The 287,966-nt window shown below is 38.9% G+C and overlaps 2 protein-coding genes and 1 long non-coding RNA gene across 4 annotated transcripts; 1 reads left to right on the forward strand and 2 right to left on the reverse strand.

Moving 5' to 3' along the window:
* The first annotated feature begins 1,156 nt into the window (after nucleotides 1-1,156).
* On the forward strand, nucleotides 1,157-203,557 carry SYN2 (synapsin II). Of its 2 annotated transcripts, XM_060631789.3 has the most exons (13): nucleotides 1,157-1,771; nucleotides 152,176-152,233; nucleotides 153,535-153,626; nucleotides 156,054-156,210; nucleotides 160,282-160,371; nucleotides 171,161-171,223; nucleotides 171,603-171,745; nucleotides 178,801-178,875; nucleotides 179,340-179,442; nucleotides 180,755-180,904; nucleotides 195,557-195,617; nucleotides 199,927-200,146; nucleotides 202,655-203,557. In XM_060631789.3, the coding sequence occupies exons 1-13, from the start codon at nucleotides 1,386-1,388 to the stop codon at nucleotides 202,788-202,790; spliced, it is 1,734 nt and encodes a 577-aa protein (XP_060487772.1). In that variant the 5' UTR covers nucleotides 1,157-1,385; the 3' UTR covers nucleotides 202,791-203,557. The 2 variants fall into 2 exon arrangements, 1 of the variants encoding a protein (XP_060487772.1); XR_014137280.1 differs by lacking the exons at nucleotides 199,927-200,146; nucleotides 202,655-203,557 and adding an exon at nucleotides 197,690-198,256 and having other exon boundaries at nucleotides 1,160-1,771; nucleotides 195,557-197,449.
* Nucleotides 157,940-160,275, reverse strand: LOC144615679 (uncharacterized). Its single transcript, XR_013554112.2, has 2 exons — nucleotides 158,732-160,275; nucleotides 157,940-158,556 (listed from the first exon to the last, which is right to left on the reverse strand). It is a non-coding gene; the product is annotated as an uncharacterized LOC144615679 (long non-coding RNA).
* On the reverse strand, nucleotides 161,727-168,938 carry TIMP4 (TIMP metallopeptidase inhibitor 4). Its single transcript, XM_060631790.3, has 5 exons — nucleotides 168,224-168,938; nucleotides 166,942-167,039; nucleotides 166,428-166,542; nucleotides 163,445-163,569; nucleotides 161,727-162,805 (listed from the first exon to the last, which is right to left on the reverse strand). The coding sequence occupies exons 1-5, from the start codon at nucleotides 168,360-168,362 to the stop codon at nucleotides 162,608-162,610; spliced, it is 675 nt and encodes a 224-aa protein (XP_060487773.3). The 5' UTR covers nucleotides 168,363-168,938; the 3' UTR covers nucleotides 161,727-162,607.
* Nucleotides 203,558-287,966: the final 84,409 nt, after the last annotated feature.

Raw genomic sequence — 287,966 nt, forward strand, 5'->3', positions numbered from 1 at the left:
CCTGAATATAAAGTACTATATCTGCGGTGTCCTGTTCCAATACAACACCAATCCAATACCAATACAACACAGGGATTAAGTATATCTCATGAGAGGTGAAAACAAAGGTCCAGAGGTCATACAAGATTTAGGGAGAGCACATGGAAGGTGATAATCAGAGGTCTTCACGGAGGTGGAGACAGATCTAGCCAATGAATGAACTGGAAAAAACAAATAGAAGAATTTTGAAGAGATAAACTTCTTGGTACTCCATAGGCTGCAGCCCTGCCTGACAGGTGAACACAGAAGTTGTGGGGGACCCTTAGATATCCCACTTGGAGGCAAGGGATCCCCAGCCTTACACATAGCTTCTTTTCTCTGGTTCATGGGGAGGGGGAGAGAAGTAGGAGCTCTTAAGTGAGCCATCCCTAAAGTGCAGGCACCAAAAATGCACCCCGCAGACCCGGTGGAGGGATCTATTACCTTATTTCCCCAAAGTAGAGGAGATGACCTTTTGCTTTCCCACTAGGTCATGTCTGCGTCACCTTGGGATGGAAGGGATGTCTTTCTCACCCAGCATTGAGGAAGGGGTAGTTAGTTATTTTTTGTCTCACCATAGGAGAGAGAGAGAGAGAGAGAGAGAGAGAGAGAGAGTGTGTGTGTGTGTGTGTGTGTGTGTGTGTGTGTGTGCGCGCGCTAGTGGGTGCAGATTATTCCTTCCTCCCTCACCCGGAGGTTGAGTAGATGGCACCTTTCTCCTAGCTTTGGGAAAGGAGGTGGTTCTTTTCTTTCTCACTACAGGGAGTGTGTGTGTGTGTGTGTGTGTGTGTGTGTGTGTACGCGTGCCAGCGTCACGGGACTGGCTTTTTTCCTGGTGGGGAGGCTGACACCTCTCTTCCCTCCAAAGAGCGTGGGGACAGTCTCCTTCGTCTCCATATCGGATGGGACCTGTCTCTTTCATCCCCAGCCAAATAGGTGGTAGGGGTCTCGGTCCCCTTTTCCCTGTTTTCGGGGAGCATGACTGGTTCCCACGCTCTCCCCACAGAGCTCCGCTCAGGTTGCGGGAGACCTGGCGGTCCCTGCGGGTTAGGACCCCAGACCTAGCGGCTTAGGCGCCCGGCGCGCAGGCGGCGAGTCGGGGGCGGCGCCCGCTCTGCGGCGCGGGGCGGGGCGAGCAGTGGCCCCGCCCCAGGCCCCGCCCGCTCCCTGGCGCGGAGCCTCCAGCCGCCCGGCCCGCCCGGCCCAGTGCACCGCGGCTGTCTGCTAGGCTAGCGCGCCGCGGACCCGGCCGCAGCCTCCTCAACCGCCTCAGCCGCCTCAGCGCTCCAGCCGCCGTCGCCGCCTCAGTCTCGCCCTCCGCGCCGCCCGGCCTCGCCGCCTCGCGCGCCCCCAGCCCCTCAAGCCAGATGATGAACTTCCTGAGGCGCCGGCTGTCGGACAGCAGCTTCATCGCCAACCTGCCCAATGGCTACATGACCGACCTGCAGCGGCCCGAGCCCCAGCAGCCGCCGCCGCCGCCCCCCGGTCCGGGCGCGGCCTCGGCCTCGTCGGCGCCCCCGGCCGCCTCGCCGGGCCCCGAGCGGAGGCCGCCGCCGGCCTCGGCTCCCGCGCCGCAACCCGCGCCACAGGCGGCCCCGGCGCCGTCGGTGGGCAGCAGCTTCTTCAGCTCGCTGTCCCAAGCCGTGAAGCAGACGGCCGCCTCGGCCGGCCTGGTGGACGCGCCCGCGCCCGCGCCCGCCGCCGCCAGGAAGGCCAAGGTGCTGCTGGTCGTCGACGAGCCTCACACCGACTGGTAGGTGCCCGGCCGCCGCCGCCGCCGCTCGGGGCTCCCGGGGCCTGCCGGGCAGCTGTGGAGGCCGCGGGGAAGGCGGTCCCGGGGCGCCAAGGAAACGTTTCGGACCCGGGAGAAGGGGGGGTCTGCACGGTCCCGCAGTGGGGAGATGGCGGGTGAGCGTGCGTATGGGGGGGGGGCGGTGGAAAGGTGAATCCTGAGGTGAAATATTTCCTCGATTCTCTCAAATCCCTCACGACACATAAAAAGAGCTACTTTCTGCAACAGGGAAGAATCTTAAAAAATAGAGTTTTGTTTGTTTGTTTTCGAAGGGGAGGTGGTGCAGAGGAAGCCGACTTTCAGCCTAGACACATCAAAGCTCAGGTGAAACATTCAAAGCCAACAACAATTCTATATCGTGAGTCACGGAGTGAATTTGCAGTGGAGATCGGTGTTGTGCGGGGAGAGGGTGGTGGGGATAGATTTCACCTGGCTGGATGAGGGCTTGTATCCGTAGTGACATCAGCGTTGGTCAAGGCACACATTTGAAAGCCCAGGTGTACAGAGACTTGTTCCCATGGAGCATGGCTTAAGTCTGTTTAAGAATATTAAAATTCTTGTATTTTGTGCAGCAGGGAGGGGATTTGTGGATTTTTTCATTTGTTTTTGTTTTAGGAAAAAATATGTGTGTGGGAGGGGGTTGTGGAAGTGATGGCCTTTTCCAGCTGGAAAGATGACTGAGGTAAAATATTCTGGATCGTTAAAGGGGCACAAACAAATAGAGATCTACCTTAATGCAGTAGACGGCAACTTCAAGAATTCTCTCTTTCTTTCTTTCTTTTTTTTTTTTTTTTAAGGGATATTCAACTTAGAATGGTGAAGGTTGGGGGGAAATGTTACCTCTAGTTGGTAAAAGCTGAATGAGGTTCATTTAAGACACATCAGTTTAAAGAGGTTCTATTTTATGTAGCAGGAAGTTGGCCCAGGGGATGAATGGGGTGGGTGGTGATGTTGGAATTGATTGGTGAAGGGCTTGAAGAAATGAAGAGGCAAGAGCCTGGTTGCCCCCGCCCCAGGAATACGGGGAGGGTTTTATTTTTTTCGTTCTCACAGGGGTTGAGGTTACAGACTGGACCCAAGTGCTTCCTCTCGAGAGTGAGGCACAGAGGGACCACAGAGCTGTTTATCTCCATTTCCTCTTTTGGCTTGCTTCACTGCTTTTCTCTATCATTTTCTCACTGGGAGACTTGGAGGGAGGGAGTACTGGCGTGGGTGTGATGGAAGTGAGATGTAGATGTGGAGATGCACTCCGGCTGGCCCCTAATATGACTACTTTGAATAGTCATTTGGGTGACTTGCGTAGTTGCCTTTTCTCAGAACAGTGGAGTAAAAAATCTTAAGGGACCTTTGTTAGGAAATGACAAAGGTACTTGCAGGAGTGTTTGCAGAAAGTTAAGAGTATATGATGGTACCATAGGGAGCCCCCTGTAATTACTCTTAGTTCAAATCAGCAAGTGCTTATTAAGTGAGAAAGGCAGGTAACTAAGCTTTACTGAACATATGTTATATGTCAAACCCTGTACTAGGTGCTCTAATATATAGCTCATTAAATTCTTACCACAAAACTGAGGCTTACAAAAAATGGATAATGTGTTCCAAGTCATAGAGCCAGCAGATAGTAGACCCACGATTTGAACTTAGGCCCGTTTGACTCCAGTAGTGGCACTCCACTATGCTATGTTCCCTTACTATTTTGTTATTATATTATTGGCAATATTAATAATTAGCTCCCTCTATAGGGTAGGCACTGTAGGGGCCTTACAGAGAGCTCACATTTGGGGAGACAAAATGGAAACATGAAATGGTTAACAAAAAAGAATCTAGAATTATTTCAGACTAGTGTTTCAGGCATTCAATAAATGAAGTGAATGGGAGAGCCAGAGTTATAGGAGAAAGCTTCACAAAAGATGAGTCTTGAAGAAAGGCCAGGAAAAGGAGGGGAAAAATGGGAATGATATTGGTGCTTCGTTTTTTTATGCAAGAATCTGACACTCCTGTACCTTGTCCTGATCTCCTATCCTGTTGAAGACATTTGTTTTGGGTTTAATTACCAGTTAGGTACCTGCAGGTAGGAAGACACTCATTTGTACGTGTATGATGTGGCTGCTGTAGATTTGTGTTTATCACTAACTGCTTCAGTGGCTTGAGATTTGAAACTCTTCTTGGGTATTTTATTCTCTAGGAAGACTGCCTGCCCGGCATGAACCAGAGAATTTGCTTTGCCCTGGAGACTAGACTTCTGATGGAAGTAATAGAAGCCATTTTCCTTTGGGCTGACTCCCAGCTGTTTTCGAATTTTCTCTGAAGTAATAACATTGATTTATTAAAACTCATAAACCCAGTTTGAGTTTAGTGCTTGACAGCATTTGATGCTTCTCTGTTTCTGTGCTTAATAGCAATTCTCAGGATTGCAGATTTTGTCTGATATCATGCCTAAATGTGTTAAAAACATCTCAGTTAAATATTGTTGAATGGTTTTATTGGAAGTTCTCTGTAAGTTAAGGAGCAGGTGCCTGCTTATGACAAGCAGAGTGCCTTAACAAGGTGCTTTTTGCTCTAAAGGCAAATTTTAGTAAATTTGTTTTATTGTTTAAACTGTCTAGATACCAGTGAGCAGGTGTCATATGTGCCTACTATTATTTTCCTGATGCTTGACTAGGAAGTCAGAGTGTAACTTCCCAGTAGAATTTAAGAATGTCAGTCTCATCTGAATTATAGAATGCTAAAATAAAGAGGGTTTTAACAAGCATTTAAATAATTGGAGATTTAAAAGAAGGGCTTTAAATAGGCAGCCTTCAGAGCAACCTTAATATAGATTAAGATTCCTTCTAATGTTTACCAGTGTAATTGTGAACAATGGAATTTGGGGACTTTGCCACTGACTAGGTTGATGGGAAAATTGGAGGATATTTCTGTCTCTTTTGATTGAACTGTGTTTTCATTGGTTGCTAAAGATCTTTAGGTTAATTGTGCAGTGAAGAATCATTGAAAAAATGTATCTGCTTCACTAAAAAATGAAATCAAGATCATTATATCCCTTATTAGTAATTATTGTTAATATTTTAAAAATATATACATATTGCCTGACAATGCATGTTTTCTTTTAAGGTTCATGTCTAAGGTTGAAGTGCAGTTAAGATTGAACTCTAGGAGCACATGGTTGACTCAGTCAGTTGGGCATCTAACTCTTGATTTCAGCACAGGTTATGATCCCAGGGTTGTGGGGTTGAGCCCTGAGTCAGGTTCCACGCTGAGCATGGAGCCTGCTTAAGATATTTTTTCTCTCTCTCTCTCTCTCTCTCTCTCTCTCTCTCCCTCCCCCTCCCTCTCCCTGGCCCCTCCCCTGCTCTTGCTCTCTCTCTCTAAAAAAATAAATAAATAAAATAAAATCACTGAACTCTAATGATCTCTGTGTTTAAACAAGGAACAAGCGTCCATTTGGATATGTTGTTTTTTCTGCATATTACACTCTCACTGGTGAAAAGGTAAGTTTTCTCTCAGATTTTCCTGACTCCATTTTCAGTGATTTCAATAACAGTGATGAAGTGAAATTTTTCATCTTAGCATCTCTCAATGTTTGGTTTGAAAATCAGTGTAGCACAGGCATTCTAGAGACTATCTAGATGTTCTAGAAACTGCAGATATGGTAAATCCACAGGTGTTTATGGAGCATCTTCTCTGTATAAGGTATATATTCTAAGAAAAAGGAGACATAGTATCTCTCTTTTAAGATCTTTCTGTCAAGATGGATAGATAAGCATACATTTTTTTTTTTAAATTTACTAAAAACTACCTCTTGTATTCAAAGAATAATAGTCCTTGGATTAACAGCATTGACATCAACCAGGAGCTTATTAAACTACAGATTATCAGGTCCTCATGCCTACTGAATCGTAATTTGCATTTGAATAAAATCTCTAAGTGATTCACCTGCACATTAAATTTAAGATACACTGAACTAAACGGTATGTAATTAGTGCTAAAGGTGTGGCAACAACACCAACTACTGTCATTTATTGGGTAACTGCTATGTGTGAAATGTTGTATTAATAAGCTTTTTACAAATATTATTGAATCTCTACCATAGCAGTGTAGTACTATAGAAGTTTAAAAGAATGAAAAATGGGTGCGGGCTAGAAGTGGGAAGGGAATGCTTCATGGAAATATTGAGATTTGAATTGAACCTTGAAGAATTCGAATAAAAAAAGATAGGTTTGGCTCAGTCCGGAGAATGGATAGTATAAGGAAAGTACAGTGGTAGAAAAGACAAAGGCCGTGAAAAGACTGGATTGATGAATTACTAGGCAGCACCTACTTTCGTTCTTTTATGGTCCAACCTTGGCCATATTATTAAGAATAGGGGAATTCAAAGTATGGTAGTCTGAACCAGTGCTTGTGAGAGGCTCTAGAAAAATATTTGAATTGGAACTTGGGAGGAAGCTCAAATGAGGTTTGAGGTTTCTGTCTGCTAAATATTTTGTCTGTGTGTCCTGTTTCTGACTGGTGAACATAAACACACTGATTCCATAAAATGTCATTGTTCGTAAGAGCAGTAGGCTATAGCTTAGAATTCTAGATGGTTAGAGCTGGAAGATCATCTGGGTACTTTATAAATGGGAGAAATCTTGATCTGAAGAGGGGACAGTGAGTTGTTCAAGGTTATTTAACTAGTTAATGGCAAAACCAGAACTAGAATCTAGAACTTCAGTCTCTCTACTAAGCTATCTCTCCCCACTATACCACAGTACCACTCTATCCCTCTGTTTTGCTATCTTTCTACCTTTCTAACTTTTATCTTTTTCCATCCCTGATTCTTTCAAGGACTGATAGAGACTTTTCCTTTTATAATTATAGCATTTGAACTCGAAAGAACCTGAATGATCATCTAGCTGTGGAGAAATGGAATGATTTGCCCACCAATAAGAAGTTAGAGAATGGAGACTAGAACTTACATCATCTGACTCCAACTCAAATTTCTTTCTACTCTTTTTGTTTTTTTAATAACTGATATAATTTACTGAAAAGATTGATTTAAGCATCTGCAATGGTGACTTCAACCTTCACTCCTGGCTCAATCCTGATGGAGGTAATTTGTTTAACAATCCCAGAAGGACTGAAAATCAGTAAGTTGCTTGTGGATCCTCATCTGAAAATGATTCCAAGTCTTAGAACCTTCACCACAAGGAGATTTTCCTTTAGTGATTCTCAGAGTCTTGGCAACTGAACTGGTCCTTTCATTTTGAGATTCTTTTCCTTTGTACCTCTGGTCAAGTCAGCACATACGTTCTCCAAAGATACCGGGTTGTGGCTGGTTAGAGTTATTCTGAATTGTTGAATTCCTGCCTCTGGTTCCTGAGTGTTTTCCCAGTGCTTTTAAAAGCCATGACTGTGGAGTGGCTTCCTGATCATCTTGTTCCTGGGCAAGAGTGAACACTGGTGAGTCAGGAGCAGGAGCAAGGCATCCAGGGCTCCACTATAGCTGCGACCGCATCTTCCTTAAAGAGGTCTTTCTACTCTTAAGTCACTCTTTAAGCAGATCCCTCAAATTAATCCTTTTTCTCCTTAAAAATACTATTTTTGTCTGTTTTAAAGATTCTTTGTGGAATTCTTTAATGCATACTTTAAAAAGAGCCACACGAGTATCATGCTATATTCACACCAATTTCACTGTCTTATTTGTGTTATTGTTGTTTCAGGAAAGGTTATTGTAAAGTGGTTGAAGGAGATTCTTAGAGGCCTAGTAATCAAAATCCAAAAATATAATAAGGTTAGTTGGACTGTGGTACAATGATGACCTTCCTTTCAGGGACCCATTTTTACCAGTGTCCCTCTCTACTTGAGATTGCTTCCTGTCTTTCTGTACCAAGTTCAGATCTTTAATAACATTAGCCTTTTCTGTATCTTGCTAAGCAAGAAGTAGTGGAGACCCAAACAGTAAGTTTTCCAGAGTTGTATACCTTCCTCTAAAATTGGTAAAACAGTTAACTGGGATATGTTCAGTGCAGCTGAACATCTAACATAAGCCAGATGCTGGAGATATAAGGATAAGTTGGGCATAGGCCTTGTTTATGAGGATCCTCCAGTCCAAGAGGAAAGAAGACAGACATTTAAAAAAATTTTTTTTAACGTTTATTTATTTTTGAGAGATACAGAGACAGAGTGTGAGCGGGGGGAAGGGCAGAGAGAGAGACACAGAATCTGAAGCAGCCTCCAGGCTCTGAGCTGTCAACACAGAGCCTGACGCGGGGCTCGAACTCCCTAACCATAAAATGATGACCTGAGCCAAAGTCAGATGCTTAACTGACTGAGCCACCCAGGTGCCCCAAAGAGGACAGATATTTAAATAGGATTTATTATAGTATGGTAATTAGCATGTGTACGATACTATGAGAACACAGAGGTGGGTTGTCCTGGGAAATGAAGATGTGGGTAGAAATGATTAGGCCGTTAAAAATGTGCCATTGTGTATCCTTAGGTAAACTATTTTGCCTCCTTGGTTGATTTTGTAAAATCTGTCAAATGAGAGGATTGAAACAGACATTCTCTAAGATCCTTTACAGCACTATATTATTTCCGTGTTACAGTTTTGTGCTATTTTCTTTAAAAAAAAACTTTATAATTTATTCTATGGCATAATGCTTGTAAATCTTTGGAAGAAGAGGCATAGGTCAATAAATGACTAAACATGTCTTTGGATGAAAGGCTCATCTTTGAGTACTCTCCATTCAGTAGCTCTTTCTTACCTCCTCAAAGATGGGAATTGGGGACATGTGGTTGAATTTCTTTCTTCCTGATAGACCTAAGAACTTTTGTATACGTATGTTGAAGTATTGGCTGAAAGCCTTTATTTCTTGATCCCTGCCATATACACTGTGCTGAGCAGTTTATATAACATACGCATACACATTGTCTTACTTTATTCTCACAGTGATCCTGAACAGTAGAAAGAATATTTCATAGATGAGTAAACAAACTCATAAAAGTAATCACTTGTTAATCATAAAGTAATTAACATAAAAGTAATTAAATAGTTAAGCTGTTAAGCTGAAATTTCAGGATCTGAACCCAGATTGCCAGATTCCTACACACACACAAAAGACAAACTTGCCAGCAGAAAAAATTAGATTATTTTTTATTATAAAAATGTTGTTTCTTTTGCAAAATGATTTACCATATGATTCATTAATTTAAAAAATATATATATATATATATATTTAAATTTATACCTGAGTGAGTTAGCATATAGTGCGATAATGATTTCAGGAGTAGAATCCAGTGATTTACTTAAATAGTAAGCACCCCACTGCTTTTGGAGTTACTCAATTTACAAAAATTTTATATATACACAGCTTTTTCAGGATCATATCCTTTTTTTTTTTTTAATTTTTTTGTAACATTTATTTATTTTTGAGACAGAGACAGAGCATGAACGGGGGAGGGTCAGAGAGAGGGAGACACAGAATCTGAAACAGGCTCCAGGCTCTGAGCTGTCAGCACAGAGCCTGACGTGGGGCTCAAACTCACGGACCGTGAGATCGTGACCTGAGCCGAAGTTGGCCGCTTAACCGACTGAGCCACCCAGGTGCCCCAGGATCATATCCTTAAAGAGAGTGAGGGCATGGTTAAATGTAGTGGCCTCAGGATGTAGAGTTGCATACTGTTTTTAGTGTTTAATGGCACTCATGCTATATGTGCCCCTCTAAATCTTGTAGGACCTTCTGCATACTCATTGGATGGCATTGTCATTCTTTGTTTTAGCTTTCCACATAGATGCAATTGAATACCACAAGGCTACATATAGTTTTCCAGAGAGAGGAGAGGATGATAAAAAAGGTTTCTCTATTCTGCAGACATTACTTCAATGCAGCAGAAGGAAGTAACCTAGAATAGGGCAGGAGACCTATAGAAAGAATAAAGTGAGCAAATACCATAAATCTCTGAACTCTAAAGATGCCCATTCAGCGTGCCTATGAATGGGAGGAAGTATACTGGCCTTGTTTGTTGCTTGACAGCAGGCATTTCTGAAATTGTAATCAGTTCATGTAAAATTACAAAGCAGATTATGATTATATTCAGTCACTCTGCACTTCTCTTTTCAGCAGCATGAAACAATATGAACATATAGGACTAAGGGTCAGAAGACCTAGGGTTGAGACCTGGCTCCACCATCAACCATATGACCCTATCAGAGTTACATAACCTCACTGAGCCCCCTTTCCCTCTATTTGACACATTTTTCATTAGACACTTACTATATGCCAGACAGTATTTTGGGTTCTGGAATAATACAGACAAAAATTCCCTTATGTGTAAAATGGAATAATAGCATATATATCTCATAGCGATGTCATGAGAATTGAATAAAACAAGGTTTTGGAAAAGCATTTTGTAAAGGGTAAAGAGCCATACTAGTGATTGTTGCATCCTTCCTTGTTTCCACATGCAGGTACCCAACCTATCTTGGTCCTTTTGTTGAGTTCCCCAGATCTTATTGTGCAGTTTTATGATCTATTTTGCACATTTCAGGGTGAGAAATATCTTAATTTTTTTAGATTGAAGTCTGTTCATACCCAGAATTTTTGAAGGTTTTCTTCGGTATTTTTTGAAAGGAAACATAATTTAGTCTGTTTTTTTGTTTTTTTAAATAAGAAACATTACCCATTTGACTCAGCTATATTAACAATTAGGGACAGGACCACATAAATCCTTATTTTATTTAATAAATGAATTCTAAAATAGCTCTGCTGCAGTTTCACTTGTGACTAATTAAGGAAGGGTGGTTACAGAGGGAGAAATGAAGGAAGAGAGAAACATAGAATGGCTTTAAAAGGTGTTCCTGTATTATTTTCTCCTATTCAATCTATCTTTCATATTGCATTCAGAATATTCTTTAAAAAAATTTTTTTTTTTACGTTTACTTATTTTTGAGAGAGCACGAGCAAGGGAGGGGCAGAGAGAGAGGGAGACTCAGAAACTGAAGCAGGCTCCAGGCTCTGAGCTGTCAGCACAGAGCCAGATGCTGGGCTTGAACACATGAATCATGAGATCATGACTTGACCCAAAGCTTAACCAATTTCAGAGTATTCTTAAAACAAAAGCATTCACTGATTTTCTAGAGTTAATTTCCTTTTAAACATTCTTCTCTAACTCATTGTTGCTTGTGAGGATTATTTACAACCTCCAGTTTATCTTTTCAGATTCATTTGTCACTACTCTCTCAATCCTAAACTTTGGCTATATTCTGGATTACACTCTTTCTGAACACGTAACTTGGGTTTCAGTATTCTCTGCTATTATTACACAGTTCCTTTAAAATGCTCTTCTTCTGCTTCTCTCTCTTACCTCAATGCTCATTTTCTTTATCCCATTTTCAGAGCATGAGGATACTGTCTATTGTTTAAAAAAGCCCCATCTCCTCCAGCCTTCTCCATGTCTTTGCTCTAAATTTCACCCCTTCTATTTCCTTCTTTTCATACTCTCGTTTTCTACTGGTTGGTCCATCCTTGTAAAGAAAGGAACAAGAAAAATCTGCTCTTTGCCTTCTTAATCACTCTTCCAGATATGAAAGAGAAATCTCACTCTTGTCCCCACTTCCTTATCCTATATTTGCCCCCTTGCACTGAGAGCTTTTACCTTTTCCATAATACTGAAATTGTTCTTGCTAGGTTACCTCATTGCTAAATCCAAAGGAAGGTGTCAGTCTATACTTTAACTGATTGGCTTGATACTGTTTATCTTCTATTTGGAAGTCCCTTGGTTTCTGAATATGGCAATCTTTTTTTCATACTGTCTTTTTAAAGTTCCTTCTCTTCTTGGTCTTTTCCTTTGCTTACCTCATTAAATGTAGGTGTTCCTCAGGGCCCCATCTTCTGCCCATTTCCTTTTTCACTCTACATATTTTCCCTGGTCCATCCACTCTCAAGATTTCAGTTACTTCCTAAATGCAATCAGTTCTCAAATCTCAACCTTTAGACCAGAACGTTGTCCTGATCTTTACATGTATGTTTAGTTGCCTGCTGGACATCTCCATTTGGGTGGTTAAAGGTGACTCAAGGTCATTTGTTTCAGTATTGAATTCCTTATCTTCCCTTCCTATTCCAGCTCTTCTTATATTCTCTGTCTCAACTGAGGACACCATTAGTTGTCTGTTTCAATTTCTCATTAATTTCACCTAGAACTTTTGCATGCCTCATCATGATTTCCACTTAATAGCTTGAATGAACTATTTAAAATACAAATGTGACTCTTTGACTCCTTTGCTTAATGCGTTTCGTGTCCTATCCCATGTCTGATATGTAAAGTTCATGGCCTCCTGTGATTTGACCCCTGCTTACTTCTTCAATCTCCTAACCATTTCCATCCCTAAACTTCAGTTTACAGGATTATTGAACTATTTGCAGTTCCATATACACATTATGGCATTCCTTCCCTTTGTTTATGCTGTCCACTCCTCCTGCAATTGCTTTTCTTCTACTTTCCTTCCTTTTCTTGACTAAACGCATATTCACCTTTTGAGACTGAGATGAATATTTCCTTTATCAGAAATCCTTCTCTTAGCTCCTGGAATATATCGGGCATCTCTGTCCGCTCCATGCCCTCTTTCAGTCATGTGGATATCTTTATCACTGGACTCAACACAATGATTGGTTTATGTGATAGAGAGTTCTTTGCAGCAGGCTTAGGGTTTTACTCATTTTTATATCCTTAGCATCCAGCAGAGTGTCTGACACATAGTTTGAGTTCAGTAAATCTTTGCCAAATTGAACCTAGGAGAGTGAGATCTAGAGAATGAAAAAAAGGATAGAAGGGAACAATGGTGAGGAAGAAGTATTCTAGGATTAGAGTATATGTTATTATGTTGGAAATCATCTTTACTTACTGCAAATATAACTCTTTTTTTTAAAATATATTTTTTAACGTTTTATTTATTTTTGAGACAGGGAGAGACAGAGCATGAACAGGGGAGGGTCAGAGAGAGGGTTGAGGTTCTCCTCCATAGATTATATTGACACTTAGCTCTCAAGAAGCTCATTTTTCTGAAGTTCTTCTCTTCCCTCAGCATGAAATACTCATCTTGGGCCACCCAACATGCTTGTTTCTTTTTCCTTAGTGAAAAAATTCTTTTGGTTTACCCAAAGGATAATTCTGGAGAACTAAACAACATTGTGACTGAAAAATGTTGAAATACACAGTAAGCTTTTCATGATCTGACTTTGCTTACCTCTTCAGTTCTGTCTTTGGCCCCCACCCACTTTGATAGCCATGACAAACTACTCAGGTTTAATGGAACGTGCCATGCCCCTATGTTTTACTACTCCTACTACCTGAAAGGCTTCTTCTGTGTTTTTGCCTGAATAATTTTCAAGACTCAGTTCAGTTGTTGACTGTTAATAGAGTCAAGACTAGATTTACTCCTTCCTTAGTTCTTTCAATTTGTGTTAGAAACCATAATATACTTGCTTGTCTCATAGCAATTAACTTGTATTATAATCAGGTTTTACTTGTCTCTCTTCTCATCTTCTCACCTTCAACACTGAGATCTCCTTGAAGACAATGACTATAACTTTAATTTTGGTATCCCCAGCATTTGGTATGACAAAGAAGGTTTTCAATAATTATTTGTTGGATCAGTCAATGACTTATGAAAAAATTTCTGAGAGACAGAGAGAGAGAGTGAGTGTGAGTATATGAGCGGGGGCAGAGCAGAGAGAGGGAGACACAGAATCCAAAGCAGGCTCCAGGCTCTGAGCTGTCAGCACAGAACCCGATGCAGGGCTCGAACTTCACAAACTGCAAGATCATGACCTGAGCCGAAGTTGGACACTTAACTGACTGAACCACCCAGGGGCCCCAAAAATATTTTTATAAATTGTAAAATGGTATAAAAGCATTAATTATTGTTACTAGCCTCCCTTGATGATAAACCTGCTCTTCCACTCTCTAACATACCCTTTTCTGATGGGCATAAACATTCCATGCTTGTTCTTGGGAGAATAGCCATGTACTCTCGATTTCTTCCCCTCTTTCAGCCTAGCCACTAACGTGTCTTTGCTTACTTGAGCCTTTCTCAAATTTTGGAGTCAGTTCTTTCTTTTTTCCTTCTGTCTAGGACCATTCATCCATTCCAGTCCTCCTAATTACAGCTATAATAACTTTCCAGGATATATACCTCTTATTTATTTCTCTGTTCAAGAGACCTAGCAACTTTATGCAGTAACTTTAGCTTGAGGTAATCCTGCAAAAAGAGGCTTGGACTTTGTAGGAGGCAACTGAAGTCCCTTTTGTTCTGTTGTGGACTCTAATCCTTGAAAGGCCCTAATATTCATAATAAAAACTCAATTGAATACTGTTTCTTTTATACTTCCAGGTTCCAGTAATAATCCAGAGAGGGAGCTGTATGTGGGGGGGACATGCTGGAGTGTCCTATGCCCCAAGTCTCATGGTGCAGGGCTCCAAATTTGAGGGTATGTAGTGGGATGTGGTAGACCCTGTGACACAACTCTAGGGTTACATATGGATATGTTTCCCTCTTCAGTCCCTATTATTCCCTGATGGTGAGAATTTAAATTCTGTTGAGTGCTAATTAATGCTTTACCTATTAGACAAAAGGGCACCAATGAAAGATTGATCTGCTAATCAATCAGCAAACATCTAACTCCAGTGTGTTAGTTGCCATTAAGACCACAAAACCAGCTAAATACTTAGATAATTATAGAATATATGCTTTCAGCCTTGAGAAGTTGTGCAGAATCTCAAGGAAGACAAAAATTAGGAGAGTATGGTAGAAAGAACATTGAACACATTTTAAAATATCCAGATTCAAGTGTCTACTCTGCCAGTTAACTTTTTGTGTCACCAAAGGCAATTTAAGTCTTTAAGCTTCAATTTCTATTTCAAAAATTAGGGATTTGTGTTAAATCATTTATCTTCAGAAATCAAGTGATTTTTAGAAATCAAGTGAGTTCTACAGTTTAGATTGTTTGACAGTATAAAGGGTTTTTCAGATGAAGGAAGAGATTGCTGTGGGCTGAGGAAGTCAGAAAATGTTTCACATAAGGGGTAGATCTGAGCTAGCCTTTCAAGGCTGAGGGAGATTTAGATTAATGAGGAAGGAGAGATGCATTTCACTTAAAAGGAAAAGAAAGCAAAAGCATAACAGTAATGGGTAATGTGTGTGTAGAGAAGATTTAAGCTAGTTAGTGTACAGGTTTCAGGGCAGGGAAAAGAGAAAGTTTGGGTAAGCAGAGTGGGAGAAATGATGATCATAATACATAATCTATTGGGTATATGACAGGCATTGTTCTATGCAGATTTATTAACTTATTTACTAGGTTATTAAATAGGTTATTATTATTAACTTAATTTTACAAGTGAGGAAACTAAAGCTCATAGTGAATCCAGGGTTTGAACCCAGGTAATCTAGTTCTGAGTCCATGCTTTTAATCAATTTGTTGTGTAATCACTAGAGAACAGTGTTCCAAATTGCTTGCCCCTGAACACCTTGATGTTTCTTATCTTCAATGACAGAGACACACATTTGACCTTGGGCAATTTCTTATTCTGTCTGAACTTCACTTTCTTTATCTGTAAAGAGGAAATAAAATATATCTCAAAGGGTTCTTATGAGAACCTATTGAAATAAACTGAAAACATCTAATCATAGTCTGGGACATAGAGATGTTCAATAAGTGTTCCACCATGATGAGCAGATTTTGACAACAGCATACCATATGAGTATTTGTAGGAGACTTCAAGTCAAGTAAAATTATTTGTAGACAGATTTCCATGACACTAAAAATAATTTAGAAAAAATAGGACAAACCTAGATGAATATTCTTTCATTTTGGTTGTAGTAGTTGGTTACATATAGTTTAGAGAACATTGATTACTAGTGTTTTGAAAGTCTTGGGGGAAGATATTTTTGAGATAGCTTTGTTCTTTGAGTGCTATCACATTCATTGTCTCATTTAATCCTCTACATGATAGTATTTGTGGGGCATAATTAATGTTATCCTCATTTTATGCATGAAGGAATTAAGATGGGGAGATGACCCAAGCTCACATAGCCAGGAAGTGATAGAGTCAGGACTAGAACCCAGGACTAAACTTCTTTGACTTTGGATTTTGTATATTTTTCTACTAGCTTCCTAGACAGAATTGCTGGTGTCATAGAACTAGGTGGATAGCTAATCTAGTTGGAAGCTTATATTAAGTGGACAAGAATATCAGTTCTTTCAGCCATTTAACAGACATCTTTGTTTTCCAAGGATATTAAGCTTAATGATTTCTCTTTAATGCTACCTCGAAATTCTCTTGCAGAAACTTCTGGGTTCTGACACAAAAAGCCAATGAACAGTGCCATGGAAGGTGGTGACAGGAAGGTTGAGACTGATACTTTTTGGAAAGAAGGGAACCAAAAAACCTCAAGAAGCATCATAATGTTCTGGAAAGCATAGGAGATTTGGAGTCAGATGGTCTGGGTGAATTCAGGTATAGCAAGTTGCTATCCTTTTCTGAATCTCAGTTTCTTCATCCTTAAAATTGTAGTAATAATGCCTGCCCCTCTTTCTTCATGGATTGTTGTGAGGTCAAATAGCAAACTGTAACACACAGATTTAAATATATATGGACTGAAGCTATTGCAACAGGTAGGATTGAGAGTTGATATGAAGAAGAATTCTCAATTTCCTCTTAAGTATTGTCATGGGCAGTTTTTCTAGTTATTAGGAGTAGGAATTTAGGGGAGCAAATATATTTTTCCTAGTATCAGGGCTGTTGATTATAGTAAGAACTGTGGAGGTGGTGAATTTTGTTGTGGTTGTTGTTGCTGTTTTACTTTTCTGTGCCTTCTCTCCCTGTTGACACCTTTCATTCTGAGTCCATGGACATATGTCCTGTGACTTGGGTGGCACTCATTCCAGAGGTAAACATATTTTTCTGAAACAATTTGGGACAGGAGGTCTTATTTTTCAGTGCAAGAATTAGTCTGGTGATTTTTAGGAGCTGAAATGAGGAATTTGGAGGAAATTTTAGTGGCTGGACACAGTGGTGGTTGGAACCTCCTCGAAGTCAGGAGGTTCGTGGAAATTGTAGGCCAGATTATTGTCGGTGTCCCTATCTCCTAGCCTTTAATTTTCAGTAGGCTAAATTAATCTTTGCTCAGCTAGAAGTTGTTAATGGTTATTGGCAATTCCTTTTCACAGGTTTTTGCTTTTTCATAGAAGGAGTTGGAAAATAGAACAATTTCTCTAATCCTAAATAACGAATAGTGGAATTCCAGCCCTAAGATTGGGAGCAGAGGAGAGTCCTTCCTTATTGCTACTTGCCCACATGAAAAGTCTTCTCTTTGAAAGAATAAATTGTCAGTTGACTTGGCAAAGTAGGATTAGGCTGATTTTCCTTTAGCTCCTAGATGACTTATGCAGTCATTTTGGTTGGAAAAAATATACTCAACTTAACTTTGACCCTGGAAGGAAATTTAGGATTCTGTAATAAAGTCATACATATAAGTAAAACTTGATAATTTCTTATGTACTTTGACTTGCAGGTGTCATCTCACTCAGTTGTCACCTTAACCTTGTGATGTAATTTGGTATAACTTCCTGTTTTGATTATGAAACCAAAGCTCAGGTAGATTGTGATTTGTGTATATAGTTACAACATGAAATAGGTAGAGTGACATCTAAAATCTAGATTCTTCTTTCTCTGTGCTTTTTTCTCCTTACTTCAGTGCCTCTTTTCTCTATGTAGCTAAACTACTTTCTGAGCCATTAGTCAATTAGGACACTTTTGCCTAAAAGCACTAAGGATGGATAAAAAAATTGCTTAAGCTGGAAAGAGCCTGTATGGCCTGTGACAGGTGCTGCGTAGGTTGGTTGAAAAACAACTTAAAGATAATCTCCTTTCCCTATGTGTTTTTGTTAATACTTATAATATTTTTATGATTTATAATCCTTCTGGTGTTTCTGGTATATTTCAGACTGATTTTAAGTTGTCAGGAAAGGGGATTTTTGACTCCAGAGCTCAATTCCTTTAAAGCTTCTTATTTTCCTTTGTACCTGGAAATTTATTTCTTAGCCAGATTTTAGGATGGTGTCAAATTTAAGTTCCTACTAAAAAGACTGTTCTCTGTGATCTATTTTTTTCTGCCTTCTTTTTTTCAGGTAGCCAGTCCCTCTTGCTACATCCTACCCCTTAATTCCAGCAATAATTATATGCAAAGTTCTGAGAGTCAAAGGGCAGTGGGTTTGGGGGTAGGGCAAGGATATGAAGCTCCTGTCCCTTCTGATTCCATGTGTTCCTCCCAAATCCTGGGAATACCTAGCACCCTCTGTCTTTTTCCACACCTTTTAGGAGCATCTCAGCAGTGGTCTTGAGGAAATAAAGACTTCCCAGAGATTTTTCAATGGTTGGTTTGGTTTTTCCCATCAATAGAACTTAAAAAAAAAAAAAAAAAAAGGCACGTACAGATCAGCCTTTTGCTTACTTTTAGTGGTCTCCTTTCCCTCTCCATCTTGAGGGTATTTATTATGAAGTTTCCCATGTTATTTCATTCATTTTTTCATGAATTATTCTGTAGGAACTGGCACTATAATGCTGAGCACAAGAGACATTGTCCCATCTTCACAAAACTTATAGTTTATTTGGAAAGATAGTCAAACAAGCAATGTAATAAAGTAGGATTTATAGGTATATCAGCATGATTAAAGAAAGTTTTAAACAGAACATATTTCTCTCATAATTTTGCCATAGCAATAGAGAAGCTGCTTCTACATTTTTCCACATTCTCTTCCAATATTTGACTATATGCAAACTTATTTTTTACATAATTGTGATTGTTATGTAGCCATAATTTCATATTGTTTTTTCAGTTATAATTTTTACATGTTGTTACTTATATATTTTTTTCATAGCACTTGTACCATGATTTATCCAATTATATTTCTATTAGAGAACTGTATTGACTTCAAATTTTTCATGATTATTGCATAGTAAGACTATAGGCATTCTCAATTTTCAGGTAAGACTATAGGCATTCTCAATTTTCAGGAAAGGAACTACTTGATAAAAAAATTATGAAATATGTAGCTTTTGATATTACTATACTGTTTCCTATAAAAAGTTTTTCCTGTTTGTAGTCCATCAACCATTTCTACCTCACTTTTCAGCACATTATTATTTTTTTTAATATTAATAGGAGTAAAAGCAATATTTGAGTGTTTTTAAAAAATATGTGTATTTATTTGTTTTGAGAGTGGGGGAGGAGCAGAAGAGAGAGGGAGAGTGAGAATCCATGAGGGGCTTGAACTCAGAAACTGTGAGATCATGACCTGAAATCAAGAGTCAGATGCTTAACTGACTGAGCCAGCCAGCCACCCCAAAGCAATATTTGAGTGTTTTAACATGCATTTCTATGAATACAGGTAAAGTTGAATGTTTTCCCTAATGTTTGTTTATAAATATGTGAAACAATTTCTCTGGACTTGGGAAGTTTACTTGTTGATTTGCTTGGGACATTTTGATTTTGAATGGGACATTTATTGTTGATGAGGAGGAATGGATGACAGTGGGTAGAATGTCTTCCTGGGGATTACATCTAACTTGGCAAAAACTTTTGTAATGGTGGAGTCAAGAGTTGGATTCTTTGAGCTAAAATCAGTACTGCACGTGGGGTCTATACTAGGCTGTGAGTTCTTTTAGGGCAAAGGCTATGTTTTATTATTTGCCTCAGCTTTTTAGCATGCTGGCCGATAGTAGGCCTCAAAAAATTATTGAAGGAATATGAATTTCTTGGGAGCACTGGATAAGTTCCTTCTCTAAATATTATTCTCATCTCTTCTTAAATTGCCTAAAATGTCACCATTTAAGATTTGTTCTTTGGATCTTAAAGATTTTCTAGTCTTGGAGTCCTCTAGGAATTTATTAATACCTATAGGAGGATGACTATGGTGGTCTCAGGAATCATATTGGAGATTACAACCACACTGAGAGCAACACTCCGTATGGATGGAATATAGAATAGACACCTGGTGGTGGAGGAGTGGAGATGGGGTGAGAGATGCTCAGAAGAGTAGTAGGAAGTTGTCGAAATAAACCTTATCTATCTCAGAGAATCCCAGGAATATGAGAATTGGAAAGTAATCTTAGTGGTCACCTGAGCCTTGATGTCATTATGTATAAATGTCAATGAGAATGTCTACTTTCTAGGGTTATCATGAGATTTTATTGAAATTAAGTAGTTTATGACAGTGCTTTGTAAACTCTGAAGTGCTATGTGGAAAAAAAAAATCATTGTTATCATCACCATCTCATGTAGGAAACCAAAAATAGGGAGATAAAGTTACTTTTATTTTTTCCCAGGAGCTAGATTTATTTTTTATATTTTGCTGCCAATCTTTATCATATGAAGATGAAATAGAACTTTCTAAAGTATTATTTTCCCCCAAGGGAATAGGGAGGATGGAGGATGGGGGGTAATTTTGAGGGGTGAATAGACTTTCTTAAGCTTTTTACTACTTTTGCAAATGATTAGTTTTTTTCTCAGTCCTTTTCCTAGGGTTGAATGAAAATAACAAGAAGAAGATAAAACAACACAAGTATGGCAGAGTGGGCCATATTCAGATGCAGTCAGTGATTTGATAAGAAGGAATCATGAGCTGATCCTGGAATAGTAGATTGGGATCTGATAAGAAGAACCTTGAATGCAAAGCTCAGAGATGTAGTCAGTGGGGAATAGTGAAGGTTTTGGAGCAAGAGAGTGATTCAATCAGTGCCTTCCTTGGGAAGGTTTATCTGGAGACAGTGTAGAAATGGAGGAGGAAGAACTTGTGTTGGCCTGGAGACTTTAGGAGCATATTTTGGTTGTCCATCTATGAGATACTGGAGGCTTATAGTAGTGGGACCATGACAGTGAAGAAGGGGTTGATACAAGGATGTCAGAGAGTGTAGTCCTTGGCTAAAGGAGCTCTGGGGCCTTATGACCTTCAGTCTATGATCTCTTCCAGAGGCCTGTTTTCCTGGTAAACTTTTTAAACATTGAAGTATTAAAGTGCCAAATAATAAATATATAGTTCATTGGGTTTTTGCAAAGTATAAAGTGCAACACAAGTCAAGATACACAACATAACCAATACCTGCTAAGCTTCTATAATGCCCCCTTCTTGATGACCCTGAAAGCCCATACTATACATGGGCCCCCTTCTGAGACTTAGTAATTATTTGTCCCTGCAAACAGCAGCCTCCTAACTAGGTAACCCTCCCTATGCCCTCCCCCGCCCCAGTCCCTCAGTCTCTTCTGCCTCCCCACGGAATCTCTTAGCAGCCAGTCATTAAGACTGTCTCAAGGTAGGTATTATACTGGCATATCTTTTGCTCCAGCTGGCAGGCTGACGGAAGAAGCTCCCATAGCATTTTTAAGGCTAGTTAAACCTCTTATTTCTCTCTCTCATCAGTTTTCTTCATGTAGCTTTTTACCCCCAAGAGTAGGAAGACAAGAATGACAAGTAATAGGGCTAGCTGACAGGAGACATGGCCCTAGTACTAAATTATTGTATGCCCTTAAATATCACATATCCCTTCTCCTGATTGAAGTTTTATAATTTATAAAAAGAAGGTGTTGGATTGGGGTAACTGGTTCCACAGACCATTCTCGGGGCTTACTGTGGGAAGACTCAAGTGGAGATACTTTGGATCCTCTCTGTATTATTACAACCAGAGCAACTCTGGTTTTATTTGTTGCGTATGTATTGACCTTTCTCCTGAGATTTTAGTTAAAGCAAAGGATTATATAACAAATATATTCTTGAAATCCACTAGACTTAGAAGATCTCTTACAAGTGAAAGTATTGTGAAAACTTTGTGAAAGATTATGAATGGCACAACAAGGATGAGCAAAATTTTTACCTTTAACATTTTCTTTGTATGCACAAGGCCTTCATGCTATCCTCTGACCCTGAGGGAATGGAGGAGGTATACTTAATTTTGTCTAGATTGGGAAGGATTAACCAAAGAGGAGGCATCGGAGCTGAATTTAAAGGAAGAATAGAAATTCACAGGGTGAATTAGGAGATTGAGGGGAATAAGGCATTTCAGGAAGAGGAATGAGGCAGGAAGGCATGAAAAGATACTTATTTTGGAAATATTGTATTCTTGGTGTAGATATGTGTATGATGAAAAGGGGAACAAAGGAATGCTAGATGATATGGGTTGAGAGGTCAATGGGCTCTTTTTTAAAGGGTCTTGAACATTATAGTTATAGTGATGAGGACTAATGAAAAATTGTAAACATCATTTGAATTAGCACTGCTAGATGAATTTGGGGCTCCTTTAGATTCAGGACCCTTGATCCGCACAGCAGTGTTTATAGCTATGGCAATTGTGAAGCTCACACACTAAGAAGTGATTTTGATTAGAGAGAGCCTTGGATCTATCCTAATTTCTTCTTCTTAATTGGCTTAGAGTATCAGATATATGTGTAATGCTTGTATAAAACAAAAGGCTAGGGGAGTAAAAGAGGCTCTGTTGATGGGCAGCCAGTCTCCACACTGTAATGAACTCAGTGGTGTCCTTCCCATTTAAACTCATCATCAGAGGTGGAAGTGGCAAGATTGTAGTTTTACCTCCTGTGTGAAAAATTAGAGTCAGTCTTGTGGCTCAGGCTTTTCAGATCTCCTCATTCTGCCCCTGGAAACATGTGTTTATTTGTAATGCATTGCATTTGTGGTAATTGGAGCAGCGTGCCTTTTGTTTCTTCTGTCAAACACCTGTCTCCCTGCCTAGAGAGCCTCAGAACCTGATGTAATGAGCCTGTGAATTGTATTAGGTTGGGAATCAGGTTCCAAATTAAACACATATGAAGGTGTCCCACCCATTTGCTCCATTTTTTTCATTTGTGCCCTTGAGACGTCCCTAGATATCATGAGTCCCTAGATCCACCGGTTGGGGACACATTTCATGTTGGGGCACAGTATCTGCCCATTTGGGGCCAATGTCAGCTTCATCCATTTTACAAAACTGAGAAGGACTGAACTGACATTGAAAAGTTACTATGACTAGGCACTTAACATATATTATCTCTTTGAATCTTTACACTTTCAGAGAGGTGCTGTTGCCATTTTACATATAAGCAGATGGTTAAGTAACTTCCCCAAAGTTGCATACAGCTAGAAAGTGGTGAGGATTTGAATTTTTGTCTGAGTTGAAAATCCGTGTTTTTTTCTACTTCTTGACTCTGAAGGCAGAATAATTATGCTATTAGAGTCATAGAAATTTCACAGCTGAGTGGGAAAAAGCTTAGGGGAAGGACTTAAGGCATCAAGGTCAGAAAAGAGGTTTTGGAAAATTGACATTTAATCAGAAGTAGAAGGTATACAAAGTAATAAGTTATAAGCAATTCTAGTATTTACCCCACTTTGGGAATGAAGCAGATTATGCTGTGGCTAGTGATGAGTTTAGATAATTTCCAGGTATGAGTCAGAGCAGGAGATTGATATGCTATGTAGCTAGGGCTTTCTTTTAAAAAAATGAGATATAATTTTAATACCATGAAATTCACCTTTGGGACACCTGGGTGGCTCAGTCAGTTGAGTGTTTGACTCTTGATTTCAGCTCAGGTCATGATCCCAGGGTTATAGGATTGATCCCCACTTTAGGCTCCCTGCTGAGCATGGAACCTGCTTGAGATTCTCTCTCCCTTGGTCCTCCCTCCCCCACTCATACTCTCTCGCTCCCTCTCTCTCTCTCTCTCAAAAAATCACCTTTTTAAAGTATACAATTCACTGATTTTAGTATATTCACAAGGTTGTGTAACCATCAGCACTACTTCCAGAACATCTTCATCATTCCAGAAAGAAGCCCTATACCCTTTGGCAGTCGTTCCCCATATCCCCTTTCCCTAGCCCCAGGCTAATCTACTTTTTGTTTATGTGGATTTGCCTATTCTAGACATTTTATGTGTGTGGAATTATATAATATGTGACCCTTTCTTCTATGTTCAGCTTCTTTCACTTAACATAGTGTTTTCAAGGTTTATCCACATTGCAGCATCTATTAGTGCTTAGTTCCTTTTTTAAAAAAAGTTGATTTATTTATTTTGAGAGAGAGAGAGTAAGCAGGTGAGGTGTGGGGCAGGGGTGCGGGGGGAGAGAAAAAGAATCCCAAGCAGGCTCCAAACTGGCAGTGTGACATGGCTTGAGCTGAAATCAAGAGTTGGACGCTTAACTGACTAAGCCTCCCAGGCAGCCTAGTACTTGGTTCCTTGTTATAGATTTTATTCCTTTTTTCCTTTCTATACAATATTCTATTGTATGGATAACCATATTTTATCCATTTATCAGTTGATGGACATTTGAGTTTTTAACACTTCTGTGCTATTATGAATAAGACTTATGAGTGTTTATGTACAAATTGTTACATTAACATATGTTTTCAGTTCTTTTAGGTATTTCTCCAGAGTGGAATTGCTGGGTCATGTAGTAACTCTTTTCAACTTTTTGAGGACCTCCAAACAGTTTTCCAAAGTGGCTGGTACCATTTTACATTCCTACCAGGAATGTCTGATGGTTTCACTTTCTTTACATCCTTGATGATACCTACTGTCCTTTTTTTTTTTATGGCTATCTTAGTGTGTGTGATTTTGACTTACGTATCCCTACTGATTAATGATGCTGATCATCTTTTTCATGGGCTTATTGACTATTTGTATGCTTTTTGGAGAAATGTCTATTCAAATCCTTTCCCATTTTTTAATTGGGTTAATTGGGTTGATTTAATTGGGTTTTTGGTTATTAGAGTTCCTCACATGTTATAGATATAAAGGACCTTACCAGAGATATGATTTGCTAATATTTTCTCCCATTCGCTGGGTTGTCTTTTCACTTTTTTTGTCTTCCTTATTTGACGTTGTTGTTTGATATTGTTTTTTAAAGCATGAAGTTTTTAATTTTGATGAAGTCCAATTTATTTTTTATTTCTTGTGTTTTTGACATATATCTAGGAAACCATTTCTTATTTCAAGGTCACAAATATTTACATGATCTATGTTTTCTTCTAGTTTTTAGTTGTATCTCTCACATTTGGGGTTTTGAATCATTTTGCATTAATTTTTACGTGTTGGGTTCTTATACATGTGGATATTTGTTTTTCCCAGCATCATTTGTTGGAAATGCTTGTTTCCCCCATTGAATTGTCTTGACACACTTGTTGAAAATCAATTAATGGTAGAGTTATGGGTTCATTTTTGGATTCTCAGCTCTATTCTATTGATCCAGCAGATTCCAACGGTTCATTCTCTACGTCAATACCAACACCATGCTGTCTTCATTGTGTAATTTTGTAAGTTTTGAAACTGGAAAGTGTAAGTCCTCCAACTTTCTTTTCCAAGATTTTTGTCTATTCTGGGTTCCTTGAATTTCCTGATGGATCTTAGCATCAGTTTGTCAATTTCTGCAAAAAGAGCTGGAATTTTGATACAGATTGCGTTGATCTATAGATTACTTTGAAGATTATTGACATCTAGTAAATCTTACAATTCATGGACATAGTTGTCTTTCCATTTATTTTGATTTTTTAAAATTTCTTTCAAAACTGTTTTGTAGTTTTCATTGTATAAGTCTTCTACTTCCTTTTCAACATTTATTCACAATAATTTTAGTATTTTTGGTGCTATTATAAATGGAGTTCTTTTCTAAATCTTATTTTATTTATTTCATTTTTGAATTATTACTATATATAGAAATACAACTGACTTTTGCATATTGATTACCTCTTGCAACCTTGCTGAACTCACTTATTAATTTAATTATCTAATTGTGTGTATATATTTCTTAGAATTTTGTATATATTAGATCCTATCATCTGTAAGTAGAGATAGTTTTTCTTCTTTCTTTCCAATTTGGATGCCTTTTATATCTTTTTCTTGCCTAATTGTCTTGGCTGGAATCTCTAGTACAATGCTAAGTAAAAGTAGAGAGAGCAAACATCTTTGTCTTATTGCTGATCTTTGGGGGAAAGCCTTTAGTCTTTCACCATTAGCGTAATGTTAACTGTGTTTTGGGTTTTTTGTTTTTGTTTTTTTAATAGATCCCCTTTATGAGGTTGAGGAAGTTCCCTTTGATTCCTAGATTGCTGACTGTTTTTACGATGAAAGAGTGTTAGATTTTGTCAAATGCTTTTTCTATGCCTATTGAAGTGACCATGTGGTTTTTATCCTTTATTCATATGGTGTATTGCATTAACTGATACTCATATGTTGAACCAACCTTGCATTCCTGGGATAAATTTCATTTAGTCATGGTATATAATCCCTTTTATATATTATTAGGTTTGGTTTGCTAACATTTTGTTTGTAGCTGGGAGATATTTAGTAGATCTTCTGATATTATGCAAGGAGAAATGGAAGGTGCCTCATATTATTCCACTAACTGCTATGTGCCACCACCTTGCTAAAGGCCTTACATATGTTACCTTATTTAAGCTTCTATCTTGCAGATGAGAAAACAAAGGGGCAAAGGTTTTTTTTTGTTGTTGTTGTTTGTTTGTTTGTTTGTTTTGGTTGTTCGGCACTTACCCTGTCTTAAATGATGTTTGATGCTGCAAGGAAAAGAATTGAGATGGAACCAAATAAAACAATGGATTTTTTGAAGGTGTGTTCTGAGTTGTAAAATTAGTTTTATGTATGGAGTAACAGAACTGAACCTGTCATGAGTGTCATCATAGACTAGATATGTTATATCAGGTGAGGCATTGAAGATAGAGAGAAACTAACGTTTTTCTTAATTGTATGGCCACTCTTTTTTTGATATCAGGTAGTGCCTAAATCAAAGCCATCTTTAAGCCTCAGGCTTAAAGAAGACACGTTTCCTGCCCTTGAGTAATTAATAGTCTAGTTGTGGATGACATGCAAGCTGTACAGTGAGATTCTAGGCCTCTAGCAAAGGTGGGCACTGGTGTTGGGAGAGTCTGGAATATTCATTGTATACTTAGATGATGGTGATGATGATGACAACGATAATAATAATAATAATAATAATAATAAAGTATGGAGTGATTAGGTATGAAGTATACTGGTTAGTGATTTGGGAGATTTGTGGTCATGTTTGAGGAGGAGAGGCTCTCTGAGTGCTCAACAGTTTGATCATCATGAATTAGGATTGTATGGGCATTCAGCTTCCCAAAGGTGATTGGAATTTGATGAGAGATGGCAAGTGTGTAGCTGCAGATAGAAATGGCAGTGAAAGTAGACTTTAGAATGGAAAAATAGGAGGTAGGAAGTCTTTGGATTGGCAAATGAATCTAGTTTTGATGAATAGGAGATAAGAATGGTGATTGGTTACTTCTGATGGAAGCCAGGGTAAGGCAGAGGGTGTGGTAGAGAGCTTTAGTGGTGTTGGCAAATTCTATTCCTTAAAGTGAATGGTAGGTCCATGAGAGTTCTTTTTATTAGTAGGCTTTATAACTTATTTATGTTACATTTTAAAATATATCTAATGTTTCAAAAAAGGAGGAGAAGAAAGAAAGAAAAGAAAAGAAAGGAATAGAATTAAGTCCCAGCAAGGAACTAATGTGTTAATAATGGAAATGTCAGGTAGCCTTTGCTTAATGTATGTTTTATTATAGCCATCTTGCCTATTTGGAGTCATTAGAGGAATATGTGCTTCTGTATTCTCTTCCATAATCTATAACTGAAAAGGTAATTTCTTAGGGCTGGGTTTTGGGAAGAGGAAAAAAGATGAAGATTTGAAACAGATTTTGTTTCTCCTTTTCAGAGGAGAAAGTGGTAGGTGTGGGAGTGGGAGCTCATGTGTTCAGGCATCAAACTTGGCAGACAACTCCTTCAGAGCAGATGGAGTGAGGATTTCATCGCCTGACAGACTGACTCAGACCTGCCTCCCTGCAGCCAGCCACTACTGGGCATGGTTTGAATCTCTGTCAAAAGCTGCAGGATCTTGTTATTCCTCCTTCTACTCTAGCAGTGGCTAACTCTAACCTTCCCAGGTGAAGAACTGTCCAGGACTCAAGGGAGCCAAGTGTTTCTTCAAGGATCTGATGATATATTTGACCTTGGTCATTTGCAGAGATAGTGGCTTTGATGAAATGGGCATTTCTTAGGTGGTGTTTAAGCAGAGGCTGTAACTTCCAACAGATGACTCCTCCCATCAGTGTTGCTTTAGGGAGGGTTTTTGCATTGGATTGGATTGGATTGCCTATGTGTCCTCCATGCTTCTTTTCTGCCCTGAGGAGATGAGATGTGAAGTGGAAGCTTCTCTACAATCCAGTGATTGGCTTAGTGAGGTCAGCAGAGGAAAAATCCCTGGGAAAGGCTTGGAGTTACTGCCTGAGAAGTAAGCGGCTTTCCAGAAATTACAGATCTTGCAGCCAGTCACGATTTTAGCAACCAGTGAAGATGAACATGTTCTGGATTAGGGCCACAGCCTTTTAGTTGATATCCTTGCCTTTAGTCTCTCTCCTGCCAATCTAGACTGTAAATGCTGCCAGGCTTTTTTCCCCTAAAACCCTGCTTTCATCATGGCACTCTTCATTCAGGTATCTGTCATAGCTGCTGCTCTGCTTCAAATCTAAGCATAGTGTCTAGCCTTGAAATTTTTTACATCTGGCCTTCATGTTTTATTTTCTTGCCCAGCATTCATTCTGTTCTTCTTTAGCTAAAACCTACCTGCCCTCTAAGACTTAGCTCAATTTCTTCCTCCTTCATGGTAGCGTTTGTCACTGTCATCTGAATTCTGTGAAACATATATGGTAACTTCCAGATAATTCAGTGGTAAATTATTTCATAATCTCTATTTATATATGGACCATCATGTGTAAGATGATGCTTGGTACTTACCAGTATATTTTGTTAAATAATTAAACATTGAAAGTTTTGTAAATAATAACTAGTATTTGTATATTATATTTGTATCTTAATTCTTCCCCCTTTTTTTTTTACATTCCTATTTAAAGATAAAGAAATTGAATCTTTTTTTTTTTTTAATTTTTTAAATCTTTATTGATTTTTGAGACAGAGAGCATGAACGGGGGAGGTTCAGAGAGAGAGGGAGACACAGAATCTGAAACAGGCTCCAGGCTCTGAGCTGTCAGCACAGAGCCTGATGTGGGGCTCGAACTCACAGACTGTGAGATCATGACCTGAGCCGAAGTCGGATGCTCAACCAACTGAGCCACCCAGGCACCCCAAGAAATTGAATCTTGAAGAGTTGATGTAATTTGCCCAAGGTCTCACAGTTGCTACGGTAGAGAGAGAACTGGAGCCCAGATTTTTGGGTCTGTTGAAAATGTTGACTTGCCTCAGGCCTTCTTAAAATCCCAGTTTTTCTTAAGGTATTTGTTGATAGTGTTATTTAATTCCATGGAAATATTGTGGGAGTGCACTGAAAAGATAAGGTCTTCCTGTGAACTGGACAGTTACAAAACATGTTGGGAATCTTTCAAACTCAAATGAATCTGAAGAAGGGAAGTTGGGTAGGTTGATTAGGCCACTCAGATTCATGTCCACCCAGCACCTTAGAATGTGACCTTTTTTTGGAAATAGTTTTTGCAGATGTAATTAGTTAAGGATCTTGAGATGAAATCACCCTAGATTTAGGGTGGGCTCTAAATCCAAAGACTTGTGGTACTTATAAGGATAAGAGGGGATACAGAGAGAAACAGAAAGGAGAAGGCCATGTGAAGATGGAGACAGAGATTGCTGATAGCCCCTAGAAGCTGGAAGAAGCAAGGAACCCAGGCTTCCTTATAGCCTTCAGAAGGAACATAACCCTGCCAACACCTTGATTTCAGACTTCTAGCCTCCAAAACTGTGAGAGATGTTTAGATGTTTTAAGCCACTACATTTATGGAGATATGTAATGGCAGCCTTAGGAAATTAAAACAGAAGGTAAGAAGAATTAGTATTTACTAAAAGGTCTGTTATATACCAGACATGTTCTAGGCACTCTAGTATGTTATTTTATGTTGTCTTCCAACAACTTTATGTAGGTAAGGGTTATTTATCCATAATTTACAGGTCAGAAAAACAAGGCTCAGAAAAATAAAATTAAAAATTGTGTTTTAAGACCCTTCAATCATGTTGTTGTCAGCTATGTACTTTTTTTTTCTTCTGTAGATTGCCTGAGGAACTTAATTTTGCAGCCCCCAGAGTGACTGGGCACTGAATTGTGATGGTCCATCCCCACTAGATTAGTTAAAGATGTGAAACATGGATTAGTCAAAAGAGGGCCAGAAGTCTCATATGACCTTTCTTTTGGGATTAACGTCCAACATCTGTCTCCTTCAGCATCCTTACCTATTCCTTACCTCCTACATATTCACACCTTCTTCATGACACTTTCCCAGATTCTCCTCTCCCTGATATTCTTCTTTCTCTTTATCTCTTTCTCATATGAAATTTTATAGCAGTTTATCTGTTTGAACTTTATTGCACTTAAAACAGTCTTTTTTATTATGCAATTTCTGTTTCTTATTTGCCCACGTATATTGTAGGTTTCTTGAAGATGGGAATCTTGTCATTTTTTAATTTTCCATATTACCTGCTAGGAATCCTTACATGTAACATCTGCTAATTAATTATTAGGTGAATTTCTGTTTTCCTCTTCTCGCACTTTACCACTTTCCTTTGGAAGGTAAAGTTTGTCTTTGGTCTCTTCTGTCTGTCTTCTCAGTGACATCGTTATGTCTTGTGATGCACCCCACACCATCTCTGAGCCATCTTGTCTGCTGATTCTCACTCAATTCTCTTCTCAAGTGATTGCTGTGCTGTGGAAAAAATCATTTTATATGAGATTTATCATAATTCTTTCACAATGTGTTATAATTATGTTAGATGTCTTCTTCCCAAACTGCAAACTCCTCAAAAGGAAAGGTTTTTCTTGCTTATTCTTATACCCAAAATACCTCCTAGCTTTTTGCTTTACATTCATTAAATGTTGGCTGAGTGGGTAATTTAAAGGTGTTTTTCTTCCTAGAATGTCTGTATTTTTCTAAGAAGACTGGTAGCTCAACAGAACTTCCAAAGCCTGTTGAATTTGGTGGTGGAATTCAAAAAAATATTAATAAGTGAGGTAGAGGTTTGAATTGCGAGCTTTTTGATCCCCCTAATATTCAACATTATAGGTTACCCACTATTTTATATGGCTGATCCTGCCAAGTGTAGATGGGAAGTAGATCATAAGGCCAAGATCATCTTGAAAAGTGATTCTGAAACTCTCCATATGGAACAGAATTATTTCCTGGAGAGTTTTGTGAAGCTGTCTTTTTATGAAAATAGCTTTTAAGAAACAAAGCAAAACATTTTAAGCTTTAGATAATTCAAGACAGAGCTGATTGAGATCCTGTTTTACAGTTTCTTCCTCCTGGAAGAATAGTATAGTATGATAGCATAGTATAATAGAAAGAACACTGAATTAGGAGTCACAGTGCAAGTTCTGGTCCCAGATATGACACTATTTAGTTATATGATTATATTAGACTATTGTTTTTGTTTTTGCTTCCCAGTGTCTATTTCCCCTTCTTTTAGCATCAGTACTCAGATTTTACTCTGAGGAGCCATCTCCTCCCCAGAATTCAGGCTTTGAGATTTGGACAGAGCCCACTTTACCCCTGGCTCCAGGGATGGACATGTGGTTCATGTTTTGCTAATTAGAGTATTACATTCTTTTGATCATGGATACTGACTTAGGGATGGACACCAATCTCAGTTTAGATCTATGGCTCTGATTTTAGATTAGTTTTTTTGAGAAGATATGTATTCTTTTTATACTGGATGTGAACCTGGGAGTATCTAAGTTTGGGGTCCTCAGGAGAAGTTCTGCCTGGGAGTGAAGCCACAGCAGATGGAGAGCAACCAGGTGTTTTGACGTCCTAAAATCTGTTGAACTCAAAACCTGGACTTTTCAAATATGTGAATTAGTAAATTATATATTTGCCTAGTTTACAGTTGCAAATGTAAGAGTTCTAATTTAAAAAGTGACATTAAGCTTTTCTGAGTACCTTTAAAATAAGTACACTGGGCTCATTAAGAGGTAGATTTACTACTGTCTTGATACATGTTTGAGATAAACTGGATTTTTTCACCAGAATAATCCAGATATGTGGTATAGATATTCTTGGTACTACTAGATTGTCACTGCATTTCCATATAGTTAAGTCTGATGTTTCAATGGATTTATAAAATCGTAGTATAGTATTTGTAACCTTGGCCAAATCTCAACCTCTGAATTTTAGTTTCTTTTCTTAGGATGCTGATACTGATAACTCTTTTGTTCAACTCACAAAGTCAAATGGTGGAATGAAATCAGAGGGTCAGATAAAAAGTATAATTTCGACCTTAAAGGATGGGTAGGATTCAGATGAGGGGAGGAGAGGTAGGGCATGAACATGAACAGTATGAGCAAAGGCAAAAAAGAATGGGAATTCTTCTGTAAGTCAAACTTTTTTATACTTCTGGTGGAATATTAGGTTTCATTTTGTCTTTTTCACTATCTAAGTAATTAAGATATTGAAAGATTTGAAATAGGATCCTTGTGGAAAAGTAAAGCGTTCCAGAAACGATTTAGTAACTCTCTAAAATTATTTTGCCCTGTGGTCAAAATAATTCTAAGCAACTATTTTCCATACTTTCATAGGAAAGAACTAGGGGAATACATAGGAGATATTTAGAATCTTATAAAGACATTTATTTAAACATTAGAATCCCTCAAAATAGGAGTCTTTTTATCTTGGGTGATGGTTACCTAGTGTGGAGACCCTGAGATCTCGAGACCAGCCATTGGCATCCCTTTTCACTTAACTCTACCTGGTCATGATTTCTTATTGTGAACTACAGCACATTCCTTCTAGTGGGGAATAAGAACAATACCTATAATGTAGGTTTTCTATATTTTATTGTGCTCTTTGGTATAGGGTTTATAGAATTCATAGAACTTCAGCGCTGAAAGAGTAATAATAATAATAATAATATAATAATAATAATATAGTAACTATTGAGTACTAGATGTGTGCTATCTACTGTGCTAATCTCTTTACATATTTAATTCTTACAATTATTCTATCAGATATTGTAGTTATTTCTATTTTATGCATGAAGAGATTGAAGATTACAAAAGTTAAATGTACTCCAGGTCATTCAGCTAAGAAGTTGCAGAGCTGGAATTATTATAAGTCTGTATGCCTTAAGGATTGTATGATCCAGAGGTTCCCAGCCTGGGCTTTCCAGGTGGTTATTTTGAGTCTTAGTCCCTGAACTTTCAATCCAGTCATTCCACTATGCCACCACCAGGGGGCTGTACCTGTGGTGTAACAAAATCTGTGCTAAAAATGAACTTAAAAGGCGTTTACTGCATTTACTATTTTAGGGTGTGTTTTTTTAACCTCAGCGACTGCTTAAGATTGAGATATTATTATAAGTTAGAATTATCAGAATTTAATATTTTTCTGATACAATAAAAGAGTGAATAAAAAAATACATAAATTAATTTGTCATTTGCTGTAAATAAGGGTTTTGTTAAAATGTAAAATAAGTTAAAACGAGATAACTAACAATGAAGAGAAATGTATTTCAGGTTTTCTTTTCTGGGTTAAATAAATAAATGGCCATACTGTTTTTCTATTTGAATAGATATTTTTATTGTGTTTTTTGTTTTGTCCTTGAAAGATTCTATTGCTTAGACCACTACCGGTATTGCCACCACTAATAACAATCATTTGACTAACCTTTTGTATTTTACATAGTACTTTCTCATATGTTATTGCCCCAGACAAAATTAATTTTTCCATCTTTTCTGTTTCCATAGGCCTCTGCACATAGCCATGCATTGTGTTTTAACTATTTTTTATGTCATTTACCCCCCACAGTTCCCCACACCCCATTCCCAGAACAGTATTCATAGTCAGCTGATTTGTGGTCCTTGTGGGGTTGGAGTACTGCCATGTTGAGTGGTGGGGAGCTTAGGACTGCCTCCCAGAAGCACAAGAGAGAATTATGCAGAATTTGAATCTGCTGGAGTCATGAAGAAAAAAGTTAAAGTCAGTTATGGTTAGAAATAAAGTGAAGGTTGAATTTATAGCATAGTGTAGTGGGAAAATAAGATTAGACTTTGGAGTCCAAGGAATTCTTTCCTTTCCCCATTTACCAGACATTTATTCATTGTCAAAGCACCCTGTACTTCTTGACAATGATATTTATTATAACTGAAATTTAATAATTATTTGTGTAATGATTATATTTTCCTCTAGCAAACATATTTAATCAGGAAAGAGACTGTTAGTATTGTTCAGTTGCATTCTCTGCACCTAGCACAGCAACTGATATAGTTTAGGTGCTCAGTAAATATTTGTTGAATGAATACATGGATGAATGTCTGGTAAATTGGGGGGAGGGTTAAAATTGGCTTGACCAAATCTGAAGGTTTGGAAAAGGTTTCACTGAGGATATTACATTCCAACTGAGATCTGAAGGATGAATAGGAGTTTGCTAGGCAAATGAGGAGAACCACATTCCGGGAGAAAGAACATTTGTGAAGCTTCTAAAAAGGAAAGAGCATAGTTTGAAGAAATGCATTTCCATGTTACTGGAATGTAGAGAAGGGAGAGAGGTATAAAATGAGAATTAACAAAGTTTAGGTCATGCAGAGGCTTAAAGCTTTGCTAAGTATTTTGTACTTTATTCTAATAGAAATGAGAAACTATAACAGTTTTGATAGATGAGAGCCATGATTAAATATTTTTTTGAAATGACTGCTCTGGCTGCAGTCTAGTGGAGACTGAATTGGAGGAGGGGAAATGTGGATGCTGGGAAATGATTAAAAGGCCATTTCAGGAGCCCAGGTGAGAGATGACATTGGCTTGGACCAAAATAGTGGCAGTGGAGATGGAGAGAGGTGGAATAACATAAGAAATATTTAATAGATACAATTATCAGGACGTGATGATTGATAGGAGATGAAGGAGAGGGATGTAGCAAAATATGTCTACTAGATTTCTGGGTGGGCACTTGGGTGGATGCGGGTGATGTTTATCAGATGAGGAGTACTAGAAAGCCTAAAGGAAGAGATTTTAGGGGGAGATGAGGAGAGTTATTTTAGACATGTTACATTGAAGTGCCTATGACACATCCATCTAAAGGATCATTATGAGCAGTTGGGTATATCGGTTTGAACTTCAGGAAGGTGTATTTTTTTCCATATGAGGACAGAAAGAACTACTTTATTCATTTTTTTCATGACTGCATGGCGTTTCATTGTATATACTAAAGTACTGATTATATGCCATAAGTAACTGAAGGAAAAGGTAAATAATGAGAGAGAAGAATAATTGATAATATTATTTTAAAAATATTTTTAGTGTTTATTTATTTTTGAGAGAGACAGAGTGTGAGTGGGGGAGACACAGAGAGGGAAGGAGACACACAACCTGAAGCAGGCTCCATGCTCTGAGCTGTAAGCACAGAGCCAGACATGGGGCTCGAACTCCTGAAGTGTGAGATCATGACCTGAGCCAAAGTTGGATGCTTAACTGACTGAGCCACCCAGGTGCCCCAATAATGTTATTTTTAACAGCAAGAGGGAATTAGGTCCAGCTCACAGGTGGTTTTGGTCTTAGATAAGAGGAGAGCCACTTGATTTATTATTTTAACAGAAGGGATGGAGGAGAATATGGACGAAGACACAGAAAGTTGTGTAGATTGGATGGTGGGAAGTTGAGGATATATCCATCTGGTGGATTCTATTTTCTCTGTTAAGTAGGAGGCTAGGTCATCTACTGAGAACGAGGAAGGAAGGGGTGCTATTTGAAGGGAATAAATAGGATTTAAAATTACCACTGTCTTTTGACCAAACACATGATTTATTGACAGTTAAAAGCCTTGTTGAGGTGCCAGTCTGCCCTGCTTTTCTTTTTTTCATTCCTCAGCAACTTGGGGTATACTTGAAGAAGGTGGATAATTGAGCTTATCAAGGGGTTTTGAGGTTTTATCAAGTGGAGAGGGTGAAAGGTAAAGGAAATTTAGGTTCTTGAAATACTAGGTCATGGAATCCAAGTTGAATAGAGAGGCAAAAGAAGATAGGAGGGGAGTAGGGACAGGGGCAGTGGTTCTCAAACTTTAGTGTGTGCATTCAGAATTATCTGGAGGATTTATTAAGGTGAAGATTGCTTTCGTTTGTAAAATAGGAGGTAAAGTTCTGGTGTCTTTCTCACTTGGTGGTTGTAGATGTTAGGGAGGCATCATGTGAATTTTCTCTTTAATTCGAAGAGAGCTATTAACATACTTTTTGCTCAGCTGTTCAGATTTAAGGTGGTTCAATAAATTATAAATTAGCAAATAACTCTGGAGTGAAAATACTTTAGCTCCCCCCACCCCTTTGGTACCTGATTGGGAGATCCTCTACAAGTTACATACTTTGTGTATTCCAACCTTTTGCTCTGACTTATAGGCAAAGTAGCCATTACTTGTCTTTAGTGGATTGAACATTTTGTGTGACCCCAGTTGAAAGAGTTTTTAAAATGAGGGAATCAAGGGGTGCCTGGGTGGCTCAGTCTGTTAAGTGCCTGACATCGGCTCAGGTCATGATCTCATGGTTCCCGAGTTTGAGTCCCACATTGGGGTCTATTGACAGCTCAGAGTCTGGAGCCTGCTTCAGATGCCGTGTCTTCCTCTCTCTCTGCCCCTCCCCCGCTCATGCACGCACAATCTCTCTCTAAAAAATAAAAAACATGTAAAAATTTAAAATGAGGCAATCACCATTTCCTATGTTTTACTTTCCCAAGGGGATGGTATGAGATTTCATTCTTTTTTTAACAAAAGTTTTTTTAATTCTTTTGAGGTGGTTTTTAACATACAAAGTCTCTGTTTCACTTATAGAGTTCAGTGATTATTATAAAGATGGTGGCAATAGCTAACTTTTATTGAGCACTAATTGTGTGCCAGGCATTGTTCCAGTTACACAGTGCAATGCTTTAATGCAGTATTTAATTTAATCCTCTCAGTAGGCTTATGAGGGCATATACTATTTTTCCCTTTTTTTATAAATAAGTCACGCGTGACTTAAGAAAGGTAAGTAATATGCCCAAGTAATGGGCATAGTAAGTGCCCATAGGTAAGTAATGTTCCCAAGCGTGACTTAAGGAAGGTAAGTAATATGCCCAAGTAATGGGCATAATAAGTGATAGGGTTCAAATCCAAGTTTGTCCAATTTCAAGCCTCGGTTTACAATTGCTATACAGGAATTGTAGCAGTCAACACAGTAGTGCCTACTTTTAGTCATTGTATCAGCTGCTTTATTAATTTTGCAATCCCGCAGACTTACACTCTGGAAGCTTTATGTGTCAGTCTTTTGAGTTCTGTGTAAAATGGGATTATCAGAATTTCATGAATATGCAGGTGAGACATGGTGAAACTTGATGTTTGGAGATGCTTATGGTCCCATCTTTGTTTGTTTATTAGAGAGTGAGTGAGTGAGTGTGTGTGTGTGTGTGTGTGTGTGTGTGTGTGAGAGAGAGAGAGAGAGAGAGAGAGAGAGAGAGAGAGAGAGAGAGAGAAGGGAGGCGCAGAGAGAAAGACACAGAATCTGAAGCAGGTCAGCACAGAGCCTGAAAAGTGGCTCGAACTCAAAAACCTGACCTGAGCTGAAGTCGGACACTTAACCGACTGAGCCACCCAGGGGCCCTGCTTATGGTCTCATCTTTATCATTCATTCAACAAGTATCAGTGAACACTTAGGGGGAGGGTATATCAGTCCATTGTGCTAGGTGTATTATAAAACAGTCTAAATTCTTATCAGCTTAGTATAACTTTGGGAAGTTTAACATTGGGGATCAAAGGAGAAGTAGAGAAGAATTGTGGAAAGAACATTACATTGAAGGTTGAGAGACTTAGGTTCTAGTCTGGTACTGGAATGCTACAGATGACCTGAAGTTTGTAAAGGAAATGGTACAGTACTTCCTGTAAAATGACTAGTACGTGTTGAATGAAAACTGTGGTTTGGAATTCATTTTGTTTTGCAGTCCTGTGTTCTCTGTTATGGCATTCTTCTCTTTTGTTTGTTCATATATCCATTGGGCTGTGCATATATTTGTGTCACACCACACAATCTATGTGTGGTTGATAGATTTGGAAACTTAAGTCCAGAGTAGAAGGCAAATACCAGGCAGAGATTAAATCAGCACCCTGGAGAGCTCCAAGTGAGCGCTGGAGCTGCACATCACAAACCACTCTTAGTAGTTCTTAGGCTATCAATGATTGTAATTCTCTGCAAGAAACTTAGAATGCTTGCGGATCCTTAAGTTACTCTCTTCATTTAGTGTAGATTCTTTGACAGTAATGGTTACAGTTTGGAATGATTTCATACATTTGTAAACTTGAAAAGATCTTCATTTTAAAAAGAGGGAGAGAGAACAGAGACCCAGAGGGAGAATAGCAAAAGGATAAGTGCCTTGCCAAGGGATTTTAGCAAGTCGTTAGAAAAGTCTGGACAAGAATCCAAGTCTTCTGACATGCAGGCCAGTGCTTAGTATGTGATGATAGACCTACCTGTCTTTGACTCTTTAAGTGTCCTCTCAGTAAAAGCAGTTCAGATTATGAGGATAAAAGAAGTAATAAATCCTACAGAATATGTTTAAAAAATTATAGCTTTTCTGGATGAACAGGAATTTAAGATGATTGCATAGGACTGTGGCAAGGGGAAATATTCAGGTTCTATTAGTGGCTTTCAGTGGACAATATTTTTTTTATTAGACTATAAGCAGAGGGCACTACGCTGAGAGATGAATTGCTACATTGTTCTACGTCTCTGACAGAGGGACACAGACTGATAATTTCTCCTCCAAAGCTACTGTTGATCTTCTAGTTTTGGGTAGTGACGGTCTGTTTCTCAAATTCTGCTGCCCCAATAAGTTTTCTTAGTACAGATGAATCTCCAAATTTCAGAACTGAAATGTCTTAGAGCTCCTATGGTCTACCTCCTTTATTTTATGGAATACTTTAAAATGTTTGTTTATTTATTTTGAGAGAGAGAGAGAGAGCAGAGGAGGGGCAGAGAGAAAGAGAAACCCAAGCAGGCTCGCACTTTCAGTACAGAGCCTGATGTGGGGCTTGAACTCACAAAACATGAGATCATGACCTGAGCTGAAATCAAGAGTCAGATGCTTAACCGACTGAGCCACCCAGGCATCCCTGGACTACCTTAGTTTTGAGCTACTCTTTAACATTAAGTGAGTCCTAGAGCTCTGAAATGGAATACTTAGACTAGTTCTTGCATCACCCCACTTGGAGATGGCTTACCAAAGACCTTCTCTGGACCAGAGGGTATATTTCTTAAATGGGTTAATTGCAAAGACTGTCTCTTGAATCACACTGTACAAAAGCATCTGCTTCAAGACTTGCATGTACCTGAGGTATTAGGATCTCACCTCTTCAGGCAAAAACTCTCAGATATTCATTCAGCTTCTCCAAGAAAGAAGCTTTTCAGAGGCCAGAAATCTTATTAAATCCACCATATATTTCCCATGGGGCCTCTGCTTCTGAGTTGGCTCCCTGCTAGTTTCCTCTACCATTCTGTTTCTTTATGTTGTGCTTTTTAATGATGATAATTCTTTGGCTTTGACTAGTGTTTTGGTTTTAAAGCATGTTAACACATCCTTATGTAATCCTCAAACCAATCATATGAGATGAATATTATCCACATTTTAGTATCTAGATTCAGCAAACATTTATTGAATGCTACCTACACACTAGACATTTTGCTAGACTGTCTCATATATATGATTTAAAATTTTTGTTTAGTGTTTATTTAATTAGCTGTGTGACTTTTTAAATTTTTTTTTACATTTATTTAATTTTGAGAGACAGAACACAAGTGGGGGAGGGGCAGAGATAGGAGGAGACACAGAATCCAAGCAGGCTTCAGGCTCCAAGCTGTCAGCACAGAGCCTAACGTGAGGCTCGAACCCACAAACTGTGAGATCATGACCTGAGCCAAAGGTGGATGCTTAACCGACTGAGCCACCCAGGCACCCCGCTGTGTGGCTTTTTAAAAATATAATTTATTGTCAAATTGGCTTATATACAACACCCAATGCTCATCTCAACAAGTGCTCTCCTCAATGCCCTTCACCCACTTTCCCCTCTCTCCCACCGGCCCCCCGCCATCAATCCTCAGTTCTCTGTATTTAAGAATCTTTTATGGTTTGCCTTCCTCCCTCTCTGTAACTATTTTTTTCCTCTTCCCTTCCCCCATGGTCTTCTATTAAGTTTCTCAAGATCCACATATGAATTAAAACATGATATCTGTCTTTGACTGACTTCACTTAGCATAATACCCTCCAGTTCCATCCACGTGGCTGCAAATGGCATGATTTTATTCTTTCTCATTGCCAAGTAGTATTCCATTGTATATATGAACCACATCTTTATCCATTTATCAGTTGATGGACATTTACGCTCTTTCCATAATTTGGCTATTGTTGAAAGCACTGCTATAAACATAGGGGTACATGTGCCCCTATGCATCAGGACTCCTGTATTCCTTGGATAAATTTCTAGTAGTGCTATTGCTGGGTCATAGGGTAGTTCTATTTTTAATTTTTTGAGGAACCTCCACACTGTTTTCCAGAGTGGCTGCACCAGTTTGCATTCCCACCAACAGTGCAAGAGGGTTCCCGTTTCTCCACATCTTCACCAGCATCTATAGTCTCCTGATTTGTTCATTTTAGCCACTCTGACCTGTGTGAGGCGGTATCTCAGTGTGGCTTTGATTTGTATTTCCCTGATGATGAGTGGCGTTGAGCATCATTTCATGTGTCAGTTGGCCATCTGGATGTCTTCTTTGGAAAAGTGTCTATTCATGTCTTCTGCCCATTCCTTCACTGGATTATTTGTTTTTTGGGTGTGGAGTTTGGTGAGTTCTTTATAGATTTTGGATACTAACCCTTTATCTGATAGGTCATTTGCAAATATCTTGTCCCATTCCATCTGTTGTCTTTTAGTGTTGTTGATGGTTTCCTTTGCTGTGCAGAAGCTTTTTATCGTGATGAGGTCCCAATAGTTCATTTTTGCTGTTAATTCCCTTGCCTTTGGAATTGTGTTGAGTAAGAAATTGCTGTGGCTGAGGTCAAAGAGGTTGTCACCTGCTTTCTCCTGTAGGGTTTTGATGGTTTCCCGTCTCACATTCAGATGTTTCATCCATTTTGAGCTTATGTTTGTGTATGCTGTAAGCAAGTGGTCTAGTTTCATTCTTCTACATGTTGCTGTCCAGTTCTCCCAGCACCACTTGCTAAAGAGACTGTCTTTTTTTCCATTGGATACTATTTCCTGCTTTGTCAAAGATTAGTTGGCCATACATTTGTAGGTCCTATTCTGGGTTCTCTATTCTATTCCCTTTGTCTATATGTCTGTTTTTGTGCCAATACCATACTGTCTTGTTGATTACAGCTTTATAGTAGAGGCTAAAGTCTGGGATTGTGTTGTCTTCTGCTTTGGTTTGCTACTTCAGTATTACTTTGGCTATTTGGGGTCTTTTGTGGTTCCATTCAAATTTTAGAATTGTTTATTCTAGCTTTGAGAAGAATGCCAGTGCAATTTTGATTGGGATTGCATTGAACGTGTAGATTGCTTTGGGTAGTATTGATATTTTAACAATATTTATTTTTCCAATCCATGAGCATGGAATGTTTTTCCATTCTTTGTGTTGTCTTCAATTTCCTTAATAAGCTTTCTATAGTTTTCAGCATACAGGTCTTTTACATCTTTGGTTAGGTTTATTCCTAGGTATTTTATGGTTCTTGGTGCAGTTGTAAGTGGGATCAGTTTCTTTATTTCTCTTTCTGTTGCTTCATTATTGGTGTATAAAAATGCAACCAATTTCTGTACATTAATTTTGTACCCTGCGACTTTTGCTGAATTCATGTATCAGTTCTAGCAGTCTTTTGGGGGAGTATTTCAGATTTTCCATGTAGAGTTTCATGTCACCTGGGAAAAGTGAAAGTTTGACTTCTTTGCCAATTTTGATGCCTTTTATTTCATTTTGTTGTCTGATTGCTGATTCCAGGACTTCCAAAACTAATGTTAAATAACAGTGGGGTGACAGTGGACATCTGTCGTGTTCCTGATCTCAGGGGAAAAGCTCTCAGTTTTCCCCCACCCATTGAAGATGATATTAGCTGTGGGATTTTCATGTATGGCTTTTATGATGCTTAAGTATGTTCCTTCTATCCCAACTTTCTTGAAGGTTTTTATTAGGAAAGGATGTTGTATTTTGTAAAATGCTTTTTCTGCATCTATTTACAGGATCATATGGTTCTTATCCTTTCTTTTACTAATGTGATGTATCACATTGATTGATTTGCGAATATTCAACCAGCCCTGCACTGGGCCAGATGGACTTGACAGATATATTTAGGACTTTTCATCCTAAAGCAGAATATACATTCTTCTTTAGTGCACATGGAACATTCTCTAAGATAGATCACAAACTGCGTCATAAAACAGCCCTTAATAAATATAAAAGAATTGAGATCATACTATGCACACTTTCAGTTCACAATGCTATGAAACTTGAAATCAACCACAGGAAAAAGTTTGGAAAACCTCCAAATGCATTGAGGTTAAAGAACATCTTACTAAAGAATGAATGGGTCAACTAGGCAATTAAAGAAGAAATTAAAAAGTGTATGGAAACAAATGAAAATGAAAACAAAACAATCCAAACCCTTTGGGATGCGGGGAAGGCAGTTGTAAGAGGAAAATACTTTGCATTTCAGGCCTATCTCAAGAAATAAGAAAAGTTCTCATGTGTATGATTTTTAAAAGTCTCATAGTATCTCAGTAAGGTATTGTTCACATGTACAGAAGAAAAACTAGAAGCTTAAAGAGGTTAAGTAAGGAACTTCTGTTCTACTCATTTCTGGCTTTTTTGTTTGTTTGGTTTGTTTGTTTCTAAATACCTGACACCTGATTAGAACTGTGGTTAGCACTTAGGGAGAAGCAATAGACATGTTTGATATTATCAAATTTATGCAGTGTCTGAGGGAGTCAAGATTTGTAAAGACAAGGTAGAATTTAATATTAAAAGTTGACTATTGGTTATACTTCCAAGAAAAAAAAATTAAGTTGACTCTTAGAAGAGGGGAAAAAACCAAATCTGAGTGGACCAGAGAAATTAATACAGGCTTATGGAGAGAAGATAGAACCTTAATTGAGGGATCTGGAACCTTTTTGGGTCCCTGATCTGTGGATAACAAGATAAAGAGTTAGGTTAGGAATGGTAAACTAGATAGAGATATTGGTGGGAAGAGAGATTAGAGCCAGGAAAACAAGTTAGGTTATTTTAATCAAAATTACCTGTAGAAGCCAGGTATGATCATATCTTCCTTCTTACTAGGGAAAAGAGTTTTTGGTTGTTTTTTTTTTTATTAAAAAAATTTTTTTTAACGTTTATTTATTTTTGAGACAGAGAGAGAGCATGAACGGGGGAGGGTCAGAGAGAGAGGGAGACACAGACTCTGAAACAGGCTCCAGGCTCTGAGCAGTCAGCACAGAGCCCGACGCGGGGCTCGAACTCACGGACCGTGAGATCATGACCTGAGCCGAAGTCGGCCACCTAACCGACTGAGCCACCCAGGTGCCCTGGTTGTTGTTGTTGTTGTTGTTTTTAAATACCAAAGGGTCATAATATTCTTAAAATTCTTAGCTTTGCCCCATTCAGTTTAGCTTTCAAAGAAATGGTAGGTAGGGGATTTGGTTTCATAGCCCACTTTTCTTCCTTTGATCCCAAAATGCTGCTCTGAACTTGCTGCTGTTTTTCATGCCTCTTTCTGTTTTTTCAGTATACTTCCACATGTTTCATTTTGCCTTTACAACAACCCTGCTGCAAAAGGCATGACAGGTATTATTTCCATTTGGCAAGTGAAGAGACTGAGACAAAGGTAAACTAGGCAACTTGTGCAAGATCACACATTGAATTACTTGAGGGCTAAGAATAGGATTCTGATTGTGTAGTCCTTCTTTCTCATTACCTGGTAGAGAGAATTTTAGCTCTCACACTCATCCTCTACTCTCCATCTACCAAATTTAATTACTCCACAGTTTGTACTTATATCAGTGATTAGTGTTTATGTTATTATAATTATGTAAATACAGTTTTCTGCAGAGTTAGATGATATATACCATGATTACAATGCTTACCATACACAATTCCCCCAACACGCTGCACCCTGGAGTTAACAATATTCTGATGTTTTTCCTTGAATAATTTTTACAAACAAATTAAAAACTTACATGGTTTCTCAGAATCCATTATATATTTGTGACTTGCTCCATGTTCCTTAGACAACAGCTTGAAGCAAGCATTAAATGCTAATTCTGGGAGGTGCAATGTCAGGGCAGCAAGAATGATGAAGGTAGAGGGAAGTGAGGCAGGACAAATAGGAAGCAAATGCAAGGTGATGCATTACTTCACTGGCTACTGCTTTGCAACAAGCTATGAAGAGATAACAGCTGGTCGTTTGGCAGATTTCATTACTCACCCACTCAGGACATTTCCTTATGGGCTGTACTGAAAATTGCTAGAATAATCTACCAGAAAGAGGGAAAGGGATTTTATCTTTTAATTTTCCTATGTTTTCTGCTTCCCACTAGTTAAAATTTTCCCCATGAAGAATAAACTCTCTCCCCACCCTTCTTGTATGTACCATCAGATGTGTCTTTGGCAATTTGGGGGAAGCGACATTTTACTATCCATAGTGTGATACTTTATCTGAATCTGGAAGTTGTGGGAGGAGCCAGAGACACCCCGAGTGGAACTCTTTGAGCCCCCACAGAATCACTATGGTGGCAGCTCAAGACAGAGTAAAACCAAGAGAATCTGATGAGGAGCAAGAGATGTGTCTAATACAATCAAGTACTAACAATATCTGAAAAATCTACCAATTGTCCCTTCTTCCATCCCCTCTCTGGAGATCTCCCTCCCAGAAATCTCCATTCTGTTTCAAGCTGTATATTCGCTTTCTAGGCCTGTTGTATTCAGGGGCTTCTTTTTACTGCTGTCTTAGGGAGTAGCTACTGTTTGACAGATCCCACTTTTTCCTTTTTGCTTTACTTTAATTCTTCAGGAGCACAACTTCTAGGAGTTTTTTTTAAAGAAAGGGTACCTAAGAGATGAATCTTCTGAGAAATTTCATGTTCAAAAATTTTGTTATTCTACTCATACATTTGATTTACAGTGTAGTATAGAATTGTAGGTTGAAAATAATTCTTCGCCAAAATTTAGAAAATTACTTCTTTCTTCTAGCATCTTGTATTACTGTTGAGAAGTTTAACATTGATAGGTCAAGAAGGCAGAATTAAAAATTAAAAAAATTTTTTTGAACGTTTATTTATTTTTGAGACAGAGAGAGACAGAGCATGTACGGGGGAGGGTCAGAGAGAGAGGGAGACACAGAATCTGAAACAGGCTCCAGTCTGTGAGCTGTCAGCACAGAGCCCGACGCGGGGCTCGAACTCACAGACCACGAGATCATGAGCTAAAGTCGGATGCTTAACCGACCGAGCCACCCAGGCGCCCCAGAATTAAAAATTTTAAAGCATTATGCCTGACCTTTTGGATATACAGATTTTATGTCTAGCAATTTAAGAATATACCTTTTCCTCAAGTGTACATGGAACATTTATACAAAAATAATATGAACAAGTCATAGTATAGCAATGAATTTCAAAAATAGATATTACAAAGAATAATCTTTGACTACAACATAATGAAATTAGAAGTAAATACAAAAAGATAAAATTTTTAAATTTTCATGTATTTTGAAAAATTAAAAACAAAGTAGTTAATGCAATTTATTTAAAAAAAAATTTTTTTTAACGTTTATTCATTTTTGAGACAGAGAGAGACAGAGCATGAATGGGGGAAGGTCAGAGAGAGAGGGAGACACAGAATCTGAAACAGGCTCCAGGCTCTGAGCTGTCAGCACAGAGCCCGACGCGGGGCTCGAACTCATGGACCGCGAGATCATGACCTGAGCCGAAGTTGGACGCCCAACCGACTGAGCCACCCAGGCGCCCCAATAGTTAATGTAATTTAAAAATATCTAGTATTGAATAATAAAACATTACACAGTATTTGAGGGATAAAACAAAAATGAGTATAGAAGAAAATTTATCTTCTAAAATACATATATTAGATAAGAAAGCCTTAATGATTACAGCTTTGTAATAAAGCTTGAAGTTTGGAATTGTGATTCCTCTTACCATGCTTTTCTTTTTCAACATTACTTTGGCTATTTGAGGTGTTTTCTTGTTCCATATAAATTTTAAATAGTTTGTTCTAGCTCTGTGAAAAATGCTGGCATTATTTTGACAGGGATTGCATTGAATGTGTAGATTGCTTTGGGTAGTATAGACATTTTAGCAATATTTGTCTTTCCAATCCATAAGCATGGAATATTTTTCTATTTCTTTCTTTAATCTTCAATTTCTTTCATAAGTGTTCTATAGTTTTCACTATACAGATCTTTTAACCTCTTTGGTTAGGTTTATTCCTAAGTATCTTATGGTTGTTGATACAAGTGTAAATGGGATCGACTTCTTGCTTTCTCTTTCTGCTGTTTCATTATTGGTGTACAGAAATGCAACAGATTTCTATACACTGGTTTTATATTCTGCAACTTTACAGAATTTATGGATCAGTTTTAGTAATTTTTTGGTGGAGTTTTTCAGGTTTTCCACATGGAGTATCATGTTGTCTGCAAAGAATGAAAGTTTGACCTCTTCCTTGCTGGTTTGGATGTCTTTTATTTCTTTTTGTTGTCTGATTGCTGAGGCTAGGACTTCCAGTACTGTGTTGAACAATGGTGAGAGTGGACATCCCTGTCATGTTCCTTACTGTAGAGGAAAAGCTGTCAGTTTTTCCCCAATGAGGATGATACTAGCTGTGGGTCTTTCATATATGGCCTTTATGATGTTGTGGTATGTTCCTTCTATCCCTACTTTCTTGAGGTTTTTTTTTTGTTTTTTTTTTTTAATCAAAAACGGATGCTGTATTTTGTCAAATGCTTTTTTGGCATCTATTGAGAGGATCATATGGTTCTTATCCTTTTGTTGATTAATGTGTATCACATTGATTGATTTGTGGATATTGAACCACCCCACAGCCCAGGAATAAATCCCACTTGATCATGGTGAATAATTCTTTTAATGTACTGTTGGATTTGATTTGCCAGTATCTTGTTGAGAATTTCTGCATCCATGTTCATTAGGGATGTTGGTCTGTAATTCTCTTTTTCAGTGGGGTCTTTGTCTGCTTTTCCAGACTTCAAGCTATCCTACAAATCTGTAATCATCAAGACAGTATTGTCCTGGCACAAAAACAGACACATAGATCAATAGAACAGAATAGAGAACCCAGAAATGGATAGAAAACTATTTGGTCAACTCATTTTTGACAAATCAAGAAAGAATGTCCAATGGAAAAAAGACTTTAAACAAATGGTGCTGGAAAAACTGGACAGTAACATGTAGAAGAATGAAACTGGACCAATTTATAATACCATACAGAAAAACAAATATAAAATGGATGAAACACCTAAATGTGAGACAGGAAACCATCAAAATCCTAGAGGATGACACAGGCAGCATCCTTTTTGACTTTAGCCATAGCAGCTTCTTACTAGACAGGTCTCTGGAGGCAAGGGAAACAAAAGCAAAAGTGAACTATTGAGACTTCATCAAGATAAAAAGTCTTCTGCACAGTGAAGGAAACAACAAAACTAAAAGACAACTTACAGAATGGGAGAAGATATTTGTAGATGACATATCAGATAAAGGACTAGCATCCAAAATGTATAAAGAACTTACCAGGGGCGCCTGGGTGGCGCAGTCGGTTAAGCGTCCGACTTCAGCCAGGTCACGATCTCGCGGTCCGTGAGTTCGAGCCCCGCGTCAGGCTCTGGGCTGATGGCTCGGAGCCTGGAGCCTGTTTCCGATTCTGTGTCTCCCTCTCTCTCTGCCCCTCCCCCGTTCATGCTCTGTCTCTCTCTGTCCCAAAAAAAAAAAAAAAAAAAAAAAAAAAGTAAAGAACTTACCAAACTTGACACCTAAAAAATAAATAATCCAGTTAAGAAATGGGCAAAAGACATGAACAGATACTTCTCCAAAGAAGACATACCAGTGGCTAACACACACATGAAAAAATGGTCGACATCAGTCATCATCAGGGAAATACAAATCAAAACCACAATGAGATACCACCTCACATCTGTCAGAAAGGCTAAAATTAACAACTCAGGAAACAACAGATGTTGGCGAGGATGCAGAGTAAGGGGAAGCCTCTTATACTGTTGGTAGGAACACAAACTGGTGCAGCCACTCTGGAAAACAGAATGCAGATTCCTCATAAAATTAAAAATAGAACTACCCTATGACACAGCAATTGCTCTACTAGGTATTTATCCAGAGGATACAAGAGTGCTGATTCGAAGGGGCATGTGCACTCCAAAGTTTATAGAAGCACTATGATCAATAGCCAAATATTGAAAGAGCCCAAATGACCATCGACTGATGAATGGATAAAGAAGATGTGGTGTGTGTGTGTGTGTGTGTGTGTGTACACATCTTTGTAATTGTGAATCTTCTAGTTCATAAACATGATGTATCCCACCATTTATTTGATGCTTCTGTACCCTCCCTCAGTTTCATTTTGTTGTTTTTCAGTGTGGAAGTCTTTCACATATTTTGTTGTCTTCATCCATGGGTGCTTGGTGGCTTTTTTTAAATGTTATTATAAATGGTATTACTTTTTGGATTTTATTTTTATTTATTGGTTGCTGGGATATAGAAATAAAATTTTGCATAAAAATGACAAAAATAGAGTATTTCCATTTTTCAGCTCCTAGTGCAAAATGTATCTAAACATTGAACATCAGCAGCAGTTAATATCACACACAAAAAAGAGACAAGCAGACATTATGCACTCCTGATAAAAGAACATAAAGGCATCTAACATGAGTCTGATCAAGCCTCTGGATCCAGCTGACAATTTGTAGGAAGTACATAGGGCTGAGGAACATGTTGATCTTCCCTGTGGAAAATTCTATGTATGGGTCAGTGGCTCCATGTTCTTCAACAGATCCACCACAAGAGGAAGAAACAGATGAAGGAGGGAATCCTGTGGATTAAAAGGGATTTAGAAGACATATACCGTTTTTTTAAATGGGCATCTCTATAATGTCTAAGACTGTACACTGGGGTGCAAACATCAGAAGGTGATTACTAAAAACTCAGGATAGAGGTTACTTTATGGGGAGGGGAGGAGAGGGGAATAGGTTAAGGTTGTGATAGGGTACCAAGGAAGCTGCTGGTAGGCAAAATTCTATTTCTTAACCTGAACGGTGGATATATGGTGTTTACCTCCTAACAACTCATCAAACTCATTAAGCAATACATTTTTTGGTGTGGCTTTCTGTATCTTCGTTTTATTTTATGACCTAAAGATTAAAAAAAATATATTTTGTGGTAATGAACAAGAGGATTAGTGGGCAGAGGGGACGAAAGAAGGGAGTTTTATATATTAATTTTGTTGACCACTCTATGCTGATCTTTGTGCTAGGGCATTTCACAGATATTATCTTCATGTTCAAAACCATCCCTGTTTCGTTGAAAATCAGCCTTTGATACAAGGGTTTTTCTTAAGTTTTTATTTATTTTTGAGACAGACACAGAGTGTGAGCAGGGGAGGGGCAGAGAGAGGGAGAGACACAGAATCTGAAGCAGGCTCCAGGCTCTGAGCTGTCAGCATAGAGCCTGACGCGGGGCTCGAACTCATGGAGTGTGAGATGATGACGTGAGCTGAAGTCGGGCGCTTAACCGACTGAGCCACCCAGGCACCCCCTCTGACACAGGGTTTAATAAAAAAAGCCAAAAACTATCCTTGTTTACCAAGTCTCGTAGAGATTAAATAAATTGCTCATGGTAACAAATAGTAGAGGAAAAATTCAAGCCCAAACCTGATCTGGTTCTAAAGTACAGAGTCCTTTTACTTTCCTCATTAGAGTGATATTGGCAAGTAGAAGTGTGGGTGGTTTATTAATTTCTCTCTAAGTGGCAATAGTATTTACCCTCTGGTAGTCACCCTTAAAGTTTTGTACTTTGTGTATATTAAAAATTGTATGGAAGCGTGTGTATTAAATTCTAACAAAAAAAATGATAGTTTTAAGCAGATAATATCAGATGTGAAAATACAGTGATACTTTTAAATCTTCTGTTTTCTAGTGAAACATGAACAAAGATATTTGAAATAAATGTCAAATACAGTCCAGAAGCTGAGCAGTACCAGAACAATCTTAAAAATATAGAAATATAGGGTTCAGGGAGGGACTTTATTTTCAGTATTTTATGTTGCATTGATTTTAGCCCTGTACAATATAAACTTGGATTAGACATGCCTGTAGGCTGAGTAAGAGTAATCTATTACTTCTTTGGTTACAGCTTGATTTCAGAAAGTTGGTTTTATATTTATAACTTTAATTTTGAGTTAGATTCAGTTCTCTCAGCATCTTATCTGTTAATAACTTAATTTTTACTCTTACTTTACAGGGATTGACCTTTTCTACTCTCTCTGGTGTTTTGCTTTATCCACTTCTTTGGCTTGCTTTTCTTGTTACTATAGGACAAACAGGGAAGATTTTATGAAAAAATATAATGCAAATACTTAAAATAAGTATATAAATTGAGTTGGTTCTATAAAAGTGCTAAAACTAAAAAATAACTACATAAATATACTTCAAACACATTCTGTATTTTGATCATTTTAGAATGTAGCTTCTCAAGTGTGTCCTACTACCTACATCAAAATCACCTAGGAAAGTATTTTAAGAACATACTCCATAGGTCCCATCCTGTTTAACAAGTGACTGTGCCTAGAATTTGATCTTTATCTTTTTGTCAGTTTCCCTATTTATTTCTTAACCTGTTTAAATTTCTTTAGACATGTTTTTTTCTTTTTTTTACCTTTAATTCCAGTATAGTTAACATACAGTGTTATAATAGTTTTAGGTATGCAACATAGCAAGTCGATAATTTTAGACTTTTTACTTAGTGTTCCTCATAAGTGCACTCTTTAACCCTCTTCAACTATTTCACCCATCCCCTCACCCTCCTCTCTTCTGATAGCCATCAATCTGTTCTCTATGTTAAGAGCCTGGTTTTTGGTTTGTCTCTTTTTTCTGTTTGTTTTGTTTCTTAAATTCCACATATGAGTGAAATCATGTGGTCTTTATCTTTCTCTGACTGACATATTTCACTTAGCATTGTGCCCTCTAGATCTATCCATGTTGTTGCAAATGGGAAGATTTCATTATTTATATATCTGCTTTATCCATTCATCTATTGATGGATACTTGGGTTGTTTCCATAATTTGGCTGTTATAAATAATGCTGCACTAAACATAGGGATGCATATATCTTTTCAAATTAGTGTTTTCATTTTCTTTGGGTAAATACCCTGTAGTGGAATTACTGGATCATATCATAATTCTATTTTTAACTTTTTGAGTAACCTCCATACTGTTTTTTACAGCAGCTGCGCCAGTTTGCATTTGACTTATTTAAATTTCTTATCTATCATATCCATAAGAACATGTAGATATCAATAGGCCATCTGAAGGTTATTTGATAGACCATTTGCATGTTTTTGAAATAATAGGTTTGATGTAAGTTGGAGATCTTGACAGCATGAATACATTTTCTTTCCAACAAATTAATGATCCCTTTAATAGTAAATGATTTCTGAATGATTCTCAGCTGCATTATCAAAGACATTAAATTAAGATATGCTGTTATGCTGTGTGTATGTGTGTGTGTGTATGTATATATATATATATATATATATATATATATATATATATATATGTAAAAAAGGAATCAAGACTTAGAATTTTTTTCCCCAGAATGAGTGTCAGTTATTCCAGTCATTAACCTTTGTATGTTTGTGTGGTGTAAGATAACAGTAATTTACTTTTTTTCCTGACAAGCAATTGTTTCTTCTCTGTTTAAATATGCTAGTGGTAGGAAATTTTCTCCTGATGCAAACTGTTCCTTGAAATGATGGACAGGTTGCCTCTATTATTATCTCTTATTCTAGTATTAGCCCTTCTGGTAACAATTAAGCTCTAGCATTTCGAAGTGGGCCCAGTGAATAAATCAAGATAAAAGCATTGAGGAAGGGAATACAAAGGCAGTGTTGAAACAAGGAGAGAGGCATGGGCAGAGAGAAACCCAGAAAGAAGCATGGGGACTGGAAATCTCTTTGATAATTTTGTTTTCCCTGACCTAGTCCAAAGATTCTGTTGGGAGTGTCATAACAGTGCTGAGAATAGTTTCTAAAAAGAACACTTGTGTTTATCATCCCTCTCCCCCACCACATGCCATTCCCAAGAGTTCCTTCTCATTCCAGTTCCATACTAGTTTAAACTACTTTCTCACCTTATAAAACCATCCCCTAATGATATCACTGTGACCCCACATCACCACCAGTTGGAACGAGGGAAGCTTAGTATTTGTCCAAGAGCCGAATCCAACACTGAGGCATATCTAAATCTGCCTGCCAAGTTACCTGAATTTCATATAATATGTTGCTCAAGTGATTGTTCAAGAGAGCAACTGATTAAACCATAAGGATGAAAATGTGAGCAGCAGGTATCAGTTTTGACATATAAAGAACTTAGAAATTACCACTTCCACCCTTACACAAGAAACAACAAAATGAAAATCAGTGACTCTTCTTGGACAATAAGAAATCAGTAATAAGTAAGTTTTCTTATCAGAGAACTTGAGATTGCTACCCTAAAATATGGAGAGTTAGGTGAATTTAGAAAATCATAGTTGAGATCTGCTTATTGGAGCAGAAACTGCTGGAGTCATGAACTGTTAGGAGCACCTAATTGATAATTTTGATGAATTGCTGGAAGCTGAGTGTGGACTAGTTTGAGAATGAAAAACTCCTGGGTTTGTAATCTTAGAGAAGACTAAGATTCTTCTTAGAAAAGAAACCCACACTATCATGGGTTTTACATCCAGGATCTCACTGTGAAGAGCCAAGAAGGATCTTGTTTTGATTCTGGCAGGAAGAGAACAAGAGGAACCATTATAAAATATACCTACAGCTTTCATAATAAAGGTCTCCTCTTTAGGGGAAGAGACTTTACCAGAGCTTATCCTACCTGGGAAAAGGACATTTCTTCAACTCTACCCGTCTCCACTCTTACTGTCTCAACTCAAGTGAGGAGAGAGGATAGAAGCTGAGAAATGCTTGTGAAGGACACATGCCCACCATAAGACTGAGATTTAATCATAAGATTATAGAATGCTTCCCCCCCATCTTACTGTTACACCAATAGGGCTCTGATAGAATAACTGGATTACAGCCAAAGTAGCTTCAACACACAGACTCTATGGGGGAGAGGGCAGGGGGGGCGTAGTTCTCAGGGAAACCATGACAACAGGGGAGATACAAATGGATGCTAGAGGAATTTGAAGTCTCTGGCACCTACTGATATGCCAAATATTATACAGCCAAACTCTTAGCCAGATAACCTAAAACCTCACACTAAAGGAGTATTTACCCTAGCTCTGATTCCTGATAAATCACGTCTGGCTTTCAACAAAAAATTACAAGGCATGCTAAAAGGAATAGGAAAACACAGTTTGAAGAGAGAAAGCAAGCATGAAAACAGACTCAAATGGCACAAATTTTGGAATCATCAGACAGGAAATTTAAAGTAACAGTGATTAACAGGTTAAGGAATATATGAAAAATTAGACAATGTGAAAGATAACATAGGCAGAGAGATGAAAACAAAGAATGAAAAAGAAATGGAAGTGACATCAGCATCATGGTATGAGTCATTCCCTTTTTCTTTTTTATTTACAACTAATTGGATGTTTATAACCAAAAAAACAAAACAAAAAACAAAACCAAAAACCTGTACAGCATTCCAGGACATCCAAGATATCCACCCATCTGTGTACCTGAAAGTGGGTTGATTGGACCTTGGAGGAGGCTGTGGAGCAAGGGAATTGGCAGTGGAACCTGTGGCAGCAGAGGAATCAGTGGCAGGTTCAGCAGTGGGACAGCAGAATCTTTATGACACAGGAGGAGTAAAGTGAAGGCACTTGAAAAACATGGTGTGCTTTCAATTTTAGTGGCCAATCAGCTCTGGTAAGAGAAACCAAAAACTTGTGCTATAGCACCACCTTCTGGAAAGCAAAAGAAAGACTCCTAATCACCAACCTTTTGAACTGTTAGAATTAAAATAAACAATGTCCTCCCTAAATAAGGAAGGTGTTTGCTACTTCAGATGTGGCGGCAGAGGCCCTTATCAACCCCTTGGAAAGTCATGGTAGTACAGTATCACCAAAAGAAAATGACAGTTTTCCAGCACTGAATCCAAAGGTGTGGAATATAGTGGTCTAACTGATAAAGAATTCAAAAGAGCTATTATAAAGAAATTCAACAAGTTACAAGAAAAATTACAAAGGCAATGCAGTGATTTCAGGAATAAAATTAATGAAAAGTAGTACTTTACTAAAGAGAATAAATTCTGAAAAAGAACTAAACAAATTCTGGAGTTGAAGAACTCAAAAAATACCATGAAGAATGCATTCGAATGCATTGGAAATAGAACAGATGAAAGAATTAGCAAGCTAAAAGATAGGAATCTAGAAATGATTCAAGGGAGAGAAGACAGAGAAGTAAGATTTTTAAAAAGTGAAGAAAGCCCATGAGAGTTATTACACTCCATTAGAAAAGCCAGCATAAGTATAAAGATTATTCCAGAAGGAGAAGGGAGGGTGAAGGGACAGAGAGTTTATTTAAATAAATAATAGCTGAGAACTTCCCAAACCTGGAGAAGAAACTGGTTATTCAAGTCCACAAAGCTGATAGAACACCTTATTATCTCAGTGCAAAATGACTATCTCAAATACATATTATAGTAAAACTGTTAAAAGTCTATGATAAAGAATTTTTTTTCAATATATGAAATTTATTTTCAAATTGGTTTCCATACAACACCCAGTGCTCATCCCAAAAGGTGCCCTCCTCAATACCCATCACCCACCCTCCCCTCCCTCCCACCCCCCATCAACCCTCAGTTTGTTCTCAGTTTTCAAGAGTCTCTTATGCTTTGGCCCTCTCCCACTCTAACCTCTTTTTTTTTTTTTTTTTTTCCTTCCCTTCACCCATGGGTTCCTGTTAAGTTTCTCAGGATCCACATAAGAGTGAAAACATATGGTATCTGTCTTTCTCTGTATGGCTATTTCACTTAGTATCACACTCTCCAGTTCCATCCACGTTGCTACAAAGGGCCATATTTCGTTCTTTCTCATTGCCATGTAGTACTCCATTGTGTATATAAACCACAATTTCTTTTTTTTTTTTTTTTTTTTTTATTTATTTTTGGGACAGAGAGAGACAGAGCATGAACGGGGGAGGGGCAGAGAGAGAGGGAGACACAGAATCGGAAACAGGCTCCAGGCTCCGAGCCATCAGCCCAGAGCCTGACGCGGGGCTCGAACTCACGGACCGCGAGATCGTGACCTGGCTGAAGTCGGACGCTTAACCGACTGCGCCACCCAGGCGCCCTAAACCACAATTTCTTTATCCATTCATCAGTTGATGGACATTTAGGCTCTTTCCACAATTTGGCTGTTGTTGAGACTGCTGCTATAAACATTGGGGTACAAGTGCCCCTATGCATCAGTACTCCTGTATCCCTTGGGTCAATTCCTAGCAGTGCTATTGCTGGGTCATAGGGTAGGTCTATTTTTAATTTTTTGAGGAACCTCCACACTGTTTTCCAGAGTGGCTGCACCAGTTTGCATTCCCACCAACAGTGCAAGAGGGTTCCCGTTTTTCCACAACCTCTCCAGCATCTATAGTCTCCTGATTTGTTCATTTTGGCCACTCTGACTGGCGTGAGGTGATATCTGAGTGTGGTTTTGATTTGTATTTCCCTGATAAGGAGCGACGTTGAGCATCTTTTCATGTGCCTGTTGGCCATCCGGATGTCTTCTTTAGAGAAGTGTCTATTCATGTTTTCTGCCCATTTCTTCACTGGGTTATTTGTTTTTCGGGTGTGGAGTTTGGTGAGCTCTTTATAGATTTTGGATACTAGCCCTTTGTCCGATATGTCATTTGCAAATATCTTTTCCCATTCCGTTGGTTGCCTTTTAGTTTTGTTGGTTGTTTCCTTTGCTGTGCAGAAGCTTTTTATCTTCATAAGGTCCCAGTAATTCATTTTTGCTTTTAATTCCCTTGCCTTGGGGGATGTGTTGAGTAAGAGATTGCTATGGCTGAGGTCAGAGAGGTCTTTTCCTGCTTTCTCCTCTAGGGTTTTGATGGTTTCCTGTCTCACATTCAGGTTCTTTATCCATTTTGAGTTTATTTTTGTGAATGGTGTGAGAAAGTGGTCTAGTTTCAACCTTCTGCATGTTGCTGTCCAGTTCCCCCAGCACCATTTGTTAAAGAGACTGTCTTTTTTCCATTGGATGTTCTTTCCTGCTTTGTCAAAGATTAGTTGGCCATACGTTTGTGGGTCTAGTTCTGGGGTTTCTATTCTATTCCATTGGTCTATGTGTCTGTTTTTGTGCCATATGATAAAGAATTTTAAAGGCAGCCAAGCAAGGAAAAGACAGTAACCTGCAAAGGAACACCTATTAGGCTATCAGCACATTTCTCAGCAGAAACTCTACAAGCCAGTAGAGAGTGGAATGACATGTTTAAAATACTGAAAGTTAAAACGTCCAACCACAAAAGGCTACCTAGTGTATAGAAGATATTTGCTGATCAAATCTGATAAGGGGTTACTATCCAAAATATATAAATTATATAATTCAACACTAAAATAAAAAAAACAATCCAATTAAAAAGTGGGCAGAGACCTGAATAGACGTTTCCAAAGAAGATATACAGATTGCCAATAGACACATGAAAAGATGCTCAACATCTCTACTCATCAAGGAAATGTAAATCAAAATCACAATGAGATAATATATCACAACAGTCAGAATGGTTAGTATCAAAAAGACAAGAAATAAGTGTTGGAGAGGATGTGGAGAAAAAGAACCCCTGTGCATTGCTAGTGGGAATGTAAATTGGTCTAAACACTAAGGAAAACAATATAGAGGTTCCTCAAAAATTTAGAAATAGATCTCCCTTATGATCCTGCAACTTCACTTCTGGGTATATCTTCAAAGGAAATGAGAACAGGATTTCAGTGAGATATATGCACTCCCTTGCTTATCACAGCATTATTTATAAAAGCCAGGATATGGAAACAACCTAAATGTCAACCAGTGGATGAACAGATAAAAAAAAAAGATGTATATATACACGATGGAATATTCAACCATAAGAAAGGGGAGGATATTTCTCTATTTGCAACAACATGGATGGCCCTTGAGCACATTATGCTAAGCAAAATAAGTTAGAGAAAGGTAAGTGCTATGTGATACCACTTATATTAGAATCTAAAAAAGTTAAATCTGTATAAAACAGAGTAAAATAGTGGTTACCTAGGGATGGGGGGCGGAATAAGAGTGGTGGTGCTTAAGGGTATAAACCTGTAACAAGTAGGAAATAAACCATAGAGATTTAATGCACAATATAATGAATATAGACAATAATCTTGTGCTGTTAATTATGTAATGTGATAAATATCACTACATCACAACTAAATTACAATGTATAAATCATGCTGTATACCTTAAACTTACACAATATTACATGTCAAAGTTATTCAATTTAAAAAAATGTGAGAAATAACACAAAAGCAATGAAGAATGCTTTTAACACAAAAGCAATGAAGAATGCTTTTAACACAAAAGCAATGAAAAATGCTTTTAACACAAAAGCAATGAAAAATGCTTTTGTGGGCTAATCAATAGACTGGACATAGCCAAGGAAGTTATCAGCATACTTGAAGATATGGCAATAGACACTTCTCTGGCAGAAATGCGAAGAGTTAAAAAAACAGAACATCCAAGAATCATGGGGCAGTTTCAACAGATTTAACATATGTGTAGTTAGAATATCAAAAGAAAGAATAAATATTTGAATAATAATGACCAAAATTTAATGCTGAAACAGTCTTTGACAAAATAGAAGTGAATTTTCTCAACCTGATAAAGAACATCTTACCAAAAACCTACAGCTAACATCATACTTAATGATGAAAAACTGTGTGCTTTCTCCCTAAGATTGGGAATAAGACAGACATGTCCTTTCTCACCATTCTTTTTCAACACGGTACTGAATGACCTTAGCTGATGCAATAAGAGAAGAAAAGGAAATCAAATGTGTGTAGATTGAAAAAGAAGAGATAAAACTCTTCGTTCACAGATGACATGACTGTCTATGTAGAATGTTACTAAGAATTGACCAAAAAACTCCTGGAACTGGTAAGTGTATAGAGCAAGGTTGCAGGATACAAAGTTAATATATAAAGTCAGTTGTTTTCCTATGTACCAGCAATGAACAATTGGAATTTGAAATTGGCTAAATCTACCATGTATAATACCATTACAAAAAACTAAAAAACTGACATATAAATCTAACAAAATAAGTGCAGGACATTTATATAGAAAAAACCCCCACCAAAACTAATGAAGGAAATAAAAGATCTAAATAAATGGCGAGTTGTATTATGGTCATAGGTTGGAAAACAATAAGTCCTTCCCAACTTGATCTATGGATTCAATGAAATCCCAATAAAAATTCCAGCAAACTATTTTGTTAAATACCAACAAACTGATTCTAAAGTTTATGTAGAGAGACAAAAGATTTGGAATAGTTAACATCAACAGGAGGAAGAACAAGGTTGGAAGATTCACATTTCCTGGTTGCAAGACTTACTATCAAGCTGCAGTGATCAGGGCAGTATACTACTGGTGCAAGAATAGACAAATGGATCAATGGAACAGAACAGAGAGTTCGGAAATGGACCCACACAAATATAGTCAAGTGACATTTGACAATTACATAGAAAAAGGATAATCTTTTCAAAAAATAATGCTGGCAAAATTGGACATCCCTGTGCAAAAAAATCCTAGACACAGATTTTACATCATTGACAAAAATTAATTCAAAACGAGTCTTTTTGGACCACAATCTAAATGCAAGGTATAAACCTTCTAGAAGAAAACATAGGAGTAAATCCAGGCGACCTTGGTTTTGGCAGAGTTTTCAGCTATAGCACCAGAAGCACAATCCATAGAAGAAAAAATTGGTAAGTTGGATCTTATTAAACTAAAACCTTGCTCTGTGAAAGACACTGTTAAGAGAATAAAAAAAAAAAAAAAAAAAAACACAGACTGGGGGAAAATATTTGGAAAACACGTATCTGATAAAGGACTTATATCCAAATATACAAAGAACTCCGAGACTCAACAATAAGAAGTGTACACTTTGGAACACAGTTTGGCAGTTTCTTATGGAGCTAAACATAATCTTATAAGATCTAGCATTCATACTTCTAGGTATTTACCCAACCAATTTGAAAACATATGCCTGCACAAAAACTGATGTGCACATGTTTATAGCAATTTTATTTATAGTGGCCAGAAACTAGAAGGAATCACCATGTCCTCCAACAGATGAAGGAATCCACACAATGAATATTACTTAATGATAAAAAGAAATGAGCTATCAAGCCACATGGATGAATCTTAAAAGCATATTGCTAAGTGAAAGAAGCCAAATTGAAAGGGCTACATGCTGTATGATTCCAAATATATGACATTTTGGAAAAGGCAAAACTAGGTAAAAAGATCAGTGGTTACCCAGGAAAGGGGGAGGAGGGAACCTGAATTGGTGAAACATAGGGGATTTTTTGTTGGGCAGTGATACTGTAATTGTGGATATATGACACTATTCATTTGTCAAAATCTTTGGAACTCAGAAGCACAAAGAGTGAACTGTAATGTTTGGAAATTAAAAAAAAAATCATCTGGGAGGTTGAGTGATCCCAATATGAATACAGAATGTAACAGACGTAGAAATGTATGAAACATCCTCACTGAAGTGAATGAATTTCTCCTGCTGCTATATTCCTTGACTTAACACCATCAATAATTTATTTTTTTTCTCTATTGTATGTATGTTGGGAAGCACTCTTAAATCCTTTGTGAAAGGATTTAAATATTAAAATTACTCATGGGTGAGTGGTTAAAGCTGTTATTGGTAAGAACAATAAGTAGGAAGTCAGACGACTAGGGTTCTCATATGAGCTGGATCACTGATTAGTCATTTACTTTTCCTAGTCTCAACATCCCCACTTGCAAAATGAAAGAATTACATAACTTCTAAGGCCATTTCCTGATATAAAGTCAGTATATATGTCATTCTCATCTCACTAACTATGTGAATGTTCTGTAACAGCAGAAATTGTCTCCTTGCTTGCAGAGCATTGTACACAGGGCTGAATTGAACATTTTTCTAGGCTCTTTTTCCTGTACATGGAGTCATTGTTGCTGGTATTTTCAAGTTGAAATCAGACTGTCATTTTTACTAAAATATGGGAAAATACATTCATTTCACATTACTCTCAGAAATGCCGACTTTGCTGCAGACATTGTTAGCTATTTGCACATATCCTAGGGCTTTTTGTAGGGCTTTGACAAATAAGTGGCTATACTTATGCCAAAAGCATTGGTGTTTTGTTTGGTCCCATTTGTCAACTGAGTTACTACAATCTCTGTAGTGTCCATTGATATAGTAATATAGGATTGTCAGGCATTCAGGGATAAGACAGCAAATGTATATCATTGATGTGTTACTGATGAAAGCCAGGTAGGAGGAAATTTAAGAGAACTGAACTTGGAATGCCAAATTCTGGTTTTGGCTGTGCCTCTGATTTTTATGTTTTACTTTCTTTTAAAAATTTAATTCCAGTATAGTTAACATACAGTGTTACATTAGTTTCAGGTATACAGTATAGTGATTCAGCAATTATATACATTACTCAGTGCTCATCATGATGAATGTTTTCTTGTATTTTCACTTTTGAAACAATAAAGTTTTTTTTTTTTTTTTAAAACCTTACCCCGACATTATTGATCTGAAATCACTCTACACATAATTTCTGATCTTTTAACCTTAAGAAAATACCATACCTTTTAGGTTTTTAAATTCTTCATCTTCACACTGAGGAGTTGGGCAAGATCATTGCTTCAGTCTTTTCCAGAGCTAACATTTGAGAATTTGTGTGGCTTAAGTATTAGGTTGAAGATGATAGGCTTTGCTTGGAGTTCCTCATGTGTGATAAAAGTATCAAGAATCACACCCAGATTCATAGCTTGAACCTAGAACACTAAGAAAATCAATATTTTCTCCTAGATAATACCTCTGTAATGATTGTATCTTAGGTCTTTAAGCACTATCAGCAGTATTACCTCCAAGATGGTTTCACTTTATAGTCTTTGCAGTTCTATTATAACAGTAAGGTTTAAGTGAAGTCAGACAAATCCAACCTAAGAATTTGCATTGGTGCATTTGACAGAAAATTGTCAAACCTTTAGTGGGTATCTACCCAGCTCTTTGGAAGATTTATGCTGCTATAAATGAAGCTTCATCAAGCATTCCAAGTAGCATCAGTTTCTCCCTCTGTCCTAAATCATTCCCATCAACATATCACAAGCTCTGGCTCACTTAGCTTAAAAAAAAAAAAAAATCTCCTTGACTCCCATACTCCCATTGTCCTTGGTTCCTTTCCTGGAAAAACTTCGCAAACACAATCTGTATCCATGTCTTCACTTCTCAAGTTTTCTTTAAATTTTTAAAATTAAAATGTAGATGAACTCAATTATTATAATGTATTTGGCATGAGCTTGATATCTCTTTTTATGGAAACATTTAAAGTTCCACCTTTCATGTCTGAAAATATACTACTTTTGCACTTAATAGTTTGCTAGCTTTAGAATTTTACGTTGGAAATTATTTTCCCTTAGAATGTTGAAGGCATTGCTCAGTTATCTTCTGGATTGTAGTATTGTTCCCAGGAAGTTCAAAGCCACTTTGGTTTCCTAATCTTTTGTATGTTATCTGATACCAACCCTTTTTTCTGAAAGTTTTAGAATTTTCTCTTTGACTTGCTCTTCTGAAATTTACAATGATGAGCCTTGGTGAGTGAGAATCAATTTATGCTAAGCTCTATGGAGCCATTTCTTTAAGTCTAGAAAACAAGCCCAATTCTGGGACACTTTCTTATATTTTTTCATTGTTGATTTTAAACTCATATTTTTCTGGTTTGTCTTTCTAGAACTACTGTTATTTGGATGTTAAAACTTCTGAACTAGTCAGGTAATTTTCTTAATTTTTTTGTCTTCTGTTTTCCATCTCTGAGTGTTTCTGTATTTTTAGGAAAATTTCCTCAACTTTTCTTCCAAAGTTCCTATTGAGTTTTCTTTGAGTGATATTATTTGTTTCTCTTAAAAATTTTTCCCATGTAAAGTGTACACTTTATTTTTATTTTTTTTTTTATTTATTTATTTTTTTTTTAAATTTTTTTTTATTTTTTTTTATTTTTTAATATATGAAATTTACTGTCAAATTGGTTTCCATACAACACCCAGTGCTCATCCCAAAAAGTGCCCTCCTCAATACCCATCACCCACCCTGCCCTCCCTCCCACCCCCCATCAACCCTCAGTTTGTTCTCAGTTTTTAACAGTCTCTAATGCTTTGGCTCTCTCCCACTCTAACCTCTTTTTTTTTTTTTTTTCCTTCCCCTCCCCCATGGGTTTCTGTTATGTTTCTCAGGATCCACATAAGAGTGAAACCATATGGTATCTGTCTTTCTCTGTATGGCTTATTTCACTTAGCATCACACTCTCCAGTTCCATCCATGTTGCTACAAAAGGCCATATTTCATTTTTTCTCATTGCCACGTAGTATTCCATTGTGTATATAAACCACAATTTCTTTATCCATTCATCAGTTGATGGACATTTAGGCTCTTTCCATAATTTGGCTATTGTTGAGAGTGCCGCTATAAACATTGGGGTACAGGTGCCCCTATGCATCAGTACTCCTGTATCCCTTGGATAAATTCCTAGCAGTGCTATTGCTGGGTCATAGGGTAGGTCTATTTTTAATTTTCTGAGGAACCTCCACACTGCTTTCCAGAGCGGCTGCACCAATTTGCATTCCCACCAACAGTGCAAGAGGGTTCCTGTTTCTCCACATCCTCTCCAGCATCTATAGTCTCCTGATTTCTTCATTTTGGCCACTCTGACTGGCGTGAGGTGGTATCTGAGTGTGGTTTTGATTTGTATTTCCCTGATAAGGAGCGACGTTGAACATCTTTTCATGTGCCTGTTGGCCATCCGGATGTCTTCTTTAGAGAAGTGTCTATTCATGTTTTCTGCCCATTTCTTCACTGGGTTATTTGTTTTTCGGGTGTGGAGTTTGATGAGCTCTTTATAGATTTTGGATACTAGCCCTTTGTCCGATGTGTCATTTGCAAATATCTTTTCCCATTCCGTTGGTTGCCTTTTAGTTTTGTTGGTTGTTTCCTTTGCTGTGCAGAAGCTTTTTATCTTCATAAGGTCCCAGTAATTCACTTTTGCTTTTAATTCCCTTGCCTTTGGGGATGTGCCGAGTAAGAGATTGCTACGGCTGAGGTCAGAGAGGTCTTTTCCTGCTTTCTCCTCTAAGGTTTTGATGGTTTCCTGTCTCACATTCAGGTCCTTTATCCATTTTGAGTTTATTTTTGTGAATGGTGTGAGAAAGTGGTCTAGTTTCAACCTTCTGCATGTTGCTGTCCAGTTCCCCCAGCACCATTTGTTAAAGAGACTGTCTTTTTTCCATTGGATGTTCTTTCCTGCTTTGTCAAAGATGAGTTGGCCATACGTTTGTGGGTCTAGTTCTGGGGTTTCTATTCTATTCCATTGGTCTATGTGTCTGTTTTTATGCCAATACCATGCTGTCTTGATGATGACAGCTTTGTAGTAGAGGCTAAAGTCTGGGATTGTGATGCCTCCTGCTTTGGTCTTCTTCTTCAAAATTACTTTGGCTATTCGGGGCCTTTTGTGGTTCCATATGAATTTTAGGATTGCTTGTTCTAGTTTTGAGAAGAATGCTGGTGCAATTTTGATAGGGATTGCATTGAATGTGTAGATAGCTTTGGGTAGTATTGACATTTTGACAATATTTATTCTTCCAATCCATGAGCAGGGAATGTCTTTCCATCTCTTTATATCTTCTTCAATTACCTGCATAAGCTTTCTATAGTTTTCAGCATACAGATCTTTTACATCTTTGGTTAGATTTATTCCTAGGTATTTTATGCTTCTTGGTGCAATTGTGAATGGGATCAGTTTCTTCATTTGTCTTTCTGTTGCTTCATTGTTAGTGTATAAGAATGCAACTGATTTCTGCACATTGATTTTGTATCCTGCAACTTTGCTGAATTCATGTATCAGTTCTAGCAGACTTTTGGTGGAGTCTATCGGATTTTCCATGTATAATATCATGTCATCTGCAAAAAGCGAAAGCTTGACTTCATCTTTGCCAATTTTGATGCCTTTGATTTCCTTTTGTTGTCTGATTGCTGATGCTAGAACTTCCAGCACTATATTAAACAGCAGCGGTGACAGTGGGCATCCCTGTCGTGTTCCTGATCTCAGGGAAAAAGCTCTCAGTTTTTCCCCGTTGAGGATGATGTTAGCTGTGGGCTTTTCATAAATGGCCTTTATGATCTTTAAGTATGTTCCTTCTATCCCGACTTTCTCAAGGGTTTTTATTAAGAAAGGGTGCTGGATTTTGTCAAAGGCCTTTTCTGCATCGATTGACAGGATCATATGGTTCTTCTCTTTTTTTTTGTTAATGTGATGTATCACGTTGATCGATTTGCGAATGTTGAACCAGCCCTGCATCCCAGGAATGAATCCCACTTGATCATGGTGAATAATTCTTTTTATATGCTGTTGAATTCGATTTGCTAGTATCTTATTAAGAATTTTTGCATCCATATTCATCAGGGATATTGGCCTGTAGTTCTCTTTTTTTACTGGGTCTCTGTCTGGTTTAGGAATCAAAGTAATACTGGCTTCATAGAATGAGTCTGGAAGTTTTCCTTCCCTTTCTATTTCTTGGAATAGCTTGAGAAGGATAGGTATTATCTCTGCTTTAAATGTCTGGTAGAACTCCCCTGGGAAGCCATCTGGTCCTGGACTCTTATTTGTTGGGAGATTTTTGATAACCGATTCAATTTCTTCGCTGGTTATGGGTCTGTTCAAGCTTTCTATTTCCTCCTGATTGAGTTTTGGAAGAGTGTGGGTGTTTAGAAATTTGTCCATTTCTTCCAGGTTGTCCAATTTGCTGGCATATAATTTTTCATAGTATTCCCTGATAATTGTTTGTATCTCTGAGGGATTGGTTGTAATCATTCCATTTTCATTCATGATTTTATCTATTTGGGTCATCTCCCTTTTCTTTTTGAGAAGCCTGGCTAGAGGTTTGTCAATTTTGTTTATTTTTTCAAAAAACCAACTCTTGGTTTCGTTGATCTGCTCTACAGTTTTTTTAGATTCTATATTGTTTATTTCTGCTCTGATCTTTATTATTTCTCTTCTTCTGCTGGGTTTAGGCTGCCTTTGCTGTTCTGCTTCTATTTCCTTTAGGTGTGCTGTTAGATTTTGTATTTGGGATTTTTCTTGTTTCTTGAGATAGGCCTGGATTGCAATGTATTTTCCTCTCAGGACTGCCTTCGCTGCATCCCAGAGCGTTTGGATTGTTGTATTTTCATTTTCGTTTGTTTCCATATATGTTTTAATTTCTTCTCTAATTGCCTGGTTGACCCACTCATTCGTTAGTAGGGTGTTCTTTAACCTCCATGCTTTTGGAGGTTTTCCAGACTTTTTCCTGTGGTTGATTTCAAGCTTCATAGCATTGTGGTCTGAAAGTATGCATGGTATAATTTCAATTCTTGTAAACTTATGAAGGGCTGTTTTGTGACCCAGTATGTGATCTATCTTGGAGAATGTTCCATGTGCACTCGAGAAGAAAGTATATTCTGTTGCTTTGGGATGCAGAGTTCTAAATATATCTGTCAAGTCCATCTGATCCAATGTATCATTCAGGGCCCTTGTTTCTTTATTGACTGTGTGTCTAGATGATCTATCCATTTCTGTAAGTGGGGTGTTAAAGTCCCCTGCAATGACCACATTCTTATCAATAAGGTTGCTTATGTTTATGAGTAATTGTTTTATATATCTGGGGGCTCGGGTATTTGGCGCATAGACATTTATAATAGTTAGCTCTTCCTGGTGGATAGACCCTGTGATTATTATATAATGCCCTTCTTCATCTCTTGTTACAGCCTTTAATTTAAAGTCTAGTTTGTCTGATATAAGTATGGCTACTCCAGCTTTCTTTTGGCTTCCAGGAGCATGATAAATAGTTCTCCATCCCCTCACTCTCAATCTAAAGGTGTCCTCAGATCTAAAATGAGTCTCTTGTAGACAGCAAATAGATGGGTCTTGTTTTTTTATCCATTCTGATACCCTATGTCTTTTAGTTGGCGCATTTAATCCATTTACATTCAGTGTTATTATAGAAAGATATGGGTTTAGAGTCATTGTGATGTCTGTATGTTTTATGCTTGTAGTGATGTCTCTGGTACTTTGTCTCACAGGATCCCCCTTAGGATCTCTTGTAGGGCTGATTTCGTGGTGACAAATTCCTTCAGTTTTTGTTTGTTTGGGAAGACCTTTATCTCTCCTTCTATTCTAAATGACAGACTTGCTGGATACAGGATTCTCGGCTGCATATTTTTTCTGTTTAGCACACTGTAGATATCGTGCCAAGCCTTTCTGGCCTGCCAAGTTTCAAAGGAGAGATCAGTCACGAGTCTTATAGGTCTCCCTTTATATGTGAGGGCACGTTTATCCCTTGCTGCTTTCAGAATTTTCTCTTTATCCTTGTATTTTGCCAGTTTCACTATGATATGTCGTGCAGAAGATCGATTCAAGTTACGTCTGAAGGGAGTTCTCTGTGCCTCTTGGATTTCAATGCCTTTTTCCTTCCCCAGTTCAGGGAAGTTCTCAGCTATAATTTGTTCAAGTACCCCTTCAGCACCCTTCCCTCTCTCTTCCTCCTCTGGGATACCAATTATGCGTATATTATTTTTTTTTAGTGTATCACTTAGTTCTCTAATTTTCCCCTCATACTCCTGGATTTTTTTATCTCTCTTTCTTTCAGCTTCCTCTTTCTCCATAACTTTATCTTCTAGTTCACCTATTCTCTCCTCTGCCTCTTCAAGCCGAGCCATCGTGGATTCCATTTTGTTTTGCAATTCGTTTAAAGCGTTTTTCAACTCCTCGTGACTGTTCCTTAGTCCCTCGATCTTTGTGGCAAGAGATTCTCTGCTGTCCTGTATACTGTTTTCAAGCCCAGCGATTAATTTTATGACTATTATTCTAAATTCACTTTCTGTTATATTATTTAAATCCTTTCTGATCAGTTCATTAGCTGTTGTTATTTCCTGGAGATTCTTCTGAGGGGAATTCTTCCGTTTGGTCATTTTGGAGAGTCCCTGGCGTGGTGAGGACCTGCAGGGCACTTCCCCTGTGCTGTGGTGTATAACTGGAGTTAGTGGGCGGGGCCGCAGTCCAACCCGATGTCTGCCCCCAGCCCACTGCTGGGGCCACAGTCAGACTGGTGTGTGCCTTCTCTTCCCCTCTCCTAGGGGCGGGATTCACTGTGGGGTGGCGTGTCCCGTCTGGGCTACTTGCACACTGCCAGGCTTGTGTTGCTGGGGATCTGGCGTATTAGCTGGGGTGGGTAGGCAAGGTGCACGGGGGCTGGAGGGGCAGGCTTAGCTCGCTTCTCCTTAGGTGATCCACTTCAGGAGGAGCCCTGTGGCAGCGGGAGGGAGTCAGATCCGCTGCCGGAGGTTTGGCTCCGCAGAAGCACAGAGTTGGGTGTTTGCGCGGAGCGAGCAAGTTCTCTGGCAGGAACTGGTTCCCTTTGGGATTTTGGCTGGGGGATGGGCGGGGGAGATGGCGCTGGCGCCTTTGTTCCCCGCCAAGCTGAGCTCTGCCGTCCGGGGGCTCAGCAGCTCTCCCTCCCTTTGTCCTCCAGCCTTCCCGCTTTCCGAGCAGAGCTGTTAACTTATGACCTCCCAGACGCTAAGTCGCGCTTGCTGTCGGAACACAGTCTGTCCGGCCCCTCCGCTTTTGCCAGCCAGACTCGGGGGCTCTGCTTGGCCGGCGAGCCGCCCCTCTGCCCCGGCTCCCTCCCGCCAGTCCGTGGAGCGCGCACCGCCTCGCCGCCCTTCCTACCCTCTTCCGTGGGCCTCTCGTCTGCGCTTGACTCCGGAGACTCCCTTCTGCTAATCCTCTGGCGGTTTTCTGGGTTCTTTAGGCAGGTGTAGGTGGAATCTAAGTGATCGGCAGGACGCGCTGTGAGCCCCGCGTCCTCCTACGCCGCCATCTTCCGGCACTCCCCCTACACTTTAATGGTTTCTATTATATCTAAGAATTGTGCAAGTATCACCACAGTTGATTTTAGAACATTTTCTTCACTCCAGAAATAAACTGTACCCATTAGCAGTCACACTCCAAGGAAATGCCACATTGTTTTTATAAGTTGATGGACATCTCATCAATTGATGGACATTTGGGTTTTTGGCTATTCTAAACAATGCTGCTATGAACATTCATGTATAAATTTTTGTGTGATATGTTTTTCATTTATCTAGGGAACATACCTAGTAGTGGAATTGCTGGGTCAAATGGTGACTGTATGTTTAACCATTTGAGGAACTGCCAAACTGTTATCCACAGCAACTGCAGCATTTTACACTCCCATTAGCTGTGTATGAGGGCTCCAATTTCTCCACATCCTCACCAACTTTTGTTCTTTTCTTTTTTATCGTAGTCATCCTATTGGGTTATGAATTGTGGTTTTGATTTATGTTTTCCTGATGGTTAATGATATTGGACATTTTTTCATATGATATTTGCTATTTGTATATGTTCTTAGGAGAAATGTCTATTTGGATCTTTTGATAATTTTTTACTTGGGTTATTTTTTTATTGTGTTGTAAAAGTTCTTTATTTATTGTGGATACTAGACCCTTATCAGATATATAATTTAAAAATGCTTCTCCTTTTCTGAAGGTTGTCTTTTCACTTTATTTAATGGTATCTTTCGAAGCACAAAGTTTTTGATTTTCATGAAGTTCAATTTATTTTTTCTGTTGGTTTTGCTTTTGAGATCATATCTAAGAAACTATTGTCTAATCCAAGGTCACAAAAATTTACTGTCCTCTTCTTAAGATTTTGCTCTTACATTTAGGCCTTTTATCTATTTTGAGCTAATTTCTGCATATGGTATTAAATAGAAGTCCAAATTCATCCTTTTACACATGTATATACAGTTGTCCCACCACCATTTGTGGAAAATACTCTTCTTTATTGCCTCATCTTTCTACCCTTATCAAAAATCATTGGATCATAAATGTGAGGGTTTATTTCTGTGCTTCTATATATATTTTTAACTTACAAGAACTCATTGTTTTTCTCTGATTATTCTGTTTTCATCCTATGTTTCTACCATAGGGCCATTATCTTTCTGAGGATATTAATGATAGCCTTTAAAGCTTTTACTTCTCTGCAAAGTCTCTGTTTCTGTAGGTTGCTTTTTGATCTGTTCAGGGGTTTGTTTCATTTTGTAATATCTACAAAAATGTGTGTTATTCTCAGTTACCTGCTCAAGTCTAAAGATGGGTACTAAAGGCTGATTGAAAGCTCTGTGGGTTTGGTCGAGCTTATCTACTACGGGTCTCTGTAGGGTGACCCAGCTAGACCTGATCAATGTTTCAGTATGTTAAAATATTTTTCTTTTACATCTTTGGTTAGGTTTATTCCTAGGTATCTTATGGTTTTTCGTACAATTGTAAATGGAATTGATTCTTTGATTTCTCTTTATGATGCTTCATTATTGGTGTATAGAAATGCAATAGATTCCTGTATGTTTATTTTTTTTATCCTGAAACTTTACTAAATTCATGTATGAGTTCTAACAATTTTTTGGTGGAGTCTTTTGGGTTTTCCAGATAGAGTATCATGTCATATGCAAAAAATGAAAGTTTGACTTCTTCTGTGCTGATTTGGATGCCTTTTATTTCTTTTTATTATCTGACTGCCAGAGCTAGGACTTCCAGGACTATGTTAAATAACAGTGTTGAGAGTGGACATCTCTGTCTTGTTCCTGGCCATAGAGGAAAAGCTCTCAGTTTTCCCCCATTGAAGATGATATTAGCTGTGGGATTTTAATAAATGGCCTTTATTATGTTGAGGTATGTTTCCTCTAACCCTACTTTATGGAGGATTTTTATTATAAATGGATGTTGTATGTTGTCAAGTGTTTTTTCTGCGTCTATTGAAAAGATCATATAGTTATTATCCTGAAAACTATTAAAACACTGATGAAAGAAATTCATGACACAAAGAAATGGAAAAACATTCCATGCTCATGGATTGGAAGAACAAATATTGTTAAAATGTCTATACTACCCAAAGCAATCTACAGATTTAATGCAATCCCTATCAAAATGCCAGCAGCATTTTTCTTTTCTTTCTTTTCTTTCTTTTTTATAATTTTTATTTAAATGCTAGCTAGTTAACATGTAGTGTAATGTTGGTTTCAGGAGTAGAATTTAGTGATTCATCATTTACATATAACACCCAGTGCTCATCATAACAGGTGCCCTCCACAATATCCATCACCCATTTAGCTCATCCTTCACCCACCTCCCTCCATGAACCCTTGGTTTGTTCTCCATCATTAAGAGTCTGTTATGGTTTGTTAATCTCTTTTTTTTCCCTTCCCATATGTTCATCTGTTTTGTTTCCTAAATTCCACATAGGAGTGAAATCATATAGTATTTGTTTTTCTCTGACTTAGTTCACTTAGTATAATACACTCTAGTTCCATCCATATCACTGCAAATGGCAAGATTTCATTCTTTTTGATGGCTGAGTAATATTCTGTTGTGTGTGTGTATGTGTGTATGTATGTATACGTACATATATATACACACACACACAGTATCTTCTTTATCCATTCATTAGTCAATGGAAACTTTGGTTCTTTCCATAATTTGGCTATTGTTGATAATGCTGCTATAAACATCGGGGTGCATATACCCCGTTCAATCTCTATTTTTGTATTCTTTGGGTAGACACCTAGTAGTGGAATTCCTGGATCATAGGGTAGTTCTATATTTTAAGTTTTTCAAGAACCTCCATACTGTTTTCCAGAATGGCTACACCAGTTTACATTCCCACCAACAGTGTAAGAGGGTTCCCCATCCCATATCATTTTCCACAGAGTTATAACAAACAATCCTAAAATTTGTATGGAACCACAAAAGACCCCGAATAGCCAAAGCAACCTTGAAAAAGAAAAGCAAAGCTGGAGGCATCACAATTCCAGACTTCAAGTTATATTACAAAGCTCTTGTGATCAAGACAGTATGGTACTGGCACAAAAATAGACATCTAGATCAATGGAAGAGAATAGAAAACCCAGAAATGAACTCACAGCTCTGTAGTCAATTAATCTTTGACAAAGGAGGCAAGAATATACAATGGGAAAATGTCTCTTCAACAAATGGCATTGGGACAACTGGACAGCAACATGCAAAAGAATGAAACTGGACCACTTTCTTACACCATACACAAAAATCAAAATGGGTGAAAGACCTCAATGTGGACCAGGAACCATTAAAAGCCTGGAGGAGAACACAGGCAGTAACCTCTTTGACATGGGCGATGGCAACTTCTTACTAAATATTTCTCCTGGGGTAAGAAAAACAAAAGCAAAAATAAACTATTGGGACTTCATCAAAATAAAAATCTTATGCAGAGCAAAGGAAACAATCAACAAAACTAAAAGGCAGCCTACAGAGTGGGAGAAGATATTTACAAATGACATCTTATAAAGAAGATAACATCTAAGATATATAAAGAAGTTAAAAACTTCAACACCCAAAAAACAAATAATCCAATTAATAAATGGACAGAACACATGAATAGGCATTTTTCCCAGAAGACATACAGATGCCTGACAGACACATGAAACGATGCTCAACATCACTCATCATCAGGGAAATACAAACCAAAACTACAATGAGATATGACCTCAAACCACTCAAAATGGCTAAGCTTAACAATATAAGAAACAATAGGTGCTGGCGAGGGTGTGGATAAAGGGGAATCCTCTTATACTGTTGGTGGGAATGCAAACTAATGCAGCTACTCTGGAAAACAGTATGGAGGTTCTTTAAAAAGTTAAAAATAGAACCACCCTATGATCCAGCAATTGCACTATAAGTATTTACCCAGAGGATACAAAAATACTAATTTGAAGGGATATGTGCACCCCGATGTTTATAGAAACATTATTGACAGTAGCCAAATTATGGAAACAGCCCAAATGTCCATCAACTGGTGAATGGATAAAGAGGATGTGTTATGTGTACACACACACACAGGAATATTTGCTTTTAAAAAAGGAATGAAATCTTGCCATTTGCAATGATGTAGATGGAGCTAGAGAGTATTATGCTAAGAGAAATAAGTCAGAGAAAGACAAATACCATATGATTTCACTCATATGTGGAATTTAAGAAATAAAACACATGATCATGGGGGGAAAGGAGGAAAACCAAGAAAGAGACTCTTAACTAGAGAGATCAAACTGATGGTTACCAGAGAGGAACTTGGTGGGGGATGGTTTAGATAGGTGATGGGTATTAAGGGGTGCACTTGTGTTGAGCACTGGTGTTGTATTTGTGTTGAATCACTAAATTGTACACTTGAATATAATATTACACTGTATGTTAACTAACTGGAATTTAAAAACAAAAAAATCTATTTCTTAAACAGTTCAGAAGGGTCTCTCACTCCTCTTCCTAGGAGAGTATAATCATAAATTCCAGAATTCTGGAATTTCATTATGGCATGGGCTGGGGTCTCTCAACAGTGAGAAAGTAAACTCTTAATCTACTCTGTTTTCAACGAAATATCCCTAAACTTTAAACATGCCCAGTGACCCCTATGCCAAAAAATCCTTTTTTTTAATCTCTCCTGAGAATTAACTCTAGTTTTCTGTCTGAATTAAGAGGGGTCAGGAGAAATTTGTTACTGAGCTAAGTGTAGCCGTAGAGGATACAGAGGCCTAACTGCTTCTTAATACTTAATTGGTCTGATTGATTTTACCTGTAATGCCACTTCCAGGCATCTGGGCCTTTGGGGAATTTCATAATATCAACCATGATGCTTCTCTGCTTTCTTAACTCTGCTATCGGTTACTGCTTCTTCCATTTTCCACTGTCCACAATCTTGTGGCTGTCATTCCTTCTATTCTCTTTATACTTGTATGTTTATACCTTAAAAAGAAAAACAAAAATTAGGCAACCCTTTATATTAATTATAGTTGGATTTCTGGAGATAACAGAATTAAATATTTATGTTCATTTTGTCATCTTTAACCAGCAACAGAATATTAAAAAGTATTTTTGTTATTGATTTCTGATTTAGTGCATTGGAGCCAGGGATTGAAACTTTGATATTTGTTGAGGTTTAGAACCTTGAATAAATCAATTTTCATAACTTTTCCATGTGTGCTTAAGAAGAGTATGTGTTAACTATAGAACTTTGGCTGAGTATCTGTGTCGTGATTTTCTTCGTGCTGGTCATGACCTCAAGGAGTTTATTGGCACGTGCTGTATGTCAGGGGTTTTTAACTTGATTGTGCTTGGCCATGAGGTACAGCTTTCCTTCACATGCTGTATGTATCTGTGACCACTCTTGGGCATACTGCAGTCTTTAATCATGCAGTTTAAAACTGTTGTGGCACAAGTATTCTTGTCTAAATAAAATTTATTAGTATGATCTATATAGAGAGATATTTACACTTTTTAAAAAAATGTTCATTTATTTTTGAAAGAGAGGGAAAATGTGTGTGCATGAGGGAGAGAGGGAGGGGCAGAGAGAGGGGGACAGAGTATCCGAAGTCAGTGCGGGTCTTGAACTCATTAACTGTGAGATCATGACTTGAGCCAAAGTCGAATGTTTAACTGAGTCACCCAGGTGCCCTGAGCTATATACACTTTTGATTGTTTTCTACATGTCTGCAAATAAATGCAATTTGTGACCTGTATTAATGATTTAGTATAAAGTGGGAAAACTAGATTAAAGTATTTGTCTTAAAAAATGAGATGGAGGGGCACCTGGGTGGCTCAGTCAGTTAAGCCTCCGACTTCAGCTCAGGTCATGATCTCATAGTTCATGGGTTCAAGCCCCGATTCAGGCCAGAGCCTGACAGCTGTGCTGACAGCTCAGAGCCTGGAGCCTGCTTCTAATTCTGTGTCTCCCTCTCTGTCCCACCCCCACTTGTGCTCTGTCTCTCTCTGTCTCTCAAAAATAAGTAAATGTTAAAAAAAGAAATTAAATAAGGATGTTCTTTGGCATATAATTCTTGGTATCTAAGCCATTTCTTGGATTAAGTTTGTTAATTTTCACGTATTCATGGACTTAATAATTTACTTCCTGATTTATCAGTTAAAGAGGTTTGATGAAGTCTACCACTTCAGTTGTGAATTTTCAGTTTTTCTTTACTGTCAAAAGTTCTGTCAACTTTTGCTTCATGTATTTGGAAACTGTCACTTAGGGCCATACATGTTTCCAAGTAGTTATATCTTCTTGGTAGATTGCTGCTATTAATTGTATATAATAAGCTTTTATCCCTCTATCAGTGCTTTTTGACTTTAGTTCTGCTTTATATGATATATAAAACTGTGAGATATGTACTCTGATATATTTTTTCATCTTTCAACTTTCCACATTTATATATTTTTAATGTTTTCTTTTTGAGAGAGAGAGAAAGCATGAGTGGGGGAGGGGCAGAGAGAGAGGGGGAGGTGGGGACAGAGGATCCAAAGCAGGCTCTGCACTGACAGCAGCAAGCCTGGTGCAGCGCTCAAACTCACAAACCACGACCTAAGCTGAAGCTGGATGCTCAACCCACTGAGCCACCCAGGCACCCCTCCACATTTATATATTTTAGATGCATCTCTTGTAAACAGAATATAAATGGATCAAAAATTAATCTGACAATTTTTTCTTAACTTGGAATTTTTCATTTTTTATATTACTGATACATTGAATTAATTTCTGCTGTTTGCATTTTGTTCATTACCCTGCTTTTACTATTCGTTGTTTTCTCCTTCCTACCTATTATCACATTGCTAATATTTTTTCCTCCCTGCTTTCCCCTCTCCACTAGTGTGGAAGTTATACATTCTATTTGTATTCCTTTAGTGAATACTCTTAAAATTATAAAGTTGTAGTTGACCTAAAATCTAAATTAATCAATTTCTTTATTCTCTGGAACAATTCTACAATCTTAATCTGATTATTCTTTTCATCTTATTTGTTATTATTGTCTACCTTTTAGACTTCACTTGCTTTTATTCAAATTAGTCATTATTATTTTGTTTTGTAGCTTGGCTTTATATAGAAATCTCAGTTCCAGCATCTGCCTTGTGCAGGACTGGCCCTCAGTTGGACATCAACATCCAAGTCCATATTATTTGTAATAATGATAGGTTGGGGGGGAAAACCCAGATGTTTATTTATTAAGATACATCCACCCAATGGTATGCAATAGAACCATAAAAAAGAATGAGAACTTATCTTTCAGATATAAGTGAAAAAAGCAAGGTACAGAACAGTATAGTATAATTTTATTTAAGAAGTAAGTGCATGAGTATATTTTTTCAAAAAGAAACACTGAAGGAAACTAATAAAAATTATTAACTGTGGGAGATACGGTCATTGGAGAACTAGATGGACAGGACAGGATTGAAAATAAGACTTCTCAAAATATACATTCTTATTCAGTACCAGGTTCTGAGGAACTCTAAATTTAGGGGCTGGATAAAAGGAAGGGGAAGAGCAAAAGGGACTGAGAATAGGAAGTGAGATAGGAAGAAAGGCACTCTCCTGACTTGGTTAAACAGCCCTGTCTTATACTCTCTATAAGCAATCTCGCATCATCAATGCTTGGCAAAGCTTATTTCCTTCATAGTGCTTATCAGTATCAGTAATTATTTGTATATTTAGTTTTTCTCTTTCTCTACTAGAATGTAAAACCCATGAGAGATTGTGTAGTGCCTAGAATAATGTTTGGGACATAGGTATTCAACTAATATTTGTTGAATGAAAAAGTAGAAGCAGCATGTGCAAATCTGTAGGGGCATGAAAACACACACATATTGGAGAACATAAGCCATTCAACAGAAGGGAATATATTTCGTGTGTGTTGGAAGGAGGACAGGTAGCTAGGTAAGGCAAGGCTGGGAATTGCTCAATACTCAGAGCTCTGAGTTTTAAAACTCAATTCATCTCCTCTGGTTCTCAAGATGCACGAGAGTTACATTAGGCTTAAGTTAATTATGTAAGTACTTTCCTTTTAAACATGCTTACATTTCTTCTGCTCCCTGTTACTTTGGTCATAGCATGTGACCTTGAACTTGGAAGAAAAAGGTATATAGGTTCTTGCCCTCAGGGCTTAATATTAAAAATATTTATGGGGTGCCTGGGTGGCTCAGTCATTTAGCATCCGACTTCAGCTCAGGTCATAATCTTACAGTCTGTGAGTTCCAGCCCCACGTCGGGCTCTGTGCTGACAGCTCATAGCCTGGAGCCTGCTTCAGATTCTGTGTCTCCCTCTCTCTCTGCCCCTCCCCTGCTCATGCTCTGTCTCTCTCATCTCAAAAATAAATAAAAACATTAAACAGTATTTATAATTTTCCCACAGGGGGAAAAAATGAGGTATTTGTCCAGCTCATGACGTTCTCCTTTTCTGAGAACTCTTCCTGTCCCCTCTGCTCAGTTGATTGGACCAACGGTGGACAATGGAACCAAGTCAGGTTAATCCCTGGAAACTGGAAATTAGGCCTGAGAGACATTAGTTTGGAAAAGAAGAAAAGCCAGGCATAAGAAAGAGAAACTTTGGTTTCTGATGACTACAGTTTCTTATTCTAGTTCCTCACAAGGCTCAGTTCGCTGAGATCTCTGAGATAGCACTTACAATAAATTCTTCTTTTTTGTTAAGGTAATTTACCGTGAGTTTTTTTCTTGTTATCAAAAGAAATGTTAGATGCCACTTTCCTGGGGTACCTGGGTGGCCCATTCAATTAAGTGTCTGACTTCAGCTCAGGTCATGATCTCATGGTTAATGAATTCAAGCCTCTCATCGGGCTCTGTGTTCACAATGTGGAGACTGCTTGGGATTCTCTCTTTCTGACCCTCCTCAACTTGCGCTTTCTCTCTCTCTCAAAATAAATAAATAAACTTAGAAAAAAAAAACATGCCTCTTTCCTTCCCAGCTTTACTAATTTTAAATTACATTGCACATCTGTTTAATACTTTATAGCTTCCTAATACTATCATTATTTCATTTTCCTCACAACAATATGAAGGTTAGACAATATTTTCTCAATTTGATAAATAAGGAAACTGAGGCAAAGACTGATGAAGTGACTTGACTAGGTCCTTATAGATGTGGTGACTCTCTATGTATCATTCCATCTCTAAATTAGTTTGAGGTCATCACACAGGTTGTTTTCACAACATAGAGCTTCATTTTCTCCATTGAAGAAGAATTGAGATAGCAGGAAAAACTTTAACATTAAATAATATAATGAGACATTTATTCTATTTGGAGAAAAATTAGTTGGAGTACTATGGGTTTTTCTCTGCCTAACATAAGTGTAGGCTCTTAAGGAAGGATGTCCTGTATTATAGAAGAGTGAAATGTCATGCAATTCCCTTTTTTAGTGGCTGATGCTGAGTTTCTTTCTTAGCCTTGCAGGTTTTTTTTTTTTTTAATTAAAAATTAAATCTTCTGGGTCATTGTTGGAAAAGATACTCTATTCTTTCTCTTTCCCTGATAACAAATTCCTATGTAGTAAGAATTACTGAGACAATATTTTCTTCTATATTTGGCCAGTGATTTTTTTTTAATGTTTATTTTTGAGAGAGAGACAGAGAGAATGCAAGCAGGGAATCCCGGGGCAGAGAGAGAGAGGAAAACAAAGAATCTGAAGCAGTCTCCAGGCTTTGAACTGTCAGCACAGAGCCCAGCGCAGGGCTCGAACTCGTGAGCCATGAGATCATGATCTGAGCCAAAGTCTGACACTTAATCAACTGAGCCACCTAGGTGCCTCTTGGCCAGTGATTTAAAGATATGCTTTCCATTTCTGAAATCTCATTAGGAGTACATAAATGCTTTTCTTTTAATTTAAGTTTTTATTTAAATTCCAGGTAGTTAACATACAGTGTAACGTTAGTTTTGGGTGTAGAATTTAGTGATTCAACCCTTATATACAACACTGGGTGATCATCACAACTCCCTCCTTAATCCCCAATACCTATTTAATCCATCCTCGTATCAACCTCCCCTCTGGTCCGTCTGTTTTTTTTTTTTTTTTATAGGTAAGGGTCTTTCTTGGTTTTCCTACCCCCTCCTCATGTTGGTTTGTTTTGTTTCTTAAATTCCACATATGAGTGAGATCGTATGGTGTTTGTCTTTGTCTGCCTGACTTATTTTGCTTAAAACAGTATGGAGAAAGGGGAACCCTCTTACCCCAGGAATGCAAACTGGTACAGCCACTCTGGAAAAGTCAGAGACTTAAAAATAGAACTACCCTACAATCCAGCAGTTGCACTACTTACTAGGTATTTGCTCTGATGTTTATAGCCGCATTATTAATAATAGCCAAATTATGGAAAGAGCCCAAATGTCCATCAACTGATGAATAAAGATGTGGTGTATATATTTTACATATATATGTACATATGTATATATACATATATATACACACACATATATATATATACACACATATATAATATATATACAATGGAATAATAGCCATAAAAAAATGTAATCTTGCCCTAAATGCCTTTTGAAATTATTTACTTATTAAGAAAAGCATGTGTAATGCCTGTTACTTGCAACACTGGGTCATGTGTGAAAATTTGAAACACTGAGTTAGTTACTGTCTGTGAAGAGCACACAGGTGGTAATAATAGTCAACACTTCTTGAGTAGTTGCTATTTGTCAGGCACTATTCTAAATACTTCAGAATATATATTAATTTAATCCTCACAACAATCTTGTGAGGTAGGTATTATTATTATTACCATTTTATAAATGAGGATTTTTAGGAACAAGCTCAAGTCACACAGCTAGTTAGTTGTAGAGCCAGGACTAGAATACGTACCTGCTTTACTTCAAAGTTTGTGCTTTTCTTATTGTGCCTTTAGAGGCAGAAAAAAGGAGGCTAACGGAGTAATGCCATTGTGTGGTGATAGGACTCAGTTGGGATGAATTCACTCTAAGGAAAACTCATGTAAAAATAAGCCTGGCCACAGATTTCAATTAAACTTTGTAGAATTTTTCAGGGTATTTGCTGCCTTAATTGTGGTGGAAGGAAATGTTCAACTATAAGAATTTGAAGGCTGATAGTTTAGAGGAAAGATAATTTACTTTTTTTTTTTTTTTTAATTTTAGAGAGAGACAAAGTGCAAGTGGGGCAGAGAGGATGAGAGGGAGAGGGGGTGAGAAAGAGACAGAGAGAGAGAATCCCAAGCACGTTCCATGCCCAGTGCAGAGCCCAAAGTGGGCTGATCCCATGACCCTAGGATCATGACCTGAACTGAAATCAAGAGTCAGATGCTCAACCGACTGAGCCACCCAGGCACCCCTAGAGGAAAGATAATTTAATTGTTAAGTAGTATGATGAAAGTAAATAGCATCATCTGTTAATGTATTTTTACTGATGAGAGAATTTATCACATCTGGATTTAGAATTAGAGCATTTTTAGAGAGCAAACAACGAAGTTTGGTCAAAGGATAATCTACACTGTTATCCTGGTGGTGCTTAGCATATAAATGCTTTATAAGTGCTCATTGAATAAACAAGTAGAAAGCTGCCTTTACTTATGCACACATCATCGTCTTTTCTAATACAGTGGTGTAGGTCCATAATATCAAATCACAAAAAGAGCTACTTGAAAGGAAAATGGAATATGTGATACTACTTTCTGCTAGTTTCTGAGGGAATAAGCTATTGTTCCAGATATTTTGCATTTCTACAGTACAAAGGTAGCTGAGAGATGATTTGCTTTTTTTTTGACATTCCTCAGCTTAGTTCATATTATTAGGTTGTTCATTTTAGATATTTGGGCCTTTAGTTTCTTCCCTTCATTTACTTTTTTGTTATTTTTACCAAAGCAAATTGCAAAAGAAAGAACATTTGAGAAGGCAATTCAGATCATGATCAGCATGTTATAATAGACCTGAAGAATGTGTTCTGTACACTTCTGGGATTAGAAAACATTCTGAAATTGGATTGATGATTTCTAACAGTACTTGAAAAATAGAGAATCAGAATCTCAGAGGTATTTTTCTCAATAACCATCCAATCCATATTTCTGCCACCACACATGCCCCCTCCCAGACCAATCTCTAGCTCTGAGTAAATGGATTGATTTGTAATATCTTTTCCCACCTATCCATATGCCACCCTTTCTTCAAGGCCAAGTCAAGTAGTATTTCCTCCAGGGAGCTTTTCTAAAACATCGTTCTTTCTTTGTATGATTATTGGTTTGTCATTAACTTTAGCCTTTTTTCTAAGGTGAACGGAAGGTCCAATGGGTAGAAACTAAGGAAGACAGAATAAGGCTCAGTATGTGTGTCAAAACAGTGTGTCACTGGTTTCTCTAAGATCATCCCTAGATTTGATGTTTCGTTAATTAGGAGAATTCTCAGAACTGTGTACAGTCATACTCAGAGCTATGATTTATTATAGTGAAGAGATACTAAACAAAATCAGCTTAGGGAAAAGATGCATGTGGTGAAGTCTGAAGGAAACCAGGTGCAAGTTTCCAAGAGTCTTCTTTGGTAGAGTCACACAGGACGTATTTAATTCCTGCAGCAGTATTTTGACAAGTGTAAAATGTTGTCTACCAAGGAAGCTTATCAAACACTCAGAGCCTAAAGTTTTTACTGGGGGCTGGTCATGTAGGCACCCTCTACTTACCACATGCCATAATTCCACACCCCTAGAAAGAAAGTAGGTGTTCATCATAAACCACATTGTCTGTATAAATAGTTTAGGCATAGTGAGCTATTCTTATGAGTTCTGGGAATGGTGGTACCCTCCTGAAATCTAAGTTCCTAGCTACTAGCCAGGGATCAACCTTGCTGGAAGGACTTTCTAATAATAGCATTCTTAAGCCTGGTATGTTAACTTTTTATGGTATTGGGAATCTTTTTAATGTGCTTACAGAAGGTGAAATAGACTAACTTAGGAAGTAAATATTACCGTGTTAGAAGACATTTAAAAATAAGTTGGTTAAAAACTTGTATGAAAACTTTTAGAGAAAAAAAAGTTTTAGAGGAGATACATCCATTGCTATTATCCAAATTCTAGGACTTTTTAAATCCCATAAGATATATTATCTTGTAGTTTCTTTTTTCCTTGTGTTAGTCCTTTAATACACAGGAGAATGGCACTGTATTAGAAGAAACCTGAGTTCTTACTTAGTGCTGCCACTCTTTACTTGTCTCCTTCATTTTTCTTATTTGTTTATAAAGTACTTAAACTTAAAAAAAAGTATTTATTTGTTATTTCAGAGCATGCTCTGCACCGTCAGCATGTGAAGCCCGGCATGGGTTTTGATCCCACAAACTGTGAGATCATGACCTGAGCTGAAATCAAGTTGGACCTTAACTGACTGAACCACCCAGGTGCCCCAAGAACTTAAACTTTTTGATCTCAAAGTTTTGTGTAGCTCTCATATTTCTGGTCCTTGAGGGACTCCACTGGATTACTTTGATTAATAAAAAGCTCTTGATGATACTAAGGTAAAAATCTAATTATCTTTAATGTCTAACCATTCCTTTTGTTCTTAATTATGTCTTTTGGATAGGTCTGCTCCATTTCTCACCTGAATGCCTGTGATTAAGAGTTCTACCATTCTTGGTGTTGATGCTAATGAATCTTAGAGACTAAAGTTTGAGTTTAGCTTCTTACCCTAGGTTGATGGAAACGGGGCAGTAAGGAATGGGGAAACTTGAGGGAGAGCTCAAGACAAGGGAAATGTTTGTGCCTTCCTACCACAGTTCTCCCTTAGACTTGGTAACCCTTCAGGTTTAGGAAAACACTCAGAAAATATTCAAAGTGCTTGAATGTTCCTAAACTCCTGTGTCCCTATAACTTACATCTCTGTGGACTGTAGTGATTCTTCCTAAGCATAAAGAGACTGCTGTTGGCCCTTCATCACCAGTGATCTATGGTGAGGATGGGGCAGAGCTCAGCCATTTGCTAGTTTTAATCTGTCTGGAAACAGGAGTCCACTGGAATTGAAGAAGCCTCACCTCTCCATCTACCTGGCAGAATTATCATGACATCTAAATTTTACTCTCATAAGGTGTCAGTACTCTACCAAGTAGAAAGTGACCACTTCTAGGGAGCAAGAAATCCTTAGAGGCCACATAATGTTTTTCATGGGTTGGAGTAGGAAGAGGAGAATGTGAAGACAGTCTGTTGTCCAGACATGTTTCTCCCACTCATGTAATTCAGAAATCCTATTTTGGCATCTCTGTTAGGTCATCCAGGTTTAAATTAAAACCATTCATTGAGCAGGAGCTTATTTCTGCACCTTAAGATACTCCATGTGATCACTCTGAATATTTTTTATAATGTTAACGTGAAAGCTGCTTCCCTGTAAGATCTAAACATTTTTAATTTTTCTAATTATACTTGTTAGTGTTTTTCAGACTGCTCTGTTTTTTTCTGAGGAGTCCTTCAAAATATTATTGTATTTTACAATAATACAAATTATTGCACTGCATCTGGAAAATACAATTCATTAAATTGATATGCAAATTAGTTATTCAGATTTAGTCAGGACAGTGGATCAGATGAGAATCTAGAAGGAATAATTAACTTTTGAGCAATCCTTGGTAAATAGTGTTATATTAGCCTCTAGGGAACCTAAGGGCATTAGATGTCTAGGGGGAGTCAGGGGAAGATAGTTGGAGATTGGCAGATGGCTCAGAAAGGTAGACAAAGTATCCCAACAGTTCCCTGTTACCTGAGAGTAAATGGAGTACAGGGGGATATCCTGGACTGGATTTAAGAGTCCTGGGTTTTAGGGGCGCCTGGGTGGCTCAGTCAGTTGAGCGTCCGGCTTCGGCTCAGGTCATGATCTCTCAGTCTGTGAGTTTGAGCCCCGTGTCGGGCTCTGTGCTGATAGTTCAGAGCCTGGAGCCTGCTTCAGATTCTGTGTCCCCCTCTCTCTCTGCCCCTCCCCTACTCATGCTCTGTCTCTCTCTGTCTCAGAAATAAACATTAAAAAAAAAAAAGAGTCCTGGGTTTTAGTCTTGCCTTTACTCCCAGTGAGCTCTATAATTTTGGGTAGTCACTTCTAGTGCCTAGTTTTCTTATCTGTAATGTAAGAAAATGTAATAGGCACTAGGTAGCCCTTAAAGCACTCTGGGCTATGATTACCAGGAAATAGACTAACTACATTTTAAGACAGTTTCTACCTAGATGTCTAACTTGCCCTCTAGGGACACACATATCTTCAAGACTAGCAAATTTACTTCTAAGCATTTTTTTTTCTTTTGATGGGTTCCTTGGTCCTTGTGAGTTACAAAATCAGTAGCTTCTTAAGAGATTTACATCCAGAGGTGATGAAGAGAGTAAGTCTCTGGCTGTGGCCTTCAGAAAGATTTAAGCTATTTTCCTACAAATGTGTTGTCATTTAAAACATTTTTTTTTTGCTTATAATATACATTTATTATTTTCTTCTCACCAACAGTTTTTTTTTTGTTTTTATTTAAATTCCAGTTAATATGCAGTGTAATATTAGTTTCAGGTGTACAGTGTAGTGAGTCAACACTTCCATGAAATGTGTTATTGTTTTATAAAAAAAAATTTAATGCTTATTTATTTTTGAGAGAGAGAGTGATAGAATGTGAGTGGGGATCCCAGGGCAGAGAGAGAGAGAGGGAGACAAAGAATCTGAAGCAGGCTCCAGGCTCTGAGCTGTCAGCACAGAGCCTGATGCAGGACTTAAACTCATGAACAGTGAGATCATAACCGGAGCCAAAGTCAGATGCTTAACTGACTGATCCACCCAGATGCCCCTGTGTTTTTATTTTTAAATGACTATGAGGAAAGGCAGGAATGAGTCCAAGATGGTGGGGTAGGAAGATCCTGAACTCATGGATCATTTCCCTCTGAAAAACATCTGAAAACTAGATGAACTGCTTTTTACAACAAAGGATAAAAAGATCATTTTGAGACAGAGGAGTAGGAGATGCAGAGACAAAGTCTCACACAAAACCCCATCCCCAGTCTGGGGACAAACAATAGGGAGGGTCTCACTGGAAGGGCACTTCTTCTGGAGTAGGAGGGGTCGCCCTCACTTTGGGGACCTCAGCCCCTGAGGTCTATACTGAAAAGATGAGCCTCCAGAACCTCTGACTTGGAAAACCAACAGGGCTGATGTTGGGGTTCCTGAAGTGCTATAGAAAAATGACATTCCCTTCTTGGAGGGCTCACATGTGGGCTTACTTGCCTGGAGACCCAGTGAAAAATGGCAGTTTGAGAAGTCCCTAGACTATGTGCAAGAGAGTTTCACTTGATGATCTGGAGCCATCAAGATGATCTGGAGAGACACAGGACAGCTGAAACTCCCAGAGATGGAGGGATTGGCAGATGCCATTCTTGCACTCTCCAAAGAGTCTGCTACCACAAGCAGGCAAGCTTGGATGTGGCACCTTGTTGGAATGTGTGGGGGTGACCAGTCACAGCACTTGCTGAAGCTGGAGAGTATGGGCAGTTGCAGCATGCCTCCACTCCCTAGCTGGGTTGGGTGAGTACAAGTGGTTATAGAGTTCTCCCACTCCCTACCAAAAGTGTGTGAGGATAGGCAGTTGTGACACTCTCCTTCCCCCTGGCTGGGGCTGGCAACAGATGCATGCAGTTAAGACATTCTCTTCCTACAAATGCCCCTTCCACCCTGCTCTGTTGTTTTTCTGAAGCTGGCAATTGTGCCCCACTCACTGTAATCTACAGCTGTCTTACTAAAGCCATCCCATGCAACCTACACAGGAGACATCCCTTGATTACCTGGTCCTGGTGGCCCAGAGTGCTGGTGTTCCAGAAATCTATGGGACTATAACAATCAGGAAGACAGTTATTGGCACTACACCACTCCCAGGACACTCCGCAGACAGCAGACTGAAACACAACCCCAATTTTCCTGTCAAAGAGGCCTCTTTACTTAGCCTGGAGCTTCAGACTAAGGAATAGGCTTCAGGTTTCCCATACATCTAGAGGCTAAGTAGGCACTCCCAGGGAGACACCATCCTTTTGCATACCCTTGGCCTCACTACAGTTCTATGAGACTTCCCAGGGAGGAGCTTATATATTTGTCTAGAGCCCCAGTTTTTGTAGCTGTGGCCCAGGGGACACCTTCAGATCTCCTAGCTTACAGTTAGCTTGAAACTAGGTGCTAAATGATATTCCTCTGCTTGGATTACTGACTGGTCTTGGCACACCTTCAACAATGAGGACCTACCAGGCAGTTTAGATAATCAAAAAGGTTTGGGGAACAACCAAGAGAGAGGATAAGGTTGAACAAGAAGGATCATCACCTATACAAGGCCACTCCTTCAAGACATAGAGGTAGCTTTTTCACCTGATATACAGATACAAACACAGAGTCAAGCAAAATGAGGAAACAGAAATTTGTTGCAAATAAAGAAATAAGGCAAAACCTCAAAAAAAGGCCTTAGTGATATGGAGATAATCAATCTACCTGATAAAGAATTTGAAGTAATAATCATAAAGATGCTAACCAAAGTCAGGAGAAGAATGGATGAACACAATGAGAACTTCAACAAAGAGAAACCAAAGAGAAGAAAGTACCAAACGGAAGTCATGGAGCTGAAGAATACAATAACTAAACCAAAAAATATAGTACAGTGATTCCACAACATAATGAAGTATAAGAATGGATCCATGAGCTGGAAGATAAAGAATGAAATGCAACCAGACAGAGCAGCACAAAGAAAAAAGAATTTTAAAACAATGAAGATAACCTAAGGAACTTCTGGGACAATATCAAGTGGAATATCATTTGCATTATAGGGGTCCTAGAAGGAGAAAAGAGAGAAAAGCGGGCACAAAACTTATTTGCAGAAATAATGGCTGAAAACTTTCCTAACCTAAGGAAGAAAACAGATATCCAGGTCCAGGAAACCCAGAGATTTCCAGATATGATGAACCCAAAGAGAGCTACACCAAGACATATTGTAAATAAAATGTCAAAAGTTAAAGAGAGAATCATAAAAGTAGCAAGTTTCATACAAGGGAAACCCCATAAGGCTATCAGATTTCTTAGCAGAAACTTTGCAAAGCAGAAGGGAGTGGTATGGCCTATTCAAAGTCCTGAAAGACAAAAAAAAAAAACCCCAAACTTCCAACTAAGAATACTCTATCTGATAAGATTATCATTCAGATTCTAAAAAGAGATAAAGAGTTTTCCAGACAAGCAAAAGATGAAGAGGTCATCACTACTAAAGTGGCCTTACAAGAAATATTAAAGGGACTTCTTTAAGCTGAAAGAAATGTTACTCATTTTACAAAAGTAAAAATCTCACTGAAAAAGGTAAATCTACAGTAAAGATAGTGCTACTAAGAAAGCTACTAAGATTAAAAACACAAGTAGTAAAATGAACTAAAACTTCTAATTAGCAAAGGGATACATTAAAAGATGCAGAAGTGACATCAAAAACATAAAATGTTGGAGAGGAGTAAAATTTAGAGTTTTGAAATGTGTCCAGATTTAAGTTGGCATCAACTTAAAATAGACTGTTATATACACATGATGATGATATATGTGAACCTCACAATAACTACAAAGCAAAAATTTTTGGTACATATACAAAAGAAAATGAGAAAGGAATCTAAACATAACATTAAGGAGTCATCAAATCACAGAGACAAAGGAACAAAGACTGAAAACAGCGAGAAAACAACAAAATAGCAATATGTAACACCTACCACTAATAAGTTTAAATGTAAACGGACTGAATTCCCCAATCAGAGACATGGAGTGGCTGAATGGTTAAAAACAAAAACCAAAAAACAAGACTGCCTCCAAGAGACTGTCTTCAGAAGTAAAGACACACAGAGACTGAAAGTGAAGGAATAGAAAAACATATTCCACGTAAAGGGAAACAAAAAGCTGGTGTAGCTATACTCATATCAGGCAACATAGACTCTAAAACAAAGATTATAGTAAAAGACAAAAAGGGGCACTGCATAGTGATAAAGGTGTCAACCCAGCAAGAAGATATAACATTTATAAATATCTGCACACACAACATAGGAACACGAAAATATGAAGCAAATGTTAACCTAAAGGGAGAAATTGACAGCAATACAATAATAATAGGGGATTTTTAAACCCCACTTACATTACTGGATAGATAAGCCAGACAGAATATCAATAAGGAGATATTGGCTTTAAACAACACATTAGACCAGATGGACATAATAGATATATACAGAACATTCCAGCCAAAAGCAGCAAAATACACATTCTTCTCAAGTGCACATGTAACATTCTCTGGGTAGATCACATGTTAGGCCACAAAACAAGTCTCAGTAAATTCAAGAAGACTGAAATCATATCAAGCATTTTTTATTGATCCCAATGGTATGAAACTAGAAATAAATTACAAGAAAATGAAAAATTGTAAGTACATGGAGATTAAACATGTTACTGAACAACTGAGTCATGGGAGAAATCAAAGGAGAAATTAAAAAATACCTAGAGACAAATGAAATAAAACCAAAATTTATGAGCTGCAGTAAAAGCAGTTCTAAGAGGGGAGTTTATAGCAAAATTGTTCTACCTCAAGAAATAAAAGAAATCTCAAATAAACTATTAAGCTTTACATCTAAAAGAACAAGCCCAACATTAGCAGAAGGAAAGAAATAGAGCAGAAATAGGTGAAATAGAGACTAAAAAGACAATAGAAAAAAAAATCAATGAAACTAAGGGCTGGTTCTTTGGAAAAAAAAAAAAAAAAGTTGACCTGTAGCTAGACTTGCCACAAAAAAGAGAGACAGGGCTCAAATGAAATCAGAAATGATGCCATGAAAATACAAAAGATAAGAAACTGCTATGAACAGATTATGCACCAACAAATTGGACAATCTAGAAAAAAAAATTTCTAAAAACATAGTCTTTTGAGACTGAATGAAAATCTAGATAGATGGATTACTAGCAAGGAAATTGAATCAGTAATCAAAAACCTCCCAACAAACAAAGTTCTACTACCAGACTGCTTCACTGGTGAATTCTACCAAACATTCAAAGAAGATTTAATACTATTCTTCTCAAACTTTTCCAAAAAATTGAAGAGGAGAGAATGCTTACAAACTCGACAATACCCTCATACCAAAATCAGACAAAGATACCACCAAAAAAAAAAAAAAAAAAAGAAAGAAAGAAAGAAAGAAAGAAAAAAAAGAAACAGGCTAATATCCCTGGTGAACATAGATGCAAAAATCCTCAAGAAAATATTAGCAAACTTGGGGTGCCTGGGTGGCTCAGTTGGTTAAGCTTCCACCTCTTGGTTTTGACTCAGGTCATGATCTCCTGGATCATCAGATCAAGCCCTGCAGTCAGCTCTGCACTGACAATGCAAAGCCTGCTTGGGATTTTCTCTCTGCTCCTCCCCCACTATTGCTCTCCCTCTCTGTTAAAATAAATAAACATTAAAAAGAAGTATTAGCAAACGCAGTTCAACAATACATTAAAAGGATCATACACCATGATCAAGTGGTATTTATTCCACAGATGCAAGGATGTTTCAACATTTGTAAATCACTCAATGTGATACACAACATTAACAAAATGAAAGATAAAAAACATGATTATCTCAATAGATTCAGAAAAAATTGACAAAATTCAACATCCATTTGTGATAAAAACTCTCAACAAAGTGGGTATAGAGGGAACATACCTCAACATAATAAAGGTCATAATAACAAACCCATAGCTGTTATCATACTCAGTATTGAAACACTGAAAGCTTTTTCTCTAAGATCGGAAATAATACAAGGATACCCAGTATCTCCACTTTCATTCAACATAGTATTGGGAGTCCTAGCCTAGCAATTAGGCAAGATAAAGAGATAAAAGACATACAAATTGAAAAAAGTAAAACTGTCACTAATTGAAGGAAACATGATACTATATAGAGAAAACCATAAAGACTCCACCAAAAACCTGTTAGAACTAATAAATGAATTCAGTAAAATTTCAGGATATAAAATTAACATACAAAAATATGAAATCTGTTGCATTTCTGTACATTAATAATGAACTATTAGAGAAATCAAGAAAACAAACCTACCTACAATTGCAACATAAAGAATAAAATATGTAGGAATAAATTTAACCAAGGAGGTGAAAGATCTGTACGCTGAAAACTATAAAACATTAAGGAAAGAAATAAGACACCAATAAATGGAAAGATATTCTGTGCTCATGGATTAGAAGAATTGTTATTATTAAAATTCCATACTACCCAAAGCAATCTACAGATTCAGTGCAATCCCTGTCAAAGTTCTAATGATATTTCTTACAGAGCTATAACAAATAATTCTAAAATTTGTATGGAACCCCAAAGACCTCAAATAGCCAAAACAGTTTTGAGAAAGAACAAAGTATCATATTCCCTGATTTCAGAATATATTACGCAGCTATAGTAATCAAAGCAGTATAATATTGGTATAGGAACAGACATATAGATCAATGGAACAAAATACAGAGCCCAGAAATAAACCTATGTATATGTGGTCAATTAACTTCTGACAAAGGAGGCAAGAATATAAAATAGGGTAAGGACTCTGTCTTCAACAAATGGTGTTGAAAAACTGGACAACTAAATGCAAAAGAATGAAAATGGACTACAATCTTACACTATATACAAAAGTCAATTCAAAAATGGATTAAAAACTTGATTGTAAGACCTGAAACCATAAGACTCCCAGAAGAAAATAGGTTGTAAGCTCCTTGACATTGGTCTCATTGTGGTGGTGCTGGTGCTGGTGCTGGTGCTGGTGCTGGTAGTGGTTTAGATCTGACTCCAAAGGCAAGGGAAACAAAAACAAAAAAAAAAAATTATTAGGACTATATCAAACTAGAAAACTTCTGCACAGTGAAGGAAATCATCTAAAAAATGAAAAGGCAACCTAAAAAATGGGAGAAAATATTTGCAAGTCATATATCAATAAGGGGTTAATATCCAAAAATATAAAGAACTAAACTCAATAGCAAAACAAAAGCTAAACAATCCAATAAGAAAATGGGTAGAGGATCTGAATATACATCTCTCCAAAGAAGATATACAGATGGCCAATGAGCATGTAAAAAGATACACAACATCACTAATCATCAGGGAAATGCAAATCAAAACTACAGTGAGCTATCACCTTTTACCTGTCAGAATGGCTATTATCAAAGAGATAAGAAATAGAAAATGTTGGCAAGGATGTGAAGAAAAGGGAACCCTCCTTAAACTTAAAAAGAAGGGGGGCATCTGGGTGGTTCAGTCGTTTAAGTGTCCAACTCTTGATTTCGAACTCACAATTCATGGTCATGATCTCACAATTCATGAGTTGGAGCCCCGCCTTGGGCTCCACACTGACAGTGCAGAGCCTGCTTGGGATTCTCTCTCTCCCTCTTTCTCTGCCCCTCACACATGCATGTTCTCTCTCTCTGTCTCTGTCTCTCAAATAAACTGGGTGTCTCTCAAAATGGGCTACTGGGTATCCTTGTATTATTTCTGATCTTAGAGAAAAAGCTTTCAGTGTTTCAATACTGAGTATGATAACAGCTATGGGTTTGTTATTATGACCTTTATTATGTTGAGGTATGTTCCCTCTATACCCACTTTGTTGAGAGTTTTTATCACAAATGGATGTTGAATTTTGTCAATTTTTTCTGAATCTATTGAGATAATCATGTTTTTTATCTTGTGGTCTTTTATCGTGTGGCTCAGTTGGTTAAGCATCCAGCTTCAGCTCAGGTCATGATCTCAGATTGTGTTTCGAGCCCTGTGTTGGGCTCTGTGCTGACAGCCTGGAGCCTGCTTCAGGTTCTGTGTCTCCTTCTCTTTCTGTCTGTCTGTCTCTCAAAAATGAATAAACACTAAAAAAAAAAAATAATAATAAACTTTAAAAAAAAAGGAATCCTCCTGCACCACTGGTGGGAATGTAAGTTGGTGCAGCTACTTTGGAAAGCAATATGGATGTTTTTCAAAAATTAAAAATAGAGCTATGATCTAACAGTTTCACTACTGGGTATCTATCTGAAGAAAATGAAAACATGAATTTGAAAGGATGTATGCATCCATATGTTCATTGAAGCATTATTTACAACAGCCAAGATATGGAAACAACCAAGGTATCCATCAATGGATGAATGGATAGAGAAGATGTGGTATGTATATATGATGAAATACTATTCAGCCTTAAAAAAGATGAAATCTTGCCTTTGCAGCACCATGGATGGACCTTGAGGGTATTATGCTAAGTGAGTAAGTGAGATGGAGACAAATACCATATGGTTTCACCTATATGTGAAATGTGAAAAACCAAGCAAGCCAAGAAACAAAACAAAACCCTCTCCCCGGGGAGAGGACAAAAATGGGTGAATGGGATTAAGAAGTACAAACTTCCAGTTACAAAATAAGTCATGGGGATATAATGTACATCATAAAAAAATATAGTCATAACATTGTGTTAACTTTTAAGATGGCAGATGTAACTAGACTTATTGTGGTAACCATTTTGCAGTGTATACAAATGTTGAATCACTATGCTTTATACCTGAAACGAAAATATGTCAGTCTTACCATGTCTTCCCCCTACCCACAAAAAGATCATGATGAAACTTAGCTTGTCTCTGAATAGCTAGGCAGGACTCAGCAGGTTTTAGATAATCTCTATGACCACGTAAATGAAACAGGACAAATTCAAGGTCCCATGGAAGCACCAAATGCAAACACTGAGTTCATGTAAGTTACAACAGCCCAAAAAGAGAGTTGACATAATAAAGTAGAAAGAATACTAAATAGAGAGTCTGAAGCTCCAGTTTAGGCCTGGCTCTGCCACTTCCTGGCTAGTGAGACCCTGAGCTAGTGAATTTACTTCTCTGTGCCTTAGAATCTTTAGGTGTAAAATAAGAGTGTTAACTTACAAGTAACTGAGTGAAGCCTGACAACTCTGAAGTAAGAGGAATGGAGCTAGAAGCCCCTGAATGGAGAGTCATCTGGGATGACAGGAGGGTTAGCAGGATGTTCCTGGCCAAGAGCCTAGTAACGAAGCTTTACTTCTTACTGTACCTTGGCTTAAGTGAAATTGTGTTTTGTCCTGATTGTGCCACTGAAAGACTGGCTAGGTAGTGCTTTTCTAACTTTCTTCCCACAGATACCCATAATGACAGAGGAAGGTGAACTCTAAGGTTTTGGTGGGAGAGGGGAACTGTATAGCTTTAAACACTTTACTTCAAGTTGAGCAATAGATACATTTAAAATGTTATATTAAGACAATCTCATGTAAACATAAAAAAATTCTATTCTGTAATATATTTTTGTTTTACTATCAACATAGAGCTTTAAATTATTTTTAGGGAAAAGAAAATTTAAAACTATTTCCTCTGTCTCTTCCCCTCATAATCTCAGTAGACAGAAGGCCTAAGTCTGGAATAATGATAAACACTAAACTGTTTATACGAGTTTATTTTCAGAGGAGAAATAGAAAAGGACTTTCATTTAAGTTTTTATTTTTATATTGAATGTATTGCAAGTATATACTCAGAAAAAGTAGAATTTTAAAAATACCCACCTTTGGAGTGCCCAGGTGGCTCAGTTAGTTGAGCGACCAACTTCGGTTCACATCGTGATCTCACAGTTGGTGGGTTTAAGCCCCACATTGGGCTCTGTGCTGACAGCTCAGAGCCTGGAGCCTGCTTTGGATTCTGTGTCTCCCTCTCTCTCTGCCCCTCCCTGGCTCACACTCTCTCTCTCTCTCAAAAATAAATAAACATTTTTTAAAATGTTAAAATAGCATCCACCTAAAAAACCGTTGCATGAAATTGATACTACAGGAAGGGTCTCTGTGCATATTCCATGGAGATATGTGCTTTTTGATACATTGTTCCCATTTAAGGAGCATGGGGCTATAGGAGAAGATAACAACCTTGCCTTAATCTTTTCTTAGAAATAATTTGACATTGTATAGCCTATGTGATAGCTTTTACTGTTAGTGTTTCCCACACTGTTTTAATCTGTGTAGGCAAACCTGGTTATCCCAACTATGGGGAGGAGAGGTGTGATTGTTACAGTCTTTTTGAGAAGCAGCATGATGTAATAGGAAAACGACTTGGCTTTGGAATAAAAAAAAAAAAAGTCATTTATTCTTCTATCAATCTATGTATTTGTGCAAAAAACCCAAAATTTGCAAAACAAGTTGAGTTCTATTTATGAATTATGAGAACTTGGCAAGATATCTAACTTCTCTGAACTTCCATGACTTTATTCAGAAATTATCCCTACATCCTCTTAGGGTTGTTATGAAAATTAAGTGAGATAATATATGCATAAGTGCCTAACATACCAGTTGGTACATAATAGATACTTAATGAACTTTATTTTCCTTGCTTCTTTCTGCTTGTTGAGGAAACACTTTATTCCTTTCAAAAAGCTTTCATATTCAAGGTCTGTTTTGATCCTCATAGCTCAGATGATATCATCTTTACTTTAAAATAAGGGAAGGTGACTGGGCGGGGGTAGTGACTTATGTGCTGTTACTATATTTTAGTATAAGCAGAAGAGCCAGGACTTGAAGGCAGGTTTTTTGATTTGCCACAGGGCTTTTTTCCATACTTAATTTGGTGGAATTTCTTTTGTCTTTAAATTGGATTGTGTGTATTATTTATGGTAGGTATTCTGTCAAAACAACAAAATCTCAAGACTTAGTGGGAATTCAACAGTGGTCTAGCCTCTGTATCTTGCCCCTTATTCAGCATCTCTGCCAGGTATTTATTGGAAGAGAGGATTTGACCATCAAATAAATATAAGACAGCAGGCTATGTAGAAGTGTTTAAGACATTACTTGGAAGTTGTGAGGCATATGTGGTGTAGCAAAATGAATAGCAAGCCTTCTAATTAAAACTTTTGGAATTGAGGTTCAGAACTACTTTGGCCAACTCACAAAATAATTGTACAGAACAGGTATTAACCATCGATAGAGGGAAATGTCACAGTAAAGGTAATTAAGGCAAATTACTACAGATTGTTCTTTATTTTTTGTCCAGGAAAATTTTTATTTTTTTGTTAAAAACATTTTTTTAATGTGTATTTACTTTTGAGAGAGAGAGAGAGGGTGAGCAGGCAAGGGATAGAGAAAGGGAGACACAGAATCTGGAACAGACTTCAGGCTCTCAGCTGTCAGTACAGAGCCCAATGCGGGGCTTGAACTCATGAACCACGAGATCATGACCTGAGCCAAAGTCAGACACTTACTTGACTGAGCCACTCGGGCGCCTCTGGAAATTTTTTTTTTTTATTCTTTTTTTCTTTTTCTTTTTCTTTTTCTTTTTTAATGTTTATTCATTTTTGATAGAGACAGAGAGGGAGGGGCAGCAAGAGAGAGGGAGACACAGAATCCAAAGCAGCTCCAGGCTCTGAGCTGTCAGCACAGAGCCCGATGCGGGGCTCAGACCCATGAAGCGCAAGATCATGACCTGAGCTGAAGTTGGATGTTCAGCCAACTGAGCCACCCAGGTGCCCCTGGAAAATTCTTTTTTTTTTTTTTTTAAAGGTGGGTTGTTTTTTTTTTCCCCTATGGTCAGGAAAAAGCAAGGAAGTCCGCTGTCACCATTACTATTTAACATAATGGTGGAAGTCCTAGCCTCAGCAGTCAGACAACAGAAAGAAAGAAAAGGATCCAAATTAGCAAGGAAGAAGTCAAACTTTCACTAGTTGCAGATGACATGATACTCTATATAGAAAACCTGAAAGAACCTACCAAAAACTTACTAGAACTAATACATGAAGTCAGCAGTCATAGGATTTAAAATCAGGAATCTTTTGCATTTCTATATACCAATAATGAAGTAACAAAAAAGAAATCAAGAAATTCATTCCATTTACAATTGCATCAGAAACAGTATGATACCTAGGACTAAATCTAACTAAAGTTATAAAAGATCTATACTCTGAAAACTATAGAACACTTATGAAATAGATCACAAAGGACACAAAGAAATGGAAAAGTATTCTATGCTCATGGATTGGAAGAATTGTTAAAATGTCTATACTACCCAAAGCAATCTACAGATTTAATGCAATCCGTATCAAAATACCACCAACATTTTTCACAGAGCTGCAACAATCTTAAAATTTGTGTAGAACCACAAACACTGAATAGCCAAAGCAATCCTGAAAAAGAAAAGCAAAACTGGAGGCATCAGGATTTGGGATTTCAAACTATATTACAAAGGTGTAGTTATCAAGATAGTATGGTACTGGGACAAACACAGACACATAGATCAATGGAACAGAATTGAAAACCCAGAAAAATGGATCCCCAACCATATGGTCAATTAATCTTTGACAAAGCAGGAAAGAATACCCAATGGAAAAAAGTCTCTCCAACAAATGGTATTGGGAAAACTGGACAGCAACATGCAAAATTATAAAATTGGACCACTTTCTTACACCATGCACAAAATAAATTCAAAATGGATAAAAGACCTAAATGTGAACCTGGAAACCATCAAAAGCCTAGAGGAGAATACAAGCAACAACCTCTTCGACTTTGGCCGGAGCGACTTATCAGGCTGGATCAAGGTTGTGAAGATCCTTAAAAACCAGGCAGAGTTTGACTTGAAAACATTTTTTATTTTATTATTATTTTTAAAGTTTATTTATTTTGAAAGAGAGAAAGCTCAAGCGGGGAAGGGGCAGAGAGAGGGAGACACAGAATCGGAAGCAGTCTCCAGGCTGTGAGCTGTCAGCACAGAGCCCTATATGGGGCTCAAACCCACGAACTCTGAGATCATGACCTGAGCCAAAGCTGGATGTTGAACCTACTGAGCCACCCAGGCTCCCCTTGAAGACATTTTTTAAAAATCCAAAGAGTGACATGATCAAATAGACTTTTCAGAAGATCATGTAGTATGGCTACAGTAGTCACATAGTCCTCAATTTTCTGAATCTTCGAATGCCTGGAAAGATAGTACTTCAGGCCTTTAGAATTCGCTGCTGGCTTGGAATTGGAGATTCTTAGAATTGGAGGGGATCTTAAGTATTATTTAGTCTAGCAGTTATCGGTCTTCTTATGCATCAGAAATTCATGTAGAACTTTAAAAAAAATTAAGATTCCCAATTTCCTCAGATTTCTTTAATCAGATCTGCTGTGTTGAGATCCTTGATTTTTCTTTTAATAAGCTTTCCAGATGATTTTCATAACCAGTCAGAACTGTGGGTCAGTGTTTAAGAACCACAGGTCTAGACCAATCCTTCTGTTTCCTATCCAATTCCCACCACTTCATGAGTGGAAATTTGCTTTCAGCTCTAACATTTTCTTGACTTGGCATTTCCCTTTACATACCTACTTTCAAACAAAAACCAAAGCAGAATTAACGACAACAAAAATACCCAGCCACTTATTGTTTACCTATTATATCTCTCATGCTGTTCTGGGTGTTTATCCATGTTATCTTATAATTCTTAAAATAACTCTGTGCGGAAGGTATTTTTATTCTCATTTTTAAAGAGGTTACAAAACACTCAAAGCCACATAGCTTTGTAGTTGATTGAACTGAATCTTCAAACTGAGGTTAATTCTGTGCTTTATTTAATGTTTGCTGTTGCTTCCAATGTCACCTTTTGTTGTGACTCTGCTAAGTAGATCTCTTCTTCATCAGTGATGAGGATTACGAATTTAGGTCCTCAGATCCAGTCTGGCCTGAAGGCACTCTACCTTGTTCTCTTCTATCCAGATCCTTGTCCTCATCATAACCTGGTTCATTCATGAAGCCTTCTTACTATATTTCTACCTGTTGAGCTCTTTCTAAGCCCATCTGAATTCAGAACACTTAGTAGATATACCATTTACTTGGAATCCCTTCACCACTCAGGTTATTTCATTTCTCATAGATTATTATGTCCTTAGCCAGACAGTAAGTTTCTTGGGATAAGGGACTGCATTTCATATATCATTGTGTTCTAAATCCTCTAGTGTTTCAAAATGTTTTACATAGTTGGAACACAATATTTATTGATTGACCACGTGGAACATTTGGGAGATGAGAGAAGAGACTATTGGGCCAGAGTTTGAGGTGATTTTTGAAATCATCTTTTAGATTTCTTGACCAGTATTAAAGAGCTATTGGCGCTCTGAGAATAGCTCTATAATATTTTTCCATTTCCCACATTTTTATCACTTTTCTCAGCAGGGGACCTAATGACTCTCCTTCTCTAGGTTCTGTTGGCCATCCTAATAACCCTTCCTCTCCTGCAGCGTCCCTTTGACCTTGAACTTACCACTTCCCTGCTTTGAGCCTCTGTGCCATCATTATTAAAATAAGATCAAGGTAACTGTTAAGTTTCTTTCCAGCTCTCATATTCTATGGTGCCATTGTCTAGAAGCTCTGTTGAATGAGGAAGCAAATTATATATCACATTTCCTTGTCATTGTAGAAACCAAATGGGTCTGCTGAACAGGTTCTGGAGAATAAAAATTTCTTCATCCAAGCACCAGACTTAATGGGCATATTAGTATTGGTGGTCTCTGTAGGCTTTTTATCAAAGGAAACTTCAGACACAGGAATGGTGATATTTGTCAGTGTTAGCTGCAACTGAGAGATATAAGCTAAGAAAATGTGATTGATGTCATTAGACCCATTTTGACAGTGTGATATTATTCTCAAAGCACACCCCAGCATCGAATTATTTTTATCTCATGTGGGTCAGAGTCTGGGTCCTGTTCCCCTTCCCTGGGAAGGTGGGTAGACAGTTTAATGATGGTTTTGCCTACCAGGACATTTGGTCTTAATAATGAGCTCAGATGTTTCTTTGTTCCATTGGGAACTTAAACTGTAACAAGGAAGCTTAGTAGTAAAAATACTTCGATGTGGGAAAAAAATAAGCATCTTTCGCTGAAATCAGGTTGCTCACATCACTGACCCTGGGTATGTTATTCTTTCCATCTTAGTATCCTTTTTTTCTGAGTGTCCTGCCCCTCTTCACTGATATTATCACTAAATATCCTAACTGTACTAATAGGTCTTTTTCAAAAGCCCACTCCTATCCCCATCTCCCTAGTTGCCCTTTCTCTTTTTCTGTAATTCTATTTCAAGAAGTCTCTGGGGCGCCTGGGTGACTCAGTCGGGTAAATGTCTGACTTCTGCTCAAGTCATGATCTCGCAGTCCATGAGTTCCAGCCTTCCATCGGGCTCTGTGCTGACAGCTTAGTGCCTGGAGCTGCTTTGGATTTTGTGTCTCCCTATCTCTCTATGCCCCTCCTCTGCTTGTGCTCTGTATCTCTCTCAAAAATAAATATTAAAATTTTTTTTTAAAAAAGTCTCTCTGTATGCAATTTAATGCTTAGTTCTCTATTGTCTCATATTGGTATCTCATTATTTTATGTGTGGTCATTTGTCCCCTTAAATTATTTGCTTCTTGAAGGCAAGGAACAATCTATGTTCATCTCTGTAATCCTATCACTGGGATGGCTCCAGAAACAATATAGAGGAGGGAGCGAAGGAGTGTAGGGGACTTAACATTTATTGAATTTATGTCTTATACTAGGGATATATACGTTATTATTTTTAAAACTTTATAATAGCCTAAAGTTAGGAAATATTAGGTCCATTTTACTCCTAAGGAAACTTCACCTCAGAGAGGTGAAGTCGTGGGGAGGGAGGTCAGAAGCAGTGTTGAATCAGTCATGTTTAGTATTATATTTCTCCTTCTCTGCCATTTTCTTTTTGTCTTAGTACAGTAAGTTATTTAATCTCTCTGAGCTTCAGTTTCAAAATAGAGATAATATCTAACCTACTGGGTACTTGTGAACCTTAATAAGAAAGATAATATAAATAAGGAACCTTTGGATGCTTTGCCCATGGACAGTTAATGAGACATGAAGATAGAATGGACAGGACTTGCTATTGGATTGGTTGTAGTACACAAGAGGAGAAAAAAGTGAAGCAGGACTCCCCGTGTCTATATTGAACAACTGAGAAAATCATGATATAATTTACAGAGTCTGGAACACTAGAAGCAAAACAATTGTGAAAGGGAAATGTTGAATAATTTTGAGATGTTGAATATACAGGTCTACAGCTCAAAGGAGTGATCTGAGACAAAGATACAGGAGTTGTTGGCCTACATGTGGTAATCAAAGCCCTCAGGTAGAAGAGTAAGAGCAGAGTGAGATTATCTAAATTCTGAAGAACTTCAGAATTTAAAAGTGAGTAGAGAATAACCCAACAAAGGCAACTTTATTTTTTTGTTGTTTTAAAAAAATTTTTTTTTTATTTAGCCCTCTGGATTATTTTTTTTTTTAATTTTTTTTCCAATATATGAAGTTTATTGTCATATTGGTTTCCATACAACACCCAGTGCTCATCCCAAAAGGTGCCCTCCTCAATACCCATCACCCACCCTCCCCTCCCTCCCACCCCCCATCAACCCTCAGTTTGTTCTCAGTTTTTAAGAACAAAGGCAACTTTAGATAGGTAGCCAGATAGGTTGGAAACCAGGAAAGTGTAGTGTCACAGAGCCCAAGGGAAGAAAACATTTCAAGCAACAATTGCCACACATAATATCTTTTTCATCTTCCATTTACTCTTCAACCCAGTATAGTCTGGCTTCTGAACCATCCCCTCAACTGCACTGAAATGGCTCTTTTCAAAGAACCATTATCCACAGTTGGACAAATTCAGTGGGCATTTCTCCATCCTCATTGAACTTACTATGCTAGCAGCATTTAGCACTGTCTACCATTCCCTCCTTCTTTCCCCTACTTCCATGGCTCCTTTTTTTTAGAACCCTGTCATGGCTATTCTCCCTCTACATGATCCCTAAATGTAGGGATTCCTCAGAGCTCAGAACCAAGTTGTTTTCTCTTTCTGAAAATTCTTTTCTTAGGCGTTCTCAACCATTGCCATTGATTTCTGACCATCTTGGTCTTATAACTTCCAAATGTTTATTTCCAATAAGACCTCTCCTGTGAGTTTTAATTTTCTGCATAATATCTCCATTTACATGTTATGTTATATATATCCCCCAAAGCACTGTCTTTAGACTAGCCTATCTACTTTTTCTGCTTTCAGCCTTGTCTTCCTATAATTCTTTCTCCATACTGCAGGGAAAGAGATTTATTAAAAATATAACTTTGGTAGGGCATGTATGAGTTAAAGGTGAAATTAATCACTTTCACATTAAAACAGATTCTTTTTGGTTCCTTCAGAACCCTACAGTAGGCTAGGGGGTGGCTTGGAAAAGAACCCAGGTGTCTGAAGAACCAGTCCAGAGCTCCAGAAGGACACTTTTACTAATATTCCAAGTGACATTTTCTCCAAGTTGAATAAAAAGAAAGCACATGGATTTTCTATTTATTCTGTTAATTATAAGACTCTTGCTATTAGATATGTATTAAAAAATTAATTTGTGATCATCAGCTTCTGCTTATGCCTGAGGGCTCACTGCCTTTGATGAGGTTGGTTCTTACTATCAGCAGGATGATAACTTCTTTATTGAGAATCAGTTAAAAAAAAACATATCCTCAGTTTCTTCTCTGTGTTAAATTTTAGGTATACAAAAATGAGTAACATCTATACCTTCTATTTTATGTCCTCCAAATCCACAGTGTAATAAAGCAGACAGAGTAGATTAAATATTAGCTATAACAGATGCATGTAAAGAGGGTTTTAGGGGAAGATGCAGGAGTGATTGATTTGGCTGTGGAGTAGATGGAGTAAAGAAGACCTAACAGAGGAGTTAATATTTGAACTAGATCAATCAGAATTTGCCATAACAGGGAGAGCATATTTTGCAATAAAACATCACAGGTGTAAAAATACGTCAGAGAATGATGTGGAAATATTTCATAAAATTGTACAGTGACTTTAAATTCTGAGGAAAGAAACTGTGCACCAGAAGATAGAGACTCTGAGGAAACAGAAATAAGGAAAAGTGAAAAGTGTATCAAGTTAAGAATTGCCTAAGTCAAGAAGGAAACAGAGTTAGGTCAGTGAGAATGATGGAATGAGGACTCCTGACAATTCTCTCCATAAAAGCTATGTAATCACCTCTATGAATCAGTAGCAAAAAAAACTCTCAAAAAAGCAATGAGCTTTTGGGCAAAACGTGTCCCAATGTAGGTTGTCGGAACTGTGGAAATTAAGTAAAGGTCTGAAGCAAACCAAAGAGCATTTTCAAGAAAAATGGCTGAGTCTCAATGAGAATGAAGATGGAGCTCTTTCAAAGCCCCATCCCCAAAGAATTCTTGATTTGTTTGATAGTTCCCTGAAATACTCCATTGGCAAGGCTTATTTTTATTAACCTGACTGGAAGCTTGCCTGGTGAGAAAAGTCTTTTCTATGGGGGCATTTTCTAAAAACAATTGGTGGCACTTGTTTAACATCATGACTTCCTTAGGTGGCAGAGACTTAAAAGGAAAAGTTGAGGAATGAGATGTCTAGAGAGGACTTCATATTATTTGAAATTAGAAAGGCATGCACATGTGCAGGGCTCTGTGCATGTGCAGGATTTGTAGGCTACAGCAGAGTTGTAAGCAGCCTGGCTGAGTGTTGAAGTCCTATCCCAACACACACAGATCCTTTAGGAAAGACTATACTTATTGGTTCCAGGCACTTAAGGAAATCTCTGTTCAATCACTAGCAGACCACTAAGCTAACCAAGCAGAGACCTCACTAGCTACACACAAAGAATACAGACTTTTTCTAGCAAAGTCACTAAACAAACAGCAGCAGTAGCTCTTTGACTTATTCCCATGTGATCTCATTTATATGTGGAATTTAAACAATACAAAAACAAAACAAACCAAAATCTTAGATACCAGAGAACAGATTGGTAGTTGCCAGAGTTGAGGGATGGGTGGGAGAAGTGGTTGATGGGAATCAAAAAGTACACACTTCTTATAAATAACTTATGGGGATATAACGTACAGCGTATTGAGTATAATTAACAATATTGTATATTTGAAAGTTGCTTAGAGAGTAGATCTTAAAAGTTCCCATCACAAGAAAAAATTGTAATTATATAAGGTGGTGAATGTTAACTAGACTTACTGCGATTATTCTTTCACAATATATGCAAATGTTGCATCATTGTATACCTGAAACCAATGTAATGTTATATGTCAATTATACCTCAGTTTTAAAAAAGAATTAAAGGAAAATATGAGAATTATGTATCCCCAAATAGAGAATAGCAATAAACAGATAGAAAGTATGTAAGGATATATAAAATAGAACCATAAAAATGTCACACACACACACACACATATGTATGTGTGTGTTTGTGTGTGTATATATATATATATATATATATATATAGAGAGAGAGAGAGAGAGAGAGAGAGAGAGAGAGAGAAAAGACATTCTGCAGTTAAAAGTACAATAAATGAAATGAAAATTTCACTAGAGATGTTCAACAGCAGATTTTAGCAGGCAGAAAACAAGAATCTATGAACTAGAAGATTGGTCTATTGAGATTATATAATCTGTAGAACAGAAGAAAAAAGAAGAAAAATGAACAGAGCCCGAGAGACCTGTAGATCATTGTCAAGCATACTAACATAAACAATGGGAGTCCCAAAAGGAGAGAGAAAAAGCAGAAAGACTATTTGACAAAATAATGGTAGAAAACTTCTCAAATTTGATGAAATACCCAAGAAGCTCAATAAACTCCAAGTCGTACTAATTCAAAAGAGATCTACACTTAAGTCATCATAACCAAATTGTCAAAGCCACACCTGAAGACAATCTTGACAGCATAAAAGAGAATGACTCATCATGTATAGGGGGATCCTTGAAGAGATTAACAATTTATTTTTCACCAGAAATGATGGAGGCCAGAAGGCAGTGAGATGACCTATTCAAAATGCCAAAAAAAAAACCAACCCAAAAAAACTTTCAATGAAGAATTCTATATCTAACATTATCATTCAAAAATGTCGGAGAAATTAAGACATTCCCAGATTGAGAGAGAGTGGGAGAGGTAGAGAGAAGGAATTCATTGCTGGCAATGAATAGATTTAAAATAGACTTAAAGTCACAGGTTAAAGCAAAAGTATGAAAAATATATATCATGCAGATAATCAAAAGAGAGTGGGAGTGGCTACACTAATATTGGGCAAAACAGACTAGACAAAAATTATTACTAGAACAAATGACAGTATATATTGATAAAAGGTCAATCTATCCATTGGCAAGGCTTATCAGGAAGATATAACAGTTACAAACATCTAAATATACAAAGTCACAAAAACGTGCAAAAACTGACATAATTGAAGGAAGAAAGTGACAGTTCAATAATAATAGCTGAAAACTTGAGTACTTCACTTTGAATAATGGAAATATTATGTAAACAGATGATCAGTAAGGAAATAGAAGAATGACATTAGAAGCCTGCTAGACCCAAGAGGCATTTATAGAGCATTTCACCCAACAATGGAGGAATGCTCATTCTTCTCAAATGCACATGGAGCATTCTTCAAAATAGGCCATATATTAATCTATAAAGCAAGTCTTAATAAATTTTAAGGAATTTATCATACAAAGTATATACTCCAAATACAATGAAATGCAATTATAAATCAATAACAAAAGGAAATTTAAGAAATTCACAAATATGTGGAAATTAAACAACACATTCTTAACCAATGAGTTAAAGCAGAAATCACAGGGAAAATTAGAACATACTTTGAGATTAATGAAAACAAAACCACAGCATACCAAAATTTATGGGATGTGATTAAAGCAATGCTTAGATGGAAATTTATACCTATACTATATTAAGAAAAAAGAATGATTTTAAATAGATAACCCTTGACCTTAAAAAAAAAAAACTAGAAAAAAGCAAACTAAATCCAAAGAAAGCAGGGGGCGCCTGTGTGGCTCAGTTGGTTAAGCATCCAACTTCAGCTCAGGTCATTATCTCATGGCTCATGAGTTTGAGTCCCACAGTTGGCTCTGTACTGACAGCTCACAGCCTGGAGCATACTTCAGATTCTGTGTCTCTGTCCCTCTCTCTCTGTCCCTCTCCTGCTTGTGATCTGTCTCTCTGTCTCTCAAAAATAAATAAACATTAAAAAAATAATAACTCCAAAGCAAGGAAGAAGACAGTAAAGATTAGAGTGGAAAGAAATAAAATAGAGAATAGAAAAACAATAGAGAAAAATCAATGAAACCAAAAGTTGGTTCTTTGAAAAGCTCAACAAAATTGACAAATCTTTTGCTAGACTGATCAAGAAAAAGATATAAGATTCATATTACTAAAACCAAGAATGAAAGAAAGGAAGTTACTATTGGTCTTAGAGAATTAAAAAGGATTTTAGGGGAACACTATGATTTCTTACTCCAGTAAATTAGATAATCTAGTTAAAATGTCAAATTTCTAGAAAGACACAAAATGCTGAAACTAACTCAAGAAAAAATAGAAAACCTGAAGAGACCCATAAAAGAAATTGAATTAATAATTTTTAAAATAATCCCATACAGAAAAGCTCATGACCAGATGGCTTCACTGGTGATTTCGAGCAGATATTTCAAGAAGAATTAACATTGATCCTTCACAGACTCTTCCAAAAGATGAAAGAGAAGGGAACATTTTTTTTTTTTCAATATATGAAGTTTATTGTCAAATTGGTTTCCATACAACACCCAATGCTCATCCCAAAAGGTGCCCTCCTCAATACCCATCACCCACCCTCCCCTCCCTCCCACCCCCCATCAACCCTCAGTTCTCAGTTTTTAAGAGTCTCTTATGCTTTGGCTCTCTCCCACTCTAACCTCCTTTTTTTTTTTTTTTTCCCCTTCCCCTCCACCATGGGTTTCTGTTAAGTTTCTCAGGATCCACATAAGAGTGAAAACATATGGTATCTGTCTTTCTCTGTATGGCTTATTTCACTTAGCATAACACTCTCCAGTTCCATCCATGTTGCTACAAAGGGCCATATTTCATTCTTGCTCATTGCCACGTAGTACTCCATTGTGTACATAAACCACAATTTCTTTATCCATTCATCAGTTGATGGACATTTAGGCTCTTTCCACAATTTGGCTATTGTTGAGAGTGCTGCTATAAACATTGGGGTACAAGTGCCCCTATGCATCAGTACTCCTGTATCCCTTGGGTCAATTCCTAGCAGTGCTATTGCTGGGTCATAGGGTAGGTCTATTTTTAATTTTTTGAGGAACCTCCACACTGTTTTCCAGAGTGGCTGCACGAATTTGCATTCCCACCAACAGTGCACGAGGGTTGAGAAGGGAACATTTTCTAACTCATCCTATGAGGCCAGTATTACCCTGATACCAAAACCAGGTAACACATTACAAGAAAAGAAAATTATGGAACAATATTTCTTGAGGCGACTGAGTGGCTCAGTCAGTTAAGCATCTGACTCCCGCTCAGGTCATGATCTCACAGTTTATGAGTTCCAGTCCCACATTGTGTTCTCTGCTGTCAGCACAGAGCCTGCTTTGAATCCTCAGTCTCTCTCTGCCTTTCCCTTTCCCTCCTCTCAAAAATAAACATTAAAAAAAAGAAAATATTCCTTGTGAACATATATGCAAACATTCTCAATAAAATAACAGGGAATTGAATTTGCCCTCATATTAAAAGGATTATGTATCACGACCAAGTGGGATATACCCCAGCAATGTAAAGTTGATTGAACACATGAAAATCAGTATAATACACTATATTAATATAATAAAAACCCATATGATCATCTCAATAAACACAGAGAAAGCATTTGACAAAATCTGGCACCTTTTCATGATAAAAACATTTAATTACCTAGGAATCAAAGGGGACTTCCTCTATCAAAAAAATCCACAACTAATACCATACTAATGGTGAATGAAAACTAAGATTGGAAATGTGATAAGGATGTCCACTGTTACCATTTCTATTCGACTTTCTACTGTAGATTCTAACCAAGGCAATTAGGCAAGATAAAGAAATCAAAGTCTTCTAGGTTGTAAAGGAAAAATTCATTTACATTTCTAGACACTAACAACTAATCATCTGAAAATGAAATTTAGAGAACAATTCCATTTATAATAATATCAAAAGGAATAAAATACTCAGGAATAAATTTAACAAAAGTGCAAGACTTGTACACTGGGAAGTACAAAATGTTGAAAGAAATTTAAGATCTAAATAGAAATGTGTTCATGGATCAGAAGATGGTATTACTCTCCAAATTGATCTGCAGATTTGAGGCAGTTTATTTCCAAATTCCACCTATTTTTTTTTCTTTGCATGAATTAAGCTGATTTTATTTTATTTTATTTTATTTTATTTTATTTTATTTTATTTTATTTTATTTTATTTTATTTTATTTTATTTTATTTTTTAACGTTTATTTTTGAGACAGAGAGAGACACAGCACGAACAGGGGAGGGTCAGAGAGAAAGGGAGACACAGAATCCGAAATAGGCTCTAGGCTCCAAGCTGTCAGCACAGAGCCTGACGCGGGGCTCAAACTCACAGACCACGAGATCATGACCTGAGCCGAAGTCGGACATGTAACCGACTGAGCCACTCAGGCTCCCCAACAAGCTGATTTTAATATGATGTGGAAATTCGAGGGACCCAGATAGCCAAAACAATCTTTAACTTTTTTTTTTTTAATACTTATTTATTTTTGAGACAGAGCTTGAGCAGGGGAGGGGCAGAAAGAGAGACACAGACTCCAAAGCAGGCTCCAGGCTCCAGCCTGTCAGCACAGAGCCTGAAGTGGGGCTCAAACTCACAGACCATGAAATCATGACCTGAGCTGAAGTCAGATCCTTAATTGGCCGAGCTGCCCAGGCGCCCCACCAAAACAATCTTTAAAAGGACAATTGGAGGACTCAAAATTCCTAATTTGAAAAGTTACTACAGAGTATGATTTCAAAGCTATATGCTTCTTGGTCTTTTGGCTAAGATCAAGTGTGATTACAAAACTATTGTAATCAAAACGGTGTGGTACTGGCATATGGGTCAAACATATATAGGTGAATTAAATAGAATTGATTGTCCAGAAATAAACCCATATTTATCTATGGTCAATGATTTTCTTCTTCTTTTTTTAAAATGTATTTATTTTTGAGAGAGAGAGAGAGAGAGAGAGAGAGAGAGAGAATCCCAAGCAGGCTTTGTACTGTCAGAGCAGAGTCTGATGTGGTGCTCAAACTCAATAACTGTGATATCATTACCTGAGCTGAAATCAGGAGTCTGGTGTTTAACCAACTCAGCCACCCAGGTGCACCTTTGGTCAATCATTTCCAACAAGGGTGCCAAGACAATTCAATGGGGGCAAAAAGTCTTTTCAATAAATGGTGCTGGAGCAACTGAATATCTACATGCAAAAGAATTAAATTGGATTCCTACCTCACACTATATAAAAAAAAACTAAGTATAGATCATAGGCTTACATATAAGAGCTGAAACTATAAGATGCTTAGAAGGAACTATGGATGTTAGTCTTTCTGACCTTGGATTAGACAGTGGTTTCTTAGATATGACACCAAAAGCATAAGCAATAAAAATAAAAATGATAAATGTCTTCAAGATTAAAAATGTTTATGCTTCAGATACTGTTTATTAGAAAATAGAAGAGAGGGGCGCCTGGGTGGCTTGGTCGGTTAAGCGTCCGACTTCGGCTCAGGTCATTATCTCACGGTCCGTGAGTTCGAGTCCCGCGTCGGGCTCTGTGCTGACAGCTCAGAGCCTGGAGCCTGTTTCAGATTCCGTGTCTCCCTCTCTCTCTGCCCCTCCCCTGTTCATGCTCTGTCTCTCTCTGTCTCAAAAATAAAAATAACGTTAAAAAAAATTAAAAAAAAAAAGAAAACAGAAGAGAAAATAATGGCAATAAAGTTCATTCTTGCCCCAAATTCAAACCAATATTTGTTTCTGTCATTTATTACTAATTTTTAGCTCCCAACCTCTATTCCTTTTCCAGATTAGGCCCTGAACCATTGCTTTACCATATCTTAATGCAAAGTCTTGGAAATAATGGGGTATAATTAACTATCATTCCTTAGATGTATTGCCTCTTCTTCCTTGAGTAGATGGCCGAGAATTGTTGTCTTTGAGATTTTTTTTTTTTAATGAGAAAGTCATGGAACTCAGATGGATTTATACTTAATGTGATACTTTCAGAAGTTGAAGTAGAGGCTAGAACATAATGTTTGTCAAGTTTAAACTCAGGATATGGAGTGAGAGCATTGTTAGAAGCTAGTCAGAAACAGAGGCTATACTGAACTACAACAGCTAGAATAGGGGGAAGAAGTGTAATAAAGACATAGTCCTATAGGAATAAAGAGCATTGAGTGATCAGGTAAGATTTCAAATGGCTTATAAAATGGAATAAAATGAAGCCATAAGGAATATGATGAAGCTATTTATATACTGATACAGAACAATTTCTAAGATATCTTTTTAAAAAGATAAAGCACAAAGAGTGTATACAATATGTTACCCTTTGCTTTAAAAGAGGAAAAATTATACATTTTATTACTAACATAAGCATAGAGTATCTCTGGAAAGAGACAAAGAAGTTGAAGACATTTGCTGCCTTTGGGGATGGAAACTGGATGGATTTTACTGTAATAAACTGTCAGCATGGTGGGATAGATATTTTGAAGATTCTTCCCATGATAAATAGATTGTTGATGACCTACAGTAAAAATTTTATCTTTGACCATTTTAGGCTCTCAAAAAGAAGGAAAATCTCCAAATTGCCCTACCCCCCATCCCTCTATGAATATTAAAAAAAGGATAAGGAAAAAAAGTGAGTGCAAACTGAAATGAGAACTGTAAGCAATAAACAAATCCAAAAGCTGAATTATCTTTGGGAAAAAAGCTGACTGATATCAACACTGGGATCCACAGGCCAAGCGTTGTGTCTTCTGAAATGTGGTTCTGACCCTGAAACTTTGCTGCTGACCGCATTAAGATTGTTTCTCAAAGTGGTCTAAAACGGCAAATTTGATAATGTGATACTCCACCCAACCCTCAACTGAAAGCATTTATATGCAAAGATTTTCTGGAGGATAACATCCTTAACTTAGGTATTGAGGATGCCCAAAGATTAAGTTCAACCAAATAGGAGTTGACAAGCAAAGATTACCAAAATTATGAGGAAACAAGACACCCGTGAGTGAGCTACATCAGAAATAACAAACAGCAGATTCAGACTCCCAAGGACTTCAGATATTAGAGGTTTCAAGAAAAGAAAGTAAAATCTTTATGAAAGACATGTTTAAGGAATTATGAAATTATTAGCAAGACTTGAACAAATTAGAACTTTTAGAAATAAAAATTATTGAAAAACTCAATAGATTGGATTGAATAGCAGATTCAATTATAGCTGCAGAGAAAATGAACAAATTTGAATATTGACCTAAAGAAATTGCCTAGAATACAGTACAGAGAGACAAGTAGATGGAAAATATGAAAGTGAAGTTGTGATATGGAAAATAGAATTAAAAGGTCTGAAATACATCTACACTGTTGTCCTAGAGATGAAGAAATAAAAGAGAGTCATTATCCAAAAAGATAATGGTAAGAATGTGAGCTGATAAACCTGAATCTCCAGAGGAAGCATACAAGATTTTTTTAAATACAGGGGGCAAAAAAAATCCCACCTTATACTAAATACATTGTAGTGAAACTAGAATACTAAAAAGAGAACATCTTAAAAATAATCAGAATAAAAAGATCACCTTACAGTAGTCAGCAATGCTATTACAAATATTTCATTTTCTTTTTGCCTGTAGTAGGATTGTATTCCTTATTCAGTGAAGTGTGGAATGTGACTTTCTTTGGCCAATGAAATGTGAACAAAATGAATGTCCTTTCCTGGAAGACCTGTATGTGGTTTTATCATTTCCCTTTTTCTTGTCTAAACTGTTATGGAAGCATGTGTCAAGATAGAACCTTTGAAAACCTGAGTCCCTGAGTGCCTGAAGGACAGAAACTTGTGCAACTTGTGTAGAAAATGTAGTGTGAGCAAGAAGTAAACTTCTGTTGGGTTAAACCACAGAGATTTAGGGAATTATTTATTACTGAAGCATAACATAGCTTATTTGATTGATACAGATAACAGATCCTCAGTAATGATAATAGGAGCCAGAGGAACTAAAATTATATTTCCAAAGTGATGAGAGAAAATAAGTGACAACTTACAATTATGTGACCGTAATTACTAATACTTATTTAGAATTTGCAATGTGCCAGATACAGTTATAAGAGCTTTATATTAATCCAGTGAATCCTCACAACAGCTCTCTGAGGTAGGTATTGTTATTATCAGATGAGGAAACTGAGGACCGGAGAAATGATGTGAATTTCATATAGTCTACAGTTAGTAATGGATGGAACAGGGATTCAAAATCAGGCATCTGCTCTACTCCACTAATCTAATACTGTCTTTCAAGAATGAAGGTGAACCATTTAGCAGAGCTTTGTTTAAGGAATATTAGTAATAAGGAAAATAATCCCAGAGGTAAAGTATCAGATGTAAGAAGGAAAGGTGAGGAAAGAAATTAAGAAACTTTTCTCTGTAGGTCTAAATGAACACTGTGTATATAAAATAATGATAATATATAATTATGGAATTTAAAATGACAGAATTAAATTCCCAGACAACAATAGTGTGTCAGTCTAAAGGGAGATGGTTGAAGTATTCTAAGGCCTTGCTTCTCAGGAGCATTGCATCAGTTGGGAGTTTAGAAATGCAAAATACCACACTCAACTCACAATTACTGAATTGGAATTGCTGTTTTAAGCACTCGGCAGGTGATTCATATGAACATTAAAACTGAGAAGCACTCTTCTAAGGTCCTTGAATTGTTTGGGAAGGGGATTATGATACCAATTAACTTCAAATATAATTAAGAGAAACAATATAATTTGAAGAATAACCAATGAAAGAAAAGAAATAACATGTATATAATTTCTAAATTAGCACAGGACTGGGAAAATTAACAAGTTAAAAGAGAAGGGGGCAGGAAAAGAGAAAAAATACAGGGCAAATGGAAAGCACAGTTGAGTTGAAGCGTAACAGACATTCCAGTAAATGTGAGTGGCCAAAATTTACCAGTTAAAAGAGAGGGGGGAACAAAGTAAAAGTGATTATCAAATAGCATTTTAAAATGCTATTTTTAAAATGCTAAAATTTAAACTTTAGAAACACACCCAAAACATAAGGTCATAAGAGTAAAAATATCAAAAAGGTATACCAGGCAAACACTAAACCTGAGAATGCTGAGGTATCAGTAATACCTCTACAAAACTAGAAAGAAAAACAAAAAAGGTTGGGTGACCAGGTTAATATCAGACAAAATGCATTTTAAGAGGAAAGGTTTAACTCAATTAGAAGATTAAAAAAAAAAGTTGAAATATATAGGGCAAAATTGATAGAACCACAGGGAGAAATTTACAAATGCAGTATGTCACTAGGAGATTTCAATACGTCTTTCTTATTTTAAGGCCAAGCATCAAAAAAAGGCAGTAAAGATGTGCAACATTTGAACAATATAATTAATATGCATGATCTAATAGGCATATGTACAAATCATCCTTCCAAAATTAGAGAATACACATACAATTCCAAGGTAATGTTTTGTTGTATCAGTTCACTGTTGCTACTTAACAACACCCATTTGTTAGCTCACAGTTCTGTAGGTCAGTAGTCTGACATAGTGTGGCTGTGTTCTCTGCTTCAGGTATCATAAGTGTCAGCTGTGCTGCTGGGGATGCAGGAGAAAAATCTGCTTGAAATCTCATTCTTGATGCTGGCAGAATTCAGTTCCTTGTGATTATAGGACTGAGATCCTATTTTTTTGCTAGCTGTCAGCCAGGGGAGAGGTTGCCTGAATTCCTTAATATGTGGCTTTTTCAATCTTTAACCCACCAATGGCACCTCTTTCTTGTGCTTCAAATCTCTAACTTGCCCTTCAACCACCAGCTGGAGAAAAGTCTCAGCTTTAAAAAGGCATCTGTGATTGGGTTAGGGCCCCCTAAATAGTTTCCCTGCATGAAAGTCCAGCTGTGCCTTATAATGGCCTATTCATGTGAGTAAAATCCACCATACTTAACAATCCTGGGGTTAGACTGGGAAATCTGGGTTCACCTTAGAGTTATGCCTACTACATTTGTGTAAATGTTTTATCTGATTTACTGGATCGGACGAGTCTTTAGGGCAGGTTAATGTCTGGCACGTACTAACACTTAGTAAATACTGATGTTATCATTGACTAATAGTGTATTAGAAGTATGAGATTATAATCTTATTCATGTTTATTCCCTAGTATCTAGTATAGTGTATGATTTATACTATAGTTTTAGCAATATTTAGATGAATACATAAAAGAATGAGTAATTATGTAATTCAGGGCAATGGCCACTATTCTATTATATAGCATGATATATTTTTCTAAAATGTGTAATTCTGTTTGAAATTTCTTTGTAGTTTTAATAAAATGACAGTACAGAATGAATCTTCTAGTTTTTTAATTAATGGTTTAAAAGCAAAATTATGAAAATTATTCACATAAATATCTTTTCTATTTTTTACTGGTATAAAGTAATGAGCACTGGAATAGGAAATGAAAGATTCAGATTTTGATTCTGCCATTAACTAAATAGAGGGGTGTGTGTGTGTGTGTGTGTGTGTGTGTGTTTTCAGGGTGAAGACAATTTGGATTAGATAATCTTTTAATTCCAATGTCCAATGCTACTGTTTCATATACTACTCAAGAGTTCAAACATAATATTTAACATAACAATGTGCCTTATACATTCAGGTACCCAGCAGAAGTATTCCAACTAAAGGAAAAAATACTTGAAGTTAGGCTTCAGAGAGATTAATGGATTCCACCAATAGCTTCCAAGACAAATTTATCTTTGGAATTGCAAGTTTATTACCCTGGGACTATCTAATGCTAATGTTTTCCTTCCTGCTTGAGTAGCTTTTTAACCTGAAGTTTTGAGTGATGGTTATTGTTTCAATTTAATGACATTTGCTCAGCCCTTATTGACTATCTGCTCAAATAATAGATTAGCAGATACTAATCCCATCAGAGGGCTTGTCTGTGTAATGATGTCACTGTAATCATTCTGGGTAATTTAATTCTCTGCTTAGCTCAGTTGCTAATGGTCATCCAGAGAGGTCATTCCCTTTTAAGATGACTCAAGTGGAGGCTTCTGGCATATGGTACTGTATTTTAAAGAATCCTACATAAGGAGGAGCAATATGACTTACCATATCTCATCTTTCAGTGCAGGATGCATTTTCTTTTTATTAAAATACATTTAAAATTATTTATTTATTTTAATTTAAATCCAAGTTAGTTAACATGGAATGTAATAATAATTTCAGGAATAGAATTTAGTGATTCATCACTTACATATAACATCCAGTGCTCATCCCAACAAGTGCTGTCCTCAGTGCCCATCACCCGTTTAGCCCATCCCCCTATCCAACACCCCACAAGCAACCCTCAATTTGTTCTCTTTTTTTGAGTGTCTTATGATTTGTCTCCCTCTCTGTTTTTATATTATTTTTGATTCCCTTCCTTTATATTCATCTGTTTTGTATCTTAAATTCCACATATGAGTGAAATCAGGTTATTTGTCTTTCTCTGACTGACTTATTTCTCTGAGCATAATATACTCTAGTTCCATCCACATTGTTGCAAATGGCAAGATTTCATTCTTTTTGATTGCCGAGTAATACTCATTGTATATGTATGCCACATCTTCTTTATCCATTTATCCATCGATGGACATTTGGGCTCTTTCCATACTTTGGCTGTTGTCGATAGTGCTGCTATAAACATGGGGGTGCATGTGTCCCTTCGAACAGCACACCTGTATCCCGTGGATAAATGCCTAGTAGTGCAATTGCTGGGTCATAGGGTAGTTCTATTTTTAGTTTTTTGAGTAACCTCCATACTATTTTCCAGAGTGGCTGCACCAGCTTGCATTCCCATAGGCCACATACTCTTTATCCATTCATCCGTCGATGGACATTTGGGCTGTTTGCATATTTTGGCTCTTGTCAATAGCACTGCTGTAAACATTGGGGTGCATGTTCTTCTTTGAATCAGCACTGCTGTATCCTTTGGATAAATGCCTAGTGCAATTGCTGGGTCGTAGGGCAGTTCTACTTTTAATTTTTTCAGGAACCTGCATACCATTTTCCAGAGCAGCTGCACCAGTTTGCATTCCCATAAGCAGTGTGAAAGGGTCCAGTGTGGGATGAGTTTTAACCCAACATTTCCTAAAATTATTTGCCTACAGAAGACCTGCCACAGAACCCAATGAATGTCACAGAACACAGTTTTGGAAAGGCTGATTTTTTTTCTAATCTAAGAAACTAAGACTAACTCTTTAGGAACATTATAGAGAACTTTTATTGGAAGTAGCTTTAGACATTATCTGGTTGAACTCTTGAAGAGAGTTGCCCAAATAATGAGTTGGTGACACTGCTTCAGTGAAAGTAATCCAGATGTCTTGTGTCTCACTTCTGTGTTTTTCTTACTGTATCGCAGTTCTTAATAAAATGATAAAATCACCTCAGTTCTATGAACCATTAGCCCTTTTTTCTGAAAATGACCAGACATTTAAGATCAACTGGGCTTCAGTTTGAAGATAGGAGTGAAAAGAGGGCTTTGATTTAAAGCATATACTGGTTTTTGTTTAAGGAATGTCACAAGACAGCCATTTTCAACTCCAGTTCAATTTTTTTTGTGTACGGAGTCCCTCTTTCTTATCTGCCTTTCCCCCTTCAGAAGTAAAATCTATTATTTTAAGTTATCAGACTCCACTGTAAACTAAATGAGTCACCTTCTTTTCTAACATCTATATTATTAGAATGTGTGTTCCAAGTAGGGACTTGCATCCTTCATAAATTATTTAATATGTTTTTCTTGGTTTGTTTTTTATTTCTTTTTGTTTGGTTAGTGTTTAAGATATAATTGTTCTGTCAGCCAGTTTTTCCAGAGCTTTTCTTGACCCTTCACTTAAGGGTGAGAGGAAAAAAATAGATGGAGAGTTTCAGGAAGGGAAGCTGTATAGAAAAAACTCAAATACCTGTTCCTAATATTGAGCTATCTGATTTTTAAAAAATGTGGTCATAAAGATACAATGAGCTCTTTCCATACTTAAATAAACAGTTTGCAGTTTATTCTTGCTTACAGCTTGTAATTCCATCCCTAAATATCTATTTCTTTACGTGTTGAAGATTTTTTCAAGTTTTTTTTTTGTTTGTTTTGTTTTTTTTGTTTTTTTTTTAGTAATCCTACACCCATTGTGGAGCTTGAATTTACAATCCCGAAATCAAGAGGATGCTCTTGCAACTGAGCCAACCAAGTGCCCGCATGTTGAAGATGTTTCATTCTTGCTTTCTCTTGCCAGAAAGTGCCATTGTCAGAAATCATTTTTGGGAGAATATTTTCTAGGAAATTGAAATAAGTTGGATTCAGGATAGGAACACAATTGGAGGTCAGGGGACATGGAGAAGTGTAAAGCAAGAAACAGAAAGAAGGCACGGGAGACACAGCTACCAAAGGCACAGTAGTGGAAAGTACTTGGACTCTGAAGTCACGTCTTTCTGATTTTGAGCTCTGTCATTTTGGATTAGGTATTTAATCTTTCTGAGTTCATTATCTGATCTCTAAAATGAGGATACTAATCTTCAGAATTATGAAGAATTACATAAATTAAAAATATGAGTATTTATTATCATATTCATCAACCAATTAGGGCTTGCCTGTGGGAAGATTGAGAAACATTTTTAATTTCTCCTTTTTTTGAAATATTTATGTAGTATTGAAAAACCAGTAAAGGTATTTTTGCTTTAATATAAAAAAGAAATTTGTGAAGTGCCTGACATTTATTAAGTGCTCTTTCCTTTCCTTCTTTCCCCAGCACACTCTCCATCACCAAAGTTCCTTGATTTTTTTCTTACCTACCACCTGTTTCCTCCATAAGGAAGAAAATAAGACCCAACTAGACAGACATCTCCTCTCCTGGGTTTGGGGTACAGGGGTGAAAGGAGGAAACTCTGCATATCTAGGCTCTCTTACAGAGGCAATAAAGTATATAGATTCAGGACTTAAGCTTGGGAGAAATTCAGATATGAATATATCCTGTCTCCTATCATTTACCAGCTGAATAACCAAGACAAGTTATTTCAATACAACTTTTTAAAATGTTGAAAGTAACTAAATTTCAATACAACTTTTTAAAATCCCTTTTAAGGCAAGTAGGTTGGAAATGGGAGATGTACATACGTTTTGATTCCAATAGCATTAAATATAAAGGTTTTTAACTAGTAAAAAAAAATAAAATAAAATAAAATAAAATAAAATAAAATAAAATAAAATCCCTTTTAAAATGTCGGTAATTATAGTACTTATCTAGAAGAGTTGTGGTTTATATATATACTTAGCATAGTATCTGGCACACTGTACTGCTCAATGAATGTTAGTTGCCATTGTTGTTGTTATCATCATCATAATCAGTATTATCATCATCTCATCACACCGAGATCCCCTTCAGATCCTTAGACAACCCTAAATAAACTTTCACAGAATTGGGAATTCCTAAACAGTTTGATAGGATGGCTCAGAGAAAGTAGTCTTCCTTTTTTAGCAGGTCGTTCTTTATAGATCTTTCTCTTCTTTTGAGACTTCTGACTCAAAAGCTTTGAATTGCCTTTTGGTGTCAGTATATTGCCCACTCTTCCTGCCTACCAGATAGTTCTAGTTAATTGAATTTTATTTAAAGAAGAGAAATCTGGAACTCCTTAGCCATCAGTTCACTGCATTAGGCCATTTATCTCCGGGGATATTGACTACTGTTCCACGTTGAAGAATAAGAGGATCTTTGGTCAGTGTACTATGGTGAATCATTTTGGGATCCCTAGGCAATTAAATGATTTGGAAAAGGACTCTCAGTGCCTGATAAAGTGATATGGAATCTGTGGCATGGCATCATTGTTGTGTCAGCTAGTCTTCTGGAAATGAAAATTTTTAGAAAATACTTAGGACATTGGGAGAAACTCCTAGGTAAGACCCCTGGGTGATTGTTGGTATGGTTTATCTCCATAGAATCTCTAAGAGGAGGACTGTGTTCAATGCTGAAAAACATGAGAGTGGTGTTAACTTAAGGGGGGGTTTGACAGAGGTGCTTTGAGTCTAGATGAGAAGAGACATCAGCATTCTCCTTGGAATCTGAAAGCACAGTACCTGTGTGCAAGCTGCAGGTTGACTATCTGCTATCTCCCTACCCATTGTTCTATTTCTTGGATCAAAGCCACTGTCTTTGAGGGCATTCCTGGCAGCTTCACAGTCAGATTCAATTAATTCATTTTATTCCTATATTCAGATTTGTTTAACTACCTCTGTCAACTGAATTGTGACATGGTTTTAATTCATTTCTCTATTTGGGGATCTCTCTCCTGTGCTCAGACACAGCTTGCACCTATGGAGGATATAGACATATAGGCCATACTTTCAAATTTTTTACAATGAAGTTAGAAGGCTGTTAACCCATTGAATCTCTTACATTTGCATAATATTTAGAAGTTTGCAAAATGTTGAACATAATTCTCTTCAGTTATCACAGTGAGCTGTATAATCCTTGTTAACTATTAGGTAGATTTTGTAGATGAAGACTCTAAAGTGGAGAAGAAGAAATGTGTCCACCAGGGTCATAGCACACCTCTAGTGAATGGTGGACTAAAACATGAACCCATTTCACCTGCCTCCAAGTGAAAGCTCATTGACTATGCCTCCAGTGCCTCCATGGATATCTCGCAATGCACTTAAAAAATTTTATATATAATACTTTAAGAAGTAAGTCATATCAAGTTAGCATTTGGTATGTGCCTGTGGTGGTATAAACAGTAAGTTCTACGGTAGTCTGGAGAGGAATGATCATGGATTGTAATGATTCAGGAAGGCTTTGTAGAGTAGGTAAGATTTGAGTTGGGCCTTAAATGAATGGAGGAACTGTCAAGGGGTTATTTGGTGTCTGTTCTTCTGAGTGACCAAGCTTTCTTGTGCAGAGGACTTTGTGCAAGTTCTAAACTCAGTGCTGGTGATCTTTGTCTATCATCCTAAAAATGCATTTCATCCTCCTGTCTATTCCACTCTCTAGGAATGATTGTGACCCAGATCAGCATCCTAGTTCTGTGAGTTGATATTTTCATGCAGTGTTTTTTTTTTTTTTTTTCCACCAAGGCATTCCTGTGGAGAAGAGAGTACGTATTATAACCCAAACAGCTGCTGGCATTAACTTGAAATATATTAAGTCTTGTTTTGATTTTTAAATATATGTAAAATTTTCTTTATACTGCATAATATTTATAATCGTTTAAGGTAAAAACTTTTAAAAAAAAGAGAAAAAATAATTAAGTAAAAATGATGCTTCAAGAAGACAGGCCATATTTACCTTCCCTCTTTTTTAAAAATTGTGGTATAGTGAACATAATATAAATTTCACCATTTTAACTGTTCTGAAGTATGCAATTCTATTCTTAGTATACTAAGTGGCATTTAGTACATTCACAATGTTTTGCAACCGTCACCACTGTCTAATTCCAAAACATTTTCATCACCCAGAAGGAAACCCTGTACTCATTAAGCATTCATGCCCCATTTCCCCATCCCACAGCCCTGACAACTACTATTCTGCTTTCTCTTTCTATGGATTTGCTTTTTCTGGGTATTTACTATAAATGAAATCAAAGAATGTGGTCTTTTGTGTCTGACTTCTTTCACTGAGCATGTTTTTAAGGTTCATTCTTGTTGTATGTGTCAGTACTTTGTTCCTTTTATGGTTAAATTTTGTTTATTCATCAGTTGATAGACATTTAGCACATGAATGTTTCTATCTTTTCCCTATTAGAAATCATGCTGCTATGAACATTCATGTAAAAGATTTGTTTGAACATTTGTTTTCAATTTGGGAGTACATACCAAGGAGTGGAGTTGTTGAGTCATGTTAATTCTATGTTTAACTTTCTGAGGAACCACCAAATTGTTTTCTGCAGTGCTGCACCAATTTACATGACCACAAGCAATGTATGAGAGTTTCCATTTCTCCACAAGCTCACCAACACTTGTTATTATCCATTTTTTTATTACAGCCATCCTAGTGGGTGTGAAGTGGTATCTTATTGTGGTTTTGATATGGTCATTCCCCTAATGACTAATGATGTTGAGCATCTTTTCATGTGCTTGTTGGCTGTTTTTATGTATTCTTAGAAAAGTGTCTATTCAGGTCCCTTGCCCATTTTAAAATTGGGTTGTTTGTCTTTTTGTTAAACTGTAAGAGTTCTTTATATATTCTGGATACTATACCTTTATCAGATATATGATTTGCAAATATTTTCTCCCATTCTTTGAGTTGTATTTTCATTTCCTAATGGTGTCCTATGATGCACAAAAGTTCTTTATGAAGTCTAATTTATATTTTCTTTGGATACTTGTGTTTTTGGTGTATATCTTAAAAACATTGCCTAATCCAAAGTCATTAAGATTTATTCCTATGTTTTCTTTTAACAGTTTTATAGTTTTATATCTTATACTTAAGGCTATGATCCATTTTGAGTTAATATTTATATCTAATGTGAGGTAAGTGTCCATCCAAATTCCCACTTTTGCATGTGGATATCCAGTTGTCCCAGCACCATTTATTGAAAAGACTATTCTTTCCCCATTGACTAGTCTTGGCACCATTATTGAAAATCAGTTAGCCATAGATATATGGGTTTATTTCTGGACTCTCCATTCTATCCCATTGATCTGTATGTCTATTCTTAAGCCAGACCACACTATCTTGATTTCTGTGACTTTGTAGTAGTTGGAGTGTGAGTGAGTCCTCCAATCGTGTTCATTTTCAAAATTGTTTTACCTGTTTTCAGTCCCTTGACGTTGCATATAAATACTTGTATCAGTGTTTTCATTCCTGCAAAAAGTCTATTAAGCTTTTGGTATGGATTGCATTGAATCTATAAAGCACTTAGGGGAATATGGCCACCTTAACAATATTATTTCTTTCCATTTGTTTAGATCATCTTTAATTACTTTTAGCAATGTTTTGTAGTTTTTATTATACATATCTTTCATTCCCCTGGTTAAATTTATTCCTAAGTATTTTGTTATCTATGTTGCTATTATAAATGGAATTGTTTTCTTAATTTTCTTTTCAGATTGTTAATTGCTAGAATACAATTGATTGTTGCTCGTTGATTTCCTATCATTCAAGTTTGCTGAATTCATTTATTCTAGTTTGTGTGTGTGTGTGTGTGTGTGTGTGTGTGTGTGTGTGTGTGTGTGTATTCTTTACTTTTACGCATAAGGTGTAAATTCTTCCTTCCCCACTTTTAAAGAAATATTACCCGTTGCATAATACTACTTCACTTTACTGGGAGTACACATATCCCAATGTGAGAAACCATTCTGACTTATTTCTTTTCACTTTACAATTTGCAAAGTGCTTTTACATCTAATTTTATTCTTTTAATAACAAAATGGCCAATAATATCTCATTTTACAGATAAGGACACTGAGGCTGTCAGAGTTTAATGATTTATTGTAGGCTCACACAGCTTCAGTTAGAGCTGAAGTCTTCTCACTAGAAGTCTAGCATTCTTTTGCTTGAACTCTAATTCCTTCATGTATTTGCTGTAGTGAGTAGAACTTGGGCCACAGTAGTTTTTGTGTAAACTTGAGAGGCCAATCCTGTGGCTAGGGTCAGCATGCAGTAAAATAAAAAAATGAAACTAACATATGTTCTCAAAAAGACGCACCCGAGAATGTTCATAGCTCTTTATTTGTAATAGCTCCAAACCAGAAATACCCCAGGAATCCATCATGGAGACTAAATAAACAAATTCTTACATTCTATACTGGAATACTACTCAGTAATAAAAGGAACAAATTACTGAGCATAGAGCACATGAATAATCTTTAAAAGATTATGCTGAGTGAAAAAGCCTTACTGTATGATTTCATTTATATGAACAACTAGAAGAGACAAAACTATTACAGAAAAAGTCATATCAGTGATGGCTTCTGGAGGTGTGGTGGGGATTGATAGGAAAGGGGTATGAGGAAGTAGTCTGGGGTGATAGTAATGTTCTATATACTTACAGAGGTTTGATTACATAGGGGTGTGCTCTTGTCAAAACTCAGCAAATGAACTTAATATTTGAGCATTTCATTGTATGTAAATGTTATCTCAAAAGAAGAAAAAAATCAAGTATTAAACTTAATGATATGCATTCTGAAGTATTTAGGGGGAAGTGTATTGATGCTTGCAATTTACTTTGACATTGATCAAAAATAAGATGGATCAATGGATGGATAGAGGTATAGAAAGTTGGACAGATATGTCATAAATCAAGTATGGTACAGTAGTTTTCCCATATTCACAGCTTCAGTTACCTGTGGTCAGCCATGGTCTGAAAGTAGATGATCCTCCTGATGTATGGTCCTTAGGTCAATAGTAGCCTCACACTTGATCACTGTGCCTACATCATTCACCTCACTTCATCTCATCACATAGGCATTTTGTCATCCCTTATCATCACAAGAAGAAGAAGGGTGAGTACAGCACAATAAGACATTTTGAGAGAGAGATCATATTCACATAACTTCTATTATAGTATATTATTATAATTGTTCTGTTTTATTATTATTTGTTGATCTCTTATTGTACCTAACTTATAAATTAAACTTTATCATAGTTACGTATGTATAGGAAAAAACAGTACATATAGGATTCAGTACTATCTATGGTTTCAGGTGTCCACTGAGAGTTTTGGAATGTGTATCTGCCTCAAATAAGGGGGGGCCTACTGTAAAATGTTTTTTTTTTTTTTTTGAGAGATAAGTGAGCAGGGAGCAAAGAGAGAGAATCCCATGAGGGGCAGATAGGGAGAGAAAAAGAGAGAAGCAAGATTGGTGTTTTTACCCAAAGTGGGGCTCGTGTTGACTCGAAGTGGGGGTTGAGCTCACCTGAAGCTGGACTCCTGCTCACCCACTATGGGACTTGAACTCACAAACCGTGAGATAATGACCTGAGCTGAAGTCAGATGCTTAACAACTGAGCCACCCAGGTGCCCGCTACTGTATAATTATAATGCTAATGATAGAATTTGGTGGTGAGTTCTCTGTAAAATTCTTTCAAATCTCACCTTTGCTCTATGTTTGAAATTCCCCATAATAAAATGTTGAGGGAGGAAAGGAAACCAAGTTTGGAAACGTAGTTCCTCTTCAAGCACGCTCTCCTACCCACCTTCTCCTCAGCTTAATAAGATGGGTATAATGTTACATAAAGGCAAATGCCAAGCAAGATGAGGGTAGCAAGAGTTCACTCACCAGGCTCCAAGCTGGCATGACAACTTTCTATTATTCTTGACTCCTTTATTAGTCTGGAACTCTTTCTTTGTTGTTACCCAGAGTCTGTCCACTTATGTTCCTGAGAAACTTGCCTATCAGTCTTCAATTTTCTTAATTATGAAATTTATTTTATTAATTTACTAATTACAAAACCTGTTTCTGTTGGAGAAATGTCTTATTGCCTTGAAAAGATTTCACTGTTGTTATTCCAAAGAATCATCTAATTTTCATCTGAACAAAGGCATTTTGGGGGAGAAAGAATAGTCCATTGGGAAACAGGAGATTTGTATTCTGGAGTAGACTCAGGTAAATGACTTGTGCAAGGTCAAACAATTGATAAATGGTAGAGCCAGAATTTGGACCCAGGAGTGCCTAATTCCAATATAGGAATATAGTTGTTCCAATAAAGAGCAACCCTGTTGCTCTTTAGGACCTAAAGGAATGTGTGATGGCGTTTCAGAGAGCAAGGACAGTTTTCACCCTTTAAATTCTGCTGTATGGACAGTTACTACTTTAGAACCTAGCCCTGGAAGTGTATCAACTTTTGGAGGACTAAAGCTTACAGCCAGCTCTTAGTAGCAGCATAAAAAGTTTCAATCTTCATATCCTTAGGTTATTTTCCTACTTTACTTACAAAAAGCTCTCCTAGAAAACTGGTGTGAAAAACATGAGTGAATTTTTGTGCCGTATATCAGATGAAACCGTCCAGGGTTCAGGAATTCCTAGTGTTTAAGACCTCTTTAATCCTTTATTCATTCTACATTTGTAATAGCCTGTTCATGGTCCTTCTTAAAAAACTTAAATCCCAAGGACTTCTGACTAAGGATCTTTGATGTTTGTGTCCCTAATTTTACATTATGGCAAGAGATTATGTTGTGGAAGTACTATTTTGCTCCCCCAGAATACCACTCACAAACATTCTGTGAACTTGTGATGAATTGGGGTTACTACTGGCTTCCTCAGAGCAAGATCTGGACTTGTACATCTCCTAGTACAGTTCTTCCTAGCATAGAATAGATATTAAAGAATTTTAAAAGATTAATTGAATTAAAGATTTTACTTCACTTTGGGAGGAGTGCCTATTATTTTAACTAGACATTTCTCAGCCAAGATTGTCAGGCCCCTGAATAAGTCATTATGTTAGGATCAGAGGGTTAACAACAGCCTAGAAAAGATGGACTGATTTGTGGATCTGTATGCCAGCTCTTTTTGGAGAGCTGGCTTTTTGGAGTGGCCTAGATAAATCACAGGCCAGCAATACTGAACCCATAGGCCTCAGCAGAAAAAAAATTGTAGATTTTCCTTAGTTCCTGGGAAAAGGAAATGACAAACTCCTCCCTAATCAGATGTCTAGGCTTGAAGCTAGGGATTTTTTTGAGGATGGAAAGGGAGAGCAGTATGGAAAGGGAGAGCAGAGAAAGCGTGGGAGAAGTGGGGAAGAGATTGGGGACACAGTTGGGAGAAGGAACAGGCAGCTAGGAATGCAGAGGGGAAAAATAGAGGACCTGAGAGAATAGTGGCTATTAGCTCACCCTTGTTTTGTGACAGGTGGGTGATTGGCTGCAAATGAGTTTTTGCTGGAGAACTGTTTCCTCAGAGTGGCCAGAATAGCCACTGAACTGGGTTTGACCTTAGTAGTCACCATCCTCACAACCCTATTCTAGTCTCGTGGGACCTTGGGATGCCAAGCAAGCTTTACAAGTTTTGTGGAAAAAGAGGGAAGGAGGCTTTAAATAACAGCTCTCTCCTTCACAATCAAGTCTCAGACATTCTAGAGAGGTTTCCCTCTTGTGACTACAGATGTTGCTGTAAGCTTTAGAGTCTAGGGCACTCTTGATTATAGTTTAACCTCAGAGGGAAGCAAAAAACATTACAATTTCAGTGTCACCCAAGAGTTTTCTATAGATTACATTGGTTAGAAGTTACATAAAATCAGTGTAGTTAGTTACAACCACATGTCCCTTTCCCACCTTCATGGATATGTAGAAAGACTCGCTTAAGATGTACTATCACCCTGGTTTTGCCTTGCTCACAAAAGCTTCCAAATACAGAATCAATGGATCCAGTCTTTATTCCTAGAGAAAACTACAAAGCAATTTATTCCATTCATTCAGCATATATTTATTGAGTGACAGCTTTGCTAGGTGCTTTAGACTCAATGTTGAGATAGATGAATTTAGTCTTTAAATTGTGCCTTACCAAGGTACAATCTTTAGAAAAAAGGAATATTCTATTTTGTTGAAATCTGATCTCAAATTCTACAAAGAAATGCTAGAAATTACTTATACATACTGCTCTGGATTTTGTACTGATCAGTGCTGGCTCATATATCTCATCATTCATTGTTTATAAAGGCCCTGGGAGACAGAGAACTAACTATATCCCAGCCCACCCTACCAAATAATATTGGAACTAACAACACTTTGGATGATATGAGTGGGTAGTGCCAGAAACTGTTATATAACCTTCCAAAAATTCTGCCTTAAGGTTGCAGTTAGAGTTGTCAAGTTTTAAATCCTCTCCCTTGTGTCTGTATATTTTCTACCTTTTGCCTTTTTGGGAAGGGATAGAGCATCCTACCCAGAAGTTAGTGACATCTTCCCTAGAGGCAAGAGTCAGTCTTCCTGGAGCGAGTTGGAAAGTGGGGATTCCCAGGTCTTCCTATCTTGGCCCTCCGTGCCACATTCTACTCAGCCTTAATTCTGAGCTCCTACTACATGGAAGATATTAGAAGATACGGTGGCTGTGGAGATGAATATGGCATGGCTATTGCTTTAAAAAATGTAGTCTGATACAGGAGATAGGATGTATATAGGAAGAGCTAAATGAGAAGCAAGAATAGGAAATTTCAGATGAGTGATGTTTGTGCAGGAAGAGGTAGCATGGAGAAATGGAAAGAGCAGTGACCTTATAGTTAGAAGTCCCAGGTTCAAAGCCTTGGTCTTATGTTCATGAGCAAATAAACCTTTTTTTTTCCCTTGGCTGACTCATCTATAAAATGGGGATAATGATCCTCACCCTGCCTAATTCTCAAGGTTGTAGTAAGGGTCAAGTGAGATATTATAGTATGAGAAACTTTGGAAAACACAATTTAAAATACAAACACAGGCAGACAAGTGAAGAGTGGTCTTATCCAATTTTACAGATGAGGAAACATGCATAGAAAGATGAAAAAACTTACTGAAAGTCCTGTGTGCTTGTGATGAAAAGAGCCACCTGTAGTTTAGACACAGAACAGAATGCCTATTTCCATTTTTCGTCTCCTTTATAGACCTCATCTGCTCCAAGACTGTAAAGTAGCCATTATGCTGTTGCCACCATATAAAGTATGTTTAGGTTTAGAATATGAGGAAGTTTAGGGGTCCATATTTTATCCTAAGGATATTGGTTATAGGGATATACTGTCACCTTATTCATTTACCTCGGCAAAGGTTTAACATAGCACTGTCTAATAGAAATAAAATATGAATTGCAAATGTAAGCCTTGTATGAAATTTTAAATTTTCTAGTAGCCACAGTAAGAAAAAAGGAAACAGATGAAATTAATAATATATTTTGTTTAACACAATATTTATGAAATATTCTCATTCCATCATGTGATCAGTCTAAAAAAAATCATTAAAGAGATATTTACATTCTTTTTTTCACACTAAATCTTTGAAGCTGATGAGTACTTTTCCTCCCAGCACATCTCAGCTTGTATTAGCCACATTTCAGGTGCTCAGTAGTCATATGTGGCTCGTGGCTACTCTATTGGACAATGTAGCTTTCCACAATCATCTTTTTTCCCACCTTTCAGTGGCACCTTCATTCCTATTCTTACCTTCATTCTAACCTTCATTCCTATCTTCACTATTTTCTTTTAATAGATCTGTTTATTTTCCCTTTCTTTGGTCCTTAGAGAACCTAGGCTTCTTTTCTGTTTAAGTGCCAGATATCCTTCTTTGGTTAGATAAGAAAATTCTCTTCTAGCTACTATTTTAAATCAGCTTGTGTTCCTTATACTATGCCTTTCCTTCTCTGCAAATATTCAGCTCTTTTGAATGAGTTTTCCATCTCATGTTGCTTCTGTGTCTATCTCTTTTACTAAATTTTGTACTCCTTAAGGACAAAGATAGTGCTTTGTTCATTTCTCTGATCTCAGCCCCGTAGTACAGTTTCTGGTCCTTAGCAGAAATTTGGTAAGTTTTTAATAATTGAACAAATAAACAAGCTTTTCCTGGATACCTCTCCAGCTCCTTTTTCCTCTTCTACAGCGATTTTTCTCTGTAGCGATACTTTTTATTACAGAGCTATGCTGTGGCACATAAAGGCCACCCTTGTTTTTTGTGGTTTTAATTATTTGCAGGAAAACACATAGCCAGAATTTTAGACCGTATTCCACAGTTCTTTCCAGAAACCTTTTCTTTAGTCTCTTTTTAGGTTATATGATTTTACCTGTGTTGGGAAAACCTATGGAGTCTATTAGGCTTGGCTCTTTAATTGCCTGCTTGATTCTTGACGTTTCTCCCAGGTTCATTTGCCTGTCTTTCTTGCCTTCATACTTTCTAATCTTCATACCTGCCTTTGTGCTCTGTCCAGACTTTCCTGTCACTGTGAGTATCTTACACAGTCTCAGCCCCAGTTGACCTGAAGGTGGGTACTCCCTAACAGCAACTTAATGTGAAACCACACAGTCATAGAACCCTGAAGTTAGAAACAAGGTTAGAGGTTCACGTCCAGAGGTCTTCCTACCTTAAAGTAGTTGAATTTTTTTTTTAAGCAAAGCTTTAGGCACAACCCTATATATAAAACTGGTGAAAATAGAGCTGCTTCAATGAAATAGGGTTAGAGGTTCCTAGAGCTAGTCGGGGACTCCACAGGACATGGTTTGAGAACCACTAATCTAGTTCTATTCCACAGTACAAATGGGTAAACAGAGACCTAGAGAAGCGAAACAACTTGCTTAATCTGCACAGAAAGCTAGTGACAGGATCTGGACTAGAACCCAGGTTTCTTTTCCAGGTCAGTGTGCTTTTAACCACAATTGAATGTTTGGAGTCTCATTTCCCAAGGGGAGAAAACAGTAACAATGAGTCTTTTATTTTACTCTGCTTGATGAGATCTGACAGGGTCCACCTCTTCTTCCCTTCTACTAAGTCAGGTTGGCCCCTCTTGTTATTGTTTTTCTCTAGAACCCAGGCTGGGGCTTGCCTTAGCCTTTGTTCTGTTCCCAGTTTTTGTAGTGCCAAGAAGGATAGGGAGAGAGCGGATTCAGGCAGGTCATGGTGGAACAGATGTTTCCTGTCCCTTGGCTAGTCTGGCTGTGTCTTTCAGAGGCAGCCGAATGCCATGGCCAGGTGTGTCTTTCAGGGCCTTCCAAGCCCTTGGAGGTGGTAGGTGTTTGTAACCACAATTTCCTCACTAGCTTCTGTTTTTCAAAGGCCTCTAGCCACTACCCGAGGGAATACATCTAAACCTCTACTTTGGGAGTCATCAATCATTCAGAGCTCTCTGGGTCTGGCCATAATCTACCTCTGTATTCTTATTTTCCAGTGTCCCCTTCATGCATCCTATGTTTTCTCCCAGACCACTGTGTTTTCATCCCTTCCACCTCATCTTCACCTGTTAAAATATTATTCATCCCTCCAGATCAAGCTTAAATGCCACCTTCTTTAAGAAGCCTTTCTCAGTGTCCAACCTTATACAACCTCCCTCTGTTGTAGTTTTCTTTTTATAGCCTCATCTCCCATTATTCCCTGCCTCATATTTTATGTACAACAACTTTGTACATACCATGTTATTTCTCACTTCCATGTCTTTGCTTATGCTGTGCATTTGCCTATAATTCCATGTCCTAATTTTTACTTCACTTTTGCCTGGCTAACTCCTATTTAAATTTCAGATGGGCACAGGCATCACTTTTTTCAGGATGGCTTCCCTGACCCTTTCACTCTGAGTTAGGCTATTCCCATAATAGAATATACCTACCTCTGTCTCTATACACTGTATTTTATCTATTTGTATCTAACTCCCACACTGGACAATGTTCCAAGAGAGATATCTGTGCCTTATATTTTCTATTGCTAGCATCTAGCAATATCTCACTAATAGTAAATGCCAAACAAATATTCATGGGATAGGTGAATAAATAATTTTATACTATTTTAATACTTTTATACTAGTATAATATCTACATTGAAAAAAGCCTATCTACCACGAGACTACAAGTTCTGTAACAGCAGGGACAGGGTTTGAGTCTTACTCACCTTTTTGTCCCTCATAGGGCCTTATTCATAATAGGTGTAACAGCTGGGGTTTTCCAGAGAAACAGAAGCAATAGGAGATATGTAGATACATAGATTTATTCTAAGGAATTGGCTCAAATGTAATTTAAGGAATTTTAAGGAACTCAGGCAAGAATCGATACTGCAGACTTAAGTCTGAAATCTGTTAAGAGAGGCCATTAGGCCATCAGGCAGGATTTCTACGTTAGTCTTGGGACAGAATTCCTTCTCTGAGAAATCTCAGTTTTTGCTTTTAAGACCTTCAACTGATTGGATGAGGCCCACACACAATTATCAAGGATAATCTCCTTTACCTAAAGTCAACCGATTGTGAATATTAATCGTATCTACAAAATACCTTCACAACAACATCTAGACTAGCATTCAACCAAATAATGGGGCACCTAGCCAAGGTGGAACATAAAACTTAATAATCACAATGAGTGACCAATAAATGTTTGCTGAATTGAAGCATGCTTTTGAGCTTCCTATCTGACGCTCAGAAAAAGAGAACAATCTTACTTCTGTGTCCAGCAATAATTTGAGCTCAATAACCTGAAAATCCTCTACCCACTGAACTGCTAAAAGTTCTGAATGAAAAATAATAAATTCTTTAAAATACGTAACTGAGTTTGCAAGAAAGTAAGGGACTCTTTGGAGGCCAAAAAGGAGACAGAATGTGTAGTAAGTCTATAGGATGATGCATCAGGCCTCTTGGAATATCTGTCTTGGTAATCTTGGGACTTGGATTTTAATATGTATACAAGAACAGGAGATGAATCTTTATGAGACAGGCATTAAAGCTGAGACCTGCAAGTGAGTCTTACACCTTCAGTAAAATGGTGGATAGAAAACAAAATCTCATTGGGGTGCCTGGGTGGCTCAGTTGGTTAAGCGTCTAACTTTTGGTTTTAGCTCAAGTCATGATCTCATGGTTCGCGAGTTTGAGCCCCATGTCAGGGTCAGTGCTGACAGCACCAAGCCTGCTTGTGGTTCTCACTATGGCCCTCTCCAGCTGACTCTCTCTCTCTCTCAAAATAAAGAAACTTAAAAGAAAAAAGAAAAAAACCTCAGCAATATGTGGACACAAGAAAGTTGTCATTCTCAGCCTATACTCTGGATAAAAAAAAAAAAGTTTCTTTCTGAGAATTCAAAACCATAGGTCTATCTTAAATTGGGTGTGGAATTTGGATTTATACTACCTGTGTAGTCTGAGGTCCTACAAGTTGATTAATTAACAAAAAATATGCCCAACCAACAATACCCCAAGGTGCCTAGCAAAAGAAAACATGAACTTTTCTTAAGATGAAAAAGATCTAAAACAATAAGATGATAAAAAGATCTATAAAATTAATATATTTAAAATTATTAAGGATAAAAAAGAATTTAAAATATAAGGCATATATGACAAATAGAATTTTTAGAAATCAAAAAATATAGTAATCTAAATTAAAAATATGTACTATTTAAACAGGAGATTAGATGCTACTGAAGAAAAAATTGGTGAATTGGAAATTAAGGCAGAAATTACCCATGATACCCCTTAAAGAGTCAAAGAGAAGAAAGAAATATGAAAACAAAGAGACAAGGAGGATAGAATGAGAAGATCCAATATATGTTTAATAGTTCTAGAAGGCAAGAATGGAGAAAATGGAAAGGGGCGATATGCAGAAGTAATGGTTGATATTTTTCCAAAATTGATGAAAAACCTCAATTAGGTCTTTGAATTCCAAAGGATAAATTAAAATAAAGTCACTTCTAGACATATTTTAGTGAAACTGTACAACTACAAAGACAAAAATTAAATCTTAAGAGCAGCTAAAGACAAGAGATAACCTACTAGAAATCACAAATTGAAAACAGTGACAAAATAAACAAAGGAATAATCTCAAAAGCTGAGAGACACAAAACCCACTCAGTCTAGAATTTTCCACGTAGTTAAAACTTCATTCAAGAATAAGGGTAGGGGCAGCTGGGTGGCTCAGTTGGTTAAGTGTGTGACTTTGGCTCACATCATGATCTCGCAGTCTGTGAGTTAGAGCCCCATGTTAGGCTCTGTGCTGACAGCTCAGAGCCTGGAGCCTGCTTCAGATTCTGTGTGTGTGTCTCTCTCTCTACTCCTTCTTGTTCATTCTCTCTCTCTCTCTCTCTCTCTCTCTCTCTCTCTCTCTCTATTCCTCCCTCCCTCCCCCTCTCCCTCTCCCTCTCCCTCTCTCAAAAATAAATAAACATTAAAAAAAAGAATAAGGGTCAAGTGGAAATAATTTTAGACAGATAAAGACATCAAGTTTACATCTCAGAGATCATTTCTGAAAAGACTACTGAAAATGGATATTCTTCAGGAAGCAGAAAATTGAATCCAAAAGGAAGTAGTAACATGAAAATAGCAATAGGGAGCAGAGAAGTTGGTAAACATGTGAGTAAATCTAAAACAAAACAAAACAACAGAAAAAGCTTGACTGTATGGAATAACAACAAAAGCGATGACTAATTTAGGGAGTATAAAAAAAGGGATATTAAAATATTGGGCAATAGTAGTAAGTGACATGGCAGGGGAATAAAGAGAAAAGTGGAGTGATCAGTCTTAAAGCACACTACAATTTGGGAGGACAATAGAGCTACTGATTAATTTTATACCTGAAAAGTAAAGTATGCATGTTAAAAGAAGAATTAAGGGTAACCACACAAATGAATACAAATAAAATGTATAATTGCCAGACTATTAAAGGGGAAAGATTTGCACCAGGGACCCCATACAAGAAAGATTAACTCTGCATACTTTGTAATAGCAAACATTCAGAATAACTTAAGTGTGCATCAGTGGGAGGAAAGTTAAATTTGATATATTCAAACAATGAAAATAAATGAATCAGTGTTTTATGCATTGCCACAAATACACATAAAAATTATAACATTGAGAGGAAAAAGGCAGCTTACAGGCAGATAAATATAGAATAACACCACTTATATAAAGCCCCAAAACAAGCAAAAGAGTACTACATATAGTTTATCAATACACACAGTAGTAAAATTGTATAAATATGTATATGGAAATAATAAACATTAATTCAGAATAGTTATCCCTGGGAAGAAGAGGTAGGGGAATGAAATTGAAGAGGAATGTGCAAGAAGTTTCAACAGTGAAACTTCTATTTCTTTTTTTTTTTTTCATCTGAAGAAAATGTAGAAAAATATTAAGATTTGACAAAGCTTAGTATTGGGGGATAAACAGGTATTTGTTATGTCATTCTTTAAATATTTCTATATACTAGGGCACCTGGGTGGCTCAGTTGGTTAAGCATCGCAGTCTTGATTTTGGCTCAGGTCATAATCTCACAGTCATTAAATCATGAGATCGAACCATATGTCGGTCTCTGCACTGGGCATGGAGCATGCTTAAGATTTTCTCTGTCAGACGGGAACCCTCTTGCACTGTTGGTAGGAATGCAAACTGGCGCAGCCGCTCTGGAAAACAGTGTGGAGGTTCCTCAAAAAATTAAAAATAGACCTACCCTATGACCCAGCAATAGCACTGCTAGGAATTGACCCAAGGGATAGAGGAGTGCTGATGCATAGGGGCACTTGTACCCCAATGTTTATAGCAGCACTCTCAACAATAGCCAAAATGTGGAAAGAGCCTGAATGTCCATCAACTGATGAATGGATAAAGAAATTGTGGTTTATATACACAATGGAATACTATGTGGCAATGAGAAAGAATGAAATATGGCGTTTTGTAGCAACGTGGATGGAACTGGAGAGTGTTATGCTAAGTGAAATAAGCCATACAGAGAAAGACAGATACCATATGTTTTCACTCTTATGGAGATCCTGAGAAACTTAACAAGACCATGGTGGAGGGGAAGGAAAAAAAAAAAGAGAGGGAGGGAGCCAAAGCATAAGAGACTCTTAAAAACTGAGAACAAACTGAGGGTTGATGGGGGGTGGGAGAGAGGGGAGGGTGGGTGAGGGGTATTGAGGAGGGCACCTGTTGGGATGAGCACTGGGTGTTGTATGGAAACCAATTTGACACTAAATTTCATATTAAAAAAAAAAAGATTCTCTCTCTCCCTCTGCCCCTCCCCCACTTGTATGTGCACATGCATGTGATCTCTCAAATAAATTAAATAAATAAACAAATAAATAAACACATATTTCTGTATTCTTGAAATCTTTATTTAGACAATTAGTGAACTTACATTTGGAGAAATGTGTATAGGTGTTTGAGGATTATAATTAGTTAAGTTTATTTTTTTCACAGTAAGGTCTGATATAAAGTGGTGGCAGAAATTTAAACAGACATCACTTCCAAAATCATGTTTTCTCTAAGTGGTAGTTTGCCATGAGAGAACAACACTGAATAAAATCTCAGATTTGTCCAACTTCCAATATTTGCTTCTTAACTCAGGTTTGATCTGACCAATCCAGAAGAATTTCGTTAAGTTCTATTCATCATGCCCTAATAACATAAATTGGAGGAGGCTTTAGGCTGAGGCTATTTGAGAGAATAGCGGTGGTGTAGCTTGAAGAAGTGAAGTCTTAAGGAGGCCCGTTCACTGTCCTGAAAGGCAGACACGTACAAGAAAGGAACAGACTGGTTTTATGTGGGCAAAGCCAAAACCAAATAGCAAACTTAAAGATGGCAGATTTTGGCTCAGTGTAAAAATCAACTGTCTGAAAATGAAAACAAAAAGTAATAGTAATTTTTATTACTGAAAATATAACAGTAATTTTACTGAAAAATAGTAATTTTTTGATGATCCCTTGTTATGAACATTGTAGACCAGATTTTACATTGGTGTAAAAGTTGGATTTGATGACCTAGTTTTAAGCTTCCTACATATGAATGATAATTAAGTCTTTAATCTTTTTTTTTTTTTTTTTGAGAGAGAGAGAGACAGAGAGCATTGATAAGCAGGGGAGGAGCAGAGGGAGAGAATCTTAAGCAGGCTCCACGCCCAGCGTAGGGCTTGATCTCACAACTGTGAGATCATGGCCTGAGCTGAAATCAAAAGTTGGGTGCTTAACTGAGACTGAGCCATCCAGGTGCCCCAGATTATTAAGTCTTTAAGCCGTTCGAGTGAACATAGTCACATAGCAGAAATTTTGACACGGAGAAAGACTACTCTTGGCCTCAGGATTTCAGCTCTATCTTAGGAAAATCCCCAATGTACAGAATCTGGAACCTGGGAAATAAACAACACTTACGTAGAAATCTCCCTTCAAGAGAGTACTGTGAAGGTGACTGTTTCTTTATTCCCCAAATTCCAAATTATTGGATTCACAGGTCCTCAGAGGCCCCTCTCTTGGTCATTGGCAAACCAGGAAGCGAGGAACTGGCTCCATCCTACCTTTCAGCCTATTCCTACTGCCCTATCACTTCCTCTCTGAAATATGTGTATTCTATATTATACTGTAACTGTACCACCACTTAGCAGGGTTTTGTGAATTACACTTTCATGCTGCAATACTTTTGTTTAAGCCACGTCTCTGCTTGAAATGGCCTTTCTGCATCACACATTGAAAATCCTACTACTTAACTCCTATACTGTAAGAACCTGAAAATGCCTTTAGAAACCATGTGATTAAATCTCCATATTTACATATAAAGAAAATGTAATTCAGGTGAATTTCTAAACTATGCAAAATTTCTTCCTTTCACCCTGTGATCAGAATTTATCACTCCTTTTTCTGTACTGTAGCACAAACAGAAAACCATGTAGAATGTTTGAGACCTTATCTGTTCTAAATTGACAATATCTGTGAAGGTTAAGTATCTTGACTTTAAAAGAGCACAAGGAATTTTTATTTTTAATTGTGATAAAATACACATAACATAAAATTTACTATCTTAACCATTTTTAAGTGTACATTTAGTTCAGTAGCATTAAGTATATTCACAGTGTTGTACAACCAATCTCCTTTCATCTTATAAAATTGAATCTCTATGTCCATCAAACAACAAATCCCCACAGAGCACAAATGTTTTATCATGTAAAGTGTGATAAAAGAAATAAAGGAATTTTTAAAGTTTATCTGTCTTAACTAAAAAGAAACTGAAATCTTTAAGAGCTGGAAAATTATGTAGAAGCCTGATGAACAAAAGATACTTCTCTTAAAATCCGCTCTGGGAAAAATGAAGAGAATTAATGGTTATAATGGTTGATTATTACAGAAAAGTTACCAAATTGTATCTAAAGGTGTTGGTTGTCTTTACTGTCTTGTATAAGTATCTATTTTTAAAGCTATACTTTTATTACAGAAATCATACTTGAGGGGCGCTGGGTGGCTCAGTCAGTTAAGTGTCTAACCCTTGATTTTAGGTCATGATCTCACCGTTTATGAGATTGAGCTCCACATCAGGTTCTGCACTGACAGCGCATGACTTGGGATTCTTTTTCCCCCTCTCTCTCTGCCTCTATCATACTCCCTCTCCCTCTTTCTCAAAATAAGTAAATAAACATTTTTAAAAAACACAAAAATCATACTTGCTAGGAAATCATTTTTAAAAAAGATTTTTTATTATGTTTATTTATTTTGAGAGAGAGAGAGAGAGAGAGAGAGAGAAAGAGAGAAAGAGACAGAGCATTAGCAGAGGAGGAACAGAGAGAGGGAGACACAGAATCTGAAGCAGGCTCCAGGCTCTGAACTGTCAGCCCAGAGGCTGACGTGGGGCTCAAACCCACGAATCATGAGATCATGACCTGAGCCAAAGTCAAATGCTCAACCAAATGAGCCAGCCAGACACCCCTCTAGGAAACCATTTTTAAATAAGAATATAAATTATTACACTTAATTGTTATTATTACAAAATTTTATTTAATCAAAAGTAAAAAATTTTAAAGCATGCATAAAAGTGAATATCTTAGAAAAATGTTAGTAAATTGTGAGATTTTCAAAAATGAATACTCTTTAAAAATTATTTTTGAATAATTTCACATTTCAGAAATAGTGTGAAGTGGTTAATAAGATCTGCTCTGGAATCATGACCACAAACCCTGAATCCATCACTCAATAGTTACATGACTTGAACAAATTAATTAATCTCTCTGTGTCTTAGTTATCTGTTGGATTAGGAGATGATCTTGTCTACCTTATATGACATAAGGATTAATTGAATAAGGTGTGTAAATTCAGCATAGTAACTAGTGCTTACTGTAGTTAATAAATATTAGCTATTATTAATTTTACTATAGTTAATATAATTCTGGTACTTGGACTCTCTGATAAATAATCTGCTCTACTGCTGTTAACACTAATTTATTCTTTGTGCTGGAACTGTGTGAGGTCTATAGTCTTTCCTTAACCTACCCCCTACCCAGTGCTTTGCATATTGTTGGACAAATAGTAGGTACCTAATCTAAAAAATCTTTGTTGAATGAATGATGAAAATGTTTTTAAAGGTTTATGGAACATATTTCATTATAATAGCACTGAATAACAAACTCCTTTTCAAAGGAATATATCTAACACTAAAAAATGAACTGGGTTTTCAATCAGTTTGGGTTGATTTTTAAAACTAGTCTTTTGGGCTTGTTATATGTGAAGAGCATTTCAATGGATCATGAGAGATGGCTGAAATGATGGACAAATTCACTGAGGAGAAGAGAGCCAGAACACCACCATATATCTTTGCACTTCTATACTAAGGCATGAACTTCTTTCCAGATTCATTGCATACTAAACTTGGTGTAATGAGAAGAGCATTGGATTGAGAAAAGATGGGCTTTCCCACAGGGTTCTTGTGAGCACTGGTGGTATAGTAGTGAGCAAAGCTGCCTTCCACAGGATTCCCACTCCATGACCTTGGAAGACCATTTTTCCTCTTTAAGTGTCCGTTTCTTTGCCTGTGAAAATGAGAGAAAACCAGGGCTCCTGGTGGCCCAGTCGGTTAAGCATCCAACTGGATTTTGGCTCAGGTCATGATCTCATGGTTCATGAGTTCAAGCCTCACGTGGGGCTCCATGCTGACAGTGTGGAGCCTGCTTGAGATTCTCTCTCTTTCCCCTTCTTTCTCTGCCCCTACCCCCACTCACACACGCACACATGCGCTCTCTCTCTCTCTCTGTCTCTCAAATAAATAAAAAACCTAAAAAAATGAGAGTATACCATCTAAGGTCCATTTTTCCATTCAGAATATGTGTGGTTCCATTTTGCTAAACTTGGGTGCATCTAGGAACATGTGGCATGTCTCTTCCAGGACAGTGCCAGTTATTCTCCCACCCTGCCAAAATTCAGTTGTTAGTGCCTATTCTGTGAGTAATATCTCCCCCTGAATTGGTGCCAGTTGGAAAATTGTAGAATGGAATGTGCCACCTGGGTTTGGATTTGGAAATACAAAGTATTGTTGCCTTGAGGTACAAGGATGTTTCTACTGAGCCATGGTGGTGAGTAGGCTGGTAACGACCGTTTTCTCTTGGACCAGGAAATGAGGGTCAAATCTCCTTTACTAATGATAGCAGAATGAAGAGAGCACTCTTATTTCCTTCCAACAATTTGCTATGTGAACTGTGATGCAATTATCACAAACAGAATCAAAGTATCAGTAAAGTGATAAAAATAAATAAAACTTATCTAATGCTTTTGTAATGCAGAGCTGTTTATATTCTTTATCATACTTGATCTCACAAGCACCTTGAATGGAATTCAAGCCCTCCGTTTCCACATCCTATAATGTCACTTACAGATCTCTGTTCAATTACAGCGTTCCTTGATTTGGGGAGAGTTGCCTTTCTTGCTCTAGAGGGGCAACATGGTGGAATGGAAAGGGAATATGGTCTACCTCTAACTAAGTGTTAGACCTTGAATTAGTCAAGTATTACCCATTTCTGGGACTCTGTTTCTTCATAAATAAAAAGCCTCTAAGCGAAAATTTCCCTCTCAGAAGGCTGAGGAAGTATGTTATTAAAGTCTCACATGACAGTAAAGTCTTATAACACTTTAATAACTAGTATGCTGACATGTACCTAGAATAGAACAATAAGACAGAGGATGGTCTCATCAAATATTAGAGTAAATGACCATATTTCTGTCTTTAATTGTAAATACCTGATCAACATTCAAACAAAGAATCCATTTGGTTGAAATGCTCTGCATTTCAAAGGACTCACACAAGCACATTGTTTAATCCAGTGATTTTTACGTAGACAGGGGAAGAGAGGTACCTAAAATGTGTGGCTGAGTGCTGTGCTGGATACTGTACATACTTATATTTGTTCAGCAAATATTGGGCACCTAATATGTACCAGACATTATAATAGAGCTGACATGGGATTGATATATAGCAGTTACTATGACAGCTAGGTCCCTGTTATCGTGGAACTTACATTTTGATTGGGGAGATAGATAATAGTCAAAGAAAATTTTTAAATGAATATAATGTCTTTGAAGATAATAGAATGACTGGGAGGGGAGGGGACTACCTTAGCTCAGGTAGTCTGGAAAAACATAACAAGGTAATGTATAAACTGAGACTCAAATAGTAAGAAGCAGCAGAACGTGCAAAGATCTAGGGGAAGGATATATCCTGCAGCAAGTGCAAAGCCCAAGAGAGGTGAGGTGGTAAGTTTAGCTCATTTGAGGAATACATTAAAATAATTTAAATCTCACAAATTTTAGAAATAGGTATTATCTTTATCCTATAAAGATACAGAGAAATAAAGGTAGTAAATTTCAGGTAGTAAATTGAGGATCTGAGACTTAAACCCAAGTTAATCTGGTTCCACTCAGCAATTGATTGAAATGCAAAATTTCTGAGTTGGCTTGAATAATTTGTTTCTTTGTGACCCAGTGGGAAAGGTACTCTTTCTTCATTTTGATTCAGGGTGTATATACCTCAACTAAAAGATGTAAATGGCTATTTGCTTTTGGCATTGGATGAACATATAGCACTGTGTATTCTTGTATGATACTACTTTATGTATTGTGGTTCCTCATTCCTCGAGTCTCAGATGGGTGGGTGTCCTCTGTCAGGAATCAAGCAACAGGTCTTTATTAAGGATTTTGTTATGGGGCTGAATGTTCGTGTGTCCTGTTCCCCCCCACCTCCACCCACCAATCCACCCGCTGCCAAATTCATGTGTTGAAGTTCTAACTCCCAATGTGATGGTATTTGGAGGTGGGGCCTTTGGGAGGTAGTTAGGTCTGGATGAGGTCATGAGGGTGGAGCCCCCATGATAGAATTAGTGTTTTTTTTTTTCAATATATGAAATTTATTGTCAAATTGGTTTCCATACAACACCCAGTGCTCATCCCAAAAGGTGCCCTCCTCAATACCCATCACCCACCCTCCCCTCCCTCCCACCCCCCATCAACCCTCAGTTTGTTCTCAGTTTTTAACAGTCTCCTATGCTTTGGCTCTCTCCCACTCTAACCTTTTTTTTTTTTTTCTTTCCTTCCCCTCCCCCCTGGGTTTCTGTTAAGTTTCTCAGGATCCACATAAGAGTGAAACCATATGGTATCTGTCTTTCTCTGTATGGCTTATTTCACTTAGCATCACACTCTCCAGTTCCATCCACGTTGCTACAAAAGGCCATATTTCATTCAGAATTAGTGTTTTTATAAAAAGAAAACAGAGAGCTCTTTCTCTCTCTCTCTACCATGTGAGAACACAGCAAGGTGGGTCTTTCCAAGCCAGGAAGAGGATCTTACTGAGTAGACTGGCACCTTGATCTAGACTTCCCAGCCTCTAGAACTGTGAGAAATAAATGTCTATTGTTTAAGCACCCAGTCTATGGTATTTTACCATAGCAGTCCGAGGAGATAGATATCTGTATCTATACATCTTTATCTATGTTATACATAGATAACATAAGTAAATAATACATAGATAATAGATAATATATATTATTTCTCTATATATTTATCTGTAGGTCAATAGAGAGAGGTAGATAGGTAGGTAGGTAGATAGACATAGACATAGATTAGATGGATGATAGATAGATAGATAGATAGATAGATAGATAGATAGATAGGGAAAGAGAAGGAGATTTATTGTAAAGAATTGGCTCACACAGTTATAGAGACTGAGAAGTTCCAAGATCTGTGGGCAAACTGGAGACCCAGGAGAGCCGATGGAATATTTCCAAGTCTGAAGACCTAAGCACCGGGAAAGTTGTAAGTTTCAGTCTGAGTCCAAAGGCAGGCGAAGACTGAGACCTAGCTCAAAGACAGTCAGAGAGAGAGTGAATTCTTCCTTACTCCATCTTTTTGTTCTCTTCAGGCCTTCAATAAGTTGGATTAGGTGCACTTACATTGGGGAGGGCAATCTGCTTTACTCAGTTCTAACTCAAATGTTAATGTCATCCAGAAACACCCTCACCAGAATAATGATTAGGCAAATATCTGGACCCCTGTGGCCTTGTCAAGTTGAAACATAAAATTAACTCTCCCCGTTTTGCTTTATTTAAGGCAGTGGTGAGTGTGAGGGTGTGTGTGTGTGAGGCAGTAGGAAGGAAATATAAGACAGTCTGCACCCTCAGAAGGCTCTGATACAGTAGGAAGAGGCACACATAAATGAAAAATCAGTGGGTTATACTAAACTGTGTCTCTCTAAAGTGACAAGGGAATGGGTTTCAGACTAAGCTTTCAAAGGAAAGGAAAACCACTATCAGAGGGAAGGACAGGAAAGGTTTCATAAAGGAGGAGGAACTTGTTTTGGACCTTGAAGAATGAGAAGAGGTGATTTCCTTCCTTTTTTTTAACATTAATTTTCAAATGGTCTTTAATAAGTTTTAGGATACATGCAAAGATAATTCATAAAATTTGTACCAGAAAAGAAAATATAAGACTCTCCATCCAATTTTGTTGAGACTACAATAGCCTTAACAATAATTTGGATAAGAGCAAAGAGAAAAGGATTTATATCCCATTCCACCTACAAATTTAGATGCAGTCATTCTTTGTAACATGTTATTAATAGAGTCTGATTAGGTATCAAAAAGAACATTGTATAATAAAGTAAGACTTGTTCCTGGATCCAAAAGCTGGAAGAAAAGTACAAAGTCTATGATTGCTTCACAGGTGAATTCTCTTAAACATTTATGGTAGAGAATACAAGTTCCACAAACATTCTTACTCCCAGCTCATTCTGTGAAGCCAGCATTATTACTCTGACATCAAACAAGACAAAAACACCACAAAAAAAGAAAACTCACAAACCAAAATCCCCAATAAACATAGATTCAACAATTCCTAAATAACATTTTAGTGATAGCACTTTAGCATTTTAGATGATCCCATGATATATAAAAAGGATCATGCTTTGGGGCACCTGGATGGCTCAATTAACCTGGATGGTTAACGTCCAGCTTCGGCTCAGGTCATGATCTTAAGGTTTGAGAGTTCGAGCCCCACATCGGGCTCTCTGCTGTCAGCGCAGAGCCGGCTTCAGATCTTTGGCTCCCTCTCTCTCTGCCCCTCCCCTACTTGTACTTGTGCTCTCTCTCTCAAAAATAAATAAACATTTTTTAAAAAGAAAGCAAAGGATTATGCATGATGACCCAATGGGGTTCATCCCAGGGACTCAAAATTCATATAACATTTCAATATCAATCAATGTAATTCACCACAGCAGCAAATATAATAAGAAAAACAATAAGATCTCAATAGATGCATAAAAATCCTTTGAGATTACCTTTTGTGGTGTGTGTATGTGTTAAGAACACAGTAAATTTTGTGGTGAGAACTCTCAGAAAATTTCAAGAATACAATACAGAATTGTTACCTGATGTACTTTAGATCCTCAAAACTCATTCATCTTGCCTAACTGAAACTTTGGAATCTTTGACCAACATCTAATTGCTGCCTCCCCAGCCCCTGACAACCACCATTCTACTCTCTGCTTCTAAGTTTGACTATTTTATGTTCTACATGTAAGTGGCATTATGCAGTATTTATCTGTACCTGGCTTATTTTACTTAGCATAATGTCCTCCAGGTTCATCCATGTCATTGCAAATGACAGAGCTACCTTTTTAAAGGCTGAATAATATTCCATTATACATATACATCACACTTTCTTTATCCATTTGCCCATCACTAGACATTTAGGTTGTTTCCACATCTTGGCTATTGTGAGAAAGAGGTGATTTCTAAGCAGACCAAAGCACAGAGGCAGTAGTTTGATGAGAGGTAGCTGGGAAACAGCGTCTGCATGGTAGATTGATGTAGTAGTACCATTCAGTGTCTGAATGGTGGTAGGACAGGGCTCCTACATATGCTGGTGCAGGTTTTTCACCATACAAGTGCATTTGAGTGCGGAGACTAGTGAGGGATGAAACTCAGCCCCACCTTCTTTTTGCCAGTCCAGGGTACCTGGGTACAGGAATGTGTCCACCTGGAGTAAAGGGTGCTTTTTTTCTAATTCACACAACAACTCTGCAGCTGTCTTGCAGGAGGGAAATGGTAGGAGATAAATTTGAAATAGAAGGATGGGGCCAGATTATACAGAATGTTCCTTTATATCTTGACTGCTATAAATGGATGGAAACGTGCAGCTTTGATGGTAATGGTGGGTATGATTTGTGACCCTCCACTGGAGTTAAACCTAGGGCTTTGCCAGGGCTAGGAACCATGTTTATCTAGCATAAAATAAATCTGTATCTTTTGAAAATTATATTTGCTTGATGTTTCTCTAAAGCAAACTTCATAACTGACCCATTTTGCTCCAAAATCAAATCAGCCTGATTTAATTTTACAAGCCAGTCATGGAAAGAGAATTTGTCCCATGACTCCAAAGCATTCTGTTCTGTAGCTCCACTATAATTATAGACAAATGCATCTAATCTTCCCATCATGTGTTCTGAATTACAGGATTCTTTTTTTTTCTTCTGTATTCGATAATCTTATCTTGTTATACTGCATCATTTAATTATTCCCCAAAATAGAGATCTTCAGAAAATCTGCTCAGAAAAAGTGATTTAGTGTTCCTAACTGAAGTCAAACTGGGGTGTTTACTTAGAAATTAGTCATTTTCAGAGCTTTGAGTTTTTGCTGTTTTTCTTAAGGGGTCTCATCTGCTATCTAAGGCTATTGAAGTTGTCCCACAGATAACTTAAGGGAATATATAAATTCTAGAGACATGGACTCTGTAGGTATCCTCAGAGACCTACAAGCCCAGGACTCTTTCACAATGAGCAAATGTGCCAAATAGTAGGACAGGAATTGGGAATACAAAAATGAATAGAGCACAGTCCCCATCTGAGAAAGTAAACAGTCTCTAAATTTGATCATCAGAGGTCCTGAAATTTAATTTTACCAGCTCTGCCACCTACTAACTACTACCTTTAAGCAAGTCACTTAATTTTTCTGAGCCTCATTTTCCTATAAAACCTGTAACATTGCGATGACATTCCTGTAAGGCATGAAGTATCATGAGATTAATTGGTTATCTGGGATGAATGACGTATGTAGTCATTCAGTGTTCTTTCCCTCCTTCATATTACTTCTGTCCTCTTTGGATCTTTACCTTTACAGTCTGAAGATTTTATTGAAGTCTTTCCTAACATCAGAGCCTTTACATTTTGTTCTTTTTTCCCTGAGCCATTTCTACTTTCATTATGTTATTTGTTTTTAGACAAGTGGACCTAATATGCTGAGTCAAAAATATGGACATCCTATAGTTTGTACAAGGTGAGGTCAGAGTGTAAGAAACTCTTTATTACTTTAAAAAATTTTTTTAAATGTTTATTCATTTTTGAAAGAGAGAGAGACAGAAACAGACAGAGCATGAGCGGGGGAGGGGCAGAGAGAGAGACACGGAATCCGAAGCAGGCTCCAGGGTCCGAGCTATCAGCACAGAGCCTGACATGGGGCTCAAACTCACGGACTGTGAGATCATAACCTGAGCCGAAGTCCGATGCTCAACTGACTGAGCCACCCAGGAGCCCCTGTAAGAAACTCTTTGTATTGGGTTTCCAGTAAACTTTCTGATGATACCCAACATTTTAAAATCTTTCACTCTTGATCTTTTTGTGTTTTGTCTGTGACATTGTACAGGACTGATGTCTTTTTTTTTTCCTCCCCTGTCATTTCAGGTTCCTTTACTGGATTGTAGTTGAACACTCATGATCCTGTGATAAGATCATTTCCCCTGAATGTGTTTTCTTACACTTAGTCACATTAAAACTCCTCTGCCACTTTTCTGCCCACGTCCACATCTTCTTTCAGTTTATCCCTAATCAGCTTGGCATTTTAATCCCTGGAAGAGCTGAATGCCATCTGCAACTTGGCAATTTCCCCTTGTACTCTCTTCCAGATCATTTATATGAATGTTAACTAAGACACCATGCAACTTGCTTTCTATGTAAGAAGTGCCTTGTTGCAGAGCATTTGATAGAACAATTTAATCACTGAATTAATAACATCAAGGACTAGCCACAGAACTTTTTATCCGGAAAAGTGTTCACTCATTCCTGTTGTTTGCTTCTCATTCCTAAACCAATTATCTGTAACAGACATTTCTCCACATACTGGGTTTTATGGTTTGTGAATTAGAAAACAAGTCCAAATTTGAGTTAAGAACCCTTTACCAATATTAAGACCCTGACTATTTTAGGTCTGATTTATGTCTCTGTTCCAGAACATCTTTAGTAGGAATCATATACCACTTTCTATCATTTCATTAAATCCTCTTAGCTAATATCTTCTTAAATATCTTCTTAAATAACTGTCATTTTCCAGGCAGGTGCTAGGTTTCTAGGCCTAATCAATTAAGTTATCAATTGAGTTGCCAGATGAATGCTGTGCAGTAGCTATCGGTTTGGTTGTGTACTGGTAAGATAGCAAGTCCTGAAATCTACTTACTGCACCAGCTTCCCAGATGATCTCAAGCCCTGGTTTGTTCCCTCCAGTCTCTCCCACATTCCAGATAAGTGGTTTCTCAGATCTTAGGCACAACTGATCACGTCACCTCCCTGCTTAACATCTTTGACAGTATTTTTAAATTTTTCTAATGTTTATTTATTTTTGAGGGAGAGAAAGAAACAGAGCACAAGCAGGAGAGGGGCAGAGAGAGGGAGACACAGAATCCGAAGTAGGCTCCTGGCTCTGAGCTGTCAGCACAGAGCGCAATGCGGGGCTTGAACTCACGAACTACAAGATCATGACCTGAGTTGAAGTTGAATGCTTAACTGACTGGGCCACCCAGGCACCCCTCTTTGACAGTATTTTTGGAGACAATTGGGAAAATTTTAAAGATGTTAAAATTTATTTTAACAGTAAAGATGTTAAAAATTATTAATTATTAATACTAAATTAAGTGTTAAAAAGTCATTACCCAGGATAGCCAAACTCATAGACAGAAAGTAGATTATCAGGGATGAGATGGGGATGGGATATGGGCAGTTATTGTTTCATGGCTCCAGTTTCTATTTGGAGTGGCGAAAAATTTTGGAAATAGTGATGATGACTGCACGTTGTGAATGTATTTAACACCACTGAATTTTAGACTTAAAAATGTTTAAATGGCAAATTTTGTTATGTATATTTTGCTACAATAAAAAATGCATCATTGCCAGAGACAGTATTTAAAGTGTTATAGAAGAAATGGTATGAAATTTTGGATTTGTTTTAAAACACTCAAACAATAGTCTCAACAGTGAGGGTGATAGTTGAAAATGATGGGCAAAATATTGATAACTGATGAGGGTAGTTTTTTCACAATAAAAAGTTTTAAAAACTTGTAAACTAGCCATTAAGTCCCAACTATTCAGCCTGACATCTGAACCCTTTGCCGGTTAGATGCTTCCCTTTCTCTGTACCTGCAGCTCTCACTGCTCAGCTTACAGTGTCCTTCCCTGCAGTCAGGGGGTCCACCGCAGTGTTCTGTGCTTACGTAGCTTCTGTGCCTTTATACTCAGCCATTCAATTCTGCTTCCTTCTTCTTATGTGGCAAATTCCTACTCATTCTTTAAGACTTTAAGATTCCTTTTCTAGAGACCTCCTAGACTTCTCCAGGCAAAGAGAATTCCCTCCTTTGAGTTCCTAACATGCCTTGTTTGTACTTCTGCTATAGCTTATATCCTAAATTTATATTTATACCTTTTATTTATGCTTCTGTTCTCCACTAATCTGTAAGCTTCGTAAAGGTAGAGGGAACTTTTTTTTCACTGTACATGTTTCTGAGTTATATGAAACTTCTGTTGTTTTAGTTGTGCACTTCAAGTATTTTTTAAAGAAAGATTGAAAGGTGGGAATGTGAATACTGGTTATAAATCTTAAGAGTTGAAAAAGAACTTAGCAATTGCCTGTATTGGTAATGGACATCATTCTCCTTTTCTAGACTGTGCTTTCTCTACTTGGCAACTGCTGATGCATTTTTACAGTTCCAGCACCTACTATTGGGTACTCAATAAATTGTTGTTGAATTTATTGACAAATTGTAGCCTTTCCTTCTAGAGATTGCAAAAAGCCAGATATGTAGCTTGGGGTATATGGACACACACTTTCCAGAAGAAAGTGAATTTTCAGGCATGGTTTGTCAAGGCAGCAAATGAACACCTGGAGGGATATTCCTGGGCTAGTGGGGTTGGTGGCAGTACACATCTTGCCAGTGGGTGGCGGCAGGACCTCATAAACCCTCTGCAAGACTAGCAGGCCTAATTCTACCCTTTGAGTGTAGGGTGGGAAATAGGAATCCTCTAATATTTCCAGTTTACTTTCTAACTTCTTCATGCCTAGAGATGCTTGGCTGAAAGAACAAGGCCAGTGAGACAGTGAGTGCCAGAAACTAAGCACCTTGTTAAAGATAAGTGTCCACACCAGTGCCAGGTATTTACTAAGTGCTAGACTGGTTCCAGAGCTCTAAGAATGCTTGTTAGTGCTTTCATATTCTAGATTGGGGTTTTGATCCCTATATAAACCTCAGGCACCTAGGGAAGATTTACACTTAAGGCTGTTTTTAGGCCCTTTAGTTCCAGTGTGGTTGGAGATTTAGAACAGATTTTCATGTGGGGAAGAAAGAATAGATGCGCACGTGCCCTCAGATGCACAATGCAGGAAGAAAGGAGGAACTTGGGCCTGCAGTGACAGGCTCTGTTCAGTCAATCCTGAAGGTGGCCCCTTCTGGTTTTCTCCATTTGTCTGGCCAAAACCATCACTCCTAACATTAACATACCATTAACTCCAGTTAATAAGCAAGCCCTGATTATGAACCTAGGTAAGTACATAGCTCAGTGAAGGAGTTAGAAATTTATGGACACAATGATTATGTTTGTACAGGCCTTAGCTCAGAGCATATAAGCAGACAACAGCACATAATCATTATTAAAAATCCAAAATGTTCTGGAAAATCCAGGGCTCACTTGTGGGTGGTCCTTGCACCAAGCATTATTACATAATCCAGTTGTCTGAGGCTCAGGGTGGGAGAGGGGTATTCCAGATTATTAGACAACTGAGTTTGAAAGGTGGTATCAGATGATGATGCTGTGAGCCAAATATCATAAGCAGACAATAAATGGGATGAAAGTTCAGAGGAGGAAGAGGCCATGTTGGCTGTGGTAATAATAAAACAGCAGTAATACCTGGTACATAAATATTTGTTGCATTTTGCTAATAGTAGTTTGTATTTACATAGCATTTCAGAGTTTCCAAAACACTTTCATGTCCATTATTCTCATCTGGCTTTATTAAGTCTCCACAATGACCTGTGAGTAAGGTATTAATAAATGAGGTAAAATATATAAAATAAAATACTTAGAATAGTGGCTAGCACACAGTGTATGCTTGCTATGAGTATTACAGTTATTATCAGCCCTGTTTTATACATGAGGAAACTAAGGCTCAGAGAGGCAACTATTGTCAAGTCAGACTCCTGAAAAGGGGTAGAACTAGGCCTGAACCCAACAAAACTGGCTTCTATTTCTAGACCTTTCTCCATTCTATTTAGAGACCTTTCTCCATTATCCCATGCATAAAACAGGGAGAATTTAAGTTGGGCTTGCCTAGGTTGGGCCAACAAGTTTTGAGGCGGCCTTAGCAGAGAAGTGTTTTGAAATTGTGTTCCACAGCCTCATAAGCCCTAGTTGAATAGGAATTGGTGAGATTGGTGAATGTGTTCATTGCCTTGAGTAAGAAGAGTTAAATCTAGAAGGCTCTACTCATTTTAGCAATAAGGGAAGATGGTTCATTGCCTGGCCCATCAAGGAAGCTGCAAGCCATTAAACTCACATAGATCCTCAGCTGCTAGGCTTGTTAAGAAAATGTACAATAGGGGGAAATTGACAACACAGGCACCATAGATATTTTTAGTCTGTGCTTCAAGGATGTACATCTTGGGTTCTGTTTAGGGTTGAGAACAAGGAGGTGAATTTGGGTTGATTTGACAAGATTGCCAGTCAGAAAGTCCTTCTCTGTGCCCTGTTTATGCAAGAGACTATGGGGTTAGGGAGGGAGGAAGGGAACTAAGGGAGGTGAAGTAACTTTCCCAAACTTTCAAACACTGAGGAGAGTGGTGTATTTTTCTTGGGGGTATCAGGGGAGGGTGGGGAGGGCAGTGTGACAATGTCAGTAAAAACTGTAACTCTGTATGTTCCTTGCACCAGCAGTTCTGCAATAAATTGTTTATCCTTCTAATGTACAACATGGTGACTATAGTTAATAAAATTGTACAGTGTACTTGAAGTTTTCTAAGAGATTAAATCTTAAGTGTCCTCACCACACACACAAAATGGTAACTGTGTGAGGTGATAGACATGTAATGTGGTAATCCCAATTCACAAAGTATGGGTATATTAAATCATGATATACACTAAATGTATACAATTTTATTTGTCAATTCTACCTCAGTACAGCTAGGAAAAATAAGTTCTTTATCCTATGGATAGATTCTCTCTTTTTTTTTTTTTAATGTTTATTTATTTATTTTGAGACAGAGCAAGGGAAGGGGAGAGAAAGAATTCCAAGCAGGCTCTGCACTGTCAGCACAGAGCCTGAGGCAGAGCTCATTCTCAGGAACCCATGAGATCATGACCTGAGCCAAAATCAAGAGGCAAATGCTTAACCAGCTGAGCCACCCAGGTGCCCCTCTATGGATATATTCTTAAATGTTAGCCATTATAGCACTGTTTATAATGTCAAAAATAACCCCCAAACTGGAAATCTAAACACTCACCAATATATATTGGTGAAATTACTGTATGACTTTCAAATAGAATTTCTTGCAACTATTAGAAAGAGGTCCATCAGTATGTGCTGAAAGCATATCACTAAGATGTTTTATCAAGTGCAATAAAAATCAAGATTCAAAAAAGAAGAGTTTATGTAGCATGATACTATATGTATATATGAAGCATATATGTATGCAGATAACATACACACATTTTCCCCACACTGGAAGGATATGCTTGCAACTGGTAATGAGGATTATGTGTGATGAAAACGGAATGGGAAAGGAGAAACTTATTTTTTATCTTATTCTTTTATGTGCTTTTGAAGGTAGATTTTGGTTGATTTCACCACATGACATACCTTTTTTGTTGTTGTTTAATTTAAGCCACTTGCCTAAGGTCACAGAGCCAGGAAAGGTTAAGGCTAGGATTTCAGAGCATTGTGATTCACAGCTTCTCTGGATTCTAACACACTGCCTCCTAACAGTGCTCTCTTAATATCAGCAGGTACTTCTGTCACTTCTGTCACTTGCTTGTAAGTTACAAGCAAGATTCTTCATAAAAATATCTAGAACCAAAATTTCCAAGGGCCAGAGCTGGGAGAATGTGCTCATTCTCCAGAAAACGTCTCTGCCCCATCCACTTGCTATCTCAGCTTCTTTTTTATAAGATTGGCTCAGCCAAGAGAGGTCAGTGACCCAGAGCCAGGAAACACAGACCAAGATTTTCAACAGGACAAATTACCTTAAGGAAAAAGCATTAAGATCATTGGAGAGGTGGGGCTGGGGAGAAGGCATGAAAACAGTATCGTTAGCTGACTTGGTCACTGGGCAGGTGCAGGAAGTGGCAGCTAAACCCAGCCAGAATCTATAAATATACTTCAGTATCAGTGTTTAAAACTTACAAAATAAGCAAGTGCAAGTGAATTAAAATACTTGGTGACACGTAAGCACCTAGATGTAAACTCTTAGTTCTAGGCTTAACCCCTATGAACTTTTCTGTGGTTTGAGCATATTATTTAACTGCTCTGGGTTTCAATTTCCCCATCAGTCAGATGGACAGCACTATCTGCCCTGGCTGCCTCACCAAGTTGTAAGGGACAAATAAGGCAAGGAATGTGCTTTGAAAGTGCAAGGTATCATACTGAATGAGAGGTTATTGTTAATGGCTCTGAGACTTACCTCACAGAACAAGAGCTATTTTGAGACAGGAAGATAGAAGGAAGCATCAGAAAAGCATTGCTGATAACAAGGTAGACATACCTCATCAACACAAGAAAGGAACCTCTAGGGTCATTTACTCCATTTCTCCTTTTTATAGTCATGGAAAAGATCTCCAGAGTCCAAAATCTACAGAGCAGTGATAGTGCCACTATAGACTATCATTTAAATTCATAAATAAGATGGAACTGTAGCCAAGGAGACAGGATAGGGTACAGGCCCCTTGCTGGAGGGGCTTACAGACCTATGGATGTTGAACAGGGTTCTGTAAGCAAGCTGATGAAGCTCACTAAGGTATTGGAACAAAAGTTGGGGGGATAGGCTTCAGTGATCCAGCTCCAGGATGGCTGAGTACCTCTGGGGAGCAATTTAAGGGTGGCCAGGGACTTAAGACAAATGATAACTTCCTAGAACGGACTGTTCCAGAATCCAGAGAGGAAAGGAAATATCTTGGCCTTGTCCTGGGTAGTTCACAGGAACCAGGGTAGGAAGTATTTGTAGTGGAAATAGTGCTCACAACATCAAGTCCTTTTGAGCAGAAGAAGGAAAATAGGGAAAAAACATGCAATGTAGCACAAATGACGAGTCAGTTTTTGTAATGGTGGGAGTGAAGATGGAGAGAATGAATCAGCAGAGGGAGACAGTACTATATAGTCCCAAGGGCACTGAACCCACACGTGGGTGTGAATACTGACTGGCTCTGTCACTAACTTGCCATGTGACCTTGAATATGCCATTTTCCTCCTCTGAGTCTTGGTTTCCTCCTCTCAGAAATGAATACCTTTCTGTCTCATAAGTTGTTATGAGGATTAAGAGAGATCTTCTTGAAAGCAACATACATACAATTCCTGGAACATGATGTCCAATTCCTGGAACATGATGTCTCCCTTTATTTTGGAGAGGGACTCCTAGAAACCCACCAGTGAAATATGCTAATTTGAAATTTCAAGCACTGGGAAAGTGGGACCAACCCAGCTAACAGGTATAGTGTGGAAAGGCCCTTTTCCCATATGGAGAAGTAGCCTAAATGGACAGATAAGAAAATCTTATGGGGGTGAGGATGGGGAGTTAAGAGCAAGGTAGGAATGGATAGAAATATAAACATAAACACAGTCCACTTATGAGGGGCTCTGAAGACACTGATGCATTAATATGACGTTCCTCTAGATCCATGACAAGATAGGAAGATAATAATTACTATATAACTCAGCCTGACTAATTTTCTTGACTGAAATTCAGAAATACAAGATAGGTTTTGTGTTCAATTATAGCAGCATTCCTCGGCCTCTTCCCTTTTAAAATTTATTTTCTGGTATAATTAACTCTGTCATTCATTGATTGTCCTTTAATCCTTATTTTGTTGGTTATATTTGCCTTTTAAATTATTAATTGCCTCAAATCCTTTTTGGAAGTATGGGTATGAAGGGGTAAAATGATAACAGTTTCTTTAAAAACTCCAAGGGCAGAGCCCAAGTAGAAAATCAGAGTGACTTGTGGGATAGAGGAAGATAAGCAAAGTATATGTGTAAGACTGACCTGCTCTTTACAAGGAATAACATTAGGGGAATCCCTACTTCTAGACTTCTTTTGTAGCCCAAAGACCAAGGATGTTATCATAAAAATTGCAAAATCTAGGAGTGAAAAAGTGCTTTGGATTATTTTATGTGTAGGCAAGCTGAGCATAAAGGAGAGGAAGTGGTTTGTTTGCTTGAGGCTGTCTCATGATGATCCAGTAGCTGAGTTATAGGGTCCAACCCTCTCATTCTGGGGTTCTCTCTACTACGGTCCTCTTCTTTATGATCGTGAATTCCTGATCTCAAACACTTCTATGATACTAATTTGTGTGGGTTTTTTTTTTCCCTTTTTCCAGGGCCAAGTGCTTCCGGGGCAAAAAAGTCCTTGGAGATTATGATATCAAAGTGGAACAGGTAATCACCCTGAAGCCCAGAGTTACATCTGCATCATCATTATTCTTTCTTGACATCCCACAGTGAACCATCTAGTTCTTCAGAGTAGAGTTCAGTGTCTGTCACTGGATTCTAGGCTCTCCATCTCCTTCCCTCACCCCTCTCCCTGGGGATTTTCTGCCTATGAGATATGGTTATGAAGGCTGCATTTCAACTTCCTGACTTTTTTTCATGGTGCTGGTGTCTGTAAAGAAGCGAGGAGTGTGGCTCTTAGGGACTTCTTGCAGTACACAGTTCTCAGGCTGAGGAAAACCTTAGGGGAATGTTTTCCTGGGACACTGGCCATACCTCCGTATTGTTGGTTGCATGATTTTCCTGGGTTGGCACATATCTGGCATTCAGTTGTGCAGCCTCCAGTGGTGCCTATTCTGGGTGTGAGACTACACTGCAGAGAGAATTTCAAAAGAACACCTTGTTTGTAATGTAGTAAAGTCCTGAAATCACCCCCCCCCCCTTTTTTTTAATCTTCCTCTACCCTTTGCATTGTAATAGATAGAGATAATTAAGTCCATTTGGGTGGAGAAGCAGTGTCCAGTTGAAACAATGCATGTATTTTCTATGTAATAATAGAAGTTACTTGTCATTCCTTACACAGAGTGCTGTGATTTACAGAGTACTCTCCTATGCATTGTTGCATTCAGTTCTTAAAACAACTTGTTAGATAGGCAGGGTTGATTAAAAATTATTCCCATTTTATAGATGAAAGAAACCCTCCCCGCCTCCCACCCCGAGAAGTGAAGTGACTTGCTTAAAGTCTTATGGAGCTAAATGGGGGCAGAGCAGAAGTAAAACCCTGTTGTCTAAACTAAAACCTGGTGTTTTTATGTTGAAACTGACAGAGGGCACGTTGCCTCAGTTTGTGTTCCTGCTCTGTAGAAAGTCAGCACAGGGGAGTCAGAACACCTGAACTTTGCTTCAGTCTCTGCCAACACTAAGTTTTATTTTCCAGAAAAGTCACTTAACTGCTTCTTTGGTAAATAGGGAGAATTCTCTCTGTCCTTCTTACCTCACAGAGTTGCTATGAGAGCTGGATGAGATCAGTTTGTGAAAATATTTGAAAACTGAATAAATGTTTAGGGGGAAAGCTGCTGCTGCTCTGGGGAGAACTTGGCAAAAGATTGTGATCTTATGTCCCTACCGTTATTTTTATTTATTTATTTATTTTTATTTTTATTTTTTTTTACAATTTTAACTATAGTTAAAAAAAACCAAAACATGTAACATGTAATGTACCCTCTTAATCCCCTACTGTTATTTTCCAGGCGGAATTTTCAGAGCTCAACCTGGTGGCCCATGCAGATGGGACGTATGCTGTGGATATGCAGGTGCTCCGGAATGGCACAAAGGTTGTCCGGTAAGCTCCTTTCTGTCCCCAGGGTCACTGTCACTGTCTTCGGAGTTATTGTCTCTGGTTTGCAGAGGTGGTTTCAAAGTCAAGTGTTGGATTGAGAAGGCAGTGCTGTGTATATTGTGCAGAAGTTAATGATGTGTGCTATGTACAAGTAGTAGAGGAAGGCGGAGAAAACTAAGGCAGAGCTCTTAGTCCATTGGTAGAGAAAGGACTCAGGACTCATTTAGACATAACTAGAGTCCTATTAGGGGAGTTCTAGACCCCAGCACCCCTTCCACCAGTGTGATTTTGTGCTTTTATATTTTCCCTGGAAAATAGGATTCCTTCGCTTAAAAAAAAGGTTTGAAAACCTCTGATCTAGTTCAGCCTTCTATTTTGCATTGATTTTCTTCAATTTACTCGGTGAGTTGCTGGCAGAACCTTGTGTTTCTCTATTCTCTTTTTTTTTTTTTTAATTTTTTTTTTTAATGTTTATTTTTGAGACAGAGAGAGACAGAGCATGAATGGGGGAGGGGCAGAGAGAGAGGGAGACACAGAATCAGAAGCAGGCTCCAGGCTCTGAGCCATCAGCCCAGAGCCTGACGCGGGGCTTGAACTCACGAACCGCGAGATCGTGACCTGAGCCGAAGTCGGACGCTCAACCGACTGACCCACCCAGGCGCCCCTATTCTCTTAACCCCTAGCCCTGTATTCTTTCAACCCCCATCCCTGTATTCTTTCTATATTCCTTAGTCCTGGGAATTCATAAGTCTGATAGGAAGGTCTAGGTTGGAAGGGACATTGTGGATGGAAGAAAATTTGCAGTTAACAGGACACTCACATGCCAGGTGGTGTGTTGGATCATATCACTTATAGATGTGATCAAATCTATTACAACAATTCTGTTAGGGGAGGTAATGAGAATTCCAGATTGGGAAAAATGGTTCCCACAGTGTCATTCTTCCGAGGGGTCCAGCATGGCATCAGGTTTTTAGACTTCAGAATCTTGCTCCAGGAAGAATCTTCACTTTATCCTCTTCCCTACCTCCGTCTGCAGCATCCTGACACTGAGGTCTCCAGTGTCCAACAGGAACTGGCTCAGTGACAAGGAAGGCAAAACTCAGGTGTCAGGAACTTAACAACAGGGAAATGTAAACTCCTCCATCCTGGAGACTGAGGAGGACAGTAAAAGAGATGTCCGTTCAGGTAGGGAGTGAGCTCAAGAAAACGATGGGCTCCTCCAGCTGCAGGTAGAATGAGTCATAGGGATGCATGCACAGAAGCAGGTGGTGACAGAAAAGTCCATAGTGGGTGTCAGGAGGAATCTGGCAAGAATAAGGCAGGCCCTTCCAGGTACGAGTGTAGGAACTTGAGAGCTGGCCTGTGTAGGAAGTCTGCAGCTCAGTTCCTATAACTGATATGTAAGTTTTGATCTCAGGCGTATAGACTGGAGCCAGTTTCCCAGAACTTGGGCACAAGGAAGTCAGAACAGCTCTAGCACATGCCATACTGACTTGATGCTAAGTCCCTTGCGTGACTGAGGAGGGCTTCTTCCAACCCCACATTAAAAAGACTGGTCTTTGAGGCCAGGTGGTACTGGAGCTGCAGATCGGGGTTGGATGGGTGGCCTGGGCAGAGAACCAGGTAGGTCACTGCATACGGTATGAAACTGGCAAGCTCTAGAGCCTTGAGGGTGGATGCTGCCACAGAACTGACTCTCTGGAAAGATGGGGTTCCTCTGGAGTCAGGGCATGAAGATGGAGCAGCTGAGGCAAGGAGCTTTGCTGGCTAGAGGGGAAACACAGGAAGCCTTCCCATGCATGGGAACATTCTGTACTCCCAGTGCTTCCTGTAGCCATTGCTCAACCTCAGTTCTTCGAGAAATGTTTGCACCCCTCTCTAGCATACGCTTTGGAAGGATAACATCGGGAAGCTTGGCATCTGTTCTCAGTCAGCCTGAACCCTTACTCTCCTGGGGGCCTGATCAGCTTTAAGCAGTTGGAAGAGGGCACTGAGATCAGGGATCTCCGTGGCAGGGTTGTGAAGTCAGCCACATATGTTGTCCTTAGAGGCTTCTGGGATCCTCTTGGAGCACGAACTCTGAAGCCACAAGGAACTTCTGCTCTCACATTTCCCCATATTCTTGTTCATTTAAGGTGTATGGGTCTGAAAGTACTTCTTCCCTCCTGAGGAATTTGTACCTTAGAAAAAGACAATGCTTAATCCAGAGGAATAAGGGAACTTCATACATCTGTTCCTTAAATTTCCTCTGAGAAGTACCATAATACCTCACTTCCTAGTCCATGAAAGAATAATAATAATAAAATGAGGGGCTTACAGCAGGTGGCCCTGAATATCCCTTTTCTATCTAGGGCTTTGGAAATAGGAGACGAGATGATGTGTGACCTGAGATGCTGGTTGATGGGAAACTTGCCTCTACATTTTTACCAGGTCCTTCCGGCCAGACTTTGTGCTTATCCGGCAGCATGCATTTGGCATGGCAGAGAATGAGGACTTCCGCCACCTGATTATTGGCATGCAGTATGCAGGCCTCCCCAGCATCAACTCACTGGAATCCATTTACAACTTCTGTGACAAGCCATGGGTGGTGAGTGAGATCCCCTTCTCCCCAGATCCTGTAGCTCCCAGTCCCCCAGGGGGGACCACTGATAATCAAGGAGCATTAGGCAAAGCTGTGAGGATATGGGAGGAGCTTCAAATGGGACAAGGGGTAGGGTAGGCTCTCACAATAAAACATTATCATCATGGGCTGGGCTGCCTTTGCTGCAGAGTGGACCTTTGGTCTCACAACAAAGCCACACAAAGCTTCTATAAAGAAATCTTTACGAGTCGGTAGGCTGTGCCCTCAGCCATAAGATGCAACAATAAAAATACCTGTTTCTTGGCTCTGAAGGGCTATTAGAAAGGCCTGAGGCTGTGGGGACCCAGCTCCTATAACTGCTGCTCCAGCCTGCCCTCTTAGAAGGAAACACCTGCCCCTAATCACATCCTCTTCCTCTTGTTTTTCAAAAATCATTTCAGCTATCACACACTGACTTTCCAAGGGTGCAAGCTGCACACACTGTGAAGTTCTCCGACCCCAAGCCTCTCCACCACCCAGGGAGCTGGAGGGGGTGTTTTTTAACCAGGTGGAGCCATCACCTCTGCTCTTGATCTCTTCCTCACACCTGAATTCACAATATTTCCTGTTCTCTTACAAACCCAGGAGACCTGACAATGTAAGAGAAAGACCAATGAATGAGGAGTCAGAAGATCCGGGAGTTGCTGTGGTTGAGGAGGGCAGGTTGGGTTCCTGGTCACCAGTCATTCAGCCTTTCTCTTTGGACTGAGATACCTAAGAATCCCAGAGTTTTGCAGAAGCAGGCTAAAAGAATTATATGATTTGAATATGTTGCTAATCACAGAAGATCATATTTGAGGCCTTCAAGTTTCTTCTCTGGGGACCTCCCTTTTCTCCTCAGTCACACAACCTTCCCTACTGCAAATAAGCCCTAATCCTTTCCTTCCCTACCTTTCCAATACCTGTTAGAATTTGGCTCCCTCCTGGCCACACAGGGTGATTTTGCTATTATTAGTTTTTTTCTTCTAACTAAACCTCTCTGTGCCTGGTTTCTTTGTCTGTAAAGTAGGAATAATAGCAGTGACTGTCACCAGTTTGTCAGCCTGGTTGTTACTGTCCCCTAGTATTTGGGATCCCTTTAAGAAACTAGTCCTCTGCTTTATGTTCCAAAACTATGCCAGAGGGCAGGGTGGGAGGATCAGGGAGCCTGTGCCTAGGGCTTTGCCCCTCCTGGGATCTGGGATCTGGTGAGGGTTCACATTCTCACCCATTCATAATCCCAGCACATTGCCTTTGGCATCACATGAGAACTGCAAGGCTCCCTGGCCAGACACCAAGTTCTCCCTTCATTTTCATTAGGCAGCTGCCACACTAATGGCATTTTATATATTGTTCTCTGCCTGTTAATGGGAGTGAACAAATTTGGTGACTGTGAAGGGAAGGTCCCTCTGAAATGATGACTTTGGTTCATATTTTCTGTATTTCTTTATTGCGTTGGGAACTCAGGCTGCTTTCAGTGTGAGGCTTCAGTTGGATTGTCAAGGCTCTACCTTGCATCACCATGTCTCTGACCATATCTGCTATGGTCAAGAGACCTGCTTGGTCAAGGCAGGCACACTGGGATTTTGGAAACAGAAGTAGCCCTATCAATGAAGGTAGCATTCCAGAAGAAGCCAGAATGCCACCATCCCATATTGCTGCAATTTTATCTAAAAATCCTATCACTCTAAGTTTTTTAGAGACAGAAGCACGAGAGTTGAATTAAAGCATTTATTTCCAGAAGTGCTAAGGATAACTTACTAAATTCAGACTTATCTTGAAATCTCATTTCTTCCAAAAAATCTTTCCCAATTCTCTGAAGAAGTGGTAAAATGAACATTATCTTCCTATTCATTGCCAACATCACCCCCAGCACCTAAATCCATTGTCTATGCATAGAGGAAATAACCCTTATCAGATATTACATTTGTTTAATTCGTAACTGTGTGCTTGTGACTTCATCTAAGTTTCCAAGGAGGCAGGGGTTAGATGCCAAACCCAGTACCTTGAGCAGACAGGGGCTGCCAGAGATAAAGTGGAGGAGGGTGGGGTGAGCTCCCAGGGATCTAACTAGTGCCTGGGAACTGGCTGCCATTTTAGTCTTGCTGTTCCAGGACTCTGGGATTCCGCCGTGGGCCTTCCTGGCATCGCTGTGGTGTCTGTGTAACTCTCCCACATGCTGGAAAGATAAAACCCCACATGCCTTGGTGCCATGCCAATGCGTGGGCTGCAGCAGGACAGAGGTTGTTAGGCAGAGCTGGCATCAGTTTGCTGGCGATGCTGGAGAGCGTTGGGAGCTCAGGAAGGTATCCAGAGGCAGAACAGGAGTCCAGCCTGGCCAAGGTGGGTAGACAGGACTTAAAGGTCAGATGGGGTGATGGAGAGAATCAGAGAAGGCAGGAAAAGTCTGAGGGGTTGGTCTTGACAGTCAAAGCAAGTCGACAAACCAAAGAATGGCAAGGACAGCAGGGTATACAGTGGAGTATGCAGTGGGCAGGAAGAGACCTACCTGGGTGCTGTCCCAACTCCAGGTATCATCTGGGGGCCTATGCTTTCCTTTGCTTCTCTAGCCTCAGTCTCTTCATGTGTAAAATGAGATGTCTGGTCCAGAGACTCTGTAAAGTGTCTTTCAATAATAAAATCTTGGGGGCCTGAGAGTCCCTGACTCATAGTTTCAGTCCTGGAGGACTTCAAGATCCAGAGTCACTAGCCGTGTCACAAAGGGGAATGACCCAGAAATTCCAACATTTTCCAGCATTTCAAAAATAATAGGAAAATTCTGTCTTTGCCAACAAAAGGACCACAACATATGATCACTTAAACTGCAGTTTGATGATGGAGTTTGGGAGGAAATATAATAAAATGATATTCCTTTATGGTAAAAAGTTTGAAGAACTGATCAAATTCATTCCTTTCATTTTATATATGAAGAAAATGAGGCCTGGAAAGGAGAAATTATTTGTTCAAGGGCACCCAGCAAGTTCAAGGCAGAACAAGAACCAGAAGACTCCAGTTTTCTAAAAACCCTGTTCTGAGCTTTTACTCCTCCCCTCATTCCCTCATTACCCCTACTGCCAGTGCACTGGGGATAGGTGTGTGGGTAGGGTGTATGAATGGATGGAGCAGAAAAGTCCTGTGTGTTTCCTGTGGGAAGAGCATGGTCTTTGCAGAGTCTAAAAGGTAGCTACGTGAAAGAGTAGGAAGAGTTATATATTAGGAATAAAGGAGCCTTGGTTATGAATCCAGCTTAAGTATTATGTGACTTTGGGCAAGTGACCTCACTGGGCTTCAGTTTCTTCCTTATAAACTGTGGGAGCAAGGTGTTCCAGGAGGTGCTAGATGTTTGCCAAAGGCTTTTCAACCCTCACATTGTAAGTATGTGTATCTCACCTCTTCTTCATAGAGTTATTCTGGTTTTTCATAGGTAAAGGGTCCAGTGAGTTGAGTTCTTAGATGAATAGGAAGTCCTGGAGAGACTGGGTCTGTCTATCCTGCATACCATGAGCATCAAAATCTTCCTAAAGAGCAGCTTTATTCATAACCTGCTGCTTAAATTCTTATGACTCCATACTGCCTGCAGAAAAAAGCTACCATTCCTTTCCTAGCATTTGAACTTTCAAGACTTGGCCCCATGTTACCTATCCAGCTTTATCACTTGCCATCTCTGGAGTGTTTAGAGTTAGAGACCCAAATTTCAATCCCAGCTTCATCTCTTTGCAGCTCTGTGACTTTAGGCAACTTTTCTACTTTCTCTGAGCCTCACGTAAAATGAAGAGGATAAAATACCTAGTTCATCAATTTGGTATGAGGACTGAATATTATTAAAATTGTATAATTATAAAATTCATTCAGTAATGAATGTTACTTCATTCTCTCTCCCTTCCCCAACTAATGCATATGTTCCCTAAAAATAAGAATTGTGCACCTCTTTTATATCCTCAGAGTGTTTTGCACAAAGCCCCCAACAGAGCAAATACTCAATAAATGTTTGTTATATAGATTGATGTTTGTCTATTCCAGTTGTCTAGATAATCTGAAACATTTGCTTCTCTTTTGCAGTTTGCCCAGCTGGTCGCCATCTACAAGACATTGGGAGGAGAAAAGTTCCCACTCATTGAGCAGACATACTACCCCAACCATAAAGAGATGGTAGGTGATTGAGTGGGGACTCTAGTCCCTCTGCTGTTTACATTCTGAGCTTAGCCTCATGGTGATTATGGGGCTCAAAAAAGGGCCTCGGCATTTTCGAAAGACACTCTGTTGGGGTTGAACTGTGGACCTGCTTTGTGGGGCTAGAGCAGCTGAATTTTAGCTGATAACCCCTTGTCTCCAAGGGGTTATTGGAGACCGAATAGTGAAGAGCAGAAACAAGGGCATTTTATCAAGCTGAGAAAGTAACAAACCTATGGATCAGCAATCAGAAGATCCCACTGTTTTGGGTTCTAGCTCTGGCCCTGCCACAGGTCACTGGATTAGTTAGATTCCCTGTATGTCAGTTTCCCACTCGGAATGTTAAATGCACATATTATTCCTGACCAGGATATCTAATATAGTACTTACAAAATGTGAATGAAATTCTTTAAGTAATAGCCTTCTGGAAAAGTGTGAAGCACTCCTCAGATGTAAGGTATTGTTCCTATTATTTTTCACCAGGCCCTTCCCTTGGCTTCCTCAAGATTACAGTCAGACTGGATTAACACTATGCCTTCTCTGAGGCCATACTAGGATATCAGAAGGAGCAGAGAGATGGTTTGGTTGGCTGGGACAGAGGCTATTGCTAATGTTTGTCCTTCATGACAACTTCTAGCTCCAGTTTAACTCCCTTCTTTCTCTCTGTCCCCACATCCTCTGCCCCAGGGTTGCATGGTCTGTTGGTGATCCTGCTTAACCTACCAATGAAGACTTACTGCCATAGCATTCCCATATTGTACTCTGGGACAGAGATCATGTTTATTTCCCCTCCCACTCCCTACTCCAAAAGGGATCTCCGTTTGAACCATTTCTGTGAATTATCTGGCATATTGTGCATGGGCCAAACCACACATAAAAGATGAATAGCATCCTTGAGCCTTGAAAAGAACTACCGCCTTCATTTTTGCCAGGGCAAGGCTCTGGAACTTTAAGCCCTCATCCTTAATAAATTCTTGAGATGAGCATAAGGGCTTTCCCTTTCAGGGCAAGCCAGGAAGCCTTGCACAGTCTAAGGAACCCTAAGGGGTCTGTGCCTTGGAGTTCTCAGGGACTCTAATACACAGTGGTGAGGGGACTGAGCTGAGGAGCAGATAGGGAACAAAGCTGGCTTTTTCCTGCCATAACGCCTAGCAGGGCTGACCACTGAAAACAGTTGTAAGAGTTGCAAAGTATGTTCCCCATCTACCATCTTTTTCCCCCAAGGGCCCTTGTGTTATTTCTCTCCTGTCCTCTATCCTGAAATTTTCCCTCAAGAGAGGACCTCCTAAGATCTCTCTGAGGTGTTAAGAGCTAAAGGGGAATTTCATCTCTACAAGAGAAAGGCTTTTTTTTTTTTTTTTGGCTTAAAAAAATTCTGAATTAGGAATGAAAACATTAGTAATTGAGTAGAGAAGGACTTTCTAAAAGAAACAGGAGAAGCTTTATGCACATCAGTTGAAGGCATTAAGGATAATTAACCTGGAGAGGTAATACCTAAGTCTATTCTTGTCCACAGAGGTATGCTAACTGGGCCAGATCCTCTGCCAGGAATGACATAGAGGGGAATTACAGCATGTGGGGGAAGGTTAGGCCACTGCAGGTCTCCCCCTGAATGACTCTGTACCCCTCAAATCTCTCCCCCAAACAGATGAAAGTATATGAGAGGATTAGGATGAGTGGGACATGAGTAGAGGACATACAGCCATAGTGTATTGTTCTTTTCACTCCTCCAAATCAGCTTGTTTCTGATTCTGTCAGCCCACCTTCTGGTATTGTACATCACAAGGCCACATCATCTCATATGTATAATAATCACCATTTCTCCCTTATCAGATCAGTTACAGTAAGAGAAAACACATTCTCCCAGGGAGAAAAGTGAATAGTTCTGGCTATAGAAAATAAACTAAGCCAGAATCAAAACTTCAGTAGCAGGGCTTAGCTAGACTGAAAGGGTTTGGGAAGCAGGGGAGATGGGCTAAAGGCAGGCTAGAAAAGTCAAGTGACTTTTCCTGGCCTTTGACAGGTTCTGGGATGGTATTTGGATACAAGTTGTAACAAGCCCCATCCCTGCCCTAACACTAGCCAGATCATCTACTTGGTACTTCCCATTGGCTGGCAGTGATGAAACAGGTGGTGACGGCCAGAGCTCCACAGGGAAGGAGAACTGGCTTAGGCTTCAGGACTCTTGAAGGAAAGTGGTGGTCATTGGCCCATACTAGGGCTGGATGATGTCAACAAACTCCTTCCTGAGGGGCAGGCGGCCCTGGTACCAGCTGCAGGTGCCATCGACATGCTTCATGCAGATATAATGCTGGGCCTGGTACCCATAGAGCTTCCGTTCCAACAGCCAGTCTGTCCAGAGGCACTCATTGGGGGCGGAGATGGTACAGGGCACTGTATAGCAGGTGGTAATCTAGGGTCATACCACATAACATCAATGTGAGTAGAGCGTCCTTTTTCCATTATTGCCTTTCAGACTCCTACATTATCTGTACAACCCAGCTTAAATGCCCCTGACTTACAAAGCTTTTCCTAGTCCCCAGACTTCCTCCTGAGCTCCCCATCCCTTATGCTCCTAATATATAGCATTGCCTGTCTAATGATGTTTCTGGAGTCAGACAGGCCTAACAGTCTTTACCACTGACCTTGAGCAAATCACTTCACTTCTTAAAGCATTAATTTCTTCACCTTAAAATGGAAATCTTAATTCTTCATAAATTTGTTATAAAGACTAAATTGAACATTTTAAATAAATAGACTATTATAAGGCCTGGCAAAAGTAGACTTTCATTAAATGATAGCTATATTATCTCAAACTTTATATGATGGCTACCTTCCTAGCCAAAATGTAAGTACTTTGAGATCATGGACTATGGACCATCTTGCTTTCCCATCCCCAACTTCATACAGTGACTGATCCATGGCAGATTTCAAATATAGTATGGTAAGTGAATAAATGCATACACAAAGGAAGGAATACATGAAGAGTGAGACTGCAAGGCTCAGACCACTCCCCGTCCCCGAAAGACCTTGGAAATGGACATTCCCTTACTTGGCAGCCACAGTTCAGATGGTAGTGGTGATTCAGACTTTCTCTCTGCAAAAAGGACAGGTTCTCCCAAGGTTCGATGTAGTTACACAGATGGATGAAGACTTTTCCATCACTGAGGATCTGACCTTCAAGGGGAATGGAGGAAAACCTAGCATGAGGAATCTATTCATGGAGACCAGGAGCCCAGGTCCTCAAAGATACTGTCATTGCAGACTCTTCAATGGCTTTTTTTTTTTTTTTTAATTTTTTTTTTTTAAACGTTTATTTATTTTTGAGACAGAGAGAGACAGAGCATGAACGGGGGAGGTTCAGAGATAGGGAGACACAGAATCTGAAACAGGCTCCAGGCTCTGAGCTGTCAGCACAGGGCCCGACGCGGGGCTCGAACTCACGGACTACAAGATCATGACCTGAGCCGAAGTCGGCCGCTTAACCAACTGAGCCACCCAGGCGCCCCTTCAATGGCTTTTTGATGGCAGTGTTGACTTGGGACTCAATGAAAGAACCAAAAAAAACTCTATAATTTTTACATCGAAGATATTAGCAGACTATGTTTGTATGAGAGAGAGTTGTGGGATGAAGACTTTTTCCTTAGCATGGTACAGAGAGAAAAACATGGGCTTTAAGGTCAGACTCTTGATGTAACCCCCTTCTTTTCTCTCATTTAGAGCTATGACCTTAAGAAAGTCATATAACTTCTCAGCTGGAACATGAAAGTAATAATTTGTTGTCAAGATTAAATGAGAGAATATCTGTAAAGTTCCCAGCACAGCTTGGGTCCACAGAAGGTTCCATAAATAATAGGTCCCTTCCTCTTTCCAACCCTTCCTATAACTACACAACCTAATCTCCTGCCCTGTTGAAACTTTTCTTGGTGAGTCTTTCTCCTTCCCCATAGGAAAATTCCCCCTCTTTACTTATCAAACTTTTTCCTATCTTCCAAAGACTGTTTTCAGTACCACCTCATCCTCCCAGCCATCTCTGGCCACGCTCGCTCACACCTCTCTTAGAACTTCAGTCATTCATTTACTCACTGAGCAACTACTATGACGTGGTACTAGAAATACAGAAATAAATATGACAGAATCTCTGCCCCCAAGGAGCTTAATAAGCAGTAGGGCAGACAGATAAGTAGGTAAAAATTACACTGCTGTGTGATTATATACAAGATACAGTACAAGAATGAAACAAAGCATAATTATCTCTGTCTGTGGAAGGAGATGGGGACAAGGAAGGTGTCTCAGAGGAGATGATGCTTCTGTGGGGCCTTGAAGGGATGGATAGAAGTTCACTTGCAAGACACATAAGGGAAAGGACTTCTGGACATTGGGACTACACTGTGCAGGGTGGCAGGGTGCAGCCCAGAAGAACACCTTCTGCAACTGCAAGTAGTTTAGTTCAGCTCTGGGGGGAAATGAGGGTCTGGGAACTGTCACTCACACACGGCAGGAGACAAAGCTGGAGAGGTGGGCGTGTTCTGATCATAAGGGCTTTCAACATTAGGCAAAAGAGCTTGTGCTTTCTCCTGAAGAGCTTAGGTACCACTGATGATTCTTCAGCAGACTTGTGGGTTTTTTTATCCCCACTCTCAGTTAGACCTGACATTTTTGAGAGAAGAGGGCACGTCTCCTCCCCTTGATGCACCACAGTGCCTGGCAGAGGCAGGGCACATGGAAGAAATGAGGTGGCCTCATCTGCTAGTCCTGGGACCTAAAGGGCTCAGTGGCATGCCTTGCCTCTGTCTCTCCCATCCAGAGGCCCCCAGATTAACACAATTCCACATCCTTAGATCTGGGGAGCCCCTACCAGTGTGGCCTCCAGAGGCTATGACTTCTCAAGAGCCAAGCCTGGACTGTGAACTCTTTGGGGACTGTGACCTATCACTGAGTCTTGACCCTCCTGCCCAAGGCCTGGCAGCGAGTAGGTGGTCATTATTGCTGAATGGATGGACAGATAATGTAAAGTCCTCCTGTTCTCCCCAACTGCTGTGTTTTTCTTTTCCTTGCCTTCTTTTCAAATATTTTTCATCCTTTAGGGGAAAGTTAGGTCCCACCAACAATTAGCTTCCCTAATTGTTTGCAACCACACAAATACCTATTTTCCTTGAACTCACAGCATAATTTAATATTGCATTCATTCACTTATGGAGTCATATTCTTGAGTGGTACCTTGACTGTTATGTCCCAACCAATTGGATATGGAGACCTGCCTGGGCCTGAGTTCATAGAGTTCATAACCATGTTAGATTCAAGGCTCCTGTTAAGACCTGTGATTTACTGTACCCCTAGAATATGGCCTGTGATGTGAGTTAGCCACAGAGGCACATTTTGAGCCAAGAGCATGACCCAATGTGGCTATATAAAGTTACTGTAATAACTGTCATATGTGTGTTGGGGGGTGAGGTTGCACAGGCACAATCCTCGTTTACTCTGTGAAACCAAGACATCACCTGTAGTGCAGTGTCCAGTTTACGGTCCTGTGCTAGGGGAGGGACAGGCTATATCCCATTTGAGAAGGTGTCCAGGATAGGAAGGGGTCTTGGAACCACAGCCAGGAAGCCTGGAGCTAGAGTATTTGTATCCATGGTCCTCCGGCCTCTAAAGGATCATCATAGAGCAGAGGGCATAGCTGAACCCACAAAGGGCAGTTTCAAAGAGGCAGATTTTTGGCTCAAGGTGTCAAAAACCTTATACCAATTAAAACTGCTTAAAAATAGAACCAGCTGCCCTAGGCTGGGAGAGCAGTCTGTCCTTAAAATAGTGAAGCAGTAGCCAAGATCAGTGTAGTGAAGACTCTTGCATTGAAAGGAAGGTTAACACGGCTCCTCCCAACTCCGAGGCTGCCTCTTAGTAACACAACTCTGTTTTATGCCCAAGAAAAGGCCACCTGGCTCAGCTTGCTGCCCAAGGACAGCCCTGACTCTTCCTTGGCTGTCTTCCTTAGGACAGAGACTGTTAGGGTTGCTTGTTGGTCTTTAACTTACCAGTCAAGAGATATTGCTTCTGGCTGTTAGCTTCTAGTTTTACACCACAGAGAGAGGAATCAAAAGGTGTATAGATATACTGAACATCCTTGACTTTCTCAAACCCTTTAAACATCTGAAAGGCAATTACCAAAAAAAAAAAAAAAAAAAAAAAAAGCAGTATTGGGTCAGGGAGTATACTTTATATCTTAACAGGAAAAACCTCTCATTTCTCAATCTAAAAACATTAGGCAAAAGTCTAGTTCAGAATTTGGTAGCCCAGCTTCTCTCTTAAGAAAAATCTAAACCTTGGTTTATTCCAGTGAGAATACCTCCAGGATAGACAGCTGTAGGACTAGATGGACACTGAGGGTCTGTGGGACCTGCTCCCAACACATCAACCACTTCCACTCCAGCATCAATACCCCAGGATCAATGAGCCAGTCGCCTGACCTACCAGCCCAACTCCCAGTAGACAGACCCCACTCCTCCCAGCAGCCCAAGGAGGTTAATGCCCTGTCCTGTCCCCATGTACCTTTATCTGTTTGATTTCATACCGGATCATTTTTTGAGTGTCAGTGGGGTCTGCACTGGCAGGAACTACCTTCTCACTGGAGATTTTGGCCCGTATGGCTGCATAAAAAGAGAAGAGAGGGGACCTTCAGCAACCTGTGGGAGCAGTCCACCTGGTATCTGAATGACCTGAGGCCCCTGGAGAATTTTATAAGGGAATTCTGGGTTTAGGTCTCATTGGGTTGTGAGGGGGACCATTTTGTGTAAGAGTGGGGGCCCAAAAACAATTCCTCTGCAGTTACTGAAAGTTCCAAACCCTCAGGCCTGCTGGGTCCTACAATCTTTAGAGTTTACCTGCTAGTTTTGAGAGTCTAGTTTTCCATAGCCCAGATTGCAGTGGGTTGGAGGTAGGCGCCAGGGTAGAGGAGGGAGGAGATGCCCCTTGAGTTTGCAGTCTTCTACCTATGTAGCCTGAGGCCTCAACAGAGCCCACCCAGAGCTGACATTGGTAAATGTTTATTGAATTAATAAATATGTTCTGACCCTGCACAGTTTGTCTCTTGCCATGTGGGCATTAATCAAAAACTGGCTGTAAAGTTCTTCCTCTGTGCCTGGCCCAACGCTAGGTACTAGGTCTGTAAACATGATTAAGTATCACCTATCCTGCAGGACTCTTGGTCTAGTATAGAACACTTACAAAGAACAACAGCACAGCATGGTGGGAACACAAAAATGTAAGAGATACTGTGGTAGCACCAAGGAGTCCAAAAGTCTTCAGAGGAGAGATACCTGAGTAAGAACTTGAAGGATAAATGGGAGTTTGCCGGGAATTTAAGGGTGTGGGGGAAGGGCATTCCAGGCAGAGGAAAGAGAAAAAGGGCAAAAGGTGTGTCTTGGGGTTTGGGGGGCGGCATGGAGACAACATCAGTTATAGGCTTGGAAACAGTGGATGTTTATAATGAAAGCCCAATCCCCTGGCTCCTGGCTCCCCTTACCCGCATCCAGTAGTTCAGAATAATCACTGAATATCTCTTGTCATTGTTCTTCAACGACACTCCATAATTTCAGTAGGCAGGGGTGAGGGGGTCGCTATAGGGGTCCCTTAGACTGTCTTTCATTTCCTTGCAACTTGCAAGGTTGCTATGGCACCGGCCCTGCCCCACCCATCAGCCCCAATAGGAGGCAACTGGTGCAGTATTTGATCTCCTCCCTCTCCCTGCAGACTACAGGTTTGCAGCTTGGCCCCATACCAACCCCACACAACCACCCCCCGCTGTGGACCTCACAGGCCTCCGGGGACTCACCGAGCGCTGAGTGGCAGACGTGCTGCTGGGGGTGCGCAGGGGCGCAGCTGCACGCCTCGCTCATCCCTGGCGGCCGCAGCAGTGCCAGCAGCCGCAGCAACAGCGCCCAGCTCGGCGCGGTCCGGGGGCTCCGGGGCATGACACCGCAAATCCCTGCTGAGCCTGTGGGGTCTGTCGGACCAAACAGGCCCTCCAGGGTTCATCCAGAACGCGTCGCGCCCCTTGCCCCAGGCTTTTTGAGGTGGACCTAGGGCCAATCCCGCCCGGATGGGCTCCTCCCTCCTTTGGCTGTAGGCCACCCACGGCTGCAGGACCCGCAGCCCTCCTGACTGGCAGGCTCAGTAAGATGAAGAGGGAAGCCAGGAGAGAGGCCCTTAGCCTCTATTTCCCTGCCTAAGCAATTAAGCCTTATAGAAGTAGAGGGAAGGCACTGGGAAAGGGGATGGTGTCAAGGCAGAAAGACAGAAAGCTCAACAAAGACAAATGCATGAGGGCAGAAAGACAGAGGGGCTGTGATTCAAGCTGAAGGAATAAGGGTGAGGAGAGCACAAACAGAAAGTGAGACAGGCAGAGTCAGAGAGAGGCAGACGGAATTACAACAGGCAAAAGAGACAGTGACAGAGAGGACGGACCCCTTGCTGAGCTGCACACTGGGAATGAGACAAGCTACTCAGGGCTTCTTTCAGCTGCAGGAAGTGTTTTCAATGCCCTATTTATGAGGCTCCAAAGCAACAGCAAACAGTAATGGAATAGGACAGAGAAAGTTGGGGTGTGTGTGTGTGTCTTGGCTCTGTCGGCTGGGGGGTGGGGCGAGATGTCAGAGAAAGCAGCCAGTGCTTTTAGAAACCTTTTCCCATGTCCAGAGCCTCAGACTCTGCAGATGGCTGAGGACAGTGCTCTTGGTGGGGGCTCAAAGCGCAGGGTATCCCAACACTCAGGGCAAACCTGGGACCTCAAAGTCCTCTCCAGACCGTAGGCCACGCTGATTGCTATATTCTGTCATTACTCGCTGGAGAGACTGTGTCTTGTCCTAGAAGGTGGAGCAGCTTAGAAAACAAAGAAGCAAGGTACATGGGGTCACTTCAACCAGAACCATGCCCTTTATGTTTGACAGAGCACAATGCTCCAAGTCTCCAAATAGAAAGAGATACATGAGATTATTGCAGGATGTTTCCACACAGTGCTGGACTAGAAGGTAGGAGGCTGGGTTCCGATTGTGTCACAAGGTAGCTTTGCAGCCTTTGCCTCTCTGCGCCTCACTTTCTTTTCCATAAAATTGGCTTGAACTACATCTTTCCAAGGCCCTTTTGCCCCAGCTTCAACCGGCCTCATCCAGGAACCCTGAAATCCTCAGAATCGGTACTCCCAGTATCTGGTCACACTTAGGATTCCCATGGGAATCTGACTTTTCATCAGAGTCAACTTTAATTTTTTCTGAAGACTTCTCATTTTGATGTGGAAATGATGTTTGAAAAGAAGTAAATTGAAGGAGAGCTGAGTCTGACTGAGAAAGATGAGATCTGGTGACCAGGTTGGTTCTTCATATAACACCCAGACCAAGATAGAGCCTGACGTATTTATTATTGGACGGACCCAAAAAGCATCCACTCCAGTCTCTTCATTTGGCAGATGTGAAGACAGAGTCTCAGTGAGGTAAAGTGACTTTCAGAAAGCTAGTAGCAAAGAGGACTAGAATGCAAGTCTCCTGATATATGCAGGGAGCCCTCCAACATGGTACTTCCTCCGTCCTCACTTTGTAACCACTTGAAATCCTGCCTTTGGAGGGTAGTTCTCCTTTTAAGTTTCTATTGTCCCTCTGTTAAAATATGGCTACTTCAAGATAGAGTTTAAGGATGTCTTTCAAAAGATAAACATGTTGAATTCTTATGTCAGCTCTCTTCCGAACTCCAAACTGGGCAGAAAGAGACCTTAGCATACTAAGCTGTGTTTGGTAGTGAGTTTGGGGTGTTGGTGAGCAGTGCAGACAGTGTGAAAGAGAGGGAGAAAAGCCAGGTTCAGTATAGGAAAGCTGGAGGTTTGAAGGGGGAGGGAAGGGTACTAAAAGGTACATGACAAAAGGGGCATTAAGATTCCAAAGATACTGTTCTTGGGGTACCTGGGTGGCTCAGAGGGTTAAGCCGTCAGCTCAGGTCATGATCTCCCAGTTAGTGAGTCAGAGTCCCACGTTGGGCTCTGTGCTGATAGCTTGGAGCCTGGAGCCTGCTTCAGATTCTGTGTCTCCCTTTCTTTGTGCCTCTCTCCTGCTAGTGCTCTCTCTCTCTCTCTCAAGAATAAATAGACATTAAAAAATTTTAAAAAAAAACCACAAAGATACATTTCTTTCTTTTTTTTTTAATGTTTACTTTTTTAGTTTTGAGAGAGAGAGTGAGCAATTGGGGAAGGGGCAGAGAGAGAGGGGGACAGATGATCCGAAGTGGGCTCTGTCCTGACAGCAGAGAGACTGATGAGGGGTTGAACTCACGAACCATGAGACCATGGCCTGAGCTGGAGTTGGACGCTTAACTAACTGAGCCACCCAGTAGCCCCGGTACATTTCTTTTCAAATTCAGGTTTATTAAAATACAACTTACATACAGCAAAATTCACCCTTTCAAAGATTATTTATTTATTTATTTATTTATTTATTTATTTATTTATTTTTACTTCTCTTTGGCTAAGGACAGGTCCTGCCCAGAGTTTGTCTAATGCAGAGAAGGTTGAAGCAATGAATTTTAAAGATGTAAAGAGTACTTAGTGGCAGAGAGGGGCAAGTCACTGTCACTCTATGGGCCTCAGTTTTTTAATTTGTCAACCAAGTAGGTTGGGCTGGTACTTTAAAGGGCCCTTCCAAGGGTATTACCAAGAAAAATACTTGTAAGATTCCACAGAAAGTGAGGCACACTCTGACCAGTTCATTCCTTTCTCCTCTGCTTTCAGCTGACACTGCCTACATTCCCTGTGGTGGTGAAGATTGGCCATGCTCACTCAGGCATGGGCAAGGTAAGGCCAGGGTTTGCTGCACTTTGGGGTTGAGGCCAAGAAGGGTAATTTTCAGAGAGCCTGGTTATGGACTGGCTCCTTTCTCTATGAATTCTTTCCAAGGAGGTGATTTGGCCCCTCTGAAGGCATGAGTGTTACCCAAACAGACCTTTTCCAACAAACAGAGTACAGGCTTGGGCCTTGGGCCCTTTGTAGCAAGTGTGGGTCCTGAGTTCTAGGAGGGGAAGCTAGAGAGGAAGGGCTTCCTCTGGAGATGTGGCATCCAGGTTTGCATCTGGATGAGCAACATCTTGATGGGTTTAGCTCAGGGTTCTTGTGATTCTCAGTATCTGCATTTGTGTGTCTCCTTTTCTCCCTCTCTGCCTTGCTTCAACATTAGGTCAAAGTGGAAAACCACTACGACTTCCAGGACATTGCTAGTGTGGTGGCTCTCACCCAGACCTATGCCACAGCAGAGCCTTTCATTGATGCCAAGTATGACATCCGGGTCCAGAAGATAGGCAACAACTACAAGGCTTATATGTGAGTGGGGTTGGGGTCTCAGCACATACTCTTCAATTTCTCCTCAGCCCAGTGGAAAATCTGAGGCTCCAGGTAGCAGTCAACTCTCAGTTTAACCTCATCTGGCCCAAAAGGCAGAGAACAGAAAGAGAGTGCCATACAAGCCAGGGACTCCTAGCCTGAGTTCCTTTCATGTCAGAGGAGGGCCCATGAACTAAGATGAGAAATAAAATTAATATTTATTTTCACTAGCCTCTAAGTGAAATTTGGCATCTCCTCAGTTATAAACCAAGACAACAGGCTACAGTAGTAGTAACAGCACATGTGACCTTGTCACTAAAGGTAATCACAGAGATTTTGGGGTTTTTTCCCCTAGATTTTTGTTTGCATTCTAGTTCATTAACATATAGTATAATGTTGGTTTCAGGAGCAGAATTTAGTGATTCATCACTTACATATAATACCCAGTACTCATCATAACAAGTGCCCTCCTTAATACCCATCACCCACATAGCCCATCTCCCACTACTCAACTCCCTCCATCAACCCTCAATTTGTTCTTTTTTGTTAAGAGTGTCTTATGGTTTGCCTCCCTCTCTCTTTTTTTTTTCCCTTCCCATATATTCATCTATGTTGTTTCCTAAATTTCACACAGGAGTGAAATTATATGGTATTTGTCTTTCTCTAATTGACTTATTTCTTAGTATAATACACTCTAGCTCCATCCATGTCATTGCAAATGGCAAGATTTCATTCTTTTCTTTTTTTATTTTAATTTTGAGAGAGAGACAGAGTGTGAATGGGGTAGGAGCAGAGAGAGAGGGAGACACAGAATCTGAAGCAGGCTCCAGACTCTGAGCTATTGGCACAGAGCCTGATGTGGGGCTCGAACTCATGGACCGTGAGATCATGACCTGAGCCAAAGTCAGACACTTACCCTTAACCAACTGAGCTACCCAGGCACCCTGAGATTTCATTATTTTTGATGGCTGAGTAATATTCCAGTGTGTGTGTGTGTGTGTGTGTGTGTGTGTGTGTGTGTGTGTGTGTACATACCACATCTTCTTTATCTATTCATCAGTCGATGGACATTTGAGCTCTTATGTTGCTATAAACATTGGGGTACATGTATCCCTTCAAATCTGTATTTTTGTATCCTTTGGGCAAACACCTAGAAGTTCAGTTGCTGGATCATAGGTTAGTTCTATCTTTAACTTTTTGAAGAACTTCCATACTCTTTTCCAGAATGGCCTCATCAGTTTTCATTCCCACCAACAATGTAAGAGGCTTCCCCTTTCTCTGCATCTTTACCAACATTTGTTGTTCCTTGTGTTGTTCATTTTAGCCATTCTGACAGGTGTGAGGTGGTATCTCATCGTGGTTTTGATTTGTATTTCCCTGATGGTGAGTGATGTTGAGCATCTTTTCATGTGTCTATTAGCTATCTGGATGTCTTCTTTAGAAAAGTATCTATTAATGCCTTCTGCCCATTTCTTCATTGGATTATTTGCTTTTTGAATGTTGAATTTGTTAAGTTCTTTATATATTTTGGATACTAACCCTTTATTAGATATGTCATTTGCAAATTTCTTCTCTCATTCCACAGCCTGCCTTTTAATGTTGTTGATTCTTTCCTTTGCCATGCAGAAGCTTTTTATTTTGATGCGGTCCCAAAAGTTCATTTTTGCTTTTGTTTCCCTTGCCTCTGGTGACATGTCTAGTAAGAAGTTGCCCTGGCCAAGGTCAAAGAGGTTGCTCCCTGTGTTCTCCTCTGGGATTTTGATGGTTTCCTGTCTCAGATTTAGATCTTTTATCCATTTTGAATTTATTTTTGTGTGTGATGTAAGAAAGTGGTCCAGTTTCATTCTTTTACATGTCGCCATCCATTTTTCCCAACACCCTTTGTTGAAGACACTGTCTTTTTTCTATTGGATATTTTTTCCTGCTTTGTTGAAGATTAGTTAACCATATAACTGTGGGTCCATTTCTGGGTTTTCTATTCTGTTCCATTGATCTATGTGTCTGTTTTTGTGCCAGTAACTTACTGTCTTGATGACTACAGCTTTGTAATATAGCTTAAAGTCCACAATCATGATGCCTTCAACTTTGCTTTTCTTTTTCAGGATTGCTTTGGCTATTTGAGGTCTTTGGTTGTTCCATACAAATTTTAGGACTGTTCGTTCTAATTCTGTGAAAAATGCTGGTGGTATTTTGATAGGGATTACATTAAATGTGTAGACTGCTTTGGGCAGTATAGACATTTTAACAATGTTTGTTCTTCCAATCCATAAGCATGGAATTTTTTCCCATTTCTTTTTGTCACCTTCAATTTCTTTCGTAAGTGTTCTATAGTTTTCAGAGTACAGATCTTTTACCTCTTTGGTTAGGTTTATTACTAGGTGTATAATTGTTTTTGATGCAATGATCAATTCCTTGATTTCTTTTTCTGCTACTTCATTATTGGTGTTTAGAAATGCAACAGGTTTCTGTACATTGACTTTATATTCTGCAACTTTGCTGAATTCATGTATTAGTTCTAGCAAGTTTTTCATGGACTGTGTCAGGTTTTCTACCTAGAGTACCATGTCATCTACAAATAGTGAAAGTTTGACTTCTTTCTTGCCAATTTGGAGGCCTATTATTTCTTTCTGTTATCTGATTGCTGAGGCTAAGACTTCCAGTATTATGTTAAATAATAATGGTGAGAGTGGACATCCCTGTCTTGTTCCTGACCATAGAGGAAAAGCTCTCAGTTTTTCCCTATTGAGATGATATTAGCTGCAGGTCTTTCTTATATGGCTTTTATGATGTTGAGGTACTTTGTTGAGGGTTTTTTTTTTAATCAAGAATGGATGCTGTATTTTCTCAAGTGCTTTTTCTGCATTTATTGAGAGATCACATGGTTCTTATCCTTTCTTTTATTGATGTGGCATATCATATTGATTGATTTGTGAATATTGAACCAGCCCTACAGCCCAGGGATAAATCCTACTTGGTTGTGTGAATAATTCTTTTAAGATACTGTTGGATTTGATTTGCTAGTATCTTCTTGAGAATTGTTGCATCCATATTCATCAGGGATATTGGCTTGTAGTTCTCCTTTTCAGTGGGATCTTTGTCTGGTTTTGAAATCAAGGTAATGCTGGCCTCATAGAATGAATTTGGAAGTTTTCCTTCCATTTCTATTTTTTGGAATAGTTTGAGAAGATTAGGTATTAACTCTTCTTTAAATGTCTGGTAGAATGCCTCTGGGAAGCCATCTGGCCCTCGACTTTTGTTTCTTAGGAGATTTTTGATTATTGATTAACTTTATTATGAATCTGTTAAAGTTTTCTATTTCTTCCTGTTTCAGTTTTGATAGTTTGTATGTTTCTAGGAATTTTTCCATTTCTTCCAGATTGCCCAGTTTGTTGGGATATAATTTTTCATAATATTCTACTTTTTTTTTCTGAAGTTTATTTATTTTGAGCGAGAGAGAGCATGAGCAGGGGAGGGGCAGAAAGAGAGGGAGAGAGAGGATCCAAAGTAGGCTCCGTGCTCTCAGCGCAGAGTCTGATGCGGGGCTTGAACCCTGAGCCAAAATCAAGAGTTGGACACTTAACCGATTGAGCCACCCAGGCGCCTCTCATAATATTCTCTTATAATTGTATTTTTGTGGTGTTGGTTGTGATCTCTCCCTCCTTCATTCATGATTTTATTTATTTGGGTGCTTTCTCTTTTCTTTTTAAGTCTGGGTAGGGGTTTATCAATTATATTAATTCTTTCAAAGAACCAACTCTTAATTTCATTGATTTGATCTGTTTTTTGTTTGTTTTTATATCATTTATTTCTGCCCTAATCTCTATTATTTCCCTTCTTCTGCTCTCTCTGTCTCTTTTTTTAGGCTTTATTTGCTATTCCTTTTCTAGCTCCTTTAGACATAAAGGATTCCTTTTTATACATTGAAAGGAATCCATAGATTTCACCAGGCTGCCAGAACTCAGAAAAGGTTAAGACACTCCTAATAAAAATATATAGCCCTGAAAAGACTACAGAGCATTAAAAGCTTATTGGTTATGAGAAGAGATGACTTCTCCACATGACTGTGTCCATTTGCCAGAATGGAAAGTTAAAAGTTTCCTCCATTTGAATTTAGAGAAAGAAAAGATTTCAGGATGACCTGATCTTCTATAATATACATAAGAATGCAAATAGCTTATTATAATTCCAATTTTGGAAATATTAGCCTCTCACTTTTTAATAAATATAGCATAGTATTTCCTTTACAAACAAGAACATTATAACCAGGATTTGACTTTGCTGCTCAGCACTTGAGCAGACTTTAAGGTTGAGCAGCTTCCCTTTCCCTCGCCCAGCCATTTCCACTGTTCTTCCATCATTATCTCCCTTCAGTGTTTGTACTCCCCACCCCTGGAATTAGGAGCCCTTCCCTACACCCCCTTCTTCTCATAATTCTGCACACACCTCTAGCTTAGCCCTCTTCACACACAGGAATTCCTGTCACCCTCCTCTGAACTCCCTGGGGAGGGACAGTGGAACCATCTCTGCAACCCCATCAGCTTGTGTAGCAGCAGGCACAGAGTAGGCAGCCAGTAAGTACTCAGGGAAGAGCCCTTGTACAGGACTGAAGCACAGAATCATTTTTACTTGTTTGGACTAGATTACTGCTTTTTAAAAGTTTATAATTTTTTATTTAAAATCTTACTGCTTCAGAAAGGAATTTAGGGTTGTTTTAAAATTGTACACAATGTAAGACAAGATCATTTAAAAGATCATTATAAAAAGTAGCTAAAAGAAGCAGAAAAATCAATATGTGTAGGCACCTAGGAAAGCAGATTTCCTATCCTTTACTTTTAAAAGTAAATACATAAATACAAAATGTTTATGACAGTGGAGCAAGAGTACCTTGATCTTTAAAAGGAGTTGCCACTTTTTTAAGGTTCAGGTTTCCAAAAGCATTTTCATTGAAGCATAAGAAAAGAGAATCCTCTAATATTTATGAAGGATGGGCAACCAAAGAAACTTTAGAAAACATTTACTTACTTTTTGATTTGCAAGGGGCAGTGATTTAGGTGAATATTCAGGTCCTCGCAGCTCCTCTTCCCCAAGCTTTTAGCTATCCCCTTGCTTTCAGAAGGAATTGACCTGGTAATAGCCACAATAAGGTTTAAGAGTCTTCCCTTCTCCCTTAGCTCTCACCCTAGAGATCCAGAGACAGCCATATTTGGTGAAAAGAGGGTGCTGTTCCCTCTCTATTCTCAGTAGGTGATAATGTACATCTGTCTGTGGAGGTCAGATGACCTTCAAGTCCTGAGAGGTAGTTGAGCTGTCACTGAGTGGCTTCTGGGTGCTCCTTACACTCCCCTAGGTCCCAGGTAGCCTGTATGGATCTATGCCCTGTATTCTCATTGTTAGAGAAAGGTGTGAAGTGTAAGGGACATTATTACTTACTCAGTTTCCAGGACAGTATTTGTACCGTGGCCCTGTGCTGGGGACCTGGAAGCGAGTGATTCTTTGCCCCTGCCCTTGAGGAGCTCAGCCTGGTCACAGGGACACACCCGTAAACCACCAGTGTTAGGAAGACAGTGCTATTTTTATTATGATCTTATTTTATTATGATTTTATTATGTGTGTCTCTACTCAGATTTTGCAAGTCAGTCAGCTGTTAGTTGTTTGTTTTTTTCTGAACTAGGCCGTGGGGTATGGGGGGAGCACAGCACAATGAGGGAATCAAGAGTCTTAGATTTTTTATCTGATGTCTAATTTCACTAGATACATAACCTTCGGCAAGTCATTTAACCTTTCTGAGTCTTAATCTCCTTGTCTGTAAAGTTGGTTTGAGGATGTCAGCCTACTCACAACAGGGGTTTGCACTGAGGCTCTGGTGAGGGGGTTGTGGAGGAAGAGCCTTGGAAAGTAGTCAGTACCGTACAAATGTGAGGGGTTCGTATTACCATATCAGTCAACTAACTAGGCTGCCTCAGGGCTCTGAAAAGTAGCCATATGTCTAGATTTCTCAGTGTCTGAGACCAGACCTCTGGAGAAGGTACTCCTGGGAACTGCTGAGTGGAGACTGCCACGTGCATCCAGTCTCCAAATGGTATCACGTGACAAGGGCAGCACATGAATGGCTCTGTCAGTAGTGTGAGCAGGGCTTTTCTGTCCCCTAGGCAATCCCCTTCCTCTTGACTCTGTATGAGTGAGGACTAATAATTAAGAAGGCCTATTTTTGGTGTTTTACAATTCATTTAAAACTGTATCAATTGATCCTCATGACAAACCTGTGTTTACACAGGAATAAGAGGCTCAGAGAAGTGAAGTGACTTGCCCATGGTCACCCAGTCAGTTAAGAGCAAATCCAGAACAGAAACCAGGTCATCTACCTCCAATTTAGTCCAAGACTAGTTGACTCTAATACCTGCTCATGGATGGAGAGGGTGCAGAGGGCACAGCAGAGAAGTCACAAGTCGGTGACTTGATTCTATCAGTTGCATTTGATGGATGAGGCAACTTAAGCCTGAAGAAGTTAACTGACTTGCCCAGAGTCACATTGTTAATACTGCAGACTGTCAGAAATTAACTGTTGAATGAATAAATAAGTGAGCTAGTAAGGAAGCCACGGAACCCTGAGAGTGTTCCCAAGATCAATAGAATTCAGTCTGTATATACCAACTCAGCCCAGATACTAAGTGGGTAGGCTGCAAGTGGTTTATAGACTTGTACACATAAGACTTAGCTCAAATAGCTAATGTAAAAAGTAGATCTAGGATTATAAGTGAGGTATAGGCAACGTCCTTTAGGGGTTCGGGAAAATAAGTGTTCATCTGATGGAAAAGATCTGGGAAACCTCCCTGGAGCCACAGCAGTCTGGGCTGGACTATAGAGAGGAGGAGGACACTGAGGGCAGGGTTTGGCAGAGGTAGCCAGCTTCTAGGCTCAGCAGAAAGGTGCCTTGGCTACTGAGGCAAGAAGCAAGTGGGGGAAGCAGCAGTGAACTAAAATTCTGGAAAGTTTCATGTCCCCATCTTGCTAGTACGGCTCACTGCCTGTCCTATCCTGGTGGGACCTTGTTACAGGAGGACGTCGATCTCAGGGAACTGGAAGACAAACACTGGCTCTGCAATGCTGGAGCAGATTGCCATGTCAGAAAGGTGAGTGAGAGAAGTTGTCCACCCCCCAGCCCAACTTCCCTAGATGAAGAGGTGAAAGAAGTGACTCCTGCCCAAAGGGAGCCTCTAATCAGGACAGAACACAAAGGCCCAAGTAGCCAGGTAATGAGATCAGGCAGGACTGGGTTATATGCTAAATTATGAAGATAAAGACTGAACACTATGTAGAAGCTCCAAGAAAGGAGCAGTTACTATGTACTGGAATAGCCAAGGAAGGCCACCTAGAGTATATGAGACCTGCTTTGAGCCTGGAAACATGGGTGGGATCTGGAGAGCAAAGTGAGAGGGCATTCTACAGAAGGCAATGTGCTTGATGGGGGTAGAGGGAGGGAAGGAGGAGAAGGGTGGAATGGGAGAGCTGGAGACAGGAAGGAGAGCATGCAGTAGCAAGCAGGTTTGATATGAGCCAACATCCCAGACTCAGAACACCTTCCCATCACCTCCAGATACAAGCTGTGGGTGGATACCTGCTCTGAGATGTTTGGTGGCCTGGATATCTGTGCTGTCAAAGCTGTACATGGTAAAGATGGGAAAGACTACATTTTTGAGGTAAGTCTGGCCCAAGGAATATCTCAGTAAGAGACACCCCCCAAAGCTGGAGGCCACGCTCTTGGCTTGAGAACTATGTGGGCTGCCCAAACCGCATTTAGTCTCTGAGGCCAGGGGATGGTTCCCACTCAATACGTCCAATGGCTGTGCATAGCAAAACATCTTCACCAGTAGGAAGCTATTGTTTGCAACTAGCTCGGCTGACCCACATCAAGGGTAAGAGATGCCAGGTCTGGGTTCCTGGAGTTCTAGTCTAATGCTGTTCCTCTGGGAACACTGTAGTGATTTACCATTCTTGGTCTTAGAAAGCTGGACTTGGGAATCATTCGGTTCAGTCTCATTTTGTAGATGAGAAAACTAAAGCCCAATGCCATGAGCGTGTGCTCAAGGCCATGGAGTGAATTGGTGTCTCAATCTGGGCTAGAGCTTAGGTCTCCTGGATGCAGGAGATTCTTCTTAGCATCTCTCTGAGGCTTAGAGATACTTTATTCAGTCTGGTCCTCTAACACAACTTTGCTGACTCCTTTTTCCCATATTAAAGGGAAAGTGAGTAGCAGTACGAATCATTCATACACTTTCTTGCCCAATCTTTCTGGGAACAGGAAAGGCTCCTTGCCAGGAGTTGGTGGTGTTTGCAGAGGATTTGTGTCAGGAGCCCAAAGTGAGCTTCAGAATCTACTCCATGATCTGCTTGGCATGTAGTGTCCTGGATAATCATACATCCCCTCTCTCAGTGGGCCTGTTTTCTCATCATAAATGAGAGCTGGACTACAGGGTCTATGGTCCTGGTTAGGCAGTCTCTTCCTAAAGGAGGAAAACATTTACCCAGACATTGAGGTACAGGAAGAATCAGGATGGTGGTGAAAGGGAAGGAATCCCAGGTCATGAGCAAAAGCAGAAATCTAGTTGTTTAATGGGCAGAATATGTGTGGAGACAGAAACTGCATGGGTGAAAAATCTCAGAGACGAAAACTGCCTACTCTTAACTAGAAGTTAGGGAGTGACCTTCATGTGTCCTGCCTGCAAACCTCTGAGCCCTAGAGCCATACTCTCTTCTTCAGCTACCAATCTTTCAACCTCACTGAGCCCTTGCCTGGGTAAAGTTTGGTGGGGAGGACCTTAGGCAAAGGTTTGCCAGAGAAGGGGACACAGGTCTATTTCTGCAAAAGAACTTGCTTCCAGCTCAAGATAAGAATGCCAGTTTCATCCCCAACCTATCTCTGATGCCTTACGTCCTACTCATTCTAAAAGTCTATTCCAGGCCTTTGATGTTTCCAGACTCTTTCCTAACCTGAGCTACATCTTCCACCAGGTCATGGACTGTAGTATGCCACTGATTGGTGAACACCAGGTGGAAGACAGACAACTCATCACCGAACTGGTCATCAGCAAGATGAACCAGCTGCTGTCCAGGACCCCTGTCCTGTCCCCTCAGAGACCCTTAACCACCCAGCAGCCACAGGTAAGCAGCAGGAAGAGACATGGGAGAACCAAGAACCATTCCCAAGCCCACTGCTCTAGACTTTGGTGGCTCCAAGATGGAGGAGGCTTCTCATTAGGAGTCTGCAATAGCAGCTATAGAACTGTCCAGAAATGGAGTATTGGCTCTCTTCTCTCTGAACTTGAAGTCTCTGGGGGAACCATAGCCCATTTTCCCTTGGGATACTCCCACTTTTAAATGGGAGGGGTCTCTGAGGGGGTGCTGGGTCTGACCTCTCAACAAGTGTTTACTGTCTATGAGGGCTCTGCTGCATTTGTAGAGAAAGAAGAGTGTTTATCAGAAATCTGCTGGTCTAGCAGTGCCTGGGTGACTCAGTCCATTAAGCATCCAACTCATGATCTCTTGATTCATGAGATTGAGCCACATGTTGGGCTGTGCGCTGACAGCATGGAGACTGCTTGGGATTCTCTCTCTCCCTTTCTTGCTCTCTACTCCTCCCCTGTACTCTCTTTCTCTCTCTCAAAATAAATAAATACATTTTAAAAAGAAAGAAATATGTTGGTCTAGAGAGAAGAGGGGGTCATTCTCTTCCCTCATTCTGGAAGAGAGTAACAAGGTAAAGCTCAAACTAGAAATCTGCTTTCCTTTCTAAGGGAGAGAGACAGCTTTCTTCAGTTGACTATGGTATGTGACTCATGACCAGTCACATTCACAGCGACAGAATCCAAACCTCAGGTGGGAAATCCACACTGAAGCTTTTGTGGCTCAGGTCCTGTGGCTCTAGAATGGGCCAAAGAAAGGCAAGACTGAGGGTGTTAAATCCCATCTAGGAGATATCTCACTTTGCAAAAATATCCCCTAACTTTCTTCCCACTGAATTTTTGCATAATGAAGTGGTAAGAGCTTGAGATAATGAATCTAAGAACTGAATCCTAGTCTAGCTGTTCCCCTAAACAGCTGTGTGATTTGGGGCAGTGGGGGGTGGGTGGTGGGTGGGAATTACTACCCTTTCTAGGGTTCAAGTTTTATTACTTGTACGTGAAAATCACTCAGAAATTTTCTTTCAAAATCATACTTAAGACAATTAGAGAGGTAGAATAGAATAGTGATTTCAGAGTATAGGCTTTAAAGAGAGAACTACCCAAGTTTGAATCCTGGACCCTCTATTTACTGGCTTTGTGACCTTAGACACTTATATGTGGCTCAGCAGAGATGACAATGGCACCCCTCTCCTAGGGTTATTATGAGAATTAAATGAAGTAAAGAACCTAAAATATAGCATACATAGTGTATCATAAGTGTTCAATAAAAGTTACTTGCTATTATTAAGTAAGTAAGCAGCCTCTGGGCTTGGGTTCCCTGCGACCTTAGGCTTCGATATTATCACCCCCTTTCCTAAAGATCAGTGCCTCACTGGGATTATACTGCAAACAGAAGCCAAGTAATTGGATTCTCAAAATACTTCAGTAAGAAAGAAGAGGAGTGGGGGAGGGAAAAACAGGATAAACCAGCCTGGATTATTTGGTATAGAAGCAAATTACCCCACATTTTCTTCTTATCATTTGAATATCACAGAATCATAGCATAGGAGCATGATTGATATTCAAAATAATGGACCTGAACCATCAAGAATCAGTTACTTGTAAGTCAGTATTCCACATGCTGTTTAAGAAAGCTAGAAACTTAATGTATGAGAAATATTTCTGTAGAAATGACTAAATTAAAACAGTGTGACCATTCGTAAGTCAATTCTTTCTCTGGATGTCAGTTTCTCCACCTATAATATTAGATAGATCTAAATACCTTTCGAGCTCTGAAAATTTGAGTAAAATACTTCTATTCTGGCTGATGTTGGATAAATGGGAGTTTCTGGGCTAATAGATTTACTTCTGGTGTCCAAGTTGAGAGTAGCCACCTGCAGTGGGATGCTATCATATATCAGCTCTTACGGGTGTCTCATACCTTCTGTAGCAGGCTCATGCTGTGTCAAACCTCTGGGCAGGTGCAAGCATCTGTTTCTGTACATCAGGAATGTTAGTCACTAGAGAATTACAATAGGGTAATTAACAGAACAAAGATTAATTGCTTGTTAGAGATATAATCCCATTATTTAAAATTTATACTTAATTTGGTGTGATAAAAAAACTTTCGGGGCACCTAAGTGGTTTAGTCGGTTAAGCGTATGACTTCAGCCCAGGTCATGATCTCACAGTTTGTGAGTTCGAGCCCTGCGTCAGGCTCTGTGCTGACAGCTTAGAGCCTGGAGCCTGCTTCGGATTCTGTGTCTCTCTCCCTCTCTCTGCCTCTCCCCAGCTCATGCTCCTACTCTGTCTCTGTCAAAAATAAATAAACTTAAAAAAATTTTAATAAACAAACAAACAAACAAACAAACTTTCCTGGTTTAAAAATATCAGATCTGTGGTTAGATTTTATGATTTTGTAAAGCTAATGGATCAGCAGATTGTTGCTTGTCCCTGCCTGGGAGGAACAGTAACAGGTAGCCTCCTTCCTGAGAAATACAGAGAACATCTGGTTGCAGCTTAAAGAATTTATACAGAGTAGGACAGGCTCATGCTGCCCAGGCAAGATAAACAAAAATGGGCTGTTCTGGGATTCTTTGAGGATCCCTGAAGTCCTTTTATAAACAGGAGTGTGCACAACTCTCTTGGCCTTCTACAGGAAAGTCATTTTGGACTAGAATGAAGAGGAGACCTAAGTTCAGCCTTGTCCTTGCCACTGACTCACCAAGTGACCTGGGATAGATATCGTCCTGTTTCTGTTTCTGTGTCTCAGCATCTTCATGTGTAAAATGAAGGACTGAACAAAAAAAAAACGCTAACATGTCTTCTAGCAATGAAATTTAGATTATACAGAAATGATATCTGAAGCATAAAAGTTCAGTAACAAAGAAATCACCAAAAAATATTGTCCACCCCACAAAAAGCATTAGTTCTATTTTGGTACAAGCCCCTTACTCTGCAAACATTACATATTGCAACTTAAATATTCTAAAGAAAAATGGGAGGTAAGAAACATAGTAAGGAATAAGCTTTCCTAGATATAGGAGCTCCTACAAAAATCCCCTTGTAGCAAAGCCAGACTGGCTCAAGGATAAGCTTTTCTCTGCTCAGGCTCACATTCAAAGCTACACTAAGATATTGTGGGAAGCACATTATGCTGGGAGTTAGGACACTCGGGTTCGTCCTACTCTATCCTGATATTATGTGACCTTGGGTAAGTCTTTCCCCATCTCTAAGTCTCTAATTCCTCACTTACGGAATGAAGTTGGATCAGATGATATCTAGATCCCTTTGAATTCTAAAGTCACATGAAACCTGGAGTCAGCCCAACTGCAAAGTCTGAGAGTACAGTCTTCCACAAGACTGCCTTCACTCCTGATACCAACAGAAAGTTCAGAGTTCCCAAGAGTTCTCTGGAAGGACTCACATAACTTACTGAAAGCTGTTATACTCACAGGTGTATTATAGGAAAGGATACAGCTCAAAAATGAACCAAAGGAAGAATGCACAGGGCAGAGTCTGGGAGATTCCAAACATGAAGCTTTCATTGTCCTAAGGACCCATTAACCTCTCAGCATCCTTATGTGACAGTACACATGTTGCTAATCAGGGAAGCTCATCTGAGATTTGGTGTTCATAGTTTTTATTGGTTTTCATGTAACAGTTATGCTCGACTGATTGATCACCTGTTTGAACTTGGTCTCCAGTATCACCATACCTCAAAGTCAAATTAATACCATGTGGCCCCACGGGCTACTGTAAGTCACCTCATCAGCATATATTATCAAATGTGATCTGAGGGCTCTCACCACAAATAACAGGGACACTCCTATTGCTCAGGAAATCCCAAGAATTTTCCTTCCAAAAGTAGGGGGACAAAGGCCAGATTTCTTACCTCCCAGGAGTTGGGGGACAAAGGCCAGATTTCTCTTTGGGCAAGGCCAAATTCTTTACTCCATATATGATTAAATTAGCTTAGCCAATGTTTCTTGAATATTTCAGACCCTGTGGGCAAGGGACATGCCTTTTTCATCTGTCTTTCCACTGACTAGCACAGGCCTAGCCCAACATATGTGCTTAAAATTAGTCATTAGACTTAGGGCTACAGTGATGAATGAGATATAGTTCCTGTCCAAAAGATGTTCATATTCTAAATTCATATCATGACTGAATTCACAGAGGTCATCACCATTGGTCAGATGGTACCTTCTTATATTCTCTGTTAGTTTCTTCCTGAACCTTGTGCCTTGACCCCAGCCCCCCTAAAGACAGAAATACCAGTCTGTCACACTTGGCAAAATGCTGCTACTTGGGCTGGAAGTCATGACTGAACTGGTCATATTTCCACCTCCTATTTCTCCCTGATGATAGCATATTTCCACTGGTTATGATTGAGGAGACATTTCAGTCATCCTGGCTCCAGGCCCATGGAGTGTCAGACCAGATTGCTTCCATATTCCCACTATTACATCTGCCAGTTAATCTGCATCTTTAGCCACATGATCTGCTTCTAAGACCCACCCTTCACTGGTGATCTGGATGCCACATCCTTTTGGCTTTCAAGTTATCCCTATTTTCTCCATCATCAATTTCTTCTCTCTAGAAGATTTTCACATCTACCCACAAACATCTGCCATTTAGAAAAATGAAATAATAACCAATCCCACCATCCCACTGAAATTGCTCTTGTCACAGTGACTCCAAGTCACTGAGTTCTGATCTTCCCATCTTCTTATCTTGCATGACTTCTCAGTAGCCTTGATGCAGTTGCCCACACTCCCTCCTTCTTAAAACACTTTCCTTTCCAGGCCTCAGTGACCCTGTTCTTGCCTGGTCTTCATTCTACCTCATTGATTTCTCCTTCTCACCTCCTTTGCTGGCTTCTCCACTTGTGTTAAACCTCCAAATGTTGGTGCCCTAGAATGTGGTCTGTGTACATTCCTTGGCGATCTCAGCCAGCCCATATCTATCTCCTGCTCTGACCGCTCCTTGAACTCCAGATTCACATTTTTAACTCTTGCTTGACATCTTTATTTGCATGTCTGAAGGCATCATAAATATAACAAGGCCAAAACAGAACTCTTTTTTTCCCCTTAAATTTGTCTTCCTTCCAATTTTTCCCAAGCAACTCACGTAGACCCCTGCCTGCCTCTTTGCCCTCATACTATCCTAGCTCTTCTTCACTGAGCCCCAGCCACACTGGTAGGGGCCATCGCATCAGCTGTGTCCTCTCTCTGAAATGCTCTTCCCCTTTTTTTGCATGGCTGGCTCCTTCATGACAGTACAACTGAAATTGCCTCAACCATCCAATCCGAAGGTACCACCGGCTACCACCCCCGCTTCTTGAATTTGCTGCATAGCTCTTGCTATCAGCTAAAATCATTCTCATCTGTTTATGCCTTTGACTCTTCCAGTAGCATGTAAGGATCTGGAGAGTAGGGGTCTGTTCACTGCTGTGTCTCTAGGGCCTGCAGAGTAGCTGGTAATTTGTAGCCACTGAATACATCATGAGTATACTGAGGAGTGGGCGAGAGTGATGTGGCCAGATACAGACAGTCCTCAGTAGAAAAGTTAACAATAACAAAACTAAGTCTGTCTGCTTTTTATTATCGTTATGTGATAGCAATTCTATGCAAATGACAGTGACTAAAATACTCCTCCTACCCAGGCAACCAATCCTCCTTCTCCTCCCCTTGATATGGTATTGCAGTAGATATTTGTTGAATGAGTTCCCAGATGGAATAAGTGTCTTTAACAGCCCTTAAAGCATATTAGAGTTGGTGTCAGGATCCTGTGAGTGATTTTGGTAGTGTGAAAATAGAAGGGCTATAAGCCAAGGGACATTACCTGGGTCCCAGCCAGAACTCTGTACAGTACACTGAGACCTTAGGTGCTGTCATTAAGTCACATTCCATTCCTCACAATCAGACCCCTCTTGCTGGCCGCTTTCTTCCATGGCTCTGGCAGCTCAGGCTGAAAGAACTTCTGGCCTGAGTCACAAGCCCTAAGAGCTGCTTCTTGCCCAGTATTCTAGGTCAAGACCAGGACAATTTATCTACCTTTCTCTTTCTCCCTCTCTATCCTTGTCTGCAGCTCTACTGTTACAGCTCTCATTTCTTTGACTCTAGAAGAGCACCTAAAGGAGGCTGAGGGGGAGGTGAGTAGAGGGCACACCTTACCTTGTTGTCAGCCAGCCTCCTAGCCTGAGACAGACTAATTATAGAAGACAAAGAGCAAAGTCGTTTGAGCAGACTCAAGCTAGCTGCTGTGCCCAGTTCGAAGGAATAGGGGCAGGGTTGTAAAAGGCACTGCTATGTTGCTGAGGGCAGGGAGGCAAGTGGCAAAGCCTTATCTGGCTAATGACAACCTGGCCTCAGATTGGCTGTACTGCCAGCTTTGGAGCTGCCCTAAGAGTTGGCCAGGGCAAGTGACTCTGAAGTGCTTTTGGGAGACTGTTCTCAAGGTGGCAGTGACACCTGGTGGCCAGTGATGGCCAAAGCCTCCAGGCTATATACTTTTGAAACCTTCCTATAGGCCATGCCCTTGCATCCCCTCCACACATTCACCAACCCTTGGGGTCTGTCTTCTGGGATCTGAGTTGAGCCTGGGGCTCTGGAGAGGTGTATGCTGCTCCTGAGACTACTGGGAACCAAGGAGAGAACTTCGGGTAGACAAAGCTTCAGGTCACGCCAGCAGAGGTGGGATCCTGGTGCTCTCCTTCAGGTGGTGAATCTTTGTTCATACCCCACCACACTGCTTCCACTTTTTAAAGTTTCCTGTAATGTCTTCCGGAGTCAAAGGGCTGAATTGCTAATGCAGGGATTTCAGACACCAATGAGCTTTCTGTTTGGCTTGCAGGTTATACCCAGGAGAAGTGATTCTAAGACTCAGCCTTTGGAAGTATTTAGTACACATATGGTGTCCGGGAGGAAAATGAGCCTCTTCCCCTACCTTGAGCTGATCAGACCACAACTGCAATGTGGTTTCCAGTCTGAGAATCACAGTAGAAACAAGGACAACCTCTAACTCTAAGAATGTGCTCAGAGGAAAGAATATGGGGGTTGGGGCATTTGGCAAATCAACGACTTAATGTTAAAGGAGATCCAGTTGAATAGCAATACTCTCAAGGAGCCCATGACTGAGTACCTTCAGGTCTCTGGTGCCTGGTGCCCAAAGGCAAACCTGCTGGAAGACAGGAGTAAACTAACACTAGGAGAGGAAATGGCTGCCCTGGGAACTGGTGTGTGTGGCTGCCACGTCACTGCTGATGTTCTTGCAGGGGCAAGATGAGTACATGTCAGGGCTATGGTGAAAGTGTGGGCTGGGGGCTAGGGCTGTTGGTGCAGGTAGCTTAAAATCCCTTTCCAGATCTGAGATGCTGTGTACTAGCCACAGACCTGGAAAGGGCAGTGATGAGACTTCAGAACCGAAAGACTGAGGCCCACAGACCTGCAGCCTGTGGCCTCTGGTGGGACATTCTACCAGTCCTTTTTACTGGTTCTCTGGACTAAAGAGATACTGAAAACATTTCCAGCCAGGTCTTTCTAGCCACAGAGGCTCAAAAAGATGAAGTCTCTTGAATACAAGGACACAAAGACTGAGAAGGGGTTTCAGTGGGGTCTAAAGTGCCATGCAGTTAGTGAAGGGATGCAACTCAGATCCCAAACATGAGACTAAGAGGGACTCACATAGCTTAGAAGTAAATTTAGGACAAATGAAAGGTCTTCCTGCTTCCCACAGCAGGACTGGCTTTAGGGAATTAGTTCCCCAGTGAGTATAAGCTGAAAATGTGAGATTTGAAGCAGGTTCAGATAAAGTCACTAGTGACCAGATCCTTTAGCAGACTATTAAGGGAAACTGACTATTTTCAGGCTGTCTTAACTTTTAAGGGACATCTTTAATCACTTGAAGCTGACATTCTGACCTCGGGTGACCTGGCCCTCAGTGCCTCCATAGGTCTCATGGATTGCCCCCGTGGGACACTTCTTATGTCCTTAGGAAATCACTGATCATGGGAGGGCCCCAATCCAGGAGATGAGCTCTGCCCTCAGAGTAGCAATTTCCCTCGTGAAAGGAGGAGGAAGAAGAGCTCATCCTTGGGAACCTTTTATAACTTTCCGAGGAAGGAAGGTGGGCACTGGTGACTGCTGGGGTGATCTCAGAAAGATCCCAAGGTGCCTGAAAACATGCTGTCCCCTTTGCTCTAACTGAACCTACAACCTCCCAACCACATTCCTTCCTGCTGCCTCATTCCCCCTGGGGTCTTAGACCGGGGGAGCAGAGCCTGGGGGAGCTGATCAGAATAGCTCTGTGGCGTGTCCGGCAAGGAGCTTGGCCTGGCCTCTTTCCTGGGGCCAGACCCTGAGACCCTTTCCCAATTTCCTGTCTCAGATATGCTGAGCAAGCACAGGCCTTCCTCCTTGGTGGGGGCAGCTGGACTCGGGCCAACAACTCTGAAAAGTTGAGTCACTCAGTGTCTTTCCTTCCTCAGCTTTCCGTCCTGCTGGGACCTCAGATAGGAGCTCCTGTCTCCCAGCTTGTCTGCTGAAAGCCACAGGGTAGCAAGTTAAAGGTGCCTTTGACAAAACCCCACAAACCCTCATCCATGGGCTTGCTTTTTCTCCTAGACTGTGATTGCCTGTCCATTTACCTCAACAGCTAATATTTACTGTTTCTGAAATGACTTTTCTGCATCTTCAGGGGCCTCACTGGAACAAGTTAGTGATAATACAGAGGGCATGGTATAGCCTAACCCAGAATCCCCTACATACTGAGCCACTGTGCACCAGGTGAAAGGAAGCCACCCAACAATACTTTCTCCATTGACACATGAAATTCTAGAGCTTCATTAAAGCTGCATTCCTTTGGATTGATATTTATTATTATTTAAATAATAGTAATGATGGTCACATATACCAATGCCTTGCCTAGCACTGTACAGTTTACAAAGCACAGTCACTATTTTGAGCCTCACCACCCTATGTGAAATGGTTTGGGCTGGTATTTCTATCTCTGTTTCATACATCAGCAAAGAGAATGCAAATGACTTCTCCAGAGTCACACAGTCACACAGGAGTGCTGGATCTTCTGATCCACAGTTCAGGTAGTGGTCTACAATAATAGGCACTATGCCTTTTTCATGTCCCCACCAGAGCACAGGGGAAGGTAAGAATGGAGAGAGCTGGGCCTTTGTGACCTTGTGTAAGGGAAACCCTTGCTTTCCTGAAAACCAAGTGCTAAACTTAGCCAACCTAGAGGAGCCTCTGAGCTATACCTGCCTCTCTCCTGTCTCCCTGATTTCTCAGATTACTAAAGCCCAATGGGTTCATCAGAGTGGGATACCAGCCCAACCAGCTTTGATGGAGAGCAGCAGCCCTCTACTTGCCAAGGCCCTCAAAGCCTGTGCCTCTGCTCAGGCCCAGTAGCCCTGGCATCTTGCTGGGCTCAAGACTCTGCAGCTAAGAAAGGCTTGTCTCCTATCTCAGACACCTAGAGAAATGAAAAATGCATGAAAGAATTAATGGAATCCCAGAGACAGAACAGCTTGTAGAAGACCTCTGGCTTCAACTTGATGACGTCCTCCACAGTATCTCTGATCAGAGTTTGTCCTGGCCCTGTTTAAACACCTCTAAGGCCAGGAAGATCATTATAACCCAAGCTAGCCCTTGACCTTGATCAGATTTACATTTGACTAACTTTGATTTTCTACTCAGTCCTAGGTGTTTCCACGGTTACCTCACTTAGTCCTTCTAATCTGCCTATTTAAAAAACTGAGACTCAGAGATTAAGTAACTTTCTCAAAGTCACATGAGGAAAGATGTCATTTCCACACTTTTCACCATCCTGTGTGTTCCATGTACCCATTTTAATTCCACTGGTGTCACCCTTAAAGAAGCACCAGAATTGGTTGCAGTGCTCTCTTGTGGGGCTTATCAGCCCAAAGAGCAGTGAACCTGTGACTTCCCTTTCTGAAGCCTCTCTAGCGTAAAATTTTTTGGCAACGGCATTGTAAATGGACAACCTCTGAGCTTTTTGTCATTCTATAAGCCCAGGGTTGTTTGTTTGTTTGTTTTTTCCCCTTAAGGGGCTGTAAGGCCATTTATTCCCCCCTTCTTTTTTGAGTGCAGCTGGGCACAAGCACTGGACTACACGTTCTTACCTGTTTGAGTCAACTCAACTTCCTGAGGGAAACCGTAGCTCAGTCTGGCCATGAGCTCCTGCTGTGGGCTGGCTATAGGCCAGACTTTGGCAGTGACGCCAGAGTGGCCAGACTTCTGTGGAATTAAGCATCCCAGGCAGTTCTTGGTGACTGGAGACAGATCCCATGGTAGCCAAACCCCACGGGAATACCCCTCAGCCCCAACAGATGGAAGGCTTGTGGGCGGAGCCAGAGAGTCTCAGCCTGGTAAGGGACAGTCCTAGGGGACTCTCGTCCTGCCCCACATAGTCCCTGGGAAGTCTTCAGTCCACAACCTCAGTGGAGCCAGGGAAGGGAGAAGCTCCCTAGGCGCCAGACAAGGGTGGCCAAAGCATATTCCCAGGCTCCAGCTCAAAGGACCGCCTCTGGGAGCTCTTTCTCTGAAGCTTTTAGAAGTGAAACTTTTGGGCTCAGTTTATCCTTGGGTGTCTTATTTTTATATTTCTTAGGCTGAGAAGAGCCAGGGCCAGCTTTCATTGGTATGATTACCCGTGTCAAGTCATCCAGTCAGTGTCTGGTGTTCTACCATTAGAGTTTAATCTATGGGATTTTAAAGTCCCTCCCCCCCAACACACCCTGCCACCAGAATCATAAACTGTCAGGATACAAGGAACCATGGTGTTCACCTAATCTATCTCATGTTTAGTGAAAGAATATCTCTACAATATCTTTGTCAGGTAATTCTCTAGCCTCTGCTGAACACACCCACCTCCCAAGATAGCCTCTTCTACTGTTTTCGCTATGTAAAGTTCTTCCTGTAACTGAAAGTCTACTTTTCCAGAGCTTTTGCCCATTGGCCCTGGCTCTGCTCTCTTGTTATATGGTCTTCCATAGCCCTATCTGAAAATAACAATTCTCTGAGAGGAGAACATCTTAAGCTATTCTTGATCAATGTCTGAGGTGATTGGCAGCAGTCAGTGGTATGAGGTGAGGCCTTGGGGAAAGGGAACTGGCAAGAGACAGTCTAGTGGCTCCACAAACTGTATGAATTTGGTGTCTTTCATCTGAGTATCCTTTTCAGTCAATTAGAGGGCATAACACTGATGGCTTGTCAGGGAGCCCAGAGGAGGCTTTGTTATCACAATTAAATAAAGTTCTCCAAAGCCTAGGAATAGAGCACTGCAGGGGGTATTCCATCATGGGAGTAAGACAGAGTTTCAGAAGAAATTCCTTATCAGCATCACCATGACCATCATCTGCTGCATTTACTTAGCACCTACCAGGGTCAAATGCTTATAGGTAGGTAGGTAGATAGATAGATAGATAGATAATCTCACTTCTTTTGAAGAAAGATGGGTGCAGAGGAGTGAAATAACTTGCCCAAGGTCACAAAGCTAGTTAGTGGCAGATTTGAATCGAACCCAAGTTCTTCCCAACCCAAAAAACCTAAATTCCTCAATCACTCTGCTGCCCAATCTTAAAGACTTGCTGCTGGAGACCTAGGCAGCAGTGTGTGTGTGTGTGTGTGTGTGTGTGTGTGTGTGTGTGTGTGTGTGTTGGGACGTGGGGCTGATGCCCAACCTAGTCAGAGCATGTGAGAAGCCCAGGTAGAAAGGCTATCCTGCTATCCTGGTGCACCCATTACCAGACACTGTATCCTGGCCCCAGACTTCTCCAGTTGGCAGCCAGGTTGAGAGAGAAGAGATCACAGTGAGAAAGAACCCTTGGGCCTAAGGTTTCCCTGACTTCAGCTGGGTTAGGTGGTCTTGGTGGAAGCAATTTCTGATTCTTTGAGGCTTGTTTTAATTTTATCTTCTGTACCTGATATACAGGCAGATACCTCTGCTGGCCTCAATTTTAATTCCCTAACTTGAACATTTCCAGAGCTGCTCACTGGATTTGATACCAAATTCAATACAATTTAACTTCTATGATTTAACAACATTTGTCTTCTAAAGACTTATACTCTAGTCCTTTTTGGATTTTCACTGTTACTGTGTTTGCATGTTCATTTATTTAACAAGCATTTATTAAGGATATCTTATTATACTCAGCCCTGTGCTTGACGCTGTTGGTAAAATTTTGATAGTCTTGAATTTTCCAAAATATTCCTGATTCCAACTGTTTGAATTTTTTAAATAAATAGTTCCTGTACCAGGCCTTATATCCCACTTTTTCTTTGAAAACCATGGGCATTGTATTTGTTGGAAATTCAAGAGAAGATGAAGACACATAGTTCTCTGAAGCATCTGTCTTCTTGGGGGCATCATCCCCAGTCTTCAGGATAAAAACAAAGGCTCTCTTCAGTAGTATGAGTCTCCAAAGTGCTGTTTCAGGATTTCAGAGAAGACATCACAGTCGAAAGGTTTCAAGGATGAGGTAGAAAGTGACTTAAACCTCTAGGATGTGTTGGATGGGATTGGTAGAACAGGAGAAAAGGCATTCCTGGAAGATAATCAGCACAAACAATGGAGTGGCCTACCCTAGAGAATAAACAGTGAGGGGTCAGGCCTAGAGGGAACAGGTGTGTTTAGGGCATGAGGCAAAGGGAAGGCTAGGAAGGTCAATTCCAACCATGCTGAAGCAAGTTTTGGATGTCAGCCTGAAGGATGTGGTTGTCATCTTGCTGGTAATGGGAAGAAAATATGAGCATCAGACTGCCTGGCCTCACAGCCCAGCTGCATCAGCCTCTACTGTGTGACTCTGTGAAAATTACATGACTTAGCTAGGCCTCAATTTCCTTATCTAAAAATTAGAGATGTTGATAATAATAGCATCTACCTCATAGAGGTCTTATGAGGTTTTTGGCAATACTGCATGAAAGTTCCCAGTATGTTACCTGGCACATATGAGCATTAGCTATAAATTACTTAGAGCAGTAAAGTGACACAATTAGGAAAGGAGTATAGGAGAACAGCAGGTAGGCATGGAGAGAATAGATTGGAGAGAGAGGAGACTATTTTGGTAGTGGTAAAGTAGTAGGAGTACTAGTACTAGGAGTCTAGTAGTCTAAGCAAGAAATGGTACAGGCCTGACCAGCATTGGTTAGAAGAAGGTGGTGAATCTTAGATGTTGAGAGAGAAAAGCTGATGGGTCTTGCTGCTGACTGGATGGTGTGGTCTCTAGCTGGTGTGTTGGGTGTGGGTATTTTGGTGCCAGAGCTCAGAACAAGCATGGACCCCATGACAAGGCTTGGAAGAAGGGGAGGGAAAGTATTGGTGCGATTGCTTGCTGTGATCTGTGAGGGGGTGGGGAATGTAGATAGAACACACACCCTCTGATGTGGTGGCGCTAAGGACATTTCAAAGGCCCCCTGCCTCCCACTGCCCCAAATCCTCTTAGTAGAACAGTTTTAAGCAAGGTTGTTAAAGACCATGACACTGGAGAGGGTAACACTTTGGCTCTCCTTGAGTGGAGCTGAAAACAGGCCTTAATAGGCAGGAGAAGAGACTGATGGTAAGAATCAGAGGCCCATAGGAAATAAGGAACAGGAGGAGAGATGGTTTTCATGTGGGAGTAGGGCCGAGGGGCACTGAAAGAGGAAGTGGGAGAATGCTAATGACATTCTCAGCCCATTTCACAGCCTTGCCCTTGCAGCTCCCTCTGTGACATCACCATCAGCACACTTGGCAGCCCTTAGGTTTTACAGACCATTTCCCTTTTACTGAATTTAAGCTCCAAGTCCTCACTGCCTTAATTCAAATGTAAGACAAACTGAAGTCACGTGCATATTTGATCCTGTCTGGGCATAATCAGAATCCTAGCTGGGAGGAGAGGGAGCTTGGGAGTGGAGCCATGTTATTGGGTAAAATGTGATTATGCTATCTGAGAAGGAAAAACAGCCTGGCCTTGAGCACTTTTACTAGCATTAACATCTTACTGCTTCCCTCTGGGTAAGAAGGGTTTCTGGGGTGGGGGGAAACAGACTACTGCCCCCTCCTTTAAGTCCTTCCCTGTGGGGGTTCCAGTGCAGCCCGAAGAGTGGATCTGACCCCAGAGCCAGCCCAGAGCTGATCCCACCCCAGAATTAACTCCACAGAAGAAGTGAAGCAAGTCTAGGCTAGTCATCTAGTCCAGCCCCTGCTCTCAGGACCCTTGGAATCGCCTAAGGCAACCCACTCTCTGGAGTTTGGTGTTGATCTTTCCTTCAGGAAGCCGGGCCATGAGTATGAGGGGAAACTGGACAGGAGGCAGCCACCAGAGAAGAAACCAGATGCTGTTAGAAGATTCAAAGCTTCTGAACAGAATACGTCTAAAAGGGAGGGAAATGAGAAGCGGGGAGGGGGGCACTGCCTACCAGTATGGGACTAAGGCCCAGACCCCCTAGACCTGTGCCCCAGCAACACTCCAGATGTTGAGATCTCCCTTGAGGCATTTCTGGAACAACAGAAGCCTCTAGGCCAGATCCCATGGATCCCATCAGATCCCACTACACTCATGCCATGGAGCCACAGGGTTTCTCTTTGGAATCTGCTCAGAGTTTTGTTTTTATCTCTTTTGCATTTTGTCTTCCAGAGTGGAACACTTAAGGATCCGGACTCAAGCAAGACCCCACCTCAGCGGCCAGCCCCTCAAGGTTGTTTACAGTATATTCTCGACTGTAATGGCATTGCAGTAGGGCCCAAACAAGTCCAAGCTTCTTAAAGTGATTGGTAGTTCATTTTTCAAAGCAGAAATTTTAAGCCAAAAACAAACAAGGAAAGAAAGGAAAGCGGGGAGGGGAGCAACACTCCCCCCACCCCCCAGTGGTGCCGTTTCTGCGTTCTTTCAATGCTGACTGGACTGTGTTTTCCTATGCAGTGTCAGCTCCTCTGTCTGGTTGTTTACCTGTTCCTGTTCGTGCTTGTAATGCTCACTTATGTTTCTCTGTATAACTTGTGATTCCAGGGCTGTTTGTCAACAGTGTACAAAAGAATTGTGCCTCTCCCAAGTCCAGTGTGACTATCTTCTGGGTGGTTTGATAGTATTTTTTAAAGTATTACATAATGTGGGGTGAAATAGAACTGAGGGGGGTGGACAGGGGAGAAACAAAGACCACAAAAATAAAACCCAACTCCTCTCCTTCTCCCCCCCAGACTCAGATTAAAGCACCCCCCCACCCCCTGCTTACCTCCATGAGTGTGCTTGGGATCTTCAATGAATTGTGCTTTTTGCTTCCTTTCTGCATGACTAGGGTAAATAGAAGTTTAAGAGATTTTCAAGGTCTAATTTCCATAGCTTCATCCGTTGAATCTGAAGGCATCCACCTTTTTCTCCATTTGCTAAAAATTTGGTGCAGTTTGAGTTTATGTGAATAGGCTGGCTGTGCCTGTAGAGCTCTTGTGTTTTTAGTGATGACATGAAATATAAAGAACAAGCTATTTCCAGGAATGTGTTCTGTATTTTACATCGAAGTGTACCTTCTTTTTTATTATTAACTAATTAGCTATGAGATTAGACAAAAAAAAAAAAAATGGGGCCGCTGATGTGCAATATCAAAGTGAACTTGTGAGTATTTTCTGTGTGTTGATCTCAGTCCCCCTAAGTTGTTTCTTCTTTGTTGCTGTTTCTGAATTGGCCATATTATGCGCTTCTGTGAAACTGAGGCTGCTTTTTATTCCCCAAAGCTTGACCTATGTACAGAGATGATTCTGTAGTGATTTTGGACATAGGATGCAGGAAGCTACTGAAAGTCTGAGAAGGATTCAGCCACTGTGCTCTTGGCCTCTCCCTAGGCATCATGAGACCAAATAAAAAATGTCCCATTTCACAGAGCGGGTACACTGCTACAGAAGTCTGAGGTGGACTCCTGCTTTCATTTCCAGCTCTGACAAGAGCCCTCCAGAAGTCAGAGAATGAGGGTTTTTCTTTTTCCTGGGAAGAACTGTCTCCAATTTTAGCTTGTGTGTGTTTGGGGCAGAAGCTCCACAGCCATGGCTCTTGAAGAAACCTTACCAGTTTGCCCTCTTTCCTCTGACACACAGTTCCTGGGCAGTGATGAGGCAGGTATTTAAAGCAGGCCTCGGCTTCAGTGCCTCCTCCTGCCATCTCCTAGCCAGGTTGGGATGGGCACTGAGTGGTCTCCTCTGGCATGATGGTCCGTGGGAGATCATGCTAGCAGTTTGCATTTTAGAGAAATGCTTCTAGCTCTACTTTCACATTCCTCTCACTTCTATACTGACATGTTACTGTTCTGGATTCCAGGTCGGAGGAATAAATAGTGCCGATAGTATGATTTATGTGTCCAGGGGCACGTGCCCCAGTTTCTCCTTGGGTTGCTGGCAAATTCTGAGGCTACAGGGAAATGCACTGAGTGTGAGTGTTCTCATCTGTGACCCCTCCCTTAGATGATGGTGGTGATGGTCGATCTGTTGTAAATATATACACATATGCATTTACGCACTTCCAGGTGGGTTGCATAAGAATCAGGTCCTTGGGGCGCCTGGGTGGCGCAGTCGGTTAAGCGTCCGACTTCAGCCAGGTCACGATCTCACGGTCCGTGAGTTCGAGCCCCGCGTCAGGCTCTGGGCTGATGGCTCAGAGCCTGGAGCCTGTTTCCGATTCTGTGTCTCCCTCTCTCTCTGTCCCTCCCCCGTTCATGCTCTGTCTCTCTCTGTCCCAAAAATAAATAAACGTTGAAAAAAAAAAATTAAAAAAAAAAAGAATCAGGTCCTTAAATACCTCCCAATCTGATGAAATGGTAGAAAGGAATAAAGCAACATTTCCCAGAATGGAGGAATACCTTTTATTTATTTTTTACTTATTATTTATTATTATTTTTTGTCCAAGCAGTGAGCTGATAGTGGTGTTGCTTCTCTGCATGTTATCAGTGTGAACATCTAGGTGCTTTTCATGTGACATTTGTGAGCCACAAATACAAAGTTGCCATTTGAATTCAGTCAGGCTCCAGGGTGGCTTTAGCCAAGGTCTCTCAGGTCGGGGAGAAACTGATTAGGGCTCCTACTGCCAAATGCAAGCAGGCAGCGTATCCTGACTATTATGTGCCCTCAGGCAGCATGCTAAGGAACAACTCTGTGGCCTGGGGGACATCCGTGTCACAGTATAGGATTGCTGTTCAGGTGTTTTGTACCCATTTCTTTTCTGATGTTGTCCCCTTTTTTTGTACCGATCCAGCTGGGAGAACCTCAGCCAATGCTGGAAGAGTGATTTAAGTACCTCTCTTTTGTGACTCTCTTGTACAGCTTAATGTGCAATAAAGGAAAAGTTATATCTGTCTTCAGTGTTAAGTTGTAAAGTTTCTGGCTATTCAAGCATCTCTGTACAAGTGGGAAAGAATTCAGGTTCCTGGTACAAGAGGCTGAGCTATCAACCTGCTGTACTTTACAAGAAAAGGCTATAATACAAACGATGCCAAACTTTGGAAGAGGCAGAACTGGTTAACGTGGAATATGCTGATCTTTCGTCTTCATCTTCACTGGTTATCTGATTTGAACTTGGAACTTCAAGTTTTCAATGCAAAACTCCATTTCTTTATTCCTTTATGTATTTATTTATGTATAACTAACCCTGGTATTTACTGGTAATTGATAAAGTGGAGCCCATGCCATGTGGTAGGGAGATGGGCTGATGATCATGGGTGCACAGTGTTGTAGATGTATAAATCTGCCTCTCTAGAGGGTATGGGTATTCTGGTGTTTCTAGGAAACTAAGTTACAACACAACTCTTAGCTTCTCCTGAGTTTCTAGAAGCCCACTCCTTACAGCGGGCCCATGAATGTGGACTCTGGGAATGAGACTGAGAAATTGGATCTCTCCGACCAATTATGCATCATTTCCACTAGTCAGTATGCACTGATGGGGACATCTTTTGACTTTTGAGTACAGGAACGCCCTTAGCAAAATCTGAGCAATCAGGTATCACACTTACTGCCTGACAAGCCCCAGAGGAAGGATGGCCTTTTTTTCTCTCCAGGCCACCAGATGGTTTTCTGTCTCATGCTGGGAGAACAGTATCCCTACCCTTTGGGGGGCAGGTGGGGCTCTTTGCCAGATGGTGCCCACAACATCCCCAGGGGAGCATAGGACTTGGGTTTCTGGAAAATTTCCACCACATACATCTGGGAGGGAATGGAGCCCCCTGAGGATGGTACTAAGGGGCAAAAGAGCACATGGAAACAAAGGATTGACCCTAGTCATGTGCATGGGCTAATGTTAAAATGAAGCTCTGGTGGGGCGGGGCGTGACAATCAGACATGTGCAGGTCAGGAGCCGGACAAAGACCAGCTGGGTAAAACCATCACAAGTCTGTGATCATCAATGGTCATAAAGCACACAATGCTTTTTGAAGAACTTTCTGGTCCATTAACATCTTTGAAACACTACCTGAACACTGTCTGAAAGACAACTAAGACTAGGGGTTACTTTTTAATAGTTTTATGGTTGTAAACACCAAGGTGCAGAGTAGTTTGCTGACTTGCTCAGGGAGTCACTAGTAGACTCTGTCTTGGTTTTTCTGACGCCCAGCCCTGTGCTCTTTCCACTGCCCTGTACTATGTCTGCTGCGTGGAACTCGAGGCCTTCTAGGCCTGCATGGGGTGGGTTGCCCTATACCTAAGGAACCTCTGGAGAGGAGGGTTGGGCTCCCTGTGGTCTGGGAGGATTTCTGTAAAAGAGCTTGCCTCTGAAGGGCTGCTCCTGTCATGGTTTCTTCCCTGTCCTGACTTCTGTGCCTGAGGGGCTGTGTCTCTGAGGTGGAGCTAGTGGTGGTTGGATGAATGGGGGAAGCCAGGGACTGGCTCTGGAGCCCTTCAGAGCCTCTGGGTGGCTTCTCATAATAGAGCTTATCCTTTTGGTAATTAACTAACCCCACCCCATAAGACGTAGATTCTAATAAGGAAACCCTTTGATATGGTTAAATTATGAAGTTTTTCTTGTACTGAACCTAGGGGGCCCTGGGCAACCCCAAGGAATGCAACCCCCAGGCAAGGTGCTGCCTCCACGCCGGCCTCCCCCTGGACCATCACTGCCACCTTCCTCCTCTTCCTCCTCCTCCTCTTCTTCCTCCACCACCCACGGAGATGCACCCTCCAGCAGCAGCTCCCTGGCAGAGGTCCAGCCACCCCCGGCTGCTCCACCACAGAAGCCCCAGCCTCACCCACAGCTCAAGTAAGAGACGACTCAGCAGCTCCTTCCCCTCTCCCCTTCCTGCCCCTCCTCACAGGACTTAGGCTTCAGAGCTGCTAGAAAGCACCTTCAATCAGGCTTCCTTCTACAGATATTTTTGTGGGGCTTTTTTGGGGTTTTGGTTCTGGGTTATTTTTTTGGTTGGGGGCATGGTTGGGGTTGATCAGGGAGGGTAGGAAAGAGGGAAGTGAAAGTCTAAGGTCTAGCCAGAAGTACAAACCCTCCCCTTTCTTCCTGGGGAATACCAACAAGGCAGAGTTACTGCCCCCTTTCCTATTCTTATATTAGCTTAGGGTTGTTGTTTCTTTCTCTTTTTTTTAAATCCTGTCTCCCACTCTTTTTTTCCATTCCTTTTCTGTGTGTGTGTCTCTCTCTCTTTCAAAATTAAAAAGAAAAAAAAATCCTCTTTCCTGCCTCTGACTCACAGTTTAGGGTGTGCAATCAGCAAGCCTGCCCAGAAGGAAAAGGGGGAAGTAGTTAAATCCATTTCAACTTTTTACCTTCAGCTTTGTCAGAAGGAGCTTGGTTTCTGGTTATGGTCAGAGGAGGGCCCAGATAGATACCCCGAGGAACTCCATCTTCTTGGGCTTCCTCACTCCGTAGAAGCCCTCACCACACTGCCCTGCAAGCCCTCACCACACTGCCCTGCTTCAGAGGAAGAACTGAGGGCCCCTAGAAAACAGTAATGCTGTACTTGGGATAGACAGCATCTAGGTGAGGATGGTGGTCAGTTCTACCCTCTTCCCCAGAACCAGAGACACCTCTCCGTACTGTCCCCAAATAGACCCCTGTCATCACTGCAGCAGAGACAGCTGTAGCCTTGTGGGGATGGGAGTGACCCACCAGTGCTTCTCAGAGTGAGGTGATTGGAATCTTCAGGGAGGGAGGAAAGGGAGGCACTTAGAGATAGTCTAGGCATTGTAGAGATGAGTAAACTGCTCAGAGAGATTTGGTTAATTTTCTTTTTCAAAACCACTTTGTCAGTTAGTAGCAGAGCCAGGATTAGGGTTCAGGTCATCCAGATAACTGCTCTCTCTAGGTCTTTCAGCCCTCATGACTGGAGGGGCATCACCCACTCCTGCTCCCCAGCTCTAGCTGGTGGCACATTTCACATCTCACCTGCCCCATAACCTCCCCTCAATACGATTGTTTTCTGCGTGCTGACTTTTAAAATCTCTCCTGCCTTCTCATTAGCCAACTCTGGCCCCAGTCTGAGGGCAGATCTTTGGGTTGCCACTGCCTTTGGGCTGAAATATCGAATAGAGCCAGCCTCTGACAACAGGCAGGAGGCTTATACGTGGTGCCCCTGGCTGTACATGCAGAAGAGGGCCCCCTCCCAGAGGCAAGCATGTTGGGGCTCACCCCCAACCCTAATGAAAGACAGGCCATTTATTTACAGTCACTGCAGGAGAAAAACTGCTCACACTCTGTAGAAGGGAATTTCTGGGTCTGCACCCCAAATTTCAGGGAAGACTGAGAGTTCTAAGACACCAGGAGAAGAGTTCTGCAGCCAAAAACCATCAGGATAGAGACACAGTGAAAGTCAAGGAGATATGATAGACCACTAGAGTTATCAGATCTCATATCTTCTCAAATGCTGGGCTTGGTCTCCCCTTGACCTTCTTGCCTTCACAGTTTTTCTCTCTGAATCTCTAGTCTCTCAAGGGAAAAATTCCTCCCTAAAATGTGTGATTTGGGTTTGTAATTAGAAAACCCAATATGTATCCACATATACACATATGTGTCCACCTGGTATGTTTCTCTTTTGCCCCTGGATTCCCTGAACCCCACAGACCTCATATCAGGGCTCCTCCAAGGAAGGCCATAAGGGCGGTCATGTCCATTTTAAGAACAGATAAATTGAAACATTTGTTTATTCCAAGTTTACTTGGAATGAGAGAAAAAAGCAGAGTATAAAGACCTCACAAATGAGAAACCGAGTCCCAGAGAAGCACAAGAGTGCGAGAAGGGCAGATCCAAGACTTTGACTCAGGTCTTCTGATGACTTCACCACTTGACAGTTGGTGGGAAAGAGAGTGCAGAGTCTAGGGTCCCCTAGTTGCTATATTTCATTAGAAGGGAAGGGTGTGAGATTCCTAGATTAGTCCTTACCAAGTAGGAACTCTGAAATGTAACCTGTGGGCCCTTTAGTTCAGCATTAAATAAAAGGAACAGATGAGTCACACTCCTTCTCCTTCTTTCCCTTCTCTCTCTTTTCCCCTTCTCCCTCTCTCCCTTCTCTTTTTCCCCCTTCTTCCTCTCTCCCATGCTGCCCCCATCCTTTCCTGTCTTAGCAGCACTGAAGGTGAGGGTAATAGCACAGGGGCCTCCCTGGGTCTTGGTAACACTCCACTGCTGGCTTTCTCCTCCATCACCCTGGTCTCCTTTCGGGGGGGAGTGGGGGTTCGGTTGTGTATCCTCATGTCACCCTCCTTCCCTGCCTCACTGGGAACACCCCCTCTCATGTTCTCTCTGGTTTTTATCTTCAAGCAAGTCGCAGTCCCTGACAAATGCCTTCAGCTTCTCTGAGTCCTCCTTCTTCCGGTCTTCAGCCAATGAGGATGAAGCCAAAGCGGAGACCATCCGGAGCTTGAGGAAGTCCTTTGCCAGCCTCTTTTCAGATTAGCTCTCCAGATACACTGGGGCACCTAGCCCACCGGGAAAGGCATCTGAGACATTTGACAATAGTCAGCCATGCTTGGTGGTGATGTCCCATGACCTTGATGTGTGTGCCCCTTCCTCTGCTCTGTTGTGCTAAGTGATATTGTGTAGCTTAGAAAAGACGATGTGAAACTCTCAGGGCAGGTGCCTAACCAGGAAAGGGTACCTGACTTCAGGTAGAATAGAGCTGTTTTCCTGTAGTCCTGACAGCTTCCTCTCAGGTCATCATTCGCTGTGAGTTTAGTGGCCTTATTGTGATAGTGCCATCATGTCTTACTCTTCTTCATGAAACCAGAATTCCCTTCACTGAGAACTCTTGGTAGCTTAACCCAGCTCAGATGCAGTGCTAAGCATGCCCCCCGCTTTAGTCAGTGCTGCCTGTTTAGGGAGCATACACCTACCCAAAAATGCTCTTGGCTCTAAGTGTTAGGAACTTACCCACACTTGGATCCTTTGTCATACCTGTTCACTGTTTGAAACACACCTGCCCAGCACAAGACATTCCTCCACCACTATCATAGTAAAGTACCTTTAGTCTGTTGATTCTGGAGAGAACAGATCTACAGCACTCCCCGCCCCTTTTCTCTCCTCTGGAGAGCAGTTCTTATGTGCGTGCTGCAGTGATCTTGAGCTCTGAAGCTGCACTGTAGAGAATGCATGCCACTGTAACAGCAGTATGCCAAGTTTTGTGTTCATCTCCAAATAAATGTTAAGACCTTTGGTGTAATAAAAGCAGCAGCATTAACCAGCATTTGATTCAGCCATGAGGTCTCCCCTAGGCCACCCTTTTGGTTGAGAGAGTGTATGTGAGGCATATGTGTGTGCTTGCAAGTGTAGGGAAGGGAAAAGTCCAGGAGAGTGAAGCTGTTTGTGCCAGTATGTTTGTGAATGTGCTTATGTGTGAGTGACTGTTTGCAAGTGGTTGAGAGTATGGCTATCCTTTAGATGCCACTTACGCTGGGCCTCCTGACACCTCCCGGTGAATGTTTCCTGCAGGACAACTGAACATTCTTCAGTAACTCAGCATTTCCACCAGTTTTACTGAATTTTTAGCCTTTCTAATGTGCATAGGACCCTGCTCCTGGGGCAGTCAAGTTAGACCTACTTGTCTGGTCCATCAAGCTCCTCAGCTAAAACCCACATGGTGGTACCAACAAGGCTGGACCCATCTGCTCTGATGAGTGGAGTCCCACAGGCCTGGCCCCAGGCATCCGAAAGAGGCCTGTGATTGAGGGTGGGCTCTGAGGGACTTCACTCTGGCTTCTTCAACAAGAGTAGGTTCCCGAAGACCACAAGTACTGTGAAGATAAACTCAACATGTGCACTAATAAATGGAAATCAGTATATTAACATGATATCTATATAATTTCCTACACATACCCATCCTAACTCAGCAAAATAGCTTTCAGCCAAATGCCACTATCTTGCTAACCCTCCTCACAAGCAGTAGATGCTGAGAAGGCAGAAGGTGAAGTTGTCTGACACTAGTGTCGCCTTTCTAATTCAGCCCATGATTTCAGGGTTCAAGGATCCAGAACGCTACCTTCTTCTTACACTTAAAAAACAAGAAGTAGAACTTCCCACTGAGTGACCCCTGGGAGTGTGGGGGCATGGCAGCCCTCCTCCCTCAACAACACACATAACTAGGGAACAAACTATTAACAAACTAAATAAAAAGGTGGGGGCAGGGAACTCCCTATACTCCAGGGAATTGACCTTCAGGGTTACTTCTATATCCAGCAAAGAGTCTGCCACTTGTAGTCACTTATGTCCCTCCTGATTCTAAAAATATTTAATAGGATGTGTTAATTAATCAAAAAGCATTTATTGAGCACTTGCTATGAGCGTAAACATTGTGATGGAGTCAAAGAAATATGTACCAGCACTTTCATAGTGCTTACTAAGTTTCAGGCACAATTCTAAGTACTTAGCATATATCAATTCATTTATTCCCTCCAACAATCCTATATTATGGGTATTGTTACTATTTTACAAATGAAGAAATGGAGGCACATCCAGATTCAATAACCTGCTCAAGTTCACCCAGCTGATAAGCAGTGGAGCTGGGATTTGAACCCACACAGTGTAGCAGTATAACTCATGGCCTGGACAGCTTTGCTGTATTATTTTTATTTTACCTGGCAAAGGAAACAAGATGTAGTTTTACTGAATGGTACATAATGTGAAAGCAAAATAAGAAATACACACAAAAATTCTTTGCACCCATACCTTCCTCCTTCCTTTACCTTCTATCAGTTGGCCCCAGGGAGCAGAGGGGTGGGAGAAGGTTGGAGAACTTATCAGTGTTGACCCCCCATCCTAGAACCATGAGTAACACACACAATATATCTTATTCTGATTGAATATAGTTATGGTTCTTAAAAAATTACTCATTCTTTCACATGTGATGTCAGACCAAAAACCACAAGTGGCTTATTTAGAAAATGAGTCAGCCAGGAACTGCTAGGGTGACAAAAAGGGGAGGCATTTACTATAGGTCATGTAGCACCCTGGTCCAAAGGACACATGGATTCTATTCAACTCTTAGTAATGGAGTGGGGCCAGAGGTGGGGGAGTTCCATTTTGAAACACCCCTCTTGGTACGTAATAAAGCTGGCCCCAGAGACTAAGAGATTTGCCACTTGCAACAATCAGTAAATATTTGATGAATACCATGGTTAAAAAATGACCTAAGGGTTGGTGATAGTCCACTATAGATCTTGAAGCCTTCAGTCTGCAGGCCAATTGTGACCACTCTACAGCCATCTCTGCAGCTGACGGGGATTCCCTACCCACATCTTTACCCCAAAGTAATAGAGATAGAACACCTCATCCCTACCACATGGAACTCCCCATATCCTTGGGTCAAGATGAATTAATTCTGTTTATGTATTTGTTCAAAACTCTTTATTGTATACTTACCAAGCTCAATACATTTTGTAGGAAGAATATAAAAATGAGTTAAGCAAAGATTCTGCTCTCATAAAGTTTACCATCCAGTAGGGGAGGTAGCATATATACAAATATAAAGAAGAAAGTGGCCAATGTCATAAGACAAATGCAGTCAAAATGTTAGTTTGGAAAAAAATTAAGCTTGATAGGTATTGGTGAGGATATGGGAGACAAAACTCTCACACACTGCAAGTGGGAACATATGTTGGTACTGCCACTTTGAGGAACAATTTGGCAATATCTAATGCACAAACCCTATAATTCAATAATTTCTAGACATTCATTCTAGAGAATCTCTTGCACATGTACTCAAGGAGGCAAGTAAAAGCATATTAGCTGCAGCACCATTTGTGCAAAATAGAAACAACCAACTTTCTGTCATGGGGGAATTAGAACATAAATTGTGATTTACTCATAAATTGGAATACTGTATAGAAGTTAAATAAAAATATTTGAGGAATCCAGTTAAGTTCAGATAAGATACGGAAGGAGTATGAAAAATATGAGTGAAATAACAGTAAAATGGACAAGTAGTAGGTGTTATGGGAGTGGAGCATACCTGTAGCTTGGGTGTTCAGAGAACGGGGCACCTTACTAGTGAGCTGTGAGCAGCCCACAGGATGAGGAGACGTGGCCACTGGGAAAATGGGGTGAGCACACAGAATGCAGTCACTGAATTGTACAACTGGAAATTTCATCTAGTTCTGTCCTCTCATTTTACAGATGAGAAAACTGAAGCCCAGGCAACTTAAGGAACTGGCCAAGGTCATGAAGAAAGTTAGTAATAGCAGTAATGACTCTTAGTCCTAGGTGCCTGATGGGCCATTAGAGACACTGTCCATCATGAGATAAATGAATGGGTTTCATTTCCAGGAGCCCTCCTGGGAGGAAGAGGCTTACAAAGCATTTCAGAGGCCAGGAAAGAAATGGGATGAGACAATGCTGGGCCACAGGAAGAGCCTGGAATCAAATATGGGTTTAAATCCTGTCTTTGCTAATTGTTAGCTAGTTGACTTTGATTATAGCTTTTCTATAATCTGAGGAGATTATTTTAATAATTCAATAAGCTAAGTCTCTTCAGGAAATGGTGCTGGGAAAACTGGACAGCTGCCTGCAAAAGAATGAGCCTGCACCACTTTCTTACACTGTACACAAAATAAACTCAAAATAGATTAAAGGCCTAAATGTGAGAGCTGATACCATAAAATTCCTAGAAGAAAGCAGGCAGTAATTTCTCTAACATTGGCTTCTGAAACATTTTTCTAGATATGCCTCCTCTGGCAAAGGAAATGAGACAAAAGCCAAATTAAACAAGTGAGACCCACCAAAATAAAAAGCTTCTGCACAGCAAAGGGAACCATCAACAAAACAGAAAGGTAATCTACTGAATGGGAGAAGATACTTGCAAGTGATATATCCTATAAAGGGTTAATATTCAAAGTATATAAAGAACTTACACAACTCAACACACACACACACACACACACACACACACACACACAGAATCCAATTTTTAAAAAATGGGCAGAGGATCTGAATAGGCATTTTTCATATACAAATGGCCAAAACTCATGAAAAGATGCTCAACACTGCTAATAATTAGGGGATTGCAAATTAAAACCACAGTGAAATACCACTTCACACCTGTTACAATGGCTAAAATCAAAAACAAGAAATAAGTGTCGGCGAGGATGAGGAGAAAAGGGAAACCTCGTGCACTGTTGATGGGAATGCAAACTGGTATAGCCACAGTGGAAAACAGTATAGAGTTTCCTCAAAAAATTAAAAATAGAATTACCATATGATCCAGCAATTCCACTACTGAGTATTTACCCAAATAAAATGAAAGCACTAATTCAAAAAGATATATGCACCCCTACGTTTATTACAGCATTATTTACAATAGCCAAGATAGGGAAGCAACCCAAGCATCCATCAGTAGATGAATGGATAAAGAAGATGTGGTCTATATATACTATGGAATATCACTCAGCCATAAAAAAGATTGAAATCTTGCCATTTGCAACAACATGAATGGACCTAGAGGGTATAATGCTAAGTGAAATAAGGGTCATAAAGGGGTGCCTGGGTGTTTCAGTCAGTTAAGCATCCAACTCTTGATATTGGCTCAGGTCATGATCTCACAATTTGTGGGTTCAAGCTGTGCATGAGACTCTGTGCTGATAGTGTGGAGCCTGCTCAGGATTCTCTCCTCTCTCTTTGCCCTTCCCCCATTCATTCTCTCTCTCTCTTCCTCTCTCTCTCAAAAGAAAACTTAAAAGTCAGAGAAAGACAAATACCATATGATTTCACTCATGTGGAATTTAAGAAATAAGACAAATGAACAAATGAAGGGAAAAAAGGAACAAACAAAAACCAGACTCTTTAAACAAATTTTTTTTAGTGTTTATTTATTTTTAAGAGAGAGACAGAGCACAAGTGGGGGGAGGAGCAGAGAGAGAGGGAGACCCAGAATCTGAAGCAGGCTCCAGGCTCTGAGCTGTCAGCACAGAGCCCAGCGTGGGGCTGGAACTCACAAACTGTGAGATCATGATCTGAGCCGAAGTCGGACGATCAACCTAGTGAGCCACCCAGGTGCCTCAGAACAGACTCTTAAGTACAGAGAACAAACTCGTGGTTGCCAGAGGGGATGTGGCTGAGAGGATGGGTGAAATAGATAAAGGAAATTAAGAGTACACTTATCTTGATGAGCACTGAAAAATATATACAATTGTTGGATTATTATATTGCATATCTGAAACTAATATAACACTGTATGTTAGTTATACTTGAATAAAAAAATAATTAAATGAATTAATTAATCTAAAGTCTGTTCTAACAGTGGTTGGCGTATGAGAGGATCACAAGAAATCCTCTGCCTCATGAAGAGAACACCAGTGGAATCCCCCCTTGGCCAGGACTCCTCCAGAAGCAGCTAAAAAAATGTCAGTCGTGCTTTTCTTCATCTCCTGTAACCAGGTGGGCCTCTAGGGCAATTTCAGCCCATTAGATGCCTTTTCCTAGGGCTATGTCTTTTTAAGATTAAGTTGGTTATATTGAGTTGAGGGAAGACACCTGAAGGGCAAATACTGCTGCCCTAGGCATCCATCCCACTAGCAATGAGCGTGCACACGCACACACGCACATGCACACACACAGCCAAAACCACTGCAGCTATGGAAATGACCACACAAACCCCAGATGACTTCTAATGGGCTAAATTTTAGACACTCATACTATGTGATCATTCCTATAGTGGTGTGGTTTCCTTCAAACAATTCCTTTGGGAGCCTAAACATTTATTCCAACAAGCCTGTTGCTTATGCTCAGAAAATGGTTCCCCTCAGATCTGTAACCCTCAAATTTGAATTTCTGTGATTATTGGAAGATCAGGAGTTCATTACCTGGGAAAATACAGATTCCCATGCAAACCGTCCTGCATATTGCACATTTTGGCAGGTCCTCAACACACACAAAAAAAATAGTTAAGAATCATTGTTTTAGGGAGTGAATTTTGATTTAAATAAAACACTTAAGGGGTGCCTGGGTGACTCAGTCAGTTGAGCTCCTGACTTTGGCTCAGGTCATGATCTCGAGATTCATGAGTATGAGCCCCATGTTGGGCTCTCTGCTGACAGCTCAGAGCCTGGAGCCTCCTTTGAATTCTCTCACTCTGCCCCTTCCCTGCACGTGCTCTGTCTCTCAAAAAAATGAAATAAAACGTTAAAAATTTTTTAAACATTTAAAATTCTTTTGGGGTCAACTCTCATGATTAAGGTAGATCACATATAAGGTTCAAAATAAAATGTAACTATAAATTAATGAGATAAATTTGTGTAGTTTATAAACTGGTTCTGAAGGAAACTAATCCCATTAAAGGAGTCTCATATGTTTGGAATTATTTCTCTTTGAAATAAATGTCAAGCCTCATCAAGATTCCTGATTTTGTCAGAGAGACGATGCATTTCAACAGGCAAATTCTATTGTTTGTTAAAAATAACCTTATTACTATCTAATTCTCAAGCCAAGCACAGACTACTTTCAGAATAATGTTTTTCTCCTCAAATACTCATAATCACCATCCCTTACATTTGTATAGTATTTTACAATTTATATAGCACCTTGCAATTTAAAGGCACTTTACAGTTTATAAAGCACTGAGTCTTCTATCTTTTTGTTAGATTCTCACAACAGCCCCATGAAGCTATCTCATTACATGTGATTTCTGAGTGAGCTTTGGACTCCCACTTGAAAGGTACTCTTCCTTCTACAAATCTCCTTGGACTTCAAAGCCTGTTGATTGTAAACATGTAGGGAAAATAATGCAATTATTGATTCTGTCTGATGTTACTTCCCTATTCAACACCATATCACTTTTTGAGAACTTGCTTTCTTTCTTGGATACTGATGTAGTCACACACACACACACAAACACACACACATTTGTGCTCGTCCATTGGTCATATTTTCAGGTATCTTTTTTTTTCTCTTGTTTCATGGTCCATACTCCCCAGCCTGGCACCTTTATCAAGCAAATAACCTGAGAGAGAAAGGGGAGGAGGGAACACCAAAGAGCTGTTCCAGGGAACCCATGCCATGTGTAAATAAATGTTCCCCAGGGAATGCCACCCCTCTCATTTTCATCCACTTCCATATCCATATATATCTCTTTTGATAAGAGTATCCACCCTTCAGTTAAGTCCTTCACAACAGAAAGCCACAGCCATCCCAGTGAATCAGGTTAAGTTCAGTGACCACCTAACAAACCCTGGTTGTTCTAGATCCAATTCTTGAGTAAGGGGCATTATTAGCTCTGTTGGATTACTGATGAGATGAAACAGGTTTGGATTCTTGGATCCACTCTAGAGCTAATGGTAATGGTAATGATAGAGAGTTGAAAGACTGTGTCCAAAGGAGCCCTATAGATGGCTCAACCAAACCTGACTTATCCATACTCTGAAGACCTTCAAACCAACCCTGAGATCTGAGTGGCTTGATGAGTAGACTGGAATGACATTTGGGCTGCTCATTTGCCTTTGGAGTTTCACTGAGCTAACACGCTATAACTCCTGGGATCTAAAGACACTTTGGGTTTGAATATTTAACACTAAAGCAGTGAGCGGTCAATAGATTATTTCTTCTTAAAGACTTTTCCTCTATTCTGTCTCCATAGCTATTATTCTGGGGTAAGACCTTTATTCATACCTCTTATTGTTTCAGTCTCCTAATTGGTCTTCCTGGTTTCAACCTCTTGCCTATTTCTGCAAGGTACACTTCTTTTAAGATCTGTGATTATCAAAATCTTTCAGTGGATTTCCAGTTAGAGAGTGGAACCCTAATTCTTTATCTTGGTAGTTAAGCCCACCTAGAGTCTGGCCTCAATTTAGCAGGGAGGCATTACGTCTATGGTTAAGTATTTGGGCTTGGGGGTTAGACAAATCTGGTTTCAGTGGGGGTTCTACCACTTGTTAACTGTGTGACCTTGGGCAAAATGACTAAACCTCTCTAAATCCTAGTTTCATTACTTGAAATGATTGTAGTTGTAATAGTACATATGTATGAGATAATGCATGTAAAGTGCTATGTGCAGGTATTGCACACATATAAAGAAAATTCTAACACATTTTATTTATCATTATTATTGTTTTTCCACCATATCTTCCCCATATTTAGTTGTAGCTAAGCTGATGTAGCTGTCCTTGTTTTTGCATTCTTCCTCTATATGCTCACTTTATTGTTTTTTTGGCGATCTTCAGCTCCTTAAAAATTATTTTTTTTCTCTTCATTACTTGTCCAAATCATGCATATCCTTCAATACCCAGCTGAAATATCACCTACTCCATGAAGCATTTTTTTCCACCTGAGTAGTCTGTGGTTGTTGTCTCTCCTTTAAACTCTTAGAATACACTTATTGTTTCTACTACTTACATAGATGTTTTGCAAGTTCACACAATTTTATTAAAATGTGTATATTTATTTCATCTCTTTGTTCTATTCATATCTTGAACTCTTGTTGATTTTTTTTATGTTGAATTATTTTCTTACACTTTTCATCTATCAAAGTCTATGTTTTAGGCTATTCTGAACCAGATATTTTTCCCAACATTGTATTTTGAAAATTTTAAGATACACAGCTAGTTGAAGTAATTATACAGGAAATACCCTTATACTCACTACCTATATTCCACAATTCACATTGTATTATGCTTGCTTTATCCCACATCTATCCACCCCTCTATGCATCCAACAATCAATCTTACATTTTTAATGCATTTCATAGTAAGTTGCAGACATCAGAACAGTTACAAATCATGACACAAATTAGCTCCATCTGGTGAAGATTTTGAGGATCTACTTTATCTCCTGGTTTTGTAGATGAAAAAACTAAAGACCTAAGATATTAAGCAATTAATTCAACATTGGTTGGTTAATCATCAAGTATATACTGATCACCTGCTATGTCCCTGGTATTCTGCCAGGTCCTACAAATATAGTAATGAACAAAACAGTTCTGCCATCATGAAGCTTACAGCCTAACGGAGAAGATAGGTAATTGAACAGATCATTACAAATAGTTAAATAATAAAGTACTTGGGGATCCAAATAAGTCTGGTGATTTAGAAAAAGGATCCTAAAAGGAGTCACTATTTACTGCTCTGATCTCCAGACCCTTACTCCTGGTGATATCCAAAGACTTTCATGTATAATGATGATCTATTTTTTTCTGTATGAATAAATGACTGTAGTATAGAATTATTCTTGTTGTAAATATAAGAGAAACTTCACAAATTCTTCCAGAGGAGACCAAATACTGCAGGACAGAGTTGAAGGTGTAGTTTCTATGGAAGAAAAGATTCTCAGGAACATGGAGAAGTTAGCCTGAGCCCAGGAGTTAAAGCTGTGAACTTTTTATAAATAGCAGTCTCTCAGGAGCTAGGGCAAAGATGTTCAGGTCAGACTATAGGAAGCATATGAATTCAGGCAAAAGGAACTCTAGACTTGCAGGAAGCTCAATTTAGGGTGGGACCAAAGAATTACAAATACAAGGATTTCATTAAGAGTGACCTCCTCTCGGGCTCTGTGCTGACAGCTCAGAGCCTGGAGCCTGTTTCAGATTCTGTTTCTCCCTCTCTCTGACCCTCTCCCATTCACGCTCTGTCTCTCCCTGTCTCAAAAATAAATAAACGTTAAAAAAAATTTTTTTTTAAAAAAAGAGTGGCCTCCTCAGCTGGACTTTGTACCTATTTTTAGACTTGTAATTTCCTAGTAGACTGAGTATATGTGAGTGAAATATAACTTTATGTTAGGAAATTTCTATAGTTTCTCTCCTATTAAGTGATTTAAGGATTCTACAGTATCTCTTCCAAGTTTGTACTGTTTGGATCTATTTTTATGTTCTAAGGTAAAGAAATGGGTCCATCACTAGTCTCAAGACAAGAGACTAGGCAAAAGATTTATCAAGGCTTTAGATCTGATCTTTGGAATTCTGAAGCCAGAATTTTGCCACTAAGTTAAGTCCATGGATTGAGCATATTTCCCTAAGACTGCCCTTTCAAAGAACATTGTTACAACTGGAGAGAGTAGCTTTCTTCTTTCTTTCTTTCTTTCTTTCTTTCTTTCTTTCTTTCTTTCTTTCTTTCTTTCACAATCTTTTAAATACTTTTTTGCTGAGGTATAATTGACATATAACATTATATTAGTTTCAGGTGGACAACATAATGATTTGATATTTATATATATTGCAAAATTATCACCACCTGAAGTCTAGTTAACATCCATCACCACACAATTACAAAATTCTTTTCTTGTGATGAGAACTTTTAGGATCTAATTTCTCAGCAACTTTCAAATATGCAATATGGTATTATTTACTACAGTCAGCAAGCTGTTCATTACATTCTCATGACTTAACTTATTTTATAACTGGAGGTTTGTACCTTTTTACCCTATCAACTATTTTGCCCAACCCCCACCACCCCACCTCTGGCAACCACCAGTCTGTTCTCTGTATCTATGAGGCCAGTTTTTTGTTTTTGTTTTTTAGATTCCACATATAAGTGAGATCATAAGGTATTTTTTTTCCTCCGTCTTATTTCACTCAGCATAATGCCCTCATGGTCCCTCTGTGTTGTCACAAATGGCAAGATTTTGTTATTTTTATGGCTGAATAATATTCTGTCATGTATATATATGACATTTTTTAATCCATTCATCCATCAGTGGATACTTATGTTGCTTCTATATCTTGTCTACTAGAAATAATGCTGCAATGAACATAGGGGTGCGTATACCTGTCAAGTTAGTGTTTTCATTTTCTTCAGATAAATACCCAGAAGTGCAATTGATAGATCATATGGTAGTTCTATTTTTAGTTTTTCAAAGTACCTCCATACTATTTGCCACAGTGGCTGCGCCAATTTGCATTCCCACCAACAGTACATGAGGGTTTCCTTTTCTCCACATCCTCATCAATATGTAACTATCTGTTGTCCTTCTGATAATAGTCATCCTAACAGGTATGAGGTGATATCTCCTTGTGGTTTTGATTTGCATTTCCCTGATGCAAAAGTGATGTTGGGTACATTTTCATGTATCTGTTGACTATCTGTATGCCTGTTTTGAAAAAAAAAAATGTCTATTCAGATCTTCTGCCCATTTTTTAATCAGACTGTTTTTGCTATTGAGTTGTACGCATTCTTTATATATTTTGGCTTTTAAGCCCTTATCAGATATAAGATATACAAATATTTTCTCCCATTCAGTAGGTTGCCTCTCATTTTGTCGATGGTTTCCTTTGCTGTGCAGAAGCTTTTCAGTTTGATGTGATCCCAATTGCTTATTTTTGCTTTTGTTGCTTTTGCTTTTGGTGTCAAATCCAAAACAATATCACCAAGATCAATGTTAAGGAGTTTACTGCCTGTCTTCTAGGAGTTTTATGGTTTCAGGTCTTATATTCAAGTCTTTAATCCATTTTGAGTTAGGTTTTGTGTATGGTGTAAGAAAGTAGTCCAGTCTCTCTGTCTCTCTCTCTTTCTTCTTTCTTTTCTTTTCTTTTTCATTTCTGGTTTTTTTTTTTTTTTTTTTTTTTTTTTTTTTTTTTTTTGCATGTGGCTATCCAGTTTTTTTTAACACTATTTATTGAAGAGACTGTCCTTTCCTCATTGTATATTCTTGGCTCATTTGTTGTAAAGTAATTGACCATATATATGTCAGTTTATTTCTGGACTCTCCATTCTGTTCCATTTGTCTATGTGTTTTTATCCCAATAACCATATTCTTTTGCTTACTATAGCTTTGGCATATAGTTTGAAATCAGAGAGTGTGATGCCTCCAGTGTTGTTCTTCTTTCTCAAGATTGCCTTGGCTATTCGGGGTCTTTTGTGGTTCCATACAAATTTTAGAATTTTTCTTTTTTATTTATTTACATTTGGTAAGTAGACCATTTGTAGATAACCCTAAAAACTAATGGAATGAATGCATGTCATCAACATGGAGGACTCTGAGTATTTTGGATTATTGTTCCCAATTATTCATTCTCCTCCTTTCTTTAACTGAGGACATGTCCCCATCCATTGCCAAGTGATTTATCTCCCTTGTCCCACTGACATGGGGCTTGGTTATGGGATTTATTTTGGCCAGTGGTATGGAAACCAACAGAATTTACTCCATGAATGCCAATTCATTTGGTTCTCCCACTTCCACAGAAATCGTCAGATTAAGTCCTAGAATGGAAAGAAAAGTGGAAAAGAACTACCACCAATTTGAGACTGCCAACACATAATGTAAGTGATAAAAGCATGTTTATGTTATAAGCAATTGGTGTTATAGAGTTGTTTATTTCTACAGCAAAGCTGACTGATATATGTCAACAAAAGTGTATTGAGACTAACCCTTCCCCAAAGTTTGCCTAGAGTAGGTGAGATACTTTAAAAAGTTATTTTTTTCAGCTATCTAATTAAAGGAGACTAATTCAAGTAAATAAGTATAGTATAGAAAGATATCAAACCTGCATTGGGAAGAGGAAATGGTATTTCCTTGATTTAAAAATCTGTACATTAGTTTGTTATATTCTCCGTAGGCTCCCTAGACAATCCTTCTTAAACTTTCAAGTTTGATTTCTCTCAGAAAAGTCATGGCCTATAAAATGACTAATAGTATTATTGAAAAGTGAGGTTGATTTGAATATTTAATAAAATACTTTCAAGCACTCTACTTGAAAATAAATCTTTTTTTTTTTCAAGCAACTATCTATGACATAGAAATCAGCAGGCTCTGTAGATTTTTATCTGAAAGTATGGTTAGATTCTCTTCTTATGGATAGAAGTACAGCCCAGCAATGCCTTTTATAAGATCTACTAAACTTTGCGAGGACCATCTAAAATCTAATAGGAGTAGGGGTGCCTGGGTGGCTCAGTTGGTTAAACACCTGACCGGCTTAGATCATGATCTTGCAGTTCATGAGTTCTAGCCCCATACTGGACTCTCTGCTGTCAGCATGAAGCCTGCTTCGGATCCTCTGTCTCCCTCTCTCTGCACCTCCCCTGCTCATGCACATGCACATTCTCTCTCAAAAATAAATAAACGTTAAAAAATAAATAAATGAAATCTAATAGGAGGGGTGCCTGGATGGCTCAGTCGGTTAAGCATCCAACTCTTGATTTCAGCTCAGGTCATGATCTCACGGTTGGTGAGATTGAGCCCCACGTCTGGTGCTGCACTGACAGTGTGGAGCCAGTTTGGGATTTTTCTCTCTTCTTGTTCTCTGTCCCTACCCTGCTCATGCTTTCTCTCTCTCAAAATAAATAAACATTAAAAAAATCTAATATAGGAATGAAAAATCAGAGCATTCTAAAAAGTCCTGAATTTCTAACTTATTAACTGGGCCACGATTTTGGAGTCTTTGATGCTGTTTTCAAAAGCAAACATTACTCTTATTTAAGTCCCCTAACTTTGTATCCTTGTACTGTTCTGGCTGCTCTCAGATCCCCTTCCCCATCCACTCTGAAAAAGTAAGACAGATAAAGCCCAAAGTCACTTTCATCAAAGCACATACCTGACTCATACTCCACTACCTAGAGCATGAAGGCCAAACTACAACTTGCCATCAAAGCCCTCTGCAAATAAACCCACTATTAGGTGTTAGCTTCCTACAACACAAATCCTCCACTCAAGACTAATGATCTACTCGTTATTCTTCAAATATAACTTGTACTTTTCTGCCTATTCACCTCTGCTCATGAGGTTAGAGATATGTTCTCTCTCTCTCTCTCTCACTCTCTTCTGCATGTCCAAATACTCCTTACCCATCAAGCCCCCACTCACATTTCACTAATGAAGCCATCCATGACAACATAATTACAAGGGACTTGGGTCTTATTACTATCACAAGGAACATGGGATGATACAGGCTTTTGGGAACCCAATATTGCCTGACCTAGTGAAGTCAAAGGACAATAATTTATTACCATAATTTCTTAGGGGCTAAATAGCATGCCCATAAGGCAAAAAGGTAAACATCACATAGAAGCCTATTCTATAAGGCCAGATTCTGCTGTGGGCAATTTAGTTGGAATTTAGGACAAATGCATACACCAAAATCACCTTTTTAAAGTAATGGTTACTGCTGAAGCAATCTTTTAATAACCTGAAAACCCCTTAAAGATTGTGGGTTCTTAGGGTACAAGAAGAGTAAGTCTTGAAGGTGGGGGGATCTGTGCATTCTTTAGAAAACTTATACATTATAAATATTATTTGTAGTCTGTTAGTTTTCATGCTTAATTTTTTTTGTAATAATTATTATTTTCAAAAGGTTTTACGTTGGGGCACCTGGGTGGCTTAGTTGGTTAAGCATCTGACTTTGGCTCAGGTCATGATCTCACAGTCTGTGAGTTCCATGCCCTGCGTCAGGCTCTGTACTGACAGCTCAGAGTCTGGAGACTGCTTCCGATTCTGTCTTTCTCTCTCGCTCGCTCTGCCCCTCACCTGCTCATGCTCTGTCTCTCTCTCAACAGTAAATAAACATTAAAACTTTTTTTAAAAAGGTTTTTTAAATTAAATCTTAATGTATAAAACAGATCAAACTTATTTTGATTAAAGCAGGACAAGTAGGTCAGGCACACCACTAAGTTGACCTATTGTACCTTTATCCCAAGGTGATCTCTGCTTCCCTTCCATGAGTGCCAAGTGTCTAAAAAACAGTTTATCACTTGTCTAGTCCAACTCTGCTATCCAGTCTAAAGCATCTCTGATGATTTTTCATCCAGCCTGTCTTCAAATCTAAGATTTTAGACTTCCTGTTTGGCTGAATCTGAGCTATAAGCTAATATTATAACTATTCTCAAAAAGGAGAAGTAGCAGCTGCTCAAATCAAAATCCACTTGGAATGAACACATCAGTAACCTTCAACAGATAGGAATATGTGCCGTTCATGCCAAAGTACTCAGACAGCAATGAGGAAAGGGACTTCATGTCAACCTCTGGGTAAGAGCCGACTGCCTCCAGCCCAGTGAAGACAGGCAGGAGGAGTTCTACGGAGTGTGCCTTGGGAAGTGGGACAAGGCTCTTCGGCACTGTCTCTATTCCTCACAATTACTTCAAGCCTCAGGGCTGCTGGCTGTTTGAAATGTCATTGCTATTAAAAACATTTACCCTAAGTGACAGGATCAATCTGATGAAAAGTTACAAAGACGAAGGGTAGAGAACGTTAAAAATGTGTATCACATTGCCATGTTTTCACTCACACTCCTCCCAGGTCTCTCTCTCTTTCATGATGAAGTCCAAGACCATGGATGGGATCTTTCAGGATCACAAAATACATGTATATTTCCTTTCATGGAAAAAGTAACTTCTTAAAAACCAATGATCTTTTTTTTCTTATTTTTTAATTTTTTTTTAATTTTTTTTTTAACGTTTATTTATTTTTGAGACAGAGAGAGACAGAGCATGAACGGGGGAGGGTCAGAGAGAGGGAGACACAGAATCTGAAACAGGCTTCAGGCTCTGAGCTGTCAGCACAGAGCCCGACACGGGGCTTGAACTCACGGACCGCGAGATCATGACCTGAGCCGAAGTCGGCCGCTTAACCGACTGAGCCACCCAGGTGCCCCAACCAATAATCTTTTAAATGGCATTGTGGGAAGAAGGATTCTTCATGCCAGGTTCTACATCCAAATGAACTGAGGAAAGGTACCATGTGACAGATAATCATGGATAAATACAATAGGAAGCTTAACTTCCTCCTGGAGATCGTCCAGAGCCTCTTGGCGCTAAGCCAGTGTTCCCACTCCTGCTCCTGAGGTAGGTGTTCTTGCTTTCCAACAAACCCTCACAGGCGCCAGTGTTATAAGATAGAAGGTAGAGAGGAAGGCACAACTCTGTATGAAAGGAAGTGATTCATTTTAAAATATACTGCATTTAAATATAATATTAAAGTGAGTATTAGATTCTACACTCTACTGTGAGTAAGGGTATGGCTGCTAGAAGCCGAAATGGGAAAAAACCCAAAACAACCAAAGTTGGATTTTGGTAGATGTGCACCAGCCCATGGGTAAAATGCTAGCCAGGTGCCTACTGGAAGCATGTATATCGGGGAGCACAAAAGAGAAGGGTGTTTCTGAGAAAATACCTGGCAAACCCTCAGAACATAGAACTCAGGCAAACAGAACCATGAAACAAATACAACATAAACCTACCAATTAACCACTTTGCTTCTTCTGAATTATGCTGTGAGTGGTAGCATTCTTCCAAATATAGATGGTGTGTTATTTAAAGAGTAGTAACAAGGTGCTGGCATAGGGGTTTCATGTTGTTAATATATGAATAGGAATCATTTAGGCTTCTTGCTGGAGGAGCCCTTGCTGGAGATATAGTATGTGCAATTTCTGCTGTCAACAGAACCCAGTGTGGTATGTCTTTAGTGGGATGAAATGACACTGAGCAGTGGCCCTGAGAGCAAGGGGCTCTGGTTGGTAATAGCCAGAATTATATTTAGTCTCCTGAACTTTTACCACCTTTGCTTTATTCTAAACTCACCTCCTGTAAGTTTTCTACTTAGCTGCAGTCAGTCTAGGTGTGAGGCACATAATGAAGGCATTTGCTTTTTCTTTGAGAGCCATAAAATCTTTCTGAGGGGAGGAACAACTGCTTTTTTAAAAACAGAAATTTAAAATCCAATTTGTAAATGTACATTTAAAATAATTGAATCTTGTGGGGCACTTGGGTGGCTCAGTTGGCTAAGTCTGATTTCGGCTTAGGTCATGATCTTGCAGTTCACAAGTTCGAGCCCCGCTTCTGTCTCTGTGCTGACAGCTCAGAGCCTGGAGCCTGCTTCGGATTCTGTGTCTCCCATCTATCTCTGCCCCTCCCCCACTTGTGCACACACAAGCTCTCTTTCTTGCTCTCAAAAATAAACATTTAAAAAAAATTTTTAAAGCTGGTTCACTGAAAAAATTTACAAATATAAATGATCCAAAGCCAACCTGATTTTGAAAAAGGAGAGGAAGACTAAAGACACAGCATAAGAAATGGCAAGAGGAGAGTAACCATCAAAAGAGAAGCAATTTTAAAAACTACAATTCTAAGCAAGTACATTAAAAATTGTATACTAAATAGATAAATTGCTAGGATAGCAGTTCTCAAATTTGGGGGGCTCCTGAAAATTACTGAAAATACAGAAGAACTTTCATTTATGTGAGTTGTATCTATTACTGTTTACCATGTTTGATATTAAATTTGACAGTATTTGTGTAGTAATTAAAATTTTAATTTTAACTTAAACAGTTATTTGTGTAGTAATTAAAATTTTAAATAATTATAAACCCATTGCATGTTAACATAAATAACAATTTTAGGAAAAATAAAAATTCTGTTCTCCTTGAAAAATTACTGAGAAGAGTGGCTTCTTTACATTTTTGCAGATCTCTTTAACATCTGGCTTAATAGAAGACAGCTGGGGGTTCCTGGGTGACTCAGGTGGTTTAGTGTCTGACTCTTGATTTCAGTTCAGCTCATGATCTCAGTGTCATGGGACCAAGCCCCACGTTGGAGCTTGCTTAAACTCCAACTCCGTGTGGAGCCTGCTTAAAATTCTCTGTGTCTCCCTCTGCCCCTCTGCCCTGCTCACACACAGTCTAAAATTAAAAAAAAAAAAAAAAAAAAAAAAAAAAAGACAACTGGATTCTCACCTGTTTCTGTACTGAGTTTATTGTCACATGCTGTAGCTTCTGAATACCTCTACTATGTATTAGTGAGAGAATGAGAGGGAAAGACTTGGACACTTGATGTTCTAGGAAAATATACTTTAGAAAAAATAAATGTATATAATTTACTCATTCCAGAATGCAAGAATGCTTCAATATTAGGAAATCATCAGTCATCATAAGTCAAACAAATAAGTCATCATATTAGTAGATGGAAGCATTTGACAAAATTAAAAACCCAGTCCTGATAGAAGTACTCAATAAAATAGGAACCAACGGATACTTTCTTAAAATCATAAAATACAAAAATTATGTTATTTCATTAGCATGAATTTATGTATACCCTGATTTTATGCTTTGCTTTTAATTTTATATATGATATAGATGTAGATATGGAGATGGAGATAGAGACAGAGACAGAGACAGAGAGAGATAGAGACAACATAGAGTTAGAGAAAGAGGTATCTTAGCCCCCCAGACCAGCATCTTATTTAATGGGATACCCCAAAGGCATTCCCACTAAAGTCAGGTTTAAGACAAGGGTGACCACAGTCACCATTATTATTAACCTGATATTGGAGGTACAAGTCAATGCTGTTTTATAAGTGAAAGCAATTAGAGGCATAGGAATTGGAAAAGAGGGATAAAATTATCTTTTGGGGGAAAACCAAGAGAATTGATGGAAAACCACAAATTAGAGACTTTAGTTAAGAAGCAGGAAATTAGGTCTCCTCCCACACACTTATTTAACATGCCATATTCCTGTGTATTCTCTGTTTTGTTCCATTAGTCTGTTTTTTTTCTATTTGTAGACCAGTATCACACAGTTTTAATTACTATAACTTTATGATATGTTTTTATTGTTAGGAAAATCCTAGCCTTTTCTCCTTTTTCAGAGTTGTCTTGATGATTTTCTCTTGTACTTTTTATATTCTATATGAAACTTAGGTTAAGTTCCATTAAAAAGCCTTTTGATACACCTCTCTGTTTATTGCAGTACTATTTGCGATAGCTAAATTATGGAAGCAGCCCAAGTGGTCATGGATTGATGAATGGGTAAAGGAGATGTGGTATGTATATACAATGGAATACTACCCAGAAATAAAAAGGATGAAATAAAAGGATGAAATAAAAGGCTGAAATCTTGCCATTTACAACAACATGGTTGAATCTAGAGGGTATAATGCTAAGTGAAATAAATCAGTCAGAGAAAGACAAATACCGTATGATTTCACTCATATGTAGAATTTAAGAAATAAAACACATGAGCAAGAGAAAAAAAAGAGAGAAACCAAGAAACAGACACCTAAAGTATATATAGAACAAACTGATGGTTACCAGAGGGGATTGTGGGGATGGATGAAATAGGTAATGGGGATTAAGGCATACGCTTATCATGATGAGCACTGAATAATGCATAGAATTGTTGAATCACTATATTGTACACCTGAAACTAGTGTAACACTGTATCTTAACTATACTGGAATTTTTTTAAAGCCTTTTGAGGGGCTTCAGGGTGACTCAGTTGCTTAAGCATCCGACTTTTGATTTCAGCTCAGGTCATGATCTCACGGTTCATGAGTGTCACTGTCAGTGACCCGTGTCACTGTCAGTGGGGAGCCTGCTTGGGATTCTCTCTCTTTCTCTCTCTGCCCCTCCCCCCATCAAGATAAATAAATAAACTTTAAAAATAAATAAATCAGTAAATAAATAGCCTTGACATTATGATTGGGAAGGCACTACATTTACATATTTATTTCCCAGGAGAATTGACATCTCTAAAATATATGACTTCCCATGTCATAGTGTATGCTGTTCTTCTAAGCATGGCCTTCCCTGACCACCCTCTTGTAAATCGCATCCTCCCAACACTCCCTACCTTCCTCCCCTGCTTTATTTTTCTCCATTGCACTTGTCTCCATCTAACATACTTGATATGTTACTTTTTATTTTGTTTATCATCTGTCTCCCCTTTACTAGAATAGAAGTTTCATGAGGACAAGTACCTTTGTTTTCTCTGTGGCTATAAATAGCCCCAATGCCTAAGATGGCACCTGACACTTAACAAGTGCTCAACAAATATTTGCTGATAAATTAATTAATACAACTGGGTCTTTTATTCCTTAAATAACACTTTACAGTTTTCTTCATATATAACTTGCTAATTTCTTGAAGATTTGTTCCAGTTATGTTGTTGCTATTGTGAATTTTATTCCACTTAACTTTCTAATTGATTAGAAATTAGAAAATTTTAATAGTTTCTTACTTCTCTTGGACCTTCTAGATTAACGATCATATAATTTGCAAATATTGTCTCTTCCTTTCTGATATTTATACCTGAAATCTTCCCCTGTTTTATATTTTCATTGGTGGGGACCTCCAACAAAATGTTAAAAATTATGAGTAAGGAGATCCTTGTCTTGTTTCTAACTTTTAGGAGATGTTCATCATAGTAATTAGTACATATGATTAAATATGGTAAATGGACTTTATCAGGTTAAGGAAGTTTCCTTTTGTTCCTAGGAAATAGGAAGCACAAAAGTTTTAAATTTTAATGTACTCAAATTATTAATATTTTTCTCTATGGTTTGTATTTTCTGTGTCTTATTTGAGAAAGCTTTCTTTACCTCAAGGTCATACAGACACTTTCCTACATTTCTTTCTATAAATCTGCCACTACCATTTGGGCCTTTGGTGTACCTGAAATTAATATTTGTGGTATTGCGATGTAGGGATATTTTCATTTCTCTCCTACGTGGACAACCATGATCCCAGCGTCACTTCTTGAACAATCCTCATCCACTTGCAATGATATTTCTATCATACATCAATGCTTGGGTCTATTTGTGACTTCTCAGATGTGTTCCATTAATTCATTCATCTATCCTTGCACAAATACTGCACTATCTTCCTATAATGAACAAATCTTACTACATGATAGGAAAAGTCCCTTATCACATTCTCCTCGAATTGTCTTTGTGATTCTTGGCTCTCTGTCCTTCCATAGAATTTTAGGATCAGTTTGTCAGGTTGACAAATTAACCCTGTTGAATTTTTATTGAAATTATATTAAATGTATAGATGAATTTCATGGAGAAGTGCCATTTTCACAAACTGGGTCTCTTAGTCCATAAATGGGATCTATATCTCTCCATTTATTTAGGACTTCTTTTATGTTCTTTAATAGTGTTTTATTACATAATTATCTTGCATAATCTTTCTTAAATTTATTCCTGGATAGCCTCTAGTTTTTTGTTATTATGATAAATATCCTTTATTTTGTTATATTTTCTAATTGACTTATTACTGGTGCATAGGAATGCTATCGGCTTTTCTAAATGCTGATTTCTCCAGGAATCTTGCAGCATTCACTCATTAGTTGTATGTTTACAAATTTTTGGATTTTCCGTGTAGATATCCATATTGTCTACCAAGAAGGACTATTTTCAATCTTCCTTTACAATCCTTTAGCCTCTCCAATTTACTTACCCTACCTCTTGATGAACAGAGGTTCTTAACTTTAATTAAGTCCTAGTTATCAAGATTTTCCTTCTTGTTATTGCTTTCTGTTCCTGTTTAATAAATTGTTCTGTATTCTTCTATGTTCTGCAATCTTTATTGTTTTTCCTTTTATATTTAGATCTACAAATCATCTGGAATTGATTAGTGTATGTAGTAGGAGATAGGAGTCAAGACTTATTTATTTTTCCATATGGATATCAAATCAGTTCAGTAACATTAAATGAAAAGACAACTGACAGCCTACTAAATTATGGTGACAACTTGTCATAAATCTCTGGAGATCTGTTTTAGAACCCCCTACTATGTTTTAATGGTCTATCATTTTGTAAATAGCATATTGTCTGAATTACTGTATTTTATGGCAAATTGTGTTGTCAAGTAGCTCCAATATCAATGTTCATCAGAATTATCTTAGTATTCTTCAGCTTATCAGTTTCCACAAAAAGCCTTCTGAATTTTTTTTTTTTTTAATTTTTTTTTCAACGTTTTTTATTTATTTTTGGGACAGAGAGAGACAGAGCATGAACGGGGGAGGGGCAGAGAGAGAGGGAGACACAGAATCAGAAACAGGCTCCAGGCTCCGAGCCATCAGCCCAGAGCCTGACGCGGGGCTGGAACTCACAGATCGCGAGATCGTGACCTGGCTGAAGTCAGACGCTTAACCGACTGCGCCACCCAGGCGCCCCTGAAATTTTTATTAGTATAATATCAACTGGAAGACTTGACACATTTACAATATTGAGACTACCAACTCATAAATGTGATATATCCTTCTATTTATTTAGGTCTTCTTCAGTTCCTCTAAGTAATGTTTTGTAGTTTTCTGTGTAGAGTCTTCCACATCTTCTGCTAGATTTTTTTCCTAGATAAATGATTTTTTTCTATTATAAATACATATATATGTATAACATATATGTTTAGGGGCGCCTGGGTGGCTCAGTCGGTTGGGCGTCTGACTTCAGCTCAGGTCATGATCTCACGGTCTGTGAGTTCGAGCCCCGCGTCGGGCTCTGTGCTGACAGCTCAGAGCCTGGAGCCTGTTTCAGATTCTGTGTCTCCCTCTCTCTCTGACCTTCCCCCATTCATGCTCTGTCTCTCTCTGTCTCAAAAATGAATAAACGTTTAAAAAAATTTTTTTTTAAAAGAAAAAGAAAATGATCACTTTTTTTATTTGGGAAGTTTTTCTTTAGACTAATGTAATTTTTTTTTACTTAAATATTTGAAAATTCACTGATGAAGCCATCTGAGCCTGGAATTTTCTTCATGAGAAAGTTTTAAACTAAAATTCAGTCTCCTTAGTAGATAGAGGACAGTTCACATTTTCTGTCTTTTTTTGTCTGTATTGGTAGGATGTGTTTTTCCAAGAATTGTCCACTGACTTAAAATTTCAATTTAACTTTGGCGTAAAGTTTTCCATGGTATCTCATCTTCTTAAATTTTTTTTAATTTAAATTTTAGTTAGCATGAAGTGCAATATTGATTTCAAGAGTAAAATTGAGTGATTCATCACTTAAACATACAACACCCAGTGCTCATCACAACAAGTGCCCTCCTTAGTACCCATCACCCATCTAGCCCATCTCCCACACACCTCCCTCCATCACCCCTCAGTCTGTTCTCTATTGTTAAGAGTCTCTTGTGGTTTGTTTCCCTCTCTTCTCTTCCCCCCTGCCACTTCCCATACGTTCATCTGCTTTGTTTCTTAAATTCCACATATAAGTGAAATCATGTGATATTTGTTTTTCTCTGATTGACATATCTCATCTTTTTAATATCTGTAGTATCTTATACTTATGTTTTTTTAATACAAATATTGGTAATTCTGCTTTGTCTAGAGTTATTACAACTACAACTGTTTTTGTATCATTGTTTGTGTGTTAGTAAGTCTACCATAACAAAATACCACAGACTGAATGGCTTGAACAACAGAAATGTATTTTTTCACAGCCTGGAGGCCAGAAGTCCAAGATCAAAGTATCAGCAGGTTTGGTGTCTCCTGAGACCACTCTCCTTGGCTTGCAAATGCCAGCCTTCTTGCTATACCCTCGCATGGACTTTTCTCAGTGCATGAACATCCCTAGTGTCTCTTGTAATCCTAACATCCTCTTCTTATAGGGACACCAGTCAGATGGGATTAGGGCCAATCCCAATGCCCTCATTTTTAACTTAATTACCTCTTGTAAGTCTCTATTTTCAAATACAGCCATGTTCTGAGGTAGTAGGGTTAGAACTTTGCCACATGAATTCAAGGGGACACAGTTCCGTTAGCCTGGCCTATCTTTTCCCTTACCAGCAATCTTTCTGTGTCCTATAATGAAGGTGGATATCTTCACTACAGATACATATATTTAGACAGACAACATATATTTGGATTACTTTAATTTATGTAGACAATCTCTGCCCTTTAAATGGAGTTATTAGTCTATATGCAGTTAATGTAATTGTAGGATATTTGGCTCAAATCTACCATCCAATTTTTTTTTTCAATTTGTCCAATATATCCTTTGCCTTTTAACCAACTGAGCCACCCAGGCACCCCCTTCCTTTGCCTTTTTAAACTCATTTTATGTTTTCTTTTGGATCAACTAAGAGACTTTTATTATTTCATTTTACCTCTTCTCTTAGCTTGAATTTATTCAATTATTGTCTTTTCTTTTATTGTTCCCCTAGAGATTACAATGTGTATTCACTGAAAGCTTTATTTTAAGAGATTTAATTCACACACCAAGCAATTCATCCACGTGAAAGGTCCATGTCAGTGCTATTTAGTATATTCACAGGTTTGTCCAACCATTCTATACCTGTTTGGAACATTCTTACCACCTCATAAAGAAACAGGTACCATTAATTGTCACTCTCTACCTCTCCTTCAGCCCTAGGCCACCGCTAATCTATTTTCTGTCTTTATAGATTTGTCTATCCTGGACATTCAATATAAATGGATTCATACAAGATGTGGTCTTTTGTGACTGACTTCTTTCTCTAAGCATAATGTTCATACATCTTGTAGCATGTATCCATGCTTCATTTCTTAATTGATGAGTAATATTCCATTGTATGAATATATCACATTTTATTTATCCATTCATTAGTGATGGGCATTTGGGTTGTCTCCACATTTGGGCTACTATAAATACCAATATTTGTGTACCAGCTTTTGCATGGACATGTGTTTTAAATTCTTTTGGATATATACCCCAAAGAGGAATTGCTGGTTCTTATGGTAACTGTTTAGTATTTTTGAGAAACTGCCAGACTTTTTCCAAAGAAACTGTACAATTTCATATTCCTATCATCAGTGTATGAGGGTTCCAGTCTCTTCACATCTTTGCCAATGTTGGTAATAATAGGTCTTTTTTATGACAGCCATCCAGTGAATGAGAAGTAGTATTTCACTGTGGTTATAATTTGCATTTTCCTAATGGCTAGTCATCTTCAACATCTTTTCATGTGCTTTTTGGCCATTTATGTATCTTTTTTGGATAAATGTCTATTCAGATTCTTTGTTTATTTTTAAAATGGGCAATTTAACTTTTTGTTGTTGAATTATAAGAGTTCTTTATATATTCTGGATACTAGGCCATTAAAATGTGGAAAAATTCTCTCCCATTCTGTTGATTGTCTTTTGAAGCACAAAAGTTTTTAATTTTGTTGATTTCCAATCTATTTTTCTATGCTTGCATGTGCTTTAGTTGTCATGTAGGTTTATACCACTATTTTTTTCTAGGTCTTTTTTATTTTTAGTTCTTACAATTAGACATTTGATCCATTTTGAATTAGTTTTGTGTATGGTATGAGGTAAGGGTCCAACTTTATTCTTTTGCATGTGTGTATCCAATTAGATCCAACACCATTTCTTGAAAAAACTACTCTTTGTTCCATTGAATTGTTTTGGCACCTTTTTTGAAAATCAATTGACCATAAATGTAAGAACCTTTTAAGGTTTTGCTTTTTTTTTTTAATGTTTATTTATTTTTGAGAGAGAGACAGAGCATGAACAGGGGAGGGACAGAGAGAGAGGGAGACACAGAATCCAAAGCAGGTTTCAGGCTCTGAACTGTCAGCACAGAGCTGGACGCAGGGCTTGAACCCACAAACCATGAGATCATGACCTGAGCCTAAGTCAGACACTCAACTGACTGAGGCACCGCCCTCTTAAGGTTTTGCTTTTTATATTTTGCAGTCATTTATGCATATTTGAAGCAGATAAAGTATGTGGAAGTATGAACTTACTGCAGCATTATTAATGGAAAGTCACTATATTTATTTCACACTCATCTTTTTTTTAAGTTTATTTGTTTATTTTGAGAGAGAGAGAGCAGGGGAGGGGCAGAGAGAGACTACCAAGCAGGCTCCACACTGTCATCACAGAGCCTGATGTGGGACTTGAAGTCACAAACCATGAGATCATGATCTGAGCAGAAATCAAGAGTCAGAAGCTCAACTGACTGTGCCACCCAGCTATTTCACACTCTTCTGCTATTAGCTCAGGAATTAATGTCTTTATTGAGTTTAATGCTTCTATTATCATGCTATTGATTTCCTTCAAATATTTGGTGATTCTTTTTTATATGCTTATACTGTGTGTGAGATCCTTCTGTGAATGCTTTTTCTGTTTGCCATTATCTAAATCAGATACTAAAATAAGGAGGGCAGACATCTTCCAAATGTGATATTATAGTGGTCTGGGTTTTGGCTGTGGAGATTTCCTGTCTCTCCTGGTTGACTTCTACTGGCACACTGGACTACTTTTATTATTCTAGTGCCCAAATTCAATACATTCAAAGGATTAAAGGCCTAAATGTGAGACATGAAACCATAAAATCCTAGAGGAGAACACAGGCAGTAGCCTCTTTGACATAGGCTATAGCAACTTCCTACTAGATATGTCTCCTGAGGCAAGGGAAAAAAAGCAAAAATAAACTATTGGGGCTTCATCAAAATAAAAAGCTTCTGTACAGTGAAGGAAACAATCAACAAAACTAAAGGGTAACCTACAGAATGGGAGAAGATATTTGCAAATGACATATCTGATAAAGGGTTAGTATCCACAATATATATAGAACTTATAACACTCAACACCCAAATAAATGAATAATCGAATTAAAAAATGGGCAGAAGATATGAATAGACATTTTTTCAAAGAAGAGATGCAGATGGAAACAGACTCATGAAAATATGCTCAACATCACTGATCGTCAGGGAAATGCAAATCAAAACTACAATAAGATATCACCTCACACCTGTCAGAATGGCTAAAATCAACAACACAAAAAGGAACAGGTGTTGGAGAAGATGTGGAGAAAGGGGGACGCTCTTGCACTGTTGGTGGGAATGCACACTGGTATAGCCACTCTGTAAAATAGTATGGATATTCCACAAAAAGTTAAAAAAAGAATTACTCTATGATCCAGCAACTGCACTACTAGGTATTTACCCAAGGAATACAAAAATACTAATCCAAAGGAATACAAACACCCTGATGTTTATATCAGCATTATCAACAATAGCCAAATTATGGAAACATCCCCAGTGTCCACTGACTGATGAATGGATAAAGAAGATACACACACACACACACACACACACACACACACACACACACACAATGGAATATTACTCAGCCATAAAAAGAGTGAAATCTTGCCATCTGCAATGACATGGATGGAGCTAGAGAGTATTATACTAAGCAAAATATGTTAGAGAAAGACGAATGCCATATGATTTCATTCATATGTGGAATTTAACAAACAAAATAAATGGGCAAAGGAGAAAAAAATAGGGAGACAAACCAAGAAACAGAATCTTAACCATGGAGAACAAACTGATGATTACCAGAAGGAAGACGGGGGTGGTGATGGGTTAAATAGGTGATGGGTATTAAGGAGGGCACTTGTGATGAGCATGGGGTGTCGTATGGAAGTGTTGAATATTATATTGCACACCTGAAACTAATATTACACTGTATGTTAATTAACTGGAATTTAAACTTAAAAAAAATTTTTTTTTTAAATGTTCGGTAGTCATCGAAGAAGGTAGTGTTTTCACCTCTTTTTTTTTTTTTAACTTTTAACTTTTATTTATTTTTGAGACAGGGAGAGACAGAGCATGAACGGGGGAGGGTCAGAGAGAGGGAGACACAGAATCTGAAACAGGCTCCAGGCTCCGAGCTGTCAGCACAGAGCCCGACGCGGGGCTCGAACTCACGGACCGTGAGATCATGACCTGAGCCAAAGTCGGCCGCTCAACCGACTGAGCCACCCAGGCGCCCCTTAAAAATTTTTTTTAACTTAAAAAAAAGAAAGAAGGTGGGGCGCCCGGATGGCTCAGTTGGGTGAGCGTCCGACTTCAGCTCAGGTCATGGTCTCGCAGTTCATGAGTTTGAGCCCCGCGTCGGGTTCTGTGCTAACAAACAGCTCAGAGCCTGGAGCCTGCTTCAGATTCTGTATCTCTCTCTCTCTCCCCCTCCCCTGCTCATGCTCTTCCTCTCTCTGTCTCTCAAAAATAAATAAATGTTAAAAAAAATTTTTTTTAAAGAAAGAAGGTAATAACAAAGAACAGAGTGGAAATAAATAAAATAGACAAAAGACAATAAGGCAATAGAAAAGATCAATGAAACTAAGAACTTATCTTTTGAAAAGAAAAACAGAAAATCCTGATTTAACCTGATTTAATGCTTGAAACCACTCTGAACTTCTTATGCTTTTTCAGTAACTGTTTCTCATACATGCTTTGATTATGGTTTCCTCTGCATTTTTTTCTCCATAGATTTGGTCAAACCTTCTATTTTTCACACATTGCTCAAAGTTCTGATCTGCAATAGTTTTTTTCTTGCTTTCTTACTATTTATTCTTTATACACACATATATTTTTGTCATTATATAGAGTTATGCATAGGAAGAATGTATAGATTTGTTTCACATTTATTTCACTATCTTAATTCAATTTATGTATTTCAATAAAAAATGAATTTTCTCAAGAAATATTTTTCTGGATAAAGATATAAAGCAGATCTTAGAACATTTAAGACACTAAAAGAATGCTATCATATACTTCAGAGATATCCAATTATGAATAATTGGAATTACTAACTATAAATCATTAGTCATAGGGCTCACACAGTGCTCTGACATAGTTGAAATGCATTAAGTATTTACTGAATGAACGATAAACATGGCATAGTTTTTATAAAGGCAGCCATCCCCAAAACAGGTGCATTAGAATCATCTGGATTCCAGGGACATAGAGATCTTAAATTAAGTAGCTCTGTGTAGATAGAATGTGATAAAGGAATATGGTTTTTACAGCATTCCCCCAGTGACTCTGCTAGGTAGCCAGGTTTGGAAACTATTTTAGGGCAGTCTTAGGAGTTTGAATTTTACATGCTGAATTAAAAAAAAAAAAGCTGAGGCGCCTGGGTGGCTCACTAGGTTGATCGTCCGACTTCGGCTCAGATCATGATCTCACAGTTTGTGAGTTCCAGCCCCACGCTGGGCTCTGTGCTGACAGCTCAGAGCCTGGAGCCTGCTTCAGATTCTGTGTCTCCCTCTCCCTCTGCTCCTACCCTGCTTGCACTCTGTCTCTCTCTCTCTCTCTCAAAAAATAAACATTAAAAAAAATGAAATATAAATAAAATAAAAAATAAAAAAGCTAAGTTTCTATTTATGTCTCTGTAGGTTTACAATAATAGAATAAAATAAAATCTATAAAAATTAAAAAAAATGTTTAAGGTGTGTCTGGTAGCTCAGTTGGTTGAGTATCTAACTCTTGATTTTGGCTCAGGTCATGATCCCAGGGTCATGGGATTGCACCTTGCATTGGGCTCCACACTCAACGTGGAGCCTGCTTAAGATCCTCTCTTTCCCTCTGGCCTTCTCCTCAGTTCATGCTCTCTCTCTCTCTCTCTCTCTCTCTCTAAAATAAAGTAAAACACATAAAAATGTTTAAAAATTTTAAAAATATAATAATAGAATTTATATAGTATTTTGCCATTTGCAAAAGACTTTTACATAATTCTCTCATTTGACACTCACATAGTCCTATATGATACATGTTATAAATTAAGTCTAAAGTAAGCAGGAAAGAAAAGCTAGTACTAATTGTATCCTTTCCAAATACTGTGCTAAGTAATTTAACTTAAATCATCTCATTTAATTAAGAGCCTTTCATAAATCATTCTTGCCCAATAGATAAGAAAATTGAGGATCAAAGACCTATGTTACCTGCCAAAGGACACATAGCTAAGTACCAAATTGGAATTTGAGGCAGTAAAATTGTTGGGAAGTTGAGCTCCAGGATCAGTAGACTGGGCTCAGTTCCTAGTTTTGTCTATTATGAGTATATACACTTTAGCAAAGTTATTTAACCTTTCCAATTTTCAGTTTCAGTTTTCATATTCCCCAGTAAATGGGTAGTAGTAATAATAATAATAATAATAATAATAATAATAATACCTACTTCACAGGTTGATTCACTGGGAAGATTCAGTAAGGGAAGTCATGCAAAGAACTTAGCACACTGCCAGGCACCTGCTAAACCGTCATAGATGTTAGCTATTATTATTATTATTGTTATTATTATTATTAGGTTTCTCTCCAAAGCCTACACTTATTTCATCATGCCAATTTATTTTCATAAAAGAATGTGATAAAGAAAAACGTATGCAATGCTTGTTGATTCTTTATTGTTTATTAATGATACCTTACCTCTAATATTTTTAATTTTATTAATGCTTATTTATTTTTGAGAGAGAGAGAGAGACAGAGTGCAAATCGGGGAGGGTCAGAGAGAGAAGGAGACACAGAATGTGAAGCAGGGTCCAGGCTCCGAGCTGTCAGCACAGAGCCCAATGCAGGGCTTGAACCGTGAGATCATGACCTGAGGTGAAGTCAAACACTTAACAGACTGAGCCACCCAAGGTGCCCCACAAGAATTTCTTAAATGTACTTTGCATATTGTTACAAATGTACAATTAATAGGGTTTGAATGAACGTATTTAATGCTTTGTTGTACTTGGTTGTATGTAAGTTTTATGGTGAAAGCCCATCCCCCCCCTTCTTGCTGAATCTACATTATTCTTAGGTGTTAGAAGGCTAGACTAAGCCTTGCCCCTTTATGGTAGTATGAAACTGTAAAAAGATGTGATTATAATTTGTTATGTGTAATAATTATCTACATACTTGTCTGAAGAAAGGCATACAGAGACAAGGCCATGTCTTTTTTTTTTTAATTTTTTTTTTAACGTTTTATTTATTTTTGAGACAGAGAGAGACAGAGCATGAGCGGGGGAGGGGCAGAGAGAGAGGGAGACACAGAATCGGAAGCAGGCTCCAGGCTCTGAGCCATCAGCCCAGAGCCCGACGCGGGACTCGAACTCACGGACCGCGAGATCGTGACCTGAGCTGAAGTCGGCCGCTTAACCGACTGAGCCACCCAGGCACCCCTAATCATGTCTTAATTCAACTTTGTATCCCCTCCCTGGCATTTAGTGCAAAGTTGTGTTGCATTAAACCAACCTATTAACTGAATGTTACCATAATCTGTATTTTAAAAACTTTAAAAAATAAACTTCTTTGAGGCATAGTTTATACACAATAACATATCCTCATTTAAAAAAATTTTTTTTAATGTTTATTTCTTTTTGAGACAGAGACAGAGCATGAATGGGGGAGGGTCAGAGAGAGAGGGAGACACAGAATCCAAAGCAGACTCCAGGCTCTGAGCTGTCAGCACAGAGCCCAATGCGGGGCTCAAACTCACGGACCGTGAGATCATGACCTGAGCTGAAGTCGGATGCTTAACTTACTGAGCCACCCAGGAGCCCCAACATATACTCATTTTTAAAACATACATAGTTTGATGAGCTTTAAAAAATGATTATACCCATGTAATCACCCACCCATCAGGATATAGACCATTTCTATCACCCCCAAAAGTCCCCTTGTGCCCTTTGTAGTCAATCCCTGTCCTTCTCTACCAGCCAGCCAGCCCTGGGCTGAAGGCAACCATTGATCTGATTTCAAACACTAGTATTACCTGGGCTAGAATTTCACTTAAATCAAATCACAAAGAGGGTACTCTTTTGTATCTGACTTCTTTCGCTCAGCATATTATTTTTGAGAATAATTCTTGTTGCCTATAGCAGTAGTTCATCCCTTCCTATTGCTGACTGGTAGTCCATGTATATCACAATTGGTTTATCTGTTCATCTCTTGATGGACGTTTGAGTTGTTTACAGTTTGGGACTATTATAAATGAAAGTGCCATAAACATCCATTTATAAGTCTTTGTGTGGACATGATTTTATTTTTCTTGAGGAGTATTTAAGAGTGAAATTTCTAGGTCAGATGGTAAGACTGTATTAACTTTATAAGAGACTGCCAAATAGTTTTCCCAAGTGGTTGGACTGCCAGCAATGTGTAGCAGTCCTGAGTGTTCCTACCCTTGCCAAAACTTGATAGTATGTCTTTTTGATGTTAACCATTCCAAAGGGTGCATAGTGGTATCTCATTATGGTTTTAAGTTACATTTTCCTGATGACTAATGATGTTAAGCATCTTTTCATGTGCTTATTGGACATTTGTAAATCCTCTTTTGTGAAGTCACTATTCAAACCTTTTCCCACTTAAAAATTATTGGCCTGTTTGTCTTCTTAATACATATGAGTTCTTTATATTTCCTGGATACAAGTCTCTTGTCAGTTATACGTATTATGAATATTCTAGTCTGTGGCTTATCCTCATTTTCTTAATAGATTCCTCCTAAGAGTAGATTTACAATCTTGATGGTATCAAATTTATCTATTTTTCTCTTATGCTCAGTTCTTTTTGCATCTTATACAAGAAATTTTTGCTTATCCTGAAGTTGTGAAGATTTTTCCCCTTTTTTTCTAGAGCTTGCAATTTTTAAATATTGTATATAGGCCTATGATCCATTTTGAGCTAGTTTAGTGAACTGAAATTTGAGGCTCATTTTTTCCATATAGATATCTAGCATTGTTTCCATGTAGATATTCTAGCATTATTTGTTGAAAATATTTTTCCATCCCCATTGCATTACCTTGGATTTTTTGTGTTCTATATTGTGTGTGTATGTATATATATGTATATGTATATGTGTATGTCTCATGGTTTCATTGATCAATCTATATGCCCATAACACACTGTCTTGGTTATTATAGATTTATACTAAGTCAGGTAATATAATTTTCAAATTTGTCTTGGCTAATCTAGGTATCTCATGTTCCCATATAATTTTTATTGTTTTTAAGTTTATTTATTTATTTTGAGAGAGAAAGAGAATGTGTGCATGAGCAGGGGAGGGGCAGAGAGAGAGGGAGAGAGAAAATCCCAAGTATGTTCCGGGCTGTCAGCCTAGAGCCCAATGCAGGCTTGATCTCACAAATCATGAGATCATGACCTGAGCCAAAATCAAGAGTCAGATACTTAACCAACTGAACTACCCAGGCGCCCTTCCATATAATTTTTAGATTCAGCTTGTACATTTCTTTTCTTTAGAAAGCCTATTGGGACTTTGATTTGGATTATGTTGAATCTATAGATCAATTTGAGAAGAACCAAGTCTTTTTATCCATAAACATGATTTACCTCTGTATTTATTTTAGCCATGTTTGTAGTTTTCAGAGTGTAAGTCTTATACATATTTTGTCAAATTCTCCCCTATGTAATTTAGGTTTAGGGATGTTCTTATAAATGCATTTTTAATTTTACTTTCCACTTACTTGCCAGTATGTAGAAATACAAATGAATTTGTATTTTGATCTGTAACTCTGCTAATTTCACTTAGCAGTGTACTGGGGTTTTACTTTTCCCGTATTCTTGTCAGCCTTTATTATTTGTCTTTTGGGTTATAGCCACCCTGGTGAGTATGAAGTGGTATCCCATTGTGGTTTTTATTTCCATTTCCATGATGGCTACTGATTCTAAGCACCTTTTTATGTCCTTATTGGTCATTTGTATATCTTCTTTGGAAGAATATCTGTTAAATTCTGCTTTGCCTATTTTTTAAATTTGCCTATTTGTCTTTTTATTGTTGAGTTGCAAGCATCCTTTATATATTTTAGATAATATCCTTTTACTTTTGACTAATGTGTGTCTTTATAGGTAAACTCACTTTTTGCAAAAAGCATACTACTAGGACTTTTTTTAAAACTTCAGGCTGAAATTATTTGCCCTTTAATTGGAGTGCTTTGATCATTTACATTTATATAATTATAGATACAGTTGAATTCAGGTCTGTTGTCTTGCTATTTGTTTCTTATTTGTCACTTCTTTTTTTCTCCTTTTTTAAATATTTTCTTGCATCCTTTGGATTAATTCAATATTCTTTAGAGTACCATTTTATATCTTTGGCATATTAGGTATATATTTTGTGTTGCCTTTTGCATTTGCTCTAGATTTGCAATACGCATCTTTGTATCATTTTTTAACTTTATATGCAGCTAAATAATATACTTTTTCACACACAGTGTAAAAATCTTAAAAGAATATACTCCTGGTCATGAAAAATAGAGGAGAAAGCTTCAAGGTCAATGCCTTCACCGAAATAAATACTAACCCAGAAAAAGTCAGAACCAACTATTTCAGAACTCTGGAACCTGGCCAGACATTTACACCATCCACTAGAACACTGGGTGAAAGGAGAGGCTACCAAACCTTGGTAAGAGAGCAGCATGCATGAACCAGCTACCGTGTCCCATTCTTCAGTCCCTCTGTTGCTGTGAGGGTAATGCCTGCACTCCTAAGGTGGCTGGTTGGAGCCAATCTTGTCCCCCCAGCTTTGGCTTGTGCCTTTTGTTCAATCTGGTGGCTCCCTGGGGGACCAGCACAGACACTTACCTCTGTTTCAATCCTCTCAGGTTGTGATGACGTCCCTGACAGCATCTATCAGAAGATTTAAAGAGATAGAACACATTCTTGAGGGGATCAGACTCTTCCAGTCATAGGCTGACTTCAAAAATAACAACAGAAACTTCAGCGACCACACACAGCAAGGAATACAGGCTCTGCAAAAAATAGTTGGGAAAAGTCACTATTAAAATAGACAACTGCAGGGGTGTGTGGGTGGCTCAGTCAGTTGAGCGTCCAACTGACTTAAGTTCAGCCCAGGTCATGTTCTCACGATTTGTGAGATCAAGCCCACCGTGAGGCTTTGTGCTGACAGCATGGACCCTGCTTGGGATTCTCTCTCTATGCCACTTCCCCATTTGCACATGTTCTCTCTCTTTCTCAAGATAAATAAATAAATAAATAAACATTAGAAAAAATAAAATAGACAACTGCAGCCCTCAATAGCCATCTCTGCGAAGGGTGAGTCTGAGTTCCAGACTTACCACATTATAATATTCACAATGTTCAGGTCTCAGCAACAACAACAGCAACAACAACAAATACAATGCATACAAAGAAACAGGGAATTGTGGCTCATTCACAAGGAAATAAGGACTTGACAGTTTTGACATATGAAAATCTGTGTAATACACCATGTTAATAGAACAAAAGGAAGAAAAACCACATGATCATCTCAACTGACACAGAAAACGCATTTCACAAAACCCAACACCCTTTTGTGATAAAAACACTCAACAAACTAGTAAGATGAAGTATCTTCATAACCATATGTTAGAAGCCATATATGAAAAACCCTAGTGAAATTTAATAGCGAAATACTGAAAACTCTTCTCCTAAGATCAGAAACAAAACAAGGTTACCTGCTTCTGATACTTCCTTTCCTTTTTAATATTTATGTATTTTTGAGAGAGAGAGATACAGAGTGTGAGCAAGAGAGGGGCAGAGAGAGAGGGAGACACAGAATCCCAAACAAAGCAGGCTCCAGGTTCTGAGCTGTCAGCACAGAGCCCAATGTGGGGCTGGAACTCATGAACCGTGAGATCATGACCTGAGCCAAAGTTGGATGCTCAACTGACTGAGCCACCCAGGCGCCCCCGCTTCTGATACATCTATTCAACCTAGTGCTGGGAGTTCTAGAAAGAATAATTAAGCAATAAAAAGAAATTAAAAGCATCCAAATTGGAAAGAAAGAATAAAAATGAACTCTTTTGCAGATAACACAATCTTATATGTAGAAAAGTCTAATGAATCTGCTCCCACAAAACCCTGTTATAACTAATAAACAAATTCAGCCAAATTGTGAGATACAAAATAAACACATGAAAATCAGTTGCCTTTCTATATGCTATCAATGAACAATCCAAAAAGGAAATTAAGAAAGCAATTTCATTTTTAATAACATCAAAAATAATAAAATAGTTACACATAAATTCAACAAAGCAAGCGTAAAACTTAAACACTGTGAACTGCAAAGTATTGCTTAAAGAAATTGAAGACCTAAATGAACAGAAAAACATTCCCTATTGGGGTGCCAAGGTGGCTCAGTCGGCTGAGTGTCCTACTTCAGGACATGATCTCACGGTTCATGGGTTCGAGCCCCACGTCCAGCTCTGTGCTGACAGCTCAGGGCCTGGAGCCTGCTTCTGATTCTGTGTCTCCCTCTCTCTCTGCCACTCCCCCACTCACCCTGACTCTCTCTCTCTCTCTCTCTCTCTCTCTCTCTCTCTCTCTCAAAAATAAACATTAAAAAAAAGGCTAATCATTCTCCTTGGATGCCACTGCTTCTATCATGGTATTTAATACAGTCTGTTATAATCATGCATGGCTTTATCTTCCCTGCAGAGCAAGAGCTCCCTGAGAGTCAATCTCTTTGCTTATTAACTCTCAAACAGCCCAGGGGCACCTGGGTGGCTCAGTTGGGTAAGTGTCTGACTTCGGCGCAGGTCATGATCTCATAGTTTGTAGGTTCGAGCCCCGTGTCTGGCTCTGTGCCAGCAGCTCAGAGTCTGGAGCCTGCTTCAGATTCTGTGTCTCCCTCTCTCTGCTCTTCCCCCACTCACACTCTGTGTCTCTCTCTCTGTCAAAAATAAATAAAAAACATTTTAAAAAATCTTTAAAAAAAAGAAAAACATCCATGTTTATAGATCAGAGACTTATATTGTTAAGGTGATAATACTATGCAAAGTTGTTTACAGATTCAGTGCAAACCCCATCAAAATCCCAACTGTGTTTTCATATAGAATTTCAAGGTACCCCACATGACCAAAATCATCTTGAAAAAGAACTAAGTTGGAGAATTCATACTTCACAATTTCAAAGGTATAGCATTGTGCTGCTGGGCATAAGGAGAGATATGTAGACCAATGGAATAGAATTGAGAGCCCATAAATTGACATCTATGGTCGCTTTTTGACAAGAGTGCCAAGACTATTCAATGGGGAAAAGACAGTCTTCAATAAATGGTGCTGGGAATATTGGATATCCACATATAGAGATGAAGTCAGACCCTTAACTTACCTAAATTTTAGAACTAAAACTCTTAAAACATCTAAGAAAATATAGAGCAAATCTTCACAGCTTTGGATTTGGCAATGGCTTCATAACTGTGACATCAAAAGCACAGGTAACAAGAAGAGAAATAGATAAATTTGAGTCTATTAAAATTAAAAGCTTTTGTGCATCAAAGGAAACTATCAAGAGAATGAAAAACAACATGCAGTATGGGAGAAAATATTTGCAAATCATATAGATGATAAAGATTTAATGTTAAGAATATATAAAGAACTCTACAACGTAACAACAAAAAGACAAACAACATTAAGACAAACAATTATAAAGTGGGCAAAGGACTTGAATAGACATTTTCCAAAGAAGATACACAAATGGCAAACAAATGCCTGAAAAGATGCTAAACGTCATTAGTCATTGTGAAAGTGCAAATCAAAACCACAGTGAAATGCTGTGTCCCACCTAATAGAATGGATATTATCTCCCCCCAAAATAACGAAATAACAAATGTTGGTGAGGATGTAGACATAACTGAACTCTCATATAATGCTGGTGGGAATGTAGAATAGTGTGGCCATTGTGGAAACAGCTTGGTGGTTCCTCAAAAAGTTAAACAAATTCCACTCCTAGATATACCCAAAATAATTGAAAACAGGGACTCAGATCCCTGAATATTAATGTTCATTAGCAGTGTTATTCACAGTCACCAAAAGGTGGGACAGCCCAACTTTCCGTCCACAGGTGAATGGATAAACAAAATGCGGTATTATGTAAAATGAAATGTTATTCAGCCATTGGAAGGAATGGAGTTCTGACACATGCTACCACATGGATGAAACTTGAAAACATTGTGAAATAAGCCAGGTAGCAAAGGACAAATATGGCATGATTTAACTTATATCAAATAACTGGAAGAGGCAAATTCATAACTATATATTAAAAATGGTTATAAAGGAAAATTTTATGTAACATATATTTTACCACAATAAAAAATGCAAAAAAAAGATATTCCATTCCTCTCTCCTGCTTTTGTATACTTTCTGAATTCTATATATGTTATAAATACTCCATACATTGAATTCAATACACTCACTACAATCAAAAAAGAAGAAAATCTTTCATATTTACCCACACATTTATAATGTCTGAGATTCATCATTCCTTTGTGTAAATCCAAGCTTCCCTCTGATATCATTGTCCTTCATCCTGAATAACTTTTGAAACATTTCTTGCATGCTTGTGAGCTGCTGATGAATTCTCCCAGGGGTTGTTTGTCTAATGATGGCATTATTTCACCTTGATTTTTAGAGATATTTTCACTGTATATTTTTTCCTTTCAGCATTTAACAATCATCTGGTTTCTGAGAAAAAGTAAGAAGTTATTCTTATCTTTGTTTCCTCTGTATTATAATGTGTCTTTTTCTCTCTGGCTGCTTTAAAATGTTTCTCTTTATAACTTTTTTTCAACAATTTGGTTATGATGTGTCTTGTTAGTTTCCTTCGTATTAATTTTGCTTGGGATTCACTGAGCCTCTTTGATTTGTGAGCATAGATTGTTTGCTTTTTAATTTGGGGGGAAACTGGTCTTTATTTCTTCATTTTTTTTCTGCTTCTCTTCCTTCTCAGACTTTAATTATATTTGTGTTAGGCCATTGCATATTGCCACACAAGTCACAAGGCTCTATTTTTTTTTCTTGATAGTTTTCTTCCATATTTAGTCTACATAGTTTCTATAGCTATGACTTCAATTTCCCTGACCTTCTTTTATATTTCCTAAAATACTGTTAATCTCATCCAGTCACTTTTTCACTTCAGATATCCTATTTTTCAGCTCTAGAATATCCATCCAGTCCTTTCACATATCTTTAATTTCACTCTTCATTGTGTTCCTGTATTTATTCAAACCCTTGAGTACACTTACAGTAGCTTTTAAAGTTTTATGATAGTGCCATCTTCTCTGTCATTTTTATGACTGTCCTTATTGACTAATTTTTATTATAGCTATAGATCACATTTCCTGCTTCTTCACAAGTCTAACAATTTTTTCTTAGATACTGGGCAGTGTGATATTTTTTGTGTTGATTGTTTGGATTTGTTATCTTCCTTCAAAGAGTATTGTGGGATTTTGGCAGACAGTTAAAATACTTGGAGATAAACTTGGTCCTTTCAAGGCTTGGTTTTTAAGTTTTGTTTTATAGGTGTGGAATACCCTTAATCTATGGTTACTTTAGCCCTACTTCTAAGGCATGGTCTTCCTGAGGGCTTTACTGAATGTGCCAGGTGTTTAAAGAGGTCTATACTTGAATGTCTTCCAGCATTGTGTGAGCTCTATGAATTATACTCTGTGAATTGAACTATAAGCTTATAGCTCCCTGATAGTTATGTTTTCCCCCGTAATTGTTATAATTCTTACTATCCCTGCCTTGTGTAGTCCCATTCTATGCATGCTCTGTTTAGTATTCAGGCACAGACTAAAGGGGAACTCATGCAAACTTCTGGAGCTTTTCTCTGTATACCTCCCTCCTTACCATTACTCTACTGCATAGACTCCAGCCTCCTCAGACTCCCAGAACTCTAATCTCTGTCTCCTCACTTAGGATCACCTGCATGTTCTGCTTGGGTTCCCCACCTCTATACCATAGTCCAGAAAGTGCCTTGGCAGAAAGCTGGGGTGATCATAGGACTTGCTTCTTTTGTTTCTCTTCTCTTAAGGATCACAATCCTGAGACACCTGGATGGCTCAGTCAGTTAGGCTGAGTCAGTTAAGCCAAGTCCAACTCTTGGTTTTGGCTTAGGTCATGATCTCACTGTCATGAGATCGAGCCCTGCATCAGGCTCAGTTTGGAGGCTGCTTAAGATTCTCCTTCACCTCTCCCTCTGCCCCTCCCCCCACTCAGTCTCTCTCTCTCTCTCTCTTCTTCTCTCTCTCTCTCTCTCTCTCAAAGAATCACAGTCCTCTTCTCTCTATTGTCTAATGTCTGAAAACAGTTGTTTCATAAATTTTGTTCAGTTTTCTAGTCATTTACAGTGGGAGGACAATCTGGTTCCAGTTCTTCTGCCGTGGCTGGAAGTAGAACTATAATTTGCTTTTTTCTGTTTAGTATTCAGGCACAGACTAAACAGACGTGGAACAATAATAGCTTACAGCTGTGTTGCCATTTAAGGTAAATGAAGAATGAGTGAATGAATAGAATGATATATTGTAAAATAAATTGCCGATGGTATAATCAGACCCCCTATAGCTTGGAGAAACTTTAAGCTCTTACTTTAAACAAGAATTCCTTAAGTAGTGTTACCAGTTTAATTTAAGTTTCTTTCTTCCTCTGGGTCAGGCATGCTTTAGAAATTACCCCTTCACAATGGGTCTTTAATTGATCATTAACACCAATGGAATGCTACCTCAAGTAACTTAAGCTCTTTTCTGTGATTTCCTCCAACATAAAGTTAGGAACACTGAGTATATTCCCAATTTGCCTTATTTCACTGAGGGACAAATAGCAAGCTCCAGCTTGTTCTTGTGATATTAGAATTAAGTCATCCAATCATGTCTTCAAAGTCAGGTATACTAATATTTTTGTGATTTCATAAGGAAAATAAAGTCTTTCTTTGTAAGATCTGAAAGTGTAAGCATCTGCTTTTGAGACTATAGCCAATTTCCTCACTCAATTTATGTTGAGTGGATTTTTTTTAACTATGGGGACATGATTAACAGTTTGAACAGGTCTCACAGATTTTTATGTATACTTTCAGATAGATGCCTCCACTTTGAGGCTTACATGAGACTAGATATTTTATCTGAGTAGAAAATTAAGATAAATGTGAAGGTGAATCTCTTAAGTATAAAAATCTATGATTTGAGTTAGCTTGTGTTATGTCTGGTGGAGACTACAGGAGATGTTAAGTAATTTCAAGCAAAAAGGGAAGTAAAAGAGACATGATTATTTTTGCTTGTTAATATTTAGTCAAGTGCCCACAGCACTCCTGGTGTTGTGTTGAAGACACAGTGTAACCAAAACTGTTACCTGTGTAACAGGTGGATTTAGTTAGCAGAGCATGAGACAAATGTGTCATGCTTTTCTGTGAAAACACAGCAATCAAAATGAAAGTCACAAATGCTGTATAAGCTGGGAAGCTTGACTGAGAACAAAGAAAGATGAGGGGAAGAGAAAGGCAGAGAATGAATATGATTTGCATAATTTAAGATGAGATTTCCAGAATCTCAAAGAGATATTAGCACTTCCATGCTCCTTGATGCACTATTCACAATAGCCAAGATATGGAACAGCCTATGTGTCCTTTGGCAGATGAATGGATAAAGAAAATGTGGCATATACATATAATGGAATGTTACTGAGCCTCAAAAATGAAGGAAATTCTGCAATTTGTGCCAATGCGGATGGACCTTGAAGACCATTATGCTTGGTTAAAAAAAAAAAAAAGCGAGACACAGAAAGACACATACTGCATGATTCCGCTTATTTGACTATCTAAGGTAGTCAAATTTATAGAATGAAAGAGTAGAATGGTGGTTGCCAGGGGCTGCGGGGAGGAGAAAACGGGGAGTTACTCATAAAGGGGCATAAAGTTTCAGTTAAACAAGATGAATGATCTCTAGAGATCGGCTGCACAACATTGTACCTACAGTCAACAACACTGTATTGTACACTTAAAAATCTGTCAAGAGGGTAGATCTCATGTTAAATGTTCTTATTACAATTTGAAAAAAAAAGATGAGAGGATTCCTACTTTTATTTGTGGTATAGAGATCTTATAGGAATGTTAAAAAGACTTCAAGGTTAAAAAAAAAAAAAGACATTTTTTTTTTGAAGTCCAGGCCTGTAATGACTTTCAGGTTTTCGACACATGCCTCGTTCTTTGACTTTATGAATGGAAAAAGGTGGCATGTATCCACTGGCTTAATCTAAGGTGTCAACAATCCCTCTCCAAAGCTATATTGAAATAAGAGGAGTGCCTACAATTACTAAAGATCTTCCGGTGATAACAGAGAAATTGCATAAACTTCTGGCTAATGCATCAGAATGATTCAGCGTTTCACAAAAAAATTTACTTCCACTGACTTTCCAGTGAGATACATTTTCAGGAATACTTTCTCCACATACTTAGCTGAGTCAGTGGAAAGGCAACAACTGCGCACTCCCAAAGCAGTCATGGCTTCGGAAGGCTGGTCAGAGCCCTACTTTTGCTATGTCTTCTTTAGAACTTTCCCCTCTGAAAGCAGTAGGAAATAGACTGGGTGACCACGCCAGGGCAGAATCCTGCCTGCTGGCACAGTTTACCTACGCTAGGTTAGCAAGGGTGAGATGGCTGGTGAGGCAGAGAGCATGCTCTGAACTCCTTGTAATTGAATTGTCTAATACACCTGAAAGAATCTGCACCCAGCTTCTTGCTTATCAAGTGTACTCCCTAGGGGACCTGATTAAGGAAGGAAAGAAATAGGATATTGGAGCCCCTGCCACAGATCTGCGGTATGAGCATCTACGTAATAAAGGCCTTGCTGAAGCCATGCCTATTAACCTTTAACTTCCAAGGCTACCCATATAGTAAACACTGGGCTATACAGATTCTTCAGAGAATGTGCGGGAGTCTGTAGCCAAGTTTTCTGGGTAAGTATGAATGAACATCAAGCTTATTAAAAGTTAACTATTCTAAAAGGAAATTTATTTTTCTTTTATAAATAAAATGTTTAGAATACAATTTTCTTTTTTTTAATGTTTATTTATTTTTGAGAGGGAGACAGAGGGCAAGCGGGGGAGGAGCAGAGAGAGGGAGACACAGATCTGAAGCAGACTCCAGGCTCTGAGCTGTCAGCACAAAGCCTGATGTGGGGCTCAGATCATGACTTGAGCCAGAGTCAGACGCTTAACTGCCTGAGCCACTCAGACGCCCCTATAATACAATTTTCTTGAACACCTAATCATTATAAATAGCAGTCATAGTGATGAGCTATAATGTGGTGATGCCCTTAGGTATAATGAGATGCTAGAACACTTTTTCCCTATGATACTAAATGGTTCCAAACTTCTGTCCCTTTTAAGTTGTTGGGTTTTTTTTCTTCTCGTGTCATTTTCTTTGGCACTTCCCTCACAGATACGGTATTAGTGGTCACTACTTCCTGTTATTAAGAAATTTTTTAATACTTCTCTTAATTTGTTATTATTGGATATGGGCATAGATGATATATTGCCAGATTTCCTGTGCAGAGACTCGCCAATGAATCAAGTTCACTAGCTTTGGTGCATAGACTTGGTGGCATCTGTTTTGTCTGTTCAAAGGTATTTTTTATCACGATTTTTTTTGGGGAAAGATAGGTGAGGTTGCTTAGGAGCTGAACTCTTGTTTGTTGATGTTTTGCTACTATTTTATATACTTTTTTTTTTTTTTACACAGTGAAGAGTAGTTTGCTTACTATCAAGCAGAGTAGTGGATGCTGTGGTGCAGGACCCCAAATGTTCCTTCAGGACTGGGGTATTCTCTCCCCCAGAAGTTGACAGCATTAGCTAAATCTTAAATCTCTCTGGGCACTGCCCTCAGCCACAGGGAGCTGCTTTGCCCCAGTCTGCTGCCTCCGCAGGTGCAGCTGACATCCAGTGACCAGTTTGTGTGAGTACACATTGGTCCAGACTTCTTACCTTTACTGAAGACAACTTTGAAAGGCCATCTCAGTTCCAGAACTTTCTGTGGGATTGGCTAAAGCCATCATTGTCACCGCACCACTGCTTCTCCTGACCAGTCCTGCTCCCCTTAGTCCCCTTCTAGGTATTGCTCCAGAGAGAATTCCCATTGAACCTCCTCAGGCAAATCTCTATCCCAGACACTAGCCCAGGATTTCCATCTCAAGTGACCCCCCCATAAGAGAGTCAGTAATAAGTTCCTCAGCCAAGGGCAGCTGGGCTAGTGACGTTCTTCACAATTCTGTGACACGAACATTATGCATTTGGGTAGTACCTCTATCTTGCCTCCTCTTCTACTCCAACTTCTTGATGTCCATACTTTCTACAGAATTTCTTCTTTGAGTGGAGATTTTGAAGTTTACTAGCTGAGGTCATAAAAATCAGGATTCAAAAGATAGACTGTAAGCTAACATTTATTTGGATAATGACTTTTATTGAAGAGGTTTTATTTAGATCTTTGCTTACAGGTTCTGAAGTATCAAGGGCTTTTTCATGTTACATTATTTTATTTCTTCAATGTCAGAAGTATTCATTTTGATCAGCCTCTGTGTTTCCATTATTCTTTGAAACCAAAATTTATGTTCCAACATAAAAGAATATTTATGAACATGTATTTTCGTACCATGGCCTTCTTCAAATTCCCTAGCTCTCCTGTTCTGGTTTCTAAAACATAGACAAGTGTTATATATCTTCATTATTTTCTTTGATTTAAGGTCTCCATGCTACTATTATGATAGCTTACTCTGGTAATCTCCATGCCCCTTTCATTCTTTTGTTGTTGTTGTTATTTTATTGAGGTATAGTTAACAATCCTACCCTATTAATTTCACCTGGCAGTTTCTAGTCTCAAACTATTTATTTTTTTACTTATTTTTTGAAGTTTATATTTATTTATATTGAGAGAGAGTGAGTGTGCACACGCAGGGGAGAGGCAGAGAGAGAGAATCCCAAGCAGGCCCTGCACTGCCAGTGCAGAGCCAGACTTGGGGCTCGATCTCACAGAACATGAGACCATGACCTGAGCTGAAATCAAGAGTCAGACACTTAACTGACTGAGCCACCCAAGCGCCCCTAGTCTTAAACTATTTAAATAGCTGGGTTCACCAACTTGAATGCAGGGATTTAAAAAGAAATGGAAAAAATGCCAAGCATGCTAATGTAGTAACAATTTTAATTTAATTAAATCATGTATAAACAACAAAAAAAGTATCACTGATCAAAACCAGCATACCCTAAACTAAGGTCACCTATTTCACAGAGAAAAAAACTTGGAAGGTACCTCAGCGAGGTCACCCAATCTAAGCACCTTATTCTATGGATGAAACCTGGAGAGGAGAAGCGAATTCCCCAGTATGTGGCAACCAAAGCTGGATCTCTTGACTATTGGTTCAGAAATCTCACTACTTTACCACATAACCACTGAATTCCTTTTACTTTTTCTCCAAATCACTTCATGAAGCTAGAGCATTTTCTTGGTTCAATACTTTGGAGACCACAGTTATTTTAACTTAGTTGTTCTTTGAACCTCAAGTGGGTTTCTGGCATTCCCACTTCCTAATTCCGTTATGCAACCCATCAGCCTAATTTAACCAACATGAGTTCACTTGGGTGAGGAAATATTTAGGCACTTTTATCAATATCAGGTTTTCCTTTTTTTTTTTTTTTTTAAATGTTTATTTACTTTTGAGACAGAGAGAGACACAGCATGAGCAGGGAAGGGACAGAGAGAGAGGCAGACACAGAATGTGAAGCAGGCTCCAGGTTCCAAGCTGTCAGCACAGAGCCCGACGCAGGGTTTGAACTCATGAACTGTGAGATCATGACCTGAGCTGAAGTCGGACACTTAACCGACTGAGCCACCCAGGCGCCCCAGGTTTTCCTTTTTAAAGAATAACCTGATTTGGGGTGTCTGGGTGGCTCAGTCAGTTAAGCATGTGACTTCAGCTCAGGTTATGATCTCGCGGTTCATGAGTTCCAGCCCCGCTTTGGGCTCTGTGCTGATGGCTCAGAGCCTGGAGCCTGCTTCAGATTCTGTGTCTCCCTCTCTCTCAGCCCCTCCCCCACTCACACTGTCTCTCTTACTCAAAGATAAATAAACATTAAAAAAAACAAGTTTTTAAAGAATAACCTGATAAGACCTTTCAATAAGCTCAGCTTGAACCCAGCATGCTAAAATAATTGTCAGAAAATATTCATGTTCCTTTTATAAAGTGCCTCACATAATACACTTCTTTGTGTGACATCTAGCTTTACCTGTGGTAGGATGAAACTCTTATTCCAACCAAAAGTATATGCACATTGGTTCCCTTCCATGTACTTAGGATTCATATAAAATAAATTGGTTAACTAAATAAGTAACAAATGAACAACGAGTTATACAAATATTTATCATGGGAAGAGTTTCAATTTGAATAAGAGAATTACTCTAGAAAGATAAGAATGACGCCAACTGGTGGGAGCAGGGACTCTGATTCTATTTTACAAATATTTTCCTTTCATATCTCTGGTCTTTGTCAATCTCTTCAGAGTCACCAAGGCAGACGGGCAATTGGCAGTTTCTTGCAATAAATTATTTTGCTTAGAAAGCCTGCATAGCAGGTATTGCCTGACTTAGCTGGAAACGATAAACTAGCAATGTTGTTATTCGAGTTAGAAGGACCAAAGGAGCCTAAAGTTACCTGCTGTGTTGTCATGATATCTGCTTAAGAGAGTGATAAAGAACTTCAGTCTGGGGGAGTCAGAGACTTCAGCATGACACAAAGAACTGGAATTCTCCAAAGCCTTCCATTTAGGTTAAATTTACCCAGAGAGGAAGCTAGATCCAGTCTTGACCTCACATACAACTCCATTCTCTAGCAACATCTCCAAAGATATCACAGACCTACAAAGTTTTCAGTTATAGAAATGTTTCTCAGTTCCCTGGTTTCTTATGAAGTTTTCTCACATGGCTGGTATGGGTGAATCTGGCCTTGCTTCTTAGTTTTGTGAAGGGACCACACCAGAGTGAACCACGTCCCTACTCTGGGTTTGGTGGGGGCTGATACGGATGGCACTGTGGGCATTTCAACATCCTGCTGCCTCTCTGGAGCCAGGAACTCTCATTTACAAATTCTTGACCCTCCTCCTGCACCAACCCCACCGTCTCCACCCCCAACAACAACCTCCTGGCATTCTTTACCAGGGCACTGAGATTCAGGCTGAGACCTGCTTCCTTACAAAGGACTTGTTTCCTTCCTATCTGGCATATCCCAGGTAGAAATCACGTTTCATAATGTTTTTCTCCTTTTGTTCTCAGATGTTCTAAGTCGGCTCCCTGCAGTGCATGTCAACATTAGAACACCTGGGGCAGAGCTGGCTCTCAGAACAACAGGAGAGACTTGCCAATGAGCTTGCTTAGGATTTCTCTGCAGTGCGGATTTGGGGACTGGGGCCTGTTTGGAATGTCAGAGAGAACTTGAGGAGGGGAGGAGTGTCACTGCTTCCTATTAGAACATGACAGAAAGCCACACAGATCATTTTAAAGAAGCCAAGGTTTTGACTGGATGTGAGAAGGCATGATTTAGAAGAGGTCACAGATCACTGCTGCCTTCTTGTTCAGCATACTCTGGTTTTGTTTCCTCTGTCACGATTGGAAGAGGATGTGTTGCTAACTAACCTATCAAGCTGCTCTTGTATAATGTGGGGTCCACAATCCACTCTTGAGGGGAGTAAAAAAGCTACTGAATGGATATACCACAAGAAGCCCTCCATTACTTTATCTTTTCCAGCACTAAGTATGTTGGTTCATTAAAGTCCAGACTTTCGCTGGCACCACCTTGGCCTCTCACGGTCACCTCCACAAAATCCCCAAATGAGTCAGCTGAAATGGGAAAGAGTAAAGAGGTGTGTTTCTGGCTCCTCCACTCAAGACTCTGAGCAATGAATGACTGCAAACAAAGTCTTTCAACCTGCAAGTCTCAAGGGCAGGGTGTGAGCAGGTGTGCAGCATGGTGCATGTTCAGCAGGTCGGACATGTGTACTTTCCTTCCATTTAATAACTAACTCTCCCCACTGAGCTGCAGTCCAGCTTCACCAACCTTCAAAACCCTTGTGTTTTAGGGCCAGGGATCAAGTGTTCCCTCTTTCTCTGCAGTGATTTTTCCCCCAGTTGCTCATGTTCTAAACATGTTTATTAATTAAATTTGGCCTCTCTGGACGATTTTCCGGAAAGATTTTTTTTCACACGTTGAAGTCAAGCATCTGCACACTGTTGGATGTGTGTTGTTTGACACTTTATCGATAGCCAAGTATGCAGATGGAAAAGCCCTTTGCCTGCAAGCTGTCTTGTATGACCACTGAACCCTACCTTCCATGCAATTCTTCAAGTTCCGTATAACTAGAAGGAGTTATTTGCTGGCTAACAGAGAAGACAAGATCACTCCTCTCATACCTCTGTGGAATGTTGCTAGGTAAGAAGAAATAAGGATTGTTCATCCACAGCCTGGGGAGTCCAGTAGTCTGGACTCTTGTGAAGGACCAGCACATATTTTGTAAGAATCCTGGATTGTTTTCCTTGATGTGAGGCTTAAAAATCTAGAAAAACATTATGAAATGTGATTTCTACCTATTTAGCAATGTGGTATTAGATTTAAACACACACACACACACACACACACACACACGCACGCACACACACATACACACCTCTGTGGGGACAAATTTTAACCTGTATCTTGGAACCCCTGGTTAAATCCCAGGAGACAAAGGAAGACAGACCTTGTAAAGAGGGGTTTCAGCACATGGACTTGAATCAGACTGCCTGTGTTCAGATAGTGACTCCTTTACTTACTAAGTTAGGCAAGCTACTTAATGTCTTTGTGCTTCAGTTACCCAATCTGTAAAATGGGGACAATAGTAGTTTCTACTTCATAGGGTTGTTATGACAATTGAATTAAAATTTGTAAAGTGTTGGGGTGCCTGGCTGGCTCAGTCAGTAGATTCTTGATCACAGGGTTGTGAGTTCAAGTCTCACGTTGGGTATAGAGATTACTTAAAAATAAAATCTTGGGGTGCTTGGATGGCTTAGTTGGTTGAGCATCCGACTTGATTTCAGCTCAGGTCATGATCTTATGGTCATGAGATGAAGCCCTGCATCAGGCTCCATGCTGAGCATAGAGTCTGCTTAAGATTATTCTCTCCCCCTCCATTTGCCCCTCCCCCACTTACCCTTTCAATCTCTCTCTCTCTCTCAAACAACAACAACAACAACAACAACAACAACAACAACAACTTAAAGGGCACCTGGGTGGCTGAGTTGGTTAAATGTCAGACTCTTGATCTTGGCTCAGGTCTTGATCTCAGGGTCATGAGTTTGAGCCCCATATTGAGCTCAGTGGTGGGCGTGAAGCCTACTTTTAAAAAATCTCTTAAAAAAATAAAATAATACAAAATTTTTAAAGTGCTTAGAGGTATGTCTGGCACATAGTAAGCTCTATACAGGTGTTTGTTAGCCAAATTTTTTAAAAATGTGTTACAACTGTACTGGCTTGCTAGGGCTGCCATAATAATACTGCAGACTGGGTGGCTTAAACAACAGAAATTTATTGTCTCACAGTTCTGGAGGCTGGAGGTCCAAAACGAAGGTTTCAGCAGGATTGATTCCTCCTGAGGGTAGTGAGGGAAGAATCTCCCCAGGCCTCTCTCCTTGGCTTGTAGATGGCAGCTTTCTCCCTTTGTCTTCACATTACCTTCCTTCCATATGTGCGTGTGTTCAAATTTTCTCCTCTTATAAGGACACCAGTGATACTGCATTAGGGCCACCCTAATGACCTCATTGCAACTTAATCACAACAATAAAGGCTCTATCTCCAAATACAGTCACAATCTGACGTACTGGAAGTTAGGACTTCAATATATGAATGGGGGGGGGGGGGGAGGAGGCACAGAAGATGACATATAATTCAGCTCCTAACAGAAATTTTACATGAGCTCCTCTGTCTCCAGAGGGGCTATGTACGGTTGAAATAGCCACGTGTAAAAACAGCTTCCAAACCATGTGGAAGGGGGCCCTTTTATCTGCATGTTTCTCCTTTAAACCTGTTATATTCATTTATCAAACTAAAACTATACTTATAGGATACACCTCTCCTGGTTAGAGTGGGAGAGAGCCAAAGCATAAGAGACTCTTAAAAACTGAGAGCAAACTGAGGGTTGATGGGGGGTGGGAGGGAGGGGAGGATGGGTGATGGGCATTGAAGAGGGCATCTTTTGGGATGAGCACTGGGTGTTGTATGGAAACCAATTTGACAATAAATTTCATATATTAAAAAAAATAAACATCACGTGAGAAAAAAAAAAAGGATACACCTCTCCTGGGAACTTGATGAGTTCAATAACCCCAGACTATTTCTTTAGAGCAGGGCATTTAAGTGTCAAGTCTGGCTTATTTAACGGGTCCAAAGTTCATTTTTTTAGTTCAGTTGGATTCTCCCTAGTTCTAGTACCCTTTCATTCAAATCTATCAATATTAGTTAGGCTGTGATGTCATCAGTCATAAACCTTCATCTTTAGAGTAGGAGTCCTCGTCCTTTAAGACAGTTCACATACACTCAACATGCTTTTTGAGTAATTAAAACTTTTTGCTTCTGATTCTTCTTCATGACATGCCTTCATGGGTGAGAGACAGAACTCTCTGTACCAGCCAATGTTTGTAAGGACTTTAGCTTGTGAAAGACTGGATACATGTTAGTGTCACCCAGACAAAAAAAATATAATGTTCTAACTGGAGAAAGAAAACCAGAGAAATATCATAGGATTCATCAATTTTAGAAATAGTAAAGAGAATAAAATCCAAGTATAAGTTAGGATAAATTGAAAGGAAATTTTAAAAATCAATAATCCCCCAAACAGTTAGGTTTTGAGCTTCTTTAGAGCAATGCCATTCTTTTATTCTCCTTTCTCTCTTTTTTAATCCTCCATATAATTCTGGAGATATAATTGTGCTCCATGAATATTTCTGTGTTAAAAACAATTTAATTGAGGCTAAGGTTTAAAAGAGGTAATCTTAGAGTTTATCTGAAGGACGCTGATGAAACTCATTACATATCAAAGGCAGCGCAAGTTGCAAATATGAACAGACTCATAAAAGGAGCTTGGAAGTAGAGAATTTTTCTCTTAAAGAATCATTACTAAAAGGGGAAAAAAATCCAAAACAGTGTCACACAAGTGAGGAAAAATCTACTTGATTTGAGATCAGAGTTTAGCCCTCCTGCCTTAAGCATAAGAAGAAAGAACAAGAAACCACAGACCTTAGAAGGACATTCATCTAGACCAAACCACTCATTTTACAGATGTACAAACAGAGGCCCAGCCATACTAACAGTCCAAGATTATGCAGTTAACTGTTAACGGGATTACCAAGCTGTTTTCCTGATTTCCACACTCTGTGCTTCCTCCCTTCTTCCTGATGGATCTATTTAGTGAAGAAATTATTTAAAACATGCTTCAGATTCCTGACGTGTACCACTAAGAAGAGGGAAAGGAACTGCTAGACATGGAAAGCACACACAGTAGCCAAGAAGTGGAAGCATTGCCAGTGTCCACCGATGGATGGAAGGGTAAACCACGTGTGGTCTGGAACACAGTGGAACTTCATCAGCCTGGAAAAGCAATGAGATTCCAACATGTGCTACAACATGGACATTATGTTGAGTGAAACCATTCAGGAAAGCACAAATGCAGTAAGACTCCACTTATATGAGGTACTTAGAGTGGTCAGAGTGGTCAGATTCATAGAAACACAAAGTAGAATGGTGGCTGCAGGGGGCTGAGAAGGGGGAGGGGAGGAAGGAATTGTTATTGAATGGGTGCGGTTTCAGCTGTGCAAGATGAAAATATTCTGGAGGTTGGTTGTCCATCAGAGTGAATATATTTAACACTACTGAACTGTGCACTTAGAGGGACGCCTGGGTGGCTCAGTTAAGCTTCTGACTTCGGCTCAGGTCATGATCTCACAGCTTGTGAGATGTGCGCTCTACATGGGTCTCTGCACTGATGGCTCAGAGCCTGGAACCCACCTTGGATTCTGTGCCTCCCTCTCTCTCTGCCCCTCCCCCACTCACACTCTGTCTCTCTTTCTCAAAAATAAATAAACACTAAAAACATTTTTTTAATGATAAAAGGGTACATTTTATATTATGTGTGTGTGGGTTTTTTTTTTTTTTTACCACAACTAAAACAAACAAAAAGGAAAGAAGAGATGAGCACAAAATAATAAAAGAGAAAAAAGCCAAAGAAGGCACAAAGCCAAAGGAAAAGCAAGAGAAAAGAGCAAAGATCAGCAGTTTCTCCCAGCCATGGGGCTCCTCACCACCTGCAACCCCCAAATCCAGCCTTCTGTTTTGATTCTTAGATCCATTTACTGTACTGGTCCATCTGCTTACCAAAACCACTCTGCTGTTCATGTCAGATCTCCCTGCTCTGCTGTCAAATTTCTTTTTTCTTAATGTTTATTTATTTTGAGACACAGAGCATGAGTGGGGGAGGGGCAGAGAAAGAGGGGGACACAGAATCCAAAGCAGGCTCCAGGTTCTGAGCTGTCAGCACTGAGCCTGACACAGGGCTCGAACCCACAAACCGTGAGATTATGACCTGAGCTAAAGTCAACGCTTAACCGACTTAGCCACCCAGATGCCCCTTTGCTGTCATATTTCTGATCCCAATGTCTATGCCCAAACCCATAACAACACACACACACACACACATACACACACACACACACACACACACACACACAGAGCAGCACACACTGTGGTAAACCAAAAACCCTGCTGGACCATTCTGTAATCCTCTCCTCCCCAGGGTTGACCTGTCCCCAAAGCCAAAATCCTTGTCATCCCTTCTAGTCTGTAGGTAGCCAAGGATCAGAACTAAACCAAACCATGAAGATAAGATCTATTTCAGGAATCTCTTTCTTTATTCCCTTGGCTCTGGCTGCCCAGCGCCCTCATGCAGCTCCTGGGCACACAACAGGCACTTACTGTGCTGAACCCGAGATTGTTTGGGTCAATGCCCTTGCTTTGCACAACTTTCTCTATGTGGTTTCTGCACGTGGTTCTTGCACGTGGCTCTCCTTCCCTCCATCTCTATGCCATCCTACCCCTTGCTAGTGTCACTGTCATTCCTACACACGATCTAAGTTTGCTCTCTGGTAACTGTCATACTAAAAATAGAATCAGACTACAGAAATCCTATTGTGACTATATGGAGAGATAGCAGTTTATTTGTAGGTGTTGATCTCTCAAGGAATATTTGCATTATAGCAGGTAACAGTTCAAATGGCCATGTCTCTAGTGGTGAGATTTTAGCTGTCAGAGACAGGCCTCGGGGAACATGATTTTAGAGGTGCAAGGCTTTTGAGGAACGTGTCCAAAGGATATCAAGCTCTGTGTCTTACTTGTTTCCTGCTTTCCCACTCCTGAGACAGCTGCCTTGTCTCTTTAGAGTGTCACCTTAGAGGAAACGCTTGCAGTGTTTTGGTGCTTGGCCTCATAGTCAGAGAGATAACATGATAAAGTCCTGCCTTTGGGTAGTTTATAATCCATATTTACTGACTTGCCCAGCAAAAATTGCTGTTTATTCAGGTGGTCAAGTCTGACAAATTCTCATTGGGAGACTTGAAAAGAATGGCCAGAGGAAACATAATTCTTAAATTCCTGGTAAACAAAGTTTCAGTCTCTCACAAAACCTTTTCCCTGGGGAGGGTGGGTGATGAGCATTGAGGAAGGCACCTGTTAGGATGAGCACTGGGAGTTGTATGGAAACCAATTTGACAATAAATTTAATATTTAAAAAAACAATAGTCAAAGTATGGAGAGAGCCCAAATGTCCATCAATGGATGAATGGATAAAGAAGATGTGGTATATATATACAATAGAGTATTACTTGGCAATCAAAAAGAAGGAAATCTTGTCATTTGCAACTACGTGGATGGAACTAGAGGGTATTATGGTAAGTGAAATTAGTCAGTCAGAGAAAGACAAATATCATATGACTTCACTCATATGAGGACTTTAAGACACAGAACCGATGAGCATAAGGGAAGGGAAGCAAAAAGAATATAAAAACAGGGAGGGGGACAAAATGTAAGAGACTCTTAAAAATGGAGAACAAACAGAGGGTTACTGGAGGGGTTGTGGGAGGGGGGATGAGCTAAATGGGTAAGATGCATTAAGGAATCTACTCCTGAAATCATTGTTGCACTATATGCTAACTAACTTGGATGTAAGTTAAAAAAAAAAACAAAAAACAACAACAACAACAACAACAACAACAAAAACCCTTTTCCCAAACCTGCTGCTTTTGCATAGGATGCAAATTCTTGCTTAAGCTCCGTCTTTTAAATTTTCCTCTATGTTTGTTCAAGAAGCTAGTGATATATGGTCAAAAATTGCTAAGGAAGGTGGAAAAGAAATAGAAAGTACAAGTAATACGGAATTATCAGCTCATTATTTTACTGGGGACCAACTTGGCCAACATGATCTTTTTAAAATTATGTTTTTCTAATATGACTGGGTACATGTGGATTGTAGAAGTGAACCCCTACACAATAAATTCTTCACTGAAAAGCACTTCAAGGAATGGCACATATATCCCCAAATCACCAAAAGACGGTCAAGCACTGGGGTATATTCATAGCTCACCTTACGGTTGATGGGGAGATTCGCTAGTCATTCTGAATGCCGTTATGTAAAGATGTGCAGCTTCCTGTACATCTTTTTAATGGTAGCTCATCTTTGGTTCTCTAGTGAGACACCCAAATATCTGAATGTCACTCTTTGTACTAATAAATGGATTTTCTGTTCTCACTCACCTTGAGTTGTGGGAATGAAAAATCAGATCATGTTCACTGTTTTTCATTGAACTTGGCTTAAGAGATCTCTCCCTCCCTCCAGTTTTCCTTGTAGTGCTTTTTCCTCAAAGTGTCACATGAAATAGGGGAAGAATCTTTCCTATAGCAACATTTAAAGCCACCACCAGGTCTCTAGCACAAGTTTAAACCCAGAGAAAGCTCAAAATGAGCATTTGTTTTCCAAGGAAGAACAGTACCAATACACCATCTCTCTAACACAGACTGCCTTCAAACAAGCAAAAAAAAGATCTATTTGCGAATAAACCAATGAAGCTGCCCAGCCATGCTAGCTGTTACGGTGCTTGATAGCTAGAACATCTTCAAAAGGCAAATCCAATTCTGTTAGAAAAGGAGTTAAGCTAACACTCCTGGGTAATCCAATAAAGCTTCCAGTAATTCTGCTTCTGTTTTCCTACTCTCAGTTATTTTATTTTTGTCTTTTGCTTATCATTTGGAATGGTGACTCATATTTGCTACTGGGCAGTTATCTTTCACTACTCAACTTTCATTTTCGACTGTGGGCACACTGAACCCTTTTCAATAGTATGGAATTCCTTTTCTAGGAAACATGTTTTGGCAAATCCTGGAGAACATAAACTCCATAAGTCTTATTTATAAACAGGTTACCTCCTTTCGTCTCATAAAAAGGTCTTTTTTCTTTTAAATGCACATTAACAGGGGGCACCTGGGTGGCTCAGTCGGTTAAGCGTCCGACTTCAGCTCAGGTCACGATCTCGCGGTCCCGTGGTTCGAGCCCCGCGTGGAGCTCTGGGCTGATGGCTCAGAGCCTGGAGCCTGCTTCCGATTCTGTGTCTCCCTCTCTCTCTGCCCCTCCCCCGTTCATGCTGTGTCTCTCTCTGTCTCAAAAATAAATAAACGTTAAAAAAAAATTTTAAAAATATAAACTGCTAATAAAAAAAAAATAAATGCACATTAACAGGGAAGAAATACCAGTCTTTTCAAGAGCTAAAATCTTATTGAACCTGTATTTCAACTATTGTTCTTATCTACTTGGATTCCAATATTTTTTGAATGGACTAAATGAAACCTGGTTATTAGGGACCAGGAAAGAAAGCTGTCTCTCCTAGGATCCCCTCAAACTTAATTAACTAACAGTTTGGCTAGGGATGGACCCTATAGAAATTTAATCAATGTTCTTCTGCCAAAACTAATGTTTTATTCTTGGTCTTTGTTGTTGTCATCTAATTTTTTTTAGTGTTTATTTTTGAGAGATAGATAGAGTGTGAGTGGGGAGGGGCAGAGAGAAGGAGACAGAATCTGAGGCAGGCTCCAGGCTCCGAGCTGTTAGCACAGAGCCCAACGCGGGGCCCAAACCCATAAACTGCGAGATCATGACATGGGCCAAAGTCGGACACTCAACCAACTGAGCCACCCAAGTACCCCTATTCTTGGTCTTTGAAAGGAAGAGTAAAACAAATAATAAAGATGTTTCTATAAAGATTTGTAAGCATCTGGGATTAAAACGTCTGCATTTGCACCACATTTTATAATTGTTGTCATCATCACATTGAAAAATACTTATTAAGCCCTTGAGACTGTATGGTGCTGTGGTAAGCAATGTGCAAAGAGAACTACATAGATGTAATTCCCATTTTGCTGGGTGGAAAGGGGAAGCTAACACTGAGGCACAGCATGAAGAATGTAGATTTATTCCAGTGGGTGATGATTTATGAAGATTTAAAAAATAGGTGTGGGTTTTTTGTTTTGTTTTGTCTTCACAGTTAAATTTGTTCAAAAGCAAAATAATCATGGAACTGTGGAAGTAGAAGAAATCTTCAGGATCATCCAGACCTTTTATTTTTTATTTTATTTTTATAGAACACTTTTACGTTATAGAATCATGAACTGCCTACAAGAAACCCAAAGTGATTTTTCCAAAGTTACAGAAATTAAAGACATACTCGGGATTACAACCTAGGAACCCTAAGTCCAAATTTAATATTCTTTTCAATGCACCATTTTCCCACAACATTTTCAAACACACATGAATAAGTTATTACAGATGCTATCTCAGCAAAGATTTGAGAATTATAAGGTTAGAGTTAGAGGATTAATTTAAGAGAACAAGGAAAAGATGAGAGGCAAGACAAGAGCATGCCTGAGAGAAAGAAAAGTTTAAGAGGCAAGTGGAAATAAGGGGGGAATGCAAGTTAACATGCAGTGCCTCTCACAAATGAGAAGCAGTGTGATGTGAGGAATATAGTAGAGAACATGGCGCCCAGTGACAGGGTACCTGAGCTTGGCTTGTCATTAGCTCCAGAACTGCGGATCAGTTCCTTAATATCTCTGCACCTTTGTTCCTTCATGGATAAGACAGAAGAGTTGAACTGAATTCCCTCAAACGTGTCCTTTCTGGCTGTCACATGGTACAACTCTGTTATTTGATGGGCACCAAAACATAGGTGGTTCTGGAAAGAGAGTCCTATATTGTTATGGAAGAGTGTGTAAACTTCCCACAGGGCCACCAGTGAAAAGGTAGTAGTCCTGAGCCAAGAAGAATGATCTCTTTCACTAAAATCCTCAGAAACTCAGAAAATCAGGAAGTATTTTCTTTTTTTTCCTATCTCATTTACTTCTTTACCACACAGGAGGATTTGGTTTGGGTCGTTATTTGCTTCTATATTAGAGCCATGGGAGCCTGATTTTTTGTTGTTGGCTCTAGGTCCATATCTATACATATAAACATATATATTAATAACTTTAGAAGTTATTGGTAAGGGAAGCATTTCTTTCTTTCTTTTTTTGTTTTTATTTTTTTGGGTTTGTTTGTTTGTTTGTTTGTTTACTCATTTGGTTAAACTCTCCCCTCTCTCTTAAGTTCCAAATCTGGGGTAGTGTGTTTAGGGTAATGTTCCTCTAGTAGAGTGAATGCTTCTCACTCCTGACTCTCTCCAGGGGGGTGCTATGGTTAGAGAGGATATTCATTCTTGCACTGTCCTCGGTTCAAGAAAAAAAGACAACTAAGTCACACGTGCTTGGTACAGAAATGTTATCTTTAAAAATGCAGCTACCAGGTTGTATGCTGACAACCAAGCAGAGCACTGAAATACATTTAACAAACTCCTGATCCTGGGTTGTACCTCAGGGTACAAATCTTTTTTGAATTTTTTGCTTGATACACTAAATAAAATGATCAAACTTGTGTGTATGATTATTAAAGCAAAGAGTTGCAATCAAACTCATTTCAGCAAAAAATCCAGCTAGCTTAAAGCAGATTTAAACAAAGCTGTGTACTTTGCAGAGCCCATTTCCTGAGGCCTGAGATAAGAGCAGTGAGCATCTAGTCATACCATCCCAAATATCTGGACACAACCTGCAAGTTTCTGTGGAATGTCTTTGTGTTTTGGGTTATGTCATTCGTATGTTTTGTCTACATGGCACCAAATATCTAGATGTTTGGGAACATCCAGATGATGGACTTAAAAATTCTTGTTTTGATGGGATTTGGGCATTATAACCAAGAAGCATTTCCAATCAGTAACATTGACATCATCAACCTTTGAAAAAGCATATGCTTCTTTTCATTTTTGATCGACATGAGAGAGTAAAAACTCCATAACTATAACATTATAATTCAGTTTTGCATATTAACTTCCATTTCAAAAATATAGTATGAAATGCCATAAATTATAAAGCAAAGAAAATGCCTCTAAAGTTTTAGAAACTTCTCCCTTGTTGTCTACTTCTCTGTTTTTCCTTTTTTACATTAAAAATTTGATCTTTGCCTTATTGCAACTATGAAGAAATCTAAATCTGAATAGCCCTTTTTATAATAGTCAGTCATTGTTTGTACTTGCAAAACTGGATTAAGAAATCACTGGTATTCTTAACACATGTTTTTTTTTTTTGCCAAAGAAAATTCAGCATATTTCTGCTTAGCCTTGAAATTTCCACCAACCAGACTGAGTGATTGTGTACCACCCACACTGTTCTCCTTGGCTTCCCTACTTCCCCAGGGAAATCTCAGCTTGAAACCCATATAACGTGTATAAACTCCTCTTGTGCCTTGTTGTGTTACACCTGTCCTGCAGGTGAAATGATTCCCCAGCTGTGCCACTTTATGAGATCTAGCACTTAGTCCATAAAAATCAAATAAACATCTTTTCTATGTTTTCCCCTTTCCGTCCTGTTCTGTGTCTAAAATTATAGACTACATCCTTCTATTTGATGGGAACACCTCTCTCTGTTCTTCCTTTTCTTATTTTTAGGCATCAAACTCCTCCTGGATCATAATTACTTTCTTAAGCATGAGCATATTACAGCACATGTAATGAATACAGCTTCCTCCTTTCGTTCCGCAAATACCTGAATTATTCAAAATCCACCCTTCCTTTTCCCCTCCCCTTCCAAACCAACACACATCACACACACACACACACACACACACACACACACACACAGCTTTTAATTTTTTTTTAATTTTGTTTAATGTTTATTTATTTTTGAAGGAGAGAGAGAGACAGAGTGCGAGTGGGGAAGGGCAGAAGAGAGGGAGACACAGAATCCAAAGCAGGCTCCAGGCTCCGAGCTGTCAGCACAGAGCCCGATACAGGGATCAAACTCACAAGCTATGACATCATGACCTGAGCTGAAGTCAGTCGCTTAACCGACTGAGCCACCCAGGCACCCTGCACAAACAGAGCTTTTAAAAATTAACATAAACTAAATTTTGTCTTGAATATAACAATCAAACCTTTCTAATTGGCAGCTCCCCCTTGCTTTACTTCTATCCTAGTACTATCGAAAAAAGAAATATAAAATAAATGCATTATTAATTGTCATAATAAGTAGATATTAGGAATTTTAAAATGTTCTCCTTTATTCAAACAAGACATGCAATAAGTGAACAAATAGTATTATAAACCTTATTACAAACAAAGAATGCCCCTCAAAACTACAATCCATTTCTTCAGACGACTGTTTCTGAGTTCTGCTTCTCAGACACTTTTCAGTGTCTTTTACCACCTTCTTCTGCTCTTTCCGCTTCTTCTGAGAGTTCTCTCCATATTTCTGATTGTTTGCCTATGCTGCTTTTTCTTTATTAGTCACCTTGGGTGTTATCTAGCTTGCAACTATAGAAGCTGTGAATTTAGCACTCTTCCCGTATTAACCCCCTGTCCTTTCTTTCTTTCCTTCTTTCCTTTCTCAACATATTTCTATCACAAGTTTTAGACAAATGAACATTCTGTGTTTACATTATTATTGCCATGTACATATTATTCATGAGTGAGCCAATAGTATATAGTATTTCCTTTTCTGTATGTTTATTTTTCCTGGAGTTAGTCATTGCCCCTCACTTTTTTTTTTTTCCACTATCTATTTTTACCAAACTCTTCAAAGGAGTCATAAAACTCCTTTAAACAAGTCAGCCACCTCAGGTGATCTATTGGTTTCATCCAGGGGGAATTGGGTGACATCTTTCTGGAATTTCTCCATCCCCCTACTCCAAGTTGGGATTAGTTGTTCTTTTTGGCCTCTTACAAAGTTGCTGATGTTGCCATTACCATCATCCTGGGAATTGTCTTTCCTTTCTCCAGAGTTGTTTCCCCAGTCTCCTGGATTTTTGTCTTCTTTGTTATTGGTTTGCTCCACACCTTTTTCAGAGTACATCATCTAGTAGCTTCCCAAGGAATTTGAGAGAAGCAATTTTCAACATCTTTTTATTTGAAATAGCTTCAAGATTACATGGGTGTAATCATATATTATAGTTTTCCCCAGATTTTCCTATTCTTAACATTTTTGCCCCATTAGTGTGCACATACACACATACACAAAAGTGTGTTAATATGTATACAAAATATTTTTCCTGAACCATTTACAACTAAGTTCTATATATAAAGGCCCTTTATCCCTGAATATTTCAATATATATTTTATAAGAATAAAGATATCTATATCTCTTATATATTTATAGGTCTATCATCAACTTTGATAAATTTGACCTTGACATAATAATCTACCATTCATATTCCAATAGATCAATTTTGTCAGTTGATCCAGAAATGTTTTTTTTTAATTTTTTTTAATGTTTATTTATTTCTGAGACAGAGAGAGACAGAGCATGAGTGGGGGAGGGGCAGAGAGAGAGGGAGACACAGAATCAGAAGCAGGCTCCAGGCTCTGAGCTGTCAGCACAGAGCCTGACGTGGGGCTCTAACTCACAAACCGCGAGATCATGACCTGAGCTGAAGTCGGTCGCTCAACCGACTGAGCCACCCAGGCACCCCAGAAGTGTTGTTTTTTTTTAATATATTTTATGCCCCTCTGCTACAGGATCCAGTCTAAGATCAGGTATTGCATTTAGATGTCATTAATCCCCTTTAATCTGGGATAATTCTATAGTCTATCTTTGTCTTTTATGATGCTTTTTTTATATAAAAAAAAATACCACCAACCCTCCCCCCCGCTTTTTAAACAGGATGCTCCTCATTTTGGTTTCCTGATGTTTCTTCATGGTTAGATTCAAGTTATAGATTCCTCATCAGAGTTCCTAGTCATATATGCTTTTTAGGGCATCACATTTGGAGACATCCATGTATCTTTGCCCCTTTGGTGAATTTTGGTCACCTGGTCAAGGTGATATTTAATTTTTTCCCCGTTAGATAGTTTGTTTTTCCCCTTGCAATAAGTAATTTGTGGGAATACACTTTAAGACCATGCTAATGTTCTCTTCGTTGTAATTTCCCTCAAATTTTGCATCCATTGATGATTCTTGACTAAACCAATCTTTATTTTGATGGCTGCAAATGATGATTCAACTCTTGTACTCCCTTCACATTTACACATTTACAAGTAAATGCTCAGCATTCTACTAAAAGATCCTGCCTTTCCCTTCCCATATATCCATCTGTCCATCCTCCTGTCTCCTATCTATCTACATCTATCTATCTATCTATCTATCTATCTATCTAGCATCTCTCTATTCTTGAGATGGATTTCTTTTTTCCCAATGGTTTATAATTTGTTACTGTTCCTACTCTCTCTTTCTAGAATTCCTATTTTTCAAATTCTGGCATGATCCTCTAATTTACTTCTCTTTTCTGTTTTTCACCTTTTGGTCTTTTAATTCTACTTTCTGAGACAGTTCCTCAATTATATCTCCTAATCCTTATATTGACTTTTTTTTAATTTTAGCTATCACAATTTTAATTTTCGAGAGATCTTTCTTGTTTCTGATTTTACTTATGTCTTGGATGCAGTATATACTTTTCTTTCAGAATATGACTGAACCTGTTTTCTGCTCTCTGCATTGTTTCTATTTCTTTGCTGTGAGATTTTGTGGGTTTTTTTCAGACTATTGAAACCAAATTATTATTATTTTATTATTACTTGTGTGCCTGTCATGTTGGAGGTGTTCCTCAAATGTCTAGTGATCTTTGACAGATTCTACTTAAGAGTGAGGCATGGCAGGGCTTGCTGACTTGTGGGCTTCAAGCCATGTGATTTGGTAGGGCCTATTTGTTTCACTGAGATGTCTCCAAATGTCAGTGTCTACATTTGTCTCCTCTTGAGGCAGTTTCTCCAGGGAGAATCATCCAATCTTCCGGTTGGGGGAAAGTGTGATGGCTGTAGGGATGGATGGGGAGTTAGAGGGCTGATTGGGGGCAAGAGGAAGCTATAAGCTTGGATGCTGGAGCACAAAGGTGGTGCTTTTGCAATGTGCTCACCCACACCCTCCATTATGCCTACAGTCCCTTCTCCCAGAGCCTCTCACTTTCAATTTCTTCAAGGAATTCATCTCTATTCTTGTATAGGCTAAGAGAGGAGTAGTCACCTAACTAGGTGGAGTAATGAAGTAGATGTGGGGAGCTAAATGCTTGTGGCACAGACTTTCAACCAGTCCTCAATCCTCTCCATCCCAAGGTTCACCTGATGCCTCAATTCCTGAACTTTTTAGAGTTCTGTAGAATGAATTAACTGTCTTCTCATTGCCTTCTGCCATCTGTAGATTTAGGTTTTAGCTTTCTCCATTCCATTAAGTCAGTTATGACAGGTCCTTCTACTTCCCGTGTCTTAGAAATTTGTGGAATCTTGCATCCATTGTCATCTCCTCTCTCACTCTCTCTGTACTAATGAGTGTATGCCATTTGAAATTCTTATTCTGTCTTTGATGATGCTTCACAGAGGAACAGAGGTAAAGATATGGATTTGATCCATCTTATCAATTAGAATATAAACAAAAATTTGAAATAGGAAGCAAAGTCTTAAGATTAGAATTAGCATTCTGGCCACTTGCACTTAATCCTTTCCAATTCAAGTGGAAATGGCTGCTTGATGTGAGTTCTGGACACATAAGTTTGTTTTGTGATTAAGGGAAAAGACAGGGCCCTAAGGGATTAGTTTGTGGGGAGGAGTCTATATTCCACCATTTAAAATGACAATTCAGATATAAGAGGGGAAGCAGTGATGGATTTAATGGGAAATTTAATCATAAAATAGAACTTAAAGAGGTGCAAGCTTCCAGTTATAAAATAAATCACAGAGATGAAAAGAACAGCATAGGGAATATTGTCAATAATACTGTAATAACATTGAATGATGATGGATAGTGACTACACTTATCATGGCAACCACCAAATGATGTATAGAATTGCCAAATCAGTATGTTGTACACCTGAAACTAATACAATATTATATTTTAATTATACCTCAATTTAAAAAGGATAACAGAACTTAATTTTCACGTGTTCAACAACTTCTAATGTCAGACAGCCATTATGTGCCAGCCACCATACTAGGTGCTTACTTCCTAGATGTTCTTGTTAGATCATCATTAATATCCTCAGCAGGAGAAAGTGTGTTCTTGACAGGAATGCAGACAAACTCAAGTTACAAAGATGAAATAAGGAAACTGTGGTTGACTCTATACAGTAATAAAACTGGAGAGTGACTATAAAATATAATCTGTAAAGGGTGCAGTTTGACTTATCTCAGAGGGATTTGCCCAATAAAATATTACTTAGGTATCTAAGGAGCCTGTATTTTATGATTTCATGACTAACTAGAAATTAAGCAATTTGGCTGAATCAATAGTTTATTTATATTCATATTTTGGGGCGCCTGGGTGGCTCGGTCGTTTGAGTGTCCGACTTCAGCTCGGGTCATGATCTCACGGTTCATTGAGTTCGAGCCCCAAATTGGGCTCTGTGCTGACAGCTTAGAGCCTGGAGCCTGCTTCAGATTCTGTGTCTTCCTCTCTCTCTCTGCCTCTCTCTCTCTCTCTCTCTCAAAAATAAACATTAAAAGAATTATAAATATTCATATTTTTGTGAAACCACAGCCAGTTTGGGGATAAAGTTTATCTTATCAAATAGTGACATAAGGTAGGAAAAGGAAGATCCATTGGATGGTCTACCACAAAAAGGGGAAGAAAATCCATATGTTGTTCAGGATTTTCAACTTGATACTCCATTAAAACCTTACTGAGTTTTAGTTAAATTATGTGACAAAGGAAGGAAGGAATAGTTTGCCTACACAATTCCTTCACAGACTTTGCTGTTGGTAAGGGGTAAAGGGAAGGGAGATTGTGGAACCCTCTACAATATATTGTTGAATGAAAGGAGAAGGTCATGATGTATCTATAATATGCAGTCTGTATGAGAGCATCTAGAAGTGTTTACAAATGGTTAAAAGAGGTTGGCTCAGTTGGTTAAGTGTCTGACTCTTGGTTTCAGCTCAGGTCATGATCTCACCATTCATGGGTTCCAGCCCTGCATCAGGCTCTGTGCTGTCAGCGTGGAGCCTGCTTAGGATTCTCTCTCTCTCTCTCTCTCTCTCTCTGCCCCTCACCCACTGCCTTTCTCTCTAAAAATAAATAAACTTAGAAAGATTTTTTTATATTAATTTAAAAAAGAGGTTATGTCAAATTTTCAGGCTACATTAGGCCAACTGATGATATCCTCATTCCCCACATGTGGTCAATGAAGTGGAGGGGCGCCTGCGTGGCTCAGTCAGTTAAGCATCTGGCTCTTGATTTCAGCTCAGGTCATGATCTCACAGTTCATGGGTTTGAACCTTGCATCAGAGTCTGTGCTGTCAGCATGGACCCTGCTTGAGATCCTCTCTCCCTCCCTCTCTCTCTGTACCTCCCTGCTTGTGAGCATGCGTGTTCTCTCTCACACAAAACAAATAAATAAAGAAACGTTTAAAACATGATGTGGGGCAGAAAAAATCTAATCTACTGTTAATGGGATTGAAAATTAGTACAGCTACTTTGGAGAGTAATCCAGCTTCACATCAGAAAAATGCAAAATAAAACAGCAATGAGATACCATTTGGTGCACATCAGATTGGAAACAAATTTAAAATCTTACAATACAAAGCGTGGGCAAGCAGGTGGGAAAGTTGATACTGTGTATTCTTGCTGCAGTTTAAATCCAAAGGACCACTTTGGAGACCATTTTGGCATTTGCCAACAAAATTGAAAATAAGTGTATGCTGTGACTCAGACATTGCAGGTTTTCATTTTATTTCAACTCTCTGTTGATTGAATTATATCATCAAGTAGACTTTTCAGAAATGGTCTATCTCCAGAACCCTTGCTTATCCAACACTATTATCTATATGTTGCCTGTATGTATCTGTTGCCTAAAGGACACTCGGTTTAGAACTTTTCAGTCAAATCCCTTATCTCTCAAAGCATTTAGATGTTGCTTCACTGTTTTCAGATGAATGTTTAAGAGAAGTCTCAAGCTAACTTAATTCCTTTTCCCTGTGTAGGAGGCTTGACCCCTTTTCCGGGAAGTCTATAGGAATTTCAGTAATATTTCCATCACGGAATATATCTTTGACTTGGTTCTCCACATATTCACTCTGTGCCTTTTTATTTCTAACATGTTTCTTTGTTCTGGGACTGTACCATTTTCTCCTCAGTTCCTTCTGTTGACATTTCCAGCTCCTTCTAGAACTTAGCTGTCATTGTGTTACTTAATGTTCTTCTAAATTTCCTCAAGAGTGTGAAGAATATAGTATCTAAACATTTCTTTTCCTTCCAGGATAACTTTTCTTCCAGTTTGGATTCTCCACTGCATTTCTTTCCTTCGGGGGTGGGGGTGGGGGGCTATGGAGGGAGACTAACAAATTTTTGCACAGGTCCCATTTCACCTAGTTTTGCCTCCTACCTTGGCTTGACAATCCTATCCTGGCCTTTTTGCCCCCAAATAGTGTAGGCAGATTCTCCTTAACTCCAGACCTTGTTCATCTGGTTAATATTTGAATCTCTCCCTCAGAACATGATTTTAAGGGCCATGTTAATGGGTTGTGGTTTTGTTCTATTTTTGACCTGCCTGTGGGAGCAGGAAGGGGCTGGAGAGTTTGCAACTTGGAGAGATGAGACCATGGAACTTCCTCACCTCTTTAATGAGCCCTGCATAACAAGACCATTCTGTTGAGTTGGGGGAGGCAAGGGTCTGGCCTTGCAGGCAAATAGTTGGGGTCACTGAGGTTCTCTTGAGTTTCACTCTGTTCCCCTGCTTCAGGGTCATTAAGCTGGTGTATTGAGTGTGCAAGAATGCAAGAATTGGGTGTTTCAATTTTCACTTTGGTGTGACCTAATGTTCTCCCTCCCATCTGCCATCCAGGGATTTTATTGGCACCTTGAACAAAAACAAAAACAAAGACAAACAAATAAACAAAATCCTCTTTTACTTTACACCAAAGGAAAAAAGATGTGAATTCTATGAGTTTTTCTAAATTGGGCTCATACTATTTATCTGAGGCTGGAGGGTGGGGCTTCAAGTTAGAAGTTCCTACCTTCTAAAAAAAAAAAAAAGAGGTTAGAGTGGGAGAGAGACAAAGCATAAGAGACTCTTAAAAACTGAGAACAAACTGAGGGTTGATGGGGGGTGGGAGGGAGGGGAAGGTGGATGATGGGTATTGAGGAGGGCACCTTTTGGGATGAGCACTGGGTGTTGTATGGAAACCAATTTGACAATAAATTTCATATATTAAAAAAATAAAAAATAAAATAAAAAACACATTATGAAAAAAAAAAGAAGTTCCTACCTTCTGTCATTTACATTCCCACTCTTGGTGCCACCAAACCTCACTCAGCAAGGTTTTCCAGAATTTTATCTGCCCACACTGATTGCCTCACTGTGTTTCTCTCTTAAAGTCAAGAGTCTATTTCCTGCATCTCCTTCTAATTTGTTAAAATTTGTGTTATATTGGGTGATATTCTTGAAGTTTGTAGAATAAGATAGACACCCTGGCTGGTCTGCAGCATCAATTACATACCTTTGCTCTTTTCACTTCATTTTTTGTGTGTGGCTTAATTTAGGGGAGGAAAGTTCTTTGGTGGCCCTGAACTTTGACTATCATCTAACAGTCTTTCCAAGTTCATATTGTATATATCCTCTCTGTGCATTGGGTTAAGTACAGAAGACTATTTACATTGAAGTGTTTTTCTTTTCTTTTCTTCTCTTTTCTTTTCTTTTCTTTTCTTTTTTCTTTTCTTTTCTTTTCTTTTAGCGAGAGAGAGAGCGTTCGTGAACAGGGGAGAGGGGCAAGGGGAGAGAATCCGAAGCAGACTCCACACTGAGTGTGGCTCAATCCCACAATCCTGGGATCACAACCTGTGCCGAAATCAAGACTTGGACACTTAACCACTGAGCCACTCAGGTGTCCCTGACTTGAAGTTTGCTAATGGTAAATTGTGCCCTCAAATTCTTATGTGAATGTTTTCACCTGTTCTTCTTTTAAAAATCTTTTGTGTTCATCGTGGCTCTTTCTATATTCTTATTCCTACAAGCAGCCCACAATCCAGAAGAAGATGGAACATAAGATCTTTTAAACAAAATACATTTGATTACTTTCAACCCTTGGAGGAAAGGAGTAACTACAATAACAACACAATTAGAGCAGACAATTTTATTTAGGTTAGTGAGTCACATTATCCTAAAGGTTATCTGTCCGTTTTTAGCTTACCTTTAATATCAATAAGAAGAGTATGAAGAAATATAATCCCTTCCAAGATATTCTTAAATTAGGTTTATAGAGTTATTTTTGTCAGTTTTTACTTTCTTTTCTTTTTCTTTTTTACAATATCTTCTACTTAAATATACCCAACTTACATTCATACACAAAAAGGCCACTTGAGAAGGATTTATATTAATAGTCTAACACTAAAATGTCAATAGGAAAATCATAAAATGACATCGACAAACCATTTAATGAAAAAAAAAAACACAATTAAAAAAAATACATTAAAAATGACGCTCACCTCATTAGTTACCAAATGCATTTCAATTAAAAAAAATACCACTATTTGCTTATCAGAGTCACATAGATAAAAAATAATAATTTTGTTCTAAGTGTTGAAAAGAATGTAATGAGATGCTCTGATTTATATATAAATAAAAGAGAATACAACCTTGATGGAATGTAATTTAAAAATTAATAGGAAGAAAAATTTGAGGTTTTTGCCTTGACCTAGACATTCTACTGCAAGGAAACTATCCCAAAGAAATGACCAGGGAAGAGTATCAGTATTTATGTACAAGAATATTTATTGCACTATTACTTATAAGAAGAAAAAAATCGAAAGCAACCTAACGTCAAGTACTAGGGTAATGCCTAAATAAATTGTATGACTGAAAATGAAATATTAAGCAATCATTAAAATTGTGTTTTGGAACAATTTTAGCAGCATGGGAAAAGTACAAACTGTAACGTTAAGGGAAGAAAGCAGACTATTCTATTTATGCTAAATAACAATGTATCATCCACATAAAATAAATCTGGAAATATATACACCAAAATACCATCAGTGATTCCATCTGGGTAATGAGATAATAGGTAATCTTTATCTTAGTCTTTAAATTTCATTATATTTTCCAAATGTAATTCTTTAGTGAGCATGCATTATTTTATAATAAAGTCGATTTTAAAAATATATTTATATATGCTATACATGATATCTGTATATCCACATTATGTCCTCAGCAGGACAGGGACATATTATACCCTTAAAATGACATATGAGGTCTTTCATGATAAGTTCCCTACTTACCTCATTTTATTTTTTACTCTTCTCAGATCTTTCCACTTCATTTTAGTCATGCTGAACTACTTACAATCTCTCCAAACGTGTTTATCTACAGATGCTGGGTTGTTGTTGTTTTTTTTTTTTCTTTCCTTCCTGGAATGCCGTGGGCTTGATTTCAGGAGCAGAGATATTCATTCCTTTGGAGGAGAGACTTGTAAGAACAAGACAGGACCTAAGGTCTAGGGGGTTCTGGGGTATCAGGCAAAACACCAAGACAGGAATTCAGGCAGAAAAATAGGGTAGAACGCCAGTTATCAGAATCAAGACACCAAGAATCACACTAACAAAGGAGACCATAAATGCACTGGAACTTTCTGTGAGTCCTGGCTAAGAGCCACTTGACCCCGAGTCCATAATGCCCAGCTAAAACACTGTAGTCCTCACTCCCTGAGAAATGGCCATATTTTCACTGAAAAACAAAAATCTAAATCAATAAATAAACAAATTCTAAAGCTAAATAAAAACCAACTTACAATTCTTACATCATTGTTTACCTTCATGAGGATGAAATCATGAAGAACTTGTTACATCCTTAATCCTTACTGAATAATCATATAGGTCAACCTCTGGCAAGCTTCGCCTAAATATGAGCCTCTGAACCTCTTTCACACCGTGGAGCCTATAGAAAATGGCATTTATGTGGCACACAGGGGTATATCCAAGAGGACGCTTGTGGACAAAGATCATTCTTGGGTCTCTATGGGCCCCGGGCCCTGCCCAACCTCCCTTACGACTGAAGTGATCAGTATCTCCGCACACCTGAGACACATTCCCTGCACATCGGCTCTGATCTACATCATTCCAAGCAGAGACACATCTAGTCTGTTTGGAAATGTCCCCAGGAAAGGAGTTTCTACCCTTCTTCCTGAGGTAAACCTTTCCCTCAGATTTTGCTACGTGAATACCTGCCAGAGATCCCTTATTTTAAACACATGCTAACCTAGCTCATTTTTTAGGACTTTATTTTAGGTGCACAGCCATGATTGCATACTTTAAAAAAGCAATTTCCTGTCCTTTTCTTTTGTATAGCACCCTCCTCTTACACATACCTGACATACAGTGGCCAGACTATGACTTGCATTTTCATAGATTGCTTCATAAGTATCTTTTCAATCAGGAGTCAGCAAAATTCTACAGGTAGATACAGAAGTAAATCAGTTAGAATCAGCCAGCAGTTATTTTCCTCCAGTTGTGTGGGACCATATCATAGATTCTTGGCGAAGGAACACAGAACAAAAGAAAGAGAAGACATGACAAGTTTGTGTGGACCACTATCTTCTGGAGTTTTATTATTCATTGAAAACAGACTTATCTCCCCCTTTCTTATTCTCTGCTAAAGGACTAGCTCTAAGTGTCCTGCTTAATTTTGGTAATTATATTTCAAAGGAATAATGGACATGGCATTTATCTGGAAGCACTGATGGGCCACTTATTTTTAAATAAATAATATAATGATATCTCTTACAAACTACTTGAGTTTCATTTCTTGCCACCAAGAAGAGAAATATGATCAAGTATCTTTCAACTTTTTAAAATTGCCGTTTACATGACCGGTTCCTACCATGAGTGGTTAATGGGAAGGAGTGGCAGTCTAGACTTTAGATTCTCTGTTTTTTTCTGTTCCTCTTCTCTCTCCCCACCCCCGCTTCTCCAGTGTCTGTGCTTAAAGCTGTATAATCATGTATTTTTTTCCTACGGCCAAATACTTCCTTAAAATGATACATATACCCCGTACACTAGAAAGTAGTGGCTACTTACTGCCCCTTGCTTAGTTCTTGTTTTCTTGATAAATAATACTTAGTCTTAATAGTGACAGTGGCAGCCTTAGAAGAATTTCAAAAAGGGGATTTAAGTAAGTGACCTACTCTATGCATCTCGAAGAATATCTAGATGCAGGACAAGCAAAGCTTTCTCATAACTTTTTAACAGAAACTAGTGATTATATGGGATCAGTATTTTTTTTTTCAGTGCATATAAACTATGTTATTTGCCATAGGTTTATAGAATGGGATGTGTGGGCAGGCTTTTATGAAGCTGTTTTCTTTCATCTTAGTCAACATGCTTACAATTTGGTGACCTGCCAATGGATTAGGGGTGGGGCCTTGTGTTATGGCTTTATAGGGCAATTGGCTAGGCTTTTCTAGCCCATGTGGATGACTGAAAGTGGGGCCAGCCCACAGCCTACCCAGCCATGTTTTTCTTATTTTAAAAATAGCTAAATTATACCCAGCAACTTTACTCCTAGGTATTTAGCCAAGAAAAATGGAGACACATATCTACATAAAAACTTGTGCACAAATGTTAATACCAACATTATTCATAGCAGCCAAAAAAGGAAAGCGATCCAAATGTCCATCAGCTGATGAATGTGTAAACAAAATGTGGTCTGTCCATATAATAGAATATTATCCAGCAATAAAGAGCAATGAGGTACATGCTACAACATGGATGTGCCTCAAAAACATGCTAAGCGTTAGGGCACCTGGGTGGCTCAGTTAAGCATCCGACTTCAGCTCAGGTCACGATCTCATGAGTTCGAGCCCACATCAGGCTCTGTGCTGACAGCTCAGAGCCTGGAGCCTGCTTTAGATTCTGTGCCTCCCTCTCACTCTGCCCCTCCCTCCACTCATGCTATGTCTCTCTTTCTCAAAAATAAATAAACATTTAAAAAAATTTTTTTTAAAAAGCATTCTGTGAAATAAGCCAGTCACAAGACACCACAGTTACATGTACATGAAATGTTCAGAATAGGCATATCTATAAAGACAGTAGATTCGGTTGCCATAGCTGGGGGAGGGGGAGGTGAGGAAAAGGGGGGAATGACTATTAATAGGTATGGGGTTTCTTTTGGGGGAGATAAAAATGTTTTAATATTGGTTGTGGTGATGTTTGCACAATTCTGAATACATTGAGAACCACCGAACTGTGCACTTTAAGTAGATTATTGGCAGGTATGTGAATTATATCTCAATAAAACTGTTATGACAGTAATAGCTCAATTATAACTCTCTGCCCAGTAAGGGTGGGTTGGGAATAGTGACTTCCTTCCCAAGAGTACATTACAGAAGGTGTGGGTGGTGGGGAGAAAGAGTCACTTCACAGGGAGGAAACCTGACAAATATGTCAGCCACGCAATCAGGTTGACATGGTATGTTGAGAATGCCACTTTGCCTTTATGGTCTGTCTCCCCCAAACCCCTACCTCTGAATAAAGTATAGACTTTAATAATAATATAGTCTTTAATAGTAATAGATCCATATTGGTCCGTTAATTGTGACAATATGTAAATAACAGAGGAAACTGGGGGGATAATAATAGTGCCTACTTCATTGGTTTTGGGGATTTAAATAATTTAAGCCATTTATATATAATGTTTGAACAGTGCCTGACAAATGGTAAGTGCTTGATAAGTGCTAGCTATTGTTACTACTATAGTTACCCTGCTTTCTTTCTGGTATTTTATTTTAAAATGAGACAGCGATTAAGAAAAAAGTCTACCTAGGAGCGCCTGGGTGGCTCAGTCAGTTAAGCGTCCAACTTCGGCTCAGGTCATGATCTCGTGGTTTGTGGGTTTGAGCCCCACGTGGGACTCTGGGCTGACAGCTCAGAGCCTGGAGCCTGCTTCAGATTCTGTGTCTCCCTCTCTCTCTCTGCCCCTCCCCCACTCATTATCTCTCTCTCTCTCTCTCTCTCTCTCTCTCTCTCTCTCTCCCTCTCTCTCAAAAATAAATAAACATTTTTAAAAAGAAAGAAAAAAGAAAAAAGTCTACCTAGTACAACTATTACCTGACTGTTTTTGTAAGAGGTTCAGAAATGCTGCCTTTTTACAATGTTTATTAAGTAAATGAGTGCCTGTTTCAGAGGGAGGTGATAAAGAATTGAATATGTAGGTACTTTTTTCTCTTTAAACGTCTACATTTTATATGGAATGGGAAGGAAGTAAAAGAATATATATACCCAAGGGGGAAAATATAAAGTCAATATATTATTTTGAATTCAGAATTAGTGGGGGACAAATAAATGAGAAAAGTACCATTTCCTTGCATAGAACTCATGCACAGAACAAGTAAATGGCAAAATTAATTTTAATTATAATTTTTTCACTGTTACTCACCTTTATCTGATGACCATCCTCAGGGGCAGTAAAATATCAATGGGAAACTGCATAAGAAACTCTAAATACAACTAGTACCCAAACAAAAACCACCTGGCTACAAATATTACATACATATAAAAGATAGGCATAAAATCCTGAATACCCAGATGAGCAACAGATAAATAATAAATGCTTTTTTAGTATACATATGTCTCAAAAATTGCATGAGAATAGTTATACTAGACAATTATTCATCATTTATCTGAAATTTATATTTAACCAAGTGTCCTACATCTTTATTTGCTAAATCTAGCAACTCTCCCCAAGGGTAAGTATGCTTTTCAAAGTTTATGATGTTTTCTTTCTAAAATTATCATAAGAAACTTTAAAAAATTAACAGTAGCCCCTCTGCATATCTCATACATTTTCTAAGCAGTAATTCTGCAAGCCATAGTTAAGAATGCTTTCTTCCTGTCAAAGGTCACTGACCCATGGAAAAAAAATTAGAAGTTACAGCAATTCTATCTTTAAAGAAATACAAATGTATCAAATCGCCAGCTCTCTCATCTAAATTCAAGAAAGAAAAATGGAGAAAACATGAATAAATGAAAGGGAAACAGAGCCAAGAGCAAACACAGAGACAGAGGGAGGCCTGCAGACAGACCTAGAAAAAGATCAAGGCAAAATGCAGAGGCGGGAAAAGGCGAGGGAGAAGACATCCTAGCTCTGACGTTGTGTCAGGGGAGGTGTAGGCTAAGAGGCTACGGGCTTCAGCGGGTAGTGGTCACCACACCCCGACCAATGTCCCCCCAGGGACCAGAGGCGTGTACTCTGAGGGGTGGATGTGAACGTATCCTACCTATGCAGCTGCCAAGGAATCCTTTGCTTTCAGCTAAGATGAGACCCTTGGATGTGAGGAAAGGAAGGAAGAAAGGCAGTGGGAAAGGAAAGGGGAGAGAAAGGAAGGGAAGGAGGAAGAAGTGGTGCCCAGCTTTCTCTTTACTTGTAAGCAATGTTTTAGCTACCTCAACAAAAGAGAAACTTTTTTCTTTCTAAAAAATGGGTAATCTCAAGTTAGGCTTGGGAATTAAATCTGTCTCTGTCTCTGTCTCTGTCTCTCTCTCATACACACACGCGCGCGCGCACACACACACACACACACACACACACACACACACACAAACACTCCATGATTACACTCTACATGTTTGACCCTGACTCAGTTCAGCTTCATGTTCAGCATCCTTGAACCTGACAAGTGGCAAAGGTGAGGAAGAACTGAGTCACCAAAGATAAAGTATAATTCAAGTAATCCATCTATAAATCATAAAGATTTAGTTGTACATTAAATTGTTACCAGGCTTAAAGAGCCGAGCTTTGAGAAAAGATTTTGAGCTGTTATATTTTGGATCATTCAAAAAAAAAAAAAGAAAGAAAAATGATATAATAGCATTTTACTACTGAGAATGGGTAAATTAATTTCTATTGTGTGTACCTTTTTTTTTTTTAACGTTTATTTATTTTTGAGACAGAGAGAGACAGAGGATGAATGGGGGAGGGTCAGAGAGAGGGAGACACAGAATCTGAAACAGGCTCCAGGCTCTGAGCTGTCAGCACAGAGCCCGACACGGGGCTCGAACCCACAAACCGCGAGATCATGACCCGAGCTGAAGTCCACCGCTTAACCGACTGAGCCACCCAGGCGCCCTGCGTGTACCTTTTTTAAAGCACACAGGTATGCACATTTTAGAGAAAACTCTCCTTATGTATCATCACAATAAAATATAAATGTCATCCTGGTCAAAATGTGGACATATCAAAACTCTTTCTTATATGTGCCCCAGTTGTCTGGAGAGAAAATGCCTAAAATCAAGAAGCAAGGATGGCAAGAGTAATGTTTGGGGTTGTTTAATTTAGAAGGAAGGCTGGATAATAGCCAATAAATTTCTTGGCTTTAAATAAGACCTTGGTGACATGTTTCATTTTGATTTCTGAGATTAATTAATTATGGGAAAAATCTTAGAATTTATTTAAAGGGTCACATGGGAAAAGTCATACACCAGTTAGAGGGGTTTGGTCTGAGACTGAAGAGTTCCAAGATAGGATGACTGGCATGTGGAAAATTACTAAGAAACAAGTAATGGCCACTGTTCTTGTTTTCCAAATTAGAAAAAGGAGAAATAATTTTTGATACCGCTGTAGAGATCATTAGAACCTTTACAAAATTTCTTGGTAAAGAACTTGGGGTACAGCAAGCTTGGGAAACTTTTCTGAATTTTCAGTGTTGTATCTCCAGCTTCGAGTAGAATGCTTGGGGTGTGTGTGTGTGTGTGTGTGTGTGTGTGTGTGTGTGTGTAATATATATAATATATTGTATATGTGTGTGTATGTATACAGTAAAACAATAGATTGTATCACCAAACCCTTAAATGGTTTTGCAAATTCAAGAGCAGCTTCAAACTCTGATAAATGGAGAAACTTTTGTTAATGAAGATTAACAAAGAGGTCCAATGAAGAAAGAAAGAAATACAGATCATTTTACTGGTTTGGGACTGCTTTTGTCAATTTAGCTTTCTTAAGCATTTGCTAAGATTACTGAAAAAAAAAAAAAAAACCTCTGAAAATGAGTGCAGCTAAATCATCAGGCTTTAAAGAAACCTGCAATAGCTCTGTTGAAGTTAAAAATGCAAAGGTGAAGACTTAATTTTGATCTGTCTTCTATGTCTGAGAACAGTTTCACATGCTTCATTTGCTTTTTACTTTTTGCTGTAAACTGTAGAACATGCAAGAGAGATTTTTCTACAATGAAATACACCCAAAACCCAAACACACGCACATGCAGTTTTTTAAGGAAAAATATAAGACATAGGCAAAAGATCTAGCCTAGAGTTAAATTTTAGCTCATCTCCTCAGTCTGATCTCCTGGTTAGTCTGAGGTTTTCTGCAAAGATAACAAAAATAATGGCAACGTCTCATGTGTGGTCACAAACTCATTCTTCTTTCTCAAGTTCCCTCTTCATCTCATGTCTCTCCTCTATCAGAATTCTTTTACAACTTCTGATTATTTTTTAAAAATTTTACTAATGGTTTGTTCCAAAAATACATGTTAATAGTTCGTTCCATTTATTAATTACTACTTTTGCTGGAAACAATCTTTAGCCATGATTTAATTCTTTTTTTTTTTTTTTGTACCAGATGTCCCTTGCCTAATCTGCCTGTAACTCCAGATTTTGCAGCTTTCCACATACATTGCTTCATATTTTCCAAGGAAAAAGATCACTTTTTTTAGAAGTGCCATTATGTGAATGTTACTCTTCTTACAGAAAATTCTGAGGAAGCTTAATTCATCCCTACCAAGGGCATCAGTTTAGGTAAACAAATCCTCAAATACATTGTGTCTTCTGATTGGCACAAGTACTAGTTTTCAGGAAAGTAATTAATCAAGTAATTCTCAAAACTTACAAAGTAAATAGCTATAGTTTAATTAAAAATCGAATATTCAGTTAAAGCAAAGCACTGAGTTATATTCTACAATAACTACTCTTCCACTTAAAACTTTCGGTGTAATAAAACTCTGAAAAATACCTTCTTGCTAATAATTACTATCTCATGATTTCTATGAAACTCATGCCAAGAGTAAAACTTTCACTTTTGTGCATGGTACTAAGTGGAAAGTGGACTTGAATTCTTTTTCCTAATTTAGGAAAACTATTTATTCAGTAGCTATATTTTTTTGGCGCTGCATCGGGATACAGGTGCAGTTCCTTTCTAGATTTCACATTGTCTGGAATGTTCCATGTTTTGATCCAAAATATACTTTATGTTCCACAAATGAGAGGAAGAGCTTAGAGGCCTGGATTCTTTTACAAAAGTAACTTTTTTTATTCTTTCAAAAAAAACTGGTGTTTTACATATTTTATTCCCACTCTCATGATCAATGGGAAACTCTTCCCCATATTTTACTATTTTTCTCACTATAAAAAAACACATGAGTTTCTGAAAAATTCAGAAAATTATCAAGAGAAGAAAAGTCACTAGTATTCCATAAGACTTTTCAACAATTTGGAGTGTCTGTCTTCAAGTTATTAGCCAATTTTAAATTTTACCAAGGTTTTGCATTATATTGCACGCCTGCCATTTTTGATCCTCAGTTAGAAAGCCAATTTTGTTAACTACTATTTCTCCTCAAAAACAGTCCAAGATTTGATTATATGAAATTGGGTGTGGGAGGGGGAATTCAGAAATAAGAATATCTGCTAGGACATAACAGAGAGAAGAGTATCAAAGGGAGTCAGCATAAAGACAATTTGTGTAAATCGACAATGCTCTAAGTATACCACACAAAGCTTAAATTGCTTTGAATTTCTAAAGCTTATTGAAATTTCTTAAATCAGTGTCACCCAATTAGCCTTTCTAAATCCTTTCCAGTAATTTTTTTTTTTTTTTTTGGTTTGAAATGTTAATTATGGGCTTGCAAGCATTCAGAAAGTATTAGGGTATAAGAAATGTTTGTGGGGGGAGCGCCTGGGTGGCTCAGTCAGTTGAGCATCTGACTTCTGTTCAGGTCATGATCTCAGGGTTCCTGAGTTCAAGCCCCACATGGGGCTCTGTGTTGACAGCTAGGAGCCTGGAGCCTGCTTCCGATTCTGTGTGTCCCTCTCTCTCTGCCCCTCCCCCACTCGCACTCTATCGCTCTGTCTTTCTGTCTGTCTCTCTCAAAAATAAATAAACATTAAAAAAGAGTAAAAAAAATGTTTACTGATATCAGTATTCTAGGTTTAACTAGTGAGTAATAACTCTTAAATATTCTCCAAACACCTTTTTGTTTGAATAAAAAAACAGCAAATAAACTCTCTCAAAATACAATAACAAAGTAATAGTAATCAAGGCCTGAGATATTATAAAAGTATTGCCCTTTATCATATGATGCAGTTAGGGTCTCTAAGCCATTGTATTTCAGTATTTAATTAATCATTTCTGAAGACAAACATTTACTTTCTTTTCAAAATTAAACAAACATGAAGTCTTAAGATTTAGATTGGGTGACATATTACAGAATGTCAGGTTTGTTCCTTTTTTCTAAGCAGTACTCATTTTGGATGGGTGCTGAGCTAACCTGTGTATGACTCCCACTGCCATGCAAAATCATGTTTTTGTTTGGTTTTGTTTTTGACAATCAATCCCCTGACTGATGGCCCGCGTGACTTAAACTTAGAAATTTTCTTCACAATTTTCAATTACATTTATCAAAATGACAGCACATGTCACCCTTTGCTCTTTTGTCCACTGAACAGCTAATTCTTTAAACTGGGAATTTTTTGTAAGGATCTAGAAAAAGAGCAAAGGGGCTATCTGCTGCCAAATATAATGGAATACACTGTAATCATATTTTTGTAAGTAACTTGTAGATATGTGCTATAATTTCCTAATAAATATTACTTGATTTCTCAGGCAATTCACTCAGAAATTACATTCTCTCCCACAACACAAAAAAGCAATGTCACAAAGGTGAATTCTAAGATACATATTGACAATAAAGGGCCGTAAGCACACAGTGGGCAAAAGTCCTAGCAAACTTGAAAAATATTTAACTGAACAATAATGGAGCAATGCCAAATGCTAAAAGTCACCAAAGATAATTTTAATTGTTGTAGATATAATGGTGCTCAATGACAGCTGTTTTGGAACAAAAAGGTTATTTCCTGCAAATTTCAGTACGTTTTCTCCTAAAATAAACTCTCATTGATTGTTAAAATTACCAATTGTCCTTAATGGCAAATGGGCACTAGCGTTGGCTAATAACTTTGAATATGGAGTCATTCCTACATGTTGATTTGTAAACACTATCTGGAGGAAAAATTAAAAAGAAATAGTGTAGCCCAGTGTTATTTCTCCCAATGGAGATATTACAGGGCTCTTATGTAAGAGAAGTAGTTGAAAAAAATATCTCAAGCAAAAAGTACTTACGGACTGAATGTTGCAACTTTCCCAGTAAACACAGCTTCCTCTCTCCTTTCCCCTCTCTTTTTTTGGAAATGACAAGAATAAGCTTTTTCAAAAGCTAAATTTTGTTAAATTATAAACTTAAAAAATCAGTTATTTAACAAAAGAGACATAACTTATTAGCAAATACAAATATATTTTTTGTGTTGGCCTAATAACACTAGAATAAACTATGTTAGACGTTGTGTTTATTTATATATTAAAAGTATATTTTTAACTTTATTTTGACCCAAGGTTATAATTTTATACATTACGCATAATGGTCCAATGTTATTTCTTGGCTTTATAAATTTTTAAAATTTGACAGCTACTTGAGTAAAAGTAACGTGGAGAAATACAAAGATAAAGAGGGAATGTTTCTTTTTCTAAATCTAGAGACATGATCATTTGGTTCATTTACTATTAATTCATTATATTGTTTCAACTTTTTTCTAATTAAGAAAAGTAACATGTATGTATTCATTAGTTTTAAAATTAAAAAGTTCGGAAAAAGGTAGAGAATAAGAATCACCTTGAATACATCCCACCACCCAGAGATAACCACTGTTAAGACATAAACTTAACTTTTTCCTTGGTATTTCTCTACACATGCGTACAGGCAGATATATTTTAAAACAAGATGTGCATAACATCTTGTTTTTTAAAAAGATTTTAGTTTAACAATAATGAGAAAAGAACTAAAATTTTTAGAAAGAACTCTCATTGTCCTTAAATATTTGAGATTTTTTACTTTATTTTATTCTATTTCCACCTGTGGGATCCACAGCATTCAATTATATATGCTTGTGAGGTAGCATTCCAGTATTTTTTACTTAAGTCTTCCTTTTAAGAACACTTCGTTTTAGTAAAATATTTGTGTAAGGCATTTCATATATCAAAACAATGCATTAAATCTATGTTGTTAAAAGATTAAAAAGGTAAGAGAAAATTTCTAAGAGGCTTAGTCTTCTCAAACAAGAAATTAAACGTGGAAGTAATTTAATATAATTGCTAGTGTTTGCCAATCAAAAGTTTTAGAACTGAATTGTTTTGTTTCACTCTCTTTTGTAGGATACATTTAAAAATTTATCCTGTAGTAATACTACACTGACTTTAAAAAGAATAGATCTGTGTGTTCTGACATGAAAAGACCTTATTAAGTGAAAAATTCACAGAACGATGCATTTTAAATAATTTATGTCAAACAGCTGTGAAAGCGCATGTGTTAAACTACATACATCCTTCCATATGTATGAAAATGCATAGAGAAGAAATTAGTGAGAAACGCCTCAATCCGGGAAGGGAAGTGGAAGTGAGGAGGTAGTAAGAGGGAACTTTTATAATGTATTCTAGATATTTCTTTATTTCTTTCAACAAAAATAAATTCTTGCATTACTGGTATAATTATTTTTAAAGGGAAGAAATTAAAGTGATACAACACCATATTACCATTTATATTGGCCCCTTACTACTCTGAATTCTAGTCATTTCTGTAACCATCTAATCTCTTCCAAGAAAGTTAAAAGCCCCTAAAGAAGCCATATGCATTGTACTTTGCATTTTCTCCACAGCCCTGGCATTAGTTCCATGGCACAGTAGGTCCTAGTAAGTCTGTCTTCAAGGTATGAAATCATGAACTAGAGTATGATTTAGATGTCACTCCACCAAAGCTACAAAACTATTATCTTTTGGAGAGGAATGTACAAAGAGCTCTAGTTATGGATTTCATTATGAGTCCTTTATAACCAAGAAACATTGGATTGTCTTGTCCTTTCTAGTGTAATTACTAGAAGCTCAGTTTAAGTAAAGTTTAACCAGATTTGCATATATTAAAAAAAAATAAGATCTGGGAGAACTGAAAGCAATAATTTCTAGTACCACAGCAGGACCAGCTAAGAGCTTTGGGCACTTTTTTTCCTGCTGCGAAAGAACTCTGGGCACTCCATTGGAGCACAGTAACTGATGGAAAGAAAGAAGGCATTCGATTTTGTAAGGTGAACATACAAAGGAAAAGTAAAAAGGCAGCCTATCCCTAACTGTTAATATTCGCCTTGAACAAGATAGATGTGGCCTAGTTTGATATGGCAAGTACAGTTGTGAATTGTAGTTAAATAAGAAATTCAGTCTGCTTTATCATGAATTATACTAATTATATTAATGCATTCCAAAATGAGAAAAGATGGGATGGACATTTATTATAGGTGTTTTCTTTCATAAGACGTACTTATACAGTACCAAATAGCTTCAGTTATTCAAACTGATGGCTTCTTTCCAGATGTATTTGGATCCAGCCACGGAAATAGAAATACGGCTAAAAATGCATCAACCTCTTCATTCTTGACACTTCTCTTTCTTTCTTTTCACTCACTCTTTCTTTTTAGCTTAAAATCATGTGCAAACTTCTCTCTTCTTAAAAACAAAAATAAAAACCAAAGACCATAAACCCACCTTAGACTCAGTGTCCCGTTTGTAAAATCTACCCTCCTTATTTCACTGATAAATGTCTCTAAAAAGGCATCTACACACATTATCTCACCTTGCTCACCACAACTGGTAACCCGAAATGACTAAGAGACTGGACTCAGAAGTAGGTAGAGCCGAGTTATCTTTGATCTGTTGCATACTAGTTGTATGACTCTGGTCAAGGCCTCTCTCTGTCTCAGTCTCCTCATCTATCTTATGAGGATGACAACAATAATAATACTGCGTTCCTTCAGAAGGTTGTAGCAAAGAGTAAAAAGCATGACATTTACAATCCTTGAGACACGGTAGGTGCTCAATAAATATTTCTGACTGATACAGCTTCTGCCTCTGTCTCATCTTTCACCGGTTACCAGGCCTACCTTAACTGACCTCTCTGTGCCATCTGAGAGTGTTGCTTTCTTCTTCTTTGACCTCCATTATACCAAGCTGTTCTCATTTCCCTTTTTTCTATTTCTCTGGCTCTTCCTTATTAGATTCCATCTACCCCTTCAAAGCTCATCTTCCCCAGAGATTTCTCCCAGGCCTCCTCACCTTCTCCCTGGCGATCTCATTCACATCAGTGGGTTTGGTTGCTAAGTGAACAATGACAACTCCACATTATATTTCCATGCCAGACCCTTTTCCAAAGTCACAGGAGTAGATTCCTGATTGTCTATAGACAACTTCACTAGGACGTCCCTCACAAACACCTGAAACTCAACATGTCTCAACCTGAGCCATTGATTGCTTAAGTCAGAAACCTGAGCATGAGCTTAGACTTATGGTCTCTAGTGCAAATGTTTTTCTTGAGTGTTTTGTTTTTACTTTTTTTTTTTTTTAAGGCCTTGGATCCTACCTCCTAAATATTTTTGTATGGCTGGATTGTACTCATCCTTCAAGATTAAGCTCTGGTAAGCTTAATGGGAAGCCTTCCCATTAACCACCCCCCTCAACCTGAGTTAGGTTTCTCCCCTTGCTAGTACCCCATGACACCATGTAACACCCCTTCCATAGCACTTACCACACTGTATTCTAGATTTTTTTTTTAAACTTGTCTGCCTCTTCTACAGAACTGTGAGCTCCCTAAAAGCAGGGTTTTTGCCTTTCAGCCTAACGCAGTGTGTGGCAAAAATTATGTGCTTCATAAGGATTTGAAAGTCAACTACATAAGCCCACCACTGAGCTTGATTCCACGGGTCTCGCAGCAGCACTACTGATAGCCTCGAATTTAGCAACGTGATGGAGAGAAGCTCACAGGCATTACAAACAATTCACAAAATAGTGAATCTGGTCCCAGATAAGTAAGAGTTAACTATATACTAGAGTTCAAGGGAGCCTTGCCAAGCCAATAAATTACTTGGTGTTTACTGAATACCAACTATTTTCCCCACATACTGAATATGTTTACTATTTCCATGGCTCACATTTCTTACTAAGAGTAATTGGAATTAAACTTTTTTTTTTTCCGTGAGAAGGAAGAGATTCCTTTGGTAGGATATCATCCTAAATGATGGCCCTTAAATACTTGAAAGATTTGCATTTCTTCCCTCTGTCTATTAGGACTTGGACTTTCTAATTCATGTGATAGAGAACAACGTTAAAAATCTGGCCTTATATTTTGAGTTCTAGTAAAACTTTCAGCTGTGCATAAGAAGTGCTTCGGCAAGATTGGGAACCAGGATGAGAATTTGGCATATTTGAAATCTTCTGATTTTTTTATAAGAAAAAAAATGTTTATGTAGAATTTGAGTAGTTACAAATAAAAAACTTGAAATATCACCTAGGATACATCTTAAATCTATATTTACAAGTTCAACCATGTGGTTCTAATTACTCTAGGAATCCTGGATTCCACCTTTCTAGGATTAGAAACAAATAAAACCAAAAACAAAACACTAAGTGTTTGATTTGCAGCCAGATTTGAGAACCACTGATTATTGATTTGTATATGGAAACACTTTTGAGTGATGCTGAAAGTTAGCAGTAAATACTGCCTTCATAAACAAATAAACAAACAGAAAACATAGTCACACACACACACACACACACAATCACTGAAGAAAATTTGCAGCTTAAAACAATGCAAATACTTAACACTAAAACAATGGTTAATTTGCCAGAATTCTGGGATTTCTCTTAGAACTAGTCATTAATTATATCACAGTTTTTACATCAGATAGTTTCCCTTCTCTCTCTGAAGATGGAAGTAAGGACCTATTAAATCTATGGCTATTGACTGCTCTTGATCAATTGTGTTTGTTCTTGATTCACTTGCAAATATTTGTTGAGTACCTACCACGCACCAGGCATACAGACACTTTGTATGCGCAGTACCATGATTAAGGATTCTTCCTGTTTGGAATAGAGTGTTATTTTCAACATAATAGTAATTCAATAAATGTGTGTTGACTCACTGATTAAATTTAGTGTCAAGAATACTATTATTTGAGCACTTTTGAAATGTACAAGAATGCTGTCAGAAAAGTTGCATTGTTAGAACAAGTAAGTTTCAGGAAATCCCCCTTGGTAGTGGTGGTACTTTAGTGATATATAAAAACTATTGGAGGATCATAATGTAAAGTTGAACAATACACTGAATCTTTTTTTTTTTTAAGCAAATTTAAAGGAACTGTAATTCCTTCAACACATTCAAACTAGAAATGTGCTTCTTGAGATTAATCAGATAATTTTCAACCCAACTTGTAAAGAGATGGCGAAAGAGTGTTCCATTCTGGAAAATAACCCATTATAGTATTATAGGAAAATGAAGTATTTGACTTTTAATCCAAGATAGTACCCTAAGTACACATATTTGCCAACCTTCACTACCCTAAAAGCCCATTAAAATGATTAAAGCCACTGCTAGTTCCTAAAGCACTTCTGGGTGGATTAGAAAAAGTCACCCCTTATTTCAGGTGGAATGAGTACATAGCTAGGGTTTTAGACCCTCTTTGTCCACTTGCCTGGCCTCTTTGAGCTGCAACCCTGGAACAACAGAATGACATAACAAGGTAGACGGGTGAAGCAAGGAAAAGTAAAAACACATGATAGTTCTTATTCAGCAAAGGAGGATATAAATATTTTTTTCTTGATATTTTGAAAATTGAGATAAAATTCACACATCATAAAATTCAGGCTTTTAAACAAATAAGTTAGTGGATATTAGTATGTTTGATAAAGTTGTACAACCATCACCATTGTCTAATTCCAGAACATTTTGTCACCCCCAAAAAGGAAACTATTCCCACTAACAATTATTCTTCATTCTTTCCTCTCCTATCTACTCTACTTTGTGTCACTATGGACTTGCCTATTCTAAACATTTCATATAAATGGAATTATATGATATAATTTTTTTTGAGACTCATACATGTTGTAACACGTTATCAGTGCTTCATTCATTTTTATTGCTAAATACTATTCCACTGTATATACCACACATTCTGTTTATCCATTCATCAGTTGGTGGACATTTAGATGGTTTAGGTGGTCCATTTAGATGGACATTTTTTTGTCCTCCTTTGAATAACACTATTATGAACATTGGTATTCAAGTGACTTGACTTTTTTTTACAAGAAGCTTATATGGCTTCTGCAATGTTTAAAATAATTAGAAAGAGGGGCACCTGGGTGTCTCAGTCAGTTAAGCATTTAACTTCAGCTCAGGTCATGATCTCATGGTTTGTGAAATTGAGACCTGTGTCTGGCTCTCTGCTGTCAGCGCAGAGCACTTTTGGGGTCTTCTGTCCCCCTTTCTCTTGGCCTCTCCTCCACTTGCTATCTCCCTCTCTCTCTCTCTCTCAAAAATAAATAAACATTTAAAAAAATAAGTAGAAAGAAAAGGAAAAAAGTCATTATTTACATAAAAAGTCAAGGCTGAGATTTATTTTTCTTTTCGATTTTGTTT

The sequence above is a fragment of the Panthera onca genome, chromosome A2 (genome assembly GCF_046562875.1).
Source record: "Panthera onca isolate mPanOnc1 chromosome A2, mPanOnc1 haplotype 2, whole genome shotgun sequence".
NCBI classification, from domain to species: domain Eukaryota; kingdom Metazoa; phylum Chordata; class Mammalia; order Carnivora; family Felidae; genus Panthera; species Panthera onca.

What these genes read in the sequence shown, in the direction of transcription:
- SYN2 (XM_060631789.3), top strand. Translation starts at nt 1,386, where the DNA reads ATGATGAACTTCCTGAGGCGCCGGCTGTCGGACAGCAGCTTCATCGCC. An exon ending in TCAGCGGCCAGCCCCTCAAG is followed by an intron (nt 195,618 to 199,926) that starts GTTGTTTACAGT and finishes TACTGAACCTAG; the next exon opens with GGGGCCCTGGGCAACCCCAA. An exon ending in CAGCCTCACCCACAGCTCAA is followed by an intron (nt 200,147 to 202,654) that starts GTAAGAGACGAC and finishes TTTATCTTCAAG; the next exon opens with CAAGTCGCAGTCCCTGACAA.
- TIMP4 (XM_060631790.3), bottom strand. Translation starts at nt 168,362, where the DNA reads ATGCCCCGGAGCCCCCGGACCGCGCCGAGCTGGGCGCTGTTGCTGCGG. An exon ending in CGTCTGCCACTCAGCGCTCG is followed by an intron (nt 167,040 to 168,223) that starts GTGAGTCCCCGG and finishes CTTTTTATGCAG; the next exon opens with CCATACGGGCCAAAATCTCC. An exon ending in ATCTGAACTGTGGCTGCCAA is followed by an intron (nt 162,806 to 163,444) that starts GTAAGGGAATGT and finishes GTATGACCCTAG; the next exon opens with ATTACCACCTGCTATACAGT.